Genomic DNA, 234,961 nt, shown 5'->3' with positions numbered 1-234,961 from the left:
GACACATGTGGCAGGTGATGGTGCCAAGTGAAAGGCGGGTCTGACATTTCCCTCCTGGGAGGATCTGTTTAGAAGCCTCCAGACCCCTGGTTTCCAGTGGAGGACAGTAACTAGCAGGACAACAGAAAAGGGACTTAAGGTGGAGATAAGACGCAGAAAGTGAGTGCCGGCAGGTGCACTTACATAGAGCTGGAACACATACAGAAGCTCACAGACGTGGAGGCAGACACTACTGAAGCCGCAAAGGGAAGCCTGGATGGGCAGAGAAACAGCTAGGGATGTGCAGGGGAGGACCCAGACACTAGACACACACGTGTCATTCCCCATTTAGTGAGCACCACTGTGTACCCAGTATGGAAGTAACACAATAAATTAGACAAGGTTCCCGTTTCAAGAAACTCAACATGTAGTTGAGAAGAAACAGCTCCCGAACAGTACAAAGGGTAAAATCAGGGAAAAGGACTGGTGCTCTGCATCACATTTGTCTGAGTACATGGTAGGAGCCTCAGTGCTGCTTGGATAAATGAGTAAGAGCCAGATGTACAGAAACATCCAAGTGTTAACCACTGCACTTTGAAAAGAGAGCCCGAGGAGAAGGAAACCTCTGAGGCTGCATCCAAGTCCAGTTTGGATATCTGCTTGTTAGATAGACCCATAAGCGGGGCGAGGAGGGAGGCGCTGATCTAACTCCGGAAGATAGTCAGCGTTCAGCCTCTGCAGTGAATAAAACAAAGTAATTAATTGTGATTCTTAATTAGCTCTGCAGGGCACTGAGTAAGGCCTCCTCTGTTTCCTGGAGGCCTGACAGCGATTAACAGTCTGGATCATGGATCCCCATGGAGGCTCCTTTGCCCACGCAGGCAGAGAAATTCAAAGACCTGTCACTTCTCCCTGCCTCCTCCAGTTCCGGCCTCCTGTTCTCTGGGGAAGATTAGTGGCAGGCCCACAAGCGACCCTGCAGCTGCCTCCTCGCTTTCTTATTCTTTCAGCTCAGCCCAAGTACCTCGTCCTTTCAGGGTTTTCCAAAGGGTGCACTATGGGGTCTATGTTGCTAGTTCCTGAGCAAATGAACTTCCCCAGCCCTGGGTCTCCAGACCCATCTCATTCCTCCACCTGACAGATTCTGGGCTCTCCTCGCACCATCAACATGCAGACTTGAATGTTAAAGTCTGCATCTGAAGGAATGAGGAGAAAGTCCTTCCTTGGAAATGTGATGGATTCTTTGAAAAAATACAAACGTATAACACACAAACATATAGTGTATTCAATAGTGCATGTTTATACAAAGGCTCACAGGAACTGTGGATCCAAGTTTAAAAACCCAAAAATTACAATGTTCTAATTTAGCTAGTGGGCTTCCCAGGTGGTTCAGTGGTAAATAATCCACCTGCCAACATAAGAGACTCAGGAGACGTAGGTTCAATCCCTGGATGAGGAAGATTCCCCTGGAAGGGGAAATGGCAACCCATTCCAGGGTTCTTGCCTGGAGAATCCCATGGACAGAGAAGCCTAGTGGGCTACAGTCCATAGGGCCGCAAAGTCGGACATGACTGAGCACGCACACACTGCAGCATGCACAATTTAGCTAAAAAGTCCCCGCGTTGATGGTGTGGGTTAGAAGCACAAGGGCATTTAAAGTCACACAGGTTTCTGAGCCCACTCCAGACCTCCCAAAATATGGAGAGTAGAAATTCACACTCTTAACAACCATCCTCACATAGGAGGGCCCTGGGAGCCACCAGCATACAAGGCCATTCTTGGCTGTATCTCCCACTGTGCTGGCCTCTTCAGGCAGTGGGCAGCTCCTCACTAACAGGTCCCTCCTTGGTGTCAGGTTGGGTCATGAGAGGTGTGAGGGCAGGGCCTTGTCTGTCCCAGGCCTGGATTGTCATTACCCAGGGAAATGTCAGGGTTTCAAGAGAGATTTCATTTGAACTAAGGATTCCAAAAGGATGAATCTGAAAACCACTGAATTTACACAATTTTAGTCCCTTGGTAAGGGGTTTCCCTCATAGCTCAGTTGGTAAAGAATCTGCCTACAATGCAGGAGACCCAGGTTTGATTCCTGGGTTGGGAAGATCCCCTGAAGAGAGAAATGGCAACCTACTCCAGTATTCTTGTCTGGAAAATCCCATGGACAGAGGAGCCTGGCAGGCTACATACAGCTCATGGGGTCAAAAGAATAGGACACAACTTAGCAACTAAACCACCACCACCCTTGGTAAGAACTACTCAGAGGCTTCAGGGTTTTTGCAGTGTCGGGAAGATATGTATTTTAAGCTGAGTCAGTCAGTCAGTCAGTTCAATCGTTCAGTCGTGTCCGACTCTTTGCGACCCTGCAGACTGCAGCAGGTCAGGCTTCCCTGTCCATCACCAACTCCCGGAGCTTGCTCAAACTCATGTTCATCAAGTCAGTGATGCCATCCAACCATCTCATCCTCTGTTGTCCCCTTCTCCTCCTGCCTTCAATCTTGCCCACCATCAGGGTCTTTTCCAATGCGTCAGTTCTTCACATCCGGTGGCCAAAGGATTGGAGCTTCAGCTTCAGTGTCAGTCCTTTCAATGAATATTCAGGACTGATTTCCTTTAGGATTGACTGGTTTGATCTCCTTGCAGTCCAAGGGACTCTCAAGAGTCTTCTCCAGCACCACAGTTCAAAAGCATCAGTTCTTTGGTGCTCAGCTTTCTTTATGGTCCAACTCTCACATCAATACATGACTACTGGAAAAACCATAGCTTTGACTGCTGCCGCTGCTGCTGCTAAGTCACGTCAGTCGTGTCTGACTCTGTGCGACCCCATGGATGGCAGCCCACCAGGCTCCCCCGTCCCTGGGATTCTCCAGGCAAGAACACTGGAGTGGGTTGCCATTTCCTTCTCCAATGCAGGAAAGTGAAAAGTGAAAGTCAAATCGCTCAGTCGTGTCCAACTCAGCAACCCCATGGACCGCAGCCTACCAGGCTCCTCCGTCTATGGGATTTTCTAGGAAGGAGTACTGGAGTGGGTCGCCAGTGCCTTCTCCAGCTTTGACTAGATGTACCTTTTTTTCGGCAAAGTAATGTTATGGTAGTAATGCAATTTAAACTTAAGACTTAAGTTATATATGTATCTCTGGGCTAGTCATTTCAAAGTAAGCCAGTTTTTACACCAATATACTGAATGTGGCAGCTTCCCTGGAGAAGATGCTTTCAGGTGTCATTCAAATATTTCTGGAGCACCTACTGAGTGCTAGGCACTTCTCTGGGCACAACAGAGGATATAGACTTAAATGAGGCAGACTCAAATTCTTGTCCTCATGGAATTGTTGACTTAAAAAAAGCACAATATGACAATTGTGAGTCAAGTTTTATTTAGGGCAAAATGGACTATAGCCCAGGAGATAGCTCTGAGAAACTGCTTCCAAGAGGAAGGTCAGTATATATATGTGATTTTGGTGAAGGGGGAGCACATGCATCAGGCACATATTTTTTGCAGAAGTTTCTGCTAGTCATGTGAAGGTTACTGCTAATCACAAGGAACAAACATCACCATAAGGGATTTTGGTGGTTTTCTAGATATGAGGAGATGCAAGAACTGGGCTCATAACACTGGCTCCTGAGAATATCTAACTATCTGAAGACTTGTCCTGCCAGTTCTCCCCAGAGCACAGTGTGACTCGTTTCTGCTCTTTCCCCTGAATTCCTTCAGAGGGTGTTGAAAACCAGCAGCTGCCAGCAGCACATGATCTAATCCTTGTAGAAGCACGTGCCAATTTGTAGTTGATAAAAGTTTATATTCCAGTGGGGACACTGAAAATTAAACAGACAAAGAAGCAAAATATATGATCAAGTGTTAACCACTAAAGAGAAAAAGAGAACAAGGAAGAGAGTATGAAATGCGTGTGGATGTGAATGTTCTGCATAGGGAGGCAGGGTGTTGCTCAGTGTTGAAACTGTAGGTGAGATGGCTGTGGGAGGGCTCATGGGGTGACGACTGAACAAGGTGTTGAAGGAGGTGAGGGAGAGGATGTGAGGATTGAGATGAAAAGCCCTGCAGGCAGGTGAACAGCGAGGGCCAAGGGGCTGCTTCTAGGTGTGCTGGGGCGCCAGGACAGCGGGTGAGCATGTATGTGTGCTCGGTGGGGAGAGGGGAGGTGGGCTTCAGGCGGATGTTATTCTTTAGTGAGAGGAAAAGCCACTGACTTTTTAGGATGAATGGGACCACTTTGACTACTGGGTGTGAATAGATTGTGATGGGGTACAGGTACAGCAAAGAGTTCATGGAAGAGTCCAGTAGACCAGGTGGGAGATGGTCGGGTGCCTTGGACCAGGGTGGTGGCCCAATTCTGAATATCTAGTGAAGGTGGATTTGGTGGCCTCAATGTGGCATGGATGAGAAAGAGAAGTCAAGACTGGCATCCACTGTTCCTAACCCAGAGGGCAGGTTAATGGACTGGACCAGTTTGCAAGCCTGCTTCAGAATTCTTTTTAGCAAGATAGAAGATCTGGCCTCAATTTAAAAATGAATGTTCATAAAGATTTTTAAAAGCTCGTCAGTGTTTTTTTTTTTTTTTCTTTCCCATAATCTCATCGTGCTTAATCTCACTATCAATTAACTCACCCTCAGATGCAGAACAGTGGGTTCTGATGAGCCAAAAAAGGTTTCAATTAGTCTAAATTGTTTCAGTTCGCATAACTGCTTCTGCACTAATTGTTGGTGATTGAGTTTTAAGACCCAGCAAATGTAGACACTGCCTGGAAAAATGCTCCTGGGGCTCATGTCTGCGCCAGGTCCTCAAAGTTGAAAGACGAGGGCAGAAAGCTTTGGCTCTCAAAGAGGAAGGGCTCTCTCGTCCCAGCCCCAAGCTCCAGAAACTTCCATGAGGTTCGGGTTCAGGCTGTGGCCTGGGATGGAGGTATGAGGGTTAGAGCAAGGCTGGCATTGCTAGATTCTCAGAGTCAGGACCAGAGTCCACTTTACTTGGCTTCCAGTACAAGACTCACAGCTGCACCCACCCTCATTCAGCAAGATCACGGCTCCTGAATTAAGGTCACCTGGGAAAACTGAATTCCATTGCTCATGTCCCCACCCCACACCTGCTTGTCTAATTGTCTCACTGGATACAAGGTGCTTATAAATACATACTCTCAAAGGGAAGCCCTTTTCAGGAGAGCAAGCAGTCCAGCATTTCATATGGCCAAGAAAGTGCACAGTGGTGCAGAAGTAGGGAAAACACTACAAGGAACAAAAGCATCGACAGCCCCTTTGAGGGATCCCCTAGGGCTCACCTTGACTACATTGTCCCTGACCCCCAGTACGCACAATCCAGAGTCTGGGCTCCCACGGGGCAGCCAGCCAGTGCACATTTGCTCATGCAAACAGGCCCCTTCTCTGAAAATCCAATAGCACATGACCCAGGACTAGATTGCTCCACCCAGCATTCACAACAGTAGTTCTGCAGTCTTCTTTCTAGCCAAATTGGAGTGGATTTAGATTGTGAAAATAAAAAATAAAGCTTTTTTTCATTTAACACAAGAGCCACACCATACCCTACCCCCAGCTCCCCAGGCCCAGCACAGGTTCATCTGCCTAAAATTCTGCTTATGGAGGATTTTCTTATTTTTTTTCAAATGAGGACATAGCTTCTTTAGTAGTAAAGGACTGTCAGCTCTGGGTTAGACACATTGCCCTCCACAGCACTGCCTGTGTCCTGTGTGTCTGAGTCCATTTTCCTGTGGACATGTCTGCCTCCAGAGTCAATGCTTTACTACGATAATATCTCACCAGCAGAAAATGCCATTGAGCAGGAAAACGAGAATGGTCACAGATTTTGAACCCAAGTACCAACCAGCACAGAGAAGTCAGGCCAAGGACAGACGCCTCCCACTCAACCACCTCTGCTGGTGACTCCGAGGAGTAAAGGAGAAAGCTTTTACTTAGTTGTTTATGGACCGAGCTACTAAAAGCTGAAATCATTCTGTTCAATCAGGTTTCAGAAAAGGAAATGAACTCTCAAGGAGAGCAGAAAAAGAACGGAGTGATTCAGGTGACAGCTCTCCCCTCTCTAAGCTAGAGCTCTTATGTTTCCTGCATAATAACTCTCTTAGCCCTCCTCAGCCCCAGACAGCAGACAGCTTTGCATACTTTGTGCTCTAGCTGCTGGACCGATGGCCCAGTTCTGATACACGTCCTAACCTGAGCAAAGAATCTTAAATGGCTACACAGATGATGTCCAAATGGTTTTGGTAAATCTACATATTGAGGTACACAGGAATGCTGTGAATCTCATGATGCTAAGTAAGAATTGTGTTTTGTGGGCAAATACCCCAAATGGGAAAATGTTGAACAGTGGACAAGAGATTAAAGTAGAAAGATGAGCAAGGGAGCCGGGCGCGGTGGTGCGCGCCTGTAATCCCAGCTACTCGGGAGGCTGAGGCTGGAGGATCGCTTGAGCTCAGGAGTTCTGGGCTGCAGTGCGCTATGCCGATCGGGTGTCCGCACTAAGTTCGGCATCAATATGGTGACCTCCCGGGAGCAGGGGGCCACCAGGTTGCCTAAGGAGGGGTGAACCGGCCCAGGTCGGAAACGGAGCAGGTCAAAACTCCCGTGCTGATCAGTAGTGGGATCGCGCCTGTGAATAGCCACTGTACTCCAGCCTGGGCAATATAGCGAGACCCTGTCTCTTAAAAAAAAAAAAAAAAGATGAGCAAGGGAGAGAGAAAGAGAAAGAGACGGGGGAAGGGGGAGTGGAGGAAAATTTGAGCTTGATAGAGTATTAAGCAAAATTGGTGGTTGAGGACAGAAATGGGTTTGTGGAGATAGAAAAAAAATCAGTGCTGTAGTCTACCAGAGCTTGTGAGCAGTTTTCATGCCTCTTCCTTCCCTCACTGTCATCTCTAGTGCTGTCAACACCCTCCTCAAAGACAGGTCTACAGGCACAGCTTCTCATGAAGTCATGGCTGAGAAGGCTAGACTTCCTAACCTGGCTGAGAATCTGCATTCATAAACTCCAAAGTGTGGGACAAGAAGGAAAGGTCCTGAGCTGTAGGGCGAGGGTTATGTACAAGCAAGCATTTCCCGACAGCAACAGACTGTTTGGAACTGTGTTAATAAGTAACTGACTGCTCAGATGGTAAAGAATCCGCCTGCAATGCAGGGGGCCTGGGTTCGATCCCTGGGTCGGGAAGATCCCCTGGAGAAGGAAATGGGAACCCACTCCAGTACTCTTGCCTGGAGAATCCCACGGACTAAGGACCCTGGGGGCTACCGTCTGTGGGGTTCCAAAGGGTTGGACACGACTGAGCGACTAACACTTTCACTTTTTCTTCTTTTGTAAAGGACAGTAATATTTAAATTACCTTAAGGATGAAAAGAGAGAACACAAAGGACCTTAGAATAGAGCCTGGCACGTGATAGGCACCCAGCACACGTGCCATTCTCCCCGGAAACACTGAGCTCCAACCACTGAAGTCCTGAAGGGGAGCTGGGCAGAGGAGAGGCCTGAACCCCCAACACTGGACAAGGGAGGCAGGCTATGAGCCGTGGAGGGTTCATGAGAGCATGTTTACTGACACTTCACTGAAGCAGCATAAAACAATGCCTGCTAAATTCATCTTTTCTGGAAACTTTGGTATTTTAATGACAACTTTTAGCCTGTTGTCAGTAAAAATTTTGTTCAGAAGATGCTTCCCCACTCTGGAGTGGGGCAGGAAGGGGCAGGGCCCAGCCTTTTTATGGCTTGAGCCAAAGTATCTGTTTTAGCAGAGGTTTTCCTAAGGGGGCTTTCAAAACTTTGCTGTCTGAACATCAAAACTCAGTAAATTGGCTTGAAGCATGCACATACATGAGCATTTTTCAAAGTTCCAGTGATTCCAGTGTGCAGGCAGGGTTGAGAACTACCGTCCTAACTCTTTTACTGCTGCAAAAGGCTTAAAAAGATGTATCCTTAATCATGCAAGAAAGGTATACCATCACAACTGGGAGAACGAAGTCACCAGCACCAGAAAAGCTCCTGGCAAGAGGGCAGGGCCACAGGCTACAGCTCTCAGGCATTTCCTGGTGATGCTCCCAAATAATAACCCAATTTCCAGAAGAGCCATTCATCCCATCCACATGATCCTAATACAATTCCTGCTTAGACACAGCCCAATAACCAAGATTTATTGAAGAGACGGGAGAATTTTGAGGCACAATAAAATTATTCATCCATTCATATGCTGAATCTTCAACTAAACTTCTTTGGGGTGGACAAATGTCAAGCAAACAAAACCTGCCTTACACATAGTGGGACCATCAGCAAAGATGCTGGTGCAAGGCTCTTTAACGTGACTGATGCTCTCCGAACCTCTTCATCCTAGCCCCTCCCAAGAGATGGAGATTAATAGTTATCCCTAGTGATAGGAGGTTAATTTAAGTGCAGCTGCAGCCAGAGATAATTTGGATTTATTTCTGGTTTATTTGGTTCTCTTGTGAATAGACTCCATTGGGCAAGACAGTCACTACCATTAGCCTAAGTTTATATTGGTTAAGGGACTAATAAATAAGGGTCTAGAATGAATCTATGAAGGGATTTGACAAAATAATTTTTCAAATTATCACAAAAACCTTTGAACATCTGACATCTCTAGTACCATCTCACCTGACTAGTAGGATCATTTACTTATATGACTTCACAATGAATTCTGGAGCACTCTATATTCAGTATTTTACTATTATGAGCCGTTAAGCAGTATTAAGGTTCTGGACTCCTGCAGAACTCAGGCACCAACCACCTCTCTAGACACAACTCCTACTTGTCTGAACGTCCTGAATTCAACCTAAGTTTTCAAGAAACTACTGTTTTCTTAATGTACATTCCATGGGAATCAGTTAAGACTCTCACCCTTCTTCCTATTTTTAAGAATGGAGAACAGGTGTGACTTCTGGGATAGTGCTACTTAGCCAGCTCCCAAGATAGCCCACAGTTTGATACAAATGCATAAATAATAATGGGCTGCATAGCACATCAAGCCAGAAAGTCCCTGGCTTACACATTGGACTCGAACAGAAGAGAGGAGTTGTACACACACAACTCTTTGGTGTGTAGAGTCTCTTTAGAAAACAGCTCTTCCCCTGCTTGCTTAGAAGCAAGCATACGACAGAACCATTGGCTATTGACCTAGCTTCCCCACGCAGGTAATCAATCACTTTACAGGCAGTAGGGGCTCTTTGGGGAGAAATCATGGATTGCACCTAGAGGAAAGACCAGAGAAAGCAGGGCTTGTAGAATTCATATCCACCGTCTAACACAGGACAAATGTGTTTGCCAATGAAAAGTGAAGAGAGCTTTGGTTCCAATCCTTTTAGATAAATCTACATGTTTAATATATTTTTCCCATTAAGGAGCTCTTAACAACGCCTGGCTCAGAGGGTAAAGCGTCTGCCTGCAATGCAGGAGACCTGAGTTCAGTCCCTGAGTCAGGAAGATTCCCTGGAGAAGGAAATGGCAAACCACTCCAGTACTCTTGCCTGGAAAATCCCACGGACAGAGAAGCCTGGTAGACTACAGTCCATGGGACTGCAAAGAGTTGGACACAACTGAGCTACTTCACTTCACTTCACTTCACTTCTAACAACGCCTGAGGTTGTGGTGATTGACTAGGGAGGTGCTCACTGTGAAAAGTTAAATAAATGTTAAGTAGTAAAGACAACTGCCCCCTTATACCTCTGTCCCAGCCCCAATGTGAGAATGTTAGAATATACACCAAGTTAAGAGCTATAAGGGGTGAAAAAAATCCTTAGAAAATAAAATCTCAAGTTTATTTAAAAGCTAGTTTCTTCTAATTTAATAATGAATACTTTAAAAAGCACAGGTCAAAGGAGAAATAAGCATCAGTGAAATGATTTCTTCCCCAGAGGTTTGTTCAAAATCAAGACTCATGCAAAGTCTATTTACTGACTACCTACTGTCTACAGCACTGTGGTAGGCACCATTGGAGAAGAGATAAAGATGACAGAATCCCAGTGGGATTCTTAAATTGCTCTTCATTCTCAAGACAAAAAAACATTCTGGATACGGCACCTCCCTTCCCCTTTACTGTCTGAGAGAACGATGGGATGCTAGACAGTCTTAACACAACAAATAAAGAGCTGGTCAAACTCACACATCCTTGAATTTTTTCCTAACAAATGAATACATGTGTTCTGACTCTATACAAAAACATCATAGCAGTGAAGTCCCTCAAAAGCTGAGCCAAAAACTACTAGGCTAAAATCAAAGACACTGTGACAGTTGAGAAGTGCTAAGTTAAGACACAGCAGATGGGGTTCCTCTAGCATCAGGAGTTCAACAATTTCCAGGGCTATCTGGGAAGCCAAGTACAAGCATGCCTTAGAATTAAAATAGACAGTTTCTGTTGATCCACCCCACCTGGACACTCTGAAGAGCAGAGTATCATCAGGATACTGGGGTTAGCAGCCCTGACCCCCACCCCAGCAAGTCTCTTTCACTGCTTCCCCTCCTCCACTGCTTCTGCAGCCTCCTCCATACCACAGCACCTCCCAGAAGCTAGTCCCCCTGCTCAGAGACTGCTGCCTCTTCAGCACAATGCATTACCTCAGAAAAAGAGAACAGAAAAGGCAAATTCATAGAGACAGAAAACAGATAAGTGGGTGCTTGGGGCTGGAATGCACATGAGACTTCTTTTAGGAGCGATGGAAATGTTCTAAAATCAGATGGTGGTGGCAGTTGCACAACTCTATAAATACACTAAATGTCATCAGTTTATTCAGGTGAGTTTTATGGTCTTATGACTAAAGTTAAGTTTAAGGTGTCTTCACTGTTTCACATCAAGTCAGGAGTGTCTACCCAAGTTAGGAAAAATAGCAGAAACATGAGCATGTTGGTTACAAGTCTGTTCAGAATTCCTTCAACTTTAATTGTGGGAGTAAGATCAGGCAGCCACTGAGGATAAAATGTAGTCCTGGGGAGGAGATGAGATGCTGTTTTTTTTTTTTTGTAAAGTGGACATGATAAGAGTTATTCTTTTATTAGAGCAAATGGTCATAAGTTGCCAAAACTGTTCTCATTCTTCGATTGCCTCTTTTTTCCCAGTTTCTTGACCTTCAAAGACAGGATATCTGGCCTCCACATCCGCCCACATGATGCTGCCATTGGCCAGATCGCGGACAACACTGGGCAGTTCAGAGACCTGGGGTAAAAGAAAAGAGAAGTCCCAGAATCAACCAACTGGATTAGGCTGTCAAAAAAAGAGGATTCACCCTGAACTCAGGAAACGACATAGTCGAGTCCGTGTCTACACAGTGACAGGATCCCTCCAAAAACTGGTCCCTACGGTGTTTCTAAGTGACTCCCACCAAAGCCTCTTTACCTAGTTATGCTTACCTCCCTCCCAGGCTGGGGTCCTGCTCTTCCTCCAGCCCAGAAACCCTGCCAGCTCCCTTGGGTACCCCAATTCCCCACAGAGCCTTTCCTGGTCATTCCAAGCCTCCAGGCTACCTGAAGTTACTTCATTTGTATTAAATTCAACTCTTAGAACCACGGTCAGTCAAGTAACAGGAGTGAAGGGAGTCAGGAAACTGGAGAGGCCCTCAGGAAGGGGCCAGCTGTTCATCAGCCAGAACCAACGGTGGCCACCACACAGCAGGGGTTCTCAAACCTGAGTGACCAACCATAGGAATCATCTGGGAGGCTTGCCTCTTTTTCTAAAGATTTTTTTTTTTATGTGGACCATTTTTGATGTTTTTATTGAATTTGTTATAATGTCATTTCTGTTTTCTGTTTTTGGCATTTTGGCCGTGAGGCATGTGGGATCTTAGCTTTCTGACCAGGGATCAAACTCGTATCCCTGCATTGGAAGCAGAGGGTCTTCACCACTGGGCTGCCAGGCAAGCCCCTGGGGGGCTTGTTAAAACAGTTCTGCCCACCCTTTCTCCCTCTCCAAACCCCAGCTCCATCCGTTTCTGACTTAGCAGGTCTGGGGTGGAGATTTCTCTTCTCTAACAAGTTCCCAGGTGATGCAGATGCTGCTGGTCCAGGAACCACACTCTGAGAACCCCTGCCTGATAGGAATACAGGTTCAGAGTACCCAGATCTGGTATTGTAAAAATATGAGCCAGAAATCTGTGACCTCTAAGGTAGACTGAAAATTCCCTTGGGAAAAAAGCAGCCTTTCACTCCTGTTTTCCCTATTACAAACTCTTAGTAACAAGCAGAGCAAATGAAAGGCACTCTAAATACAAACTTGCTCAACATAAACTGGTCAGGCAGCTGTCAAAGTGGTCACTCTTCTTTCCCTCCTGAACTCTTCCCATCTCCATGGTTCCCTTCCCATCAAGTAAAATTACTGAAATGTTATTCACTGTTTTGCATTGATTAGCATGAAGAAGTTTATACATACTCGTGTGTACACTTCTATGGAAATATGAAAATAAAACTGTCTAAGCCTCCAAAGCCTGCCAATAAAACTATGGCAACAAGCACTTGCGATCATGTTTCTCGCTCAAATAAACAATCATAAATGCAAACTGTCAGAGAATGAGCCCAGAGTGATACAAATGGCTGTAAAATATTAGAGAAGTGTTAATGAATATTTTCATAATTAAGCCTAGGGGATTTGGGAAATATATGCTCTGTCTGATACAAATTTACGATTAAAATGAAAAAGACAAAAACAAGAAGGGAAGCATAAACACAACAAAATCCTTCTCAGGTCGGAAGGAACCAGTTTTTAAGACTACAAATGCCAAAGCGAAGGCAGCCACCTCTGCTCTGATCTGCCGCATGGAGTCTCGGTCCCGCAAAGTGGCCGTGTGAGGGGTCTTGTTCACTGTATCGAAGTCAATGGTTATGCCGAAAGCCACACCAATCTCATCAGTCCTGGCGTAGCGTCTTCCAATGGATCCTGAGGAATCGTCTACTTTGTGAGAGATGCCGTGCCTGGTCAAGGCCTCCGCTATCCAAAATAAATTCAATAAATTAAAAATGTCATACGCGCTCAGGAAACTTATAACAGGAGCAAACACAAAAGAGCAAGAAGTTGCAGCTGCAAGAGACAGAAACATTCCCAAAGTTTAAACCCTTGCTGGAGCCCAAACCCTCACCCATCCCTGCATCTCATTCGGCTATAGGGTCACGAGCAGCCAAGGTGAGGAGACTGGTGTGGCCCCAAGCAGCTCAGTGGATGCCTCCCATCTCTCAACTCTGAAATGTGTGGGCCACACCGGACAGCCACAAAGATCCCTTTCAGTGCTGAGAGTCCAGTGGCTGAAGATCCGCAGGGTTGTCACCCTCTACTGGGTGTCCCCTGATGAACTGACCGGCAGGGTCAGCAGGAGAAGCAATGTGCAATCTGACTCTTGGGTTCTATCCCAACTCATTCAAATGCTAGGAGAAAACATCCCGAGCAAGCATACTCTTTATTCAATACTTTTTTTTTTTTTTTAAGAGACATTTCCTAAAATTCAGTCTGCCTGATAGTATTCCCATGGAGATTAACCAACTGGATTTACTTACATAATTCCTTGACGAATGGCATGAACTCCTGGTTCTGGCTCAATGGAAGGACGGAACATTTGAATGGAGCTACTACGGCAGGGAAACTGAAGAACTAGATGATTTAAAAAGACATCCAAATGCATTAGTGTATAAAGATCTAAACATTAACGTCCAAATTTCACTATCAAAATACCGGAAAACAGGATGTGAAAAAGCAGTGTGATAAAACAGACAGCAGGATAACCAGAACTACAATCACAAAGATCTGGTTTTCAGCTCAGAATCTGGACCAACTCAGTGAACTCTACCTCTCTGGACTGGCGCTTCTCCATCTAAAACGTAGGTCTCTGCTGTCTGCTCTGCCTACTCTGCAGGTCAATCATAAAAATATTAAATGATGTAAAGCATTTTGAAAACTGCCATCTAAGATGGCAATTATTTGGTACTACTTAAAAGCCTTACTTCTTTCTGTGGAGATCCCTATGAACCTCCCCCGACATCATCAAAAAAGTAGTGTCAACAGACAAAATTCCATTCTGTCCTTTAAGAGATTCAGCATAGTTGAAGGATGTCTGAGTCTTAGTGACTAAGTAAAACAGAACAGTTTAATTAGCTTACAAATGCATGTCCCAAATAAATAGTAGGAAGAAAACAAACAAAAAAACCAAAATTAGGTTCTGTATACCCAGAGAAAAATACAGCCCTCCTAACCTGCTCCTGAAACAGATTTCAGAGTTACTGAGAAATAAAAGAAAGCAAAAATATTTGGCAGAAGGCAAAGAATTCTACCATTTTGGATTGGAAATGAGAGCTGAAGATAGTTCTTAAATAGGATCTGTACAAAAGTTTCACTTGAAAGCAAGAACATGGGACTCAGAATGAATAAGTCCCATAAAAATAATGAATGACACGGGGTCCAGTTTGGCCCCCCAAAATCCTAATTAATCTTAAAATGTCAAGCAAGGATGAATATTCCACTGTAAGTAAACCCTAGACTGCACCAATATGGCACATGAATTGTGGAACACTCCTAACTCCACTTCTCTCTTCCTCTTGTGATAATTCCATTTAATGTGAGAGAGAAGTGGGGAACTGGCTTTATAGAAAAATGGTTTGTTTTTTTTTTGTTATCTAACCAGCAATGCTTTTATACCAAATTTATACGAAAATGGATTGAGGGACTATGTGCTAATAATTTAGAAACATTTTTGGCTTCTTACAGCCTAATCAAATTCCTCTTCATGATGAAATCTTTATGTAATTCATAAAACACTATAACTTATTCTTGCCTAGCCTTTAAGGAATTTCTATTACAACTTTAGTTTTATCACTATAGAGTCAAAAGAATAGCTGAAAGCTTTTTTAAAAAAAGTTTTCATTAGAAAAATAACCAGGAAAAGTTTGAAGCAAACTTGGCCTCTAAAAAAGGGCACATTCAATAAAGTATGATGTCATTCCTCATGAAGAACCATCGCTTATGTCTTTATCTCTGGGGTCCAGGCTTAGGTTCCTGCTATCTGTTAATGAATGAAAAGCCACTCCTTAAATGTCAGGAAATGAAGATGTGCCTTTAGGGCACAGAAGAAAAGAGTAGCTTTATTAGCTGTATATTATCAACAGTTATGTCAAACTTTTAAAAATACTGGTGCCAAGAACTCATCAGTTCAGTTCAGTTCAGTTGCTTAGTCGTGTCCAACTCTTTGCAACCCCATGGACTGCAGCACGCCAGGCTTCCCTGTCCATCACCAATACCCGGAGCTTGCTCAAAAGTCATGTCCATCAAGTCAGTGATGCCATCCAACCAAGAACTAATAGTTCATCTTTAAGGCTAAATGCCCTAGGACAAACTACAGAGCTGATGTCCAGCATTGTGCACACACTCAACTTTAGCTGGTCACACAGGTAAGAATGCTTCTTTCAGTTAATTCGACCTGTACAACCTTTCCTCTCTATTCTTGTTCTGAGTGATCTTCCTGGAAACCTGTAGTTATACATCAAAGGAGTATAATTTCCACAACCAGAGGTTAGGTGAGCAAGGTGAAATAAGCCATAATGAAGAGCTATGTAGAAGACATGGAGCAGTAATTCAAAAGCACTGGAGCCAAAAGAAAACTTGAGGGATGAAGACTTCTTAAAAACATGCAGCGTTAGCTAGGTGTGAATGCTGGGAAAGCCTACACATCACATACTTCCGCTCAATTTATAATCTGTCGGTTTCCCACAATGGAATCATCTGGGTTTCTTATAAACACACATACACACACAAAACTAGATCCTGGGGTCTCAGACCTAGTGAATCTGTATCTCTGGACTAAAACCTAGGAATTTACATCTTTACCCTCAAAATACCTCAGACAATTTCATGCAGTTTTAGAAGGTTCCTTTTAATGCTTTACCAAAGTATAAATACAATTCTTAAATTTGTCCAAATTCTATAAATCATCGCCTCCTTCCCAATTTTCTAAAAACACAAGTATATCCAGAAAGGAGCACTCCTACCATTGATGCAATACAGACAGCTCTCCCAAAGTAATATGTTGTCTCAGAACTCAGAAGCAACTAAAACAATTGCATCTGGAATAACCTACACATTCTAAAGCACAAATGAGATAAGGAAGTGCTTCGCTTTGTAAACAGTTAAGCAAAGGTGTTAATACTCCAGTAAATAATAACTGATTGTTTCAGAGCTGTCTTAACATCACTCAGGAAATGTCATTCTCTGACACTGTAAGACAACAAACAGTACACTGTATACAACTCACCGTCCTCTGCTCATCTCCCTCGCGAACTTGGAATGTGTGTTCAAATACCGTATACATGATCCTGCCCAGGCCAAAAGAGGGTTCGATTACACTTGGAATAACTTCTTCCACTGCAAGAGAAACAGAAATTCAGTAAGACTCTCTGAAACCCCACATGATGCACTGTGGGTCCTCTCTAACATATTCTAACTGGCCCTAAAAATATCTCTATTCTAGATGGATTGTGATTGACCCTGTACAGCAGGACAAAAAAATCAGAACATTCCTGAAAACTATTTCCTGGTAGAAAACATGATGCCTTTAAAGAGAAAACTGGAGAGGAAAACTTTTTTTTTTTTTTTTACCAAATTTAATTGTTTATATACTATAAAAAATAAAACAAGATACCAGTGTATTCCTTCACCAAGTTGGTAAGCTATGAGCAATGCCTTCTGCCTCACCTATGCAGAAAGCATTGAAACTCCAGAGCTTCTGTAAGACTTGGCTAGAATTAAAAATCCACCACCACAGCTGGCAAATTTAATGAAAACAACTCCTATATACAAGTATCATGTGATTTGTGCTTTACTTTTTCTCTTACTATCTGGATGAGAACTCCCTAAGAGTCAGGTTACTGCTATTGTATTTCCAAGATTCTGGGGTCAGGAGTCTGTTACAGAAGAGTTTGCTCAGGTACCAGCAGTCAATCAAAGACCAGGGAACCCACAGCTCTTCCCATGGGTGCAGTTATACTTGTGGTATACATAGGAATTGTCTTCATTATTACTTATTATTCAGAAAGGAACCATGGCTAAGCACTATCCACATCTAACTAAACTGACCCTAACCTTGAGAGCTTGTTTCAAGAGAAATGAGATAACTGGAACCAAAAACTCACACACGAGAGTAACATTTGAGAAATGAACAAGGCATTTTCTGCCCATCCTTTGGTGGCATCTGAGAATGGTGAAGGACAGCTCTAAGCCAGCTGCCAGGATGTGGCTAAAAGGCCTCAGAGCATGAAGAAGGGCTCCCCTGCTCTCTCCTATGACTGCTCTGACTGCTTTTACAGCTCCATGCAGCCTAGCAACAATGAGGCAGGCCAAAAACAAATGGAAAAGGAGCCCAGCTCACTCCACGGGCAGTAGTGTCTCAAATACCCACTACTCTCAGTTTCCAGGAGCATCAATTCAACCAAGAATCCTTCATACCTTCTCCAAAATACTCACTTACCAACTTACATAATTTGTCCTACCAAAAACTAATCATCTCATTGGCTTTTAAAAAGCATGAACGACCACTAACCTAAATGACTTTTAATAAGTTAATCTGCCAGAAAAGATGGTGTGGATAAGTTCTCTCAAGTGAGGAAAAAAAAGATGCTTTTAATCAAAGAGATACTCTTCATATGTGCCTCGGTCATAGAACATATAAAGATGGCATTATGAGTTATTTTTCAGTATGAGTACAATTATGTTTTTTTTTTCTGTTTTAAAAAACAAGATAATGTCTTGTTATATGAATATAATGTCATATTCATCTAATTTAGGGCTGTAACGTTAAGGATTCATTTTCTTCTTCAAATTTTCCATAAAATAGTTATGCTATGAAACTTAAAAAAAAATGCCATTAAGGAGTAATGATTTTTGTCTGCTTGTTCCTTAATTATTTTTACAAATTTACCATGTAGTGTTTTCTGGAATCTCTTCACATTGACCATATCTTTTGTCAACTGAAACGTCTTCCCTTCAGTTTCAACAGTAAATTCCCTACAATGAAACAAAGCACATATTAGTGAAAACACATATGCCCATGCCTTAATTTAAAGGAGTTTTACAGATTGCTAAACCTCTTTTCATTTTAAGTGTAATACAACTTGGTCAACAATCCAGATATAACAACCGAAGTCAAATTTAAATTTTTCATAAGGAGTACCAAATTAAGTATTATTCTAACAGCACCAAACAGTATTTTGGCAGGCACCCAAATATGTGGCTAGTCTTATAAAATTCCACAAGTGACTTAGTGACCAACTCCTTGATTTTGAGATCAAGATAAAATCAAAGAAAATTTCTTTCTAATTACATTTGTCAGAAACGGGTCTGCTGGCAAAAAGACCACTGTTCTCATTACTGTCCCAACAAATGTAAAAATGACCAACCTGTCATCTTACAGAAAGAATTTTTAAAACTCCTACACTTTTTCCAAACTAAATTTTTATACTTATGCTGATGAAGATGAGCTTAAAAGAAGTTTAAAGATTCTGCTTGATATGTCAGATATGTCAATATAAAATACTGCTGCTGCTGCTGCTAAGTCGCTTCAGTCGTGTCTGACTCTGTGCGATCCCATAGACGGCAGCCCATCAGGCTCCCCTGTCCCTGGGATTCTCCAGGCAAGAACACTGGAATTGGTATACTATCCCCCCCAAATCACTGAGAGCTTCATGTTTATATCCTGAGATATGCCCATTCCATTTCAGGTTATAAGAATTCACCTTTATAAAGCACTTCATGTAATATAATACCTGTATTTTAGCTTATGAGGTATTTCATTGCATTATGATCAATTCAGATGTGTCTGGTCTCACAAGCAGCTTGGTGCTGGGAAAAGAGAGCCCTCATGTGGTTGTCCTTGGAGCTGTATGGCTGGTACATGGTACCCTGCATTCTGCTCGTTTCTAGCACTGATAATCTCATGCATCATATGAATGATTTTCATTGATTTCTTCCATTTTTACTATTCTGGAGTTTGTGCATGCATGCATTAAAAGACTCCACATAGACAGTATCATATACATGTTCTCTGTGAGCACAGTCTAAGTGCAGGGTATGTAACAGTTATAAAAAAGCTGAAATTAGCAAGGAGATAGTTATTATTTGAGAATAATTTTTAAAAGCTGTCTTGTTTGTATATAAATCTGATAGTAACCTATGTTAACTTTAATGGGATATGACATTATTCTAGCATAAAGAGACATTAATTCTAGGAGACCAGAAATGTTTTAAAATTTTCCTATTGAAATAGATAATTTTATCTTCCACTTCTAAGTGTTCGTCTTGCGATAGCTGACAAACACACACACACATGCACCCACTGTGGCCCCCGAAGTTCCCCTGGGTGCCTTCTCTTTCGATCCCCTCCATTCTCACTCAACCATTGAAGTGCCTTCTACTACTCTAAACCAGGTTTGTCTTTCCTAGAGTCTGGCATATAATCTTTTGTGTAAAGCTTCTTTCACTTAGCCTAATGTCTGTGACAAGGTCTGGCAAACTTTCTGTATAGGGCTTTCTGTATATTATGAAATATTCAGTTATAAAATGCTCAAGGTTTGCAGACCATAAGCAGACTCCCATACTACATTTTTTTTTAAAACAACCCTTTGAAAATGCCAAGTCATTCTTTGCATTGTGATATAAAAAATACGTAAGATGCTCCAAATGTACTTAAAAGTATATACTCCAGTTATTAGGTATTCTACAAACAACAAGCGGGTTGATAAATAGTGTTTATACCTTCAAACTCCTACCAATTCTTTTTTGTCTACCAATCATTGAGAGGGGTATAAAAATCTCTAACTGTAACTGTGAATTTGTCTAATTTTCTTTTCAGTTCTGTCAAGTTTGCTTTACATATCTTGAGGTGATTTTTAGTGGCATACATGGCTACAAGTCACTTACGTTCTTGATGAATTGATGATCCCTTTATCATTACGAAATACAACCTGATAATTTTTCTTGTTCTTAAGTTTTCTTTGATGTTAATAAGGCATTCCACCTTCTTGATTAATGTTTGTATGCGAAATATTTTTAAAATTCTTTTCCCTTTAAACTTAAATTTGAGGCATACCTTGCTTTCTTGTGCTTCACAAGAAGCACAAGCTTTGCATTTTTTGGCAAATTGAAGGTTTGTGGCCACCCAGCGTTTACACGTCTATCAGAGCTACTTCTCCAACAGCATTTGCTCACTTCATGTCTCTGAGTCACATTTTGGTGACTTTCGCAATATTTCAAACTTTTTCATTATTATTATACTTGTTATAGTGATCTATAGTCAGTAAAAGACTTTGATGTTACTAAAGATTTCCACTTGCTGAAGGCTCAGATAGTGGTTAGCATTTTTCTGCAATGAAATATTTCTAAACTAAGGTACATACACTGTTGTTAAAAATATAATGCTATTGCACACTTAACAGAGTACATTAGAGTGTAAACATAACTTCTACATGCACTGCAAAACCAAAAAAATTTGTGTCACTCACTTTATTGCGACAAATTTATTGCAGTGGTCTGGAACCAAACCCACAATATCTCCAAAGTATGTCTGTATTAAAATTACAGTCTGTTTCCTGTAAACAATATTTAACTGGGTCTCGAATTTTTTAACCAGTCTGACATGGCTATTAATTTGAGTGTTTCGATCATTATATTATAATAACTATCAGTACTGTTGAGTTGAAATCTACCATTTCCTGAGTTGTTTTCTATTCGTCTCATCTGTTCTTTGTTCATTTTCCTTCTCCTATCTTTTTCTAGAGCAGTTTTTATTATTCTATTTTAGCGCGCTTATTGGTTTCTTAGTTACATCCCTTTGGTTTCTCCGTGTCTTATCCAGGCAATTGGTCTAAAGTTGACTACATGTCCCTTTCTATTAAACTTAGCATATGTAACATGTGCACCTTACAGAAGTATGCATATTCTTACATATTCCCAACTCTTGGCTCCCATCCTTTGGGCTACTGATGACACAAATGCTATTTCTACACATCACAAATTTCACAATACACTTAATATTTTTCTTTAAACAACCCATTATCTTTTAAAGAAATTCAGAGATGTCATTTTAAATCAACGAAAGAAAATCAGTCACTCATATCACCCACACAGCCGTCATTTCTAGAGCTCTTAGTTTCTTTGGGTAGATCTAAATTTCCACACTTCTGCCTGAAGAACTCCTTTAACATTTCTTGTAGTGTAACTCTGGCTTACAATATGTCCTCTAAGTTTTCTGTCTGAAAATATTATCTCTTCTTTTTCCTCAAGTATTTTTTCTGAAAAGACATTTTCGGTGGGTATAGGCTCTTGTCTGTAAGAACCTGAGATTTCATTCTACTGTATCATGGCTATGTACACACAATTACATTTGTGATATCACCTCTATCTAGATGTTCCATTTTGTTTTTTTAAATATGTACATTTCCATTTCCCACCTCATAGGTTCATGTTTTCTCTTATGACCTTGAGCACATAAATACTGTTTTAACATCCTTCTGTATTATTTCCATGATGCTCGCCACTTCTGGGTATTTCTTTTGATTGATTTTTCTCCTTATTTTGGGTCTTTTCATGGTTTTTCATATGGCTAGAGATTTTTTTATTGTTTGCCAGACATAGTAAATTCTACACTGTTTAGTGCTGAATTTTGTTGAATCCCTTTAAAGATTCTTCTCTATGGTTTTTCATTTATACTTACAACAATTACGCTGAGGACTCCAAAACTCAAAAAATGGGTACTGACTTGAGAGATAGATGTAGTTTCTAATCACCATGAATATGTCTGCACCTTTAAGAAAGTTACTGGGAGGAAAAAAGATCTTTGTAGTCCATTTCAAATCTGTTTCCAGGTCACAACACCAAAACTCAACAGACAGTCCCTTGAAAGTAGCCAAGAGATGGTACTCACTTGCAAAAGTTTCTAAAGAAACTAATGTCCTCCTAATTTTCAAAACATGGCAAAGAGAACAGAGCTGAGTGGAGCCCACGTTAGAGCACATACCTTAACACTTACCCTTTTTCATTCAGTAGTTTCTCCATTTCTGTGATGTAACACTCATCACAAATGGCGAGGTACTCCATCACCAGCTTTGCATCCTTCTTGTACGCCTTACCAATTGCTCCCTTATTGGGTTCAAACTGAACAACATTGACTGTTTTGTATGAAGGGGTCAAGGAATACAAAGCTACAGAACTACCCCAGCACTTCAAGAAATGATCCTGAGGACAAGCCTTCATTGACTTAAAACAACTACCAGTTCCCTACTGGTATCCAAGATCCTCTGTATGCTGATTTCAAGTGCAAGATAAAACAACTACTCAGAAAATCATTCAGATAAACCCCACTCAAGATAAGTAAACATCATCAAAAAAGACTTTTTCAAAGTTACAATGAGATAAAGGGACATTATCTAATCAGCAATATAACCCAATACATAGCATAATGAACTTTGATAACAATTCATTCATTTCTTTATGTCTCGGCACAATAGGATCTACTTCTTGTCACCTCTAGCCCTTAGATGAACTCATAATCTCATTGTCTGGTGAAGGAAGGAAATTTCTCCTTTGCTGATCTACAGATCAAATGAGATAAATTATTTCATCATAAAAGGGCATTCATCTTTTAATAGAGAAAACATTCACCGAGCACCCTTTATCTAAAGAGCATGTATGTAGATGCAGGTGTTGGAAATGGCTGAGAAAAACTGGTCAACATCCTGAAAGATGCAGAGCATTTTTCTTTCAAGGACCAAACACTGAGTGGACACATGTTAGACTACAGGTAAAGAGAACAAGAAAGGAACGGTGAAACGCATAAAATGATTGGCTTAAATAAAGTGCCAAAACATCTCAGTTTATCCACAGAACAAGGTACAGTCTTGAACTTATCCATTTTCAAGATGTTTACTTCTGAGTTGCAGAAGTGATCAGAAAGGATATGGGCTCTTTCAAAGGTTTCTCGGCTACGAGTGGGACTTTGGTGGCCCTCGCATGACAAGACAGGTCATAACAGGAACGGTCAGCACATCCAACAATCTCGATCCAGCCCTGAGAAGACATAATAAACATCTGTAACTCACACAAGGTTCATTCACAAATGCATGCAGATTATACATACTCATGAATAATTCAATTACAGAATTTCCACTCAACTTTTACAAATGCTTGAAATGGGTACAGTTTTATACATCAAGTAGTAGCAATCTTATAATAAATATAATCCACACATGTACACAAAGTAGTCTTTTTATTTTCTGGACAGAATTATTTTGCCATATTGTGAATGTGGGGTAAACTAGTATTTGCTGGGATTTAGCTATGGAAATAAAATGTGAACCTAGACAAAACTTGTAGATCTCTATCAAATTTTTGACCAGAAGTCAAAATGAATCTGGTAGAAACTACTAGCACAACACTCTGTTCCATAAAATGCTTTAGCATTGATGGATTTTGGCATCCACAAGGGGTCACCGATGCAATGGACATGAACTTGGGCAAACTTTGGGAGATGGTGAGGGACAAGGAGGCCTGGTGTGCTGCAGTCCACGGGATCGCAAAGAGCTGGACACGACTGGGAGACCAAACAACAAGAGCAACAACAAGGGGTCTTAGAACCAATGCCCCATGGATTCCAAAGGACGACTGTAATGGTACCCTCCTGCCCATACAACTGTATTGTTAAAACTTGGCTCAAACCAAAGAATTTACACCTACAAAGTCATTACTCTCTGTGCACTTTTAAGAACTGCCAAAGAGAAGGGCATGGCTAGTGCAGAAGAGCTCTACACTAGCAAGTAAATCAGTCCTGGCCAGAAGTCGACCTCCCGAATTCCACAGGACACACGACAGCACACTCCCAGATTCTTCCTGTTGCCGCTCACGTGGAGGACCCAAGGTCAACCGAGCTCCCTTTTGTGAGTCAGCACAGAACATATGCACACACAAATCTAAACGCAGTGCTCACCTCAAAAAGTTTGTGGAGAAGGAAAACAACTTTCATAATCTTTTAAAAGCATGGAAGACAGTCAAGAGGAGGAAGAGTTTTACCAGTCTTTACCATGGAAAACAACAGTCAAGGGTAAGAGACCCAATTAGCCCCTTGAAAATCCCTTGTGGGTTCAGAGACCAACACAGGTGACAGAAAATAAGGTCAATAATAGCTCCAGGCAGGAAGGGGAGGACTCACCAAAGGGACTGGTAATCTGGGAGGAGGAGACACTACAGCAGACATCATGGCATTACAGTAGAAGAGCAGCAGAAACAAGAACATGCTATTAGGGTGCTGTGGTGATGGTCACTCTGAACGTAAGTGACAAAGATACGAAAGTAACACATGGGGGGAAATCCATTGGGAGTTAAGTTATATCACAGCATGCCCTGCACCTACAGTCTAGCTTATAACTCGTCACTGGAAGATATTTATGAGAAATTATAAGGAAAATAATACATCATGTATACATTTATCTGAATCATTAAAAAGGAAAGAAAAAGAAAACGAGACTACACTGGAGGAGGAAATGAACAGAGTGCTAATGCATCACATCAGCCTTGAAGGATAAACAGAATGGACATATGCCAAAATCAGGACTCAGAGATCAAGGAAAAACCTAAGAACTAAGAGGAATGTCAGCGTGCCGGCCTAACAATGATGGTGATACCAAAGTCACACTTGATTTTCGTATATTAGAAAGGCATTATTAAACTGGAACACAAATACATTAAATGTCATCTGTTTCCTCTTCTTTTTAATCTGTTAATTTAAGTAGGTAAACTCTGTGTAAGTACTGACCATATGGAAAGATCAAAGAAGAAATCCTACAAATGTAAACTTAGAGAGGACAGATGGACAAAGAGGAAAAAGGAACGTTATCTATGTTGTTACTTTATTGTTTTATTGGCCTTTTCCCTCTAAAAAGTTTTTGAAAAACTGTAATAGATTCAACAATACAGCCAGTCCTCTGTATCTGTGGTTTCTACATCTGCAGATTCAACTATGAATCAAAAGTATTTAGAAAAAAATTTTCAGAAAGTTCCAAAAACTTAAACTTTGCTGCAAACCTGGCAACTATTTGCAAAGCATTTATATTATGTTTGGTATCATAAGTAACCAGCTAATTGAAAGTGTATGGGAAGATGTGCATAGGGTCTACGTAGATACTAAGCCTTTTTATGTAAGAGACTTGAGCATCCCAGGATTTTGGTGTCAGTGGGGCTCCTGGAACAAAACTGAGGAATGACTGCATTCTCTTTCTACAAAGTGTCTACTGCTCTCAAAACTTGGCATCAGGTGACTGTACTAAATACACATCTCAGCTGGCCACAAATGTGGGCATTTGTGCTCAATCCAGTTTCCTACCCAACAAAAGAAAACTCAATAAAGAACAGGTACTGTTTAGATCACAGAATAAAACTTAATAACAGCATTACTATCACAGCAGTGGCAGGTTCCATTTCTTGTTAATCCCCAAGTCACTTTTCAAAAGCACAATCTAAAGTGTTTTCCAAGACTCTTAAGAACCTGTTATTTGAGTAAGAACCAAAGAGATAAAAGGCTTATTAGTTCAACAGATGTCTAGTTAGTCCTTCTCATAAATACTTATTTTTGCCTTTGATCCAGAGTTTGGGAAAATTCAACCATCACACCTAATAAGCTTTCCAAGCACATGTTACTGCATGGGGTGTTTCAAACAAAGAGGCAAAAATAAAACTCATATAAGCTCAGAAACCCCAGCACATAAAAATAACAAAACAGGAATTAAGGGGGAAAAAAAAAAGCTAAAAACATATAACTTGATCATCTGAGTCACTAAAGATGCCAACTAGTATATCTATGTTCTTAAACATATACTTACTCATTATCATTTACTAAAGATATTGATGAAGATATTTATGTACTAAATGGTGAAACTACAAAAATATGCCTGAGAATGGTAGACAACAATTTTGAGATCATGGTGACCCCTTAGGAGGGAGAAGAAAAGGTTAGAGCATTAACTGTATCAGTAACTTTTTTATTTAAAAAAATACAATATGAGGCACACAAAAAGAAAATATTCAAGTCTCTAAAGGAGTTTCCCCCTCTCCTTTAAAGTTTATTACTTCAGAGCTTTTGGTCTTGTTTAGTCCAGTCTTATGATCTTACACAAAATGTGAGGCCTAAGCTCAAAGCTAGGCCCACATTTTCCTTTTAATTTTTTCTTTAATTCTTTTAAATTTAGGTATAATTGACATATACAATGATATTAGTTGCAGGTATATAATGTAACAATTTGATATTTGTATATATTGCTAAATGATCACCGCAATAAGTCTAGGTAACATCCGCCACCTCACACAGTTATAATCGTGTGTCTGTGTGTGTGATGAGACCTTTTACAATCTACTCTCTAAGCAATTTTCAAATACACAATACAGTACTATTAACTGTAGTCACCATGCTGTACATTCCATCCTCAGGACTTCTCAGACCCACATTTTCTGACTTCCCATCCTTGAGGGTTTGGCCACAGCTCACAGTGACACTCAGAAAGGATGAGCAGGAGTGCAGTAGGGTTTATGAAAGCAGTGTACCAGGGGTTTAAGGGCAGGGGCGGGAAGTCAGACAGCCCTGCCTCACATCCCCGCTCCACCACTCCCCTGCTGAGACTTGGGCAAATCAACTAACATCTCAGCACTTCAGTCTCCTAAGAAATAGAACCAATGAATGGAATTATTGTGAGGATTACATAGGCTGATACACTTAGAATGGTATATAGCCCTTAACAATTACAAATACCAAATGAACAAACAAATGAAATGCCATTCAGGCAGGATTCAGAATCTAAATTGAAAACAGCAAGAATTTGGGTCTGGTTTAGCTTGAAATCTTCTCACATAAAACACTTTATTGGTTTAACTTGAAAATAAAAAGAGATTTCAGAATATCTAGTACATATAAAGAAACTAATGATCACCTATAATCCAAAACTAATTACCACTATCATTTAAGCAAACATATGTCAAGTAAGTTTGTGAAGAAAGTTAACATAACAAGAAAAACCTAACAGATTCTTTCCTAATTCAATAAAGTTAAAAGTATATGTTAAAAACAATATCAATAATAGTCACTACAGATATATGCATATATCATTATGCATATACACACGTGTATTTTTAGAACATCTTATTTATTTTTTAATTAGTGAGAAATTGCTTTATAATTTTGTGTTGGTTTCTACCGTACCTCATAGTTTTGATTTGCATTTCTCTAATAGTGAGCAATGTTGAGCATCTTTTCAAGTGTTTATTGGCTATCTGTCACTTGTGTATATGTTTTTAAAGCATATAAAATTACTTTGAATAGAGGTTGACAAATCAAGGTTCATGGAACTAAGAATAGTTTTTATGTTTTTAAAGAGTTGTTAAAAAAGAAAAAACAAAAAACAGAAGAGAGCCACAGAGATCTACAAAGCCTAAAACACTTACTATGTTTACTATGGAAAACGTTTATTGAGCCCCGATTGAGAAAACAGATATGGAACACTCTTGGGGAGCACACAGTTGGAAGTTTCACTTTTTATATAACACACTTAAAGAATTATTTTTCACTTTCCGTTTTACACAAAAAGGTTGTCATTTTTAAGTGACTTTTTTTTAACTGGAGCTCCTTGTGCTAAACAGCAGCTTCCCACTAGCTGTCTATTTTACAGACGGCAGTGTAGATACGTTAATGCTACTCTCTGTTCCGCCTGCTCCTTCCTACCCTGTGCCCACATGTCTGTTCTCTACATCTGCAGCTCTATTCCTGCTCTGCAAATAGATGCATCAGTACCATTAAAAAAAATTTTTTTTAATTAAAAAAAAAAATCTATTTTTTCAAAGAAAGACACTTTTAAAAGTTTTACTTTTTAAGAGAAACCAAGGGCATGTGAGAATCAAGGACCCTGAGTTAAGTCTCTGTTGGGTGAGAAGTCTCTCCAATATCAAATAAAGGAAATGCAGAAGACTCTGGGGCCCGCGTCTCGTGGCTGCTGCCCTGTTCCCACTGCTACCAATGCTAAAGCACCTCCTATATCCAAATGCCTTTCAATCCTAAACTTCAGTACTAATGTTCATGTCTGGGGGTGTGGGGGTGGGAAGGAACAGTGAAGAGGTAACCTGGAGGTCTTCTCTGAATTATTATTAAATACACAGAATTTGAGAAAAGGTAGTTCCTAAATAAGAGATCAGAATCTCCTAGTCTATCCCTCAAATCTACCAAACAGCTCTCCAAACGAAGAGCACTATGGGCTTCTTTACTCAGCCTGGCCACCACTTCCAGTATCTGCTGGGGTCCCTGTCAGGAAGGTGGCCATTCCATCTTAGCTGCGTTCAGGCATGTTACCAATCACACTGCCCACACCAGCAAAGGACACGCCAGGAACACACTGTCACCAGCCTTCTCTCTCTCTCTGTAAAAGCCATCCATATCTACAAAGGGATCCTGGGACATAAGGGTAGCCCCCCCTTATGACAGCACAGCGGGGCAACTACTTTTTCCATTTCGCTCAGGAAGAGATCTCTTTCCTTTTTGTTCCACTCTGACAAGAAGCACACAAAAGGCAACTTTGATATCCATGCTTCTAAGTTAACAATGTGAAAATCACATGGTTAGAGCCACTGCATTCTACTTACATAGGATGTTTTGGATTCAGCATCCCAACAGTCACAGGCATAATGGGCCATCTCATTCTCCATGTGCTGTCGGAAGCGGAGCTTCTCTGGAGAGACTCCAACCTTCACGAGGTAGAGGTAGATGCGGCCAATGAAATAGCCCAACACTGAGTTGTTAATCACACCCTAAAATAAATGAATAAACAAACTCATAGGTAAGTAGGCAAGCAACATGCAAACAAGCACAGAAGAATGAAAAAACCTACAAACATTAAGGCTTTTGAAGGCCAAGATACCATTTTCCATTGAGTTATTTATCATCTACTGAAAAATCTTTGAAACACAAAGCAAGCTAATTTATACAGCTTTCAGAATGATTTGAAATACCCAAAAATGTGATTAAGGCTATTTTCAAAAGTTTAACTGTCAAGCTAACAAGCAGATAATAGTGAATGATGTCATTCAAAATCTTTCCACCATACTCATTGGGTCAGCAAAAATTCAGCCTATTACCTCATACCTTCTAAATCTACAGTACTGAAAATGACATTCACAACAATTACCCTAAGGAATGGCATATATTCCTTCTGAATTAACAAAAGTCGTAAGACATGCTGAGGGGACTTTAATGTATTCTTATCCACTGAAATTTGCAAACCCCATATAGTATAAATCCCTTTACAACTTTAGTACAGAAGGGTTTTAGAAACTGTCTAGCCCCATCTCCTACCACCTGCAGGGCCCTTCTCTGCAAAAGGGCTGACAAATTATCACTCAGCCTCCACCTGAATATTTTCAGACAGGAAGCTCATTGTTCCCAGGGCAATTCATTCCATTATTAGGCAGCAACTACTGTTACCAAGTTTTTACTCACTCATTTCTCTAGGCAAATAATCATAGGGAAATTCTATTATATGCAAGCCCTTATCCCAATTGTTATGGGTAATACAGAAGAGTTTAAAATAGAAAGGGCTTGCTTCCTATGAGTCAAAATGTCTCCCCAAAAGAAGTCCATATTGTTAAAAGTCAGATTGATGGGGGACTTCCCTGGTAGTACAGTAGTTAAGAATCTGCCTGCCAACGCAGGGGACACGCGTTCAATCCTTAGGCCGGGAAGACTCCAGCTATGGTGGGGCAACTAAGCTGGTGCGCCACAACTACTGAGTCCGAGCTCTACAGCCTGCAGGCTGCAACTACCAAGCCCTCACACCACAACTACGCAAGCCTAAGACCTACAGCCGTGCTCCACAGCCAGAGAAGCCACCACAATGAGAAGCCCACGCCGCAACCAGAGAAAGTCTGCGTGCAGCAATGAAGACGAGTGTGGCCAAAAAAAAAACAAAAACTGATGCGGTACAATTCAAACCAACAAATTTTTTCCACATGCCCTGCTAAATTTTTTTTCATGTTAGTCCCAATGGCCCACACATTGGCATGTTCAGGTAATTCCCTCCCACTATAATAATACTGTGTAATAAATACTGTAAAAAAAAAAAAAAAAAAAAAACCCACATACTGTATCAAATAAAGTGACTGTCAAAATATTTTATCATCCAGTACACAGAATCTGCTGAGTGCTGAACTCCAGGAAGAAGTATGCTCTAAATTAAGTTACCTATGGAATCTTACCTGTTCAACAGCATCTCCCAGGCGCATTTTCCGAGCAGACTGTCCGCTGACCTGGGCTTTCGCTGAATACAAATAAAGGTAGAGGTCTGCCACATTCTGGAACTTGGGATGGTCTTTCTCACTGGGATCTACAAAATGCTCAATTTCTGCCATTGTGAATTCTCTGAAAGCAAAAATATAAAGGATAAAAGTGGCACACTCAAAAAAAAATAAACAAAGCCTTTATTTTAAACTTCATTTAACACTAACACAGAATGATACGGAAAATAGTTGTTAAGGAACAGATTGATACAGTTTTTTTTTAAATTAGGAAAACCCAGGAACTTCCCTGGTGATCCAGCGGTTAAGACTGCTTTTCAATGCAGGGATGTGGGTTCACTCCCTGGTTGGGAGTGATCTTGATCTTGATCCCACATGCCTCCTGGCCGAAAAACCAGAACATAAAACAGAAACAATAATGTAACAAATTCAATAAAGGCTTTAAAAATAGTCCACATCAAAAAACAATTTTTAAAAAATAAAATTAAGAGAATCTGAGCAAATGTCAGACACACACACAAAATGAGATACTGCATAGTGCCTTCCAAATAAAATGATTTTCTTTAAAGCACTGGCAAGTCTTTACTAATGTACACTAAATGAAGTGCCTGATACTTACTTTTCAAAGAATGGGAATTAAAAGTGAATTTAGCTTTTATAATAGTCTGATTTCTTCCTTTTTATTGCTCTGAACAAGTAAATGACTGATAATGGCACCATACAGCTGGTGTCTTTAGAGTAACAGCTTCCTAAATGATGTGTTATTCAAGGCAGAGGACACGGCATGAATTGAACAAGCTAACATCAAGCAAACTGCATAATGATGAGATAAATATGCACATAGTAATGGTTTCCCAAAAAGATTTCCCTGAATGGCAATTTAGTAGCTATTGGGGGGGAATGTTTTAAGTTAATTTTATGAGTCAAAATCAAACCTCTCTTCTTTAAAACACACACACACAATTTACTAGGGCACTTCCATGATTATCTCAGATGTTTTAGAAGTAATGAAAAATTGCTTAAATGGGTCCTAAAAATACATGAAATGCATTGCGAAAGAGCTTTGATTTCTTTTTTACTTTTACTTTTTAATGTCATCTCTTATTCAGTCCAGCAGCACCTATACCTTAATTGCCTTTCAAAAGCTATCAAACATCTTCTGCGAGCACAGAAATGAGAGACAGACAGAGAAGCTTGATGTCTGTCCTCACAAAGCTTCCAACCAGGACAGCAGCAAGAGAACACTTAAAATGAAGGGCAGATCAATATAAGGACCCTGCCCAGAATCCCCAAATAATCAGCTGCCAAAGTCTTTCCATCTGTTCTGTCAATTAATCCAAGCTCACAGACAGGAGATGGAAATCAACACCAACACTGACTGTATCAGCTGTCTCTTGTCTTTGAGTTCAGAGACTCTACCTGGAACTGTGGAGACAAAATAGTCATCAGACTAGAAGACAGAGCCAGATAATCAAAATGAAATTTAATTAAAAAAAATTTCATATGAACAAATGATACTCCCCACCTAAACCAAAGGGATCACAGCTATACAAAGACTTAGCCACCTGCCAATTCTAGGTCAAGAAGAAGCTGTAACATTAAACAAGCTGTAGCCCTGCTGCTGCTGCTGCCGCCAAGTCGCTTCAGTCATGTCAGACTCTGTGCAACCCCACAGATGGCAGTCCACCAGGCTCCCCCGTCCCTGGAATTCTCCAGGCAAGAACACTGGAGTGGGTTGCCATTTCCTTCTCCAATGCATGAAAGTGAAAAGTGAAAGGGAAGTCGCTCAATCCTGTCTGACTCTTAGCGACCCCATGGACTGCAGCCTACCGGCTCCTCCATCCATGGGATTTTCCAGGCAAGAGTACTGGAGTGGGGTGCCATTGCCTTCTCTGGGTCCTAGTCTTACCATGGAATAAAAACCATGGAGATACTGACTTGTGAAGGATGAATGGATTTCCACCCAGGATCCTGCAGAGGCACATGACAAAATCAACCAAAATCCAGAAAACCAGGGAATAAAATGGCAGGAAGCCCCATTGGACTTTCCTCCATTAACTCCTGGGACCGTTTGTCTAAACTGCTTTCCCTGTTTATCACTTTTTATTCCATAGGCTCCAAGTTTTGCCTTACTTCATGGTCCTTTATAATCATCCAACGGTTACTCTCTTTGATGTAAATCCTCTCCAAAACACTGGCTTTAGACAAGCTCAGTCTCAGACAGCTTACTCAGTATTCTGAAAGCATGCTTGCAGACACTTCCTTTTCCAAAAGCAAAAGGAAAAAAGACATGAAGAAACCCAGAAACTGAGAAATAAGACAAATTCAAGTCTGACGAGTTTTTCAATGTTACAATACCAGTTAAAATTTAGGACTACTTTTCATTTTGCAGCAAGGCTCAGCGGGTCCTCCCCATTCTACTTAAGTTGTACAAGCTCCTTCCTCATGAACTCTCCCTTTTCTAGACCATTCAGCTGAAGGGACTACAGGCCTGAAGATAAAGTCTGGTGAGAACATAGGAGCGTTTCCTCAGAGGGTGTCACCAGGACTCACAAGATTAGGCAGGGGCTTTGCACGCTCTGATAATTACAGGCGGGATATGCTATGCTTGATGCTTGTAATTACAGCAAGTAAGAACTGTAGTTCAGTTGGTAAAGAATCCGCCTGCAATGCAGGAGATCCCAGTTCGATTCCTGGGTTAGGAAGATCCCTTAGAGGAGGGCATGGCAACCCACTCCAGTATTCTTGCCTGGAGTATCCCCATGGACAGAGGAGCCTGGCGGGCTACACTCCATGGGGTCACAAAGAGTCGGGCACGACTGAGAGACTAAGCACAGCATGACAAGAAAAGAACAGCTGCTGGGGCTGTGGAAAATACTGTGGAGTCTAAGAAAGTGAAATTTACCAACATAGCCCATTTTTATATGAAATTTATTACCTTAAAATATCAGGAAGAAAATGTATAGAAATTGCAAAAAACCTAAGTCATAAATAGCTAACTCATAATGAGAAAAACATAACTCAGCAGTGCCAAGATGTCTTCCTGCACATTCTTGGATACATTGACAAAGGGAGGTTATTGGAATAGAGACAAGAGACTGTCTAAACTAGAGTAGACAGAAGCAAGCTTGCTAGCTGGACTTTCTGTCATAAAGGTGCCCCAAATATGTGGAGGAATACCAATTGGCTACTGAAACACCCTCAGCCCAACACCAGTAACACTGTCTGTCCTGGATGCCTGGGATGGCCCTCCTGCCATAACCCTCACCTCCTTCTTCCTCACCCTACTCTCATCTCCACCACCACTTCCAGGAAATGCCTGCGTCGACAATCAAGATCTTACCATCCTCAAAACAGAACATGAACAAGGGGAAAAGATCATTTTGCAGCAGCTGTGAAACGTCAGCTATTCACCCTTTCCGTTCAAACCACACAGTCGCTCAAAGCTGCCCATCATCCCAGAGACTACAACTGAAGGTAACAAACATAAAACAAACTTTTTTGGAGGATAAAAAGAAAGATATAATCATGTAAGAAAGGACTTCCCTGGTGGTACAGTGGATAAAAATCTGCCTGCCAATGCAGGGGACACGGGTTTGATCCCTGGTCCAGGAAGATTCCAAGTGGCGGGGAACAACTAAGCCTGGGCGCTACAACTCCTGAGCATGCACCCTAGAGCCGGTGCTCTGCCACAGGAGAAGCCGCCCCAGTGAGAAGTCTGTGTACCGCAACAAAGAGCAGCCCCTGCTTGCCTCAACTCGAGAAAGCCCGTGAGCAGCAACGAAGACCCAGTGCAACCAAAAATAAATTAAACAATGATGTAAGAAAGAAGAAAGCTGTTTCAAATCAGCAAGCCTTTGTTTCCACTTCAATGCAAAAGTCACTCACTAATTTCACCAGCAGAACACCATGGGTGGTACCTGACTCTGATCAGTCCAGATCGAGGGGAGATCTCATTTCTGAAAGAATTTCCAATCTGGGCAGCAGCAAAAGGCAACTTTCCTTGGTTGAATTCCAAAAGCCGTTTGAAATTCAGGAAAATCCCCTGTGCAGTTTCTGGTCTCAAATATCTATAAATTTAAACAAATCAGTCTGTTACAAAGGAAGAAATCATGTTTCCCAATAAATCTGAAATTCTAGATACAATTCCTAAAAGTCCTAAATATACTATTCACACAAAGCTGTATGGGCCCTAAAAATGTTTTAGAAATAGATATTTTCTATTCTCACACAGGTAACAGAGAAGGTATCAGGTGATTGGTATGGAAACACCACTGTTAGAAATGTCATTTTATTTCATCATTCCAGTGAATCAAAGATGACTTCTCTCATGATGTCTCTAAAACTTCGGATATTCTTCGGATATTCTCCTGATTCTCACTTACTTTGGAGGCAGATGACAATTTTAGATCCTTTTAAAAATGAAGTTAAGCATCCCTCTGCTGTTAACCCACATCGAAGCATAACCATGGAACTATTAATAAAAAAAAGCCAGTACAGGCTGACAATTAACATCAGAACTCACTCAACAAAACCATTACACCACGGCAGGCAATTTTCAAGGCTTTTCATATCATTTTCTTCTTTGTACCCAGAGACACAAAGAAACAGGGAAATCCAGAATGATCAAATCTTTGTAGTAGTTTGTACTTTCAGCCCAAGGCTGCTTCTGATTTTCTCCACATTTTAAAAAGACACAGTCACTCAAATATATCATTATAGCCATTGCTTTCTTTTCAATTTCACAGAAAATATTCTGTGCAAAATATCACATAAGAGAGCAGTCTCAAGAACCTACTTCAAAAGAAACGTTTTATAGAAAAAAATTTTAAAACAAAAAATAAAATTTTACCTTCTTCTCATTCTAATATACCAATTCTTTTTATTTTTTGTTTTTTATCCAAATATAAGCATAGTTACAGTTACTCTGCATATTTATTAAGTAGAATGTACTAAATTATGAATTCTTTCTTTTATGCTTTTCCATTTTATAAAAAACAGTAAAATTTTCTTAACAGTTGTATTCTACTAAAATAAACTACTATAATTTATTAAGCAGTCCTCAAATTACTGGATGAAAAGGTCATTTTTACTTTCAATTTATATACTCTTTTTTTGGGGGGGGCAAAGTAGTCACATTTATTTTCACATTCATAATAAAATCCCACTATGTTATTGCTTAAAGACACAGAGCCAAGAATTAGATGTTACAAACCTCTTTCAGAGCACAGGTTATCTTGAATTATCTTTTAAAATCCTCTTTTAAAGCAAGAATAGTTAAGGACATATTAAAACTAGCTGTTTTTTATTTTTTCACCAAGAACTTTACTGAACAACATTTTTGCTGTTTTGTTCCACTACCTTCTATCATTAATTAATACACTCTTGATAAGTATACCTTCCTTTCCTTTTGAATTCTTTCCTTAGATAAATTCACAGCAGTGGGAAAGCAGGTCAGAGGTCATGGCCCATTTTATGACTCTATATTAACAAAATGAAAGGCTCATCCTTTGCCTCTTTCCACAAAATATCCTGAATCAGCCCACTGTCTTACTCCAATAATACACTGTCACAGTTCATTTTTGTTATTCTTTACTCTCTACTCCAGGAAACATGACCTAGCTTTATCTAGCAAAACCTATCCTGTCTTACCCTAAAATGAGACCATGAGAAAAATATCTGAGGCTACGAAATGGAATACTCTGACTAAGTTTGCTAACAATGAACAAAGACTCTGGACATATAAATTCTGGATCATACTGCAAACTGTTGCAGGTTTTCTACTCTTATCTGCAAAAACCACCTTTTAATGAATCAACATGCTAAACGTAGCCTGTCCAATAGGGTAGGCCACTAGCCACACGTCTAGTGATTAAGACTCTGTTCCACCACAGGGGCCACAGGATCCATTGCTGGTTGGGGAACTAAGATCCCACATGCCATGTGGCATGGCCAAAAAATAAATAAATAAGTTTAGAAGTTCAGTTCCCCAGAAGCACTAGCCCCATTTCAAATGCTCATCGGCCACATGGTAGTGGTTAGTGGCTACCATATTGGACAGGAACAGCTTATAGACTATCTCCACCACTGCAGAAAGTCCCACCGGGCAGTGTGACCTACACTGAATGGTTTCTAAAGTCTCCCTCAACAAGTTCAATAGCCTTCAAAATCAATCTTCAACACTCTCTCCTGCCCTATGCAGTAATAACTATAAGAAGTGATGATTACAGACTTCTGTATTTATGCCCTCCCCCAAATGACAATATATACTGCAAAAAAAAAAAAAAAAAAAATTATACTTAGGAAGAATTAGAGGAAATAAAATTTTAAAATATATCATTATTTCTCCTTAATATATTTGTCTGTACTTCCTACTCATTTTTCAAACATTTTCCTTCATGGTTGATATTAATATTTACCTTTTATTACAAGTAGTTATAATAATATTACATAAACAATAAATGATACATACCCAGGCATGTTTCCTCCAGGTCCAATGAAGGTCTTAAACATTAAGTTAAAAGGCACTGGAGGGGAAAGATCATTTCCAGTAGTGGGAGATTTTACATTATAGTTTACAAAAAGATCTGCAAGTTCTTGCTGTCCATAGTTATCAAGCTAAAGAATACATCAAGAAAATGATTAGTGTAAGAGACTGAGAAAAAATAAGGCATAACAATAAAATATTATATTAAAACCCCACCCACCATTAAAATTCACCCAAAATAAAAATATCAGATTAACCTAATCTTCAAGATATCTATATTAAACCATACCCAACTTACATAGCTTACATTCACCAACAGAGAAATAGAGTGTCTTTGTAGGACTGACCTAAAAACGTGTACCATTTCACAATGAAAGATAAGGCAAAATATCTCTTTTCAATTATAATAGTTATTGGTTGGCAAGAATCATGCAAATAACTTTACACAATGAATTTTACTACTCTGTATACTTAAGAGTCAGGTGCACTTCCCTGTCTATTAATTAAATATCCATGTAACTCCTCTCCCATTAGACATTATGCTGCTAAGCTGCTAAGTCACTTCAGTCGTGTCTGACTCTGTGCAACCCCATAGACGGCAGCCCACCAGGCTCACCTGTCCCTGGGATTCTCCAGGCAAGAACACTGGAGTGGGTTGCCATTTCCTTCTCCAATGCATGAAAGTGAAAAGTGAAAGTGAAGTCGCTCAGTCGTGTCCGACCCTCAGCGACCCCACGGACTGCAGCCTTCCAGGCTCCTCCATCCATGGGATTTTCCAGGCAAGAGTACTGGAGTGGGGTGTCACTGCCTTCTCCGTTAGACATTATGGGAGAAGCTTGAAGGCAGAAGCTGTGTCTTATTCACTTCTGCATTTCCCAGTGCACTGCACATCCTATACATTGATGATCAATGCCAAACCCTCTAAAATGATATACGATCTCCAATTCAAAAACCTCGAATGACTATGACAAATCATCTAATAGTAAAGAATATTTAAAACTTAAAAAACATCTAATAAAAATAATTAGATAAATCAACTAATGATTTATGGCCACTCAGGATCAGAAAACACTGGGTAAATTGCCCAACTCCACCATGGATAGGTTGTGTGATTCAGGATCAAGTTCCTCCCTAACCTCTCTGAGCCTGTTTGCTTATCTGTAAAATGGGGAGAACAGACTTTACCTCGTTTCTTAGCCACAAAGAGTGAATCAATACCTTTTAGATAAACTATTAATATCATGCTTCATAAAGCTGAGAAGGAATCACAAGCATTAACAGATGCAGAAAATGCTATTATATGCTGAAGCAACAGATGGGCCTCTGCCCAGGAAATCCTTTGGGGCCATTTCAGTATCAGGCCACTTCCATGGGTTTCTAACACTTCACTGAAGATTAAATTGATAAGAATACAGAACTGACCCTTGAACAACACATGTAACTTACAGCCAGCCCTGTCTATCCACAGTTATTCTGTATCTGCAGATTCAACCACCTAAAAACTGTGTAGTACTGTAGAATTTACTACTGGAACACATCACAGTGTACATGGACTCGCAAAGTTCAAACCATGCTGTTCAAGGGTCGACTGTGTGTGTGTGTATGAGATATCACACACATATATGATATGGCAATCAAAATCAAAATCCAAACTGTTTTTCTGGAACATGTACCTGATGAAACAGAAAGTCAGTGCTCAAACTATAAATTCTGACTTAACAAAACAACTACTTCCTGTTTCAGACAATTTATTTGGAAATGAACGAAGCTGTTAAGATCAAAGACACATACACACAAAATCCCTAATAAATCTAAAATCCTGAATGCAAAAGAGAATAATTTAGGTGTAATCTGAGGTGCTTTTCATGTCTTCTTTCTAGTAAGGGTCATGTCTTTGGAAAAGGAAGGAAATGAGAAATGAGGGTGTGGCCGTAACAGTATCAAAGTACAAGAATTCATTTTCTAAGCCATAAGCAACAACGTGGAAGAAATGAGTTTCAAAAAAGGAATAAAAATACTTCACATGGCCCTAAATAAATTGGCAGATGAATCAATAGCCAGATTAAGAAGTTTTTCAATTTAAATGATGAAGGAGAAAATTTCTCACCTAATGTTGGGAAAGCCAGATACTGCAGAGGAAAATCAGTAGGTTTAAAAAACTCAAGGCAACAGTGGAGAAGTGTCCAGTATTTTCCATCAGGAAAGCAGTGTTAGGGAGTCCTCAGTTTAGTCGCTCAGTCATGTCTGACTCTTTGTGACCCCATGGACTACAGCATGCCAGGCTTCCCTGTAAATCACCAACTCCCGGACCTTACTCAAACTTATGTCCATCAAACTGATGGACCTTACTCAAACTGATTCCATCCAGCCATCTCATCTTCTGTCATCCCCTTCTCTTCCCGCCTTCAGTCCTTCCCAGCATCAGGGTCTTTTCTAGTGAGTCAGTTCTTCGCATCAGGTGGCCAAAGTATTGGAGTTTCAACTTCACCATCAGTCCTTCCAATGAATATTCATGACTGGATTCCAACATTCCAATATTCCAATGAATATTCACGACTACGATTGACTGGTTGGATTTCCTTGCAGTCCAAGGGACTCTGAAGAGTCTACTCCAACATCACAGTTCAAAAGCATCAATTCTTTGGTGCTCAGCTTTCTTTACAGTCCAGCTCTCAAATCCATACATGACTACTGGAAAAACCATAGTTTTGACTAGATGGACCTTTTTTGGCAACGTAATGTTTCTGCCTTTTAATATGCTGCCTAGGTTGCTCATAGCTTTTCTTCCAAGGAACAAGCATCTTTTAATTTCAAGGTTGCAGTCACCATCTTCAGTGATTTTGGAGCCCAAGAAAACAAAGTCTGTCACTGTTTTCATTGTTTCCCCATCTATTTGCCATGAAGTGATTTCACCAGATGCCATGATCATAGTTTTCTGAATGTTAAGCTTTAAGCCAACTTTTTCACTCTCCTCTTTCACTTTCATCAAGAGGCTCTTTAGTTCTTCTTCACTTTCTGCCATAAAGGTGGTGTCATCTGCATGTCTGAGGTTACTGATTATTTCTCTCGGCAATCCTGATTCCAGTTTGTGCTTCATCCACCCCAGCATTTGGCATGATGTACTCTGCATATAAGTTAAATAAGCAGGGTGACAATATACAGCCTTCATTCATGTACTCCTTTTCTGATTTGCAACCAGTCTGTTGTTCCATGTCCAGTTCTAACTGTGCTTCTTGATCTGCATACAGGTTTCTCAGGAGGCAGGTCAGGTGGTCTGGTATTCCCACCCCTTATAATTTTCCAGAGTTTGTTGTGGTCCACACAGTCAAAGGCTTTGGCATAGTCAATAAAGCAGAAGTAGATGTTTTTCTGGAACTCTCTTGCTTTTTTGATGATCCAGCGGATGTTGGCAGTTTGATCTCTGGTTCCTCTGCCTTTTCTAAAACCAGCTTGAGTATCTGGAAGTTCATGGTTCACATACTGTTGAGGCCTGGCTTGAAGAATTTTGAGCAGTTTGAACATTCTTTGGCATTGCCTTTCTTTGGGATTGGAATGAAAACTGACCTTTTCCAGTCCTGTGGCCACTGCTGAGTTTTCCAAACTTGCTGGCATACTGAGGGCAGCACTTTCAGAGCATCATCTTTTAGGATATGAAATAGTTCAACTGGAATTCCAACACCTCCACTAGCTTTGTTCGTAGTGATGCTTCCTAAGGCCCACTTGACTTCGCATTCCAGGTTGTCTGGCTCTAGTTGAGTGGTCACGCCACTGTGGTTATCTGGGTCATGAAGATCTTTTTTGTACAGTTCTTCTGTGTATTCTTGCCACCTCTTCTTAATATCTTCTGCTTCTGTTAGGTCCATACCATTTCTGTCCTTTATTGTGCCCATCTTTGCATGATATGTTCCCTTGGTATCTCTGATTTTCTTGAAGAGATCTCTGCTGCTGCTGCTGCTAAGTCACTTCAGTCTTGTCTGACTCTGTGCAACCCTATGGACAGCAGCCCACCAGGCTCCTCTGTTCATGGGATTCTCTAGGCAAGAATACTGGAGTGGGTTGCCATTTTCTTCTCTAGAAGAGATCTGTAGTCTTTCCCATTCTATTATTTTCCTCTATTTCTTTGCACTGATCACTGAGGAAGGTTTTCTTATCTTTCCTTGCTATTCTTTGGAATTCTGCATTCAAATGGGTATATCTTTCCTTTTCTCCTTTGCCTTTTGCTTCTCTTCTTTTCTCAGCTATTTGTCAGGCCTCCTCAGACAACCATTTTGCCTTTTTGCATTTCATTTTCTTGGGTACGGTCTTGATCCCTGTCTCCTGTACTGTCACGAATCTCCGTCCATAGTTCATCAGGCACTCTGTCTATCAGATCTAATCCCTTGAATCTATTTGTCACTTCCACTGTATAATCATAATGGATTTGATTTAGGTCATACCTGAATGGTCTAGTGGTTTTCCCTACTTTCTTCAATTTAAGTTTGAATTTGGCAATAAGGAGTTCATGATCTGAGCCACAGTCAGCTCCCAATCTTGTTTTTGCTGACTGTAAAGAGCTCCTCCATCTTTGGCTGCAAAGAATATATCAATCTGATTTCAGTATTGGCCATCTGGTGATGTACATGTGTAGTCTTCTCTTACGTTGGAAGAGGGTGTTTGCTATGAGCAATGCGTTCTCTTGGCAAAACTCTGTTAGCCTTTGCTCTGCTTCATTTTGTACTCCAAGGCCAAATTTGCGTATTACTCCAGGTATCTCTTGACTTCCTATTTTTGCATTTCAGTCCCCTATAATGAAAAGGACATCTTTTTGGGGTGCTGGTTCTACACTCAGCCTTACTTATTCATACACAAGGTAAAGAAAATCTTATTTCTTGGATGAAAAAAAAAAAAAAAAGCATTGGTTGTTTTTTTTTCCTCATCCAAGGAAGTAAATAAAATTTAAGAGATGAGCTGTGGTGGATTTCATGATCAAACATGGTGCTGGAGAAATACTTTGCTTAAAAGGATAAATGAGGTTAGAAATCAGCAACATTCACATACAGGCATGTGATCCTCCTGGGGCAAAGGTGTGCAATATTCATCAATTTTTAATGCAGTTTGTGGCCCCCCAAAAAGGATAAGAACTACTTCTGATATAGAAGGTATTTCTGCATTTGGCTAAAAGTCAGAATAGATGATCTCAACGCCTTCCCTAAAACTTGTCAACTTAAATACAAAACTAAAGGTCTACAGGAAAAGCAGGGGCCTGCTCCATCAGGTTCTAAGAACAGCACATAGTCATGGACAGTCCAATCAGAAGTAGATAAAGTGGCTGATGAGACAGCCTCACACAGATGTCTGCCCCAAATCTGCACACTGAACACTATCCATCCTAGACATTGTCCTGATTTTTGCTATTAAATCCAGAAAACTGGTTCCTGAGGAGAGAAAACTAATTTCATTTCTATTTACACTGACTTGCTAGTTTGGCAGAAATAAAGGGTTAACTATAAAACGCTAACAGAGAAAATAAAAACACAAAAACAGATGATATGAAGGACAGAAGGTAAGCTCTCCTTCTTTACTATTGTGACCAGGTCAGCACAACATGGAATTCAAGTCATCAAATGCTGAAAAGAAAGACAGCACCTACCTGGGTTATCATGATAACGTCTCTCAAGTACTTACCTGGGCCAAGACACTTTCCATCTCTGATTTCTTCTCAGCAGAACACTTCTTATCAGACATCAATTTCTGTAAATGAGCTGCAAGAATAGTGTTGTACATGTCAATTTTAATCAATGAGAAAAAAGGACAATGTACTTTTGAGTTCAACATTGGGCAGGTGAAAAAATGAACCCAAGGATAATGTTCTTAATTTATATGAATCCTATGGCTGATTTTACAGAGACAGTCATGATACTCTCTTGATTCTTTCGGTGACTTAGAATTTCTAATTATCTGTATGTATGTGTGTGTGTGTGTGTGTGTGTGTGTGTGTGTACATATATATATATATTTCCTTTTTTTCCAATAAGGGACTTGTTCTATATACTAAGATCTGTGCACTTTATTCTTTGTATATTATGTCCCAAGAAAAAAAATGTAAAAACTTAAGAGAAATGTTTAATCCAAACCCTTTGCTTTGATCAATCCTACTTGAAAAGATGTTTACCTGAGATGAAAAGCCATACCTTTCAATAGATGGTCAGCACGGAAACACTCTCCATTTTTTAAATCTTTCACCATGAAGTCAGCAAATTTGTCTACATGGCCAGAAGTCCTAAGTTAATACCAAGTCAATTAGTCATTTTCATACAGCTTAACTCATAAATTTTACCTTTTAAGACAATCTGCCATCTATATATTTATCCATAGCTTACATCTGTGTCTGACAGATTAAAGCTCCCTTATCTATTATGGAATATCCCATGGTAGATAAAAATGTGTGCCAAAGAAAATTCTTCCTTAAATCTATTCCTACCTGCTACCCAAGTTTTCCCTTCCCTTACGAAAAAAAATATTAACTAGATTATACTTTTTCACAAATTGTCAAGGTCTGTGCTACTTTTCAGTATCAGTTACTCCATGCCTATCCCATTATTATTAGTGATCCAAGCAAAAGCCAAAGCCATGGGGAATTTGACTAGCCAAGAATTTGTGAGAATTCGAATAGACACTGAACCTTAAAGAAAGAGTTTTCTGCCACTGAAACCTGTAGGGACACTGGTATTATCACTATGTGGCTCCTATTAGTGGAGCAAGTAGCTAAGAATAGGTTGTCTTGATCTTTGAGATCTATCATTAAGAATTCAACTTATTTTAATTGCCTGCATTATTGAGAGAGAGCCTAAAGTATACAAAAGGCTCCTCTGGTGACTCAGATGGTAAAGAATCTGCCTGCAATGCTAGAGACCTGAGTTCAATCACTGGGCTGGGAAGATCCCATGAAGAAGGGAATGGCTACTCACTCCAGTATCCTTACCTGGAGAATTCCATGGATAGAGGAGCCTGGTAGGCTATACAGTCCATAGGGTTGCAAAGAGTCAGACATGACTGAGAGACTAATACTTTCACTTTAAAGTTTATAAATAGCAAAAATTAGCTCTTTAACAGGCAATATTAAATGAAATGATGAAAAATAGTAACAATTCCTCTTTCAGTTTCATATCCTGAAATGAAATCCTGACCTGCTTTCAACAATGTTGGTAGGAAGAATCTAAATTTCTGCATTGAAACGTCAATACAAATAGCAGTATTTAATTTAAAATATGTACATAGCTTTGCCCAGCACTTCTATGAATTTATACTAAAGAAATCACCAGGATATACAAAAAATTCATCTATTAGGATGTTCAGTGCCATCAAAACTCAGAAACTAAAACTTAAACGCCTATACTTATGCACCAGCTAAGTAAATTATGCCACATCTGTAACAGAGAATACTATTCTGTCATTAAAAATACTCTTGAAGCTTATTGACATAATGTTCACCTATATTAGGTGAGAGAAAGCTCTGTGCTACTACTAAACACCACACTATGCTACTCCTAAACTTAAAAAAAAGGATAAATACCACATTTTAAATTGGCTATCTGTTGGCAATGAGTATATATTTTGTTTTTATTTTTCAGATTTTCACAATGAACATGGGCAATTTTTTTAATCAAAAAGTTACTTAAGTATATAAATTAAAGAATTTCAGCCTTCAAAGTAGAAATCTTACTTTAAAACTGGCTCAGGGGTAAGCATGGTACAATCAATCTCCAGGATCTGTTCCTCTTGGATAAAATGCTGCCTCCAGGTCTGAATAATATTGTTTTTTAAAGCACATCCAACTGGGCCAAAATCATAAAGACCACTAACACCTGCAAAATGAGAGGAAAATGTACTCTACCTTATCACTCTGAACAAATCAAAGTAAGAAGACATCAGAAACCTGAAAGGCTCACATATTCCCAAAAAATGTATTCAAGCCAACACTTCAAATCTCCCAATTCTAAAGAGTCTTATTTCCAACTAGCTGACAGATGTTTAAACTGAAAAGCTCTTATTCCATTTACTATTTCTGCATGTGAAGGTTGAAATTTCAAGAAGGATTAGAAAAACCTAAAAACAAAAAGAAGTTCCTCTTTATTATGCAAGAAACAAAATGAAAAAGCAGATTATAGTTTTCTGCCATAGAAATGAGAAAATAACTGGCTGCTTCAGTGGAATAACAATGATGCCCAATACCCCGTTCTCCAATTTATTCTTGGTATTTGGGCTACTATTTAAACCTCAAGAAATAAAACATTTAGAGATCTGCTCAGACTAAAAATCAAATCAAGTTTCAGTGGCAAAGTATTGAAAGTTTAATACTGTTGCAATAATCTCCGTTACTTATGAAAAAATATCAGTGAATTATATTTGTCTATATAAATTCATGTAGTGTTCAAAGGGATGTAGAAATTTATCTGCATAGCTAAGAAGAATGTTTTCACCTGGCAGTTGCCATAATGAATAATATTGGAACTAGGGTTTATCACTGCCCTGTGGGGAATGGCACAGTGCAGTTGGCCAGTGCTACAAATGGCCCTCTACTACTCCCAAGTCTCCACTGGGATTTTAAGAAGAGTCTGATATGTACATGGATACATCAAACACTGCCTACCCCTCCAATTCCCTAAGTCCTAATGGAAAAAAAGCCATCTTCAAGAATAAGGAGGGTAGAAGGAAATAAGAACTGGTATCATACCAAATGAGTGACTAAATAAATAAATGCAAGATATATATCCTCTGGTTTGCATGACCTGGTACAACGAGATATCAGTTGGCAAGTTGTGCTTTTCATTTAAGAACCATATTAAGGCCACTAACAACACATTTTTTCTTTCATTAATCCCCTACCTCCATAAATAGCAAAAGCTTGATCATAGAAAAACCTCCTCTTCAGGGTATCTTCCATTTTTGCTCTGTCTACAACATCATCTTTGGGCTGTAACGCTAGCTCCTGTAAGAGATTTTTAAAGAGAAAATATGTGATTGAAGGAGTGAGTGGGAATTTCAGTTTACACACCTAAATTTACTTTATTCCTCAGAATTCAATATAAAATTTATCAGACAAGATTTTCATACCCTTAAAACAATAGAAACCTTAGGGGTTTTTCCCTCTGAGTTACAGAAAAGACACCTTTACTTAATTATTTAGGAATATGTATGCCTATTCCCAAGATTATAAAACTAAGCTTACTTAGATGTAGATACTGATAAGCAGTATCTAAATTTTAGAGGATCACTGTAGTGAAATAGTGACTTAAAACTCCAAATGAGGAATTCTCTGGCTTCCCAGTGATTAGGACTGGACGCTTTCACTGCTGGGGCTGAATTCAACCCCTGGCTGGGGAACTAAGGTGTCACAAGCTGTGCAGCTTGGCCAAAAAAAGAAAAAACTCCAAACGATTTCATTTTAGTGATGTGAGATAATTTGAAAGGTTTGTGAGCAGGTATCGGATGAATAAAACTTTTCCTTAAAAGAAAAGATTTTAAAACAGTATAACCATTATTTGTAAATATAAAAGAATTCATCAAGAAGAACACAATTGCCTTCCAGGGAATTAATGGAACACAACCAGTTTAGGGTTTTTGTCTGGTAGGAGAAGGAGTAGGTTAGGGGGAGGAACGTGTTGTAGAAAAGCTGACATTTTGAATTACACATTGAAAGGAAGGAGTCTACCAAGTAGAGAAGGAGGAGAGGGCATTCTGGATAAACAGAGATAGAGCAACTTTCAAATTTTTTTCTAGGCCTCTCCCACCCACAGAGACTAAGTAATGATGAGCAATTCTATAGCTACTTATGTTCCTTTCCGAGGATCCAAGACTCACCTTTGCTTCCAGAATCCTCTTGCGGGCTTTGAGCTCAGCTACCGCCTTATCTACATCTACTTGGGGTGCTTTATCTTCTTTGAGTTTTCGTACAAGATCTCCCTAGCCAACAAAGAGAATCAGTAGTCATGACTGGTTTCAGAAGTAAAGTTAGAAATGTGCTTTTCAGCACATCTTTTAAACAGTATCTGTGTGAGAATGAGGAAATTCAAAGGTTTATTATGTGAAAGGTCATTATGAATACTGTAGGTCTCTGCCCGCAGCATGTATAATCTAAACATATAGACAGGTACATAAATAACTACACTTGCAGAGCAATTATTACTGGTTTGTTTTCTTTGTGGGGAGGAGATGCAGAGAGGAGAAAAGCACTGATCAAAAAGTAAAAACCCTGGTTGTGTCTACCGGGTAAGAATCTGCCTTGCAATTCAGGGGGATAGGGGTTTGATCCCTGGTCGGAGAACTAAGATCCCATATGCCGCAGGGCAACTAAGACCACAGGCTACAATTAGGCAGCATGCACTCTGCAACTAGAGGAAGCCTGCTCCCTGCAACAGAGATCCAGCACAGCCACACACACACACACACAAAATAAGAGCAAGATAAGCACTGAGAACTCAGAAGAACCAATGAATAGACTACCATCTCCTTGAATCTCTGTTTTTTCTTGCGTACAAAAAAAAAAAAAAAAGACTGTTTTAGTTTTCTGCTTACTTCTCTGCCCATTTGTTCTCAGTCACTTACCTTCCTCTGCCCTTTACTATTGCATTTTTTTCCTTGCTAATTTCTTTAGACTACTTTATTCACTTCCAACAACCTACCACCTGTACATTGATTTTCTTACAGTAATGTGGTAGAATAAGTAATCTGAGAGAACAAACAAAACGTTACCACATGGTCTGGGAAATTTCAAGATGAGAAATTAAAAGGTATCAAATTAATAGAGCCCTGGGGGGCCCATCAGAAGCAACTGCTCTCTAAAGTAGACCTTCCATAGGCCTTTCAGGATTTTCAGTTTAAGGTTACAAAAATAATAAGCACTCAGCTCAAAATTTTAAAATCCATGAGGAAGAGAGCCACCATGAGTGAGACCCGGCAGAAACAACAAATAACAAAATTAGATCCTTTAAAAGTATTTGAATGACCAAACATACTTTTTAAATGCTCAAGATGTTTAAAGTAAAATAAAAAGAGGAATCAAAAACATGAGTCAAGAATAAGAGACTATCAAAAACAATCAGGGGACTTGAAAAAGAACCACATAGAACATTGGGAAATAATCACTGAAATTAAAAACCCAATGGACAGTTTAAACAGCAGATCAGACAGTTGAAGAGAGAATTAGTGACTTAGAAAAGAAATTATCCCTGGATAATTTTCATTCCATGGAATGGAACAGAAAGACGAAGTTGAAAATACAGATAATCATACACAGAAAAGAGAATGGAAATGGGATACATGTTCTCCTTATTCCCCTCTTGTCAGGAAGCATTTAACAGGAGGCTTCCTGTGTGCTGTTTTGCATCTGTCATGAATCCTCTGTCCCTTATTAATTCCTGAATATTCAGGAATTAAGTGGAGTAGCAAACTACTCCCGGGGCTTAGGAATGCATGCATTGCCTTCCTTAGTTTTTCCATACAGTGATAAATAACTATTTACGACCTTCTTCCTTTTTATGAACCATACGGTAAGAGTGATTATTTACAACCCTCTCTCTTTCATATCAATGACCTCATGTTTCCTTGACAACTTGTACGTTTTTATTTATCTCTGCTGAAAATAGCTACCTTGTAAGACAGTATAAACACCCACACAATGTTGAATAAAACACCTTTGCTCCATCAGAGCTTGAGGCCCCGTGTCTTTCTTTTTTTCCTTCTCTCTCTCTCTCTCAGGCTAATTCTCTGGAGCTCAGAAACCCGTCGTGCTCATTCTCCTGCCCAGGCTTCTAAGACCCTCCTGAGAAGGCGCACTGTGCATTCACCCCCTTGAGAGGGCGCCAGGTGCCTATTGAAGTCCTTTAATGGACTGGAACCTGGTGGTCCGGAGTCGACGACAAGAAAGTAAAGGAGAAAGAGGCTGATATTCCTTGGTTTATACAGAAAACCAATAAAGTCCCTGACACAGGGCTTGCTCTGTTCACAAAGGCCTCAGGCGCCCTCTCGATGGGGTGAAGGCATAGAGCGCCTTTTCAAGAGGGTCTTAGAAGCCTGGGCAGGAAAGTGAACCCAGAGGGCCTCTGCGCTCCAGAGAATTAGCCTGAGAGAGAGAGAGAGAGAGAGAGAGAGAGAGAGAAGACACGGGGACCAAAGCTCTGATGGAGCAAATGTGTTTTAACCAACATGGTGTGGGCATACATACTGTCTTACAAGGTAGTTATTCTCAGCAAAGATAAAGATTAAAATTCAAGACTTACAAAAAACATACATGATTCATATTAAAGAGACAGAGTTGTAAACAATCACTTTTACCGTATGGTTCATAAGAAGGAAGAGGGTATTTATCACTGTATTGAAAAACTAACAAGGAAATGCCTGGATTCCTCAGCCCCGGGAGAGGCTTGCCTCTCCTCTTAATTCCTGAATATTCAGAAATTAATAAGGAACAGAGAACTCCTGACAGATCCAAAACAGTATACAGGAAGCCTCCTGTTAAATGCTTCCTGACAGGTGCCCTCAGGAGCGACACAAGCCCTGTATCAAGGACTTTATTGGTTTTCTGCATAAACCAAGGAATATCAGCCTCTTTCTCTCTTTTACTTTCTTATCATCAACTCCGGACCACCAGGTTCCAGTCCATTAAAGGACCTCAACAAGTGGTACCCGAACAGGAGCCTGGTACACTTTGTAGATTTGGACGGAGTGACCCCAAGGGCCCATTGAGGCCGGTAAGTACTAACAAATGGGTAATATGGCTGGAAAGCCCCATCACTTTTCTACTTTACTTCAGCACTTATTTAAAGTTCAGGGACTTTCAGTTTCGTGTCAGCGAATAGAAGCTTGCCTTCAGACAGTGGCTGAATGTAACCCTTGGTTCCCTGATGAAGGTAGTTTTGAATTAGAACAACATAAAATATTTCAGAATTTTCCTACAAGCCCTGCCCCGGTTGCTCCAAGTGCTCCTCTCCTGCCAGTGGGCACAAATCCTAAAGTTTCTCCCTTGCTAGAACCTAATTATTCTGGCAACGACTCCCCTAAGACACCTTTTGACATTAAAACCAACAACACCTTTCTGAACAACAATAATATACCTACTCACTCTCCTTCATGACAGAGGCTCTCTGAATTGCTGGCTTTACAATCACAGGTCTCTGAAGCCGATGGTTTCTCCGCCTTTCCAGTTTTTAGAAATCCTGACGCTCAAGGGCAAATAATACCTCATTATGAGGGTATTAACCTTCTTCACATGCAACAAATTAAAAAAGCTATAACTATGTACAGCCCACATTCACCTTTTACTAAAGCATTTCTAAATTCTGTAACATCCTCTATTGGAGATTTTATTCCCCATGATTGGCAAACTTTAATAACAGCTTTCCTTAAACAAGGAGAAATTCAAATTACGATGTCATCTCAGATTTTATGACAATTCAAAAAGGGGGATAAAATTGCTCAATTACTTCTTTTACCTTATATTTCTATTAACTCCTCTAATGATATACGGACGGGCGGATTCAGCAGTACAGATCAAAAACAGTCCTTTTGGACATCATTAGTATCTGAATTTGCCTGACCAACTATAAATATCAAAATTAATGGTAAAAGATTTTCTGGTCTCCTCGACACTGGGTCTGATATTACTATTATTTCCAAACATTTATGGCCCAAATCCTGGCCTGTACAAAAAATTTCTTGCCAAATTGCAGGGATTTCTCAAACCAAAGTACAAGAGGTTTATCAGAGTACTCAGATTTATCCATGTGAGAGACCAGAAGGCCAATCTGCAACACTAAGACCTTATGTGATAGATGCACCCCTTAACCTGATAGGAAGGGACTTACTTATGTGATGGCAAACTCAGATATACATTCCACATTTTTCCTAGAGGCCACTGCTCATATAACTTGGAAGAATGACGAGCCCATTTGGACAGAGCAGTGGCCCCTCACAAAAGACAAATTACAGGCGGCTAAGGAACTTACAGATACACAACTAGAATTAAAGCATATTGAGGAATCTTGTTCTCCTTGGAACTCTCCTATTCTCATTATTTAAAAAAAAAAAAAAATCTAACAAATGGCATCTCCTCAGTTCAGTTGAGTCGCTCAGTCGTGTCCGACTCTTTGCGACCCCATGAATCACAGCACGCCAGGCCTCCCTGGCCATCACCAATTCCCGGAGTTCACTCAAACTCACGTCCATCGAGTCAGTGATGCCATCCAGCCATCTCATTCTCTGTTGTCCCCTTTTCCTCCTGCCCCCAATCCCTCCCAGCACCACAGTCTTTTCCAATGAGTCAACTCTTTGCATGAGGTGGCCAAAGTACTGGAGCTTCAGCTTTAGCATCATTCCCTCCAAAGAACACCCAGGGCTGATCTCCTTCAGAATGGACTGGTTGGATCTCCCTGCAGTCCAAGGGACTCTCAGGAGTCTTCTCCAACACCACAGTTCAAAAGCATCAATTCTTCGGCGTCTCCTAACAGACCTTAAAGAAGTTAATGCATCTGTGAAACCTATGGGTGCATCACCTACCACTATTCCTTAAAATCGGCATATTATTATTATTGATTTACAAGATTGCTTTTTTAATATACCTTTACACCCTTTAGACCGAGAGAGATTCGCTCTGTCTCTCCCTTATCCTAATCATACTGGACCCCATAAATGGTACCAATGAACTGTACTGCCACAAGGGATGATGAATTCTCCCACCATGTGTCAGTACTACGTAGCCAAAGCCCTTGAGCCTGTGAGAAAGCAATTTCCTAACTTTCTTGTTATTCACTATATGGATGATATATTGTTTTCAGCTCCATCTATCTTAGAAACTTAACACGTTTGATATAGCTCAACTATGCTTAAAAAACTCTGGATTAATCATTGCCCCTCAAAAAATTCAAACCTCTACACCTTACCATTACTTGGGGTTTGTTGTTAATAGACAATGTATTACTCCCCAACTACCTCAGATCCGTACTGATAAATGATCAACCTTAAATGATTTTCAAAAGCTCTTAGGTGATATAAATTGGATTAGATATTCTTTAGACATTGCTAATTATCAACTGAATAACCTATTTAATACTTTAAAAGGAGATCCTGATTTAAATAGCCCTCATTCACTTTCTCAAGAGGCACGAGAGGAACTCTATTTGGTGCAAAGTAAATTACAAAAACAATTTCTTACTCACATCAAACTAGATTTACCTCTAGAATTATTTGTACTCCCCTCTCTTCATTCTCCCACAGGACTTCTTGCCCAACAAGAACACCCAGTAGAATGGATCTACACCCGTTTTAGGGGAATAAAGTCACTTACACCCTACCTGAATTTAATTGCTCTAATCATTATCAATGGAAGAAATAGGACTAAAACTCTAATTAGCTCTGATCCTCATAAAATTGTAATACCTATCAATAAATCTCAATTTGAGAACACATTACAAACGTCTACCAATTTCCAAATAGCTTTTCTGGAATATTTTGGAGAAATTACATTTCATTATCCTTGTGGTAAGCTGTGGAATTTCTTCAAAAATACTGAATTTATTATTTCTCACGTTACCAGCTCCCAGCCTATACCACAGGCTGAGGTTTTTTATAGAGATGGGACTAAAAACGCCAAAGCTTCAGTCTGGTCTCTTAAGGAATATAAAGTCTTTTATACTAAATTTCATTCTGCTCAACAAAATAAATTATATGCTCTTATTCAAGTTATTTGCCTACATCCTTTCCCCATTAATATAGTCTCTGACTCTATATATTCAGTTTTTGTATTAAAAAACATAGAAACCTCCACGATAAACTCCAATCAACTTACTATTTAACAACTCTTTTTTGAACTACAATCTGTTTTTAGAAACTGCAGTTCTCCCATTTATATTACACATATTCGAGCACATTGTTTACTTCCTGGCCCCAAGACTTATGGTAATGAGCAAGCTGATAAATTGGTTTCCTTTGCTACTCCAGATACTTCTTGACTTCCTACTTTTGCATTCCAGTCCTCTATAATGAAAAGGACATCTTTTTGGGGTGTTAGTTCTAAAAGGTCTTGTAGGTCTTCATAGAACCGTTCAGCTTCTTCAGCGTTACTGGTTGGGGCATAGACTTGGATTACTGTGATATTGAATGGTTTGCCTTGGAAATGAAGTGATCATTCTGTCGTTTTTGAGACTGCACCCAAGTACTGCATTTCGGACTCTTTTGTTGACCATAATGGCTACTCCATTTCTTCTGAGGGATTCCTGCCCATAGTAGTAGATATAATGGTCATCTGAGTTAAATTCACCCATTCCAGTCCATTTTAGTTCGCTGATTCCTAGAATGTCAACATTCACTCTTGCCATCTCTTGTTTGACCACTTCTAATTTGCCTTGATTCATGGACCTGACATTCCAGGTTCCTATGCAATACTGCTCTTTACAGCATCGGACCTTGCTTCTATCACCAGTCACATTCACAGCTGGGTATTGTTTTTGCTTTGGAAAACTTAGCAGTGGCCACAGGACTGGAAAAGGTCAGTTTTCATTCCAATCCCAAAGAAAGGCAATGCCAAAGAATGCTCAAACTACTGCACAATTGCACTCATCTCACATGCTAGTAAAGTAATGCCCAAAATTCTCCAAGCCAGGCTTCAGCAATACATGAACCGTGAACATCCTGATGTTCAAGCTGGTTTTAGAAAAGGAAGAGGAACCAGAGATCAAATTGCCAACATCTGCTGGATCATCGAAAAAGCAAGAGAGTTCCAGAAAAACAACTATTTCTGCTTTATTGACTATGCCAAAGCCTTTGACTGTGTGGGTCACAATAAACTGTGGAAAATTCTGAAAGAGATGGGAATACCAGACCACCTGACCTGCTTCTTGAGAAATCTGTATGCAGGTCAGGAAGCAACAGTTAGAACTGGACATGGAACAACAGACTGGTTCCAAATAGGAAAAGGAGTACGTCAAGGCTGTATATTATCATCCTGCTTATTTAATTTATATGCAGAGTACATCATGAGAAACGCTGGACTGGAAGAAACACAAACTGGAATCAAGACTGCCAGGAGAAATATCAATAACCTCAGATATGCAGAGGACACCACCCTTATGGCAGAAAGTGAAGAGGAACTAAAAAGCCTCTTGATGAAAGTGAAAGTGGACACTGAAAAAGTTGGCTTAAAGCTCAACATTCAGAAAACGAAGATCATGGCATCCAGTCCCATCATTTCATGGGAAATAGATGGGAAAACAGTGGAAACAGTGTCAGACTTTATTTTTGGGGGCTCCAAAATCACTGCAGATGGTGATTGCAGCCATGAAATTAAAAGACGCTTACTCCTTGGAAGGAAAGTTATGACCAACCTAGATAGCATATTCAAAAGCAGAGACATTACTTTGCCAACAAAGGTCCGTCTAGTCAAGGCTATGGTTTTTCCTGTGGTCATGTATGGATGTGAGAGTTGGACTGTGAAGAAAGCTGAGCGCTGAAGAATTGATGCTTTTGAACTGTGGTGTTGGAGAAGACTCTTGAGAGTCCCTTGGACTGCAAGGACATCCAACCAGTCCATTCTGAAGGAGACCAGCCCTGGGTGTTCTTTGGAAGGACTGATGCTAAAGCTGAAACTCCAGTACTTTGGCCACCTCATGCGAAGGGTTGAGTCACTGGAAAAGACTCTGATGCTGAGAGGGATTAAGGGCAGGAGGAGAAGGGGATGACAGAGAATGAGATGGCTGGATGGCATCACTGACTCGATGGACGTGAGTCTGAGTGAACTCCAGGAGTTGGTGATGGACAGGGAGGCCTGGCGTGCTGCGATTCATGGGGTCGCAAAGAGTCGGACACGACTAAGCGACTGAAGTGAACTTGCTACTCCAGAAGAACAGCATGCTCTGTTGCATAACAATGCTGGCTCCCTACACCATCTATGGAATATCCCATACCACCAGGCTAAAGAAATTATTAGTAATTGCTCTACTTGTAGACCCCTATATCTTGGACCCATCGCACAAGGTATTAATCCTCGCAGTTTGCAACCTAATGAACTATGGCAAATGGATATAACTCATTGCCCTGAACTTTCTCCATCTTCTTTCTTGCATGTCTGTATCGACACTAATTTTTCTTTTATTTGGGCCACATCTCGTCGCGGTGAGCCTACAAAACACATTATAACTCACTTATTAACTTGTTTTGCTGTAATGGGAACTCCCAGTTCTATAAAAACACAATGGCCCTGCCTATATTTCTAGACACTTTAAACAAGTTTTACAATCTTTTTCTATTACACATATTACAGGTATTCCTTATAATCCACAGGCACAAGGCATAGTCGAACGAGCACATCACACACTAAAGTTACAAATAAAAAATTTAAAATGGGGGAATACACAGGAACACTACTGTCTTCCTTATCTAAAGCAGACTTTACTATATTCCAACATAAGATATTTTCTAAACCTATAACTATTGTTAATACAGCTTTATTTGTTTTAAATTTTTTAAACTTACCACAGGGAGATATTTTAACGAGGGCAGAAAAGCATTTCGAGGAATTGAAGGACGCTTCTCTTCCTCTGCCCATCTGGTACAAAGACAGGTTAACGAAACAATGGAAATCTGGGAAACTAATCTTACAGGGAAAGGGGTATGCTTGTATTTCCCCAGATGGATCCAACAAACTCACATGGCTTCCTCTTCAGAAGATTCGACTCAAGGGGGCCCCCGGCCTTCAAAATGGAGACGGGACAACAAAAACCCCAGGAGGAAGAAATTCCAATATGGGCCATGCCGGCTCGAATGATCTCCAGGAAACATCACCCTCGGTGGCATCACCCTTATGATCTCCCCACTTGGGGACAAATAAAACCCTTATTAATCAAGCTAAAAATCTGGTTTCTCAACAGAGAATGCTTCAGCGTCCTGAATACGTTCTCCTGAGAATGCTCAGTCTCCTGACCTGTGCCTCCCCTGCGTGAACCGGATTAACTAATCAGACTTAACTGGGCTTACTTACTCAACCCACCTTTATTGCATGTCATAAAATGGACGGAGAAAAGAGAGATCCTGTCAATGACTCCACCCATATGCCCCCTCCCTGGGGAGGAGGGAAAACTAATTAACATTTCTTTAGGCTATGAAGTCCTTCCCTTGTGACCTGGGCCCAGGAAAATTATGCATAAACGTCAGCCAACAAACTTGGGCTTTTGTCCTGCCTCCAAAAGAAGACTTTCGGACATTGCTTGGATTATTTACTGCCCTTTCTTTGTCTGTGAACCATGTTTATACTACTGAGACTTTAGGGAAAGAGTTAGGGAAAGAACAAAGAACATTATGCAAAGGGTTTACTTATAAGAACTTTACACATACTCCTGTTCATTGGGACAAATGTCAAGCCAAATCAGGAAAATTAATGTTTGTGGCTAATTATACAATTGTTGACTGGGGACCCCATGGTATGTGGTTTTCTAACTGCTCAGAAGAGGACAACAGCACGGTGTGTGACTATGTTGCGCAAGTGACATGGAAGGTCACCGACACTGCGATGGAGCACTACCACAACAAAGGACTTCTTGGGTGGCTTGAAGGTGGATAGCCCCACCTCGTCCTAGGATGGTCCTCGACAAACAGAGTGGGCCTGAACAATGGGACGCTTGGAAACTTGCTGCAAGCACCGAAGAACTTGGAACTTGGACCGGACATTTCACAGGGACCAGTCGTGGTCTTCGTAACTATTTCTTTTGCTATAATCAGTCATATTTTATACAGGCCTGTGTCCCACTTTCTTTTGTTATAGCCAAAGAAAATTTACAATAAGACTTTACGTTCTGTAACTTGTATTAATTGCAAACTATATACTTGTCTTAACTCCTCTATCTCTTTAAGAAATGGTTCCCTTTTGATTCTTCGATCTCGACGTAATTTGTGGTTACCAGTAAATCTCCAACGACCCTGGGAAGAAGGTCTCATGGCTGGACTTGCTTCCAGATTACTTCAATTTTGTGTCACTCCTGTTCATTTTAATCACAGTGCCTACGACTGGGAACAAATCAAATTTCATTTACAAAATATACATCATAACGCCTCTCTGAATGTACAATTACTGCAAAAGGAAATCTTTGAAACTTTTTCTAAACGTCTCCCCTCCTCCACTAATTTGGAAACTTTAGCTGAACAACTAGCCAATCAATTATCTGGGCTAGACCCACGAAGATGGTTTCAAAGTATTACCCACTGCATCAGGTCTGGAACTGTAACTTTGGTGATTGTCTTGATAATTATATTTGTTGTTTATCATTGCCTTTCTATAAGGTTGGTTAATACTAAACAATGGAGAAGGCAATGGCACCCCACTCCAGTACTCTTGTCTGGAAAATCCCATGGACGGAGGAGCCTGGTAGGCTGCAGTCCATGGGGTTGCTAAGAGTCGGACACGACTGAGCGACTTCACTTTCACTTTTCAGTTTCATGCATTGGAGAAGGAAATGGCAACCCACTCCAGTGTTCTTGCCTTAAGAATCCCAGGGACGGGGGAGCCTGGTGGGCTGCCGTCTATGGGGTCACACAGAGTTTGACATGACTGAAGCGAGTTAGCAGCAGCAGCAGCAGCAATACTAAACAAACTCAACTGGTCAAGACCTTTTTTTACAAATATAATAAAATAGGGAGAATTGTCAGGAAGCATTTAACGGGAGGCTTCCTGTGTGCTGTTTTGCATCTGTCATGAATCCTCTGTCTCTTATTAATTCCTGAATATTCAGGAATTAAGTGGAGTAGCAAACTACTCCCGGGGCTGAGGAATGCATGCACTGCCTTCCTTAGTTTTTCCATACGGTGAGAAGTAACTATTTACGACCTTCTTCCTTTCTATGAACCATACGGTAAGAGTAATTATTTACAACCCTCTCTTTCATATCAATGACCTCATGTTTCCTTGATAACTTCTAAGTTTTAATTTTATCTCTGCTGAAAATAGCTACCTTGTAAGACAGTATAAACACCCACACAATGTTGAATAAAACACCTTTGCTCTATCAGAGCTTGAGTCCCCGTGTCTTTCTTTTTTTCCTTCTCTCTCTCTCTCTCTCTCTCTCTCTCTCTCAGGCTAATTCTCTGGAGCTCAGAAACCCCTCATGCTCATTCTCCTGCCCAGGCTTCTAAGACCCTCTTGAGAAGGCGAACTGTGCCTTCACCCCCTCGAGAGGGCGCCAGGTGCCTTTGTGAGCGACACAAGCCCTGTATCTAGGATTTTATCGGTTTTCTGCGTAAACCAAGGAATATCAGCCTCTCTCTCTCTCTTTTACTTTATGGTCAACTCCGGACCACCAGGTTCCGGTCCATTAAAGGACCTCAACACCCTCTACTTTCAAACTGATTCCTCCTTTCTCTTTCTAAAACCCCAACTCCTTTGAGGGGCCTACCATCATCCTTTCCCCATTGTGGATATTTTCCCAAACTCCTGCCTACTTCCCTCATTCAGTGAACAGAACCCCCTCTCCTGTAATTCATGCTATTTCAGAATGTCCCAGTTAGGAGGCAAAAAAGCTGTTTAAAATGATCTGAACTAAGAACCTAACTCTGCTTATAAACGAGAAGTATTTCCCCAGTTTAACATACACTGAATTTTCCAGGGATGCACCCAGGAAAATGTATTTTAAAGGAAGACTAAAATCAACTATGCATGAGTGCTCAGTCACTCAGTTGTGTGGTATTCTTTGCGACCCCATGGGCTGTAGCCCACCATGCTCTGTGTCCATGGAACTTTCCAGGCAAGAATACTGGAGCAGGTTGCCATGCCCTCCTCCAGGGGATCTTCCCAATCTAGGGATCAAACCTGTGTCTCTTGCATCATCTGCACTGGCGGGCTGATTCTTTACCACTGTGCCACCTGGGAAGCCCCCAAATAAACTACACCTTAACTAAAAAAATAAAAAAGAAGACTATACCTTGCTTTGTTCAGAATTTTAGAAAGTTGCTATTGTTTGAAACAAAAAACAAAGAAGACATGTGACTACCGGCTATGCTGCTGCCTTGAGTAAACAATGCAATATATCTTTATCAGTGTGCATTAATAGCAACTGCATTCAGAGTAAATCTGTATAGGAGTATAAGCATCTGCTTCAGAGAAGGCAATGACACCCCACTCCAGTACTCTTGCCTGGAAAATCCCATGGACAGAGGAGCCTGGTAGGCTGCAGTCCATGGGGTCGCTGAGGGTCGGACACGACTGAGCGACTTCACTTTCATTTTTCACTTTTCATGCATTGGGGAAGGAAATGGCAACCCACTCCAGTGTTCTTGCCTGGAGAATCCCAGGGACAGGGGAGCCTGATGGGCTGCCATCTATGGGGTTGCACAGAGTCGGACACAACTGAAGCGACTTAGCAGCAGCAACAGCAGCATCTGCTTACTTCAGTAAAACTTCCAGTGGAGTCATACCCCCAAACTTACGTACTGAAATACATATTATTATAAATTACTTTTTATTTGTATTACATTTAGAGCACTATGTGTACATACAGTTTTCCTATGAAATATTGTATTTCTGAGGCATGAATTTCATTACAGGGTAGTAATGAATTTCAAAATATGTGGTATAAAAGGGGACACTGAGTCTGATATTGTTGAGAGTCACTGAGTTGGTTCTTCTTTTCATTCTCTTATTACATACAAATAGGTCTGGTCTGTTATTATACTAACAGTTTTTATTATCTTGACCTCTCTAGCAAAAGCAACATCCTCAGTCACCTTCTAATTTTAACTTCTTTATTAACACACACAATACCTGACATGACCCCATCAATGGATTGGCTTATTTATTTACATGCATTTTATTTGTCCCTGCCATTATACGGCAGGCTCTTTTAAGACAGGAACCTAGAATGTCAGTTCTGGCACTCAAATATTTCTTGCCTGCTATCACAACCTAAACCTAGCACCCTCCCAAGCACTTAACACTTGGTAAAGATCTACTGGCTTGGTCTTTACACATTCAGTGGTTCTTTTCCCCTGCTCTACCTGTCAGAACACTTATCTCGTAAAGGTTCATTAACAGTGCTTTTTGATGGGTATAAGAACCTATGAGAGTCTGTGTTCTGAAAAGAGGGTGGCAAGCAGTTCTTTTGAACGTCTAAAAGAAGTAAACAGTTCTTCTGAATACCCACCTTTGTGTGTCAAGTGCTGGCACTCCCATGTTTTCTTTTGGAGCTTTTCAAAGCACCGGGCAAGCAAGTGCTTGGTAAAGGTAAGAAGAACTTAAAATTAATTTTCCTGAATCATTTTTTCTGTTTTATAAAGTTCAGGCATAGAATGAGGCACACATACATTCCAGGAGAGGCTCACTATCAACAGAAGCAGTAGAAGAGTCAGGAATCCTATGCTGAGTTAATCATCTCTAAAAATCTCAATTAAGAAAATATTTGACCTATAGGGGTGGGATGAGGAGGGAGATGGGAGGGAGATTCAAAAGGAAGGGGATATATGTATACTTATGGCTGGTTCATGTTGAGGTTTGACAGAAAACCACAAAATTCTGTAAAGCAATTATCCTTCAATTAAAAAATAAACAAATTTTTTTAAAAAAAGAAAATAATCGAGTTTACTCTGAATAATGGAATAATTAAAACCATGATTTATAATGATCTAATTCTGAAAACAAAAGTTGCAGTTGATCTAAACATGGAAAGAAAGTACTTACGGATTCCTAATTTCTAATTATTTTCTCTCCTCTTTCTTCACCACAGACTATTGTGTGTGTGTTGAATGAAATCAATGTGAAATATCAATATTTCTAAGTTACCTTTAAGATACATCAACTAGAAGCTTAATTTCTGCATAAATTCTTACCATAAAGACATAGATTAGAACTAAAAGTCTGTGTTTATAAAATGAAATAATTATAGGTGAGAAATCATTCCAACAGACCTTTTTCATTCATCCTTCATACATATCATGGTGCATATTCAGTAGGCCAAGAAAAACAAGAAAACATTATCTTTTAATGATGTTTTAACTTTCTACCTATGGACCTAGAGGGTTCTTGTTAAGATTAATAAACTAATTTCAGATTCCCAAGTGTTTTACAACTATTGACAAAAACTTCATAAATGTATCATTTGTCCTTGATGGATTAAGCAAGAGCTTTAATGGGCACTCTTAGTTCAGAAAATCAAAGCAGAGAAAAATCCAGGGCTCTAACATTTCCCAAGACTGACTTTATTGGCCACAAATACCGTCAGTTGCTTTTCTGAAGTGACAGTCTTACTTCACTCATTTTACAGAAAATGAATGAATGCCAAAACCCAAGACTGAATAACACTCATCAGGCATTTTAGTATGTTTCATTTTTGCAACTCAATCGTAAGTGCTTTTCCTCAATCAACATACATGAGTATGCCTTATACATACTTCCTATTTTTGTCACACAGAATATTAAAAAGATGTGTACACAAAGGTCTGAATTTAACAAAATTAGTAATTTTTACTGCTTTTTCAAGGACACTCTAAAGCGAAACTGAGACAGGATTTGTTTGCTTGTTTTCAAAGTGTGACAATGTGGTAGAGAATATAAAGGTTTAGTGGCCCTTACTTGGTAAGTGCTACAGGCCAGCAGTTTTATTCACCATGCTCTGCACCATCAGTGCAAATGTCCACAGAGTGAACGATGCCAATAACATCTTAGTTTTATCATGAAAATGGTTTTGACCCTGGAGACCTCCAAGGGTTTGCAGACCACACTTTGAGAACCACTGCCCTAGAGCCACTTCCCAAACAAGACACTCCAGGATATGTTTATCAGCATGGTGGTGGTTGTGGTGCCAATGTATCAGAACGTTTTTCAAATATAAAAGACTGTTCTTTATTCCGAGTTATGGCCTGTCCTTTCTTAGGTATTAAAATATATTTTCTTCTATGAAATAAAAGGGGAAACCAGATGGTAGTTTCTTGATTGCACTGCTTTGTTTTTTTTAAATGCCCTCATTTGGCAAAATGGGGCTTCCCTGGTAGCTCAGTGGTAAAGAATCCGCCTGCAACGCAGGAGACCCGAGTTTGATCCCTGGGTCAGGAAGATCTCCTAGCGAAGGAAATGGCAACCCACTCCAGTATTCTGGCCTGGAAAATCCTATGGACAGAGGAACCTGGTGGTGGGCTCCAGTTCGTGGGGTCACAAAAGAGTATGACACTACTTGACAACTAAACAACAACAAACCTGGCAAAATAAAGTCTGGCCACTCTATGCTAATTTCCAATTTGTTTTTAGCTCAATGCCCTAGGGTGTCCTTCATCAAACAATTAACAGTTTTCTAGATGCTCTGAGGCCCTTTTACAAGCTCCAAAACTAAATTCTTCAGGAAATAACTAAGAATATGCCATGGTGAAACACATTTCAGCCAATCAACAAACCAAATCTGTAAAAAAACAGCAGCATTCACATGGCATACCAGATTGGCAAATTTATACGAACTAGCTATTTATCCAAAACACATGCCACTAACGAAACCCGTTATTAAGCACCTTACAAATCCCACTCCAAGGATGCCTTCAATTGCACAAACTTCACAGTGGAAATTGTATCTCATTTCTTCGAAAGCAAAAAAAAAAAAAAAAGGTTAACCAGATAATCTTTAAATTCCCTTCCAGTTGACCCTGAAAGCAGTGTGATTCAAAGTCCCAGGTAGTTAACTGATTTATGTGTGGTCCTGAAAAATTAGGAAAAGAAAACACAAACTGACAGACTAACTTACATATTCGGAAAATAGCTTGAAGCGCCAAATATCTAGCAATCAAGCCAACACAAACAATACACAAGACAGTAATAATAGCGGAAGGCTATTCCCCCATCAAAGTGTACTTCAGTTAACTAGTTCCAGAGTCTTGCTACAGATGGATAATGTGCACTGCAGTTCCAGGGTAACGTGGCAGAGGGAGGGGCTTGGGTGTGCGTTTTCCCAAATTAGATGTATTCTCCCTTCTAAAGTGAAGGATATGAAGAAAGAGGGGGGAAAAAAAAGTTGAGACAGAAAAGACAAAGGAATCACACTTAATTGTATTTAAGGAGGGTGTGTGGAGGAAGATGGAGAATATGCATTCATAAAGCTCTGATACCAAGAAAAAAGAATAAATTAAGCCCACAGTAAAATTAAATAGGATAGAATCAATCAGGCTCAAACTAGAGAGAAGTAGATAAAGTGGCAGAATTTGCCGAATTTTCTGCAGCACTGCCCCAATGAATTATTTCCGAGAGAGGGATCCACCCTCCGTAGCCAAGGCAAGTTATTGCATCAGGCGCCGGTGCTGGAGAAACCCGTTCTGTGCTTCCTACTAGGTCATCTACTCTTGGGGTTCAATTCCAAGCTTCTGGTTCTACCTGACTGGATGTGAGAATACCCTGTCCTCTCTAAATTCTGATGTCCATGCAGTGCCCTAGGAAAAGGAGGCCTGGATTAAACCACCAAGCTCTCCAGCCCATGAAACCTCCCTCCCTTCCGCAAAATCAAATTTCAAAATGTTCCATATGAAGGATGGCTGCCTTCACCGAGTAACTCAGGAACATTTACAGCTTCTCACGTTTACGATCTGAAAGTTCACTCGTTTCAAGTGGTCTTTTCGGAACCCAGAAAATGACAGGAGCGAAGGATGATGAACTCACATTATTAGAGGAAAGAGAGAAAGTTCAAAACCTCCCCTTATCCAGGTCTCAACTATTTTACTTTCTCAGCGGACCATTCGGCTAACTAAGCACCGAATGAAGATGTCAAGGAAGAAACACTATTTAAAGCATCTCAAAGATTAAAAAAAAGAGAGTCAGGCGGTAAGAAGAGAGAACCCGCAGCTTCTTCGGCTCGTAACTGACCAGGGAGGAATTAGGAATCTCGCCACCCAGGAAGCACAAAGAACATAGCAGGGACAGGAAATCTAAAATTGAGGTTATTAAAAAAATAAATAAATAAAATAAAATAAAATTGAGGTTATTGAGCTAGAACAGGGTGGAGAAGCTAAGGGTTACAGATCCCAGCGTCATCGGAGAGGGAAGAGGCAAGGCAGTAACAAGGACTGGGAAAGGAGAACAGATCGCGAGAGAAGGGACGCAGGATGTCGAGGGATCCGCGGGAGTCACCCAAGGAGAGGGGAGGAGAGGGATCCACGGGAGGGAAGGTGGCCGGAGCACGCGGGGACTTGAGTCCAAAGTGAAGGAGGCGAGGAAGATGCCTGGAAACCAAGGGCTTCCAGAGAATGAAAGAGACGGGTAATCGATGAGGTGGACCGGTGCCCAGGAAAAAGAGAGAGAGAAGATGAGAAGGAGGGGACCAGGAGGGAGGAGAGCCGGGGCTGAGTGCAAAGCGCAGAATGCCGGTACCTGCTGGCGCACGGCTAGCCTGAGAGGTGCCAGCACCTCCTCAGCCCCGGCGCCGTCCATGCTGCTCCGGGAGGCGGCGGCGGGGAACCAGGTCGGGACGCGGGCGGGCTTGCTGATGGGCCGGCAGGGCAGGAGCGGAGGCCGGGCCGGGAGACCGGGCGGCGGCGACGGCAGCAGAGCGGCGAGGGCAGCTCTAAGCAGCGCCGGACGCAGAGAGGGCATGAGCCGGCGGCGCTGGGAGGTCTGGAGGGGGCGGCGGCGGAAGCGGCGCGCGCGGCCGGGCAGGGAGCATGATGAAATCGCAGCGTAAACGCCGCGGCGCGCGCAGCCGCACACTCCCCACCCCGCGACGCGGCGCCGGGTCGCCACCGGCCGATTCGACACAAAACCCCGGAAGGACCCGGAATCATTCAGAGCCCCGAAAGGGCTTGAGCCGCCTTGGGCGCACAAGAGGGCTGTGGGGTCCCAGGTAGACCCCCGGCAAACAGATTTGCACAGTGCGTTAGTGGACATTTAAGGACTCAGCCCTGTCCGAGACACGCGGACTGAAACTCACGAGGACCTTCAGAGCACAGGCTTGTACAGGGACACTGACGCTCTGGCCGACCCATAGGAGTACACACTTCTGTTTCTGTTCTTTCGCCCCCTGGTTCTTAAAGGGTCATGTCCGACTCTGCGACCCCGTGGACTGTAGCCCGCCAGGCTCCTCTGCCCATGGATTATTCAGGCAAGAATACTTGAGTGGGTGGCCATTTCCCCCTCCAGGAGATCTTCCCCACCCAGGCATGGAACCCGAGTCTCCTGCATTGGCAGGCGGATTCTTTACCACTGGTACCTGGGTAGACTCAAAACAGATAGAGACTTAGTGTTGCCCAAGCTCGGATGATCCTCAGATAAAGAAACACATCAAGAGAAGTGAATGATCTGTTCATCTTCACCCATCCATGCCTTCCCAATGTCAAGACAAAAGGTGAAGAAAGGGAGAAGAATGATGGACTTAATTTGGAGAAAATCAGTGCTGACCATCTTTTGCTGGGCGAACAAGATTTGAATCAGCAAAGATGAGGAAAGGCAAGAGGGAGTGGAGAGGAGCTTCCAAGTGCCTCGGCTTCCCTCTGCTTGGCCCTGCCTCAGCTGACCTGACTCATGGTTAGGCCCCAGATGATGGACCCTCTGGAAGTGGCTTCTTCTCTCCCTCCTGCCGCAAGGGCAGGTTGGCTGAAAAAGCTAGATTCTGTTTCCGCAGAGAGAATAGAAAAATAAAGAATGTGTTAATTTTAGAAATAGCATTACACACACACACACTAGAATGCCTAAAATGGAAATGATGGAAAATGCTAGGAGATGCTCAGGGACACTCCCACACAGCTGAGGGGAATGTGGATTGGTACAGACTTTGGAGGACGGCTTTGACAGTATCTCCTGAAACTAACGGTACACACCTTAGTCCAAAGTGGAGGAGGTGAGGAAGATGCCTGGAAATCAAGTCTTCCAGGGAATGAAAGGGGTCATGGGCAAAGAGGACCCGTGCCCAGGAGTATACAAGAGTACACAGGCTCAACAGACTGAAGTCACCTTTCCCAGAACTGTGAAAACTTCATAGTACCTCTCTTCCTCTTTCAGTTTGTGGTTCTAGAGAAGTACACATAACTTAGCATAAGCAGAGCAGGTACAGAATGTTAAATAATGTATATTCTTAAAACATTTATTTCAAGATTTAATTTTGGGGGATAGAATATATACTTTTATTGAAGTATAATTAATTTACAATGTTGTGTTAGTTTCAAGTGTATAGCAAAGTGATTCAGTTATACATTCATACATATATATATTTTTTTTCAGATTCTTTTCTATTACTGGTTATTACAAGATACTGAGTATAGTTCCTGGGGCTATACAGTAGGTCTTTGTAGTATGACTGTTTATACACGGAGAATATATTTAAGTTTGTTAAGCTGATGTGAAACTTAAATATTAGGCACCTGCTAGATGAGACTTCATTTAGTACAAGCTTTGATATTTATTAATTATAATTTTTATTTGGCTTTATTTTAATAGGTAATTTTATATTTTTAATTGAAGTATAGTTGATATACAATAGTATATAAGTTTCAGGTGTACAAGATAGTGATTCACAATTTTTAAGGGAGTGAGAGAGGGTGAGCTGGTTGGATGGCATCATCGACTCAATGGATGTGAGTCTGAGCAAACTCCAGGAAACAGTGAAGGACAGGGAAGCCTGGCGTGCTGCAGTCCATGGGGTTGCGAAGAGCTGGACACAACTGAGCAACTAAACAACAGCAACAGCACTCCACTTACAGCTTTTTATAAAATATTGGTTATATTCTCTGTGTTGTACAATATATCCTTATAGCTTATTTTACACATAATAGTTCATACTCTTAATCCTTTGCCCTTATATTGCCTGTTTATCCTTCTCTCTCCCTACAGGTAACCACTAGTTTGTATTTTATTTGTTGTTGTTCCTTCACTAAGTCTTGTCCAATTCATTGTGGCTTCCCTGTCCTTCACCATCTCCCAGACTTTGTTCAAATTCATGTTCATTGAGTCGGTGATGCTATCTAACCATCTCATCCTCTGCCGCCCCCTTCTTCTTTTGCCTTCAATCTTTCCCAACATCGGGGTCTTTGCCAATGGGTCAACTTTTTGCATCAGGTGGGCAAAGTATTGGAGCTTCAGCTTTAGCCCATCAGTCCTTGCTTTGAACATTCAGTGTCGATTTCCTTTAGGATTGACTGGTTTGATCTTGCAACCCAAGGGACTCTCAAGAGTCCTCCAGCACTACAATTCAAAAGCATCAATTCTTTGGCAGTCAGCTTTCTTTATGATCCAAGTCTCACATCCGTACATGAGCCTGTTTCTTTTTTGTTATAGTCACTAGTTTGTTTTATTTTGTAGATACTACATATAAGTGGTGTCATACAGTATTTCTCTGACTTACTTCACTTAGCATAATATCCTCCAAGTCCATCCATGTTGCTGCAAATGCAAAGTTTCATTCCTTTTTATGGCTGAGTAGTGTTCCAATGTACCACATCTTCTTTTTATCCATTCATCTGTTGATGGACACTTGGGTTGCTTCAGTATTTTGGCAATTGTAGATAATGCTTCGGTGAACACTGGGGTGCAGGTATTTTTTTCAAGTTTGTCTTTTTGGTTTTTCTTCAAGTATATATGCAGGAGTGGAATCATATTGTAGTTCTAGTCTTAGGTTTTTTTGAGAAAACTCCATACTGTTTTTCACAGTGGCTGCCTCACTTTAAATTCCTACCAACAATGTATGAGGGTTCTGTTTTCTTCACATCCTAGCCAACATTTGTTATTTTTATTCTTTTTGATGATAGCTGTTTTGACAGATGTGAGGTGATATCTCATTGATAGGTTTTGATTTGCATTTCTCTGATGATTAGCAGTGTTGAGCATTTTTCATGTGCCTGCTGACCATCTGCATTTCCTCTTTGAAAAAATTTCTGTTCAGTTATTCTGCCCATTTTTTAATCAGTTTTTTTTATGTTGACTTGTATGAGTTGTTTATATATTTTGTATATGCACCCTTTGTCAGTCATATCATTTGCAAATATTTTCTCCCATTCAGTAAGTTGCCTTTTTTTGGTCAGTGGTTTCATCTGTTATGCAAAAGCTTTTAAGTTTACTTATGTCCCATTAGTTTATTTTTGCTTTTATTAGGAAACAGATCCAAAAAAAAAACATGGCTATGAATTGTGTCAGAGTGTTCTGCCTATATTTTCCTCAAGGAGTTTTGTGGTTTCTGGTCTTACATTTAAGTCTTCAATACATTTTAATTTAAGTTTGAATAGGGTGTGGGAGAATGTTCTAGTTTCATTCTTTTATTAATACATGTAGCTGCCCACTTTTCCCAACACCACTTACTGAAGAGATTGTCTTTTCCCTGTTGTATATGCTTTGCTTCCGTTGTCATGGATTCATTGACCGAAGCACGTGGGTTTCTATCTGTGGTCTCTGTTCTGTTGCACTGAGCTGTCTGTCTGTTTTTGTGCCAGTATCATGCTGTTTTAATTAGCTTTATAGTGTGGTCTAGAGTAAGGGAGGGTGATTCCTCCAGCTCTGTTCATTTCTCTCAAAATCATTTTGGTTATTTGGGGTCTTTTGTGTTTCCATATACATTTTAGAATTATTTGTATTTTTAAATTTTTTATTTCAAATTTTGATATTTATTAAGCATAGGTTTTGGCTTTATTTTAATAGGTAATTTTGAATTTATCTTAAAAATTTTAAATATGAAAAAATTTAAAATTTTAGATATAGTCTTATTTAGATTTTTATTAAACCATGTTTAAACTCTACACTTTGGATACAATTATACATTTTTAAAATTCTTTCGATCAATAGTGTTGCATCCATGTTCATGTGAGGATAGTCTTACCACTGTTGTCCAAATCTGTCCTTTCCTCTCTCCAGTTCATCCTCCCTACTTCTGCCTCAGTGATTATTTCTAAAAGGCAAAGCTGTGCTTCATGCACCTCTGCTCAGGATACTTCAGTAGGTCCCCAAAGACCTTAGCAGAAATTCCCAAGTGGTTTTCCTTAGGCATCTTAACCACTGGACCACCAGGGAAGTCTCCTCTCCAGCTTTTTGATGACTAGTACCAATGGCCAATGAAGAGATGAGTCCTACTACCATAAGCCAAGTGAGTGAGCCACCTACGAAGCAAGTCCTCCAGCCCCACTCCAGCCTTCAGCTGACTGCAGCCCCAACCAATGTCTTGACTCCAGCCCAATGGAAGACCCTAATCCAGGACCACCCAGCTAAATAGCTCTCAAATGTCTCACCTACAGAAACTGTGAGGTAATAAATGTTGTTTTTTAAGGTGATAGATTTTAGGGTCATTTGTTATACAAAAACAGATGACTAATATAGGGTTCTTCCCTGAATCGACCATAAATCTGTTGTCTTGAGAAGTGAGTGGCCAATCTGTTGACTTTTAAAGGACCTTTGTGAAGCTTTGACAGTGAGAGTGTCACAGTAGTGACTATAGTGTCCTCCATGAATCTCCTTGCTATAGAAGAGCCAGGCACTTATCAAATAGTCATTCAGTAAACATTTAACCCCTGAGAAGCAGAGGACTCCAAGGCTTGATTTTCATGGGTCTTCTGCACTTAGGTGCCAGCAGCAGTAGTGGGAACTAAAGCAGGGAGGTGCCCTGAAACAGATTCTAAATGTAGGAGGAGTGAACACCGGCTATGATCCAGCTGGGTTGGCTTCTTTAATTCTCTCTCACTGGCTCTTCTCTGGCTCCTGTGTGCATGTGTGTGTGCTAAGTCTCTTCAGTTGTGTCCAACTCTTTGTGACCCCACGGACTGTAGCCCACCAGGCTCCTCTGTCCATGGGATTCTCCAGGCAAGAACTGGAGTGGACTGGGTTGCCTTACCCTCTTCCAGAGGATCTTCCTGACCCAGGGATCAAACCCACGTCTCCTGCATCTCCTATATTGCAGGCGAATTCTTTACCACTAGCACCACCTGGGAAGCCCTTTCTGGCTTCTGAGTCATTAATAAAGTTCTGTCTCAACCTCCAGCCTGCCCAAGCAGAGATTTGTTTCAGCCTCTGTCCTCCAAAAACTAGGAGGAAAAGTCCTGAGTGATAATATTTTTGGCTGCTTCAGAGTCATTTATCACCAGATTAATTTTTGTTTTGAGTTTACTGGTGTGGAAGCATCAGGAGGAAAGAGAACCGCTGCCCTTTCCTTCCCTCTTTGAGTCCTTTCCATAGTTAAGGGAAGATTTTATCTTCCAACACTGTTAATATAGGAGTGATGGGGGAAGATGCCTACCCAGGGGCTTGGAACATGAGGAGCAGAAGTGGCTAGAGTGGCAGAATTTTCTCTGAGACAGGGAACCAAGGTCTGCGAGTCTCAAGAAATGGAGACCAGCAACTGTTCCCAAACACCAACCTGGTCACAGTGCCAGCGTCTTGGTGAGACATGCTTATGCAGCACCCCTAGGGAGGCTGGATGCAAGCCCTGGGACTCCTAGTCTTTGAAACGATTCCTGTGTTCCAGCTTGGCACACAAGTGACCAAACTGCTGGCCTTCAAGGGACTTCTGAAGACTTGCTCGGTGAATGTCACAGCAGAAAGAGGTCACCCCCCACCCCCAAATCTTGCATGCTGCTTAAAAGCCCTGACACCTGTCACATAGTCAGTGACATTTACAAAGTGCCTACTAGGTGCCAGACATTGTTCCTAGACACTGGATGGACAGCAATGAACAGACAGACTTCCTGTTCACAAGGACCTTATGTTCTTTGGGACTAGACTGGCAAGATAAAAATGAGCTGACTAGCAAATAGTTTCAGACAGTGATAAAGACTCTAAAAATAATAAAGTGGAGAAATTATATGAAATATGACTTGGAGTAAGGGTGGTGTTTAGATAGGTTGTCGGGCCTCTCTGAGGGGGTGACATTTGAAGGATATAAAGATGACAAGGAATTAGCCATGAGAAGACCTGGGGTAATAGCATGTGCAAAGACCCTGAGGTAGGAACCTACTTGGCCTGTGTAAAGAACAGTAAGAAAACCCATGTATCTGGAATGTTGTGAGTGAAGAGAGAAGTATGAAATAATATCAGAGAGGTAAACAGAGACCAGATCATGTAGATCTTGTTGGCCATGTAAAAATAAGTCATTTATTTTCAGGGCAGTGGGAAGTCACTGAAGCATTTGAAGCAGAGGAGTAAATGGTCCGATGTGTCTTTTACTATGTCTGGCTGTGTGTGGAGATTGAGCTAGAATGAGACAAGAGTGGAGATGGAGAGACCAGTTAGAGGTAGTTACCTGTAGTTGCCTGTTCGATTGCCTGGATCAGAATAGTAATAGTGGAGATAAAGAGGATGGGGCTTTTCAAGTTTCTACTGGAGTATAATTGATTTAGTGCTGTGTTAGTTGCAGGTCTACAGCAAAGTGAATCAGTTATATATAAACCTATATCCTCTCTTTTTTAGAGAAAAGGGGATTGGATTTAGGAACTATTCTAAAGGCAGAGCAAATCAGACATGCTATAGATAGTTGTGTTGGAGGACAAAGAAGAATCAGGAAAAGCAAATAATAAAAATGGACTTGTAAGCCAGTGGGTATATTTCCTAGTGTGGGGAAGAAAAAAAAAATGGGCGAGGTGCAGGGTTCCTGCATCAGAGGACAGGGATCCAAAACAGAGGCCATAGATTAGACCTATGGATGAATATGGTGATTAAGGACAGGAGAAGGAGGTGGAGAAAGTGAGAAGCAGGCAAAGCTTAGGGGTAAGGGACTGCCCTTGTGTTGGTTTTTCTGTGAAGGAGTAGGTAAGTCATTTGTTGAATGTGAAGAGGAGGGTTGCAGGGCTGTAACGAGGAGGGTGGAGAAGGTTTGTAAAAGCCCTTGTGAAGAAAAGGAGAGTAACCCTGTTGGGGCGGGCAGGGGCTTCTCCAGTGGCTCCGCGTTAAAGAATCCACCTGCAATGCAGCCGGCGCAGAAGGCACAGATTGGATCTCTGGGTCAGGAATATTTCCTGGAAGAGGGCATAGCAACCCACCCCAGTATTCTTGCCTGGGAAATCCCTTGGACAGAGGAGCCTGATGGGCTACATGGGGTGGCAAAGAGTCAGACTTGACTAAAGCGACTTAGCACGCACGCACACACCACCCCGGCTAAAATATGTTGAAATGCTAACCCCTGCTACCTCTATATAAAATCTGCAGGTTCTGAGATTACCCAGAGCGTCTTTTGTTCAGACAAGTCTTGTCTGGCTTCACCACCTGGGTTAAATGACCCCAAAGAGAGCTGGAGTCAGAATACGAGGGAGTAGTCCCTCGTGCTAGACTGAGTCCTCCAGGATGCAGACGTCAAGACTAGGATGAAGCGCGCAAGGGTTTTATTGGGGGGAGCACCTATGTGAAAGGAAAGATGGAGGAAGTGAGGGAAGCCGGGAGAACCACCAGACCACAGGGAACTCTGACCCCACGGGGAGGAGAGAGGGCGAGACAGCCGAGTGAAGCATCCTAGTCTGCCCTGTAGTCTAAGGAAGGTTCAGCAAAGCCCCTGGGAGTTCAGGAACAAAGTTGATAGCAGAGGAGTCCCCTGTACTCAAAGGAACCAGCTGCCTTAGTGCATCAGCAGCGCTCAGTCAGTGGCAGGGAGCAGCCTGTAGGGGGCGTGCTTTTGGCACAGACTCAAGGATTTCAAAGAGTAGCAGCTGTGGTAGGAAGTCTGCCAGGTGTATTCTTGTATCGCCACGCCTCCCATCAGATCAGCATCTAATCCCGGTCTGGACGTTTTTTTTTTTTTTTTCTCGTCCTTTCCAGGTCCTTTGAGTTCTAGCTAATCGAACATGACTAAAATTTGTTGTACATCACTTCCCAGCCTATGTCCCATCCTCTATGCCTTTCCCTTTTCTGCTGGTTGGGTCTCAATGTCCATGTGTTAAGGATGGCAGAGGCTGGTCCCTTCACGACTATGGGGAACATAGCCCCTCCCTGACTCCTTTCTGATAAGCTCTATGATCTGTTGACACCAGCAAAAAGTGAGTTTCCATTGCATTTGAGGTATGATACGTTCTGGTATTTGCTACAGGAGTGGACTTGGGCAAACTTCAGGAGATGGTGAGGGACAGGGAGGCCTGGCATGCTGCAGTCCTTGGGGTCAAAAAGAGTCAGACGTGACTGGATGACTGAACAACAACAGCAAACTTGCTCTAACTACTGTACTACCACTGGGTCACAAGTGGGAAAGATGGTCAGGTTATCTGGGACAGAGGAGAAGGAGAGGGAGGGTAAGAAGAGCATTTGATTTACAAAAGTTCTGTCTGTCCATGACTTCTTAGGAGTGTGGAGTTAGACTACACACAGGCTGGGGGGAATCATCCCGAGTGAGTGGACTGACTGGTGGTCCTGGCTGTCTTCCCAGGGTCAGGGTCTGTTTAGCTTTCTGATGCCTCTGCTTCTTTACCTTCTCCTTCTCTGGCCATTTGTTGTCCAAGCTCAGCTGTGTGCAGACTTCCCAGGAGCCCCACCCTGGCTTTCTTCCAGCGCACACCCCCAGGATCCTAAGAAATGCTTCCCAGACCTTAGTGTAGGAGTAAGGCAGCGCACGTCCGGTCTCTGTGGGACCTGAGACAAGGCCTTTCCCTCTCTGGCCTCAGTCTCCCCACTGAATAACGGGGGAACTGGCCCTGCTAACCTCTAGCCCCTGACTGTTTTTACTATGGGTTTGTGAACCTGCGACTTAGGGAAACACATGCTGAGAAATGGAAGGAGAGCAGACTTCCCTCTGTCCAGCAGAGGGGAGCATCTCCCCACAAACCAACAGCTCCGCAGAGCAAGGGCTGTGACAGGCGTGTGGAGCCCGGGCCTTCTGGGGCATTAGTGCAGGAAGTAGCCTCTGAGCAGGGTTCTGAGCACCAGGGAGCCTGTCCCCAGAACGTGACCATAGGGAAGCCCTCAAGCCCCTTCTCAGCTCTTCCCTAAGGCAGTCTGACCCTCCATACCTGTCCTGTAGAGAGTTGGTCCGTCAGTACATACATATCAGTGGAACTCTGGCTTTGCCAGTTAGGTGGTGAGGAGGAAGCTTATGCAAGCTGGGAAGACAGGACAGCAAAACCAGACAGATAAGCACAAGGCTCACCCAGGCTAGCTGTACCCCTAGGCTGACACGTCTCTGGCTGGACGGGACCTCAGACTCCCAGTTATGGTTTGAGTTGTGTCTCTCAAAAAAGATAAGATCACCTCCCACTGTGACCTCATTTGGAAATAGGGTCAGTGAAGATATAACTAAGTTATTATTATAACTTGTAAATTGAGTTTGTCCTGGTGTATGTCGGCCCTTAATCCAATGTGACTGGTGTCCTTGTAAGTAGAGGGTAATACAGGGGAAACATGGCCATGGGAGACAGAGGCAGAGATTAGAGTTGTGCTGCCAAAAGCCAAGGAACACCTGAGGCTGCTAGAAGCTGGAAGGATCCTTTCTTGGAAGCTTCAGAGGGAGCACGGCCCTGCCGGTACTTTGATCTTGGACTTCCAACCTCCAGAACTGTAAGATGATGAATTTCTATGAAGCCACCTAGTTTGGGGTACTTTATTATGGCAGTCCCAGCAAGCTAATACCTCCAGCACTCCCTCCCCACCCCTCCGCCTCCCTGGGCAGAAGCGCTGTGTCCACTTAGTCCCACCTCTGCGGCAGACTTTGCTCTGTATGCATAGTGCTTGCTGTTGCTGCCATTGGTTTTAACTTTGATTTTGTGTGCCATTGGCTCGACTGCTCCTACACGTGACTCACCTGGCACCTGTGGGCATTTGAGCTGTGTCCCTGTTCCACACATCCCTGGTGCCTAGGAGGAGGAACCCCTCAGCTGCCCCCCGAACTCCTCTCAGCAGGGGCTGTTCTTTCCCTCCTCAGGCTTCCTGTCCGCACGGGGCAACTCTGACCCAGATAATGTTTTTATGTTGCAAAAGTCTGCCTACCTACAGCTTCTGCCCACCTGTCCTTGCTCTGTATTAGGGCCACCAAGAACCGTCTGCCCTTAGACATTTATGCACAGGACCTTATCCCCTTAAGAGCTGTCTGGTCCCAAGTCCCTCAGAACATCCTCATTGCTGTGTTTTCCTGACGGTCACCTTACCTGGACTAGCTCCAGTTCTCTTTGTGGTTAGGGGCCAAGACTAGACACGATATACCTGGTGTGTGTTCTAACAGAGTCAAGAGGGCAGGAGCATCACCTCCCTTGTTCTGAACTCAATATCTTTGATGATGCAGCCTGAGACCACCTGAATGGCTGTGACCATGGCAACTCCAGGGGAGAGATGAGAGATGGTGAATTCTTTGGTCACTGAGGACATTTCCACAGGTACAAGAGTTTAGTATGAGGATGATAAACTGCCTGCTGGAGGAAAAAAGGTGGTGTCCATCTGGGTGCTCAAGACAGAATTCTTTTTTTAATTGAAGTATAATTGATTTACAATACTACTAATATGTTAGTTTCAGGTATACAGCAAAGTGATTCAGTTATATTCTTTTTTCAGGTTCTTTCATCTCCCCCATCATGCCCCTCATCTCCTTAGTCCTTCCCACCTGGCTTATGCCTTATACCAGGAGGGTTCTTGGATACAGGCAAGATCCCATTCAGGCTAACCCAAATGACTGGACATCTACTTGAGATACAACAGGGAGTCAGTGGGAGTCTGGGAACCAGGTTCAAGAATGTGCAGACTTGAGAGAGGTCTGAATGGCCAAGAAGCAGAGAATATTAGCTAGAAATTGCTTCTGGCTGCAAGTAACAGAGACATGAAAAACAGGCATAACAACACAGTGCTCTGTTTTTCTTTCATCTGAAAAGAAGCCCAAAGGTAAGAAGTCCAGAGCAGGTGCAAGGCTTAAGGATGTTGCGGCTGAGTTCTTTGAGTTTCTGTTGGCTTTTCCAGGGCTGGCTCAAGATGGCTAGTGAAGTGCCAATCAATAGGCTCACCTCTTAGACAGGAAGGGTGAAGAAGAAGTACCATGACACGGGCCAGCATAGCTGTCTCCCTCTTCAGGAAGCCCTGGGTACTCAATCACTTTTGCTAACATCCCATTGGCCAGCACTGGGTCATACAGTGTGATGTTTAACTTTATGTGTCACCTTGGCTAGGCCACAGTGTCCAGATATCTGGGCAAACACAAGTGTTCCTGGAAGGAATTTTTAGATGAGATTAACATTTAAATCAGTAGACTTTGAGTAAAGTAAATCTCCATCATGTGGGTGGGCCTCATCCAAACAGAAGAAGGCCCTTAGGAAAAGACTGAGGTCCTCCAAGGATCCAGCCCACAGGTTAGAGTCTGGAACCTCTGTCTTAGGGTAGCAGCAGGCAAGGAGGTAGAAAGGACATTGAAGGGGGAGAGAAAAAACTGGCATGAGAACTAAGGAAAAACTGACAAAAGGTGAGCCCTTTAAATCTGCCGAGGACAGAAAGAAGGCAATTCTTCAATATTCCTCAACAGTTTACCTGCCTGGGAGAAAAGGGCAGAAAGGTTTCTGCATAGCTGGAAGTATGTCTCGGCCATCTCAGGGTTAGCACGGCATCCATGCTCATGGAGTCCGCAGACCCTGCTGGCCGGCTGCCCGAACGTAGTCAACTCACTGTGGTTTGTTCCCTTTGAAAACAGCAGGTGGACAAATGGCTCTCTCAGCTCCAAGGCAACCAGATTACATTCTCCTCTCACAGGGGGATCATGAGCACACCTCTGCCATCACTGATCCATTTGTGTGCCCTGAGCTCCTTTCAAGGCCAGACCCTGGGCTTGGAACACAAAAATGGATAAACCCAAGTCCCTGTTTTCAAGGAGTCCACAGGCTGGAGAAGACAAACCCAAGAAGTCAACAGAGTGACGGTAAGTGGTTGATGAAGGAAAGAACACACCAAGTACCTGCTCTCTGGGATCAAGAAGCTGACTTGCTGGGCTTCTCTGAAGAGCCTTGCTTGGGCTGAGTTGGAGAGAATCAGTCAGACTTGGTCAGAAGGATGAGCTGGTGAAGCTTGAGAGCCACAGCACCTTTGAGGAACAACAGCAAGCATGGCCCGGGGGCTTCCCTGGTAGCTCTGTCAATAAAGAATCCACCTGCAATGCGGGAGACCTGGGTTCGATCCCTGGGTTGGGAAGATCTCCTGAAGGAGGGCATGGCAACCCACTCCAGTATTCTTGCCTGGATAATCCCCATGGACAGAGGAGCCTGGCAGGCTACAGTCTATGGAGTTGCAAAGAGTCAGACATGACTGAGCAACTAAGCACATAAGTGTGGCCTGAGCCCAGAGCCCTCGAGGGTCTTGGAGATGGGCAGGGAGAGACCCACGGTATTAGTCCAGAGCTCTGTACCCACACTGTTCTCACCAGGGTCCACCACCAACCAGTGCTCCATCCAGGGGCCTTTTTCCAGCCCATTTTTGAGCCCTTCACTTCTCTCTCTTTAAAAAAATGTATTTAATTATTCTTTGGCCATGCTGCTTGGCTTGCAGTATCTTAGTTCCCCAACCAAGGATTGAACCTGGGCCCACAGCAGTGAAAGCCCTGAGTCCTAACCACTGGACTGCCAAGGAGGTCCCACCCTGCCCCCCCACCCCCCGAAAAGATCCTGTCTTGATATATCATGATGATCACAACAGCAGGATGCCAACAGCTCCTGAGATTTCCTCCCCTGTCTGGCTGCCCTCACTCACTGTTCTTATTGACTTCCTCATTTCCTTAAATTCTAACTTCCCTTTCCAGCTGTCCCACCTCTAAGTAAATCAGAAACCTCCTCCTTTCTCATGTCCATCTCTAGTTCTCTTTGCACATTGGTCTCAGTTCCTCCTACCACAAGATAAGCCCCCTGTAGTATCTGGAAATGTGGCTGCAAGAACTCTAGAGAAGCAATCCATGGGGATTCCCACATTCACCCATCCATCCTACAGAAGGACTCTGACTGGCAGTGGTTAGGGCATGTTATTGCCCTGGAGCTCATCACTGTTACTAGCACAATGAGGGTAATATGATTTATGATGGGAGAAATGAGGGGCCATGAGTGGCCCCATCAAAGTCATACTGAGAGAAAGGCAGTTCCCAAAGGCAGGTGTGTTGGTCAGGGTCACAGTCAGGAGATAGGAACTACATAAAATGAACAAGGAAAGTTTAATATAATTACTAACTAATAACAGAGAGTTAACCACTAAAGGGTAAAGAACTCTAAAGAATATAGAAGGAGATAAATGGATAAACACAATGTGGCAAATACATACAATGGAATATGATTCTGCCAAAGAAAGGGAGGAAATTCTGATACAGGCTGGATGACTTAAACTGCAAACATTTACTTTCTCACAGCTCTGCAGGCAGGAGATTCATGATCAAGGTAACACAAATTTGGTCTCATGTGAGAGTCCTCTTCCTGGCTTGTAGCCAGCTTCCTCCTCACTGCATCCTCACCTGGCATCTTCTGTGTGCATACTCACCCCTGCATCTCCCTCTTCTTATAAAGTCAACAATCCTGTTGGATCAGGGGCCCACCCTTATGACTTTATTTAACTTTAATTCCCTCCCTAAGGTCCATATTTCCAGAGACAGTCCCACTGGGGAGGTTACTGTTAGGTCAGCCCAACAGTGACCAAGGCATGGAGAAGACACGGGTAAAGTTAGAAATTTTGGGAAAATTCATTTTGAGGAGGTTTGCCAATGCTGGGTACTACCAGATGCCTGCCAATGGGAGGGAGCAGGAGTAGTCCATGGGATACCCTGACTCTACACCTTTGTTGGGTGATTGTATGGCTGTTAGCATATCAGACTCTATCTTGGGAACTTACCATTTCTCCTGTCCTTCTGCTGACCCTACCTAGGGCTTTGCTGTGCAGTAAATCACTTCTCTGTCATCAAGGGCTTTGTAGTTCATAGATACTATTTAATAATCATTGGGATCAGGTGGCCTCTAAACTGTTAGTCCCCAAACAATGATGAAAACTTCACTGACATATTACCAGCACCCATGAGCCCAGATAGCATTCAGAAATCTTGACTTAGGAGTTCGTGTCCTATTTCCAGGCACATACCTCTAGATCTTAGGCTAGCTATAAAATTGTCCCTGTGGCCCCTCAGGGGTGTGGAATGCAGCTGCAAATGCTTCTGGATTGCTGACCACCTGATCTGGATCCCACCCTGTGAGTAAGTGACCCTGTAATAAACTGATCCTTGACCATATAGAGCTGCCTGTCTCATTGTTTTGTCTCAAGATGCTTCTCAGTTCAATGGGCACTTTTCATTCCCTTGGTCCTTCGACAGTGGTCTCAAGTTCATTTTCAACTTGAGATGGTTTGGAAAGCTGAATATGAGACACGACTTTGTTTTGGGGGCCGTAAGGGCCCAACCAATGTCAGCCATGCAGCTGCTGTATTCCTAGAGTTGGGGAGGAAGAAATGGCCCTCTGCCTTCCTAGGTTCTTTTGGCTGGTGTAGGAGTTAAATTGACATGAGGCTGATCATCAGGAGAAAATCAAACAAAATTTTAATAACATGTATACGTGGGAGAGGGCTTCCCAGGTGGCACTAGTGGTAAAGAACCCACCTGCCAATGCAGGAGACATAAGAGACGAGGGTTCAACCCCTGGGTTGGGAAGATCCCCTGGAGGAGGCCATGGGAACCCACTTCAGTATTCTTGCCTGGAGAATCCCCATGGACAGAGGAGCCTGGCGGGCTATGGTTCATAGGGTCGCAAAGAGTCGACACAACGGAAGCAACCAAGCACGCATGCGCGCATCCATGGGCGAGGCCCGGGAAACTAACTGTCCAAAGCGAACAAAATCCGCACCTTAAATACTGCTGTTAGCTGAAGACAAAAGACGATGTTGGGGGTATTGGTTTGGGACCTCAAAGGAAAGGAAGGCAATTCACATGGAGATGAAAAAGCAACTGTTTGGTAAAGGAATGTTTGCTGGGCTGACAGCGAGACAATGGGATGCAGAGTGGACTCTGCTCTCTGCTGAGTTCCCCCAGCACACCTGGCTCACATTCTTTGCAGGTGTCACTGGTGAAGGCTCTATTCCAGGAACAGAGCCTCTATCTAAATTCTTTCAGGCAGTTAAGCAGAAGATCAAAGTCTCTTCCTGAGTCTTTTGGGCCTTGATTGTTTTCAGTTCAAAATAATCCGTGTGCCCAAGAGATATTTGGGGGAGGCAAGTTTGCTGCCCTACACCGGTGCCTAGAATAGTGCCTAGTACATCATAGGTGCTTAATAAATTAATTAACAAACATCAGGTGTCTTTGCCCATCTAGTTCTCTTAAACTCATTTGTTTCCATTTCATTTTGCTGACTTGTTTTGTTATTCCTGCCCTCTGTGTCCTTAACAATATTTTCAGCAGTGTTTTTCTTCCTTGGGCTAATTTCTATTTTCTTTTTCCACTTTTCTTCTGAGCTCATGTTTCACCTCCAGATGCTTCACCATCCTTCCCCTGTACTCTGTCTTCTTAGAGGCAACCATCTCATTGCTGTTTAAAATGCCTGGCACTTGTTTGGTTCCAGCCCTTGTCTGCTCTAAGACAGTGTTTCTGTTGAGGAGTCTGCATTTGCTATTTGCTTTTCTTCTCCCTTTCCTCTGCCCTGAGAGACTCTTTGCAGCTTCCTTTCTGATGCCTCACCTTTGAACGAGTGGAGTTTTTCCCAGTTCTTTACTAAATCATTGGAGGGGAAGGGTCAGGGCAGTGTTTCCTGTTAGCTAGAACAGGAAACCCTTAGGACCCAGGGTTTTAGATGTGAGCTTGATCGGCCTTTACTTCTCAGCTCAGACGTGTCAGGGCAAGTTTGACAATCCAGAGATGCTTGGCCTCTGCCAAGGAGACCTGCATGATTTGACTTTCTTTCACTTATTTATTCTTTTGTTGTCCTCATGCCAATTTAGTTAGTTAGTTCGGTCCCTCAGTCATGTCCAACTCTGTGACCCCATGGACTGCAGCATGGCTGGCCTCCCTGTCCATCGCCAACTCCCAGAGTTTACTCAAACTCATGCCCAATGAGTCAGTGATGCCATCCAACCATCTCATCCTCTGTCATCGTCCCCTTCTCCTCCTGCCTTCAGTCTTTCCCAGCATCAGGGTCTTTTCAAATGAGTCAGCTCTTCACATCAGGTGGCCAAAGATTAGAGTTTCAGCTTCAGCATCAGTCCTTCTAATGAATATTCAGGACTGATTTCCTTTAGGATGGACTGGTTGGATCTCCTTGCAGTCCAAGGGACGCTCAAGAGTCTTCTCTAACGCCACAGTTCAAAAGCATAAATTCTTTGGCACTCAGCTTTCTTTATAGTCCAACTCTCACATGACTACTGGAAAAACCATAGCTTTGACTAGAAGGACTTTTGTTGGCAAAATAATATCTCTGCTTTTTAATATGCTGTCTAGGTTGGTCATAACTTTTCTTCCAGAGAGGATGTTTATGTCCTAGTGCCTGGGGACAGAGACACAGAGGTGGAAAGACAATGTCTGCAGTTCAGCCTCCCAAGGACCAGGCCTGAGCCATCTGCAGAGAGGAGCTGCAGGTGGCAGAAGACAGGGCTCTTCTGCTTCAGGGGCCAGATGCCCAAGTGCGAAGGCAGAGAGGGCAAGAGCTTCTCCCCACTCCTGCCAGGATCGGGAGCTCAGGTACAGGGGCCAAAGAGAACACAGCCAGGCTTTGGCGTCACATCAACTGAAATCTTAGGTTGCAAGGGACACCATCTTGACCAATGTGTGTGAGCACCCAGATTCCCTTTCTCCCTCCATTTTCCACGTGGTCCTGATGCAGCCATCAATGACAGGACCACCATTGCCACATCTGGCCACATCTCACCACCCCTCGCCACCTCCACCTGGGCCCTGGACCAAAGTCTGACTTAGAATATTTTAAGACCCAGTTAGCAGTCTCAGTGTTTGGACATCTTAATCGAAGGAGCATCTAGTGTAGATGGAGGGGTCAAAGGAGGGATTGCATATTGAGACTCTGCAGAAATGGGGGCTGCTGTAGAGTTTCCATGTCTCGCAGGGTCCCTGCCTCAGGTGGCTTAGCAGTAATTATTTTTGGGCTTCTCATCAGATTCAAATTCCCTGGAAAGAGAGAATCCAAGGTTTATCAATAATGTGAGGAAAGAACTAAAATGTATCAGCTGCCAAGGGCTGATGTCATCTATTTTGCTTTTGCTTCTTTAAAAGAAATGCTAGAGCAGTATTGTGCCCAAGCCTGTCCTTTCTAGAGAGAGCCCCACAGTTCCACTCATGCAAAATGAAGATCAAAGGAAGTAAAGGATAGCGACTGCCAAGCTTTATCCTCCATAGTCCTACACCCTCCACTCCAGATAAAAGCAAACCACCCTCTTCACCATGGGTTCCAAAATAGGATACATTTCTCGAAAAGTCTATTTCCTTTTAAAATCTTTTTGTGAAATCTAGGTTACCCCGGCACTTGTGTCTTTGTTTAGCTACTAAAAAGATTGATCTCAACTCAAACCCCACTCATATCTCCTCCCGGTAGGAGTTGTGCGGAGCTCAAGTGAAAGGCTTTCTGAAAGCTGAGTTGAAACCAGCTCAACAGTCTAAGAGGAATTCTCATGGGAAGGATTTGAAGAAGATTCAATTAAATTTATAAAAGGATTCTAAATTGGACCTAAGCAAGGAAAAAAAAAAACATAGAAAAAGAAAAGATGTGCAGTCACACTGAGAAACTAAAATCAGAAGCAATTATCACCGAGATTTTGTTCAAGAAATGAATGTTGACTACCTGCTGTTGTTCTCGTTTAGTCGCTGAGTCATGTCCAACTCTTTTTCGACCCCATGGTCTGTAGCACCAGGCTCCTCTGTCCAAGGTTTCTCCAGGCAAGGATACTGGAGTGGGTTGCCATTTCATTCTCCAGAGGATCTTCCTGACCCAGGGATCAAACCCTCGTCTCCTGCATTGGCAGGCCGGTTCTTTACCACTGAGCCACATGGGAAGTCCATGTGGACTACCTACTGGGTTTCAAATGATATATAGATATCAAAATAGATAAGACATAAGCCTCGCCATCCAGAGCTGATTGAGCAGTGGAAAAAATATTTCAATATTTCAATGGAATCACCAGCAACTTGTGTCAACATTCTATTATATTCTAATTGTCTTTTTCCTGATCATAAAAGCAATGCATGCCTAGTGAAAAGTATTTGGGAAACAGATAAAAATTGCTCTGATCTTGCCACTAGAAATAATCCTTGTTAACAATTTGTATCTTTTTCTATAGGTATATATGGTTATAACAGGGCTTCCCTGGTGGCTCACACAGTGAATAATCTGCCTGCAATGCAGGAGACCCGGGTTTGATCCCTGGGTCGGGAAGATCCCCTGGAAAAGGGAATGGCAACCCAGTATTGTTGCTTGGAGACTTCCATGGGCAGAGAAGCCTGGCAGGGGTCACAAGAGTCGGACACGACTGAGTGACTATCAGTTTCACTTCCTTTCACTATGGTTATAAGTGCTAACATTGATCAGTCCATTCCATGTGCCAGGGACTATGCTAGACCCTCATTTAATCTGCACATCAACCTGATGAGGTGAGTATCATCATTGTGCTCATCTTACAGATGAGAGAATGGAGGTTTCAAGATCAGTCTGCTCAAAATCTCATACTTAGGGATGGGAAGAGGTAGAAGTCATTTGAGATCTTTCTTATTCCCAAGCTTTCAGCCAGTCCAGGGACTGGAAAGACCCAGCAGCAAAGATTTCATCATGAGAGGGTCAAGCCCTCTGGCTGTGACTCAGATTTGGCTTTGGGGGACTAAAGGTCTGACTCCTATGGAAAGACAGGGGCTGAGAAACTTATATCCTCTAAAAACAAAAACAAAACAAAGCTTGTTCTTTGGGGGAGTTCTTTAAACGTAATACAAAGGGGAGAAAAGAATTCTTCGTGGTAATCTGAAAGGCTCTGGGAATTGATGGCTGTGCCTGGGGCTCTAGTGCTGCCACCTTGTGGAGAAGATGGTGTAGGACACAGCGTTCAACAAAACCAGCCCTGAAAAGACTGTTCCTGGGATGGGGAAGAAATATTTAACATTTAGAGACAAATTTGCAAGAAATGGGAAGTCGTTTTTTAAAATATGTATTTTTATTTGTTTATTTGGCTGTGCCAGGAGTGTTGCAGCACTCAGGAGCTTCGATTTTCCTTGCGGCATGTGAACTCTTAGCCGTGGCATGCGGGATCTTACTTCCACAACCAGGGGCTGAACCCATGCCCTCTGCAGTGGACGCTCGGAGTCTTAACCACTGAATCACCAGAGAAGTCCCTGTAAATAAAGGTTTTGATTTACACGACTTTGCCCGAGGAATCCCACTACCCAGACACAGGTCAGACAGACTTTTAAATCTTTTCCACCTTGAGACCTGCATCCGTAACTGAAGGTCATCTGAGGCTGTGTGAGAGGGCCCAGGGCATCAATAAGGAGTCCCCACGTTCTAAGCCCGACTCTGCTCAGAAAAGCGTGGTGTCTTTAGGTGCTTAATTCCCCTGACCCTCTTTTTTTTTTTTTTTTTTTTAACTTGAATTGGGAAAACCTAAAGATGAGAGTCCACTCTGTGTCCCATTGTCCTTGCATGGCCCAACAAATATTTATTTACCAAACAGTTTCTTTTGCATCTTCATATGAAGGAAGTTCCTTCCTTCTCTCTGAAGTGCTGAACCACTCCCCCAACGTCTTCTTTTGTCTTTAACCAAAGGTGGTATTTAACGTGAAGGTTTTAGCCATTAAGGAGAATTAGTTTTCCTGAGTCTCTCCCATGTGTATGTTGGGGAGGGGGAAATTTCCTACTTACTCCTGTTGAGTTCTTGTGGCTGGAATAATAATAAAATTGATCCAAGACAGATTAACAGGAGAAACAAACTTAAGTTCATTCACACAGAGGTTCATGGAAATGGGACCTAAGAAGCAGCCAAAGCAGGCAGCTTTTATACTTCTTAGACAAAGGAACTGTAAGCTTGTGAGGAAGTGGCAGGAAAAGAAACCGGTCTTGGGTGCCCAATTAGTGAAGAATTGAAACAGAATGTGGGCTTGAGGTAGTAAATGAAAGAAGGAACACGGTTTGTTTACAGAGGCTTCTTGGCTCTGAATTCCCCTTCTCTGGGGATAAGGGCATCCTTCTACCTGCAGAGGCTTCCCTGGTGGTGCGGTGGTAAAGAACCTGCCTGCCAATACAGGAGACGCGGGTTCAGTCCTGGGTCAGGAAGATCCCCTGGAGGAGGAAATGGAAACCCACTCCAGTATCCTTGCCTGGAGAATCCCATGGACAGAGGAGCCTGGTGGGCTCAAAGAGTCGGACACGACTGAGCATCTGTGAACACACTACCTCCAGATGCAGGGAGGGCACCTTTCACAGGGATATTGATTTCCTGCTTTCAGGGAGACAGAAAGGAGGGTCCGAGTGTCCCTCTTGCTATGGCTGTTAAGAAACTTTAATTCAAAATAATCAGTATGCTATTGCTGCATATGTTGAGGTAACCTTCTCTGGGCCCCAACATACAGATGCTACTAATCATTTTGCTTGATTTTCTCCTGCTAATGTCACATGTCAATTTAATTTTTAGCGCATCCAGAAAAACCTAGATAACAGAAGACAGTTTCTTCTTCCCTGACAAGGGCAACAGCACAAAGAACTCCTTGATTTCTCTGCCTTATAAATTCATTGGTTTCTTTAATAATATACTAAACTTGCAAATTAAAACCACAGTGATATATAACTATACACTTCCAAGAATGGCTAAAATTAGGACAGCTGATAATATAAAGTATTAATGAGAGTGTGGAGCAACTAGAATAAGCAGATATTGCTGGTGGGAGTGTAAGTTGGTACAATCATTTTTGAAAATCGGCAGCATCTTTTATGTCTACCCTATGACCCAGCAGTTCCATTCCTGTGTATCTTCCTAAAAAAAATGAGTGTCATGTTCACCAAAAATTGCATTGGAAAATGTTCATAGCAGCTTTATATATAATAGCCCCCAATCTATCAACACCCCAAATGTCTATTAAGGATAAACTGTGACATATTTGTAAATGAAATTCCACACAGCAGTGAATAATACAAACTCCTTCTTCGTTCACTAACACGGCTGACTCTCACAGACATAATGTACAGCATAAGAAGCCAGACCCAAAAGAGCACAGAGGGTATGATTTCATTGACATGGAGTTCAATAAGCAACATTAATCTCTAGTGAAAAAAAACAAAATAGTGGCTGCCCTTGTGGGGTGAGGGGAGTCAACTGGGCGGGGTACAGAGAGCATCTTGAGGTGCTGGAACTTTTGGTATCTTCTGAGTGGTGGCTACACAGGTGTATACATATGTAAAAGTGTATCCACCTGCATGAAGTTCTATGCACTTTGTGTAAGTTATCAATCCGCAAAAAAGTCAAAAGAAAATCACGTCTGAAATCCATCGGGCCACCAGGTAGTGATGACTGTGTGTCCAGGAAACATCAGGCACAGTGCGCTCTGGTACTCTGCCTTGCCTGTAGTCCTCCGCCCAGGGGGCCTCCAGGCGCTGCTCAGGGTGGAGCTGGGTGTGGCGGCCACTGCAGCAAGCCAACCAGGGGCCAGGATCAGGGATAGAGACACACCAGCTGCCCTCTGCTGGCTGACCTTGGGACTGCAGATTTGGGGGCAGCAAGAAGAGAACAGAGTCACAAGCCCCAGAGAGAATAAAGGTCGGGGGAGAGATTGGGCTGGAGTCGCTGTCTCACAACATGCTTGGCTCTTGACAGTTTTCCTGATCCCGGTCTAGTAGTGGTAGTCTTAGAGCATCTACTCATGGCCTTCAGTGATTTTTGAAACCTTGTCTAAATGAGAACAACTGTATCAGTTGGTGGAGAAGGCAATGGCACCCCACTCCAGTACTCTCGCCTGGAAAATCCCATGGACAGAGGAGCCTGGTAGGCTGCAGTCCATGGGGTTGCGAACAGTAGGACATGACTGAGCGCCTTCACTTTCACTTTTCACTTTCATGCATTGGGGGAGGAAATGGCAACCCACTCCAGTGTTCTTGCCTGGAGAATCCCAGGGACGGGGGAGCCTGGTGAGCTGCCGTCTATGGGGTCGCACAGAGTTGGACACGACTGAAGCGACTTAGCAGCAGCAGCAGCAGCAGTATCAGTTGGAATTTAGCAGGAAAGGGCGATTCACTCAGACAAGGTAATGAAGGAGAGTTTAATGGAAGGACCACTTATACAGATGTGAGCAGGTTCAGGGATGGCTCCCCTCCATCTGGATCCCAACCAGGTGTCCCCTTTTCTCTAAGCTCTTGCCCCAGCCTTCTTCCTGCTCCATCCCAGTCCAGGTGGCCCGATTTTAGTCCTTCTAGGGAGCTCTGCCGGAGAAGGCAATGGCACCCCACTCCAGTACTCTTGCCTGGAAAATCCCATGGACGGAGAAGCCTGGTGGGCTGCAGTCCATGGGGTCGCGAAGAGTCAGACACGACTGAGCGACTTCCCTTTCACTTTTCACTTTCATGCATTGGAGAAGGAAATGGCAACCCACTCCAGTGTTCTTGCCTGGAGAATCCCAGGGACAGGGGAGCCTGGTGGGCTGCCGTCTATGGGGTCACACAGAATTGGACACGACTGAAGCGACTTAGCAGTAGCAGGGAGCTCTGCCAGTGGTTCTCAATCCCAGCTAGCAATAAACTCACCTGGGGAAGCTTTAAAGTACCTCATTGCCTGGGCTCTGCCCTCAGAAGTTCTAATTTAATGGGTCTTGGGTAGGGCCTGGGCATTGTGCCATTTAAAAGCTCTCAGGTGACTCTTAACAGGCCCAGATCAATTATTTCAGACTCTCAGGTGCGTAGGACCTGGGCACAGGTGCTTTAGCAAATTTCCCCAGTGCAGCCAGAGCCAAGAGGCTCTGCTCTGTTTTCTTTCAAAATCTATTGTTTGGTATAAACTTGGAGATCTGGTCTCCTCTGTTTTCCATTAAGGTGTTATTTCAGGAGTAAAACAATATAATAAATTTAAAAACTTAAGATTGCTTATTTTCACCCTAATAACCCTGAGGTACTCTGGCCAGAGTCAAGAACAAAGGAATAAAGAAAATAGCATCCATATTAATAATAGCATTATTCACAATAGCCAAAAAGATGAAACGACCCAAGTGTCCACTGACAGATGAGCAGATAAACAAAATACTTAGAATGAACTATTTTTCAGCCTTAAATTCTGACACATGCTACAACCTGGATGAACCTTGAAGAGTGGTTCAATTATGCTGGTTGAAATAAGCCAGTCTCAAAAAAGACACACTGTATGACCCCATTTACATGCAGTACTTAGAACAGTCAAAATCACAGGGACAGAAAGTAGGAGAGTATTGACTGTACTTTAATAAAACAGATTTTAAAAAAAGAAAGGTGGTTGCCAGGAGCTGGGGGAGGGGGAATGGGGGGTTATTTAACCCTGGGATACAGGGTTTCAGTTTTGCAAGATGAAAAGAGTTCTAGGCATTGGTTGCACAACCTGGATGTATTTAACACCACTGAACTGTATACTCAACATGGTGAAAATGGAAATTTTATGTACATTTTACCACATTTAAAATTAATGTAAAGCAGAAATACTTAGTTGGTTTAAGCTGTATGTTCATGTTCATACACAAGTTTGACAAGAAAAACTCCCCCTCCTTTTTCTCACATGCCCATCCCTGTGGATTGTTCTGGAGGCAGGGAGAAAAAATTTTATCAACTCCCTTTCTTCATAATCCAGACTGATAGGAAGACACAGCTGAGCCTAAGGATACAAACTAGAAATAAAAAACAACTGTGCAAGCTCCTTCTGGTTCTGCGTTTCTTTAGGGGGGACGCCCAGAGCAAGGGGCTTGGCTTCTGGGAAGGAAGCCAGCAGGATATCAGTGTGGATAAGACCAGCGGCAGGCTGGACTGTGGAGGAGGGCAGAGTGGACAGAAAACTTCTCTGTGAGGTAAGATAGAAGAGGACATTCTTTTCCAATCCTGCTGCTTTAGGAAAGTGTTCTTTTTCCTCAACACGAGTCCCCAGTGTACTGTCTCTGAGCATTGTTTACCACGAAAAGCTGTGGGTTTCCCTTCCAAGAGTCACCCTCAGGGGCTGGGAGATCATAGGGAAGGGAGGGGGGAGCTGTGACCTCACCTTGCCCTGGGTGGGGGGCCAATGCCAACCCTGGGCTCCTCTGTTGGAGCTCCTTGGTAATATAATTCTAAACCAAATGTATACCTGGGGAAAGGGAGTCCTATGGATTATCATGCTCCACTGAGCTGTTCAGGGTGAAGGAACAGATACCAGGGCAAGACCAGTCTGGGATGAAGATGGTTACATTTGAGAAACCCTAAATGAGGCTAAGCATGAGAGAACATTTATAAAGCCCACTTTGGGCTTTCCTCATGTCTCAGATGGTAAAGAATCTACCTGCAATGCTGGAGACCTAGATTCAATCCCTGGGTCAGGAAGATCCCCTGAAGGAGGGAAGGGCAACCCACTCCAGTATTCTTGCCTGGACAGAATTCCATGGACAGAGAGGAGCCTGGCGGGCTGCAGTCCATGGAGTCGCAAAGAGCCGACACAACTGAGCCACTTTCACTTTCCACTTTGATTCTTAGAACAATATTGAGCATCTGGCTTATAAAACCTTTTTCTACTGTGGAAATAGAGTCCAACCAATTGAGACCAAGCAAAGGCTATTTATTTAGGGATTGCAACAGCAAAGAAATCCGCCAACATCTCTGGGGTTTAGCAGACACTCTAAAGGCAGGCAGAGAAGTGGGAGAGTTTTGTAGTCGACAGAGAAGAAGGCTCCAGGTGTGTCCTGATTGGAGACTGTTGGCATAGAAGCCGCAGGCAGGCTAACCACAAGCACAGCCTCCTACTCCATCGGTCAGGGGAGCATATTTACTTTCTCCAATTGGCCCCAAGTTGGAAGTGGTAGCAAAAATTAGGCTATCAGATGAGAGTAAAGTTCTGGTCATTTGAGTCCAATTATTACAGGAGTTATTGTTGTGTTTCTTGGACTAGTTGTTAGAGATAGAAGTCTGCCTTCAAGATAATAGGTTGGCTTCCTGGACTGGTTATTGAGGACTGTGGGTCAGAATTCTGTTTTTATATTTGGTCTGGCTATGGTCCATTTATATATCCAATCTCTCACTACCAAACTGTAAAGAAAAAAAATATTGCCTGCCATTCCATTTCTAACAGAATCAAGCCATCAGCCACTGCAGTTGCCCACTGACAGGGCACCTGAGGGGAATTCAGGAAGGATGAAAACGGGAAGCATTCTGTGCTTTGCATATACTGGTTCCTTAGGAGATGTAGGAGACACAGGAAAGGCTGGTTCGATCTCTGGGTCAGGAAGATACCCTGGAAGAGGAAATGGCAACCCACTCCGGTATTGTTGCATGGAAGATTCCATGGATAGACTAGCCTGGCAGGCTGCAGCCCTCGGGGTCACAAAGAGTCAGACACAGCTAAGCACACATGTGTATGTTTTTCCCAGCCACCCCCTGCTCCCGCCCAAATTCATATATAGCCTGATTCCTCCTTCTTCCGAGAAGTTGCTCAGAGCTCAGTAAGGTTCCCAAAGAAAGCTTCACACAGAACTTTTATACCATGGCTGCTTCTTTCAGTCAACAAAACCTTGGAGTGTCTCTGACTGATAGTCTAGTAGTGGCCGGGGGGAGCTGCAGAAGGGAAGCTTTCTTTGCTTCTCCCTCTCCTCAGGCCAATGTAGCTATAGCAATATCAGATCAAGGCAGGGACAGTGGTCCAGAGGTTCCAGGATTGACCACTGCCAAGGCTGAAAGCTTTGGGGACAGTAGGGAAGCTCCTGCTGCAGTGTGGACAGACGGGAGTCTCAGTGACAACTGCCCTTTCCCAGGTACAGAAGTGGAAGGTCACCTTGACAGCAGAATCGAGCACGCCAGGTCCATTGTCTGTATAAGTGGAGGGAGTTCCCAGAGACCAAACCCCTTTTGCTAAAATCCCTCATACCCTTGACTTTTTGCTTCAGAAACAGAGTTTGCTGCTGCAAGTTATTGAGATCTGCCAACATTTGCTTGGATCAAATTTGCAAACAGCTCCTCCCCTTTCCTACTATCACCTGGCCTCCACCGCTAACTGTGGACATCTTTAGAGAGTTGTCTCTGGGACTCAATTTCCCTCACCTGACCGCCATAATATTTGGTTCATAATTCTCCTACAGATTTTGGCTCGCTCTGCAGTTTATAATATTCATATTTACTTCTCTTAACCTCTGCCAGACTATAATCTGTTTTGTTTTGTTTTTAAATAACCTGCAGTGTTAGTATAGGCGCTGAAAGAATACTCTGATCAGTGTCCTAGTGCTGGATGACATGTTGATTCACCAAATACTTGTTGAGAAGGTTCTTGAAGCCAAATCATAAGACAGACACTGGAACGAACGAAGAAAAAGCAAAAACTGCACTGGCCTCAGGGTGGGAGCAAAAAGTCAGATAATTACCATACAGTGTGGTAAATGCTGAGTAATGGAGTGGAAAAGTATGTATGAAGTACTTTGAAACACAAATAAGGAAGTGATTTGCATTGAGCGAATCAGGGGAGGCTTCATGGAAAAGCTGATACCGGAAGGCTGAGTGGAGGGTTTCCTTGCAGAGAAGGAGAGAGCATCCAAGTAGAGGGAGCTGTGATAGAAAGAGGAGGAACTCAGGTGAGGGGATCCAGGGAAGGGCAGGTGGGGCTGGACCACTGGTGGAAATGTGGCTTCATAGGGGCCAGATCATGACGGGCCTTGCATGCCATTTTTAAAGGCATTTGTATTTAATTTTACTGGTAACGTGGGGTTCATCCAGGCTGTTAAACAAAGGGATGGCAAACATCTGTGTTCTATTATGATAATTTTGGCATTGAGAGCAGACGGATGGGGCACCCAGTTAACAGGCTGCAGATGATAAGGACCTGAACTAGAATAAGAAATAACTGAAAATCCCTTCTGCTCTTCTGGGCAAACTGTTCTCTTTGGGTGTGTGTGGGGGGGGTGTGGTGTGTGGGTGTGTGTGTGTGTGTGTGTGTGTGTGAAGTTGTTTCAGTCGTGTCCGACTCTTTGTGTTCTCTTTGGGGGGATGTGTGTGTGTGAAGTTGTTTCAGTCATGTCTGACTCTTTGTGACCCTGTGGGCTGTAGGCCACTAGCCTCCTCTGTCCATGGGATTCTTTAGGCAAGAATACTGGAGTGAGTTGCCATTCCCTTCTCCAGAGGATCTTCCCAATTCAGGATTGAACCCTTGTCTTTTACATCTCCTGCATTGACAGGCAGGTTCTTTACGGCTAGTGCCACCTGGGAAGCGTTTTCCTTGGTACTTTTTAGGCAATTAACTTGCCCAAAGGCAGAATCCAAGGCTCACTGTTTCATGTACTGTGTGATTTTTGCTTTCTCCTACTCCGTGGATTTTCTTTGCACTTTCTTGATGATGCCCTTTGAAGCGCAAAAGTTTTTAATTTTGATGAAGTTCACTTTATCTGTTTTTTTTCTTTTTCACACGTGCTTTTGAAGTCACACTTTAGTAGGTTTTGCCTAACCCAAGGTAATGAACTCACCGCTGTGTTTTTAAGAATTGCATTGTGTTAACTCTTACATTTCGGTCTATGACTGTTTCGAGGTGATTTTTTTATATGATATGAGAAGAGTTCAACTTCACTCTTTTGCCTGTCAATACCTAGTTGTCCCAGCACCATTTGTTGAAAAGCCTGTTCTTTCCCCCACTGAATTACCTTTGCTGAAAATCAGTTGACTATAAATACAAGGGTTTGTTTCTAGACTCTCAGTTTATTGATCTGTGTGTTTTTCTTTATGCCAGGACCACACTGTCTTGTCGCTTTGCAGTAGGTTCTGAAATCAGAAGACATGAATCTCTCAATTGTGTTCTTTTTCGAATGTATGTGGGTCCTCACACCAGCATCCCAGAAGTCCCTTCAGGCAGCTTTTTTTTTGGATTTGTTAATTACTAGAGATCAACTAGCCATAGGAATTTGTTATTTGTGAACACTATAGGTTATATCTAACTCAGACAGACACATCTGCTATCAAATGGTGGTGGTGGGGGGGAATGTTGGCAAAGAAAAAATTGAAACTTTTTTATGACTTAACGAACTAGTTTCATAGCAATTGTGTAAATGTGTCTAATTATGTGTTTTGGGAATGCAGATGGAATAACAATAATTGCTTCTGGCTTATCTTTTAGCTTCATGACATCCCAAGACATTGAAAGAGTTCTAAGTACAAGACTCTTCTCCATTCTGTAGCAAAAGAAATAGGGAAGTTCCATGGAATAATATGTAAATACAATGAGCAACATCAAGACATGAGGGAAAGCTTTGTGACCCAACAACAAGGTGTTAAATAAACTTGAAAGCTGAACCCCTAGCTCAACTTACAAATGGACTGAGCAAGTATGAGAAAATAGCATATCATAAAGTAGAAATCCAGCTCTATCTCCCACTATAATCGTCTAGCTTTCCTGAAAGTTTGATAAGATTTTTTTCATCGTATGGGTATGTCAACGTCAATTTTGTGTTGACTTGGAGGGTGTTTTAGAATGAGATTAATATTTAAGTCTGGATTTGTAGAAAACAAATGTACAGCTACCAAGAACTAAAGGGGTGGGGCGTAGGATGGACTGAGAGATTGGAATTGGCATATAGACACTATTATGTATAAAACAGGTAGCTAATGAGAATCAACTGTACAGCACAGGGAACTCTACTCAACACTGTCATGACCTAAATGGGAAGGAGATCCAAGGAGGACTGGATACATGCACACATGTGGCTGATGCGCTTTGCTGTGCATGACACTGTAGAACAACTACACTCCAATTACAAAAATTAAGTCTGGATTGCCCACCATAACATGGGTGGGCCCCATTCAATCAGTTGAAGACCCCAGTAGACCAAAAGACTGGCCTCCCTATGCATAAGGGAGTTTGCCAGCAAACTGTCTTCAGACTTCATCTACCAGCAGCGCTCCTGGGTCTCCAGGTGCTGTCCCATGCCGGAGGTTTGCACTTGTAACCGCCACAACTGTGAGAAGTTTCAAGTGCCAATTCCTTATAGTGAATCTGTCAGTATATGTCCACATCCTATTGTTTCTGTTTCTCTGGAGAACGCTGACGAATCTAAGGCATAAATAGCTTCTAAACAAATGGGCTGGTGTATCTTTGCCCACCTCCAGAGAGAATTTCTAAACTGCACTTTAAAAGTAAACGAGCTTTGATTTTGACTTAGAGAAGCTGATACTCTTTAATATTAATAGAAGAGAATTCAAGAAAAGTAAAAGGTTTAATTCCATACACTGGCTTGACAATTTTGATTTGAAAGCAATAATGTTTTCTCTGTTTTTAAGAGGGTAAAAAAGACCTAGATTTATTTATAGAAATCCTTATTAATCTGGACTCTCTATATCTTTTACTCGTCTTGTTCCTTAGATAAGCTTACATTAGAAATAATTTTTATTTGAACCAGGTCTTCGTTGCCATGTGTGGGGGCTTTCTCGAGTTGCAGCGAGCAAGGTCTACTCTCCAGTTGCAGTGCACCAGCTGCTGCTGCTGGTGGCTTCTCTCGTTGCAGAGCACAGGCTCCAGGGCACACTGGCTTCAGTAGCTGCAGCTCTCGGGTTCCAGAGTACCAGCTCAATAAATGTGGCACGTGGAATTAGTTATTCTGTGGCATGTGGACTCTTCCCAGACCAGGGCCTGAAGCTGTGTCCTCTGCATTGGCAGGTGAATTCTTATCCACTGTGCCGCCAGGGAAGCCCTGTCATCATTTAATACTATAAAAGTATAAGAAATTTGTATGTCCAACTACACTGAGTTATATCTGTTAAAAACATTTGCTGTTAAAGAATTTCAGAAGATGTTAAAGACTACTTAGAATTAGTTACTCCACTTCCATTGACTATATCAATTTTATAATATCATCTATTGAAAATCTTTTTGATATCAGCAGTGACTGTATTATTCTCTACCATCAACCTAAATCATAATATTGAGAGCCTAAACTGGCTTTATGGAGAAGGCAATGGCACCCCACTCTAGTTCTCTTGCCTGGAAAATCCCATGGATGGCAAAGCCTGGTAGGCTGCAGTCCATGGGGTCACTAAGAGTCAGACGCAACTGAGTGACTTCATTTTCACTTTTCACTTTCATGCGTTGGAGAAGGAAATGGCAACCTACTCCAGTGTTCTTGCCTGGAGAATCCCAGGGACGGGGGAGCCTGGTGGGCTGCCGTCTCTGGGGTCGCACAGAGTGAGACACGACTGAAGTGACTTAGCAGCAGCAGCAGCAGCAAACTGGCTTTGAGAACTTGGACTAATTGAGTTGACGAATAAATAATCTTTGGATGCCCAATTTCTTGGCAGAGCAAAACTCAAAAGTAAGAGAATATAAAACAAACAAGATAGGGAATAAAAGCAGGAAAGTTACTCTGGAAAGTGGTTAATGTTTGCCAAGTTTGCTGTACTTGTAAACGACATACCCTGTAGGAGGAAATGGCAACCCACTCCAGTGTTCTTGCCTGACACGCAAGTGTAAGTTATTAATTAAAAGGAAATATGGAGGCGGAAGCAGAAATTGCATGTGTGCATGCAGGCTTAGTTGCTCAGTCGTGTCTGACTCTTTGTGACCCCATGGACTGCAACCCACCAGACTCCTCTGTCCAGGGAATTTTCCAGGCAAGAATACCGGAGCAGTTTGCCATTTCCTACTCCAAGGGATCTTGCCAATCCAGGGATTGAACCCATGTCTCCTATGTCTCCTGCATTGGTAGGCAGATTCTTTACCACTGAGCCACCTGGGAAGCCCACGAAGCTGTAATTTGGGGTTATTACCATAGGTGTGGTATAGAAGATTTTGTAGTAGATTACCCAATAAAGCCTAACATAAAAATGATGAGTCACCACTGTCTGGGAGGAAGAAATTTTCTTCCCTCCTTCTAGGTTCTTCTGGTTGGTTTAAGAATTAAATTGACATGAGACAGATTAAGGAGACAATCAAACAAAAGTTTAATAACATGTACACACGGGAGCGCTCAGGAAAACTGAATAACTTTCTTAAATGACTGAAACCCTCACAGTAAAAACCACCTTTAGCTAAAGACAAAAGAGGATGTTGGGGTTGTGGTTTCTGAGCTCAAAGGAGGAGAAGGCAGTTCACCTAAAGATGGAAAAGCAAGCGTTTGGTAAACAAATGTTTGCTGGGCCACACAGAGACAATGGGACACAGAGAGACTTTAACAAGCAGACTTTGCCAGGTTCCTCCCTGTCTCTACACCTAGTTCACACTATGGTTCACCTACTTCACACTGTAGTTATCTGTGATGACAGTCCCTTTCCTGGACTAGGTCCTCTGTCTACATTCTTTAGGAAGTTAGGGAGCCTCTCAAAGGTTCTTCTCCAAAAGAATCTTTTGGACCTTGATTGTTTTCAGTTCAAAACATGCCAAAGATATTTTGGGGTCCTATTCCACCAAATTATCTACACCACTCTCAGGGGTGTCTGGGGAAGAGGAGCTGATGACAATGAAGGAGAGCCAATGGAAGGGAAAGAGGAGAGCTTGCTCACAGGGATGTCTGACTTGAGAGTGGGGAGTTTCCAGGATAAGGCAATGAAATTAAAGAGCAGCAAGGAAATTTATTCTATCATATATTAAGTGCCATTGCCTTTAAGACATCGAGATTTCAGAAGTATTACACTGTGCATCTTAGAACTGATGAAATACAGCAAAATGCGGGCTGAAGAGGAAGCACTGGATTTGGAAATTAGGAAGTCATTGATTACTCCATTTTACTAAGTAAGTGCAGGCCTGGATAGTTGTGAGTTGGAGAAAATGGGAGTGAGGAAGTGTTTGCTGACCACTACTTTACAGATGGGCATATGTGATAAAGCCTCAATGAGGCAGGACATGAAGGAAGGTAATTTTTATATGAGGAAGAATTGAGCCTCTTTGAGAAGAAGCAACTGATGGAGAGGCAGAGATCAAAAGTCCACATGGAGCAGTATCAAGTAGATTAGTGGAGAACAGCACAACTATGCAGCCAGTCAGAGCGGGGCTTAAGTAGCCACTTTCCTACCTACGAGTGATCTGACACTGGACATCTCGATTAAACCTTCTGAACCCTGGTCTACTTGTTTGTAAAAGCAGGGTAATCATTCCCCTTCTTCATGGAGTTGTATATTTTATATTAAGTGAGATTATTCATTTAATGAAGTGTTTGACACTGCAGCCTAGACATAGTAAATGCTCAATAAACAGGACCTACTATTAAGAAGTTAATCAAGAACATAGTTGAGGGACTTCCCTGGTGGTTCAGTGGTTAAGACTCTGTGCTCTCAATGCGTGAGGGCCCAGGTTCAAGTCCCTAGTTGGGAAACTAGATCCTGCATGCTGCAACTAAGACCCAGCAGAGCCAAAATAAAAAGACAGAAAAAAAAAAAAAATTTTAAGAAAAGAAAGAACACGATCAGTTAGTGAAATGCAGGTGGGAAAGTATGGAATCAAGTTCATAGGTGGAGGAATTAGCCCTGAAAAGGAAGAGGGATCTCTCTGTGGAAGTTCTAAAAAATATTCATAAATTCTTTGATTTCCCCTTCCTTCAAAAAATGGAGCCTAATTAGCCTCCCCTTGAGTGTAGGCGGTACTTGGTGTATCACCTCTAATAGAATGCAGTGGGAGTGATGACGTGAAACTTTGAGAGTAAATTGTAAGAGGTGATGTGACGTCCATACTTGTTCTTTGGATTACTCAACCTGGGGAATGTTAGCTGCTATTTCATGAGAACATGAAAGCATTTCAGTGTAGAGGCCCATGTGGTAAGGGATTCCGGCCTTCTGCCAAGGGCCAGGTGAATGATCCATCTTGGAAATTGGTCTTCTAGCCCCAGTCAAGCTTTCACATGAGTAAAGCCCGAGCTGACATCTTGCCTGCAACTTCATGAAAGACCCTGAGCCAGGCTCTTCCAGTTAAGCTACTTCAAAATTCCCAATTCATGGGAACTGTGAGAAAATAAACAATCTTTTAAACTGTTAAATTTGGGGATAATTTGTTCTACAGCAAATGAACACATCCTCTTCCTCTGAGATAAGGAAAGTGGAGAATGATAGGTGAGGACTTGCATAATATGGAAAGGAGAAATGTAGATGTCTGATGGTTTCTATTTTCTCTTAAGGTTAAAATACAAAACATGTCATTTGCTGACCATAAGTTAGCCTCAGGAGACTGGTAAGGGATTGGAAGAACCAGGCAGAAAATAGGCAAGGGAATTGACCAGGAACTCAAGATTAATAATTTTCTTTCTTGTCTCTCTTCCTTCATGCCAAAACTGACCACAGAAATCACACTTGCTCTTGGGACTGGATCAGCCTCCATTCACCAAGTCTTCACCTCAAGTGTGAAACTCCAAGGCATCGCAGCCTGTCTGAACTAGCCCGGGAGACTGTCTGCCTGCCTGGGCAAACTGCTGATGAGTGAGTTCAGGGCTGAGGATGGCTCAGGCTTACCTTGGAAACATACTCCCTGCAGTCCAAAATGATTTTCAACAACTATATGGAAGCTAGCACACTATTTACGAAGAGAGACAGAATATCGGAGGGAAATACTGTAAGAGAAAAAAAAAAATAACAGGACTTAGGGATTCTGCAAAAAGCATATCACAGTAATGGGAAAACCCTACAGTCTTTTAAATATCTCATTTGTATTATTTTTTAGTCTTTGGTCCATTTTCCCTTCACCCCATCCTTTCTTGTTATTAGCATGGGAGCCCTGGCAATTTTCCTAATTTAGCCAGCTGTCTTTATTTCAGAACAGGGTGGAGCTTCAGCACATAGAAGAGACCAGGCTAGGACTGCCATCTCCCAGTTATACCACCTTATAGCTCTGGTCTCTTTAAACCCTAAAGGCCCACCAGGAACTGAACCACTGTGCCTCTAGCAGAATGACAGTTCCTGCTCTCCTTAGGAAGTTAACCTCTCTCTGTACTGATTCTGCCTGTAAATTGGGAAACTTAATTAAAACTGGTACCTTTTCTACATTACACAATAGAATCAATTTATTCATTTATCCTTAACTCGTTAACTCGGTTATTCAATTATTCAGCACCTCATTACTGAGTAGTCAGGGTTGGGACAGCACATCCTAAGTGCTGGGAATGAAAAGATGAATACTGTGGTCTTGAATGTGTTAGTTGCTCAGTTGAATCTGACACTTTGTGACTCCATGGACTGCAGCCCCCACCAGCTCCTCTGTCCATGGAATTCTCCAGGCAAGCATACTGGAGTGGGCAGTCATTCTCTTCTCCAGGGGATCTTCCCAACCAGAGACTGAACCCAGGTCTCCTACATTACAGGCAGATTCTTTACCATCTGAGCCTGCTGGCACATAGTATTATTCAATAAATTTGTGTTCAACGAGTTATAGTTCCTACCCTCTGTGGGCATCCTAGGCTAGTAGAGGGAGGAAGTATATTAACAAATAATTAAAATGGTTTTAGTGCAACAGTAAAGACATAAATCCAGAATTATAGACGGTTGTATCTACCTGGAGGTTAGGGATGGTTTGATAAAGCAAGTAACATTTGTTTGATTTTAAAGAACAAATAAGAGTTTTCCAGGAAAGAAGAGTAGGAAAAGTCTTTTTCAGGTAGCCCCAAACTCACAGGTCTTATTTTTAGCAGGAATCTTTTCACTCTAATCTAATTCTAATTTGCTAATGTAAATATCAACCAATATTTTGCTGGGTTTCAGTCTTTTGAGTTTATTTTTTATTTTGTTCCTTAGGCAGTGATAGGTTGGCAAAATTAGATGCAAAATAATTGTACAAAGGAGATTATTTTTAAGAGAGTGGATGAAATGAATTAATGGGAAAAACATATATTTTAAGTTTCTTCCTCGGAGATATCTTAATTTTGTATAGTTTCTAAGATAGATGGAAGACTGCTGCTGCTGCTAAGTTGCTTCAGTCGTGTCCGACTCTGTGCTGCCCAATGGACGGCAGACCACCAGGCTCCCCCATCCCTTGGATTCTCCAGCCAAGAACACTGGAGTGGGTTGCCATTTCCTTCTCCAATGCATGAAAGTGAAAAGTGAAAGTGAAGACGCTCAGTAGTGTCTGACTCTTCGAGACCGCGTGGACTGCAGCCTACCAGGCTCCTCTGTCCATGGGATTTTCCAAGCAAGAGTACTGCAGTGGGGTGCCATTGCCTTCTCCAAGATGGAAGACAGTCTTCCTAAAAATGGTCTCACAATTACCTCTAAACTTTCCTCTCTGACGCCTGGCTGAGAATGCAGCAAACATGCCTTGTTCTGTGCCAAACCAGTGATTACTGCTATTTGCCCACTTTGGAGCCCCTCAGGAGCCCATCCGACAATACACACCAGATTGGCAGAAGGACTTGGAACCACCAAATATAATAATCGAATGTCATCATCAATTCATTAGTGATCACATGTATTGAGAAAAGTTTTGCTTACCTGACAGCATGGAAAATCACAGTACACCAGGGAGGAGAACTTGCTAAGCCAACAGATCCCTTCCACATTGGAATTTAGAAAGAACCCTTAATGTGCTGCCAAAAACATGAATCAATACTGACACTTAGTAAAACATTTTAATGACTAAGCGCAAACATTTTGTTTCAAGAAGCTACTGGCCTAACAGCACCTGCCGCTGTTACCAGTGCTAATTAATTTCCATGAAGTTGTCTAACCTGTTCTATCAAGACTTTAAACTGCTTTGACAATCTTAAAAGGATGAAGAAGGAGCAAAGTCAGTTGGGAGGGAAGTAGAGCCAAATCTTTTTCTACTTTTAATTGAGAATTCTGTATTCTATCACACCTGCACTCAGCCTTGAATGAAATTCTTATTTTCAACAGCTTGCAGCCATTACTGCATTTAATAGAGGTTGGTGGTTGATAAGTATTTTTATACATAACTGCAGTTTCAAGCTGATTCTCAGGTGTTTAATCAGCAAAGCCATGCAACATGTTGATGAGTCAGTCCCATGAGAAAAGGTTATCGCCTGCAGAGCCAGGCAGGGGTAAACCAGACCAGTAAGAAGATTTAGAGTCTTCCTTGCTAGCTAACATACTGTTACGGAACCCAGGTCCAGCAGCTTGCCACTCAACAGCCATTAAAGAGGCCAGGTTTATGGAAAGGAAAGTTTGCTTTGTTTTGGAAGTAGGCAACCAAGGTTGAGGGGGGTGGGACGGTGGATGCCTGTCCAAAGGCCGACTCCCTCAACCCCTCCCATTGACAATCAGGGGGCAAGAACTTTTACAGACGAGGACGCTCTATGCAGAATCAGCACAGTTCAGTTCTGACAGTCATCTTGAAGTTGGTCATCAGTGGCCTGACCAGCATCATCTTGATTGTTTTAGGTACAGTTAATCTTCAGCTCCAGGGTCAGTTTGTGCCCATTTTCTTGAAGCCAGTTCTCAGAATTGTGGCAGTTTATGTCATGGCTACAGTCTGTTCATTATGTTAACTTCTTCGACCTGGTGGGGGTTTCAGTATCTATAAGATCAACTCACGGGATAATGGCTCAGATTATTATCTACAGTCCTTGAGACGGAACTAAAGGTCCTTGACTATGCTTAATGACATTATTATTAATTGGTCTCCTTTGACTATTTTCTGTTTGTATCGGCATTTTCTCACTTTTCTGATTAAACTTATTCTTTGGCTAAAGTTTTTCCACAGACAAAAGGCTGGTAGAGGGGATGGGGGACTGTGCAAGGATCATAGCATCCTGCTGTTTCAATATCACTACTTTAATCTTCTGTATAATCTATGATTTTATTTAATATGACTTTTCAAGAGTTGAACAATCATCCTAAACAAATCAGACTACTAACTCAGAACATTTCCCACACCCAGTACTATGCTTTCCACTTTAGAAGGGTTCTGTGACCGAGATACTTTGAGAAAGTCAGGAGCTCACAAGGTTTCTTTACTACAGGTGTCCTCACATTTCTTTGTGTGGTAGCAGACATCATGGACATTGAGGAAGAGATATAGAATATAGTGGTTTCTGGCTCATTTGACCACGGATGCTGTTTTTGAATGGAAGATCATCTTATGGGGGTCAATGTCTAACAGAGCAATACTTTGGGAAATGTTCCTGTTCAAATATGATTGTTATTCTTGAACACTCCACATTGTTAATAGAGCACCAGACATGCTAAGAAGGATACTCCAGGGAAGGGGCAGCATGATTAGTAATGACAGACTCCCTTTCTACAGCATCCACTGACTACCGACTAGGGACAAAGCCCTAGTCCCTTCTGGCACCAGCCCTTTCAGAAGAGAAAGGGTCTCGTATTCCTTGGGTGCAATACCTATGAGAACGGGAGTGATGTGTTAGGGAGACACATCAAATCCTTTAAACTCCTCATTCCTACTTTAAATCAAAGGAACCTGATGTCCAAATTACCTACCAACATTCTGCAGTTACCTCTTACAACCTCTAATCAGAAACCCTTGGAAATAAAGGTTTTTTTGTTTGTTTTTCTGCTTTTTTCTATTGAGGTGAAATTCACATAACATACAATTAACCATTTCAAAATGAACATTTCAGTGACATGTAATACATCTACAATGTTGTGCAACTACCACCTCTTTCTAGTTCCAAAATAAAACCTCATACCCATTAAGTTATTCCCCATTTCCGCCCACCCCCCAGCCTCACTCAGTAATCACCAATCTGCTTTCTGTTTCTGATTGAGGTCTTCCCTGATAGCTCAGTTGATAAAGAATCCACCTGCAATGCAGGAGACCCTGGTTCAATTCCTGGATTGGGAAGATCTGCTGGAGAAAGGATAGGCTACCTACTCCAGTATTCTTGGGCTTCCCTTGTGGCTCAGCTGGTAAAGAATCGTCCTGCAATACAGGAGACCTGGGTTCGACCCCTGGGTTGGGAAGATCCCCTGGAGAAGGGAAAGGCTACCCACTCCAGTATTCTGGCCTGAAGAATTCCATGAACTGTATAGTCCATGGGGTTGCAAAAGATAGGATATGACTGAGTGACTTTCACTTTCACCTGGCTATTTCACATAAATGGGATCATATAATATGTGACATTTTATGTCTGGCTTCTTTCAATTAACATAATCTTTTAAAACTTTACCCACATATGGCATGTGGATATAGTATTTACATAATTTCTTTTTATATCTGAAGGATTTCCTACAGTAGGGATACACCGTCATGTGCTTATCCTTGGTGGACTTGGGGTTTCTACCTTTTGATTATTGTAAACAGTACTGCTATGAGCATTCATGTAGAAGTATTTGAGGGACTGTTTTCGATTCATTTGGCTATGTGCATTGGAGTGGAATTGTGGGGTCATGGAAACAAAATTTCGCCACTCCAATTCTGTGGCACCCTAAGGCAAATCAAAAAGTTCGTATGATTAGCTTGAGACATAGTTTTTAGGGCACTGGGAAAAGATGTATATAAAATGCACTACCCACAGGAAGCTTAGAGAATGACTTACTGAAGCAAGTTTCTTCTCTATACACAAAACATACCTATTTCTCCCATGAATACCGTTTGTTTTCAGTGAGCCATTTGAGTTTCTGTTACTCAGCTGTATAGAGCATCTGTTGTCTTCTCAGCCAATAAGCGTTCAACAAAGACAATAAGTAGAGATGCCTTTTGGTATTTCTATTATTGGGATGTGTTGTACCCGTGTGAGAGTGGAAATAATAAAGAAAAAAGGTTGACACCAGCACTAGATCAGCTCTTCTGGAAAGATTTTGAAATATCCAGACTTGTACTATAGTCAAGTAAACCAGCTTCACTTGCATATAGGTCTCTGAGAAAAGTTAATTGTCAATTAAATATTGTTGAATAGACTGAAAACATGAAATCCGAGAACATTAATTGAGCAGAGAACCCAAGCATAGTTCTCATTTTCCAAAAACGTTTCCAAACTCATAAACTAGGCCTCATTTCAAAGTCAGTCTTCTTATAAGGATGTTAAGAAAATATTGGCTCTCACCTAATTACTATGCATGATATTAAGAATTTGCTAAGTTTAAATTAATTTTAGGAAGAAAAGAATGAGGTCTATTACCAAGGGAAATATTGGGATTTTCATTTAAGTAAATCTACATTCTAAAATGTTATTACTTATATTACTTCTATTATTAACAATAAAAACATGCAACAAATTATTTTTAATTTTAATTTCAGATGAATTTAAGGTATTAAAAAAACAGGAACATATAAGCCAAGAAAATGAATATATTATGATGCAGTTTGTCAAACTTTAAAGTAGTCAATTTTGAGAACGGTTCCTCTGGATCTAATACACTTATGGTAAATGACATGGAGATACTGCTGTATTTCCAGGTATTTCTAGTGTTTCCAGATACTGCTGTATTTCCAGGACCTTCTGAAAGTGATTTAAAGTTGGCAATGATATCTAACGGGTCATTGTCCTAGAACATACACGTGACCTTTTTCGGAGCCAGATTTTGGAAATATTCTGGTTCTTGTATCCGCTGACATCTCAAAGAACAAGGAGGGAACATCGAGATAGGCACATGAGATTCTGCAGCTTTGAGGCCCGAAGAATGAGATCATATCCTTCCACAGAGTGAGGCTGATTTGATCTGACCTAATTATCTGATTGATGTGTTGAGAGGAAGACCTACTTGGATATGTATTTGCTTCATCAATTTTCTCTTTAGGCAATTTATTTAGTCCTCACCCTCTTTTTATCTTTGTGGCATGAGACCTTGAGATACTGACCTAAAATTTCATAAAATGTGAATTTAATAATATATGTAATTTTAAATAATAAAAGAAATACCAAAATACAGGCTCAAACATACAAAAAATGTAAAAGAATACACAATGAAAAGATGAAAGTTTTTTGTTTAACTTGCTCCCCTTCCAATGCCATTTTTCTTCCCACAGGCAAACACTGTTAATAGTTTGGTGAATGCCTTACAAAAGCATATAGTAATAGATAAAACTAGACATAGACCATTTTCCCAAGCACTAAATAATAAACTTTACTGTAACTACTTTTCAGGATTAATCTCAAAATAAGAATACAGATTATCAAATTATTGAGAAATTACTGCCTGCTGGGGTTTTATGGTCCTTTCCACCCCAAAAACATTTTGGAGTTAACATATTCTGACATACTTCTTGGTCATGTGCCAGATCATAAGCTCCTAGCAAGGAGACATAAATACCACCACAATTAATAAAATTTACATAGGATCTTATATGTTAAAGCATTAGTATACATTTTAAAATCTTAACTCAGAGCTGAAATGCCTCTCAGTAAATCAAGGAAAGCTGGAAACAAATCATAGAGAAAAAAAGATTGGGGAGCCTGTGCAAAGGGTAGAGGAGATTTTGACTCTGGTTCAATTAACCAGCAAGTATTCTCTATTCATTTCTGCTGTGGTAAGCCCTGTAGGTATACAGAAATATAAAGTGTGGTCCCTGCCTCCAGTGGGTTTACTATCACCTGAGAAATCAGACCAGCCAGACAGAATGAAATCAGATAAAAAATCTTGCACGAGAACTTGAACTTGATAGAGTTATAAACAGCAGGCAGCCTCTGAAGTCTGCACAAAGGAGTGATACAATTAAAAAAATTAAAAGACTGTGTCTTCAGTCCCTTGCATACCTTCATTTCCCTTCCATAATTACTGCCCCAGTTCATGTTTTCATGACTTTGGCTATTGCAGTGAACTTATATCCAGCATTCAGCCATCTCCCCATCCTACTCCCTCCCAATCCATCCTACACATAGCTACAAGATTGAGTTTCCAAAGGTGCAGAAGAGCCTCACTGGCTCAACTTGCTCATCCACTTTGAATAACATCCTGCTAATCAGTTTTAGTGTTATTATTTAAAGAAAAAAAACACTTGAAGGCAAAACATTTGCACATTGTGGCAAGTTTGAAGAGGCAAGTTTAAAAAGGCAGAATGTCTGCTGAGGAAGGGCAGCTGGATGCTTCAGTTCAGTCACTAAGTTGTGTCCTAGGCAAGGCCATTCAGGCCAGTAGAACTTCAGTGGGACAGACAGAGGGTCTGGGTCTCATGAAGCTGTCTCTTAGCTTGGTGGGCTGAGAAATTCTGTCTTGGCTCAGGGAGAAGATTCTCACAACCAGACTCAAGAGAGATCAATGTACACATCAGAAAGCCTATTTGTTGACATACAATGAGAACAGTAACAGATAAACCAGATATCTGTGTTCATTGATCAAGCATTTTCTTCCACTAGGAAAATAAAAGCCACACGAGAAGGCTTCAAGTGTGAGTTTAGCATGTTTGAGGAACATCACGGGGGTCAGCTGGTTAGAGTGGAAAGATCAAGAGGAGGAGTGGTAGAAGATGAGATCGAGAGGTAGGCAATGGTCAGCTCGTGTAGCACCTTGAAGACCATGATAAGGAGTCTGGATTTTATTCTAAGAAGTCAAAAGCTATTGGGGTGTTTTAGGCAGGCATATGATGTGACTTCCCCGGTGGCTCAGACAGTAAAGCGTCTGCCTACAATGAGGGAGACCTGGGTTCGATCCCTGGGTCAGGAAGATCCCCTGGAGAAGGAAATGGCAACCCACTCCAGTATTCTTGCCTGGAAAATCCCATGGACAGAGAAGCCTGGTTGGCTACTGTCCATGGGGTCCCAAAGAGTTGGACATGACTGAGTGACTTCACTATCTACTATCTATGATGTGACTTATTTTTGATAGGATAATTCTGGGTGCTGAGTGGAGAATCAATTCCAAAAGAATAAAACTGACCATTAAGGGACAAGTAAGGAAGCTATTCCAGAAGTTTGACAAGAGCAGATGGTGGCTTTGGCCTAGGGTAGTGGTGGTAAAGGTAGAAAGGACTGATTTGTGTGTGTGTGTTTTATGGCAGATAGGATTAGAGTGCTGAGGGATTAGAGGTGTGATTCCATGCCCACCAAACAGCTTTCCAATTGAAATTTGTCTTTTTAGTAGATATTCCTTCTGGAGAAAGAAGTACTGATCTGGGAACCAGGGATCTGGTTTTCCTGCTAATTCCAGTTTTCTACCCTGAGGATGTAAACTTGAGCCTGAAATGGTTAGGTTACTCTGTGGGTGCCGAGGCTGTAGATTGTAACATTCTTGAGCTGGTCTCAGGTAATCTCACCTTCCTTGTTCTCCAAACCAGTCTGGTAATGAAGTAAACAATTCTTATTAAATGCGTATAGTTTATATGGAAAGCAGCATATTTAATTCCGTAATGATATTTTAGAGTATATCTTGAAGACTTCTATCTCCTTGGAGACCTAAAAGTATTTTGCTCTGCTGGTATTATTTTAAATAAATATGTATTATTGACCTGAAGTATAAAGAAATCATTATTTTTTTAAATAGAAGAAAAATCAAACAAAAGTTTAATAACAGGTATGCAAGGAAGAAGCCCAGGAAAACTAAATAACCACGAGAAATTATTATTAAGTATATGTGGTCCTAGGTTACACCGGAAGTATAAAATAAATATGAACCTCCAACAATTACAAAGATGTGGAATAATCAGTTATGGGGAAAGAATTCTATTCACTGCCTAAAACTCAATGAGTTCCCTTTGACTGATCTCTGCTCTCCTTTGAAACCTGTATGAATCAGTCAGGAGGATCTGTTACTACTGCCTTTGTTTCTGTCTTCCTCTGCAGTCCCACGCTCCCCAGCCTCGCCCTGTGGCCATCATCACACACCTGAATCACTGCAACAGCTTCCTGGCTGGTTTCCCGGACTCTGATTTTCTGGGAGGGGGGATGGGGTAACGGTGTGAATCACGTGGGACAGCACGGAAGTGGGTTTGGGGGGTGGTGAGTAGTTCAATTTCAAGACAGCAATGGATTTATAGCAGGAAATGGGAGACAAGTCTGGAAGGAGATTAGCACAGTTGAGAAGGTCTTGGATTTGCACTCAAAGTTCAGATGATTTGGTGGTCATAGGGGAAATTTTTTTTTTTTTAACTTTTGAGCCAGTGAGGTGGGAAAACAATTCTATTTTTGTTTTTAATCTAAGACATTAGATTTTTAAAAATATGCTTTACCTTTACTGTATTTAGTAAATATTACAAAATACAAGAATGTTGCTCTAACACTAGAGCCCATAGTCAGTCATCTGCCTCATGAGACGCGAGGTAACCTGGGGGAGGGGCGGAGTGCTTTCCTGAGGAGGGGTTGACAGTGGCCCTAGCCCTCCTTCATTCACTTTCTGTGTCTGGTGATTTACTGTAATTTGCTTGGCTAAGTGGATTTCCAGAGAGCTAATTAATTATCACAAAGAAAATTTCTGCCTAGAACTAGCCTGAAGCTCTTACTAAAATTGCAAGCACAAGAAAAGAGTAAAGAAAGGCACCGAGCCAACATTTCTGACTTCTGGCACAAGCTCTTCATTCCGGACCTAACGATATAAAAATAATGATGATCTAATAAGATCTGACAAGATTAGCTAGAAAATGGAAATTTGCAGGACTATTTGAAATATGGATTTTTATCCACTATCTATAATTAACTTTGTCCCATGTGTATGTTTTACATTGATATGAGAGTTAAAAGTTACTTGTAAATTTTATATTTTATAGATATTATATATATATACATGCTTAGTCGCTCAGTTGTGTCTGACTCTTTGCGACCCCATGGATGGTAACCCGCCAGGCACCTCTGTCCATGGGGATTCTCCAGGCAAAAATATTGGAGTGGGTTGCCATGCACTCGTCTATGGGATCTTCCCAACCCATGGATCAAACCCAGCTCTCCCACATTGCAGGCAGATTCTTTACCATCTGAGCCACCAGGGAAGCCTATCATATATATAGCTTTATATATATTATTATATATAGTATATGTGCTCAAAAGTCTTAATGATACAATCAAAAACTTAAAGGCTACTGGATTAAAAGATGGCATTTGGAAGAAATCTGTCCTCATTTTCTTTATTATCAAGTAATTGAATACTAGTACTACTATTTCATAATATTCTTATAGATATGATAGATATTATACTTGAATAATAACCAGTTATATTTAGACCATGAGGGCTTTACAATTTGAGAAATTTGGGAAGGAATACCAAGTAATGACTCCAGAATCAGATTGCTTAGTTCTTCAGTCATTGCTTCCTGGGGCAAGTTATTTAACCGACCACACCTCAGTTTCCTTGACTATAAAATGAGACATAGTAGTAATTTCTGCATAGGGCCCTTTTCAGGATTAAGTGAGCTAATAGATGTAAAAGTTTAAACTGGCATACAATAAGCACTCAGTTAATGTTAACTAATATTAACCAGGCTTTTGTTAAATTTGGGGTTTTTAAAGCGTGCTTTGCTTTTTTAAAAATTACATTTTTTACTTTAAAAAATTATTTTAAAGCTTTTAATGAAGTATGGTTGATTTACAATGCTGGGTTAGTTTCAGGTGTACAGCAAAGTGATTCAGTCACTGATTCTTTTTCAGATTCTTGTAGGTTATTATAAGATATTGAGTATAGTTCTCTGTGCTATACAGTGTCTTCTTATTGGTTATCTATTTTGGTTAAATCTGAGGGGCTTCCCTTGGCAGTCCAGGGATTAAGATTCTGTTCTTCTATGGCAGGAGGCACAGTTTCCATCCCTGGGTGGAGAACTAAGATCCCTTGTGCTGCACAGCCACAAAATAAATAAGTAAACTGGAGAAAACAAACCCCCCTTGCTACCTACTGCCTCTTGTTGGCCAACAGGGGTCAGTACATGGCAACCTACATGGGAAAGCTAAATAAAATGCTTCACTGGGGCAAGAAAAGATTTTCAGTGTCTGAGGAAACATCCATGTTTAACTTCAGAAAATTTTCACAAACTGGTGTTGCAAAAAATCAGTCACGATAAAATTAAGCACTTAGAAGTATAGAAAGAGAAAAGAAGTCAAAATACTTTAAAAAATAATTAAATAATAAATATATTTCAAATGTTTAAAAGCAGTTTAAAATGCAGAAGGATGTTTTAAATGGTAGTACTCTGCAGCAGAGCCTTGGGAATTTATGGTGCAGTAGAGCGCACTATCTTGCCAAGAAAAGCAACTTTCTTACTGAAATGACCAAGTACGTATGTCAGGTTCTGCTGCCTTAATGTTTGGGGTGGGGGCAGGAGAGAGTATGAACCTTCCTATTTGCAGATTATATAACAATAAAGTTTATTATTGAATGCTCACTATGTCAAGTGCTTTACTTACATCACCTTTTTTTTTTACTTTTTAACATGAAAATATTCAAATATATAGAAAATAATAAAATAAGCATCCATATACACAGTTTAACGTTTAACAGTTTCCACATTTTAATTTTTCTGAATTATTTTAAATACAGATAGCAAACATTTTACTCCTAAACACACCAATATATCATCTAAAAAGAGAAGTTTTTCTAAATAAACACAATGCCACTGTACGCATGCATGCTCAGTCGTGGTGACTCTTTTCGACCCTACTGACTATAGCCTGCAAGGCTCCTCTGTTCGTGGGATTTTTCCAGGCAAAAATCCTGGAGTGGATTGCCATTTCCTCCTCCTGGGGGATCTTTCCCACACAGGGATTGAACCTGTGTCTCCTGCGTTTCCTGCACTGGCAGGCAGATTCTTTACCACTGAGCCACCTGGGAAGCCCATAGTACTGTTAAAAAACAAAACAAACAACAAAACTGTCTAGTATCATCTAATTCTTTAGTCTCTATTCAAATTCTCCAATTGTCACAAAATATCTTTTATACCAGAACCAAGGACAAGCCATTGTATTATGTTTCTTAGGCTTCTTTTTATCTAAAACAGCCCTCCCTCAGTATTGCCTCTCTTCTTTTTTCTTTTTTTAAAGGCACTGAGTTAATTTAAGAGACTGAGCCATTTGTTCTATAGGATGTCTCGCCACTTGTTTTGGATTTTTTCTGATTGTTTGCTTCTATCCTTGTAGTTCCTGCTTGATTACTCTGAAGTTAAAGATTTTTGGAAACAGTGCTTCACAAATGATGCTGATGCTTCATATTGTATCACATCGGGAGATGCATAATGTAAGATTGGTCTAATTTTAGTAATGATAAAATTGACCTAGGTTAAGGTGGGAAGGAACCGGATTTCTCCACTGTCTTTACGGATTTCCCCTGATGACTGACACACAATCCCTGGCTCTATGTGAATATCCTGTTCCCTATCGCACTTTTACCTGTTGGTCTCATGATCCTGGTATGAATTAATCGTTTCATTAGGGACTGCAAAATGGTGAATTTCTAATTCTATCCTTCATTTTACATTATTTAGCTGGCATACTTTTGTAAAGGGAACTGTTTCCTCACCAACTGGGGCCATTTGGTTACCCTGAAATACATCTGCAACTAGAAAAGCAGGCTAAATGTTTATTTTCTTAGATTACCAGTTTTCAGAGTAAAGTTGGTGTAAAAGTCACTACCAGTAGTATGGCAGACAAAGTTTTTTTAAGTTTTTTTTCTTTTCTTTTTTAGATTTGTTTACTCTCGTGGGGAAATTAATTTTATGTTTGACATTTTAAATCAACTGCAGTTATTTGTGATGCTTAAATCATTCTAACTTTGACCAGTGGGCATTCCTTCAAGTTGGCTTCTGTGTCCTTTTCAGAGAACTTCATTTTTTAATACCTCCTGATTTTCTGTCGCAAGATGTTCTGAGTGCTCCTCTTAACCCGGCATCAGCCAATTCTCCAAGGAACCCTGGTACCTTTTAGTGGAAAAGTGGTATTTAAAAATCAAAACCTGGGTGCCAAGGATAGTCATTACTTTAAGACTCTGAGTTTATTATTAATTTTCATTTCAAAGTTTACAATATAGAGTTTGTATGTCATTGTTACTATACCTCTTTACATGGGAGCTTTTACCCTGATAACATTAACAAAATTACTTTTAATATTTATATGAACCCTATGAGATATTGGATCATATCTTACGTTTATAACTTGTTATCATAATTTGTTACAATGTCTATTTTAAAAGGAGACACCAGAGACAAGAGGTGTCCGAGGTTCAGTTCAGTCATTCAGTCGTGTCCGACTCTTTGTGACCCCATGGACTGCAGCATGCAGTCCTGTCCATCACCAACTCCCCGAGCTTGCTCAAACTCATGTCCATCATTACATGTCCAGTAAACAGCACATTCAAGTAAACAGCAAGTAAACGTTACACGTGCGAGATTACACGTCCAGTAAACAGCAGCGTCGGGCGTTGAGGCCCTCATGTACCTTCCATCAGGGAAGGAAGACCCTGACTCTCAGAGGAGCTATCCCAGGAGGCCAAGGATCCTTAGAAAAGGTAATCAGGTAGATAATCAGGGATGCTGTTCAAACTCGTGTGTCAGATTCTTTGCGACCCCATGGACTGCAGCACACCAGGCTTCCCTGTCCTTCACTATCTCCCGGGGTTTGCTCTAGTGCGAGGTCTTATCCACTAAGCCCCCTGATCAGGGCTAGGGTGCAGGAACCAGCGAGTGGTGTGAACAGACCCCCTCCTCATTCCTCCAAACCCAAAGGGCGGGACCGGGCGAGCTGCCGGCAGGGGGACCGTTTGGTACATGGTCCGAGACGCTGTTTCACTTTAAATGGATCCCAAAGCTCCCTAAAGAGTACACACTGTCAGAGAACCACGCACGTTTTACCCAAATTGGAGAAAATCCGGCTGGGACCTGTGAGCTGCTAGAGCTCAGCAGAGGACCCGCCCCCGCATAGAGCCCCGCCCACCCGCCATTCAGAGTGAGTGTTGAGCAGGGGGCGGGACAAATTAGGAGCAGGTCCAATGAGGAATCAGCCCCCGGTCAACTCAGGACCGAATATTACAAAGTCCGAGCTGCTAGCCTAGAGGAGGCGGTGAGTTGGCCAATCAGAGCGAGTAACTCACAGCGTTGGGTACTGGCAGCCAGTCAGAAGAGTGCTCGCAGGTGACTCGCCGGGCCCCAGCTTCCCGCCTTTCCCCTAACCTCTAAATCGGGGGCCCGGTGGTTCCTGGGTTAAGTTCTTCCGCCACGGAGCTGTATTTCTCGTCCTCTCTTTACGCTTGTACTACGGATCCCAGGCCTGTGCAGGCGTCTGGTGGGACATGGCGAACTTCGGCTGCGAGGACCTCCGGAGTCAGGATGGGGAGAGTTTTCTCTACTTTGCCTATGGCAGCAACCTGCTGACGGAGCGGATCCACCTCCGAAACCCCTCCGCCGTGTTCTACAGCGTAGCCCGCTTGCAGGTCAGTGCTCTCCGCCTGGCCCCCGAGATGTCCTCTGCCCTCTCTGCAGACAAAGGGGGCAGGATTTTGAGAACTCACTTTCTCAGGGCCGCTTGTCGTCAGCATTGGTCTGGGAATGCAGCTCTCTCTGCTCAAAGTACATCAGGGTTCCCTGCACGACCCTTCCCCCACGGGTCCCTCTCGCCCTCTCTCAGCCCTCTGCTTGATCCTGGCTGTGATGTGCTACTCTGGCTCCTGTGCCTCCCAGGCTGCCCTGAGCTCGCCCTCCTGACGTTCCCACCAGCTGCTCATTCTGCCCAGCTCCCGATGCCTCTCCCTTGGCCACTGACTTAGGGACATCATCACAGAATCCACTCGGTTGGTCCCTCTGAGAAGTCTTCTCTGACCCAAGCCAAGGAATCAGTTGCTTTCTGTTCTACCTTTGCTCCAGGACTTGTCACCTAGTTTTGTAAAAATCCGTTTACCAACCTTTTGCTCTCGACCTGAGGGGTCCTGCAAGCTGGGGCTATGTCTCATCCATAGTAAGGGCTGTGCTCACTTAAGTCTAATGGCTGGATGAACCTTCACTTGCCTTGGTAAGAATCATAGCTCTTAGTACATTTATTCATTTAGTTCATATTCTTCCAGCACTTACCTGGAGATACAAAGATGACTGAGTAAAGCTAGCTGCTTTCAGGACCTCCCGATCTGTAGGAGAGACAGGCAAACAAATTACCTACAGAGCCTTTTGACACTGTTGGACCAGACAGACATGGTCTCTGCTATCATTGGTCGGGTTCTTAGTTGCAAGCAACAGAAGTAGCTGATTTAAGCAGAAAAAGAATGTGTTGAAAGGCTGTTGAACAGCTCACAGAATGACCAGGAAGGTAGGACCACAGAACTGACAAAACAGGCAGGCATAGAAGGGAAGCTATAAAATAGCCAGTATCGCAGATGGAAACAGCCCGGGAGGCCACTGTTGACTCACCCTTGAGCTTGGTAAACACGGACATTGTATCATGCATCACCCATTCTGGACCCTGCCTCTACTGTCACTGTATCTGGAAGCTCCTGAAACCCAAATACAGTTCCCACCCCCAGAGTGGAGTTTCTGCTCCCCTGTGTCACTGACTTCTAATTCAAAACCCTAGGTGGGTGTCCTAGGCTAAATCTTGGCCATATGCCCATGCCCTGACTCCAAGCAAAGCTAGGAGAACCAGTCTCTGGCATTTGAAACTTCAAAAACAGGAGTTGGGCTCTGAGCACTATCTACCCATCAAACTCATACGATAGGGAATTCCCCAAACATGGTAAAAAAACTTAGATGTTGATAGTTGGGATGCAGCAAAGAACTATCTAACAAATGATTATTCAGTCACAGGTATGGTCAGTCTTAAAAGGAGATGAATCATACCTTGCTCTCAGTTTTGCTCTGAACCTAAAACTGCTCTGAAAAGAGTGGGAAAAAAAATTGTTTTAAGGAAGCATTGAAGGTGCTATGGGAGTATGTGACTTAGGGATCTGACCTAACTAGGATGTTCAGTAAAGCCATACCTGAAAATGTAACTTAAGCTGAAATCTGAATGACTGGTGAGGGGAGAAGCAAATGGAACAGCAGGGACAAAAGATTTCAGGAGAGAAAACAGCTGGGTCTTCTAGCTAGTGTGGCTAGAATTTAATGTGTAAGGAGGATATGGCATGAAGCGTAGAGAGGCAGGGAAGGGCCACATATTACAGGACCCCAGAGGCCAATGAAGACTTGGATCTTTATCTTGAGAGCAACAGTGAGAAGACCTCTGCCAAATTTAAGCAAACGAAATATCAGGTTTACATCTTTGACAGCTTATTCTGGTTGCTGTGGAAAGTACTTTGGAGGGGTAGGGGCAACCTACCAACAGGGCTTTTGGAAGTGGATGTGGGAGCGCAGTTAGAAAGCTTTTGTAGCGGTCACTTACTGAAGCTAATGGTACCTTGGAGTGGTAGCCAGGACAGGTAGATGGTTTTTGGGGCTGTTGAGGAGAGAACACTGTTAGGCTTTGGTGATTGATTGTGAACTGAAGAGTAGATAATGGTTTTTGATGCAACAGAGTGGATGATAGTGATATTTGTTAAAGAGAAAAAAAAAAGAGGATCAGTTTGGGAGGGAACATCAAGCTCAGTTTGGGCATACAGTTGGCCCTTAAACAATGCCAGGGTTAGTGGTTGCCACCCTTTGCTGAGCTGAAAATCAGAGAACTGCCATCTCTGCCTCAAAAACAGAGGAATGGATAAATGACTCACCCAAGGGCAGGAAGTTGAAGAGGTTTGGATAGAATCAGGATTTAGACCCTAGTTCCTTTGACACATATTCTCTATTTCAGTCTCTAATCGAACACGAACTTTCCCCCATACTTCGTTACTTTGATGATCTGAAAATTGAAAAAAATTCACAGATAAGTAGACCTGTGCAGTTCAAACCCATGTTGTTCAAGGGTCAGCTGTACTGAGTTTGAGATGCTTGTTGTATACCCAAGTGAGCAGAAAAATATTAGTGAACATTAATGAAGTACTTGGGCTTCCCTGGTAGCTCAGCTGGTAAAGAATCTGCCTGCAATGCAGGGGACTGCAATGCAGTTCGATTCCTGGGTGAGGAAGATCCCCTTGAGACAGATTAGGCTATCCAATCCAGTATTCTCAGGCTTCCCTGGTGGCTCAGTCACTAAAGAATCTGTCTGAGTGCAGGAGACCTGGGTTCGATCCCTGGGTTGGGAAGATCCCCTGGAGAAGGACATGGCAAGCCACTCTAGTATTCTTGCCTGTGAAATCCTAGACAGAGAAGCCTGGTGGGCTGCAATCCATGGGGTTGCAAAGAGTCAGACACGACTGAGCGACTAAGCACAACACAGCACATGAAGTACTTACTACGTTCTAAGCACTTTCAAAGTCAAGAGAGAGACCTGAGCTGGATAAAAGACAGTTGGAATATTGGATGGTATTTGAAGCCATTGGAGGGTATGATTTTGTCTTGAGCAAACTGCTGAGAAAAGGGCCTAAACTGAGACTTTTAGAAACTCCAGCATTTAAAAACCAGATAGTGGAGGAGGAGTTGGTAAAGGGAATTGAGATCAAGAAAGAGCTGAAAGGAAAGGAGGCAGATCAAGACAGTGTGGATAACTATGTCAGAAACATCTGAGAAGTGGAGCAAGATGAGGAATGAAAATTGTCTGTGGGATTTAAAAGTATATCAGTTCAGTTCAGTTCAGTCACTCAGTCGTGTCCGACTCTTTTCGACTCCATGGACTGCAGCACACCAGGCCTCCCTGTCCATCACCAACTTCCGGAGCTTACTCAAACTCATGTCCATTGAGTGGGTGATACCATCCAACAATCTCATCCTCTGTTGTCCCCTTCTCCTCCCACCTTCAATCTTTCCCAGCGTCAGGTCTTTTCAAATGAGTCAGTTCTTTGCATCAGGTGGCCAAAGTATTGAGGTTCAGCTTCAACATCAGTCCTTCCGATGAATATTCAGGACTGATTTCCATTAGGATGGACTGGTTGGATCTCCTTGCTGTCCAAGGACTCGCAAGAGTCTTCCCCAACACCACATTTCAAAAGCATCAATTCTTTGGTGCTCAGCTTTCTTTCTAGTCCAACTCTCACATCCATAGATGACTACTGGAAAAACCATAGCCTTGACTAGACAGACCTTTGTTGGCAAAGTGATGGCTCTGCCTTTTAATATGCTGTCAGAGTTGACTCATTGGAAAAGACCCTGATGTGCTAGGAGGGATTGGGGGCAGGAGGAGAAGGGGACGACAGAGGATGAGATGGCTGGATGGCATCACCGACTCGATGGACATGAGTTTGAGTGAACTCTGAGAGTTGGTGATGGACAGGGAGGCCTGGCGTGCTGCGATTCATGGGGTCACAAAGAGTTGGACACGACTGAGTGAATGAACTGAACTGAACTAGGTTGGTCATAACTTTTTTTCCAAGATGTAAGCGTCTTTTAATTTCATGGCTGCAGTCACCATCTGCAGTAATTTTGGAGTCCCCCCAAAATAAAGTCAGCCACCGTTCCCACTGTTTCCCCATCCATTTGCCATGAAGTGATGGGACCAGATGCCATGATCTTCGTTTTCTGAATGTTAAGCTTTAAGCCAACTTTTTCACTGTCTTCGTTTAGTTTCATCAAGGCTCTTTAGTTCTTCTTCGCTTTCTGCTATAAGGGTGGTGTCATCTGTATATCTGAGGTTATTGATATTTCTCCCGGCAATCTTGATTCCAGCTTGTGCTTCATCCAGCCTAGTGTTTCTCATGATGTACTCTGCATATAAGTTAAATAAGCAAAAAAAAAAAAAAAAGTTAAATAACCAGGGTGACAGTATACAGCCTTGATGTACACCTTTCCTGATTTGGAACCAGTCTGTTGTTCTTTATCTAGTTCTAACAGTTGCTTCCTGACTTGCATACAGATTTCTCAAGAGGCAGGTCAGGTGGTCTGATATTCCCATCTCTTTAAGAATTTTCCACAGTTTGTGGTAATTCACACAAAGACTTTGGCATAATCAATAAAGCAGAAATAGATGTTTTTCTGGAACTCTCTTGCTTTTTTGATAATCCAGTGGATGTTGGCAATTTGATCTCTGGTTCCTCTGCCTTTTCTAAAACCAGCTTGAACATCTGGAAGTTCATGGCTCATGTGCTGTTGAAGCCAGGCTTGGAGAATTTTGAGCATTACTTTACTAGCGTGTGAGATGAGTACAATTGTGTGGTAGTTTGAACATTCTTTGGCATTGCCTTTCTTTGGGATTGGAATGAAAACTGACCGTTTCTAGATCTGTGGCCACTGCTGAGTTTCCCAAATTTGCTGGCATATTGAGTGCAGCACTTTCACAGCATCGTCTTTCAGGATTTGGAATAGCTCAACTGGAGTTCTGTCACCTGCACTAGCTTTGTTCGTAGTGATGCTTCCTAAGGCCCACTTGATTTCTCATTCCAGGATATCTGGCTCTAGGTGAGTGATCACACCATTGTAATTATCTGGGTCATGAAGATCTTTTTTGTATAGACAGGTCCTAGTGTGGTTGTATCTTTTATCAGATCTCCTGATGTCTTGCCAAGGATACCTGGTGTTAGAACATCTAATATACCAATCAAAGGTACTGGTCACTCAAACCAACCTTTTTAATGAAATTCTAAAGGTTTTTAAGAAAATAAAGGTAACAGATAAAGTATAAACTTTAGATTTATTATCTAATCCAACTTTTTTTTTTATCATTAGGAAACTAAACTCTGAAAAAATGGAAAGAAATCTTCCTAGACTAAACAGCTGAGTAAAGATTATTAATCTCCCTCATTCTGTCCTTTGATTGCTCATCTCTGTGAGGGAAGAAACTAACAGCTTGAAACCTTGACTCCATTACTTTAGTTGTGAGACCTTAGGCAAGTTGCTTAATCTTTTTGAGCCACCATTCTTCTTTCTGTTAAATGTGTATAAAAAGTTGTTGACAGGATTTTGAAAAGTCCGTATGAAGCCCATAGCAGTGTACAGAACCCAGTAGTTGTTAGCTGCTCTTATGATTATTATAGATATGTTAATATAATTCATGAATATTAAAATTTATAAGTATACAAATCACCCTCAAATGACAGCTCCCTTAGGGCAAAAAAATAAGCTAATAGGATACTCTTAACATACATGAAAGTAGAAATAATGTTATAACCCTTATGCAGCCATCACCCAGCTTCAACAATTTGTACAGTATGATTATTGTTGTTTAGTTACTGAGTTGTGTCTGATTCTTTTGCAACCACCAGACTCCTCTGTCCATGGGATTTCCCAGGCAAGAATACTGGAGTGGGTTGCCATTTCCTTCTCCAGGGAATCTTCCTGAGACCCAGGGATCAAACCCTCATCTCCTGCGTTGCAGGCAGATTCTTTACCACTGAGCCACCAGGGAAGCCCACACTATGATTGCCTCTAAGTTAAAATTTATGTGTAAGTAAGTGGATTGGGAAGCAGTTTTCAAAAATAAAGATAGCTGTGTTAAGGCATCAGGATTATGGGATTTATTGTCCCCCTTAACCTCTTATTTATGGTAAGATACATGTACATATTCAGTATACAGTTTATTTTTAAGAAAAATATAGTCCTTGAAATCTGGGTCCTTGGTTGTTTATCTTTGTGTTTTTTATAGAAGGAACTCAAAACTTATGTTTTAATTACATGGTGTCGAAGGTAAATCTGCTTTTATTTTGAAAACGGAAATTTTGGTTCATGTGGATATTGATCATATCACTTTGGTTTCCTTTGTAGGATTTTAAACTTGACTTTGGCAATCCCCAAGGCAAAACAAGTGAAACTTGGCATGGAGGTATAGCCACCATTTTTGAAAGTCCTGGCGATGAAGTATGGGGAGTAGTATGGAAAATGAACAAAAGCAATTTAAGTTCTCTGGATAAGTAGGTGGCTTCTAATTATAAGTTAAATCATTACTAATTTAGAAGGTGGATCATATGCAAGAATGTGTGTGTATATATATGGACATATTCTTTACACTTGAGAGTTAACCTAAAAGGTATAATGTTAATTTCCTAAAAAGAAAAGCCTAGAAGGGTTACGCACTCTAAGATTTGGGGAGACTTTTGTAATCTCTTCTATGATTGATGGAAGTACTTATTTTCTATTTGTTTTTTTAATAAAAATATCTTTGTAGTTTCATATTGTGAGAAAGCATGAAGATTTTTGTAATTATTACATACTTTTACTGATTTCAAAAACAACTCAGTTTTTATAACAGTCAGATTTTTAAAAAATTCTTTAAGGTAGCAGTTGAATCAGTAAAAAAGTGATAATAACTTGTAAAAACTTCAAAACATATTAGAAATGCTTTGATGCTTTTTAGAACTCAAGAGTTGTGTGGCAGAGCATTTAATACAAAGATAGTTGACAGAAAAGAGTAGGATTTGAGAAGAGCAAACATCTGACATGCTTACCATTTTACTTCACTTGCAAACAGAAATGAGCTGTCCTGTCTACTTTTGCAAGATGGATATTCTCTTGTCAGAACATATAGTCCAGTTTTCGTAGACAGAGAGCAATGTTTCAGGGTTATAAAGCTTGCAATAACTAAAGATCTGTTAGAAGTATACCCAGTAATAGTAAGTCTCCAGCTTTCTAATTGAAATGCTAAGCTTACTTTTGATGTGGTGGTATTTATAGTATGTTCTACTCTATCCCCAAATACATAGAGAACACATACATCCATAAATAGTTAAAAATTTTAATCCAGTAAACTAACTTGGCTTAGTCAACGTATGATTAAAATGTGGCTGTTCTGATTCCAGGCAAGAAGGGGTTAAAAGTGGAATGTATGTCCCAATAGAAGTTACTGTTTCAACTCAAGAAGGAAAAGAAATAACCTGTCGAAGTTATCAGATGACAAATTATGAGAGTGTTCCCCCATCACCCCAGTATAAAAAGGTATCCTTTTTAACTTACAAAGACTTTTGGTGATTCCTTGTTAATTTTCACAGAGTTAAATGACAGAATATCTTATTTTTAAAAGGCTTTGTGTTTTAAATTCTGTATGAACAATTAATTTCAATCAATATGTTTTTAATACAAAAATGATAGTTATTTACTGAATAAACGTTCCAATTTATTTGCAATGATAGAACTATGTCCCTAAAACTTTGTTTATTAAAAAAAAACTCAGAAACGTACTTGAGTCAAAATCCTAGGCATATTTTTCTTTAAAAACATGTATGGTGTATTTTTTATAGTTATTCTATACCTATGCTTTTTAATCATTTTTTTCTTCTCCACAAAATAGTATTTCATAAACCCCAAGATTCATTTTTACAGGGCAAAAATATATTTCCTACTGTTGAAATGTTTTCCATTTCTAGATGGAGGGATAAGTCATGCCCCTTTCAAAATCAGGGACACCCTTCCAGCATGCATGCACAGGAAAAGAATTAAGGATAGAGAGGCTGACATCCCTCTTCAGAAACCCAAACTTAGGTACTTATTGGCAGGTCCAATCAGGACATGATACTTGGAGAAGGTGACCCAGTTCCTGGGCCTAATCTGGAATTTTCTAGAATGGAGCCTAGAGGAATTAGCTGGTGTGGATCTGGGGAGTACCATTGAATACACTTGCTGTTTATTCCCCCATGTGTAATTCAGAGGTAGAGTAGACTCCAGGATACAACTAAAAACTGCTCCCTATAAACTTTAAATTTCTTTGAAGAATGGTGTTTGTTTCTTAAAAAATTTTGTTCGTTTCATGCAAATTCTATACAATGTTTTATATTAAAAATATTTTAAACCATAGTATTGAGTACAGTTGCTATCACATAGGGATGGATTGTGTGGCTATGAAAACTCCCTGTACATTCATGCTTATCATGGGAGGAATGACTCTTCATTTTGTTCTACAATTGTTTATTCTCGAGTTATCTGAAAGCTAATATTTCATACTTTGATACTACAAATAAACTGTGGTATACTAAACTGAATTATGTTCCTAACTAAAAGAGGGTTTTGTTGTTGTTTAACCATCTTCTAGGTCATTTGCATGGGCGCAAAAGAGAATGGTTTGCCCCTGGAGTACCAAAAGAAGTTAAATTCAATAGAACCAAATGACTACAAAGGAAAGGTCTCAGAAGAAATCGAAGACATTATCAAAAAGGGGGAAGCAAAGACTCATTAGAACTTAATGGAGTATATCTACATATATTTTCTCTATATGCTAATACCTTTTTAACATTTAGAACAGGGATCTGGGATGTATCTCTGTAATATATTTCAACAGTGTTCTGGAGGGTTATTTCACTTGGGTGCTTCCTTGTTTTCAGACTGTAAAAAGACTGAGATAGGAGTTAGACAGTTGAAAGGGGGGATGTGAGAGGTGTTGGAATGCATGACAGTTAGGTGTGAGTACTCTGTGAACCCTTAAAGTTATTTTCTTGAGTTTATCTGAAGTGTATTTTTGCTCTGTGACTGAAGATAAATTTGCAACTTAATGATGGTGCTGGTAAATCACTCTGCTCTGGGATTTTTTAAAATCAGCTTAATAAGAGCAAGCAAACTGAAGAGACAATTGATTGTAAAATTTTAAAATTATTTTAAAACTATTTAAAAAATTTTAAATTGTTTTAAAATTTAAAAGATGGCATAATGTTCTTAGAGGAATAAATGTATTTGTGGTTTAACCTGTATTCTCTGCAAAAATACTACATTTCATTTATGAGAAAGACTCACATTATCACATATACTGGGTCTGGTCTTGGCCATATCCAGTCTATACTAAAGGATTATTGCACAGACTCTGGAACCAGTATATTAGGGATCGGCTGTCAGTTCCACCACTTTCTACCTGGGAAACTTTGGGTTATTTGACTCAACTTCCTCAGCTTCCTCACCTGCAGACTGAGGACAGCCAAATATCTATGTCTTAGGATCATTTTGAGGGGTATATGTATAAGCTTGGGACACAGCCTGGCATATAATAAGTATTAGTAATCATTATTCTTATTGAAGGTTGAAGTTTGTACTGACCCATCTTTAAAACAGGATTTTAAAGTAGAAGAGTCAAGATCATGAGGAAAAGTATTTCTTGGAAGCTAAAATTTGATTTCTTGGCTTATTAAGAAATGGTCACCTTCTTAAATTTATCTACTGAATAAATGGAAGAAAGTCATGAATAAAACAACACTGGTTATCACACAATCTCTCATGTCTCTGTGGAATCCAGTGAGCTGGACTTTCAAAATAGGTTATTAGAATGAAAGAGAAGAAACCCCAGGAGCATAAAGTAAAGATTTGGTTTTTACTCTTGGGAAGAAGGCCCAAAGAACTTTTCAGCTACAACTGCAATTCTGTAGTGAGGCTTCACTATCTCCCAGAGTGGAGTACAAATTTGAAGATTTTCCTTATTTTCTTTCAAGCCCAGAAATGCTTTTCAAAGACTATGTTGGCGATAGTGTCACCAGGAGCTGGTTGTAATTTGAGAGGGCCAAAATCACTGATGAAAATTCCTTACATATGACATTTGCCAGTACTACCTTGAAAACAACTAGAAAGATAAAATGAGCTGAAAGGCTAGACAGTAATGGAAAGTATAATATATGTAATGTTATTAACAACTATAAAAGGTGAAAAGTAAAGTGAAGTAAGGTTTTTACACTTCATTTGAACAGGTAAAATGACACCAGTAGACTAAAAAATTATGTATGTATAATATGTATTATATAGAAGTATGTTACCTATGGGACTTCCCTGGTGGCTCAGATGCTAAAGCGTCTGCCTACAATGCAGGAGACCCGGGTTCGATCCCTGGGCTGGGAAGATCTCCTGGAGAAGGAAATGGCAACCTACTCCAGTATTCTTGCCTGGAAAATCCCATGGACGGTGGAACCTGGTAGGCTACAGTCCATTGGTCACAAAGAGTCGGACACAACTGAGCGACTTCACTTTCACTTTCATGTTACCTACTTAAAAAGTATACAAAGAGCTACACTTGAAAACACCACAGGTAAATAAAAACAGAATTCTAAAAAATGTTCAGGTAACCCACAGGAAGAGAGGAAAAAGAAAACAGGAAATGAAAGAACAGAAAACAAATAATAATGGCACATTTATACCCTAACATATCAATAAGTATATTCAATGAAATGATCTCAAGACACCAAGTAACAATTGGTGGAGTGGATTAAAAGCAAATAATATTCTTCTATACGTTTACAACAACTTGTTCATCCATCCATCCATTGATGGACATTCGGACTGTTTTCACCTTTTCACTATTGTGAATAGCGCTGCTATGAACGTGTGTATGCATATATATTTTTAAGTACCTAGGAATAGAATTGATGGGGTCATATGGTAATTCTAGGTTTAAGTTTTTGAGGCATGACCAACCTGTTTCTCACATTGGCTGAAAAATTTTACATTCTTACCAATGATGTATATAATTTTTAAAGGAAATACTTAAGTGAAAATTTAACCAAACGTTCTAAGACTTATATACTGAAAACTACAAAACACTGATGAAAGATATCAAAGATCTAAATAAAGGGAGAGGTATACTATGTTCATAGTTTGGAAGGCTCAACATAATAAAGATCTCAGTTCTCTCCAACATAGGTTTACCACAATTTCTATCAAAATCCCTTCAAGATTTTTTTTCTAAAATTTATATGGAAAGGCAAAGGAATCAGAATAGGTAAAGCAACTTCAAAAAAGCAGAATAAAATGGGAGGACTCAATTGGCCCAGTTTCAAGATTGTGTGGTACTGGCAGAGGGATAAACATACAGATCAATGAAACAGAATGGAGAATCCAGAAATACACACATACCAGGTGCACAAGTAATTTAACGGAGGAAAGATAGCCCTTCAACAATTAAGCCCTTCAACAAAGAAAGATAGCCCTTCTCCTCTGGAGAAGGAAATGGCAACCCACTCCAGTATTCCTGCCTGGAGAATTCCATGGACAGAGGAGGCTCCATGGGGTCGCAAGAGTCAGACACAACTTAGTGACTAATCCACCACCACCATCAACAATGATGCTGGAGCAAAAATAATAGGCAAAAATAATAATTACAATAAAGTTAACTGACGTCTCATTCAAAAATTAACTCAAATGCCTGACATAAAACTATAAATTTTGGGGGGAAATTTTCTTTGACATCTAGGAATTTGCAAACAGAGTTCTTTGAATACCAAAAGCATGATCCATACAAGGAAAAATGGATAAAACTAGTGTACATCGAAATTTAAAATGTTTGCTCTGTGAAAGATCCTATCAAAAGAATGAAAATACAAGCTTGAAGTGAGAGAAAATATTGACAAACCACATATCTAACAAAGGGTTAGTATCTACAATATATAAAGAACTTTTGAAATTCAACAATAAAAAAGCAAATTGTTCAACTAATAAATGAGACATGAAGAGACATTTCACGCAAGTGGAGACATAGATGGCAAATATGCACATGAAAAGATGTAGATCATCACTAGCAAATTAAAACCATAATGATAGACCACTAAACTCTACACACATATAGAATGGCTAAGAGAAAACATGACAGTGCCCAATGCTATGAGGATGTGATACACCTAGATGACTTACACACTGCTGGTGGGACTGCAAAACGGTCCAGCCACTGTGGAAGACAGTGTGCAGTTTCTTAGTAAACTAAACATGCAACTATCATATGACCCAACAGTTGCACGCCTGGGCATTTATCCCAGGGAAATGGGAACTTACGTTCACATATAAACCTGTAGATTAATGTCTATAGCGATTTTATTCATAACAGCTAAAAATTGGAAATAATCCAAATGTCTTTCTACATGTGAATGATTAAGCTGTGGTATCTTTGTGGTAATACCATGAAATACTACTCAGTAATAAAGAGAACCACTGATACATGCGATGCCCTAGGTGAAGCTCCAGAGACTTAGGCTGAGTGAACAAAACCAGTCCCCAAACAAAATCTCAATACATACTGTGTGCTTCCATTTGTGTAACATTCTTGAAATGACATAGTACAGAAATGGGGAACAGGTTAGATGTTGTCAGGGGTTAAAGAGGAGGTGGTGTGGTGTAATGGCAACGTGGGGGGTCATTGCAGTGGTGGAAATGTTCTGTATTTTGACTGTATCATTCAGGGTCTGCAAGATGACCATGAAGGGAAATTGGGTTAAAGGTGTAAGGGTCTCTGCATTATCTCTTACAGCTGCATGTGGATTTACAGTTCAGTTCAGTTGCTCAGTCGTGTCTGACTCTGCAACCCTGTGGACTGCAGCACGCCAGGCCTCCCTGTCAATTTTACATTCTTACCAACAATGTATATAATTTTTTAAAGGAAATACTTAAGTGCAAATTTAACCAAATGTGTTAAGACTTGTACTGAAAACAACAAAACACTGATGAAAGATATCAAAGATCTAAATAAATAAATGGAGAGGTATACTATGTTCATAGTTTGGAAGGCTCAACATAAAGATCCAATTCCCGGAGCTTGCTCAAACTCATGTCTATTGACTCAGTGGTGCCATCCAATCATCTCATCCTCTGTCGTCCCCTTTTCTTGCCTTCGATCTTTCCCATCAGCATCAGAGTTTTTTCCAGTGAGTCAGTTCTTCGCATCAGGTGGTCAAAGTATTGGAGCTTCAGCATCAGTCTGAATATTCCAATGAATATTCAGGACTGATTTCCTTTATGATTGACTGGTTTGATCTCCTTGCAGTCCAAGGGACTCTCAAGAGTCTTCTCCAACACCACAGTTCAAAAGCATCAATTCTTCAGCACTCAGCTTTCTTTATGGTCCAACCCTCACATCCATATATGACTACTGGAAAAACCATAGCTTTGACTAGGACTTCCCTCGTGGCTTAGATGGCAAAGTGTCTGCCTACCATGTGGGAGACCCGGACTCAATCCCTGGGTCAGGAAGATCTCCTGGAGAAGTAAATGGCAACCCACTCCAGTATTCTTGCCTGGAAAATCCCACGGACGGAGGAACCTGGCAGGCTGCAGTCCATGGGGTTGCAAAGAGTCGGACAGGACTGAGTCACTTCACTTTCACTTGACTAGATGGACCTTTGTTGGCAAAGTAACATCTCTGATTTTTAATATGCTGTCTAGATTGGTCAGAGAGAAGGCAATGGCACCCCACTCCAGTACTCTTGCCTGGAAAATCCCATGGACGGAGGAGCCTGGTAGGCTGCAGTCCATGGGGTCTCGAAGAGTCGGACACGACTGAGCGACTTCACTTTCACTTTTCACTTTCATGCATTGGAGAAGGAAATGGCAACCCACTCCAGTGTTCTTGCCTGGAGAATCCCAGGGACAGGGGAGCCTGGTGGGCTGCCGTCTATGGGGTCGAAGAGAGTCGGACATGACTGATGCGACTTAGCAGCAGCAGCAGATTGGTCATAGCTTTTCTTCCAAGGAGCAAGTGCCTTTTAATTTCATGGCTGCAGTCACCATCTGCAGTGATTTTGGAGCCCCCTAAAATAAAGTCTCTCACTGTTTCCTCATCTATTTGCCATGAAGAGATGGGACCAGATGCCATGATCTTAGTTTTCTGAATGTTGAGTTTTAAGCCAACTTTTTCACTCTAGCAAATTTACAACTATCCTCAAATAAAAAGTTTAATTAAAAGTAAAAATAACTATATATGAATTTTTGAAGCAGTGGAATCAGCAGAGAACAGGAGACTATTAAACCTGCCCAATAAAATTAGAAATAAGACCAAAATACTCTTAGAAAATAAATATATTATTGTTGAAATTAAGAACTTAAGTGGATGGTGTATTGGTTGCCTGTTGCTGTTGTAATGAGTTACCACAAATTTCGTAGCCTAGAGCAACACAATTTTTATTATGGTTCTGGAGTTCAATAGTCTAAAATGTGTCTCACTAGGCTGAAATCAAAGTGTCAGCAGAACTGTATTCCTTCTGGAGCCCTGCTAGAGAACCCATTTCCTTGTTTTCTGCAGCTTCTAGAAGCCACAGAAGCTCAATTTCTTGGCTCATAGCTCCATTCCTCCTCTTCAAAACCAGCAACACCCGGCCCAATCCTTCCCAAGTTGCTATCTCTTTTAGCGCTCCTTCTTCTGCCTACCTCTTCCATTTATAAGGACCCTTGTGACTGCATCCAGCCCATACCAATAGACCATGCTTAATCTTTCCATCTCAAGGTCAGCTGATTTGCACCCTTAATTCCATCTGCTACTTTAATTCTCCTTTGCCATATTCACAGGTTCCAGGTGTAGGACTTGAACATTATAGGGGGCCTGGAGGGACTATTTCACCTAGCGAAGACCAGTAACACAGCAGATTCAAATAACCACAAAAATAATTGATTAATGGAAAGAATTGAAGAAGTCAACTGAAAGTGCAGACAGAGAAGCAGGATATAGAAAATGTGAGTATTTAAAAGATACGGAAGATAAAATCCAGAATCCTAGAAGAAAGGACAAATTTTGCAATTTTTCTACCAGAAGTTCATGTAAGGATAAACATACATGAAGAATTGGTATCTTTAGTGTCTCTATATTAGGTTTGACAAGTTTGCACGTCTCCCACCAGTGTTACCTTTGCAAAGTTTCACTTTTGAGTTATGAACAAACTTTTCAGAAGGCAGCCTTTTTTGGGAATCTAAATATTCATGAGCATATGGGGTCACATGATTGAATGTATTTTATTCAGTGTGAAACTTATTTATAGCATCGTTATGCCTTATGTAGACCTTCTCCATTTAAAACGTTAAAAAGACAGCTTACTAGGAAATGTATTAGCTAGCATGTTACAAACTCCCTGACAGGTCATCACAGCGTTAACAGTAAACAATGTACACCGCCAAGAAGAGATTTAAGGGCAGGAAGAAAACCTTAGATTTTTAAGAAGTCCATATCGAAGTATATGCTCTGTCGTAAAAGGTTTGATTGTTTTGAGCTGCTTTTCATCCGGGAGCATGTGTCACGTGTTAACAGGAGTTTCACGGGGGAGCACGTGTTCTAACAGGCGTTTCCACCGTGGTGTTTTGAAGCAGCTGCCTCTGGTTGCGGACGCTGGGCTAGCACTTCTAACGGGACGGGCCTGAGCTCGCAGCAGCCGGGACGGAGCTGGCGCCACCAGTAGGCGTGGGTCACCTCTGGCGAGCTCTCAGGCCTACCCGCGCGGTGGCCTGGCCACTCTGCTGGGGCAGGGACTGCCCCTTCAGGCTGCCCAGGGCCACTTTCTGCGCGCAGCCTCTCCCGGCCGCCCGCGTTCGCCTCGCTCGCCCGGGCCGCGCCTCGGCCTTTTAGCGCAGGCCGCGGTGGTTCGGGGCGCGGCAGTCGCTACGGTCGTGACAGTTCGCGTTCCCGGCCCGCGCGGCGGCTGTACCTGCCCTGCAGCGGGTGAAGTTGCGGGCGCCGCGCTACGGGGTCGGCACTCCCAGACCTCCGAGTTCCCGCCCGCGCGCTCCCGGCGCACCGGATTCCGGCTCTGGCTCCCCAGTACCGCGAGGTCTCCATACCTGGCGACCAAGTAAGTCCCAGCGGCAGGGGTGGGTCGCGCGGAGCACACGTTTTCTGGGGGTCCTGGGCGCCGCGGCGGAGGAGGCGCAGAGAGGCGGCGTCCTGCGAGCCGGCAGAATTCAAAGCTGCGCTGGAAGAGCTCCGGGTGGAGCAAGGAGGAGAAACCCGGTGTTTGTGGAACCACGAAAGTTCAGGGGGGTGAACTTCAGCGTTAGGGGAATCGTTTATCCCACGGTGGTCCAGACAGAGCGTCTCAGTCCTGCCTGCACCGTAGAATCACCTGGGGTGCTTGTAAAATTCAGATGCCCAGGCTGGATCCATCAGAACCCTTTGGGGGAATGGAGGGGGCGGGGGTCTGTATCGTTTATACTTCTCAGCTGATTCCACTGTGTGGGCAGGGTTGAGCACCAGCGACCAAAGAGTGGTTGCCAAGAGAGGATGGAAAGGCGGGCAGGGGCTTTGATAAGAGTCCAGCCTGCAGACAGATCCGACTGTACCCAGTGTCCCGCGTGGCCCTGGGAAAGGGGCAGTGGCCCTCTCTCTGGTTTCCCGAGACGTAGAGAAGGGAAATGAGACAAGACTTGGCAGCGTCGCCGGAATACTGCCTCAGCTATGCACACAGTCTTTTGGCATATTGTGAAACACAGAAGCTTTGCCAGATCATGATGCCTCGTTGGTTCTGCTTTCTGGGAAATGCCTCTATTACTATCATTTAAAGTTAAATGAAGGGAAGCCAGTAAACCTGTTGACAACTTCTGGGATTTCTGCTTTAAGGGTGAAGTTAGGTGTGCTTCGGAGAAGGCAATGGCACCCCACTCCGATACTCTTGCCTGGAGAATCCCATGGACAGAAGAGCCTGGTAGGCTGCAGTCCACGGGGTTGCTGAGAGTCGGACACGTCTGAGCGACTTCATTTTCACTTTTCACTTTCATAAATCCGAGAAGGAACTGGCAACCCACTCCAGTGTTCTTGCCTGGAGAATCCCAGGGACGGGGGAGCCTGGTGGGCTGCCATCTATGGGGGTCGCACAGAGTTGGCCACGACTGAAGTGGCTTAGCAGCAGGAGCAGCAGGTGTGCTTGCCGCAGGGTCGGGTTTGTACCTGCTGAAAGCCCCCTATCTGAGATTTCCAAGGAACTTGAATATTAGAAGTGCACAGAATTTACCCTCTTCTCACCCAAGGGTTGATCGCTAATCTCAGCAACCAGGGCCACTGGACAAGACACAGATTTCTACTGCATGTGTGGTGCAGATAAGAAAGGTGGATTTGAAACAAACAACAACCTAGGAGAAGAGAGGGCTTCTAGAGGGTCCAAGAAGAATGGATTGTGGTTTTGCATAATGAAGAAATTTAAGTTCAAGCTTTGGAGCCCATCAAACCTGGGCCCAAATTCAGAGTCTGTCACTTCTGTGATACTTGGATGATCTCCCTGAACCCCTGTTTTCTTTCTTGTGAAATGGGAAAAATAGTAGCTCTGTCCTGAAGGAGACAATGTGTATCAAATGCCTGGCAGGCCCGGTTGCTTCTCCATCAGTAGCAGTTATTAGCCACCGCAGTAGTGATTTGTGTTCAACAGTTGTTTAGTACAGCCACAGTGAAGAGAGTGTCCAGCAGTTGTCTCCCTTGAAACTCCATTCCCTTTTTCTTTTCCTGCCTTGCTCAGGAAAGGGGTTTGTACTCCTTCTCAGTCACTGTGTAGTTTAAGGCCTGCAATTTCAGGCCACCAGCCTGTTGCTCAGTAGGGCTTATTAATGGCTCTGGAATACAGTTTTACTCCATGTGATAGGAATGACAAAATAAAGTGGTCCTTAAGTTTGAGACTTCCTCTATTCTACTGTAATCTATATATATATATATATATATAAAATACATATGCATATATGTATACACATATATTGGAGAAGGCAATGGCACCCCACTCCAGTGCTTTTGCCTAGAAAATCCTATGGATGGAGGAGCCTGGTAGGCTGCAGTCCGTGGGGTCGCTAAGAGTTGGACATGACTGAGCGACTTCACTTTCACTTTTCACTTTCATGCATTGGAGAAGGAAATGGCAACCCACTCCAGTGTTCTTGCCTGGAGAATCCCAAGGACGGGAAGCCTGGTGGGAAGCACAGAGTCAGACACGACTAAAGCGACGCAGCAGCAGCATACACATATATACATATGAGCTCCCCTGTAGCTGGGCTGTTTACAGGGTTTCAGAATTGACATGGGCACACACACGTGACTTTCGTGCTGTCAGCATCCTTGGGCTGTGCCCCAGTTGTACCTGTTTTGCTACTGACTCTTGCCCTAGGGACAATGAATCCTTCTTAGATGACCAAGAAGTCAGGAACTTGGGGAAGGGAAAACGTACATCCTGCAGTTGTCAGTGGGGGCACCCTGAATCTTTCACCTTAGTTCCACTGTGTGTGTCACTGGTGATTCTCTGACAGTAATAGCAGCACTGTTTGTTTTAGATTAAACAGTAGAAATACTATAAATAGTGATTTAATGGTGATATAAAAATCAAGTGCTTTTACAGCACTATCCCTTATACTTGCCTAATGAGAATCTTAAATTCTTGTCTCCTTTTATAAAAAAAAGTTCAATATTTATTCAGTATCTAAGACTTAAATTTAGGATTTGAAGTTTAAATTACCAGTTCCTTCTATGATTCTTCTTTTTTGGGGGTTTGAGGCAAGAGGAAATTTAAAAAGATAAGATTTAGACTTTTGCTGAATTTTTGTCATGTAGATGCTTTTAGGTATCTTGCAGGTTTCTGCAAGTCCTGTTTTCTTTTATCTTTTGAAAAGGCAGAGTCAGCTGAGTCTTATACAAAGGGCTTCCTTTCATCCATCTATAGAGTCCAAAGTTGGAAGGAAGGAAGGTTGTTTCAAGAAAAACTCTTTGGTGCATCATTACTCAGTGACGTGTTCCCCTCCTGCCCCCCAAACTTGACTCTTGTAGTAAGAGGTGAGTAATCACTGCCATTTCAATTAATGAATGTTTTTTACCCAGTGCTGGAAAGTTTGTCAAAGCAAGACTTTATGGGTTGAATTCTTCTTGTTGTGTTTTATCTAAATCCCACCACAGACCAAACTGTGGGCAGAGATTTTAATGCAAAGTTGGCCAGGACAAGCTTGCCACCCTCCCTCCCGTTAGTCATCCTCCCTGCCTCTGGAGCTGTTGGGTCTGGGATGCTGTTACTCTGTGGCAATCTTTCCTTGGCCCTCTGAAGGGGCACGATGCCCTAACAAGGGATCTGCTTCGATAGAACCAGCAAGGCAATTTTGTGTTACACTTCACTTAGAGTGCTCTCTTGTAATCTGTTGCTTTGTTATTTGTTTTGCTGAGTAGTCATTTTCCTTTGAATTAAACTATAGTTTGGGGTTTCAATTCAATTTCAGTGGCTCTGAGATCAATTGGCCCAGTCAACTCATTGAGAAAGACCCTGATGCTGGGAAAGATTGAAGGCAAAGGAAGAAGAGGGTGGCAGAGGATGAGATGGTTAGAATCACCAACTCAATGGACATGAATTTGAGCAAACTCCAGGAGATAGTGGAGGACAGGAAAGCCTGGTGTGCTGCAGTCCATGGGGTCACAAAGAGTCGGTCATGACTGAGCAACTGAACTGATGTTGTTGTTCAGTTGCTAAGTCGTATCCGACTCTTTGTGACCCCAGGGACTGCAGCACACCAGGCTTCCCTGTCCATCACCAACTCCCGGAGTTTGCTCAAACTCATGTCCATCGACTTGGTGATGCCATCCAACCATCTCATTCTCTGTTGTCCCCTTCTCTTCCCACCTTCAATCTTTCCCAGCATCAGGGTCTTTTCCAGTGAGTCAGTTCTTCACATCAGGTGGCCAAAGTGTTGGAGCTTCAGCATCAGTCCTTCCAATGAATATTCAAGAGTGATTTCCTTTAGGATGGACTGATTTGATCCCCTTGCAGTCCAAGGGACTCTTAAGAGTCTTCTCCAACACCACAGTTCAAAAGCATCAATTCTTTGGCGCTCAGCTTTCTTCACAGTCCAACTCTCACATCCATACACGACCACTGGAAAAACCACAGCCTTGACTAGACAGACCTTTGTTGGCCAAGTAATGTCTCTGCTTTTTAAAATGCTGTCTAGGTTGTTCATAGTTTTTCTTCCAAGGAGCAAGCGTCTTTTAATTTCATGGCTGTGGTCACTGTCTGCAGTGATTTTGGAGCCCCCCAAAATAAAGTCTCGAACTGTTTCCATTGTTTCTCCATCTATTTGCCATGAAGTGATGGGACGAGATTGCCAGGAGAAGTATCAATAACCTCAAATGTGCAGATGACACCACCCTTATGGCAGAAAATGAAGAGGAACTAAAGAGCCTCTTGGTGAAAGTGAAAGAGGCAAGTGAAAAAGCTGGCTTAAAACTCAACATTCAGAAAACTAAGATCATGGCATCTTAGATCATGATCTTAAAATCGTGGTCCCATCACTTCATGGGAAATAGATGGGGAAACAGTGGAAACAGTGTCAAACTTTATTTTTTGGGCTCCAAAATCACTGCAGATGGTGATTGCAGCCATGAAATTAAAAGACGCTTACTCTTTGGAAGGAAAGTTATGACCAACCTAGATAGCATATTGAAAAGCAGAGACATTACTTTGCCAACAAAGGTCCATTTAATCAAGGCTATGGTTTTTCCATTGGTCATGTATGGATGTGAGAGTTGGGCTGTGAAGAAAGCTGAGCGCTGAAGAATTGATGTTTTTGAACTGTGGTGTTGGAGAAGACTCTTGAGAGTCCCTTGGACTGCAAGGAGATCCAACCAGTCCATTCTAAAGGAGATTGGTCCTGGGTGTTCATTGGAAGGACTGATGCTAAAGCTGAAACTCCAGTACTTTGGCCACGTCATGTGAAGAGTTGACTCATTGGAAAAGACTCTGATGCTGGGAGGGATTGGGGGCAGGAGGAGAGGGGACGACAGAGGATGAGATGGTCGGATGGCATCACCGACTCGATGGACATGAGTTTGAGTGAACTCCGGGAGCTGGTGATGGACAGGGAGGTCTGGAATGCTGCGATTCATGGAGTTGCAAAGAGTTGGACATGACTGAGTGACAACTGAACTGAACTGATGGGACCAGATGCCATGATCTTAGTTTTCTGAATGTTGAGTTTTAAGCCAGCTTTTTCACTCTCCTCTTGCACTTTCATCAAGAGGCTCTTTAGTTTTTCATCACTTTCTGCCATAAGGGTGGTGTCATCTGCATATCTGAGGTTATTGATATTTCTCCCAGCAATCTTCATTCCAGCTTGTGCTTCATCTAGCTGGGCATTTCGCATGATGTATTCTGCATATAAGTTAAATAAGCAGGGTGACAATATACAGCCTTGACGTACTCCTTTTCCTATTTGGAACTAGTCTGTTGTTCCATGTCCAGTTCTAACTCTTGCTTCCTGACCTGCATACGGATTTCTCAGGAGATAGGTCAGGTGGTCTGGTATTCCCATCTCTTGAAGAATTTTCCACAGTTTGTTGTGATCTACACAGTCAAAGGCTTTGGCATAGTCAATAAAGCAAACAACAATATAGTTTCCTATAGAACTATTGAATGGGTCAACATGAGGGTCTAGGTAATTTGCAAAGTGAGTATCAGGTTAGCACCAGGTGTGGGTTGGTTACTGTTTTCATGAAACATGAAAAGTCGCCATCACTATACCTTTGTATACCTCATTATATCTTTGTTGCTGTTGGCCCTTCTGTATGTCATCTCCATGATATAGTTTAGGGACAGAAAATAGTTGGGGGATGGAGCAACTTGGTAGATATTTTCAGAGTCATGCTTAGCTGAGTAGGGCAGTCAAATACTGCTAAGGAAAGGAAAGCCTTTCCATGGTAGAAGAGCTGGGAGCAGATGATGATACATGAGAAAATATTTGTGGTCTTCTAATTCCCAAAAGATAAGTCTAATGACCAAGAACTCCTCATGCTTCTTTTTAACACATTTCCCAGTTGGTATCAGTGACCCCCAACCAAGCCTTCTAGAAGGAACCAGGTGGAAACCTAGGCTTTTCTTTGGGGATATCCTAACTCCTTGTTATTCAGGACAGCAGGCCCCTTCATGGAGTGAGCCTTTCCTGGACTTCACTTAACAAGGCTAGTGTTGTTTACATTTAATATGAATTCAGGCTCGTTGATGATTTCAAGTGAAGTTACAAGATCTATGACAAATACTAGACAGTCAGGACTTGAATGGAAGAGACTGTGAGCTTTGGTGTCAGAACTAGGATCAAGCTCCCACTTCATTCCTTAACTAACAGTGTGACCTCGCCCAAGATTTAATTCTTCCAACCTTGTGTCCTTGTTTGTATGAAATAGTTACAGTTCTTTCCTTGGAGAGTGATTTTGAGTCTTTGATAAGATGGTTGCTGTGAAGTGCTCAGTGTACCACCTGACTTCCAGGAAATGGTGGTTAAGATGATAATGAGTGTGATGATGGGGTTCAAGTGCTGGTCTTGCCATCTCCTAGTTATCTGGCTTTGAATTAGCTACTTAATCCTCAGAAGCCTCAGTATTTACATCTGTGAAAAGGGGATAACTCTAACAATCTGGAAGGATTGGCTTGAGACTTTAATGAAATGAAGTGAAATAAAGATGTGTCTGATCTCGTAAACCCTAAATAATGATAGCAAATGCTTACGTAGGTTTACTCTCTGCAGCACTGGTTGAAGGACTTTAGGTTTCTATTTTGTTTTTAGCTCATTTAATCTCCCCAACAACCTCATATTGTAGTTATTGTTTCTCCTGTTTTACAGAGGAGACAGCTAAGGCTCAATGAGATTAAATAACCAGCCCAAAGTCAACAGATTGTTAGTGCTGCACTCAGGATTTAAAGCAGAAATCCAGGTTCTAACCACTCAGGACTCAGTGAGTGCCCCTCCCTCTCTGCCCACATCCCCATCCCCATGCCTGCCTCCTGGAATTGACCCACAGATGTGCTTGTGCTCTTTGTAGAGTGGTGCTCCTGGATACAAGGCCCTTGCAAAGAACTGCCTGCCTCGGCCTGCTGATGGAGTGAACGTGGGCGCCCCCCTCCCCCTCCATTTATAACCTTTAAACCTCAACATTGCTTTCACTGGATGATCTATTATACACTGGGGGTGGTGATATTGGTATTGACTGACGTTATTAGAATGAATTATGATGTTTATTTTGGGATAAATGTCAATCATCTCAGAGTACTGAGATTGTTAACCTAGCTGTAATAAAACACAGACATTCTGTGTTTCTAAATATATTCTAAAACGTTCACCCAGACAGGTGTGCTGGGTATTTGAGAAAATGGAAACCAGGCCTGGAATTTCCCAGGATGGGGACCCAGGTGGACATGACAGTGTTTAAAGGGCATTGCATCAAAAATACAGTGGCCTGTGCCAGGCCCACTACCTTTAAAGAAATTCTACACCCTCCTAGCATTTGCATTGTTTGGAGCTCTGGCAGCCTTCCAAGAGGCCTGGGCCAGTGGAACTCGGAGCCTAGCAAAGGGAATTCTCCATTGAGTGACTTGGGGATGATTTAACATTTCTGATAATAAGCTGGCACTTGTTTTTCTGGCTTTATGAATAAAAAGAAACTTCATGGGTATGAAGTTTTTTGCTGGCTTCCCAGCCTGGTGTTGAGGGCTGTCAGAGAACTGCTTATAGCTCCTGGCTCCTCCTGGCTATTTGGGGTTTCAATTCTGCAACACATTGATTCAACAGATATTATCAGAAGACCTTGCTGGTGCCAGGAATCTACCCAGTTTTGGGGATACAGCAGTGAATGAATCCCAGGGCCCAGCACCTGGCCAAAGGGAATTTGCCACCTATTGGAAGAGGAAGGGGTGGTAAACACAAGTACATACGTATAAATGGGCTAAGTGCTGTAAGTGAAGAGAGCAGTATGTCATGGCACATGTACTGGGATTAAGGGAGTCTGGGATCTGCCCCTCCAAGAATGAGCCTTTTCAACTAGTTCTTGGGGATGAAGAGAGGTAAGGCCACACCAGATGCAAGCAAGAGCATGTTTGAAGGCTCAGAGGTGGAAAGAATGGAGTGTATTGAGGTGAGTTCAATAAGGAAGGCCAAGCAGAGCCTCCTGGGCTGAGAAGGATTTGGAAATTTATTGTAGAGGGCAGTAGGAGGCTTTGAGGAGTTCCAACCCATACCTTTTCTCAATGTTAGTAATCTATAAGAAAAAAATGATTAATGACATTTACTTGTTAAGCTTTATAAACCTTGTCTTGGGCTTCCCTGGTGGCTCAGTGGTAAAGAATCCACCTGCCAATGCAGGAGATGTGAGTTCAACCCCTGGGTCAGGAAGATGATCTGGAGAAGGAAAGGGCAACCCGCTCCAGTATTTTTGCCTGGGAAATCCCACGGACAGAGAACCTGGCAGGCTGCAGTCCATAGGGTCACAAAGAGTCAGACACGACTTAGCAACTAAACCACAGCAGACAACAAACCTTGTCTTAATGTGCGAGACAAATTATGGTTTTCAATTACTTTTTTTTTTAATCTTTATTTGGGTGCATCGAGTCTTAGCTGCAGCACATGGAATCTTCATTGCATCATGCAGGATCTCTTTGTTGCGGTGCCAGACTCTCTCGTTGTGGTGTGCAGGCTTAGCTGCTCATTGGCGTGTGGATAATAGTTCCCTGACCAGGAATTGAACCCTTGTCCCTTGCATTGCAAGGCAGATTCTTAACAACTGGACCACAGGGAAGTCCCTATGGTTTTCATTTTCTAATGAAGAACTGAATTTCAGAACAGAGAAAAGACGGCAGAACCAGGGCTCAGAGACTGGTCTGCCTGGCCTACAGCACCTGCTCTGTGGTTTTCGGGAGCAGAGGTGTGTAAATGCATGCTGGCCAGCCATGTGCGGCGTTCTTCAGTGGGGCCTCTGTGCATGCACATGGATGGGGTCCAGTACCTGCAGCTCCTTAGGAATAGGAATGAAAGGTTCCCAAAAGGGGAGGCAGGATGGCGGCATGGGTGCCAGACTGTCAGAGTCTGTGGGTAAAAATTCTGGGAACCCCCTGGCTCAGGGGAGAAGTTTGAATGGTAGTTCATGCTAGTCTGTTTCTCCCTGGCTTTAGCCCCAAAGCCCTGAAAGAGGTGCTTTTCTTCACTCTGTTCATCTACCAGGGAATTTGCATATACTTAAAAAACTGGAGACTGGTTCCAAATAGGGAAAGGAGTACGTCAAGGCTGTATATTGTCACTCTGCTTATTTAACTTATACGCAGAGTATATCATGAGAAATGCTGGGCTGGAATCAAGATTGCCGGGAGAAATATCAATAACCTCAGATATGCAGATGACACCACCCTTATGGCAGAAAGTGAAGAGGAACTAAAAAGCCTCTTGATGAAAGTGAAAGAGTAGAGTGAAAATGTTGACTTAAAACTCAGCATTCAGAAAACTAAGATCATGGCATCTGGTCCCATCACTTCCTGGGAAATAGATGGGGAAACAGTGGAAACAGCGTCAGACTTTACTTTTTGGGCTCCAAAATCACTGCAGATGGTGATTGCAGCCATGAAATTAAAAGATGCTTATTCCTTGGAAGGAAAGTTATGACCAACCTAGACAGCATATTAAAAAGCAGAGATATTACTTTGCCAACAAAGGTCCGTCTAGTCAAGGCTATGGTTTTTCCAGTAGTCATGTATGGATGTGAGAGTTGGACCGTGAAGAAAGCTGAGTGCTGAAGAATTGATGCTTTTGAACTGTGGTGTTGGAGAAGACTCTTGAGAGTCCCTTGGACTGCAAGGAGGTCCAACCAGTCCATTCTAAAGGAGATCAGCCCTGGGTGTTCTTTGGAAGGACTGATGCTAAAGCTGAAACTCCAATACTTTGGTCACCTCATGCGAAGAGTTGACTCATTGGCAAAGACCCTGATGCTGGGAGGGATTGGGGGCAGGAGGAGAAGGCGACGACAGAGGATGAGATGGCTGGATGGCATCACCGACTCGATGGACATGAGTTTGAGTAAAATCCAGGAGTTGGTGATGGACAGGGAGGCCTGGCGTGCTGTGATTCATGGGATTGCGAAGAGTCAGACACGACTGAGCTTCTGAACTGAACTGAAAAAACTGTAGTGTTTAAAAAAACAAATTCTTTACATGGAGCTTTCAGGTACAGGAAAGCCTCTTGTTTTGGGGCATCTGCATTACCCTCTTTCTTCTCACCCCTGTGTAGCTGTTGTGAGGTCATGGAGCGAGAGGTCACAGCAGGTCAGGTGTATCTGGGCTGGCAAGGAGGACCTGCTTCCTGAGATAGGCCCTTGCTGGGCGGGGGCCCAGGGCGTGCCACCTTTCAGAAGAACCTGGCATCTCGTCAACTTCTCGATGGGCCTTGGGGTCCTCTCCCACACATCTGAGGTCCTATCTGGCTAAGCTCCAGGTAGATTTGTGTCCCAGACAGTAAAAGTCTCCAGCTAAGCATTTTGGCCAACAGTCAACTGAGTGTTCGTTGAAGCCCAGGTTTCACTTCAAGCCTCTGAGGTGACTAACGTGTTTTGTTCTTATAAAGTGCCTTTTATTTGAGAAGCTCCAGATATGTTCTGTGTCATCCTCAATGCCGTCTCCTAATGTTCTCTGGCTTCCAGACCCACCCCTTCTGTAGAACTTTCTTTGGTATAAGCACCTAAACCCACTTATAGGGTTCCAGATCTGGGTTTCTGATTCAAGACTCTGTTATCTTTTGTTGGCTTCCTTTATTAAGATATTTTAATTCACTGGGCCCTCAGAGATGAGTACCAGCGGGGGGTTTTGGGAACTTTGTTTTTCAAAGCCTAGATAAAAACAGGAAAATGTCCACTAACAATTGTATATCAGCCCCATAAGGCATGGGCTTCCCAGGTGGCGCTAGTGGTAAAGAACCCACCTGCCAATGCAAGAGACAAAAGAGAAATGGGTTCAGTTCCTTGATTGGCAAGATCCCCTGGAGGAGGGCATGGCAACCCACTCCAGTATCCTTGCCTGGAGAATCCCATGGACAGAGGGACCTGGCGGGCTACAGTCCTTGGGGTCGCAAAGAGTCAGATACCACTGAAGTGACTTGGCACAGCACAACCATAAGGCACAATGGAGGACATTGTCACAAAACAATGGGTGATTGTGTGCCAAGAGAATGCTTGGAAGTTGAGAGCTGTACTTCGGTTAAACTTTTTAAGGCAGCTGCTAATGGAAAAGTCTTAGAGCAATAGAAAATTTTGGTGCCTGCAGATCTGAATTTATCTAACTAATGAACTTTCCCGGTAACACTCCTAAGTGAGCCTGTGAATTCTGGAAATCTACATATTTGTTCAGTGATCATTAACGGAGCACGTGTTATCAGCAGTATACTGTGCTAGGTTCATTCATTCAACATATTTTTTAACCCAGCATCCTCATCCCTCATAGTCAAATGCTGGGCCTCAAAGATGAACCAGTCCAAAGCTCCAACTTATACCACCTTCTCCTTGGTCATGATACATGCTTGCAGTGTGACCAATGTTGTGCTAAGTGCCATCTAAGTATTCACTCACTGAATCCTCATGCCAGTCCCAGAAAGTATGTGTTATAGGCTGCACTTTGTAGACAAGAACATTAGAACATTGAAACACAGAAGGTTATGTATTTGTCCAAATCACACAACTAGTGGTTGGAATAAGGTAGCCTGGTTCTGGGCTTCCCTTGTGGCTCAGCTGGTAAAGAATCCACCTGCAATGTGGGAGACCTGGGTTCAGTCCCTGGGTTGGGAAGATCCCCTGGAGAAGGGAAAAGCTACCCACTCCAATATTCTGGCCTGGAGAATTCCATGGACTGTATAGTCCATGGGGTCACAAAGAGTTGGACACGACTGAGCCACTTTCACTTTCAGCCTGGTTTTAGAGTCTTGCCCCTTCACTGCCACCATCAATTGATACGGAGAAAGAATTCAGGAGAAGAAAAAAGTGATGTACCCCATCCTGTGATACAGGTGGGGATAGAGTACCATGGGAATTCCCAGTGAGGGGAGAGAGGAGCTTAGGGGAGGACACGGTGAGGTGGGGCCTCTGTGCTTTCCACATCTGATGGGCACCAGTCCCTGCTGGGGGTTGGGTGGGGTGAAACTCTTGGCTGCTGAGGGGGTTACTCTAACCAGAAATAAACAAAAGAGCATTGACCTCAGTGCCTGGAGACCTCAGTGCCAGGGTTCCAGTTCTGGTTGGTCTAGACAAGTCTTGGCCTTGCCTAGAGCTTCAGTTTCCTCATCTCTATAATAGGGGTGTTGGACAGTATTCTGTTCCATTCCAGAAGTCTATGGTTCCAGCAGGAAAGGAGGGGCTGGCCCTGCACTCAGCATGGTTTCTTGACCAGAAGGAGATGCTTGGCTCAGGAATGTGGAGTCAGACATTCGAGTTCCCTGAAGGCGCAGATAGCTGTGAAAGGTGATCGGTATCCCATGAGCATCCATCCCCAAGTACTCACGAGCACTGTGTCTACATTCCTGCCTTTGTGGTGGCAGGGTGGCAGTGTCTGTGCCTAGAGTTCAGTCTAAGTGGTGCTTTCACAAGAGAGGGAGAAAGGGAGACTCAGAGATGGATGGAGAGACGGAGAACGAGACAGGAGACTGAGAGAGACTGACTTTTTCTATCTGTGAGGTTCTGAGAGATTGTGCTTTCAGATACTTAAAGTAAATGAATGTTAATGGAACTTAAAAGCTTCAAATAATGACTATAGCCTCACCTGTCTGCTAAATTTTCTCTGGAGGGGGCTGTTAGTAGTTTTCAGGTATGGCAGAGGCATAAAGTACTAGGCTGGTTTTCCAGGTTAATAAATTGGAAACAAAACAAGAAAAATGAATAACCTCCCCAGAACCCCATGCTCATGAGAGATAGAGTTCCGTGTAGACCCAATGAAGAGTGGCAGCTTGAGCTTGTCTAGTTTCTGGAAGCATAATTGAGCTGATGTTTCTGTGGCTTACGCAGCAGAGAAAGTAGGACTCTGTTTGAGTTGACCCATATTGTGTCTTCTCTGTGCAATTGTATCGATGTTGTATAAAGTTGTGCTTGGTCTTAGCTTGCTGTTCAGTTGCTGATGGGAGGCATTGGTCCACCCACCTCATTGTTGGGCAGCTTGAAGTATTGGTGGAGCCTTTCTGTCCACAGCATCTTTGTCAGCACACAGGGTATAATTGTCTTCTGCTCTGTGAGACTGGGCTGAGGAGGCCCTGGCTCCTGTTCAAATGAACCACACTCCAGAGAGAAGTTGTTTCCTTGAGGAGAATCCAGCTGTGATCCTCAGTGTTGATGGTTGTGTGTCTTCAGCTTGTGCAGGGGTTTATGATCGGTTGGCAGAACCTTTTTTTTTTTTAATTTATTTTTTATTGAAAGATAATTGCTTTATAGAATTTTGCTGTTTTCTGTCAAACCTCAACATGAATAAGCCATAGGTATACATATATCCCCTCCCTTTTGAACCTCCCTCGCATCTCCCTCCCCATCCCATCCCTCTAGGTTGATACAGAGCCCCTGTTTGAGTTTCCTGAGACATACAGCAAATTCCCATTGGCTATCTATTTTACACATGGTAGTGTAAGTTTCCATGTTACTCTTTCCATGCATCTCACCCCTCCTCCCCTCTCCCCTTTTCCTTAAGTCTGTTCTCTATGTCTGTTTCTCCATTGTTGCCCTGTAAATAAATTCTTCAGTACCATTTTTCTAGATTCTATATATATGCATTAGAATACAATATTTATCTTTCTCTTTCTGACTCCCTTCACTCTGTATAATAGGTTCTAGGTTCATCCACCTCATTAGAACTGACTTAAATGCGTTCCTTTTTATGGCTGAGTAATATTCCATTGTGTATATGTACCACACCTTCTTTATCCATTCATCTGCCGATGGACATCTAGATTGCTTCCATGTTCTAGCTATTGTAAGTAGTGCTGCAATGAACAATGGGATACATGTGTCTCAATTTTGGTTTCCCCAGGGTATATGCCTAGGAGTAGGATTGCTGGGTCATATAGTGGTTTTATTCCTAGTTTTTCAAGGAATCTCCATACTGTCTTCCATAGTGGCTGTATCAATTTACAGTCCCACCAACAGTGCAAGAGCATTCCCTTTTCTCCACACCCCCTCCAAAATTTATTGTTTGTAGACTTTTTGATGATAGCCCATTATGACTGGTGTGAGGTGATATTTCATTGTAGTTTTGATTTGCATTTCTCTATTAATGAGCAATGTTGAACATCTTTTCATGTATTTGTTAGCCATCTATATGTCTTCTTTGAAAAAATGTCTGTTTAGGTCTTTTCCCCACTTTTTGATTGGGTTGTTTGTTTTTTCTGGTATTGTTGTATGGGCTGCTTGTATATTTTGGAAATTAATCCTTTGTCAGTTGTTTCATTTGCTATTATTTTCTCTGATTCTGAGGGTTGTCTTTCCACCTTGCTTATAGTTTCCTTTGATATGCAAAAACTTTTAAATTTAATCAGATCCCACTTGTTTACTTTTGTTTTTATTTCCATTACTCTAGGAGGTGGGTCAGAGAGGATCTTTGATTTATGTCATGAGTGTTCTGCCTGTTTTCCTCTAAGAGTTTTATAGTTTCTGGTCTTACATTTAGGTCTTTAATCCATTTTCAGTTTATCTTTGAGTATGGTGTTAGGAGGTGTTCTAATTTCATTCTTTTACATGTTCAGTTCAGTCGCTCAGTCGTGTCTGACCCTTTGCGACCCTATGAACCGCAGCAGCCAGGCCTCCCTGTCCATCACCAACTCCCAGAGTTCACTCAAACTCATGTCCATTGAGTCGGTAATGCCATCCGACCATCTCATCCTCTGTCGTCCCCTCTCCTCCTGCCCCCAATCCCTCCCAGCATCAGGGTCTTTGCCAATGAGTCAACTCTTCGCATGAGGTGGCCAAAGTACTGGAGTTTCAGCTTTAACATCAGTCCTTCCAAAGAAACCCCAGGGCTGATCTCCTTTAGAATGGACTGGTTGGATCTCCTTGCAGTCCAAGGGGCTCTCAAGAGTCTTCTCCAACACCACAGTTCAAAAACATCAATTCTTCAGCACTCAGCTTTCTTCACAGTCCAAGTCTCACATCCATACATGACTACTGGAAAAACCATAGCCTTGATTAAATGGACCTTTGTTGGCAAAGTAATGTCTCTGCTTTTCAATATGCTATCTAGGTTGGTCATAACTTTCCTTCCAAAGAGTAAGCGTCTTTTAATTTCATGGCTGCAATCACCATCTGCAGTGATTTTGGAACCCCCCAAAATAAAGTCTGACACTGTTTCCACTGTTTCCCCATCTGTTTCCCATGAAGTGATGGGACCAGATGCCATGATCTTAGTTTTCTGAATGTTGAACTTTAAGCCAATTTTTTCACTCTTTTCTTTCACTTTCATCAAGAGGCTTTTTAGTTCCTCTTCACTTTCTGCCATAAGGGTGGTGTCATCTGCATATCTGAGGTTATTGATATTTCTCCCAGCAATCTTGATCCAGCTTGTGCTTCTTCCAGCCCAGCGTTTCTCTTGATGTACTCTGCATATAAGTTAAATAAGCAGGGTGACAATATACAGCCTTGACGGACTCCTTTTCCTATTTGGAACCAGTCTGTTGTTCCATGTCCAGTTCTAACTGTTGCTTCCTGACCTGCACATAGGTTTCTCAAGAGGCAGGTCAGGTGGTCTGGTATTCCCATCTCTTTCAGAATTTTCCAGAGTTTGTTGTGGTCCACACAGTCAAAGGCTTTGGCATAGTCAACAAAGCAGAAGTAGATGTTTTTCTGGAACTCTCTTGCTTTTTCGATGATCCAGCGGATGTTGGCAATTTACATGTAGCTGTCCAGTTTTCCCAGCACCATTTATTGAAGAGGCTGTCTTTGCCCCATTGTATATTCTTGCCTCCTTTGTAAAAAATAAGGTACCCATAGGTGCATGGATTTATTTCTGGGCTTTCTATCTTGTTTCATTGGTCTATATTTCTGTTTTTATGCCAATACCATACTGTCTTGATGACTGTAGCTTTGTAGTATAGTCTGAAGTCAGGAAGGTTGATTCCTCCAGCTCCATTCTTCTTTCTCAAGACTGCTTTAGCGATTCAGGGTCTTTTGTATTTCCATATGAATTGTGAAAGTTTTTATTCTAGTTCTGTGAAAAATTCCATTGGTAATTTGATAGGTATTGCATTGAATCTGTACACTGCATTTGGTAGTATTGTCATGTTCACAATATTCTTCCTACCCAGGAACATGGAATATCTCTCCATCTGTTTATGTCATCTTTGATTTCTTTCATTAGTGTCTTATAATTTTTTTGTGTACAGTTCTTTTTTCTCCTTAGGTAAGTTTATCCCTAGATATTTAATTCTTTTGGTTGCAATGGTGAATGGTATTGATTCCTTAATTTCTCTTTCTGATTTTTCATTGATAGTATATAGAAACACAAGTGATTTCTGCATATTGATTGTGTATCCTGCAACTTTGCCAAATTCACTGATTACCTCTAGTAATTTTCTGATATTATCTTTGGGGTTTTCTATGTGCAGTATCATGTCATCTGCAAACGGTGAGAGCTTTCTTCTTTTCTGATCTGGATTCCTTTTATTTCTTTTTTTTCTCTGATTGCTGTAGCTAGAACTTCCAGAACTATGTTGAATAATAGTGGTGAAAGTGGACACCCCTTGTCTTGTTCCTGATCTTAGGGGGAATGCTTTTAGTTTTTCACAATTGAGAATAATGTTTGCTGTAGACTTATTATATATAGCCTTTACTATGTTGAGGTGGGTTCCTTCTATGCCCATTTTTTGAAAAGTTTTAATCAAAGTGGGTGCTGAATTTTGTCAAAGGCTTTTTCTGCATCTATTGAGATTATCATATGGTTTTTATCTTTCACTTTGTTAATATGGTGTGTCACATTGATTTGTGTATATTGAAGAATTGTTGCATCCCTGGAATAAACCCAATAAACTTGATCATGGTGTATGAGCTTTTTGATGTCTTGCTGAATTCTGTTTTCTAAAATTTTGTTGAGGATTTTTGCATCTATGTTCATCAGTGATATTGGCCTATAGTTTTTTGGTGTGTGTGTTGTCTTTGGTTTTGGTATCAGGGTGATGGTGGCCTTGTAGAATGGGTTGGAAAGTGTTCCTTCCTCTGCAATTTTTTGAAAGAGTTTTAGAAGGATAGGCATTAGCTCGTCTCTAAATGTTTGACAGAATTCTCTGTGAAGCCTTCTGGTCCTGGGCTTTTGTTTTTTGGGAGATGTTTGATCACAGCTTCAATTTCAATGCTTGTAATTGGGTTGTTCATAATTTCTATTTCTTCCTTGTTCATTCTTGGAAGATTGAACTTTTCTAGGAATCTGTCCATCTCTTCCAGGTTATCTATTTTATTGCCATATAGTTGTTCATAATAGTCTCTTATAATCCTTTGTATTTCTGCACTGTTTGTTGTAACTTCTCCTTTTTCTAGTTTTGTTGATTTGATTCTTTTTTTTTTTTTGATGAGTCTGGCTAAAGGTTTGTCAATTTTGTTTGTCTTCTCAAAGAACCAGCTTTTAGTTTTATTAATCTTTACTATCATTTCTTTATTTCTTTTTCATTTATTTCTACTTGGATCTTTATGATTTCTTTCCTCCTACTAACTTTGGGTTTTTTTTTTTTTTTTTTTTTTCGTTATTTTTCAGTTGTTTTAGGTGTAAAGTTAGGTTGTCTTTTCAATGTTTTTCTTGTTTCTTTAGGTAGGATTGTATTGCTATAAACTTCCCTCTTAGAACTGCTTTTGCTGCATCCCATAGGTTTTGAGTTGTCATGTTTTCATTGTCATTTGTTTCTAGAAATCTTTTTATTTCCCTTTTGATTTATTCAGTAACCTATTGGTTACTTAGAAATGTGTTGTTTAATCTCCATGTGTTTGTGTTTCTTATAGTTTTTTCTTGTAATTGATATCTAGTCTGATAGCATTGTGGTCGGAGAAGATGTTTGGTCCAATTTCAATTTTCTTAAATTTAGTGAGGCTTGATTGGGGACCCAAGATGTCGTCTATCCTGGAGAATGTTCCATGTGCACTTGAGAAGAAGGTGTATTCTTCTGCATTTGGATGGAATGTCCTGAAGATATCAATGAGATCCATCTCATCTAATGTATCATTTAAGACTTCTGTTTCCTTATTAATTTTCTGATTTGATGATCTGTCCATTGGTGTGAGTAGGGTGTTAAAGTCTCTTACTATTATTGTGTTACTGTCAGTTTCTCCTTTTATGTCTGTTAGTGTTTGTCTTATATATTGAGGTGCTCCTATGTTGGGTGCATAGATATTTACAATTGTTATGTCTTCCTCTTGGATTGATCCCTTGATCACTATGTAGTGTCCTTCCTTATCTCTTGTAATCTTCATTTTAACGTCTATTTTGTCTGATATGAGGATTGCTACCTCAGCTTTCTTTTGCTCCCCATTTTCATGGAATATATTTTTCCATCCTCTCACTTTCAGTCTACATGTGTCTTGAGATCTGAAGTGGGTTTCTTGTAGACAACATATATATGGGTCTTGTTTTTGTATCCATTCAGCCAGTCTGTGTCTTTTGGTTGGAGCATTTAATCCATTTACATTTAATTATTGAGATATGTGTTCCTATTGCCATTTTCTTAATTGTTTTCCATTGATTTTGTAGATCTTTTTTCTTCTCTTGTATTTCTTGGCTATATAAGTCCCTTTAACATTTTTTGTAAAGCTGTTTTGGTGGTACTGAATTCTCTTAACTTTTGCTTGTCTGAAAGCTAATTATTTCTCCATCAATTTTGAATGAGATCCTTGTTGCATACAGTAATCTTGGTTGTAGATTTTTTCCTTTCAGTACTTTAAATATATCCTGCCATTCCCTTCTGGCCTGCAGTTTCTGCTGAAAGATCAGCTGTTAAGCGTATGGGGTTTCCCTTGTATGTTGCTTGTTTCTTTTCCCTTGCTGCTTTTAATCTTCTTTCTTTGTGTTTAGTCATTGTTCGTTTGATTAATATGTGTCTTGGCATGTTTCTGTTTGGGTTTATTGTGTATGGGACTCTTTATGCCTCTTGGACTTGAGTGTTTCCTTTTCCATGTTGGGGAAATTTTCAACTATAATGTCTTCAAAAATTTTCTCATACCCTTTCTTTTTCTCTCCTTCTGGGACCCCTATAATTTGAATGTTGGTGCGTTTGATATGGCCCCAGAGGTCCCTGAGACTGTCTTCAGTTCTTTTCATTCTTTTTACTTTATTCTGCTCTTGAGAAATTATTTCCACCATTTTATCTTCCAGCTCACTGATTTGTTCTGCTTCAGATATTCTGCTATTGATTCCTTCTACAGTATTTTTAATTTCAGTAATTCTGTTGTTTGTGTCTGTATGTTTATTCTTTAATTCTTCTATGTCTTTGATTCTTGCATTTTCTCCATTTTGTTTTCAAGGTTTTTGATTATCTTTATTATCATTATTCTGAATTCTTTTTCAGGTAGTTTGCCTATTTCCACTTGATTTATTTGGACTTCTGTGTTTCTAGTTTGTTCCTTCTTTTGTGCTGTATGTCTCTGCCTTTTCATTATTTTTTTTAACTTATTGTGTTTGAGGTCTCCTTTTCCCAGGCTTCAAGGAAAGTTGATTTCTTTCCTTGAAGAAGGTTGAATTCTTTCTTCCTTTTGGTTTCTGCCCTCCTCAGGTTGGTCCAGTGGTTCATGTGAGCTTCATATAGGGTGAGATTTGTGCTGAGTTTTTGTTTGTTTTTCCTCTGATGGACAAGGCTGGGTGAGGGTTATCCTGTCTGCTGATGATTTGGTTTGTATTTTTGTTTTATTTGTTGTTTAGATGAGGCATCCTGCACAGCGTGCAACTGGTGGTTGGGTGATGCAGGGTCTTGTATTCAGGTGGTCTCCTTTGTGTGAGTTCTCACTATTTGATACTCCCTAGGGTTAGTTCTCTGGTAGTCTAGGGTCTTGGAGTCAGTGCTCCCACTGCAAAGGCTCAGGGCTTGATCTCTTCAGGAGCTTGCACTCAGTGGCACATTACTGATTGAACAAGGCAGACCCCTCACAAGAAGTCCTCCTCTGGGCAGACCTTGAGAACACCAGCCCCATCCCTTGCCTCAGGTGTGGCCTCCTGGCAGAACCTTTTTTAAAAAATTACTTTATTTTATTCTTGGCTGTGCTGGGTCTTTGTTGCAGTGCGGGCTTTTCTCTAGTTGCGGAGAGTGTGGGCTACTCTCTAGTTGCCTCATTGCTGTGGCTTCTCCTGCTGTGGAGCACAGGCTCTGTGGCCCTTGGGCTTCAGTAGTTGTGGCTCCCAGATTCTAGAGCACAGGCTCAGTAGTGGTGGTGCACAGGCCTAGTTGCTCTGCGGCATGTGGGATCTTGCAAGGTCAGGGATTGAACCTGTATCTCCTGTGTTGGCCACTGGATTCTTTACCACTGAGCCACCAGGGAAGCCCCAGCAGAACCTGTTTTTGTTGTCTTTTTGTAATCTGGGGAATGTCATCTCTGAAGTAGGCAGGTATCTATTTGAGGTAATCAGAGAAGGATGGCTTTATTTTACATTATCTTAAATCTGAGTTCAGTAAGTAAACAGCAATGATCAATTCCTATTGTCCAGGAATGTGTAGACAGAATGTTTTATATATCCACATCATGTATGGCTAATGTGGCTCTGCCCGTGATGGCATTTTCTGGATAGATCCTAGCAATAGGATTTTTTTTTTTTTTAGCAGAAAGGGAAAAATCTAAAGAGGTTTTGTTAGTAATGATAGCCATTTAACTGGGGAGGAGATATTGATGGAAAGTATAAGGTACCTTTGACTTCATCCATCAAAATGAAAACATCACTCAGGGTCAGAATGTTACACAGAAGGAAGCTGAGTCCATGTTATTGTAAAGTGTTCAGTGGCTTGGATTACATGAAAGGAAAAATAAGACAGGAAATGAAGAGACTTGTGGTAATTATGGATCATTTTTTTCAATGTGTTGCTTAAGGTTAAACAGTTTTAAGGTTTAAAAATATCTACTTGAAAGTCAGTCTACAGAAAGTCAGTTCTGTTGACTCTTTTGCTCCATTTTGTAGGGCTTGATTTTTCATCTTAGATGCTGTATCTCAAACCAGGTTCAGTAGTAATAATGTAAGTTGACAGGCTCCTACTAAATTGAAAACAAAAATGTTCCCATCCACAAACCCATCAAGTCTGACTATGATATTTCACCAAACCAAGAGGAGCATTCTGGTTATTGACAGGTGCACAGGAGTCATACCGTTCCATCTGAGTGTGTTTGATTTTAGTGGATTGTCATTTAGTTTAATGGAGACTGAGCATTTTTCCCTAAGAGGGTGAGCTGAAACTCAAAGTTCATTAAAAGATGGTGTTGCTGGGAGTGTTGCATTAACCTGCCTCAAGTTTTCCTAAGATGCCCCAATGATGAAAAAGGCTTATTTAAAGTTTAAATAACTTTAAATTATGCAAGTGTATATTCTTATAAAAAAGTAAAATGTTATGAATAAAAGTACTCAGATCAGATCAGTCACTCAGTCGTGTCCAACTCTTTGTGACCCCATGAATCGGAGCACATCAGGCCTCCCTGTCCATCACCAACTCCCGGAGTTCACTCAGACTCATGTCCATAGAGTCAGTGATGCCATCCAGCCATCTCATCCTCTGTCGTCCCCTTCTCCTCTTGCCCCCAATCCCTCCCAGCATCAGAGTCTTCTCCAATGAGTCAACTCTTCACGTGGGGTGGGCAAAGTACTGGAGTTTCAGCTTTAGCATCATTCCTTCCAAAGAAATCCCAGGGCTGATCTCCTTCAGAATGGACTGGTTGGATCTCCTTGAAGTCCATGGGACTCTCAAGAGTCTTCTCCAACACCACAGTTCAAAAACATCAATCCTTCAGTGCTCAGCTTTCTTCACAGTCCAACTCTCACATCCATACATGACCACAGGAAAAACCATAGCCTTGACTAGACGAACCTTTGTTGTCAAAGTAATGTCTCTGCTTTTGAATATGCTATCTAGGTTGGTCATAACTTTCCTCCCAAGGAGTAAGCATCTTTTAATTTCATGGCTGCAGTGACCATCTGCAGTGATTTTGGAGCCCAGAAAAATAAAGTCTGACACTGTTTCCACTGTTTCCCCATCTATTTCCCATGAAGTGATGGGACCGGATGCCATGATCTTCGTTTTCTGAATGTTGAGCTTTAAGCCAACTTTTCACTTTCCACTTTCACCTTCATCAAGAGGCTTTTTAGTTCCTCTTCACTTTCTGCCATAAGGGTGGTGTCATCTGCATATCTGAGGTTATTGATATTTCTCCCGGAAATCTTGATTCCAACTTGTGTTTCTTCCAGTCCAGCGTTTCTCATGATGTACTCTGCATATAAGTTAAATAAACAGGGTGACAATATACAGCCTTGACGTACTCCTTTTCCTATTTGGAACCAGTCTGTTGTTCCGTGTCCAGTTCTAACTGTTGCTTCCTGACCTGCATACAGATTTCTCAAGAGGCAGATCAGGTGGTGTGGTATTCCCATCTCTTTCAGAATTTTCCACAGTTTATTGTGATCCATACAGTCAAAGGCTTTAGCATAGTCAATAAAGCAGAAATAGATGTTTTTCTGGAACTCTCTAGCTTTTTCCATGATCCAGCAGGTGTTGGCAATTTGATCTCTGGTTCCTCTGCCTTTTCTAAAACCAGCTTGAGCATCAGGAAGTTCACGGTTCAGGTATTGCTGAAGCCTGGCTTGGAGAATTTTGAGCATTACTTTACTAGCGTGTGAGATGAGTGCAATTGTGCGGTAGTTTGAGCATTCTTTGGCATTGCCTTTATGCCCTTGCCTGTCTGGAAATACTGTCTCTTCTCATAAAGTATGTCTTTTTCCAGGTGTTTTTCTTTGCATTTATGTTCACAGATGTATACTTGTAGAACATATATAATGTTTTGCATGTCTATAGGGCAGACGATATGGGAAAATTATGTTATTGTACTGTTTCTGCAACTTGCATTTTTCAAATGACAGTATGTCTTGAAGATCTTTCTTTCAGTACATGGAGCTCCACCACATTCTTTTTTTGTGTTGTATCATTAATCATGTCTTTTTATCTTTTATGTTTCCTAGCCAATGACTCTGATAGAAGGGGTGGTGGTGGACTGGGTTGAGTGGCTGAGGTTTTTCTGATGTGGGGCAAGTAGCTGTTTGGAGAGAGGTGGATGCAGGACCCCAACAAGCAGACACAGCCAGTCCAGTACAAAAGAAATGCGTGGCTTACTGTATCCTCCCCCCACTTTAAATAAATTAGTGTTTTCTTGTATAGATTACTTTTAAGTCTGAGGTAGGTGGGAAATGATGCTGAATTTTGATTTAATTTAATTCTAAAGTCGGTTTTATGGCATCTGAAGAAAAAAGTTGTAATGATTTTATCTCTTTTTTTAAACAATATTTATTTCTGGCTGTGCTGGATTTTTGTGGCTACACACAGGCTTTCTCTAGTTGTGGCAAGCAGGGGATATTCTCTAGTCGTGGTGTGCAGGCTTCTCATTGCAGTGGCCTCGGTCACAGAGCATGGGCTCCAGACGAGTGGGCTTCCATCCTTGTGGCACTTAGGCTCAGTAGTTGTGGAGCACAGGCCCAGCCACCCCGCGGCATGTGGGATCTTCCCCAACCAGGGATCAAACCTGTGTCCCCAGCATTGGCAGGAAGATCCTTAACCACTGGACCACCAGGGAAACCCGTGGCTTTATCTTTATTGCGAGTGGTTCTTTAATGTCCTGGCTCTCTGTCCTGTGGAAACTGGTGTCGTGTGAAGGCAGGGAGAGGGTTGCAGAGAGTATTCCAAGCCTTCTGTTCTGCCTCCAGCCAACTGTCTGGCCCTTGATAACTCACTTCACCTCTCTGGGCCTCAGCTTCTTAATGTGCTAAGTGCTTTTCTTACCCAAAATAATGGTATCTTCAGGCCGGGTTAGGTTGTGCTGCAGTAACGGGTAATTACAAAATCTCAGCAGCTCAAAAAAACAAAGGTTTGTTTCTTGTTCACACTCTATGCCCATCACACATTAGCAGAGGCTCTCCTTACTGTAGTTACCTCTGGGCCAGGTGGATGGAGCAACCACCGGCTGGAATGTCGCTGGTTCTAGTGCCAGAGGAAAAGGAGAGTTGTATGCTGACAAATTTTGCAACCATGCTGAGTAACTCGTTCCACTTCTGCTCATGTATCATGAGTCAGAGCAGGTAACTTCAATAATGTGTAATCCTACCTGGTACCTGGGAGGAGAATCCAAACTACCTGATGAGCAACACTTTTCTCTCGTAGTGTTCTTTGTCAAGGAGTGGGTAGGAGAGTCTGTGAAACTGTCCTGTGATCAATAAAGTTATATCCTGAAAGTTAATCATCGACGTTTCACTGTGGCCTCCAAGGTTCCAGAGTGTAGTGAACAGCAGTCCGTGTGAGGACTCACATTTCTGGAAATGACTAGAGCTTAGGGAGGTGGCAGTCAGAATAGGAACAGAGGCGGATAGCCCTGAGCCAAATGCCCCAGCACCTCGATGCCAGCAAGGCTGGCCTTGATTTTGCTTATGTTTGTATTTGTTTCCAGCCTGAATGCAGAAAAAGTAGAAAAAGTCAACAGCAGAAATGGTTGTAGGGTGGCCTGACTCTATGCTGGCATCTTCCACACTGCTAAAGAATGTTTTAAGGCCTAGGGATCTTATGTGCTGTTGGGAATCTTATCTGCTGGTGTTACAAAAATATACCAATTTTCAGAAAGCTGCGCCATTTATTTTGAAATACATAGATATGTGAATGATGACTCCCACACTTGGGTATGTAAGAAAAGAATGAAATCATGTGGATATTGGGAAATGATTTCCTCAAGGTTTCTGTGCTCACTCTAGCCCCCACACCCTCTTCAGTTGGGATGGGGGCCAAAGTGTCTGCTCCTCCTGGGAGTCAGTATTCATACCACGCTGTGGGCAAGGTGACCTCTGCACTCGGGCTCTGCCAGATGATTGTGCACAGAACAAAACTGCTGCTGAGTGGACGTGTTTGTCAGTATCTCCAGGGAATGCTGAACTGCTCTCTAAGGATTGGGTGGCACACCTGGGTGACCCTCAGCAACTGGGCAGTTCTTCCCCTGCTGCTTGTGTGCTGTGAGTTTTCAGGGCTCAGCGTCTCTCTAGTGTCTTAGATCCAAACTGCCTACTAGACAGAGGCTCTTGCCATTTCTCTTTGTCACCTTCCACTACAGAGGGCTCCAGTGGGGCCAAGGAAGCCTTCGGGAGAGCTACAGACAGACTTGACTCTCTGGTCATTTCTCAGTCACTCCTGTAGTCCCTTGTTCTGTGTCCATCTGCCCAGCCGTGTCGCAACCTCTGTGAAGGGGGTGCGCCGCGTACCCTCCGCATGCCTCAGTGTCATCACTGTAAATCAGGGGTAACACTGACTTCTGCCGCCTCTGGCTGGTCTAAGGACTGAGTGAGAGAACAGAGAGGGTTAAATGAGGTCTAGGCACTTAGTGACCATGAACTCAATCCTACAGCAACACTCGGAGGTAGAACTGTCAGACTCGGAGGAAGCCGAGACACAAGAGGATGGCTGACTTGCTCATGAGCAGTGGGCGCACGTCTGAACTCAGCCCTCTGGCTCCAGAGACCACTTTGAACCCTTACATTATCCGGCTTCCTGCAGTGAGTGGAAGTGTTCAGTCGACACTGGGCCCAGAGCGAAGTGCTTCTGCAGTGTTAGTGATGACTGTCAGTGCCCTGTTGAGACCTCTGAGCAGCATAGGTTTGACATTGGGTTTCCTGAGAAGGATGCCTGAGGATGCAGCCTCCCAGAGTCTGCCAAGCATTCACCGTCCCCCGCCACTGCCTGCCTGACGCAGCCCTTCCGCAGGCCTGTCTATGATGGATAGCTTGTCGTCGTGTGACTGGCAGCTGGTGGAGGCTGCCAGGTACAGCGTCCAGATTTGCCCTGGCAGTTCAGGCAGGCAGGGCTACCATTTGTCATCAGTTTTGATCAACCTCGGTTTGGCACATGGAATTTCTCAGGTGTGAGGCTTGAAAACAGCAAAGAGTGGCAGGTGGTTCTTTTTATAAAATAAAAACCAGGGAAAGCAAAGCAACTGTCAGAAACTGTCAGCTTCTGCAGCTCAAAAGGGGGCCTTGGCAGAGGTACAACTACATATAGTGTGATGCCAAATATGCAGAAAGATCAGTATAAGTGAATATAGAGAAAAGCAGAAAGGGAAAATACTCCAAAATGTTAACAGTGGGTGATGGGCAACTTTGTTTCTCTAAACTTTTTTTATTTCCAAATTTTCCACAGTGAGCAGGTATTGCTTTTATATTTGAGGAAAATTATTAAAACATAGAATGAAACATCAGAAATGGATAAACGTTTTTATGAAATGTTTTTTATCTTAGCATCTCAGTTACCAGAGAATGCGCATTTCCTTTCTGGATCCCCTGGGTAGTAGAAAGGGCAGAAAGGAGCAGGCTTACGATAAATCCGTCTTTGGAAAGCGAAACTGAATGTGTGTGCATATGTGTGTGTGTGTGTGTATGTATGCATATACCTATGTTTGCGGTTTCTCTGGGGACTCCCTGTGATGCCAGGACAAACTGGAATAGAAGTCAGTCTCTACCCACGAGTCCTGGTTGTTCTCCAGATGTGGGACTCCTTTTTAAGTGAGTTCTTTCTGTGAAGCGTCCTGGTGGCCTGATGGCGCGTCAGCCCACGTGCCCTCTAAACCCCGGGCCTCACCTGCCTTCCCAGACTTCTGGCTGACACAGCCCTCCTTCCATTCTGGGGAATCCATGTTCACCACATTCCAAAATCTCTGCTTTGTTTCCACCGTTTTCAGCCTCTTATCAGCTGTTTCAGCTGTTAATCTGTTTTCTTTGCATTTGGTGGTCTGGTTGGTCTGTGTTGGTTACACTGTCTTCTCTGTAAGCCCCCTGAGGGCAAGGGTAGTTGATTTTATTGACATATGTGTCCTATATGTTCCATAAATACATGATGAGTGAGAAAGGGATGAACCCGAGGTGCTCCCTCTCTGGGAGGCCTGCTCACCTTCACAGTCTACTTCTTCAGTTGGGAAGGCATCACAACCAACCCTTCTGTGATAAGACTGCCTTGGGATCACTGTCTCCTGGGAGGTGTGGCTTTCTTTCTACCCCTTCCGACCCCTTCCCCTCCAGTTTCTCCTGGTGACTGGCCAGCAAAGGAGACCATGGGGGCAGCCAGGGAACACAGGTGCCTGCATTGCTGTGGGTTTGTCCTCACCTGCTTGCTGTTCTAAATACACAGAGTTACTAGGACACAGAACTGGTGGAGAGTACTGGTTGACAGCAAGCTCAAAAACCTGTCAAAAGTCTGCAGCAATGTTCTTGAGGGTTAAACCTAAGTACTTGGGATGGGCTAAATATTTATTTTTTTCTCATTTAAGAAATGAGATGCTCCCTATCAAACATAATTTAGAATATGCCTCCCAAAATCTAATAAAAATCACCTGTAATCTTGTCACCCCAAAATAATGACAATGTTTCAATAGATTTCTGAGTTTTCTTCTTAGTGTATATGGCTATTTATAATATGTGTAAATGGCAGTGGCCACAGGATGGGAAAAGGTCAGTTTTCATTCCAGTCCCCAAAAAAGGCAATCCCAAAGAAAGGCAATGGCAGAGAATGCTCAAACTACTGCACAATTGCACTCATCTCACACGCTAGCAAAGTAATGCTCAAAAGTCTCCAAGCCAGGCTTCAGCAATACCTGAACCGTGAACTTCCAGATTGCCAACATCCGCTGGATCATGGAAAAAGCTAGAGAGTTCCAGAAAAACGTCTACTTCTGCTTTATTGACTATGCCAAAGCCTTTGACTGTGTGGACCACAGTAAACTGGAAAATTCTGAAAGAGATGGGAATACCAGACCACCTGACCTGCCTCTTGGGAAATTTGTATGTAGGTCAGGAAGAAACAGTTAGAACTGGACATGGAACAACAGACTGGTGCCAAATAGGAAAAGGGGTACGTCAAGGCTGTATATTGTCACCCTGCTTATTTAACTTCTATACAGAGTACATCATGAGAAACACTGGGCTGGAGGAAACACAAGCTGGACTCAAAGATTGCCAGGAGAAATATCAATAACCTCAGATATGCAGATGACACCACCCTTATGGCAGAAAGTGAAGAGGAACTCAAAAGCTTCTTGAGGAAAGTGAAAGAGAGTGAAAAAGTTGGCTTAAAGCTCAACATTCAGAAAACTAAGATCATGGCATCTGGTCTCTTCACTTCATGCCAAATAGATGGGGAAACAGTGGAAACAGGGGGGCTGACTTTGTTTTTCTGGGCTGCAAAATCACTGCAGATGGTGATTGCAGTCATGAAATTAAAAGACGCTTACTCCTTGGAAGGAAAGTTATGACCAACCTAGACAGCATATTCAAAAGCAGAGACATTACTTTGCCAACAAAGGTCTGTCTAGTCAAGGCTATGGTTTTTCCAGTGGTCATGTGTGGATGTGAGAGTTGCACTGTAAAGAAAGCTGAGCACTGAAGAATTGATGCTTTTGAACTGTGGTGTTGGAGAAGACTCTTGAGAGTCCCTTGGACTGTAAGCAGATCCAACCAGTCCATCCTAAGGGAGCTCAGTCCTGGGTGTTCATTGGAACGACTGATGTTGAAGCTGGAACTACCATACTTTGGGCACCTGATGCGAAGAGCTGATTCATTTGAAAAGACCCTGATGCTGGGAAAGATTGAGGGGAGGAAGAGAAGGGGACAACAGAGGATGAGATGGTTGGATGGCATTACCTACTCAATGGACATGGGTTTGGGTGGACTCCGGGAGTTGGTGATGGACAGGGAGGCCTGATGTGCTGCGGTTCATTGGGTCACAAAGAGTCGGACACGACTGAGTGACTGAACTGAATGTATACATACATATATGTGTGTATAAGAAACTGCCTGAACAAATTGAAATTTCATCATAAGGATGGTATTCTATTTATTTTTTAAAAAATCTTTGCTAAGAATATTTATAAACAAGAGTAAATATGCCTGGTATAATAATAAATTAAAAGCACAGTATAAATAATATGACAGTTTTTTGTTTTCTTTTCTAATATATGCATATAAGGCTATACATTTCTATGACTTTTTAAATCATATCCCACAAATTTTGTTAAGTTGTATTTTCATTATTATGCAATTCAAAGTATTTTCTAATTTCTGCTTTTATTTCCCCCGTGACTTATGATTTTGGAAATTTTCTAAATATTTTTTATTTTGTGGTCAGAGAACGTGTTCTGAATGATTTCAGTTCTTTAAAATTTGTTCAGAACATGCTTTGTGGTCCTGTGTGTTGGTCAACTTTGAACACTCAACATGCATTCTAAATGCTGGACATTCTGTTGCTGTTGGCTGTGGTGTTCTGTAGATATCGGTCTAGACAGACTTGTTGATCATTTTGTTCATATTCTCCATATTCTTACTGTTTGATTTTTTTGGTCTATTCTTTCAGTTATTCTGAGAAATGTATTAAAGTCCTTCACTGTTTGAAAGGGCTTCCCTTGTGGCTCAGCTGGTAAAGAATCCGCCTGCAATGCAGGAGACCTGGGTTCAATCCCTGGGTTGGGAAGATCCCTGGAGAAGGGAAAGGCTACCCACGCCAGTATTCTGCCTGGAGAATTCCATGGACTATATAGAGTCAGACAAGACTGAGCGACTTTCACTTTCACTGTTAGAAAATCCTCATTGATTGTGGATTTGTGTGTCTTTCCTTTTTATGTTTGTCAATTTTTGCTTTATATATTTTGAAAATAAGTTATTTGAAAATAAGTTACCATGTGTATACAAAGTTAAGTTTCTGTGACATTTTTAGAATTAATTATTTTACCATTATGAAATGTTCCTTTCCCTCTAGTAACATTTCTTCCCTTAAATTCTACCTTAGTTTTAATATAGCTCTACCAGATCTCTTTTGATTAGTTTGTATCTAGTATATAATTTCTTACTTGAGTGAATTGAATCCTGTCATTTTCTTTAAGGTGTAGCTTGTACAAGGGTTCTCTTCTACCACATCCTTGCCAGCATTTGTTATTTGTGTTCTGTGTGATGATAATAACCATTCTGCCAGGTAGGAGGTGATATCTCTTTGTGGTTTTAATATATATTTCTCTGATTAATGATGTTAAGCATCTTTTCATATGCCTGTGGGCCATCCATGTCTTCTTTGGGAAAAAAAAGTCTATTCAACTCTTCTGCTTATTTTAAATATGGATTGTTTGTGGGGGTTTTGTTTGTTATTTTGGCCATGTCATGCAGCTTTTGGGATCTTAGTTCCCTAATCAGGAGTAGAACCTGTATCCCCTGCAGTGGAAGCACAGGGTCTTAACCACTGGACCGCCAGGGAAGTCTGACTTGTTTGGTTTTTGATGTAGAGTTGCATGGGCTGTTTGTACATTTTGTATATTAACACCTCATGAGTTAGATTGGGTTGGCCAAGAACTCTGTTCAGATTTTTATATAACATCTTGTAGAACCCAAATGAACTTTTTGGCCAGCCCATTATTATTTGTAAATATTTTCCCCCAATTCAGTAGACTGTCTTTTTGTTTTGTTGATGGTTTCCTTTGCTGTGCAAAAGCTCTTAAGCTTAAGTGTGTCCCATTTGTTTATTTCTGCTTTTATTTCCTTTGCTTTAGGAGACAGATCGAAAAAAAATTGCTATGATTTAAGTCGAAGAGTATTCCATCTATGTTTTCTCCTAGGAGATGTATGGTTCTTGGTCTTACATTTAGGTCTGTACTTCATTTAAAATTTTTATTTCTATATGGTGATTACACATTCAATTGTGTCTGACTCTTTGCAACCCCGTGGACTGTAGCCTGCCAAGCTCCTCTGTCCATGGGATTATCCTGGCAAGAATGCTGGAGTGGCATTGTACAGGAGACAGGGATCAAGACCATCCCCAAGAAAAAGAAATGCAAAAAAGCAAAATGGCTGTCTGAGGAGCCTTACAAATAGCTGTGAAAAGAAGGGAAGCGAAAAGCTAAGGAGAAAAGGAAAGATATATCCATTTGAATGTGGAGTTCCAGAGAATAGTAAGGAGAGCTAAAGCCTTCCTCAGTGATCAATGCAAAGAAATAGAGGAAAACAATAGAATGGGAAAGACTAGCGATCTCTTTAAGAAAATTAGAGATACCAAGGGAACATTTCATGCAAAGATGGGCTCAATAAAGGACAGAAATGGTATGGACCTAACAGAAGCAGAAGATATTAAGAAGAGGTGGCAAGAATACACAGAAGAACTGTACAAAAAAGATCTTCATGACCCAGATAATCATGATGGTGTGATCACTCACCTAGAGCCAGACAACTTGGAATGTGTAGTCAAGTGGGTCTTAGGAAGCATCACTACAAACAAAGCTAGTGGAGGTGATGGAATTCCAGTTGAGCTATTTCAAATCCTAAAAGATGATGCTGTGAAAGTGCTGCACTCAATATGCCAGCAAATTTGGAAAACTCAGCAGTGGCCACAGGACTGGAAAAGGTCAGTTTTCATTCCAATCCCAAAGAAAGGCAATGCCAAAGAATGCTCAAACTACCACACAATTGCACTCATCTCACACGCTAGGAAAGTAATGCTCAAAATTCTCCAAGCCAGGCTTCAGCAATATGTGAACCGTGAACTTCCTGATGTTCAAGCTGGTTTTAGAAAATGCAGGGGAACCAGAGATCAAATTGCCAACATCTGCTGGATCATGGAAAAAGCAAGAGAGTTCCAGAAAAACATCTACTTCTGCTGTATTGACTATGCCAAAGCCTTTGACTGTGTGGACCACAATAAACTGTGGAAAATTCTGAAAGAGACGGGAATACCAGACCTCCTGACCTGCCTCTTGAGAAACCTATATGTAGGTCAGGAAGCAACAGTTAGAACTGGACATGGAACAACAGACTGGTTCCAAATAGGAAAAGGAGTCGGTCAAGGCTGTATATTGTCACCCTGCTTATTTAAGTTATATGCAGAGTACATCATGAGAAACGCTGGGCTGGAAGAAGCACAAGCTGGAATCAAGATTTCCGGGAGAAATATCAATAACCTCAGATATGCAGATGACATCACCCTTATGGCAGAAAGTGAAGAAGAACTAAAGAGGCTCTTGATAAAAGTGAAAGAGAAGAGTGAAAAAGTTGGCTTAAAGCTCAACATTCAGAAAACTAAGATCATGGCGTCCGGTCCCATCACTTCATGGCACATAGATGGGCAAACAGTGGAAACAGTAGCTGACTTTATGTTTTGGGGCTCTAAAATCACTGCAGATGGTGACTGCAGCCATGAAATTAAAAGACACTTACTCCTTGGAAGGAAAGTTATGACCAACCCAGACAGCGTATTCAAAAGCAGAGACATTACTTTGCCAACAAAGGTCTGTCTAGTCAAGGCTATGGTTTTTCCTGTGGTCATGTATGGATGTAAGAGTTGGACTGTGAAGAAAGCTGAGCGCTGAAGAATTGATGCTTTTGAACTGTGGTGTTGGAGAAGACTCTTGAGAGTCCCTTGGACTGCAAGGAGGTCCAACCAGTTCATCCTAAGGGAAATCAGTCCTGAATGTCATTGGAAGGACTGATGTTGAAGCTGAAACTCCAATACTTTGGCCACCTGAAGTGAAGAACTGACTCATTTGAAAAGACCCTGATACTGGGAAACGTTTAGGGGAGGAGGAGAAGGGGATGACAGAGGATGAGATGGTTGGATGGCATCACCGACTCAATGGACATGAGTTTCGGTAAACTCCAGGAGTTGGTGTTGGACAGGGAGGCCTGGTGTGCTGGGGTTCATGGGGTCACGAAGAGTTGGACACGACTGAGCAACTGAACTGAACTGTCTTGTTCCAGATTTTAGCAGGAAAGTTTTCAGCTCTTCACCATTGAGTATTATATTGGCTGTGGGTTTGTCATAAATAACTTTTACTAGCTTGAGATCAGTTCTCTCTGTACCCACTTTGGGGATGACAGAGGATGAGATGGTTGGATGGCATCACCAATTCAGTTGACATGAGTTTGAGCAAGGTCTGGGAATTGGTGATGGCCAGGGAGGCCTGGCTTGGTGCAGTCCATGGGGTTGCAAAGAGTCGGACACGACTGAGCGACTGAACTGAACTAATACTCACTTTGAGTTTTTATCATGAATGGATAGTGGATTTCATCAAATGCTTTTTCAGCATCTATTGAGATGAGCATATGTTTTTTGTCTTTTGTTTATGTGGTGTATCATATTGATTTTGCATATATTGAACCATCATTGTGAACCTGGAATGAATCCCACTTGGTCATGGAGTATGATCCTTTTTATATGTTGTTGGATTTTGTTTCCCAATATTTTATTGAAAATGTTTGCATCTGTATTCTTCAAAGATATTGGCCTGTAATTTTCTGTTTTTCTGGGTTCTTTGTCTGGTTTTGGTATCAGAGTGATAGTGGCTTCACTGAGTGTCCTTAGGAGTGTCCCTCCTCTTCAGTTTTTTGGAAGAGTTTGAGAAAGATTGGTACAAGTTCTTCTTATACTTGGTAGAATTCATCTGTGAAGCCATCTGGTCCTGGACTTCATAGGGAATTTTAAAATTACAGATTCTATTTCACTTCTGGTAATTGGTTTCTTCAAATTATCTATTTCTTCTGGATTCAGTTTTGGTGGGCTGCATGTTTCTAGAAACTTGTCCATTTCTTCTAAGTTGTCAGATTTGTTAGCATATAATTGCTCATAGTATTCCTTTATGGTTTTTTGTATTTCTGTGTATCAGTTATTATGTCTTTTTTATTTCTTAATTTATTTATTTCAGTTCTTTCTCTTTTCTTTTTGGTAAGCTTTGCCAGATGGCTCAGATGGTAAAGCGTCTGTTTACAATGTGGGAGACCCGGGTTCGAGCCCTGGGTTGGGAAGATCCCATGGAGAAGGAAATGGAAATCCACTCCAGTACTATTGCCTGGAAAATCCCATGGACAGAGGAGCCTGGTAGGCCCCAGTCTATGGGGTCGCAAAGAGTCGGACACGACTGAGCGACTTCACTTTCACTTTTCAAAGAAACAGCTCTTGGTTTTTTAAATCTCTATTTATTTCCTCTCTGTTCTTATTATTTCCTTCTTTCTGCTGACTTTAGATTTTGTTTGTTCTTCTTTTCCTAAATCTTTTATGTGGTAGCTTCAATTCAGTTCAGTCGCTCAGTCATGTTTGACTCTTTGCGACCCCATGAATCGCAGCACGCCAGGCCTCCCTGTCTATCACCAACTCCCAGAGTTCACTCAGATTCACATCCATCAAGTCAGTGATGCCATCCAGCCATCTCATCCTCTGTCCTCATCCTCATCCTCGTCCCCTTCTCCTCTTGCCCCCAATCCCTCCCAGCATCAGAGTCTTTTCCAATGAGTCAACTCTTCGCATGAGGTGGCCCAAGTACTGGAGTTTCAGCTTTAGCATCATTCCTTCCAAAGAAATCCCAGGGCTGATCTCCTTCAGAATGGACTGGTTGGATCTCCTTGCACTCCAAGGGACTCTCAAGAGTCTTCTCCAACATCACAGTTCAAAAGCATCAATTCTTCGGCACTCAGTTTTCTTCACAGTCCAACTCTCACATCCATACGTGACCACTGGAAAAACCATAGCCTTGACTAGATGGACCTTTGTTTGCAAAGTAATGTCTCTGCTTTTGAATATGCTATCTAGGTTGGTCATAACTTTCCTTCCAAGGAGTAAGCGTCTTTTAATTTCATGGCTGCAATCACCATCTGCAGTGATTTTGGAGCCCAAAAAAATAAAGTCTGACACTGTTTCCACTGTTTCCCCATCTATTTCCCATGAAGTGATGGGACCGGATGCCATGATCTTCATTTTCTGAATGTTGAGCTTTAAGCCAACTTTTTCACTCTCCACTTTCACTTTCATCAAGAAGCTTTTTAGTTCCTCTTCACTTTCTGCTATAAGGGTGGTGTCATCTGCATATCTGAGGTTATTGATATTTCTCCCAGCAATCTTGATTCCAGCTTGTGCTTCCCAGTCCAGTGTTTCTCATGATGTACTCTGCATAGAAGTTAAATAAGCAGGGTGACAATATACAGCCTTGACGGACTCCTTTTCCTATTTGGAAGCAGTCTGTTGTTCCATTACCAGTTCTAACTGTTGCTTCCTGACCTACATACAGATTTCTCAAGAGGCAGGTCAGGTGGTCTGGTATTCCCATCTCTTTCAGAATTTTCCACAGTTTATTGTGGTCCACACAGTCAAAGGCTTTGGCATAGTCAATACAGCAGAAGTAGATGTTTTTCTGGAACTCTCTTGCTTTTTCCATGATCCAGCAGATGTTGGCAATTTGATCTCTGGTTCCCCTGCATTTTCTAAAACCAGTTTGAACATCAGGAAGTTCACGGTTCACATATTGCTGAAGCCTGGCTTGGAGAATTTTGAGCATTACTTTCCTAGCGTGTGAGATGAGTGCAATTGTGTGGTAGTTTGAGCATTCTTTGGCATTGCCTTTCTTTGGGATTGGAATGAAAACTGACCTTTTCCAGTCCTGTGGCCACTGCTGAGTTTTCCAAATTTGCTGGCATATTGAGGTGGTTTATTTGAGATTTTTCTTGTTTTTTGAGAAAGGCCTGTATCACTATGAACTTCCCTCTAAGAACTACGTATGCTGCATCCCATAGATTTTGTATGGTTGTGTTTTCATTGTCATTTGTCTCAAGGTATATTTTAGTTACCACTTAAATTTCATGTTGACTCATTGATTTTTTTTTTTAAGTACCATGTTGTTTAGTCTCCATGTAATTTTTTCTCTTTCTTTTTCTGCAGTTAATTTTTAGTTTCATTGTGGTTAGAAAAGGTGTTTGGAATAATTTCTGTACTCTTAAAATTTTTGAGGCTTGTTTCAGGCCCTTGTATGTGGTCAGTCCTAGAGATGTTCTGTGTGCACTTGAAAAGAACGTGTATTCTATTTTTGAATGTAATGTCCTGAAAACATCAATTAGGTCTAATTGTTCTATTGTATCATTTAGGATCTCTGTTGCCTTATTGATTATCTGGCTGGAAGATCTGTCCGTGGACTCTCTGTTGCCTTATTGATTATCTGGCTGGAAGATCTGTCCGTGGACGTAAGCCTCTTGTTACTACTGTATTCCTATCAATTTCTCACTCTATGTTTTAGCATGGTTTTATGTATTTGGCTGCTCCTATATTAGGTGTGTATATGTTGATGAGTACAAAATTCTCTTCTTGTATTTATCTTTTATTACTTTATAATGTCCTTTATCTTTCTTTATAGTCTTTGTTTTAAGGTCTATTTTGTCTCACGAATATTGCAATCCCTACTTTGTTGTCATTTTCTTTTTTTTTTTAATTTTATTTTATTTTTAAACTTTACATAATTGTATTAGTTTTGCCAAATATCAAAATGAATCCACCACAGGTATACATGTGTTCCCCATCCTGAACCCTCCTCCCTCCTCCCTCTCCATACCATCCCTCTGGGTTGTCCCAGTGCTCTAGCCCCAAGCATCCAGTATCGTGCATCGAACCTGGACTGGCATCTCGTTTCATACATGATATTTTACATGTTTCAATGCCATTCTCCCAAATCTTCCCACCCTCTCCCTCTCCCACAGAGTCCATAAGACTGTTCTATACATCTCTTTTGCTGTCTCGTCCACAGGGTTATTGTTACCATCTTTCTAAATTCCATATATATGCGTTAGTATACTGTATTGGTGTTTTTCCTTCTGGCTTACTTCACTCTGTATAATAGGCTCCAGTTTCATCCACCTCATTAGAACTGATTCCAATGTATTCTTTTTCACAAATTATCTTTTTCCACCTCTTCAGTTTCAGTCTATATGTATCCTTTGCCCTAAAATGGATCTCTTGTAGGCAGCATATTGTAGACTCTTGTTTTTCTTTTATTTCCAGTCTACCACTCTAAATGTCTTTTGATTAGAACATTTAGTCCACTGACATTTAAGGTAATTATTGATAGATATGTATGTATTTGCATCTTAAACCTTATTTTCCCATTGATTTTATATTTCTTCTTTGTCCCTTTCTGTTTTTGTTTATCCTTTTGTAGTTTGATTTTCTCTTGTATTATACTTATGTTCTCTTCTTTTTAGTTTTTGTGAGTCTATTATGTGTTTTTGATATGTGATTAACCTGTTTGTTAAATGTGTTAACCACTTCCTATATCTACTTGCCTTAGATTTGTAGTCATATAGGCTCAGACACATTCTTGGTGGGGGGGGAATCTACATTTTCTGACTTTCTGCCCCCACATTTTATGATTTTGAGGTCCTCTTTTACATCTTCATGTTCATCCTTTTGCTGTTCATTGTGGTTATCATCACTTTCACAGAAAATGTATTAATCTGGTTTAAGTGATTTATTTTCCATTTGTGATTTTTTCTTTTCTATTATAGATTCTTTTCTATTTAGAGAATATCTTTCAATATTTCCTTTAGGATAGGTTTAGTATTGCTGTACTTTTTTAGTTTTTGCTTATTCGAGAAACTCTTTATCTTTTCTTATATTCTAAATTATAATCTTGCTGGGTAGAGTATCCTAGGTTGCAGATTTTTCCCCTTTGGAACTTTGAATGTATTTTGCCACTCCTTTCTGGCCTGCAATTGCTTCTGTAGAAAAATCATCCGTTAGCCTTATTGGGGGTTCTCTTGTAATTAACTTCGTTTTTCTTTTGCTGCCTTTAGAATCCTCTCTTTAATTTTGTCCCTTTTTATTATGTCTTGGTGTAAGCCTGTTTATCTTGTTGGGGACCCTTTGTGCTTCCTGTACCTGGATATCTGTTTCCTTCTTTAGGACTGGGAAGTTTTCAGCCATAATTTTTCAAATACATTTTTGACCCCCTTTTCTCTTTCTTTCCCTTCTGGAATCCCTATCATGCATAGATTGGCATGCTTTACATTATCCCATAGTCTCTTATATAGATTTTTTTTTTCTTTCATTTGGCTTTCTGTCTGCTGTCCTGATAGAGTGATTTCCATTATTCTATCTTCCAGGTCACTTACTTATCTTTCTGCATTATTCAATGTGCTATTCATTGTCTCTATGCAGCTTTCATCTCTGCAAATGAGTTTTCCTTATTCTTTTTTGATCACACTATGTGGCTTGTGGGATCTCAGTTCCCCAACCAGGAACTGAACTAGGCCAAACCCTAACCACTGGACCACCAGGGGAATTCCCTGCAGTTGATTTATGTAATTTTTCTTGGTTCCTCTTCATGGTTACTAGTCCCTTGTTACAGTACTCTGCATTGTTGTTGATAGCCTTTCTTAATCCCTTCATATTTTCATTGTCTCCTTTTTGAAATCAGTGTCTATTAGACTGAAGAGGCCTGCTTTATTGTTTGTCCTTTCAGGGGAATGCTCTTGGTTTTCTACCTGGATTCCTTTGCTTCTTCATTTTGCTTTTATTTCTCTTACTCTGTGAGTTTAGGAGAAACAATTATCTACTGCGATCTGGGAGGACTGTTTCTATGTGGAGACATCCCTGTGTAACTTGTGTGGGTTTAATATATTTGGTGCGAGGGTTGTGTTTTAGTATGGGTGCCTGTCATCTATTTTCTTAGTGTGTGTGTATTATCCCCTTGGTAGAGGGTGTGCAGATGTGGTGTCTAGTGCTTTGTTTGGGGGTTCTTGGCAGCAGTGGTGGCTCAGGTGTGCCCCCAGAGAATGTGATGGGAGCAGCAGCTATTCTTGCTAAGTTGCTAAGTCACTTCAGTTGTGTCTGACTCTGTGCGACCCCATAGACGGCAGCCCACCAGGCTCCCCCGTCCCTGGGATTCTCCACTCCTGGAATCTGTGAAGGTGGATGGTAGCAGCTTGCAACCATGCCTGGTGTCCAGTGGTGGTTCTGACCACTCCTGGAGTGGTGATAGCTCATGACTGCTCCTAGAGCCTGGGAAGTCACCGTCCTGTCACCTGTGAGCTCATGCACAGGAAAAAAGGCTACAATTCAGCTCCCTCCCCTCCCACTGCACACTTTCCAGACAGTGGCAACTAGCTTTTAGGATGGCCCAGGCTTCCTCTGTGTACACCCCCAGCCATAGGTTTTGGGGGCCAGAGTGAGGCACTCCGCCCATGGCAAAGGTCATGAGGAAGGAGGCTCGACATACGCAAAGGCGGGATCGAGCCTCAGGAGTCCCCCTGGAAATCCTCGAGCATCTACCCCCATAACCAGAGCCTGCCTACTTTACTACTTTGTGCTCCCACCTACACCTCTGACTTTACGGGGGGCTCTCCCCCACCACCTCTTTCGGAGAAGGAGTTAACTTAGAGCTCCAGTTAATAAAAACTCCTGGGCGTGACAAGAGTGTTTTAACCTACAAACTCCTCTGAAGGTTCTCTAGCCTGCCTGACAGGCTTGTCTGGCCACATGTGATTGCTCACAGCCTCCCAACCGTGAGAGGCATGAGATGCTTAAACCTTCTTAAAACAGGTTCTTTAGAGAAGTTAGAGAATTATTAGTGTAAGTATAGTGGGCTGATTAGAAATTGTATTGGTGAAGGGTTTTTCATTTGTTGAGCCAATGTTTGTTGCTAAGTCTCCATATCCCCTGCCCTTACACACATTAATGAATATATAGAAGAAATAAGTATTAACCTTTGATATTAATCACGTTAGACCTTAGGCTAAGTAAATTCTTTCCTTAACTAAAACCCACTACACCCTCACCCTATAGGAATGTAACTTTATTTGGGTGGCGTCTGTTTTAAGAATAATCACCCCTGGAGAAATAAGTGTCCTGGTTGACTGACCGCTGTCACAAGGAGAGGGTCATAAATTGTCAGCAGGCCCCCTGGCCAGAAGATGATGTAACACCCCTAAGACCTCTGTATACATTTGTATGAAGCACCTGACTTTGATAAAAGTCAGGACTGCTGACCCCGTGTGACTTTTGCATAACATCTCAGTGTATAAAATTAGACCATGGAAAATAAAGAATTGGGATCAGTTTCTTGAAATACTGGTCTCCCCATGTTGCTCTCTCTCTCACTCTGGCTGAGTCTCCATCTGGAGCGCAGAACCCGCCATGCTTACTAATTATGCCTGGGCTTCTAAGATCCCACCAGGGAGGCCTCAGTGTCTCCTCTCCTTCAGGAGAACAGAAGGACGCCTGCGGCCTACGTAAGTGGTGCAGGCTTCTTGTCTTGAAGTTTTATTGGTCTCCCACGTAAACCAAGCTACTCAGCCTCTTTTCTCCACTGAATTTTCCTACTGAGCTATCCTCATTCTATTACTCTTTACATCTTTAATTAATATCTAATTGAAGCTATTGTATCCTGATCCTCACCGACGCCGTCCCCGCTTCAAATACCCTGGATCAGCCGGGGCTGGACCCCGGCACATAGGCTCAGTAGATCCAGCCCCAGCCCAGGCTGTTTACACACAGCCTACCCCAATCCTCTTCCTGGTTCTGATCTCTGAAGCCCAAGTTCCAGCACCCAGCTCCCTCCCACCCCGAAAGACACATGTCTCAGCCTGGGGAACGCACCCAGCTCCCACCCACCCCAGTAGATGCATGTCTCAAACTGAGGAACTCACGGCAGAGGCCCTGATCATCCGTACAGTTCTCCCTCTGCTCCAGCTGCTGCCAGCTGGCTGCTGCACTCTCCTTCAAGGCTCTGAGGCTCCCTTTCTGTCCCTGTAGAGCTCCCCACCAGCGAAGGGTCTTCCTATGGTGCAGGAAACTTTCCTCTTTCACAGCTTCCTTCCAGCAGCACAGGGCTTGTCCTGATTACTTTCTGGGTAGAGTATTCTTGGTTGCAAGTTTTTCCCCCTCATTTTAAATGTGTTGTGCCATTCCCTTCTGACCTGCAGCTGATAGCCTTATGGGAGTTCCCATATACATGTGTTGCTTTTTCCATTGCTGCTCTTAATATTCTCTCTTTATCATCAACGTTTTGCCATTTTAATTATAAGGTGTGTTGGTGTTTTTCCTTTGGGTTGATTCTGTTTGGGATTCTTTGCACTTCCTAGACCTGGATGTCTGTTTCCTTTCCCAAGTTAGGGAAGTTTTCAGTCAGTATGCCTTCAATTCCGTTTTCAGCCTTATTTTCTCTTTCTTCTCCTTCTGGGACCCCTACAATGCAAATATTAGTGTGTTTGATGTTTTCCCAGAGGTCTTCATTCTTTTCATACTTTTTTCTTCTTTATGTTAAGCATCAGTGATTTCTGCTACTATCTTCTGGCTCGTTGATCCAGTCCTCTGTATCCTTTAGTCTATTGTTGGTTCTTCTAGTGTATATTTCATTTTAGTTATTGCGTTTTTCATGCCATTTTGATTATTTTTTATATTTTCTGTTTGTTAAAAACTCCTAAATTCTTGTTCTGTGCATTGATTCTTCCAAGTTCTTTGATCATCTTATGATCACTACGTTGAACTCTCAGGTAGATTGTCTACTTAGTTCTTTTTCTGGGGTTTTATCTTGTTTCTTAATTTGGAACATGTTCTTCTGTTGCCTCATTTTGTCTAAGTTGCTTTTTTAATTTTTATGTGTCTGATGGGTTGTTTACATTTCCCAACCTTGAAGAAGATGCTTTTCATAGGCATCCTTTGTGTCCCAGGATACTTCCCTTTCACCACCAGGGTTATATGCTCTAGGGGTTCCCCCATGAGGGATGTATGGGTCTTTCTGTTGTGGTGCGCTATGTGGGTAGTCTAGTGAGCTTGGTTGACCCCTGGTTTCTTTGGTTGCCAGTTCGTGCCTTGTGCAGAGGCTGCTAGCGACTCATTGGCGGGACTGGTTCATGAGGCAGCTGGCTGCAGAACCCCCAGGGGTCTATACTTGTGCTGGGGTCCTGATGGGTGGAGTTAGGATCCAGGAGACCTCAGGGGCCATTGCTCATCCACTAGTGAGCAGAGCTGTGCCCTGGAGTCTGGTTTCAAGGTTGAAGAGTCCCAGAGCAGGTATCGGATCACTGGTGGGTGGGGCCAGTTCCTGACACAGTTGACTGCAAGGTCTGGGATGTCTTGAATCTTGTATTGGCCTGCTAGTGGGCAGGTCCTGGGCCCAACTGGCCCAGGGCAGGATCTGGACAGCTAGTGAGTGGACCAGGACTGGAGATGGCAGGACTGTAGTTTTCTTGTGACTCATGTCTGCCTACTGGTGGGTGGAGCTGGATGAAAGGCTAGAGCAGGCTTACTGGTGGGTGGGGCTGGTGCCTTGGGGATTCTGGGGCTGGTTCCAGACCACTCTGGGTAGAGCTGGGTCCCAGGGTCTCTGGCTGGACGCCCCTGATGGTCTTGGTTCTACTGCCTGTGTACTGGTGCATGAAGCTGGATTCTGGGCCCTCTGCTGGGCAGGGCTGTGTCCAGAGACAGTTGTGGATCTAAGGGTGTTAGAGCAGCCTCTCTGCTGGTAGGTGGGGCTGTGTCCATACCTAGTTAGTTGCTTGGCCTGAGCTGTCATGGCACTGGTCCCTGCAAACCACTCAGTGCCTATAGCCCCATGTGGGGCTGGGGCCTGGTGCTGATAAGCTAAAGGGAGGATTCCAGAATGACACTTGCCAGCATCCATGTCCATGGGGTAAAAGAGCCCCCCAGAATGGCTGTTACCAGTGTCTGTGTTCCCAGTGCGAGCTATAATTGCCTTCTGCCACTCCGGGAGACTCTCCAGGAATAGCAGGTAGGTTTGACCAAGGTGCCATTCAGGTCACTGCTTCTGCCCTGGGTTCTAGAGCATGTGAGATTTTGTATGTGCCCTTTAAAAGTGAGGTCTCTCTTTCTTGCAGCCCTATTTGACTCTCAAAAATAAGCCCCACTGGCCTTCAAAGCTAGATGTTCCTGGGGGCTTATCTTCCTGTGTAGGACTCCCAGGTTGGGGACCCTGACATGGGGCTCGGATCTCTCACCCCTTTGGGAAAACCATGCAGTCCTAATTATTCTCTGTTTGTGGATCGCCCACTGGGGATGTGAGACTTGACTATACGGCAACTCTGCCCCTCCTGCCTACCTCTCTGTGCTTCCATCTTTATATCTCTAGTTGTAGAAGAAATTTTCTGGTAGCTTCTAGTCATTTTCAACAATGGTTGTTCGGCACATGGTTGTGATTTTGTGTGCCTGTAAGAGGAGGCAAGTTCAGGGTCTTTCCCACTCAGCCATCTTACAGCGTTTCCCTTGTTTAAATGTTAATTCTACATATATTTTAAACCCCAGAAAATAGGATTGTTTTGTTCAGTCAATACACATTTATATTTAACCACGTATTAAAATTTTCTGTTACTCTCATTTTGTTTGAGTTTAAAATCATTTTTCTTTTACCTAAAAAGCTATTCAGTACTGGCTACTGAGCTACACTGGCCACAAGCTCTTTCAGTTTTTATTTATCTGGAAATATATTTTGACTTTAAAGAAAATAAACTTCAGTGAAGTATTATTTCATACGGTAACATTCACAGATTTTAAGTGTACAGGTAGACTTTTGACAAATCATATGTGCATATATAATCCCTGGGTATCCCCTGGAGAAGGGAATGGCAATCCACTCCAGTACTCTTGCCTGGAGAAATCCATGGACACGGGGGCCTGACGGGCTACAGCCCATGGGGTCACAAAGAGTTGGACATAACTGAGTGACTAATACTAATGATATTAATGGTATATATGTGTGCATGCATAATATAATACACACATGTTGCATATGCATACACATGTGATGTGTGTGCATGCTTAGTCATGTCTGACTCTTTGCAATCCCATGGACTGTAGCCTGCCAGGCTCTTCTGTCCATGAAATTTTCCAACCTACCCACTGGAGTGGGTTGCCATTTTCTAGTCCAACACATATGTGAAATATGCATATAAATACACATCTATGCATAGTGATACATACATTCATATATATGTGCTGTTGTTCAGTTGCTAAGTCATGTCTGATTTTTTGCAACCCCATGGACTGCAGCACCACAGGCTCCCTTGTCCTTCACTATCACCCAGAGTTACTCAAACTCAAGACCATCGAGTCGGTGTTGCCATCCAACCATCTCATCCTCTGTCCTCCCCTTTTCCTCCTGCCTTCAGTCTTTTCCATTATCAGGGTCTTCTCCAATGAGTCATTTCTTCCCATCAGGTGGTCAAAGTATTGAAGTTTCAGCTTCAGCATCAGTCCTTCCAATGAACATTCAGGACTGATTGCCTTTAGGATTGATTGGTTTGATCTTGCAGTCTAAGGGACTCTCAAGAGTCTTATCTTACACCGAAGTTCAAAAGCATCAATTCTTTGGTGCTCAGCCTTATTTATGGTCCAACTCTCACATCCATACATGACTACTGGAAACACCATAGCTTTGACTATATGAACCTTTGTTGGCAAAGTAATGTCTTGGCTTTTTAATACTCTGTCTAGGTTTGTCATAGCTTTTCTTCCAAGAAGCAAGTGTCTTTTAATTTCGTGGCTGCAGTGACTGTCCACAGTGATTTTGGATCCCAAGAAAATGAAATCTTTCACTGTTTCCATATTTTTCCCCAATCTATTTGCCATGAAGTGATGGGACGAGATGCCATGATCTTAGTTTTTTGAATGTTTGAGTTTTAAGGCAGCTTTTTCACTCTCCTCTTTCACCTTCATCAAGAGGCTCTTGAGTTCCTCTTCACTTTCTGCTATTAGGGTGGTGTCATCTTTATATCTGAGGTTATTGATATTTCTCCTGGCAATCTTGAGCCTCATCCAGCCCAGCATTTTGCATGGTGTACTCTACATATGCATTAAATAAGCAGGGTGACAATATACACCCTTGACGTACACCTTTCCCAATTTTGAACCAATCCATTGTTTCATGTCCAATTCTAACTTGCTTCTTGACCTGCATACAGATTTCTCAGGAGGCAGATAAGGTGATCTGGTATTCCTATCTATCGAAGAATTTTCCACAGTTTGTTGTGACCCACACAGTCAAAGGCTTTAATATAGTCAATGAAGCAGAAGTAGATGGGGTTTTTTTTTTGCGGGCGGGGGGTGGGGTGGGATTCCTTTGCTTTTTCTTTGATCCAGTGGATGTTGGCAATTTGATCTCTAGTTCCCCTGCCTGTATAAATCCAGCTTGTACATCTGGAAGTTCTAAGTTCATGTACTGCAGAAGCCTAGCTTGAAGGATTTTGAGTCTAATCTTACTAGCATGTGAAATGAATGCAACTGTGCTGTAGTTTCTTGCACAATTCTTTGGCATTGCCTTTCTTTGGGATTGGAATGAAAACTGACCTTTTCCAATCCTGTGGCCACTGCTGAGTTTTCCAAATTTGCTGACATATTGAGTGTAGCACTTTCACAGCATCATCTTTTAGGATTTTAAATAGCTCAGCTGGAATTTCATCACCTCCACTAGTTTTGTTCGTAGAAATGCTTCCTAAGGTCCACTTAACTTCACATTCCAGGATGTCTGGCTGTAGATGACTGACCACACACCATCATGGTTATCTGGGTCATTAAGACTCTTTTTTTCAGTTCTTCTGTGTATTCTGGCAAATAGAATGTATTCACTTCATGGCAAATCGATGGGGAAACAGTGGTTGACTTTATTTTTGGGGGCTCCAGAATCACTGCAGATTGTGATTGCAGCCATGAAATTAAAAGATGCTTACTCCTTGGAAGGAAAGTTAGGAACAACCTGCTGCTGCTGCTGCTGCTGCTAAGTCACTTGAGTCGTGTCCGACTCTGTGCGACCCCATAGACAGCAGCCCACCAGGCTCCCCAGTCCCTGGGATTCTCCAGGGAAGAACACTGGAGTGGGTTGCCATTTCCTTCTCCAATGCATGAAAGTGAAGTCGCTCAATCATGTCCAACTCTTAGCGACCCCGTGGACTGCAGCCTACCAGACTCCTCCATCCATGGGATTTTCCAGGCAAGAGTACTGGAGTGGGGTGCCATTGCCTTCTCCGAGGACCAACCTAGACAGCATATTAAAAAACAGAGACATTACTTTGTTAACAAAGGTCTGTCTAGTCAAGGCTATGGTTTTTCCAGTGGTCATTTATGGATGTGAGAGTTGGACTATAAAGAAAGCTGAGCACCAAAGAATTGATGCTTTTGAACTGCAGTATTGGAGAAGACTTTTGAGAGTCCCTTGGACTGCAAGGAGATCCAACCAGTCCATCCTAAAGGAGATCAGTCCTGAATGTTCATTGGAAGGACTGATGTTGAAGCTGAAACTCCAATACTTTGGCCACTTGATGTGAAGAACCGCTCATTTGAAAAGACCCTGATCCTGGGAAAGATTGAGGGCAGGAGGAGAAGGGGACGACAGAGGATGAGATGGTTGGATGGTATCACCAACTCAATGGACATGAGTTTGGGTGGACTCTGGGAGTTGGTGATGGACAGGGAGGCCTGGCGTGCTGTGGTCCTTGGGGTCGCAGAGTCAGACATGACTGAGCGACTGAACTGAACTGTGTATTCTTGCCGCTTCTTCTTAATATCTTCTGCTTCTGTTATGTCATTGCCGTTTCTGTCCTTTATTGAGCCCATCTTTGCATGAAATGTTCCCTTGGTATCTCCGATTCTCTTGAAGAGAGTTCTAGTCTTTCCCATTCTATTGTTTTTGTCTATTTCTTTGCATTTTTCACTGAAGAAGGCTTTCCTGTCTCTCCTTGCTGTTTTCTGGGACTCTGCATTCATTTGGGTATATCTTTCCTTTTCTCCTTTGCCTTTTGCTTCTCTTCTTTTCTCAGCTATTTGTATGGGATCCTCAGACAGCCACTTTTGCCTTCTTGCATTTCTTTTCCTTTGGGATGGTTTTGGTCACCACCTCCTGTACAGTGTTACAAACCTCCATCCATAGTTTTTCAGGCACTCTGTCTACCAGATCTAGTCCCTTGACTCTGTTCATCACCTCCACTTTATAATCATAAGGGATTTGATTTAGGTCATACCTGAATGGTCTGGTGGTTTGCCCAACTTTCTTCAATTTGAGCCTGAATTTTGCAATAAGAAGCTGATGATCTGAGCCACAGTCAGCTCCTGGACTTGTTTTTGCTGACTGTATAGAGATTCTCCATCTTCAGCTACAAAGAATGTAATCAATCTGACTTTTTGACCATCTGGTGTTGTCCATGTGTAGAGTCATCTCTTGTGTTGTCAGAAGAGAGTGTTTTCTATGACCAGTGTGTTCTCTTGGCACAACTTTGTTAGCCTTTGCCTTGTTCATTTTGTACTCCAAGGCCAAACTTGGCTGTTACTCCAGGTATCTCTTGACTTCCTACTTTTGCATTCCAGTCTCCTATGATGAAAGGACATATTCTTTTGGTGTTAATTCTGAAAGGTCTTGTAGGTCTTCATAGAACCGTTCAACTTTAGCTTCTTGGCATCGGTGGTTGGGGCATAGATTATATTACTGTGATACCAAATGGTTTGCCTTGGAAATGAACCGAGATCATTCTGGCATTTTTGAGATTGCATCCAAGTACTGTATTTAAGACTCTTCTGTTGACTGTGAGGGCTACTCCATTCCAAGGGATTCTTGCCCACAGTAGCAGATATAATGGTCATTTGAATTAAATTTGCCCATTCTCATCCATTTTACTTCTCTAGCCCCCAGCTGGCACATTGACTGCCACCCAATGGCCAATGATGGTTTTTCACCCTCAACAAAGACCATCAATGGGACAACCAGAGCACCGGGCATGTCCTCCAGCTACGTGGAGCAGCTGAAGGGCATGTCCCTCCTAGTCAGGGCCGGACAAAACATGGTCTGCTGGAGAAGGGAATAGCAAACCACTTCAGTATTCTTGCCCCCCCATGAACAGTATGAAAAGGTAAAAAGATTGACACCTGTCAGTGAGATATACATGAATTTGTGGCACTGCAAGATAAAGGACACTTCTATCACCCCAGGAATTTCTCTTATTCCTCTTTGCATTCAATTTCTCACTTCTATTCCCCCTACCCAGGAAACCACTGCTCTGATTTCTAGTTCAGATTTCTAGAATCATATGAATGAAATCATACACTCCGTACTCTTTTGAGTCTTGTTTCTCTCAGCATAACATCTCTGATACTCATTCATGTCATATCAATATTTCATTCATATTTATTTTTCAATAATACACTACTGTATGTAGCACCCCAATCTGCTCATCCATTCACCTGTAGCTGGCCTCTGTGGGAACAGCAAGCTACACTATCAGAACTGGCAGTGGAAGCCCCCTGTTTTAAAAAAACACCCACAAAACTGTCAGAACCTCTGAACCTTTTTAGAAGGCTGAGAGCTAGAATAAGAAGTTACTAAACTGAAACATATCACAGGCTCTTGATATGTATTTCAAATGTGTTTCCAGAAGGTTTACATCAATTTACATTCCTGGTATGAGAGTTCTTGCCTCACCATACTATTAAAACCATTTTTGTGTCTTACTTTCTGATCTTTTCAAGCATGAAAATTGAATCTAATTGTTGAAAGGAATTCAGGCTAAACCACTAGGTCCTGTAGTTACTTTGTTTCTGAGTTTATAGGATTATAGTGACCTTACTTCTTTAACCCCCACCTCACTGACTTTCTGAGAAAACTCTAATCTGAAAAGCCGGTTCACAATCTTCTGGCATCAGAATTTCTCGTAACCAAATGTCCATGAACTGCATTTCTCTGGAGTGTTCCATGATTTAGATTTGGTCTACCCTTGGATTCTAATAGGGCAGGATCAGATTTCTTTGTTGCCTCTTTCACCATCCACACCTTGTTAAATTCCTGCTGAGTTGAGAGATCTTTGCAAATCTGGTTAAATTTCAAGCTAGTCTCCTTGCCAGCTGGCTGATGTGTAATTTGTTGCTTTGCTTAGGTGGCCATAAATCAGGTTTTCCTTAAGTTTCCGCCTTAGGCAGTAAGAGGTAGTGATGGCTATGGGTGATACTCTGGGAAAGGGCTGGGAAGGCACGTCAGTGGTTTTGTGGGAATCACAGGCTTGGAAGAGTTAGAAGCCAGGAGTGAAATGAGACCCACAGTGAAGATGTATGAGGACTGGGAGCGAAGGAATGAAGGCCCTTGTGTAACACCCATTCCAAGCCTTGAGAAGAATGGAGCTCAGTTCCGTTGCTCAGTCATGTCCGGCTCTTTGCAACCCCGTGGACTGCAGCATGCTAGGCCTCCCTGTCCATCGCCAGCTCCTGGAGTTTACTCAAACTCATGTCCATTGAGTCAGTTGATGCCATCCAGCTATCTCATCCTCTGTCGTCCCCTTCTCCTCCTACCTTCAATCTTTCCCAGCATCATGGTGTGAAAAGACCCTGATTCACCAAGTGACAAGGCAGCTCCCTTTCCAGCTCTCTGATTTACCATGATCTCAAGGAGAAAGTATCATTCTTGTGTGACTGTGTCTTTAACACCTCTCAAATGCTTCTAAGAGAAAACAAGCCTCAGACCAAGAGCCTTTCTGGGCAACATTGTTAAGCTGGAATTCAATAGCACGGTTTTATTCTTTAGTGAATTTATTTTTGTGTTACTTTTTTATTTATTGTAAGTGAGTGTTTTGGTTATAATGGTAATATAAAGTTTCCTTTAAAATTAGTCCGCTAGAGTTGTAAAATAAAGTCAATTTAAAGGAAAAAGTTAAGTACATACTTTGCTTTTGAGACTCAATTATGGCCAAAAAATGTGACTGTCGTGCCTGAATGTCTAAGATTTGGAAAATAGTATCCCAAAGGAAGAAGGTAATGAAGAGTACTCTGAGATCCTAGAGTCCTGTATTAAAAATTACTTTCTCCAATTTTATTCATTTATTTGTGCACCATGCAGCACAAGAGGGTTTTCAAAGAAACCTTTCTTTCTCTCTCTTTTTTTTTTTTTTTGACTTTGCAGATTCCAGAAAGAAATTGGAAATTGAAGATTTAAGGATAGAATGTTGTTTTACAGTATTCTCACTTACTTCAAAGAACACATGCCAGAAACTTAAAAAGGTATTACTAACCACTAGTTTGGGCTTCCCTGGTGGCTCAGACAATAAAGCGTCTGCCTGCAATGTGGGAGACCGGGGTTCGATTCCTGGGTCGGGAAGATCCCCTGGCAAAGGAAATGGCAATCCACTCCAGCACTCTTGCCTGGAAAAATCCCATGGACGGAGGAGCCTGATAGGCTACATTCCATGGGGTCTCAAAGAGTCAGACCCTGAGCTACTACACTTTCACTTTCAACCACTAGTTTAAATATACATTTAACATCATTAACTGGTATCCTTAAGGGAACTAATTTTCTAAAACTTTGGATCCTTAAGTGAGTCATAGAATTGATAACAATAGAAAAAGCTGAATTAGAGTCTAATCAGTCAGCATACTTTTAGTGGAATAGTAGCTAATCACTCATTTTTGTTCCTTCAAATTCCTTTTGATAAGAATCTCTTGCTTTTCTTGTTTAGAATGTTAGAATGTACTGTGTTTTGCTCAGTCAGGTTAAAAAAGGGAAGGGTATTGTGTGGAGTCCCGTTGAGAATCTCTGGAAGGCTTGCATTTCACAACTTGAAGGTAAAGGACAATAAAATGCAAAAATGCAAGGAAAAAAATGTGTCAAAGAGCAGGAGACTAGTTGTGGGGGGAAAATGTGAGAACCATGAGACCTGAATGTTAACGTAGGTGGGCTTGTGAAACATACATGTTTGGAACTCTTATGAGTTTTTTTCTTTAAGATCAACAAAAAAATATTTAAATTTATCTCTCTGGGATATGTGGGGTTTAGAGGAAAGACTAGTTCAAGGTCTTTCTGCTTTCAAGAGTGTGATCCATTTTATATCCACAGGATGATTGGAAAATTAAGTGGCTGAGAGATCTTATTCTGGAGGGGGAAAAAAAAGCAATCAGTACAATTCTGGGGTTGCACAGATAAACCCAAAGTATTTTCTTAATACCCAAAGAAAAGAGTTTGGGCCCTACCAAGACAGGAAGTTCAGCACCTATATGAGGTTTTTGAGGATTTCCAGGGAGATGGTGTCTCCTGGTCATCCACTGCTTGGAATTCCACATTACCTCTCTTTGTCGCCCTCCTTCTGTCCCGCTTCACTCCAGCATGGCCATTGCCACTCCTTCATTCCCTCAGGTGCTTATATGTAACCGGTTTGGCTGGAGATATAAGGAGAGCTGGGGCAGGGCTGTGGAGAGGACTACACACAACCCAGATCAGGCAGTGATGACGGACATGCTGCTGTTGCCAGGTTCCTGGGCTCTGACTACTGCAGGAGAGCCATGACTACCGTGAATGCCTCATCCCAGATCGCTCTCTCCTCAGGGCATTTTGCTCTCTCCCACAACTCCTTGGCTCCAAATTCTGGGCCCTGTCCCCTCACAGAGCATGTAGAAACTTATCCCTGTCAGCTAATTTGGAAAACATACATTTGCATCCTTATTCCAGTCTAGGATTGAGACATACATTTTTTCCTCCCAGACTTTAAACTTTTTATTTTGTACTGGGGTATAGCTGATTAACAATGTTGTGGTAGTTTCGGGTGAACAGTGAAGGGATTCAGCCATGCATGTCTATATGCACCCGTTCTCCCCCAAACCCCTCTCCCATCCAGGTTGGCACATAACATTGAATAGAGTTCCATGGAGGCACACTTTTTAAAAAGCAGTAATAATTAAGAAGTTTTGCTAAACAAAAGCATTGTCTACCTCTGGTCATCTACCCCACTGATGTAACCCACAAGCAGACACAACTAAATTATGATTTTTTTACTGTAATACATCTCAGATCAATATCTTAAGCATGACTCCTTCCTGCTTTTGTTCAGTTGCTCAGTCATGTCCATCTCTTTGTGACACCATGGCCTACAGCACACTAGGCTTCCCTGTCTTTCACTATCTCCCAGAGTTTGCTCAAACTCATATCCATTGAGTCAATGATACCATCCAACCATCTCATCCTCTGTCGTCCCCTTCTCCTCCTGTCCTCAATAATTCCCAGGGTCTTTCCCAGTGAATTGGCTCTTTGCATCAGGTGGCCAAAGCATTGGAGCTTCAACTTCAGCATCAGTCTTTCCAGTGAATATTCAGGATTGATTTCCTTTAGAATTGACTGCTTTGATCTCCTTGTAGTCCAAGGGACTCTCAAGAGTCTTCTCCAATACCACAGTTCAAAAGCATCAATTCTTGGTACTCAGCCTTCTTTATGGTCCAATTCTCACATCCATACATGACTACTGGAAAAACCATAGCTTTGACCAGATGGACCTTTGTTGGCAAAGTAATGTCTCTGTTTTTTAATATGCTGTTCCTGCTCTAAGTAGAGAAATTCCAGGACCAAAGAAAGGTGGGGAATTGTGGGGTGGGGAAATCTTTCCCATGGCTTTGGCTTTGTTGGTGATTTCATTTGTTTCTTCAGGTGCTGCACTGAGAGGCTAGCCCTGGATCCTGATTGCCCTTCTGCCAGAAAGACACATGCAGCCAAAGATGAATTTGGGGAAAGCAGCCACTTGCTTCTTTAACCATGGAAAAGCACGGCCGCAGTAAGATGGAAATAGTCCCATCAGAGTCTCACTCCTTCATCAAGTTGTTGAAAGTCAACCGGGAGCATCTGGTCACTCACATCCGAAACACTCAGTGTCTGCTGGACAACTTGTTGCAGAATGACTACTTCTCCAATGAAGATGCAGAGATCGTGTGTGCCTGCCCCACGCAGCCCGACAAGGTGCTAGTGACAGGGAGGCCAGCTCTGGTGGCCAGACGGGATGAAGAGCTTTGAGAGTTCAGTACATTGGGTGATTATTTACAGAACAGAAATTACATATTTCATTTCTGTGATCATGACACAGCAAACTCCTCTGATCCCCTCCATTCTCCTTGCTGTGTGTACTGGTTCTCAAACAACTCATTTTCCAATTCACTTTAAATTAGTGAATTCTTTAGAAAGAAAGTGAGTATGAAATGCTAGCTATGCTACCCTCTTCTGTGCTTTTTAAACCCTGGAGAGCTGCTCACTGCTGGGTACTGCTCTGAGAATGGCCCTCACTTCTGATTGAGGAATGGCTGCATTGTAGCCCAGGTCCACAGTAAAGACTGTCTTACACTTCACTGTGGGAAGTCTTCACGGCCCTTGGTTTCACTTTAACTTTGCATCATGTTCAGAAAAATAGAATGGAGGGGCCAAATCCTCCTTCTTGGGGATAGGAGTGACAGAATTCATTTGTAACATGATCTGCTGGGGCTTCCCTGGTGGCTCAGTTGGTAAAGAATCTTCCTGCAGTGCAAGAGATCCAAGTTCCATCTCTGGGTCAAGAAGATCCCCTGGAGAAGGAAATGGCAACCCACTCCAGTGTTCTTCCTGGGAAATCCCATGGACAGAGGACAGAGGAGCCTGGTGGGCTGTAGTCCATGGGGCCGCAAGAGTCGGACATGACTTAGTGACTAAACCACCGGCAGCACTTTTCTGACCTGTTGGGCTCAGAAAAGACCAGGAAGGTTTCTGAGAAAAGCACAAAGAACACCGTGGTGATTTTCTCCCTTGAATTTTTAATACGACAGAAAGCTTCCTTAAGGTACACCTTATACAGGGGTCTGCTGTCCGTTTGCTCTGCAGCCCAGCACCCACCTCATTATGCCTAAAGGCTGATTTTCTGCCCTCAGCTCTCATTCCCAGAGAGCAGTAGTGTTAGGTTAAGAGGGAAAAGAAGAGGTGGGAAAAGGAAATTCCGGGGGTGGGCCTGACCCCAGTTGTGAGTCTGACCTTTTTATTTTTAGGTTCGTGGAAGCCTCTGTTTTCCTAGAGCCATGCAGTTTGTTTCTTGCTCAGGAGGTCCATTTCACAAATCCTGGGCCTTCAGGCTGTAGCATCTCACACCGGCTGGGTGGACAGTCAAGCTCGAGGCTATAAGAGCTCAGAGGCCTGCATGTGGGCCCCTCTGCGGGGTGGACAACCCTAGCACTGGCCCTTACCCTCCTGCTTGCGCCCCGCTAGGTCCGAAGAATTCTGGACCTGGTACAGAGCAAGGGCGAGGAGGTGTCCGAGTTCTTCCTCCACGTGATCCAGCAACTCGCAGACGCTTATGTGGATCTCAGGCCTTGGCTGTCGGAGATTGGCTTCTCCCCTTCTCCGCTCATTCAGAGCAAAGCTGTTGTCAACACTGACCCAGGTATGAGGTAGCCGCCCGGAGGCAAGGCCCCCGGGGCTTTGAAATGTTCTCTGTGCAGGCCCAGCAGGGGATAAAGGTGGGGTCTGCCTCAGCCAGCTCTGCCCTCCACCCCAGGCAGCAGGCTCTGCTGCTGTGTTCCTTTTAGAAAAAAAGAGCCGGGTCCCTGTCACCCTTGTGCAGCCCTGGGGACTGTGATTGAACTGCCTACGTGTAGCTGGTCTGGTTTATGTAAGGGTCTATGGAGGTATCGGGATGACTTGTGTTTGAACCCCTTGCTGGCTTCCTATTCTGACATATCTAGACATTTTAGCGGTTGTACAAATTCAAGGTTGTATTTTTTTCCTTCTTAAAAAATCTTTCCAAATTTAATTCTAGGCGAAGAATTCATCTATCACTCCTGACTGCCAGTCCTTATTTCCAAAACATCATGCCCAACCCGACCTTGCCCTTTAGTTAAATGATTAGTTCAGTATAGGTATTTATGATGTGCTCACCATATGCTAAGTCTGGGGGTGCTCGATGCCAGGGGTACAGTGGGGAGCAGATCCAGATATGGTTCATGTCTTCAGGGAGCTCAGAGGTTAATGCAGGAAACTGGTAGTAACACAAATGTGTATTTGCAAATAGTGATAAGGAGCACAGCAGTCCAAGGTGCTGAGAGAGCACATAATTGGAGCCACAGTCTGGTCTGAGGACCAGGGAATCTTCTTTCCACGCCTGTGGTCGCTCCACTTTAAGACAGCTGTTGGCAACATACCAGCACCGAGCTTTCAAACTCTTGAGTTTCAAAGAATCCAGTTTGACCTTGAAAACAGAAGCATAGGATCATGTTCCAGGTGTGTATTTGGGAGAAACTAGACCCAGGGACAGAGTGTCAGGGCCGAGCTTTTGCTTCTGAGGTTCCAACACTTCAGCACCAGCCATTGCTAGCTTCTCACTCTCACTGCTCCTGCTCACCTCACTTTGTTGTTTTTGTTGTTGCTAAGTCCTGTCCAACTCTCTGACCCCATGGACTGCAGCACACCAGGTTCCTCTGTCCTCCATTCTCTCCCATAGTTTGCTCAAATTCATGTGCATTGTGTCAGTGATGGCATCCAATCATCTCGTCCTCTGTGGCCGCCTTCTCCTCCTGCTTTCAATCTTCCCCAGCATCAGGATCTTTTCCAGTGAGTCAGATCTTCACATCAGGTGGCCAAAATATTGGAGCTTTAGCATCAGTCCTTTCAATGAATATTCAGGGTTGATTTCCTTTAGATTTACTGGTTTGATTTCCTTGCTCTCCAAGGGACTCTCAAGAGTCTTCTCCAATACCACAGTTCAAAAGCATTAATTCTTTGGCACACAGCCTTCTGTATGGTCCAGCTCTCACATCCGGTTGAATCTGTACATGACTACTGGAAAAAACATAGCTTTGACTATACAGACCTTTGTCAGCAAAGTGATGTCTCTGCTTTTTCATATGCTGTCTAGGTTTGTTATCTTCCCCTATGAAAAAACGAAAATATTCCTTTGATGAAGAGTTTTCTAAAAGGACTTTTCTCCATTGGGCCCTTTACCTAGCTACTGTGACATATTTTCAAGTATAATTCACTCTATAAGAAGCCAGATGCAAAAGGCTGCGTATTGTATGAATCCATTTATAGGAAATGTCCAGAAAAGGCAAATTTATGGAGACAGAAAGCAGACCAACAGTTTCCCAGAGCCAAGGTGAGACAGAGATAGTCAGCAAATGCACTTATGATGGATATTGTACCCCTGGATTATAGCAATGTTTGCGTAAATCTGAAAATTTACTAAAAATAATTGTAAACCTGTTGTAAAACAGGTGAATTTATAATCTGTACATTTTCCCTTACTAATACTTGGAAAAATAGAATTTACTTCACAAATGTTAAGCAGAGAACCAAGTTGATAGGAGAGGGTTGTAAATGAATCTGGAAATATGCACGTGGCCAATTTTTATTGTTATCATTAAAACCCCAAAAGTATTTTAAGGGAATTTATGGAATACCCTTTTTTTGCCTGGAGTAAGGCCATTTTGTAGCTTGGTTCTGCAGAGTGGCACCCACGTCCTCATGTTAAACCATGTACCCGCCTATGGGCAATCCCAGGGCTCCCCCTAGGGCATGTGCTAAGCATCAGTGATTCCCCAGGCCTCAGCTTTGGAACCAGGACTGCTGTGCTCTGTGGAGTCCTTTATTTACTCAGTTATAGTGAGGCACAGCCCCTTTGTAGTCCATATTAATATCAAACGTATCATCACAAAAAGTTTGGCATTGGGTTTTATGAGACTATTTAAGAGCAGTGTAATAAGCACAAGAAGTTTTGGGACAGTTTCTTCCTCATAGTACAAGTTTCGGTGTAGACTGGCCTGAGCTGTTTGAGTGGAACACTTGGGGTGGGCTGGAGAAGCAGAGCCACGTAGCCTAGCCCTCTATTTTGAAGGGGCTTCAGCTTTTAGCTGGTGTTCAATGACGACTTGTGCAGAGGAGTAGGGAGCCTGATTCAGACACTGATCCCAGTTGGATTCTGTCCCTGCTGGCTGGCTAAATTTGAGGTCCGGCAGAGAGGGGTGGAGGTCAGAGGACCAGGGGATTCTGGAATGCTAGCTCTTTGTATTTGAGGAGTCCTTGCACCTGGACTCAGTGTCCAGGCTGTGGGTTTGTCTGTCTGTGTACTTGTTTCTCCACCTGAGACCTCCCTATTGGATACCCTTTCCACCTGTGTCTCTTTCTCATCCTTCTCCCACCTCTCACCCACCGGCTCTCCCTGCAGTGAGCGGATACAGCCAAAAGCTGCAACAGCAACTGGGCCGGGACTCCAAGTTCATTCTGTGTTATGCCCAGAAGGAGGAGCTGCTGTTGGAGCAGATGTACACGGACACGGTGGTGGAGCTGGTCAACTTCAGCAACGAGAGCCTGGGCAGCCTGGACAGCCTGGCCTGCCTCCTGGACGCATCTACGGGCGTCCTCAATGAGCAGGGTGAGATCATCTTCGTGTTTGGCGATGCAGGCATGGGCAAGTCCATGCTGCTGCAGCGGCTGCAGAGCCTCTGGGCAGCAGGCCAGCTGGACCCAGGAATCAAGTTCTTCTTCCACTTCCGCTGCCGCACCCTCAGCTGCTTCAAGAAGAGCGCGGCACTGTGTCTGCAGGACCTGCTCTTCAAGCATTACTGCTACCCAGAGCAGGACCCCGGGGAGGTTTTCGCCTTCCTGCTGCGCTTTCCCCACACGGCCCTCTTCACCTTTGACGGCCTAGACGAGCTGCACTCAGACTTCGACCTGAGCAGCGAGCCCGATACCTCCTCCCCTTGGGAGCCCGCCCACCCGCTGGCCCTGCTGGCCAGTCTGCTCAGTGGGAAGCTGCTCAAAGGGGCGCGCAAGCTGCTTACGGCCCGCACGGGCGTCGAGGTCCCGCGACATCTCCTCTGGAAGAAGGTGCTCCTGCGCGGCTTCTCCCCTAGCCACCTGCGCGTCTACACCGGCAGGATGTTCCCCGAGCACGCCGTGCGCCAGCGCCTGCTGGATCAACTGGAGGCCAACCCCAACCTCTGCAGCCTGTGCGCGGTGCCCCTCTTCTGCTGGATCATCTTCCGGTGCTTCCAGCACTTCCACGACGCCTTTGAGAGCTCCCCACAGCTGCCTGATCTCACGGTGACGCTGACTGACATCTTCCTCTTGGTCACCGAGGTCCACCTGAACAGGACGCAGCCCACCAGCCTGGTGCAGCAGAACACGCGGAGCCAGACGGAGACCCTCCGCGCCGGCCGGGACACCCTGTGCTCGCTGGGCCGGGTGGCTCACAGGGGCATGGAGAAGAGCCTCTTCGTCTTCAACCAGGACGAGGTGCAGGCGTCCGAGGTGCGGGAGGGGGACCTGCAGCTGGGCTTCCTTCGGACCATGCCGGAGCTGGGCCTCGGAGGGGAACAGCAGTCCTATGAGTTCTTCCACCTAACCCTCCAGGCCTTCTTTGCTGCCCTTTTTCTAGTGGTGGACAACAAGGTGGGCACTAGGGAGCTGCTCAGATTCTTCCAGGAGTGGACTCCTCCCGAGGAGGCTGTGGCCACATCCACCTGCTATCCTCCTTTTCTCCCTGTCCATTGCCTGGGGGGCCACGACCTGCATGGGGAAGACCCCTTCAAGAACAAGGATCACTTTCATTTCACCAACCTCTTCCTGTGCGGGCTGTTGTCCAAAGGCAAACAGAAACTTCTGCAGCACCTGGTGCCCACCGCTGCCCTGCGGCGAAAACGCAAGGCCCTGTGGACTCATCTGTTCGCCAGCCTGCGCTCCCACCTGAAGAGCCTGCCCCGGGTTCAGTCTGGGGGCTTCAACCAGGTGCAGGCCCTGCCCACCTTCATCTGGATGTTGCGCTGCATCTACGAGACACAGAGTGAAAAGGTGGGGCAGCTGGCGGCCAGGGGCATCTGCGCCAACTACCTCAAACTGACCTTCTGCAATGCCTGCTCGGCTGACTGCAGTGCCCTCTCCTTCGTCCTGCATCACTTGCGCAAGCGGCTGGCACTCGACCTGGACAACAACAACCTCAACGACTTCGGCGTGCGTGAACTGCAGCCATGCTTCAGCCGCCTCACTGTCATCAGGTGAAGCCACCAGGTTCAGGGAGCGGTTGGCAGGGCTGGGGCTCAGGTGACAGACCCAAGGATTAGGATCCTGGAGCTGGATTTCCTGGGTTATCCTGGGACTCATGACCACAGATCTGGAAGCATCCGTACCTTCTCTGTCTCAGGGTGAAAGTGAAAGTCGTTCAGTCCTGTCCAACTCTTTGGGACGCCATGGACTATATAGTCCATGGTATTCTCCAGGCCTTTCCCTGGAGAGTGGGTAGCCTTTCTCTTCTCCAGGGGATCTTTTCAACCCAGGGATTGAACCCAAGTCTCCCCCATTGCAGGCAGGACTGCAGCATACCAGATCTCTATTTTGGCAAATGAGGAGGCAGAGGCACGGAGAAGTTGCTCAAGGTCACGTATGGGGGCCGTGGTGGAGCCAGAATCATAAAGAACCTACCTTTTGAGATTTATGTGAGGCTCAGAGATAACCCGTGAGAAGTTCCTGACACGAAAAATCTTATAAAAGCAAAAAAATAAGATTTTGTGCTTATTAGCATTAATTTCTACCAAAAAAGCTGGCAGCCCTGAGCAGCAAAGGATCTCAGTAAAGAATGCTGACTCTTAGTTTCCTGTTTGATGGTTTAGAGGAAAGAAAAGCCAGTCAGTCTTCTTTCTTCTATTAGCATCTTGTGTTAAATATGCCTTGTAAATCTCTACGGGGGGTTTCAGTTCTCTGCTACTTGGCTCATGCATTCCTGAAGAGCAGAAGGGATTTGGAACTGATTCCAGGTACCAGTTACACCAGCACCAGAGTGTACATTGTGCAGGGATGGGTGGATGTAGGGAGCCCAAGCCTGTGCTGGCCTGGGAGTTGGGACGTCTGGAATCTGTTCTCTGCGCTCTCAGCCAGCAACTCTCTGTATGTAGCCTCAGGCAACGCCACACTCTGCCTCCCCGTGCCCCTTTCATAAGGTGGAAATGCTAGACCAGTATGATGGTCCCGTAGTTTGCCTGCAAACAGCAAAAGACAAAACAGGAAGAAATGGACCACCCTAAGGAAGAATTCTGAGCTCCCTAAGGGCGTCAGTGAGGATTAGTTGTGGCTGAGAGTTAGAGAAAACTCACAATACTGGTGGACTTTCCAGGTGGTGCTAGTGGTGAAGAATGCTCCTGTCAATGCAGGAGACACAAGAGACACAGTTTCCATCCCTGGGTTGGGAAGATCCCTTGGAGTAGGAAATGGCAACCCACTCCAGTATTCATGCCTGGAAAATCCCATGGACAGAAGAGTCTGGTGGACTATAGTCCTTGGGCCTGCAGAGAGTGGAGCATGACTGAGCACCAAGCACCACCAAAATACTGGTGGCTTAGATAAGTTATAAGCTTATTTGTTTCTCATGAAAAAGATTAAAGGAGGGCAGTTTAGGGCTGCTATGATGTCTCCATGACCACCAGCCTTGGCTGTCTTTTGCCTTACTGCTCTGTTGTCCTCCCTATCTGACTGCCAACTCTTGGCCCAAAATGGCTGCTTCAGCTCCAGCCATTCAGTTGACGTTCTAGTCACCAAGAGGAACAAAAGGCAAAGGACAAACCCCATTCTTCTTTTGGTAAATTTATTTTATTGAATTGTATTTGATTTACAATGTTGTATTCATTTCTGCTGTATAGCAAAGTGATTCATTGATTCAAAGGGATTCAAAGTGATTCAGTTACATAATTTTTTCATGTTCTTTTTTCCATTATGGTTTATCACAGGATATGGAATATAGATCCCTGTGCTCTACAATAGAACCTTGTTTATCCATTATGTGTATTGATATAATACACATAATGTATTATATAATGTGTAATACAGATAATGTGTATCACAGATAATGTGATATCTGCTAATCCAAAATTCCCAATCCATCCCTACCCCATCCCACCCTTCCCCTTGGCAACCATAAATCTCTTCTCTATTTCTGTGAGTCTGTTTCACAGATAAGTTCATTTGTTTCATATTTTAGATCCCACACATAAGTGATATCATATGGTATTTGTCTCTTTCTGACATTTCATTTAGTGTGATACTCTCTAGTTGCATCATGTTGCTGCAAATGGCATTATTTCATTCTTTTTTATGGCTGAGTAGCATTCCATTGTATATGTGTACCACATCTTCTTTATTCATTTATCTGTTGATGGACATTCAGGTTGTTTCCATGTCTTGACTATTGTGACTAGTGCTGCTCTGAACATAGTGGCATATTTTTAATTATAGTTTAGGACACATCCCATTCTTTTAAGAAAACTTATCAGCCACTGCTAATGAGAATTCTGCTTAGATTTCACTGGGCAGAAGTTAATCATGTGTGCCCAGCTAAAAAATGGGGGATTCTGTTTCTAAGGAAGCATGAATATTGGGAGTGACTAGTGGGCTCTGGGATAGTCCTGCAGTGCTTGTAAACACTGTGCCTCATCACCAAGACTAGTAACGTGAGTGGGAAGGATCCAGAGTGTCTGATATGATCATTCTGATTGGCCATGCTTCCAAATCCCATAGCCCCTTGTGAACAGTGAGAGCCACATTGACACAGATGCTATGCTATGTTAAGTCACTTCAGTCGTGTCCGACTCTGTGTGACCCCATAGACGGCAGCCACCAGGCTCCCCCGTCCCTGGGATTCTCCAGGCAAGAGCACTGGAGTGGGTCATTGACACAGAGGCCCCTGGCAAATGCAGTATATCAGAGGGGGCTGGCCACATGTGTCCTTCAGGTGTCCCTCGTAGCCATTGTGTTGAGTCATAGCTGTGCTGTAGCCTTGTCAATGGGCTGATTCTGGTGGGTTTCTTAGCCCCCATGAAGACCAGGTTCTATAGGAGCCATGTAACTGGCTACTATGGCCATTCTCTCTGGGGGCATTTATAGCTGGGAAAAGCTGGGACCTATAAGCTTCAGAACCTTGTGGAATTAATGTTCTTTCACAGTGAGAAGCTGCTCTGATTCTTAAATTTCTTTACTGTTTTTTTCAGACTCAGTGTGAACCAGATCACTGACAGTGGGGTGAAGGTGCTATATGAAGAGCTGACCAAATACAAAATTCTGACATTTTTAGGGTATGTATTTCTCAAGAACACTGGGACAGCTATGTAGTAAGAATAGAGAGTAGCAGGAAATTGCCCTTCCTATGGATCACTGGATGGTTGAGACTGATGGCCCTGGACACCAGGAAAAGCATTAGTCTGGGAGCCAGGAATCCTGAGTTCTGCTTTTGGCTCAGCCAGCAGCTCACTCTTTGAGAAAGTCAGGAAATCTCACTGAACCCAGCCCTCTCATCCCCCTTGTATAATTGGGATCCTAATATAGGCATATAGTTTTACAGGTGGTGATTGAGAGATATAATGGCTGCATACCTGGGGATATGTTTTATGAACGTGAGAATACTATTTATGTGGCAGATTTCACTACCTTGGGTCCATGATCTGTTGTCCAGAATCCTTGGAGCATGACACAAATCAGGAATCACTGTTCCTACTACCAGCAGTGGCATGACCCCATTTTCGACACTTGAATATTTCTGCAGCAAAATGTAGAAACAGTCAAACCAGTTGAGATAAAGATCATGAACAGCACCACATTGGTTGTCAAAATAGTTATGAGGAAGTTTGGGTTTGGGGAGCCTTTGGGATCTTGGAGTTTGAGATGAGGGGCTGTGGGCCAGCCTGGCCAGCCCCATGGCGGCTGTGGACTCTATGAGCTGGAGGCAGCCTGTCAGCTTCTTGGGGCCTTAGTTTTCTCAGCCATCACATGAGGACACTGAAGCACTCGATCCCAGGTTGCTTTTTGGCTCTGGAGTTCCGGTGACCATGGAACACTGGAAACCTGTCTGCTTACCACTTTCAACCTTATTGTTGCTTTGGTATCAAGTGGTAAACGGACTAAAAGGTAGGCACTCAGGTGGTTCTAATGGTCAGAAAATGTTACCCCTTGAGATTATCCCTTCATCTCAAAGTGCCCCCCTGCCTACCATTTATTGAGCACTTACATGCAAGAGCTTGGAATGATCTCGTATGATCCTCATAACAATCCTGTGAGAAGCTGTAAATCTTACCCCTTGTTACAGATAGAGAAACCAAGGCACAGAGAGGCTGGGTGCATTGTCCCAGGTCATAAAGCTGGGGAAACTGGCAGTGTTGGCCTTGACCCCAGCCTGTGAGACCCCTGAGCCCCAAACTCTGGTCTCCACATGCCCTTCCTTTCTCCTTTTGACCCAGACTCTGGACATCAGCAGACAGCACTTACTTTAAAAAAATAATGGGGTCATAAATTCTCATGGCCGTGCTTTCTCTCGAAGCTTATACAACAACCAAATCACCGATGTCGGAGCCAGGTACATCGCCAGAATCCTGGATGAGTGCAAAGGCCTCACACACCTGAAGTAAGTGGGGTGGGTGCAACGGGGTCTTCTGCAGCTTCTCTCGGTCACCCGTTGTTGTTCAAGCAAAGAATAAATGTCACCCTGGAGCTGCCTTCTGCTTGCCCCAGGGCCTTATAGTTCAAATCAGGACATCTGTGTGGTGAACTGTGGGTGAGGCTTAGAGTTTGGAAGGGTATGCGGAGGTCCTGAGGGGAAAGCCCTACCATGTTGGGAGCGAGAGCCTGGCATTTTGATTTCATTAACTTCTGACAGGAGAAAGGCCACAAGTGTCACCCTTTCTGGAGGTCTTTTTCCCCTGAGGAAGTTCCTCATTATCTTAGTCCATCTTGCTTTTGTAACAAAATAACATTCCCAGGTGGCACTGTAAAGAACCCACCTGCCAATGCAGGAGACAGACTCAGGTTTGATCCCTGGGTTGGAAAGATCCCTTGCAGGAGGGCATGGCAGCTCACTCCAGTATTCTTGCCTAGAGAATCTCATGGACAGGGGAGCCTGGTGGGCTACAGACCATAGGGTCTCAAAGAGTCAGACACAATTGAGGCAACTTAGCATGTGTGCATAAACCCTGGGGATTTCTTTCTCACGGTTTTGGGGACTGGAGAGTCTAATGTTAATGTGCCAGAAGATTAGGTGCCTGATGAGGGCCCGATTCTTGGTTCTTCAGTTCAGTCGCTCAGTCATGTCCGACTCTTTGCGACCCCATGAATTGCAGCATGCCAGGCCTCCCTGTCCATCCCCAACTCCTGGAGTTCACTCAGACCCACGTGGTGCCTTCTTGCTGCGTCCTCACATGGTGGTGGAAAAAGAGGGAGAGGGAGCATTCTTGGACTTCACTTATAAGTCACTAATCCCATTTGTGAGGGCTGTGATGCATAACCTTATCACTTCCCAAAGGCCCCATCCCCTAGTATCCTAATATCTAGGGGTTAGGATTTCAACATAATAGATTCTGGTGGGGTGAGGGAGGCAAACATTCAGGCCACAGCCATCTAGTTGCAGGCAACAGTTTGAACCTTGGCTGTGTCATAGGAAATGTCCTGCTAAAGATGTCAGAGCACCGGGCTTGGAGGAGCCCCTGGTGCTGCTCTGGTGATGGGACCCTACCCCTTGACCGTTTGCAGTTGAAGTGGGAACCATCTGGTCTGCTGACGGAAAGGAGTGATGCTCGGAGGTCATTTAAAGAATCTGAGGGAGAACTCGGATCCCTTAGTTTCTGCAGAGCTTGTGTCCCCTGGAGAGGAGTGCTGACTTCCTTTCCTCAGAGCTTCAGGCCCCTTCCTGAGGGGAAGCCCAGGGAAGCCTGCTGTGGGTCCCAGGAGAAAGAGGGCCCCAGGGGGCTCTGTGCCAAGGATGAGGGTGGCTGATGCTGGAGTTCCCTCACAGCTGGAGCTGATGTGTGCATGACTCTCTCTGCAGATTGGGAAAAAACAAAATAACAAGCGAAGGAGGAAAGAGTCTCGCTCTGGCTGTGAAGAACAGCAAATCCATCTTTGAAGTGGGGTGAGTAGAGGCGAATGCCCGTGGGTGTTTGTGTACGACCTGCTCTGTGTACACTAGTGCTTGCTGGCCTGTAACTTTCCTTTTTTGCGATATTTTTGTCTGGTTTTGGTATCAAGGTGATGGTGGCTTCACAGAATGAGTTTGGGAGTTTTCCTTCCTCTACAATATTTTGGGACAGTTTCAGAAGGATGGGTGTTTACTGTTCTCTAAATGTTTGGTATAATTTGCCTATGAAGCTATCAGGTCCTGGCCTTTTGTTTGCTGAGAGTTTTTCAGCACTTGCAATTGGTCTGTTCATACTTTCCATTTCTTCCTGGTTTAGTCTTGGGAGCTTATACCTTTCTAAGAATGTGTCCATTTCTTCTAGATTGTCCATTCTATTGGCATATAGTTGCTCATAGTAGTCTCTTATAATCCCTTGTATTTCTGTAGTGTTCTTGTAACTTCTTTTTCATTTCTTATTTATTGATGTCAGCCCTCTCCCTTTATTTCTTGACTCTGGCTAAAGGTTTATCAATTTTGTTTATCTTTTCAAAGAACTAGCTTTTAGTTTCATCGACCTTTGCTATTTTGTCTTTGTTTATTTCTGCTCTGATCTTTGTGATTTTTTCCTGCTACTAACTTTGGGCTCTGTTTGTTCTTTCTCTGATTGCTTTGGGTGTAAGTTTAGGTTGTTTGAGATTTTTCTAATTTCCTGAGGTAAGATTATATTGCTATAAACTTCCTTCTTAGAACGACTTTTGCTGCTTTCCATGGGTTTTCGATTGCTGTGCTTTTTGTCTTCATTTGTCTCTAGGTATTTTTTTAATTTCCTCTTTGATTTCTTCAGTGATCCATTGTTTTCTTAGTAGCATGTTGTTTGTTGTTGTTTAGTCTCTAAGTTGTGTCCTGCTCTTTTGCTTCCCTGTGGACTGTAGCCCACCAGGCTTCTCTGTCTATGGGATTTCACAGGCAAGAATACTGGAGTGGGTTGCCATTTACTTCTCCAGGGGATCTTCCCAACCCAGGGATCAAACCCATGTCTCTTGCATTGGCAGGCAGGTTCTTTATCACTGAGCCACCTGGAAAGCCCAGCATATTGTTTAGCCTCCACATTTTATGTTTTTTTTACAGTTATTTTCTTTAGGTGATTTCTAATCTCATAGCTTTGTGGTTGGAAAAGATGCTTGACAAGATTTCAGTTTTATTAAATTTACTGAGGCTTGCTTTATGGCCCAGCATGTGATCAATCCTGGAGAATGTTCCATGTGCACTTGAGAAGAATGTGTATCCTGCTGCTTTTGGATGGAACACTCAATCTATGTTTCCTTATTTTCTTTCTGGATGATCTGTCCATTGATATAAGTGGGGTATTAAAGTCCCCTATCATTATTGTGGTACTGTTGATTTATCCTCTTCTGGCTGTTAGTATTTGCCTTATATATTGTGGTGCTCCTACATTTTATTTTGGGTACATATATATTTACAGTTGTTATATTTTCTTGAAGTGATCCCTCAATCGTTATGCAGTGTCCTTCTTTGTTTCTTGTAACAGTCTTTAAAGTCTATTTTGTCTGATAGGAGCATTGCTACTCCAGCTTTCTTTTGATTTGTATTTGCATGGAATACCTTTTTCCATCCCCTCACTTTCAGTCTGTGTCCTAGATCTAAAATGGGTCCATTGTAGACTGTGTGTGTGTGTGTATATATATGTATGTATATATGTCTTGTACCCCATTTAGCCAGTCTATGTCTTTTGGTTGGGGCATTTAATCCATTCACATTTAAGGTAATTATCAATATATATTTTTATTGCCATTTTGGTAATGGTTTTGAATTTGTTTTTGTAGGTCTTTTTTACTTCCTCTTTTGTTCTCTTGTGACTTGATGACTAAGTGTAGTGTTGTGTTTGGATTCCTCTTTCTTTTTTTGTGTATGTATCAATTGTAGATTTTCAGTTTTCATTACCATGAGGTTTTGATACAGCAGTCTGTATATAAACAAGATTGTTTTAAGCTTCTGATCTCTTAATTTCAAATGCATTTCCAGTATTCTGCATTTATATTCTCCTCATGGTTGCTGGTTTTGAGGTCATATTTGTGTGTGGATGATATCCTACCTTTATATATGTTTGGTTATACTGGTAAGCTTTTCCATTCATGATTTTCTTGTTTCTGGTGTGGCCTTTTTTTTTCCACCTAGAGAAGTTCCTTTAGCATTTGTCGTAGAGCTGCTTTAGTGATGATGAGTTCTCTTAGCTTCTGCTTGTCTGTAAAGCTTTTGATTTCTCCATCAAATCTGAATGAGAGCCTTGCTGGGTAGAGCATTCTTGGTTGTAGGGTCTTCCCACTCATCACCTTAAATATATCATTCCAATCCTTCTGACCTGCAGAGATTCTGCTGAGAATCTCTGGGTGACTATTTCCTTCCCTGTATTAGGGAAATTTTCAGCTATTATCTCTTCAGATGTGTTCTCAGGTCCTTTCTCTGTCTCGCCTCCTTCTGGGACCCCCATAATGCAAATGTTGTTGCATTTTATGTTATCCCAGAGGTCTCTTGGACCATCCTCATTTCTTTTCATCCTTTTTTCTTTATTCTGTTCTGTGGCGGTCTTCATTTTGTCTAACTTTCTGTGACTGCAGTTTCTATTCCACAGGCTGCAGGGTTATAGTCCCTTTTGCTTCTGCTGTCTGCCCCCTCATGGATGAAGCTGTCTGAGAGGCTTGTGCAGGCTTCCTGGAGGGTGAGACTAGTTCCCATCCACTGGTGGGTAGAGCTGGGTCTTGTCCCTGTGGTAGGCAGAGCTGTGTCGGTGGGTGTGTTTAGTGGGCAGCTGTATGGTCAGGAAGACTTTAGGCAGCCTTTCTGCTAAGGGTGGGGCTGTGTTCCCACCTTGTTGGTTGGTGGACCCAGAGTGACCCAGCACTAGAGCCTACAGGCTATCATGTGGGGCCAGATTTTGGTGAAAAAATGGAGGCCTCCAGGAAGGCTCATGCCAATGAGTACTCCCAAGAACTACCATCATCAGTGTCTTTGTCCCCACAGCAAGCCACAGCCACCCTGCCTTTGCAGGAGACTCTCTCCAATATGAGCAGGGAGGTCTGGCCTAGGCTCTTACGAGGTCACTGCTTTTCCCCTGGGTTGGTGCATGTGCCCTCCAAGAGCAGAGTTTCTGTTTCCCCCAGTTTTGTGGAATTCTTGTAATCAAACCCCACTGGCTTTCAAAGGCAGATTCTCTGGGACCTCCTCCTCCTGTTGCCAGGCCCCCGGGCTGGGGAGCCTGATATGGGGCTCAGAACTTTTGTGGGAGAACTTCTGTGATAAAAGTTTGCAGTTTGTGGGTCACTCACCTGGGAGGTGTGGAATTTGATTTTATCGTGATCATCCTGCCTTGTTGGGGCCTCCTTGGATGTAGGATATCTTCTTTGGTAGGTTCCACCATCTTTTGCTGATAGCTGTTCAGCACTTAGTTGTGATTTTGGTGTTTTCGTAAGAAGAGATGAGTTCACATCCTTCTAGTCCACCATCTTGTCTCTGCCTCCCCTCTCTGGAGCCTTTTTTAGTTCAATTTTTTATTGAAAATACATGTAACATAAAACTTACCATCTTAACCATTTTAAGTGTACAGTTTGATACACTTAAAATTAAGCATATTCATATAGTCATGCAACCATCATCATCATCCATTTCCAGAACTCTCTTTATCTTGTAAAACAGAAACCCTATACCCATGAAACAGTAATTCCCCATTCTGCCCTCCCCTCAGCCCTTGGCAACCACCTTCCTACTGTCTGTCCCTGTGCATTCAGCTACTGTAGGTGGTCACGTAAGTGGAGTCATACAGTATTTGTCCTTTTGTGACTGGCTTCTTTTACTTAGCATTAGGTTCTCAAGGTTTATCCATGTTGTAGCATGTATCAGACTTTACTTCTTTTTTAAGGCTGTATAATACTCCATTCGATGCACATACCACATTTTGTTTATCCATTAATCTGTCAGTGGACACTTGGGTTATTTCTACCTTTTAGCTCTTTTGAATAATGCTGCTATTGCCATGGGTGTACATATATCTATCTCTTTGAAGCTCTGATTTCAATTCTTCTGGGTATAAACTCAGAAGTGGAATTGCTAGACCACATGGCAATTCTGTCTTTACTTTCCTGAGGAGCCACCATATTGCTTTCTACAGCACCTGTAGCATTTTGCATTCCTACTAACAGGGCATAAGGGTTCCAGTTTCTCCACGTCCTCACCAACACTTGTTATTTCCTGGTGTTTTGATAGTAACCATTCATATAGGTGTGAGGTGATACCTCATTATGGTTTTGATTCAGGAGACTATTTAAAGCTTTTCATAGTTACAATTTTCCCCTGATTTTAAAAGAAACATAAATAGTTTTATTTGTAAAATATGGAAAATATTTATGGAAAATATGAAAAGTTTAATAGAGATCATCTTCTCAAAAATAATTGTCAACCCTAGATGTCAGTTAAGCTTTCTTGATCTCTCTCTATATATATATACTGTTTTAATATTGTAGACATCAAACTATCCATATAGAATTTTACTCTTTCTTCACTCAATCTCATGTCATGAATAGTTTCCCACTTTATTAAAAGTTTGATCTTTTGCAGTTATATTCACACACTTTTTATGCAAAATGCTGAAAACTCTCATTCTGGGGTTTTACAAGCCATACTGCCAGAGACATCAGCAGGCCACTTGCCTGGAGAGAGCATGTGGCTGAGGCGGCTTTGGTTGTGTTGTGGTGGGCCCAGCAGACTTGCTTTCTGTAGAGAGTGACCCTCAGCCTTTAGAAGTTGCTGACTCTTATAGGCTCAGCACTGTTCTGAGTGGCTTTGCATATATTAACTCACTTCATTCTCACAACTCTATGAGGAAATGCTCTTCTTATTCCTGCTTTCGGACGAGGAGACTAAGACCTAAGAGACTGCACACCACCCAAGCACGCATAGGTGGTAGGGGGCAGGGCCAGGTTGGGAACCCAATGTCTTACCATACAGACCCTTGATTTAGCCAGATCCTCTTAAGGTTTTCTGCTGTGGGGAAGGGAATACAGTTTGTCATTGCAACTCCCCACCCAAACTACAACAATCTGAACAGCATGGTTTGATCATGTCCTCTTTACATACCAGGAGAATTGCTGATTAAGTTTCTCCGTGTGTTTCTTGATATTTGCCTTATGCAAGACTGACTATGCTTTCAGGGACATGTGTCACCACCTCAGGGTCAAATGGATATTGGGACCTGGCACCTCCCCAGGCCTTCCTTTCAAGCTCTTGTCAACCTGTATATCCTGTGACATTTCAGGGACGGGCACGAGCTTAGGCTCTGACTGACAGCTTTCCAAAACTCAGGGGTCAGAATTGGTTTCTAATTGTGTCTGACTTATGTTCACAAGGCTTCTACTGGTTTTGTTCCTCCAGAGCAGCTCACTAAGGGGCTGGTGGAGGGATTCATCTCCAGGCCACAGCTCCAGAGATGGAGCAGAGACATCTGCCTGTTGAGATTACACACCATCTCCTGTGGCCACAAGCAGAAAATAAGGGGATGAGCATGAGGTAACTTTTACTGTCTCGCCTCTGTCCTCAGGATGTGGGGCAATCAAATCGGTGATGAAGGAGCAAAGGCCTTCGCAGAGGCTCTGAGGAACCACCCCAGCTTGACCAACCTGAGGTAACTGCTGCTTTCTGAGACCCAGTGTCTTCAGGGCCAACCTGGGCACTGGGTGCACCTCTTGTTTTACCAGGGGAGGAACCAAGGGGAAGAGGGTGGCTGGCATTCCTAACAGGGAAGGTATTTGTGTGTGTGGTTTTACTTTTTCCAGAACATTTTTATTGACATAGAAGATAGGCATACAGTAAAGTACATCGTGGTTAAGTTTTCAGCTCCGTAATGTGACATGTGCACATACCCATCATATCAGACATGAGACACTGCCAGCCCCTTGGCAGTCTGCATGTGCCCCTTGGGGGTTGGGGAGGAATTCTTCAGTCAAAATAAAACTGAAAGGGACACTGGGCAGCTTATTTCTGCCCCTTCTTCATTCTCAGGATGGTGCTGGGACAAGAGGGGACCTTTCATCTCCGTAAACAGACTTGGTCCTTCCCGGCCCTCCTTTAAACCTCTGGCTGAATCCCTGAGACCTGGGTGTCTCTTGGTTGCCTGTGTTATTGCTGTCAATTACAGAGAGTCTCCTATGGTAGGGGAAGTAGCAGAGTTCCTTCCTTATGAGAACAGAGATTTCCCTAGGCCTCACTGATGTGTGCCTGTAGGTGTCAGCATCCAAAGCAGAGCTGGCCAAGCCTCTTCAGCCCGCTGTGGGCATTGTGACCAGATCTGGCCCATGTTTCATTTCCCTTCTGGCCCGTCCTCATGGTCTGAACCTGGGCTCTGAAGCAACAAACTCGAGCGGCTGCTGGCACAGCTGAGCACTTCTGCTTCTTGCTTTGAGTCAGCCCAGGCAGGGGCCACCTCCTGGCAAGTCTTTCCAGATGCTTTAGTTGCTGAGTGTGTTAGGCTCTCAGTTGCGTCCGACTCTCTGTGACCCCATGGACTGTAGTCTGCCAGGCTCCTCTGTCCATGGAATTCTCCAGGCAAGAAAATTGGAGTGGGTTGCCATGCCTTCCTCCAGGGGATCTTCTCCACCCAGGTATCAAACCTGGTTCTCCCACATTTCAGGCAAGTTCTTTACCATCTGAGCTACCAGGCCAAAGGCAAATGTAGACATGTTTTTAATAACCTCCTCCAAATGTTTTTCCTTCCTAGTCTTGCATTCAACGGCATCTCTACAGAAGGAGGAAAGAGCCTCGCATGGGCCCTGCAGCAGAATGCATCTCTGAGAATATTCTGGTAATAACCAGAGTTATTTTGGAAGGTTGGGTCTTGGGGATTTTTCCAAAGACTGTGCACAGCCTAAAATCTTAACTGAAAGGCTGCCTCTGAATTGAGAAGGCTCTGTGCTGTGCTTAGTCGCTCAGTAATGTCCAACTCTTTGTGACCCCGTGGGCTGTAGTCCACCAGGCTCCTCTGACTATGGGATTTTCCAGGCAAGAATACTGGAGTGGGTTGCCATGCCTTCCCCCAGGACATCTTCCCAATCCAGGATCAAACCCACATCTCCCACATTGCAGGCAGATTTTTTACCATCTGAATCACCAGGGGAGCCTGAAAATTGAAAAGGCTCTAGGCCTTTCCTCAAAGGAAGATTTATAATTTAATTTCCTCCTGGAGAAGATGATAGTCATTCCCAGAAGCACAGATAAGTACAGAATGGTGGAATGGGCCCTAGGAGCCTGAGTTTGAGACCTTAGCTTTCTTGGCCACTGCAGGCCTCAGGTAAATCAGAAGGCCAGCCATTCTAACTGTCAGGATATCTCTGGAACACCCCCAGATACGCCTTGAAGGGTCAAACTTTCGCATACTTGTTTCAGCGTTCTCCCTTCTTCCTCTTACATTGCGTTTCTCCCATGCAGCCTCCTCCTTCCCCAGCTAGTCACATCTGGAGTTGACCTTCATGTTCCTCCTCACCTGTCCTCACTCCTCTCTGCATTCCAGGGCCACTAATTCATTAATGTTACCTTCTGAAAGTGCTCCTTTTTTGGTTCTTCTTTTTTTGGCCATTTACCATATTTTTATTTTACTGTATTTTATTTACTTGCCTGTATCATAAATTCAGGTGAGGAAGTTATATTACATGTCTCCATATCCTCCTCATGAGATATTGGCTAAATTAGTTAATGTAAATGTCATTGTGAGAATTCCGACACTAGACCTGCTGCCCAGTAAGCTCATTTCCCTTTTCTCTTCAAAAAATCTCTTAAAAGATTTTGAAAAGTAAAAAAATACTTTCTGAGAAAAAAAATATGACACTGAAGTCTGGCAAGTAGGAAGTGAAAGTACCTCCCCTTTCATGTTTCCTAAATATAATCTTCTATTTCTAGCATTTGAATGTATATTCAAATAAATATCCCTTTTCTTACAAAATAGAATTTAGCAAGTGGCTTAAAAAACATCTCAGCCATATATTGTACATATTTTATATGTCCTTTTATGTCGGGGTTTCTCAGTCTCAACACTGTTTTGACATTTTGGTCCAGATATTTCTTTTTTGTTGAGAGGCTGTCCTGTGCATTGTAAGATATTCAGCAGAATCCCTGGTCTTTGCCCATTAGATACTCTGTAGTGACCCCTAATTGTGACAATCAAAATTGTCTCCAGACATTGGCAAGTGTCTCTGGATGGAAACTCACCCCGGTTGAGACTCACAGCTCTAGGTGGATAATGTCAATCCCCAGAATCTCTTGAGTACTGACCATAAATACATCATGCATTGTTCTCAGACTTTTTCGTACAGTAACTCATTCTCACAACCATGCAAGGAGGGTTGTACCGTTACTGTTAACATTTACTGATGGGAAAACTCAGGCCCAGAGAAGTTCAACCACCTGCTGTGGTCACCCTGCTAGTAAGTGATTCCCAGCTGGCTTATCTGACTCAGAGTGTCTTAAGTGCTATGCTCTTCAGCCTCTTTCTTCCTCCTACCTCAGTCTTTCTAAAGGCTGCACACTCACAACTTATTTTTCCTGTTGCCTCTATTGATACTGAAATTTGTTCACATCTTACATTATGACCAAAAAAGACTGCAGTCAATACTGCATGTATAGAAACCTGTCTGTAATGTCTTTGCACACCATAAGGTCAATTTCTAGAAGTCTAATTATTGGTCCAAAGTGAAACACATTTAAAATTTGGACCAGTTCAGTCTCTCAGTCATGTCCAACTCTTTGCGACCCCATGAACTGCAGCACGCCAGGCCTCCCTGTCCATCACCAACTCCCAGAGTTCACCCAAACTCATGTCCATTGAGTCAGTGATGGACCACCCAGCCATCTCATCCTCTGTCGTCCCCTTCTCCTCTTGCCCCCAATCCCTCTCAGCATTAGAGTCTTTTCCAATGAGTCAACTCTTCGCATGAGGTGGCCAAAGTACTGGAGTTTCAGCTTGAGCATCATTCCTTCCAAAGAACACCCAGGACTGATCTCCTTTAGGATGGACTGGTTGATTCTCCCTGCAGTCCAAGGGACTTTCAAGAGTCTTCTCCAACACCACAGTTCAAAAGCATCAATTCTTCGGCGCTCAGCTTTCTTCACAGTCCCAACTTTCACATCCATACATGACCACAGGAAAAACCATAGCCTTGACTAGACGGACCTTTGTTGGCAAAGTAATGTCTCTGCTTTTCAATATGCTATCTAGGTTGGTCATAACTTTCCTTCCAAGGAGTAAGCGTCTTTTAATTTCATGGCTGCAATCACCATCTGCAGTGATTTTGGAGCCCAGAAAAATAAAGTCTGACACTGTTTCCACTGTTTTCCCATTATTTCCCATGAAGTGATGGGACTAGATGCCATGATCTTCATTTTCTGAATGTTGAGCTTTAAGCCAACTTTTTCACTCTCCTCTTTCACTTTCATCAAGAGGCTTTTTAGTTCCTCTTCACTTTCTGCCATAAGGGTGGTGTCCTCTGCATATCTGAGGTTATTGATATTTCTCCTGGCAATCTTGATTCCAGCTTGTGCTTCTTCCAGCCCAGGGTTTCTTATGATGTACTCTGCATATAAGTTAAATAAGCAGGGTGACAATATACAGCCTTGACGTACTCCTTTTCCTATTTGGAACCAGTCTGTTGTTCCACATCCAGTTCTAACTGTTGCTTCCTGACCTGCACATAGGTTTCTCAAGAGGCAGGTCAGGTGGTCTGGTATTCCCATCTCTTTCAGAGTTTTCCACAGTTTATTGTGATCCACACAGTCAAAGGCTTTGGCATAGTCAATAAAGCAGAAATAGATGTTTTTCTGGAACTCTGTTTTTCGATGATCCAGTAGATGTTGGCAATTTGATCTCTGGTTCCTCTGCCTTTTCTAAAACCAGCTTGAACATCAGGAAGTTCATGGTTCACGTATTGCTGAAGCCTGGCTTGGAGAATTTTGAGCATTAGGCAATGGCACCCCACTCCAGTACTCTTGCCTGGAAAATCCCATGGGCGGAGGAGCTGGGGTCGCTAAGAGTTGGACACGACTGAACGACTTCACTTCACTTTCACTTTACTAGCGTGTGAGATGAGTGCAATTGTGCGGTCGTTTGAGCATTCTTTGGCATTGCTTTTCTTTGGGATTGGAATGAAAACTGACCTTTTCCAGTCCTGTGGCCACTGCTGAGTTTTCCAAATTTCCTTGCATACTGAGTGCAGCACTTTCACAGCATCAACTTCCAGGATTTGAAATAACTCAACTGGAATTCCATCACCTCCACTAGCTTTGTTCATAGTGATGCTTTCTAAGGCACACTTGATTTCACATTCCAGGATGTCTGGCTCTAGGTCAGTGATCACACCATCGTGATTATCTGGGTCATGAAGATCTTTTTTATACAGTTCTTCTATGTATTCTTGCCACCTCTTCTCAATATCTTCTGCTTCTGTTAGGTCCATACCATTTCTGTCCTTTATCAAGCCCATCTTTGCATGAAATGTTCCCTTCGTATCTCTAATTTTCTTGAAGAAATCTCTAGTCTTTCCTTGGATGCAATCTCAAAAACGACAGAATGATCTCTGTTCATTTCCAAGGCAAACCATTCAATATCAGAGTAATCCAAGTCTATGCCCCAACCAGTAACGCTGAAGAAGCTGAAGTTGAACTGTTCTATGAAGATCTCCAAGACCTTTTAGAACTAACAGCCAAAAAAGATGTCCTTTTCATTATAGAGGACTGGAATGCAAAAAAATTGGATAGACACTACCAAATTGCCCTTCAAGGAATGATTTTTAAATTTTTTTTCTATTTTCTTCTCCTTCCTTTCTTTATTCTTTCATCCACTGGGACAACAGGGTTTAATCCTCTTTACCACCAGGAGCGTCTTGCCCTCTGTGCTTTACCCAGGGCACTTTCTGCTTTTAAGAACAACTGAGAGACTACTGGAACTTTCAGTCACAGAACTTGGGTCCTTCACAACTGGCAAAGTGATGATCACATTTTAACATGCATTTGGCAGGCTTTTCTAGGTCTTCATCAGACTGAATTTAGTAACAGACTGTCTGTGGTGTTCAAGGGATCTTAAAGGCTGCAGGAGACCAGAGAAGCAAGCATTGGTCCCTTGCTTTCTGTGGGCCCCTGTCTTCTGTGAAATCCAAGAGCTTAGCAAGGATGGAGGGGAGTACGGGCTCCCTGACAACAGCAGGGCCAAGAAGTAGGAGCTTGGGTGAAGGATTTGCACTAGAAATGAACCTCCATTTATTGTCTTTGGGGCTCAGAGGCTGGGTTTGGAGCCTGGCTGTTTGCTGAGTTCTCAGCAAGTGATTAGCAGCGTAAGCTGGAGACGCCTGGGCCAGGAACACAATGAAGGAAGGGTACCAGGTAGGATCGACTGCCCTGAGTCCACTCTTCCTTTTTCTTACAGGCTCACCAAAAATGAACTTGATGACGAAGTGGCAGAGAGCTTTGCAGAGATGTTGAAAGTCAACCAGACATTGAAACATTTATGGTAATTCAGATTTCAACACTGTGCTTTTTAAAAAAAAAAAAAACTTGGACATAAAATTAACATACCATAAAAGTCACTCTTTTGAAGTATACAATTCAGTGATTTAGCATATTTATAGGTTGTGCAGCCAACACTACTCTCTAACTCTAGAACATTTTATCTAACCACCTCTCCTATTCCCCCAAAACTTGTATGCATTAAGCAACCACTCCCCATTCTTCTTCCTTGGTTCCTGCATGCGTGCTAAGTCACCTCAGTCGTATCCGACTTTGTGACTCAATGGACCATCATAGCCCAACGGGCTGCTCTGTCTGTGGGATTTAGCATCTACTAATCTTATTTTCAGTCTCTGTGGATTTGCCTTTTCTGGGCATTTCATAGAGATGCAGTTGTACGATATGGGGCCTTTTGTTTCTGTGTTATTTCAGTAGCATAAGTTTTCAAGCTTCATCTATGCTGTGGCATGTATCGGCACTCCATTGCTTTTTATGGCTGAATATTCCATTGTATGGATAGTCCAAGTTTTGTTCATTCATCAGTTGGTGGACATTTGGATTGTTTGTACTTTATGACTGTTATGAATAATGCTACTGTGAACATTCGTGCATGTTTGTGTAACCATATGTTTTCTTTTGGGTATATACTTAGGAATAGAATTTCACGGTTATATGGTTATTTTGTTAACTGATAAACTGTTTTCCAAAGTGATTATGCTATTTACATTCTCAGCAGTCATGTACGAGGGTCACCATTTCTTCACATCCTCACCAACACAGGTCTTCTGGGGTCATACTATCCTAGGGGATAATGAAGTGCTGTGTCTTCATGGTTTTGATTTGCATTTCCCTGACACTAACAATGTTGGGTGTCTTTTCCTGTGCATATTGGCCATTCGTATATCTTCTTTGGAGAACTGGCTCCACATTCTTTGTTCATTTGTAAATTGGGTTGTGCTGTGGTCAATTGCTTCAGTCGTGTCCGACTCTTGGCTGTAGCCCACCAGGCTCCTCTGTTGATGGGGATTCTTCAGGCAAGAATACGGAATGGGTTGCTGAGCCCTACTCCAGGCGATCTTCCCCACCCAGGGATCAAACTCCTGTCTCTTACGTCTCCTGCTTTGGCAGGCGGGTTCTTTACTAGTGTCTCCTGGGAAGCCTTAAGTTGGGTTATGTGCCTTTTAATTGCTGAGTTGCTGCTGCTGCTAAGTCGCTTCAGTCGTGTCCGACTCTGTGTGACCCCATAGATGGCAGCCCACTAGGCTCCTCTGTCCCTGGGATTCTCCAGGCAAGAATCCTGGAGTGGGTTGCCATTTCCTTCTCCAATGTGTGAAAGTGAAATCGCTCAGTCGTGCCCGACTCTTAGCGACACCATGGACTGCAGCCTACCAGGCTTCTCCGTCCATGGGATTTTCCAGGCAAGAGTACTGGAGTGGGTTGCCACTGAGTTGTTAGGATTCTTTAAATATTCTAGGTACGAGACATTTACTAGATAGATGACTTGCAAATATTTCCTCCCTCTCTGTAGAGTTTTTCAATTTTGCAAATATTTCTTTTCAGTTTCTTCACAGTGACCTTTGAAGCACCAAAGTTTTTAATTTTGATGAAGTCCAATTTATTTTTTCTTTAGTTACTTGTGCTTTAGGTGTCTTACTAAGAAATCATTGCCTAATCCAAGGTCACAAAGATTTCCTTTAAGTGTTACAGTTTTGCTCTTACATTTAGGTCCTTGATCCATCTGGAGTTTGTTTCTGTGTATGGTATGAGATTTGGGGTCCAGCTTTATTTTATTGCATCTAGATAATCAGTTGTGCAAGTACCACATGTTGAAGACTCTTCCCTTTTGAATGGCCCTAACACTTTTGTCAAATCAGTTGACCATAAATGTGTGAGTTTATTTCTGGACTTTCTATTCTGGTTGAGCCATATGTTTATCCTTATGCCAGGACCATACTGTCCTGCTTATTGTAACTTTGTAATAAGTTTTTGAAACCAGGAAGTGTGTGTGTCCAACTTTGTTCTTCTTAATTTTGTTTTGACTATTCCGGGTCCCTTGCATTTCCACGTGAATTTTAGATCATCATGTCAGTTTCTATATATATATATATATATGAGCCCAGTGTGTTACTTTTACATCTGTTTTTTTTTTTTTCTTTTCTTTCTGACCCATAGACTTTCTTTTACGCCCTTCCCTAGGTGTCAGGCCAGCCTCTCCAGGGAGAACACTGTTAGGAGAGGGCTAGAGAGTACGTCTTCACTCTATGCGAGCACAGACCACACTGGCCAGGGTGAAGGTAGCCAGTGGGCCTGAGCACTGCCAGGCTTTTTAACCTCTCCTCCTACCCAGCCTCTTGCCAGGTCTAGGCTGCAGGCAGCTCAGCCTACCTCCAGCAAGGTGTAGGTGGTGCCAGTGGTTGCAACCATGGAAGGGATCATTAGGAAATAGCGGAATTTAACTAAATGCAGAACTCTGTGCCCACTTCCAGGTTCTATTTTTGCTCCTTTTGCAAAAAGTCCAAGTCACACTGTGGTCATGCTTACCAGAAGGTTACCACCTCTGCATCAAGACCTGGGGCCCCAGTCTGTGGGAGATGTGGCAACAGTCACTGGGTCCTGGCTACAGCGTGGCTGCCTGTTCCTGTGTGCTTGGGCAGGAATAGTGACAAGAACTTGCACTGGGCACCGTGATAGAGACTGAGAACTACTTCATACCCATCCTCCTATTGAAACTCACACACTCAGGGTTGTGGGGTTCTCTTACAGTTATTCTCGTGTTATAGGTCAGGCAGCCGAAGAACAGAGAGCTTCTTCAAGGATCTATGGCTGGAAGGTGGGGGAGTAGGTGTAATTGTGTATGAGGAGAGCTTTTAACCATGCTATACTGCTTCCTTGGAAGGGATTGGCTTAATTTCTGAAATCTCATCAGTCATGGTAATACAGGCCTTCATCTTCCTCATGCAGCTGCCTTCTTGGATCAGTGCCCAAAATTTCTAAAGGTCAAGTGCATTTGCAGTCTGTCTACAAAAAGCCAGAGGAGAGGAGTGAACCCCTGATGATTAAAAAAAAAAAAAAAAAGTAGACATATCACTGACTTGTGCTGCATTTTTTTTCTGTGTGGGCTAGAAGCACAGCCTCCCAGGGGAGCAATTCAGGAATTGTTCAGGCTTCTCAGCTCTATCTGAAACCTTCGTTTCATTGAGTCACTGTTACCTACCATAACAGGGTATACTCCTAGAGGCCCCAGTATGGATGCTTTTCCACTGGGACTCATGAATAGTTTCCCCTCCCACCCTCCCTCTCAGATGTTGGATAGGACATGGCACCATTTTGGAAGCCTTTACCCCCCCCCCCCCCTCAAAGAAGAGAATGCCTAGCTCTTTAAAAATACTTAACTTTAAAAGCTGCTTTGCCTTTCTCCAGCCACCTGGAAGGAGATATCAGACTGCCTGTTCCCAGATACGTTCCTTAGAATTTGTTGTTCAGACTGGTAGTCTCCAAACAATGAAAAGTGTCAAGCACACATGCATATATATGTTCATGTAGTAAAAGTACCTACATGTGAATATATAGATCTATTATGCTCATGCTAAAAATATACAGAAAAGTTAAACATTAAAAAAAATTTATTGATGTATATATATTAATACAATGTTTAATTTCTGCTGTACAGCACAGTAACTCAGTTATATATTAAAAAAAAATGTCTTTACTGAATTTGTTATAATATTGCTTCTCTTGTTTATGTTCTGGGTTTTTGGCATTTGGATTTGTAGCTCCCCAACCAATAGTGGCTGCACAAATTTTCATTCCCACCAACAGTGTAGGAGGATCCCCTTTTCTTCAAATCTCCAGTATTTATTGTTGTTAGACTTCTTAATGATGGCCATTCTGACTGGTATGAAGTGGGACCTCACTGTGGCTTTGATTTTCACCTCTCCAATAATTAGCGACTTTTCATGTGCCTGTTGGCCATATGTATGTCTTCTTTGGAGAAATGCCTCTTTAGGTCTTCTGCCCATCAGAAAAGTTAAACATTTTAAAACATGTCATTTATTCTCATGAGTCTGATCTAGACAATCTTTGCTAGACTGAAAGTTAAATGGATTCAGTTCTTCCTGACCCTGTCTCTCATTCCATCATACCCTTCCAACCCCCTAATGACGTGGACAGAGTTCATCCAGTATGACTTGATACAAAAGGTTATGTTTTTCTTTCAGGCTTATCCAGAACCAGATCACGGCCAAGGGGATTGCCCAGCTGGCAGAGGCATTACAGAAGAACACTGGCATAATGGAGATTTGGTAAGACTGATCTACCACTTTTTGTACCACTGTTGTGGTAACAACAGTGATTATTTACTTAGCACCATTGACTGTGTGCTATGCACAATGTAAGGTAATGTGCATTTATTTCTCATCTTTACAGATTGTTGGAAAGTAGGTAGTACTGTTTGCATTTCACAGATGTAGAAACTGAGGCCCAGACCCAGGTCACACCTAAGAGGAGAAGCTGAAGTTCAAGGCTGTGACTTCATAGTCAGGACTCTTCTGCAGTCCCCCTGTCCTAGATTGTACAGAGGCAGACAGACTGAGATGGCCTGGAGTCTGAAGCATCTTCTTTTCCTCTCTGGGCTTCCAGGCTGTATTTGAGCTGAATGTACTCTTTTCCAACTTCCTGTTTCTCTTCTGAGGACTTGCTTATGCCAGCAGAAGGAAAGCCCATGGCCTGCCTTACTGCAATGTTGTGCCCCATTGCATTTCTCGTGCCTCCCATGGGACACATGCAGCCCCCACCCCTTCCCCCACAGGTAGGACTGGGCCTGGAGTACATTCAGGGGGGTGAGGGAATGTGTGTCCCACTAGTAACAGAAAGGGCCCTGACTGCCTCAGTACTGATGTAACCGAGTTGAGGACAGAGGGTCCCTGTGTCCTTGAACCCAGACCCCCCAAGAGCTCTGGAATTTGCTCTCTGCCCCAGGCCTGGCCTGAGACATCCCAGCAGAGTGTGAGGCTCAGACCAACATGGAAAGCCTGGCAGGGGCCAGAGCCGGGTTCCCCTGGAGGACAGAGACTTTGGTTTGGTAGGTTGTAACTAGCATTATTTAAAGAATGAAATGGAGTAGAACACCAGAATGCTGTGTGCACACTATGAGATATTTCATAATCTAATTTCAGATGTGGGTGTGTATGTATAGATGTGTACCAGCATAGATGCTGGTTCACAATGTAAAATGTTCTCATTTGGAGGCAAAGCCAAAGAAATATTTGAAAACATTATGCTTGAGAAGAGAGCCCAGACTCCAAACAGATTGATGGAGGGGCTGTAGCAAGTCATCTTCAAAGCCAAGCCTACTGCTCAGCCAGGAATCCTTTCCTAGAAGCACCGCATTTGCTGCTGACTCTGAAGACAGCAGATAGAGGTGGGGAGAGGACAGGAGACCAGGCTGAAGGACAGTCTGGACCACAGCTGGCTTCCACTCTGCTCAGTGATGGTTAGGATGGTTTAAGGACATGCAGCTGCTTTAATTCTGACTAGCTTGAAATGGCCCACCAAAGACCATTGTTCCTACACAAAGAACTATTTATATAGGACTAAGTATCTGTCTTTAAGGCATGCTGTGTGGAACCTGAACGAGGCATTGGTGTCAGGAAGGATTAGAAAAGAGGACGAGGAGGAAGTCTCGGGTGCTGGCCCAGGAGTGTCTTCACTCCAGTCCCTGGCTCATCCCAGAAGTCTCACTTCATGGGCTGCCAGGGCTGGGGTCAGGCTCTGCCCAGGGTCACCAATGGCAGAGATTACCTTGGGCCATAATGACATTTATGTCTGCCTCATCCCTGTTCAAAAAGAACTTGAGATATGAAGTCCCTCCGTGAGTTATGCCTTCAAAGACAGAAATTAGCAGTATTCAATGACCCAGTGTCATAAATTACAGCACTTAACCACACTCTGTTGTAAGAGCTTTCTGTGAGCTCCTTGAGGGCAGGGCCTGTGTCATGGTCACTGCAGAGTCCCCAGGGAAAGCATGGCGTCTTAATTTGTTGAGTAACAAGTGAGTGCCAGGTGCTGTGACGATTCTGAGAATCCAGTGGTGAGCAAGAGGGACCTGCTGTCATGGGTTTACATCTAGTGAGGAAGACACAGTAAAGGAAAAAATTATTCAAGTAATTATTTAATGACAATCATGATGAGTGCTGGAGAGGGGAAAGCTGAGACAGGAACCTAATACAAAGAGTCCAAGGAAGGTCGCCTGCAGGAAGTGGCATTTAAACTAAGCCATGAAGGACAAATAGGAGATCATCAGCTGAGGTGGGAAGAAGTGTTCTAGGAAGGATAACGTCATGTACAAAAGTTCTGAGGCACAAAGGAATGTGGTACCTTTGAAGAACAGTGTGGAAGAAGGGCCACAGGAGGTGGAGGTGATAGGGTGGAGACTAGACCCTGAAAGATCTATGGGTCCTGTTGCATATTTTTGGTGTTTATCCTAAAAGCAGTAGAAAGTCATTGAAAGGTTTCAAGCAAAGAGGGATGTGCTCAGAGCCACACTGTCTTAAAAAAAAAAAAAACACAACACCCTGGCTCCTGTAGGAAAGTGGACTGGTAAAGGCCAGAGGCCACATCAAGGGACAGTTAGCAGGACAGCACAGTGGGGCAGAGAAGAGGTGATAGGTACTCAGATCAGGAGGGGAACATGTGGAGAGGTTCCAGGGAGCCATGCTAGGGATATTTAGGAAACAAAACAGAACTTCGTGACAGAATATGAAGGTGGGGAAGGTGTGAAGGTTAAGCCCCAGGTTACTAAGTTGCACAACTGGAGGAAGAGTGGTGCCATGCACGGAGCTGGGGACCCCTGGGGCGAGGTGCCCACTGGGAGGCATCCCATGAAAACGTCAAGCAGGTAAGAGGCTCCGGAGTAGAGAGGTCTCGCCCAGGTCACTGACATATATGAGGCCAGGGATAGATGAGGTTCTTCTGGGGAAGAGGGCCAGGCCCCAAGCCTGGAGGAAATCCATTATTTAGAGGTTATGTGGAGGAGAATATAAAAAAGAAGATGGAGTGATCAGATGTAAATATCAAGCCAAGAAACGGATGGTAGTGTTTCGAGGAGGAGGAAGAAATGCCTGTGAAGATCAAGAAAGATAAGGCCTGAAAAATGTCATTTAAATTCAGTTTTATAGAGGCTGTTGGTGACCTCAGACCCATTCCATGGAGTGACGGGAGCTCCATGAAGGGGTTTTTTTAATTGGATTATAATTGCTTTACAAGGTTGTTAGTTTCCGCTGTACAACAGCATGAATCAGCTGTGTGTATACATATATCTCCTTCCTCTTGGGCACCCCTTTAGGTCGTCACACAGCGCTGAGGTGAGCAGCTCCCCAGAGCGGTCTGTTTTACATGGGCGTGCATATGTCAGTGCTATTCTGTCTGTCTGTCCCGCCCTCTCCTTCCCTCACTGTGTCCACAAGTCAGTTCTCTATGTCTGCGTCTCTATTCCTGCCCTGCAGATAGGTTCACCAGTACTGTTTTTCTCGATTCCATATATATACATTAATATATTTTTCTGACTTACTTTACTCTGTATGACAGACTCTAGGTTCGTCCACATTGTTAAAAATGACCCAGTTTTGTTCCTTTTTGTGTTTGAGTAATATTTCATTATATACCACATCTTCTTTATCCATTTGTCTGTTCATGGACATTTAGGCTATTTTAAGTAGTGCTGCAGTGAATACTGGAGCACATGTACCTTTTTGAATTGTTGTTTTCTCAGAGTATATGCCTAGGTGTAGGATTACTGGGTCCTATGATAGTTTTTAGTTTTTTAAGGAACCTCCATACTGTTCTCCATAGTAGTTGTAGCAATTTACATTCCCACCAGCAATGCAAGAGGGTTCCCTTTTCTCCACATCCTCTCCAGCATTTATTATTTGTCGATTTCTTTTGATGATGGCCATTCTGACTTGTGTGAGGTAATACCTCATTGAAGTTTTGATTTGCATTTCTCTGAGTGATGTTGAGCATCTTTTCATGTGTGTGTTGGCCATCTGGAAAGGATTAATATCAAACAAGTCATCAAGATGGCCGAGTAAGAGGATGTGGAGCTCACCTCCCTCCACACATTGAAAATATATCTAAGTGTAGACCAAGTCTCATGGAAAACTGGAAACTGGCAGGAGAACTCCTATACAACCAAGGCTACAAGAAAGATTCCCATGTAATCAGGTAGGATGGGAGAAAAGAAGAATCAGGTGACGATGGCACCCCAGGGAAGGGACTAAGAGGAAAAGGAAGCCTGGGAAGTGAGCAGGTTGAACCACAGACTGGGTGTCCCAGTCCTGGGCTCCTGAGCAGAGGAGACAAGCCCCCTTGGCTGCTTGGAGAGCCAGTATGACAGAGAGAAAGGCTGGAGCGCCTAGACTCCACTTGGGAGGAGTGTGTGGGTGCTTGCTTGCCACCAGATAGGGCAGAAAGAGGTCTGCCTGAGTGGCTGCCACCTCACTGTGCTCCCAAAGCCGCGCTGAGCAAACACCCCAGGCCCACTCACTCCACACCACAGATTGGTACTAGATCTAGAGAAGCCAAGTCCTGGCAGAAAACCTGACCTAGGGACACAGACGTGGCCCCCAGGCGCCTGCCGGGTGGTTGCTAAAATAGCACTAACAAAGCAGCCCCGATGTCTGATGGCAACACAGCCGCTTCGGCCATGATGCCATGACCCCCACTGCTAGCCAAGCAGATGCTCCAGCCTCTCCATGACACAGCCCTGCTCTAGATCTGGCATGACCACAGTGGGAAGAAACATGACCTTGGGCTGCATGTGAGACACCTACACAGGTGGTGCATCAGACCTCTGTAAATTCACAAGCTCCAGTGCAGGGAGAAGGGAAAACATACACTTACAGAGAACAGAGCCAACTCTATAGCCCAAAGCTCAGGGCATTTGCTCCAGCAACTCTGGAGCAGCACCTGCCCTGTGTGATGGTCACTGAGCAGAGAGGAGGTCCCACATCACATCCTGTGCAGGTTCTAGCTCTTTCAGTTCTAGCCACACTCCATCAAGGTGATGGTGGCCAGCACACTCTGAAGAAGACATGGCTGGCATCCACAGACACTGGGCGCACACAGTCTACATAGGACACTCACATAAAAACACCTCTCCATGACCACAATAGATTACTTTTTTCTTTTTCAGTGAATTTAGGTGAAATAGTTAAATAAAAGGAAAAAGCAGAGGAACTACTCCCAATTGAAAGAGCAAGAGAAACCCCCTGGAAAAAGTAATGAAATAGAGGTAATTGGTCTTTTTGGTAATTTTTATTACCAAAAAGCTGGTAATAAAAATGCTAACTGAATGAAGAAAGAAAACTGATCTAAGCACAGATCATTTTAACAAAAACTATAAAAGATCTAATCAAAAATTCAATTTCTGAGATTAAAAGCAATAGCAGACTAAATGACACAAATCCAAATGATCTGAAAGATAAAATAATGGAAATCAATCAACATAGCAGACAGACAGAAAATGAAAAAAAATGAAAGCAACATAAAAGATCTATGGAATAATATAAAATGTGCCAATATCTGCTGTGTAAGGATTCCAGAAGGAGAAAAGAGAAGGGAATAAAACATGTATTTGAAGAAATTATGGCTGAAAACTTCCCAAACCTAAAGAAGGGAACAAATATCCAGGAACAGGAATAACAGAAGGTCCCATATAAGATGAACTCAAACAGAATCACACCAAGACATATCATAATTAAAATGGCAAAAGTTAAAGAATTCTAAAGGCAGCAAGAGAAAAACAGTCCTTTACAAGGAAATCCCCATCAGGCTATCAGTTGGTTTCTCTGCAGAAACCTTGCATGCCAGAAGAAGTGTTAATAGCATGATATATTCAAAGTCCTGAAAGGGAAAAATATCAACCTAGGATACTTAATCCCAGGAAGATTATCATTTAGAATATAAGAATTTCTCAGAGAAGCAGAAAGCAAAGAATTCACCATTACAAAACGTACCCTAAGAGAAACGTTGAAGAATCTTCTCTAAATGGAAAAGAATCTATAGCAAAGGGAAAATACCAATAGGAAAAGCAAATATATATTGAGGATTGAAGATCGCTTAAACCGGTACATGGATTAAAGATGAAAAAATTACAAAAATGACTATAACTATACTAAATGATAAAGGGATAAGCAGGGAGATATAAAATATGACATTAGGAATTAAAAATGTAGCTCTAAGGTAAAATGGATAAAAGCAAAAATAAACAAATGGGACCTGATTAAACTTAAAAGCTTTTACATAGCAAAGGAAACCCCTGAAAAAATGAAAAGACAACCTGCAGAATGGGATAAAATATTTGCAAATGATGAAACTGGCATGGGATTAATGTCCAAAATATACGTAACAGCTCATACATCAAAAGAACAGCCCAATTAAAAAATGGGTAGAAGACCTGAATAGACGTTTTTCCAAAGACAATTTACAGATTCCCAACAGGCACATGAAAAGGTGCTCAACATTACTAATTATTAGAAAATGCAAATCTAAACCCAATGAGGTATCACTTCATACCTGTCAGAATGGCCACCGTCAAAGTCTACAGATACTAAATGCTGGAGAGGATATAGAGAAATGGGAACCCTTGTGCACTGTTGGTGGGAATGTAAATTGGTGCAGCCACTATGGAAAACAATATGGACGATTCTTAAACTAACAGTAGAACTACCGTGCTGCTGCTGCTGCTAAGTTGCTTCAGTCGTGTCTGACTCTGTGCGACCTCATAGACGGCAGCCCACCAGGCCTCCCATCCCTGGGATTCTCCAGGCAAGAACACTGGAGTGGGCTGCCATTTCCTTCTCCAATGCATGAAAGTGAAAAGTGAAAGTGAAGTCGCTCCGTCGTGTCCGACTCTAGTGACCCCATGGACTGCAGCCTACCAGGCTCCTCCGTCCATGGGATTTTCTAGGCAAAAGTACTGGAGTGGGGTGCCATTGCCTTCTCTGAGAACTACCATATGATCCAGCAATTGCACTCCTGGGTATATGTCCAGAAAAAGATAAAACACTAATTTGAAAAGATATATGTACCCCAGTGTTCACAGCAGCACTATTTACAATAGCCAGGACATGGAAGCAACCCAAGTGCTCATCAACAGATGACTGGGTTAATATGTGATAAACACACATGTATATGTACATATGTATGTACACACACATGCATAATGGAATGTTACTCAGCCATAAAAAGAATGAAATACTGCTATTTACAAAGTGGATGGACCTAGAGAATATTATGCTAAAAGAAATAAGTCACAAAAAGACTATTATATCAGGTAGATGTGGAATCTAAAAAAATAATACACATGCTTGTATATATGCAAAACAGAAAGAGACTCACAGATATAGAAAATGAACTTATGGTTACCAAAAGGGTGAGGAACAAATCAGGGGGATGAGATTAACATATATACAAATTACTATATTATAAAATAATAAGAATATACTGTGTAGCACAGGAAAATTATACCCATTATCTTGTAATAACCTGTATTGAAAAATAATGTACAGAAATACTGAATCACCATGCTCTACACCTAAAATTAACACAATACTGTAAATCAACTATACTTCAGTTTTAAAAAAGAAAAAAGTGTTTGAATTTCCGGGCTGTGTGAAGCATGAGTGTGTGTTAGGAACACATGTTGGGACGGTGTATACAGTGGTCCCTCACTTACTTGTGTTCTTTTTCTCCAACAGCTTAAATGGAAACTTGATAAAGCCAGAGGAGGCCAAGGTCTTTGAAGATGAGAAGAGGATCATCTGTTTCTGAGGGGATGTTTTCTCGTGGGGGGTCTTGGACGCCTGTCTTGGATGGCGGCATCCAGGGTCTGCTGAGGTGGGACTTCTAGGAATCCAGTCTTCCTGATGCAGATCAAGTGGGATCTGGCAGAGATCCCTCTGACTGGCAGAGGCCCTGAGTGGCTGTTACAATTCTGCAGGAAAAGCATGAGCCATTTTAGTGACTGTAAACATTCTATAGAGAGATGTTAATGCATAGCCATGACTATGTAAAATCTGCACCCAGAGGAATGAGACTCAGAGCTCGAACAAATGCCTGCCCCAAGGCCAGGGGGAGCGCGTCAGTCACCGCCGTGTTCACTGAAGAGATGACGACGTGGTGCACAGTTGGTACCATGTTTCCTGGGGGGCAGAGGTGCTCAACAAAGGAAAGTATTTTGCCTGAAATATTGTCTTCCTCCTCAGTGCCTCCCCAAGTGTTGATACTATTCCCACCTCACTGTAGACACTGCGGGGGTGCAGTGTGGGGTTTTGACTCCTCCAAGGCTCGCTCTGTAGGGAGCTGGTGCCAAAGGAAGGACCCACCATGGGCTTTTGTCTTGGTCCTGGAGTCTCTGCTGACAAAGATGGCAGGATGCCCTCTTCACCAGTCTGAGGGACAGGGTGATGTCTGCATAATACTGAGGCTCCACTCAGGGCTTTTGTGAGATGGGCTCTGCCCCAGGAAGAAGAATCAGTACCATCCTCCAAAAGGAATAAAGGCCTGGCATGCCCTTGTGGCCATGGCATCCAAACTGGAGCTTCTCTCTCGCCCTGTGGAGAAAGGGAAGTCTCCTCCCGCCCCTGAGCAGTTGTGAGGGTGGCTGTGTTGGAGGCAAGGCTCAGAGTCACTGAGAACTCAGCTGGGAGAGCATGTAGACCCCTGCCACCATGGTGGGCATGCGGTAGATGCTAAATGGGGGGAAGGAGGAGGTTTTACCAGATAACCTGTTCGTTTGCCAATTCATTTGTTAGTAAAATACTGAAACACTCATTATTTCTAATTGAGTTCAGTTCAGTTGCTCAGTCGTGTCCGACTCTTTGCAACCCCATGAACTGCAGCACGCCAGGCCTCCCTGTCCATCACCAACTCCTGGAGTTTACCCAAACTCATGTCCATTGAGTCAGTGATGCCATCCAACCATCTCATCCTCTGTCATCCCCTTCTCCTCCTGCCCTCAATCTTTCCCAGCATCAGGGTCTTTTCAAATGAGTCAGCTCTTTGCACCAGGTGGCCAAAGTATTAGAGTTTCAGCTTCAACATCAGTCCTTTCAATTGTCTGAGTCAGGGCTTTTAAAAAGGAAGTCGGCCAGGCAAGCACGCTGTGACCCCTTCAGAGGCATTTACTGCATTGGGTGGGGCCCCGGGGTGACATGCTGTGAGGAGAACCAGAGGCGGAACAGTCAGAAGCATCCTCAGTGTGATCCTTCACAAGTCCCTCCACCTACCAAGACAAGGAAGAAGGCAGAGAAAGCATCTGAGGCCTCTCCATCTGACCTCCCAGTCCACACAAGCGGCTTCTCGGAGGGAATAATTGAGTCCTTGGTGGCTGGGGCCAGGGTACGCTGGCACAGCCAGATTTCATGGCCCTCACCACTGTTTCCTGATGGGCTGTCCCCTACCCTTCTCGGCTGTTCACTGCCAAGTAGAGGGCCAGGGTGGGCTTGTACCCACTGTGGCAAGAGGCACTGAGCTGACAGGTAAGTGGGGGGCCATTCAACAGTACCTTGGAGTTGTCAGAAGTCCAGCCTGGCTTTATACAGCACCCCCAGTTAAGAAGGGTATAATTCAACAAGTTAGCCCTGAAAGTTAGGGGGAAAATCCTGTACAGTCACATGGGAGCTATTCCCCTAAGGTCCTGGCCACCCCAGATTTGGGTATCTGCCTAACAGTCACTACCGCCACCCCCACCCAAGGGAGGACCTCTCTTCCAGAATATCTGAGCAGCAGATATGCCCAGATCACATAAAGGAATGAGCGCTTGGTGAGCTGAAGGCCAAGGGTGCTTAGAACAGCCTTCAGACTTGCCAAGTCAGAGAACCACACTTCCCAGCTGACAGAATTATATTTTTTTATAAACTGCTAAAACTAAACTTTCAAGATTCTAAAGTGAACCCAGATACTACCAAATATTACTACTTTTAGAGACTATGAAAATTAAAACTGTTGCCTCTAAGGGAAACTGAATTTGTGTGGTATTGGGTTAAATTCTAACCTGTAAATACTTTGGTCTTCCAGATGGCAAATGATGGATTTTCTTACAAAAGTGAAATTAGACTCCTAATTTGTTGGAAAGGTTCTCCACTGTCCATAGGTGAACTTCTCTGCAGAAAAATGGAGAAATCAAGAAAAAGATAATAGGAAATTGGAGGTGGGGGAGGAATTCCACAAACTTAGGATACAACTGTTTCTACAGGACATGTTAGTTGATTTCAGGAAAGAAACCACAGCTTCCGTGTTTCAGATCTACATGTTGACTTGGAACTTATAAAATAAGCCATGTAAAATCACTGTGGGGCTTTGGGCCACATCTTAAGACTGTCAGAATTTCAATTTCTACCTTGAAAACGGAAATCCCAGAGTACTGACTTGCAAAGTTGTTATGAGGATTAAATGAGCTGCTGCATGGAGATCAGCACAACGCTGGTGCAGGATCTATGCTCAATGAAAGTGAAACTCGCTCAGTCATGTCTGACTCTTTGTGACCCAATTCTCCAGGCCAGAATACTGGAGTGGTTAGCCCTTCCCTTCTCCAGGGCATCTTCCCAACCCAGGGATCAAACCCAGGTCTCCCGCATTGCAGACGGATTCTTTACCAGCTGAGCCACAAGGGAAACCCAGAATATTGGAGTGGGTAGCCTATCCCTTCTCCAGTGGATCTTCCTGAGCCAGGAATCGAACCAGGGTCTCCTGCACTGCAGGTGGATTCTTTACCAACTGAGCTATCAGGGAAGCCCCCAGTGGTCAATACACAGTATGATAACTTGGATTTGATCCCTAGATCAGGAAGATCCCCTAGAGAAGAAATGGTAACCCACTCCAGTATTCTTGCCTGGGAAATCCCACGGACAGAGGGTCCTAGAGGGCTATAGTCCGTGGGGTCCCAAAGTGTCAGACATGACTTAGCGACTAAACAACAACAATTCTAAAACCAGTGTTTCTCATTTCTGCTCACAGTGGCATCCCCCGGTATCCCCTTGACACTCTTAGGCTTAGGAAACGTCCCAACAAGGTCAAATATAGCACTAGAAGTTCTCAAATTCAAGTCTAGAAGCATTCAACATTGAGCTTCCTGCAGTATCCTGACTCCTTCAGTGAAAAGTCACAGCCATGAGTTGTCATCATTCTTACCATTTACGTGTCACTCACTGAACAGAGGGAGGCGCATCCACGTCTTCACTGCACAGTAAGAACAGAGCGAAGTTGGCACCACCCCACAAAGCCAGGCCCGCCAGCCTTTGCCAGGTGTCCCTTTCAGCTCCCCAACTGGGAAGGCACATTTGGCTCGCTGGTGTTTTGGTCCACTTCCAGGGGTGACACATGTCTATTTCCAGTAACTAATTGCTCACTTACAGGAATAAAAATCCTTGCTCTGGACCTGAAAGGCAAAAGCATGACCATCATCTCAGGTCCATAGAGAGGCATTTTAATGAAAAGCGGAATTAGCTGGTAAGGAGGCCAAAGCTCATGTTGTCGCACAGATGGGCTGGCAGCAGAGCTACAGGGCCCAGGGGCCGTCCCAGCAGGATTCTCACAGACTTCAAGCTGAATTAACTGCACCCAGACCAGCTTAAAACTCTTTCAGAAGCACTAAGCACTAAAAAGATTGTAGGCCCCCAGTGATTTGTAATGAAATGAATGAATGAGTAATAAAAAAAAGATTTTAAACCACAGTAAATTATAAAATAAGTTCAAGGATGCTAAACAAGTTTCTGATTTTCCCCACGCCTACTTAGGTGCTTTTTGGGGCAAATAACAAATATCAAAATAACTTGATTTTTTTTTTCCTTGACAGTTTCCTCTCTGTCACATTTGTATTACAAAAGCAGTATCACAATATTAAAATTTTTTAAACAATGCTTCAGTTCAGTCTCTCAGTCTTGTCCAACTCTTAGTGACCCCATGAATAGCAGCACGCCAGGCCTCCCTGTCCATCACCAACTCCCGGAGTTCGGCCAGACTCATGTGCATCGAGTCAGCGATGCCATCCAGCCATCTCATCCTCTGTCGTCCCCTTCTCCTCCTGCCCCCAATCCCTCCCAGCATCAGAGTCTTTTCCAATGAGCCAACTCTTCGCATGAGGTGGCCAAAGTACTGGAGTTTCAGCTTCAGTATCAGTCCTTCCACTGAACACGCCCTGGGATTTCTTTGGAAGGAATGATGCTAATGCTGAAACTCTAGTACGTTGGCCACCTCATGAGAAGAGTTGACTCATTGGAAAAGACCCTGATACTGGGACGGATTGCGGGCATGAGGGAAAGGGGACAACAGAGGATGAGATGGCTGGATGGCATCACTGACTCGATGCAAATGAGTCTGGGTGAACTCCGGGAGTTGGTGATGGACAGGGAGGCCTGGCGTGCTGCGATTCATGGGGTCACAAAGAGTTGGACAAGACTGAGAGACTGAACTGAACTGAATGAATACCCAGGACTGATCTCCTTTAGGATGGACTGGTTGGATCTCCTTGCAGTCCAAGGGACTCTCAAAAGGCTTCTCCAACACCACAGTTGAAAAGCATCAATTCTTTGGTGCTCAGCTTTCTTCACAGTCCAACTCTCATATCCATACATGACCACTGGAAAAACCATAGCCTTGACTAGACAGACCTTTGTTGGCAAAGTAGTATCTCTGATTTTTAATATGCTATCTAGGTTGGTCATAACTTTCCTTCCAAGGAGTAAGCGTCTTTTAATTTCATGGCTGCAGTCACCATTTGCAGTGATTTTGGAGCCCCCCAAAATAAAGTCTGACACTGTTTCCACTGTTTCCCCATCTATTTGCCATGAAGTGATGGGACCAGATGCCATAATCTTCGTTTTCTGAACGTTGAGCTTTAAGCCAACTTTTTCACTCTCCTCTTTCACTTTCATCAAGATCTTGGCTTTTTAGTTCCTCTTCACTTTCTGCCATAAGGGTGGTGTCGTCTGCATATCTGAGGTTATTGCTATTTCTCCCAGCAATCTTGATTCCAGCTTGTACTTCTTCCAGTCTAGCGTTTCTCATGATGTACTCTGCATAGAAGTTAAATAAGCAGGGTGACAATATACAGCCTTGAGGTACTCCTTTTCCTATTTGGAACCAGTCTGTTGTTCCATGTCCAGTTCTAACTGTTGCTAACTGTTGCTTCCTGAGCCAAAGATGGAGAAGCTCTATACAGTCAGCAAAAACAAAACCGGAAGCAGACTGTGGCTCAGATCATGAACTCCTTATTGCCAAATTCAGACTTAAATTGAAGAAAGTAGGGTAAACCACTAGACCATTCAGGTATGACCTAAATCAAATCCCTTATGAATATACAGTGGAAGTGAGAAATAGATTTAAGGGACTAGATCTGATAGACAGAGTACCTGATGAACTATGGACAGAAGTTCATGACATTGTACAGGAGACAGGGATCAAGACCATCCCCATGGAAAAGAAATGCCAAAAAGCAAAATGGCTGTATGAGGAGGCCTTACAAATAGCTGTGAAAAGAAGAGAAGTGAAAAGCAAAGGAGAAAAGGAAAGATATTCCCATTTGAATGCAGAGTTCCAAAGAGTAGCAACAAGAGATAAGAAAGCCTTCCTCAGCGATCAATGCAAAGGAATAGAGGAAAACAACAGAATGGGAAAGACTAGAGATCTCTTCAAGAAAATTAGAGATACCAAGGGAACATTTCATGCAAAGATGGGCTCAATAAAGAAGAGAAATGGTAGGGACCTAACAGAAGCAGAAGATATTAAGAAGAGGTGGCAAGAATACACAGAAGAACTGTACAAAAAAGATCTTCATGGCCAAGATAATCACGATGGTGTGATCACTCACCTAGAGCCAGAGATCCTGGAATGTGAAGTCAAGTGGGCCTTAGAAAGCATCACTACAAACAAAGCTAGTGGAGGTGATGGAATTCCAGTTGAGCTATTTCAAATCCTAAAAGATGATGCTGTGAAAGTGCTGCACTCAGTATGCAAGGAAATTTGGAAAACTCAGCAGTGGCCACAGGACTGGAAAAGGTCAGTTTTCATTCCAATGCCAAGTAAGGCAATGCCAAAGAATGCTCAAACTACCGCACAACTGCACTCATCTCACACGCTAGGAAAGTAATGCTCAAAATTCTCCAAGCCAGGCTTCAGCAATACATGAACCGTGAACTTCCAGATGTTCAAGCTGGTTTTAGAAAAGGCAGAGGAACCAGAGATCAAATTGCCAACATCTGCTGGATCATCGAAAAACAGAGTTCCAGAAAAACATCTATTTCTGCTTTATTGAGTATGCCAAAGCCTTTGACTGTGTGGATCACAATAAACTGAAAAAAATGCTTATAATAATGCTAATAACAACTTAATTTTTGCATATCATTTTTCCATATTTTGCCTACATGGAGACTTTTATTATGGTAAAATACATGTAATATACAATTTATCATCTTAATCATTTTTATACATTTCAGTGGTATAGACACATTCATATGTTGTGTAATCACCAATGCCCATCTCCAGAATTACTCGTGTAAAACTGAAACTCTATGCTCATTAAACAATAATTCCCCCTGCCTCCACTCCTGGCAACCACCTACTACTTTCTTTCTCTCTGATTTTGACTACTCTAGTTCCCTCACATAAGTGAAGCCATACAGTCTTTCTGTGACTCTTTATTTCACTTAGCATGATGTCCTCAAAGTTCATCCATGTCAGAATTTCCCTTTTTAGGGTTGACTATTTTGACATCTTTTTATATAGTTATAATCACAGTCAAGGCTGTTATATTGTCACCCTGCTTATTTAACTTATATGCAGAGTACATCGTGAGAAACGCTGGGCTGGAAGAAGCACAAGCTGGAATCAAGACTGCCAGGAGAAATATCAATAACCTCAGATATGCAGATGACACCACCCTTATGGCAGAAAGTGAAGAGGAACTAAAAAGCCAAGATCTTGATGAAAGTGAAAGAGGAGAGTGAAAAAGTTGGCTTAAAGCTCAACATTCAGAAAACGAAGATTATGGCATCTGGTCCCATCACTTCATGGCAAATAGATGGGGAAACAGTGGAAGCAGTGTCAGACTTTATTTTGGGGGGCTCCAAAATCACTGCAAATGGTAACTGCAGCCATGAAATTAAAAGACACTTACTCCTTGGAAGAAAAGTTATGACCAACCTAGATAGCATACTGAAAAGCAGAGACATTACTTTGCCAACAAAGGTCTGTCTAGTCAAGGCTATGGTTTTTCCTGTGGTCATGTATGGATGTGAGAGTTGGACTATGAAGAAAGCTGAGTGCCAAAGAATTGATGCTTTTGAACTGTGGTGTTGGAGAAGCCTCTTGAGAGTCCCTTGGACTGCAAGGAGATCCAATCAGTCCATTCTAAAGGAGATCAGCCCTGGGATTTCTTTGGAAGGAATGATGCTAAAGCTGAAACTCCAGTACTTTGGCCACCTCATGCGAAGAGTTGACTCACTGGAAAAGACTCTGATGCTGGGAGGGATTGGGGGCAGGAGGAGAAGGGGACGACAGAGGATGAGATGGCTGGATGGCATTACCGACTCGATGGACGTGAGTTTGAGTGAACTCCGGGAGTTGGTGATGGACAGGGAGGCCTGGCATGCTGCGATTCATGGGGTCGCAAAGAGTCGGACACGACTGAGCGACTGAACTGAACTGAATCACAGTGAACATTTATAATTTATTTAATTTCCCCAGTTATTAATCTTTATAATTATCAATTGTATTCTATTGGTATGTTAATTTGCTTAATTATGTCCCAAGTGTTAGACATTCAGGTGTCCAGACTGGCTGTAGGGATGATTATTATAGACATTTCTATGGAAGTAAAAAAGTTTCTTTAGGATTATTTCTTTGGAGTGGGATTAGCAAGTCAAAGATTCTTGCTGTAAATTTTTATTATTTTTTTCAATCTACATGAATCCATCAGGTTTAGGAGTCTAATAAATGGTTTGGAAGGGGGTGGAAGTTAAGAGAACAATGTGCTATCTCCTTTGAATAGGAATGGGACTCCCTGCCTTGGACCTGTGCCTTGGCACCCAGGCCCTGCCCACACACACAGGGATGTTACCACCACAGACAGGCCCTGGTAATACCTGCAGCTGCAGGGACTCACGAGTGGCCCTTACATTGGCATCTGTTCTCAAGTGGCACTAAGACAGTCACTTATAACTGAGTAAGTGTATCTTCAAAATCAGTTTTCCTTGATTTTAAACGTGTATGTGTGTATGTGTCTCTACTTTGTCTAAACAAACAGTCTGACTGATTCCATTAGCACTGGGTCAAGTGTAACTAATTCTTCCCAAGACCCCTATGAAGCGGGGATAACTTCCTGAGTGAAGAAAATGAGGACTAGTGAATTTGCATATGTATATCAAATTACTAATGAGAATGTGTATAAAAATGGGGGGCTGGGGGCGGATTTCCCTTCAGGAAAGGGATTTTCCTTTCCTGTAGAAGGTTGGACTTGGTAATAGCTAAGATTTTGAGCTCACTTAGTTCAGCCTTCTTACCATGCCAGTGAGGACACTGGCTCAGAGAGCAAAAGTGACTTGCTCAAGGTCACACACATTATCTGTAGAGCAAGACTAGAACACAGGTCTTCTGGCTGGCTTTATTTTCCCTCTGTTTAGACAGTTTGTGACCTCCAGTTCATTCTCCAGTTGACTTTTTTTTTTTGTCAAGCCTATTAAACCTGATCCGAATTCACTAGGGCAAGTTAAACAAAATGAACTCTGCTCCCCAAGGACTTAGGTGGGGTGTCTTTAGTGTTGCTCTGGGAAGCCTGGTCTTATTTTCATATACCAATGATGCAAAAAGCTCCAAGACTCGGACTCCTGTTTTCAAGTCTCACTGACTGACAGTCTCAAGGCGAGGAACACCCTGGAGAATGTCGGGTGACCCACATCTGACTCTTCAAAGCCCACACATCCTCTGCCAGCCACAACCATGGGACTGGACCAAAGGAGGTGGGTGTATTCCAGAGAGCTGGAGAAGCTTCGTACTGGGATGATCTCCATCACAAGAGGGCAGCATGTATCCAACGATTAGTCCATTACGTAAGTGGCCTGAAGGATTCAACTGTGTAGGGGGTGCGGATACTGATCCCGTGTTCTACTTACATAAAAATCCAAAGTACATGGTGTTAACAGCAATTTCATTGTCAGTGCATTCATCCATGACTTCAAAGACACTGTTAAATTAGGGAGAGAAACAGCAGAGTTACAGCCAGTTTTGTGGGTACTGAGGGTCTGGGTTCAAATTCCAGGGCTACCAGGACTTGTGTGACCTTGGACAATGACTTAGCTTTTCTGTACTTGAGCTTTCCATCTGTAGTAGTACTGCTCCCTTTGCAGGGCTGTTTGGTTACGAGGAGTAAATTAATAAGTATTTTTATAAAGCACTTAAAACAGTGTCTGACATGTTGTAGGGCCCTAGAAGTAGCAACATTTGTTATCTAATCACACCTTTTCCCTCTGCTGCTGCTGCTGCTAAGTCACTTCAGTCGTGTCCGACTCTGTTCAACCCCATAGACGGCAGCCCACCAGGCTCCCCCGTCCCTGGGATTCTCCAGGCAAGAACAGTGGAGTGGGTTGCCATTTCCTTCTCCAATGCATGAAAGTGAAAAGTGAAGTCGCTCAGTCGTGTCCAATTCCTAGCTACCCTATGGACTGCAGCCCACCAGGCTCCTCCATCCATGGGATTTTCCAGACAAGAGTACTGGAGTGGGGTAGCATGACCTTATGATGCATGAGCATCAGAGATAGGGCAAAAGAGGGAGCAGTGCTAAGCCATCCTTCCCCACCTTGAGAGCCCCTCTGAAACAACATTGCCATTTTCGAACTGACATCAGAGTCTAGACTTGTAAGCAGCTCAGAAACCAGAAGCCGGAGGCTGAATACCTATGGGATAAGAACTAAGCTTCCCAGGTGGCATGAGCGAGAAAGAACCCTCCTGACAATGCAGGCAGACCTAAGAGATGCCAGTTCGATCCCTGGGTTGGGAAGATCCCCTGGAGGAGGGCACAGCAACCCACTCTTCTTGTCTGGAGAACCCCATGGACAGAGGAGCCTGGTGGGCTCTGGTCCATAGGATCACAAAGAGCTGGACATGACTGAAGTGACTTAGCCCGCACGTAAGAACGAAGCATCTTGACATACCTGACACTGTCTCCATTTTTATTAAGGAGCTGCCTGTCCAGGTCCTATTCAGAAGCAGGGATTAAGAAAGCTAAAAGTCTATTTGCATTTTAATTTGATTTCACAGACGTTAGAGTGAATTATCTGGCGTTCTACACTGAATCCATATGGCTGAAGGTCATTTCTGTCTTTGATGTCAGCATGTGGTTCTGTGTTTCTACCATTCTTTTCACCCACTTGGTTGACATTGCTACTGATCCCCTGGCCTCCAGCAGAAATGAATAATGGCAGTCTTGAGAGCTAGCAGGAGAGAATAGTGATGGAGGGAGGTCAGAGCAGAAGGAGCATGGAAGGTAGGTAGGTTAGCCACTGGAATCCTGACTCCCATCCTGATTCATACCCTCCTATTGCTGTGTCTTGTCCAGGAGCTGGCCATATGTGCCAGGACCCATCAGCCTGGCATCTTGGGCACCGCATTTGTACGGAGCCAGCAACTCATCACCTACTGAGCAGCTCCAGGGAATGGCCCAGCTGCCCACCGCTGCTTTTAGATCTCCCAGTGGGTACTCACCAGACAATGTGTGAGATCTTTTTCCTTCTGCTGAGTCAACACATATTCCCAAAAGGAGGGCCTATTGGTGGTCAACATTATACTTCCATCTGAATCATCTAGTCCAGTTTTCTCAACTTTTTTTTCATTATCACCCCTGTAAAGAGAATTGTAAGACATTTTTACCTAATCCCCTCTTCCACCATAAAACTCTTAATACCACAAATATACTGTATTTCTGTTTAGGTACCCTGACCCTGCAGGCCATTGAATAGCTAAACTCTTTTTTCCCCCCAAGAACCAACTTTTACCCCCTTAGGGGTGATATCCCTCCTGTTGATAGACAAACCCTAGATAATTCTTGTCACCTTTGTCTATTCCAAGAACCCCTCTGTCAACGTAAAGGCTGTTGGCCTTTCTACACATTATTCAGTGTCTAATTCAAGAAATCTTAATAGGTATAAGTTTAATTTTCTCATTCATTCTTTTCACTCTTTTATCTGTCCTGAAAATAATTTTATTCTATGTGCAAAAACTATGCTTGTTACTTTGTAAAAGGGGAACAATCCATCCCAACAGGGACAATTACAGTCTGAAGCATTCTGGCACCAGCGGCTTCAGAGATGAACTTCCATGGCACGTCCACAGTGACCGCTGGCAGGCTCTGCGTAGACCTTGAGGCCGACCAAATGTGCCTTTGCTCTTACCCACTTCTCATTCTCACTTCCTGGTTCCCCCACCGTCACATCCTCTCCAAGAAACCCAGGAATATCCAGAATTCCCCCTCTGAAACAGAGAACCCAGGCCTCTGCCCACCCCAGGCTGCAGACCTCCCACATCAACCCTCCCCACGCGCTACTGCTAAACTCAGCTAAATATTAGAACAGTACGTGGATTCAAGTAATTCAGAATAAAATGGAACTAATAGGATTACCTCTGTCAGATGGTTTACATTTCAGAAGAGAAGCTGGCAGTTCAAAATACTCTCCAATGAGACACATGAGCCCAGAGAAACTTCAGATCAAATTAACATTCATGTTCTCTCAGCTGTCTCCCCCCACGATCCCAGAATGAATCCAGCAACACGGTTGGCTCTTCAGGTCTGATCCCTGCAGTATCTTGGGAGAACTGAGAAAGTCCGTCTGTCTGTCCATCCATCCATCTCACAAATATTGAACGCTTACTTCATGCAAAGCACTATGGAACTGCTAGGACTACAATGGTCAGTGTCATGTCTGGGACTGGATTTTGGCCTACTCACAAGTTAGAAGTCAGACACTGTTTCATGGAAGCTAGCATGAGACCTGAGACTGCTGGGTCAAAGACAGAGTACTTTATTATTGACAGGACAACAGATAGCCAATGATGAATAAAGAGGTCTCAATAAGGAGATTATATTGCTGCTGAATGTTTTTGTAAGTCAAAGTAAATGCCCATGGATTTAGTGACACAGAGGTTATGGGTCACCTTAGTAACAGCCATTTTGTTAAACTGGCAACAGGGAAGCCACTGGAGTGGACTGAGAAATAACTGGAAGAGGAAAATATCTTTCCAGAAATATGTGAAGCAGAAAGACAGGACGGTGGCTCAAAGGGGATATGGAGTCTAGGGAGGGTTCCCTCGTCTGACTTGAGATGAAAGTGTTAGTCACTCAGTCGTGTCTGACTCTTTGCGACCCCACAGACTGTAGCCTGCCAGGCTCCCCTGTCCATACAATTCTCCAGGCAAGAATACTGGAGTGTGTTGCTATTTCCTTCTCCAGGGGATCTTCCTTCTCCAGGATCAAACCCGTGTTTCCCATATTGCAGGCAGATTCTTTACCATCTGAGCCACCAGGGAAGCCTAACTTAAGATGAGAAGGAGCTAAATGTGCATGGAAAAGATGGAATGGGAGGGAAAGGTGAGTACTAGAGAAATAAGGAATAAGAGAGAATGCATGGCTCCTGAGAAGGCAAGGAGGCTGGGATCTCCAGCACAGGTGACAGACTGGCCTCACACGGGAAGAAGGGCTGTGCCATTTCAAGAGTAAGTTAAGAAGACAGTGCAGACAAGGTGGGCTCGTGAGGTTAGGGTAAGGTGTTGATGCCATGGTCGACATCCAGGGTTAATGCAAGATTTTACTGTTAAACAATCATCTCTTCAGAAGGTAACAGGAAAGCAAAAACAGAGTAGAATATATTTCTTCTAAATGTGGAAACCTTTTTCAGGAAGAGTTTTGCTCATTTCAATTCCTTTGTGTTGAAAAAAAAAAAAAAAGGTATTAAGTAAGAAGCATTTGCAATCTTCCCTCAAATACCTGTCCTCAGGAGGAAGGCTGCAGGGCCCCTCATTGCCGAACAGAAAAGAAGTGAAGGACACCAGGAGGATAGTACCATTATGGCAAATTCCTACAGAAAGCTCTCAAGATACTAGGCCCTCTTCTAATTATTTATAGATACTCATTGTTTCTTCACTCCTCACAACCATTTGGAGGAGCCACAGAGAGTTTAAAAGTCATTTGCCCAAGGTCACACAGTAAGAGAGACGGCAGATATTCCAACACAGGCAGTCTGGCTCCAGAGCTGTATGTTTACCACTTACACTGGCAACGCTGCTGCTAGTCGTGAGGACGTAACAAGGAGAGACCTGTAGATGAGCAGAGACAAGAGGCCCTCATGGGAGAGACTGGGGAGAGAATCTGGGGGAGATGAGAGGAAGCAAGGAGGAATGAAAAGAAAATGGGATGCTGAGAGAACTGGGGAGAGAATGTCCATCCTCCACATTTTACCAGGAAAGGTCTCAAACCTACAGAAAACCTGAAATAAGAAATGAACACTCATATCCTACATAGATTGACAAGTGTTAACATTTTATCATATTTGTTTAACCTTATTATATTTTCAACATAATTTTCCCATTTGCTATAGCATTTGAAAGTAACTTATATACATCTTGAAACTTTTATGTCGAGGCTTCAGCTTGCATCTCCTAATAGGCAATCTCCTACAAACCTGAGTTTCTGATGTATTGGTAAATATTTCATTCTCATAGGTCTGAAGAGTAATTAAAAATATTAAATTGTCAATTATACCTCAAGAAACCTAAAATTAAAAAAAAAAATCATTATGACTTCTTCTAACCGGCTAGGCACTGAACTAAGGGTTTTTTTTTTTTTTTAATATACTTTATCTCATTTAATCTCATAAAAATCCTATGAGTTACTTTGTGGTAATTATCCCCATTTTATAGATGCAAAAACTGAGGCACTGTGTAGTTAAATTGCCCAGGGTCACACAACCAGCTGAAATGATAGGATATGACCCTGGACATTCTGGCTCCAGAACTCAGGGCCTTAACCACTGTATTGATATCATCACGGAGGCAAAGCATGCAAAGTACTTTACCCTGAGCAGAGAGGAAAGCATTCTGCCCTCACACGTGGCTCAGTGTGGCCTAATAAAGCAAAAGGTAAAAGAAAGTGAGGAAGTACTGAACTTCTAACTTTTTTATTTACATGTGACCCTAAATAAGGGTGAATCTAAAGATTAAAGAGTTAAAAGATCTAAATTAAAAATCTAGCAATTAAAGATTGCTTCACAGTATGGATTTGGTTACAAATCCATAGGCTCTTGATAAACTGAATTCATAAAACATCGGGTAAATTTAGGCCATAAACTACAACATCATCGTTATAGTGCCAGTGCTACTAACCTGAGCGTATCACGTATTGGCAAATATTTCATTTTTCATATAGACCCGAAATGTAATTTTAAAACAAAATCATTATAATTTTTATTAAAACCAACCCTGCTATTACAACTTGATTCAGAGGTTATGAATACAGCTTAAAGCTGGAATCTCTTATCAAATGTGTGGCTGAGCTGTTGTACACATGTACACGATTTGCCTACTTCGCACATGAGTACTATAGCATGTCTGGAGAGTGCGTGCACTGAGCACTCCCCAATAAATCACATTTCCCTCCACCTATGTGGCTTGCATTGGATACTGCTAAATTGGCAAACACATGCAAGTAGAAGCCTTAAAGGTACTTGCAGATTGGGGCTTGCCCCCTCTCGCTGCTGAGAATGCTTCCACCACCATGTGAATTACTCCAGGCAAACCTGCTGGAGACATGTGGTCCAGCCAGCAGCCAGCTCTAGCTCTTATCTCAGGACACATGAGTCAGGCCACGCTAGACCAGTCAGCCCCCAGCTGACCCACCTGCTGGCTGCAGCTGCGTGAACAAGTATAGGCAAGAGCCTAAGTTTCTAATTCACAGAATCATGAGTGAAGACTGTGGGTTTTAAGCCACTAAAACTTTGAGGTGGGTTGTTACCCACAAAAGCATAATTGAAACAGTCCATAAAAATTAAGGGAGGCTAACTACTGTAATAAATAGACCCCTAAATACATAATGGCTTAAATAAGCAGAAATTTATCTCCTTCTCATATAAACAGTTTATAGAGGTTTGAGGTTGGTGGCAGGGACCTCTGTCAGGGACCCAGGCTGTCAGTTTTTGCCATCATCAATGTGTGGTTTCCAAGGTCATTTTAGGCACCATAAACTATTAATAGATGGCAGAAGCAGAGCACAAAGGACGGGAAACGGAACATTTTATTGGGCCTGGCCATGAAATAGGGTCTATCTCTTCTGTTCACATGCTGTAGGTAGAACCCAACCATGTGGCTAAGCCCAACTGCAATGAAGGAATCTAGTCATGTGCCTAGCAACAGGAGGAAGTGGTTTGATGGACAACTCACAGCTTGATGCTACAGAACTGTGTTTGCTTTTTAGGAGATAAAAATTACGCCCGTCAGGTCCAGTATGGCAGACTGAAAACAGACTAAAAATTAGAAAGATCTGAGTAGGGTTTGGGTTCCATACCTATCAATTACATATAACCTGAGCAAATGACCTAATCCATGTAAATTTTCATTTCTTCCTCCAAAAAATAGGGAAATAACCATCTTCAGTGGGTTATTGTGAGGCTTAAATGCCAAGTACAGGGTACAGTGTCTGGTGTGTGATAGGCATTCAATAAATGGGAGCTGATAGCATTATTATTATACCTAAACTGAGTGGTGTAAGAAATCAAAGAGCATGGAGAGAAATCAAGAGTAACATCAAGTTATTCAGACAGCAGTAGGATTGTCAACAACAGTTTCAAGTGTAAGTCAAGAAAGTCTACTGAAACAGTCTTATCACAAAAAGAAGGGTTTATTTAAAAGGATAGAAAGACAAGTTGTAACTCTCAACATCAAAGACAGATCTGCTAAACTGAAACCTCTTCCAGGACTAGATTAACCAAGCCGCCACACTGTGAGGAGGCCGGACAGCTACATGGACACGCTGTGTGTAGATGCTCTGGCACACAGCCCCAGCGGAGGCCCCAACCAACGGCCAACATCATCCACCAGAGGCCACAGAGCATTCAGTGGACTCCAGCCGCAGTCAGCGGAGAACCTGCCAGCACCAGCTAACAGTGCGTGGAACACGGATGAGCTGTCTCTGCCAGTCCCAGGCCAACCGCAGACATGTGATTAAAATAAAATCATTATCGTAAGCCACTAAGGGGTGCTCCACTCGGCAAAAATAGCTGGAAGAATAAATACGACAAATTAGTAAGGCTTTTGACTTCTTGTACGTGGTGAAATGGTAAGTAAAATGTCAAATGAATGTGAATAAAACATAATATTTTGAAGCAATCAGGAGGTATGGATTTGATCTGTATGTAGCAGCAGAAATGGATCTCAAAAATACAGTAAAAATTATCACAATGATACACAATGAACATTTACTTACACTTTATGAATGCACTCAAAGCAATCCTATGTATCTTTCAAAGATTCATATTAACTAATTAAACATATAGAAGGTACTTCAGAAGGACACATATTAAATACTACGTTGTATGTCTTATGGGAGTGCAAATGGGGATAAAGAGAAAACAACAACAACAATGAAAAGAGAGTGTCACATAATTACTAAACTTATTTCACATTTCCTTTGGGCACAGCTAAAACCTACTTCCCATCCTCTTAGCTGTAGCCACATGACTGTGTCCTAACCAATGGCATGTAGGCAGAAGTGATAAATGCGGTCTCCAGGCCGGACTCCTAGAAAAGGAAGAAGTCTTGGCAAGTAGTAGAAAGGCTGCAACAGCCCCACCTAAACATAAACAATGGTCATAATATATCAACAATATATCAATGATCAGACGAGGCAGCTCGGTGAAGACAGTGGACCCAGACAGGGCAGAACCACTCAGCAGGCACATCTCAAACAAGAGATGAGACATTCTGCAACTACATTCTGCATAAAGTAATTATGCACCTCCTGTTTCTGACATGACTTTTCTTTTTGTCAATAACTCTATCTCTGCTTTACATGTATCGCCTCCTAGATAAAATTACCAAGGTATTCAATTACTGAGCAGCCCCAAGCTCCTGACAGCACCCACATCACTACCAGCCTCCATTTTGTTAACCCGTCTTTGAATCACCCAGCACCAGTCCAGACCTGTAAGTTTGTTCCAACTCTCTTACAAGGATGCCCTTCAGGTCCTCACCTAGCTAAAGAAACTTCACTTTGCTCTCAGTTGTGGTCACAGTGGTCTGTGATTGGTCAGTTATGACAAGAATGGAGCTTCCTGAATCTAGTTTAGACCCTTCTCTGTCACAAACCATGCTTGACTTGTAAATCAGGAACGAATCTGAAACTCCTTGAATCTCCATAGTCTCTAGGTTGTCCTTTACAAGAGGACTGCTGCTGAAATGAGAGCTCCAAATAATTTGTTGAGCCCTTCAACATTAGGTTTATACTCGGTTCCTAGGACTTCTGAATTCTGATCATCTTATACTGCTCTTTGGTAAAATTTGGCTGCTAAGCATTTAACTCAGCATTCCTATTTATCCGCCCAGTTGTCTACTTTCTTGACAATCACTCCTTTATAAAAGGAAAGACTACAGTGAGGGAGACAGACCAGACGGCTTGTGAGTGAGGCTGGTGCTGATAGCTTCTAAGTTCGGAAAGTCTCATCTCATCAGCTCTGGATCCTTGGAATAAACTCTGCCTTGGGTCACTGTATTACTTGAGTCCTTTCTAGTTTCTGGTGGTTGTTGCAATCTTTGGTTTTCCTTACCTTATAGTTCCAGCTCTCCAGTCTCTGCCGCTGTTATTACATGGCCTACTTCCCTCTTCGTGCATCTCCAGACCTCTCT

The 234,961-nt window shown here is 42.6% G+C and overlaps 3 protein-coding genes and 1 long non-coding RNA gene across 8 annotated transcripts; 2 read left to right on the top strand and 2 right to left on the bottom strand.

Annotated features, from left to right (window-relative positions):
• Nucleotides 1–10,720: 10,720 nt before the first annotated feature.
• Nucleotides 10,721–64,431, bottom strand: GARS (glycyl-tRNA synthetase). The gene is made up of 17 exons (XM_027539451.1): nucleotides 64,122–64,431; nucleotides 46,616–46,717; nucleotides 45,641–45,743; nucleotides 44,478–44,619; nucleotides 42,946–43,034; nucleotides 42,440–42,516; nucleotides 36,761–36,906; nucleotides 34,209–34,358; nucleotides 30,250–30,412; nucleotides 28,642–28,806; nucleotides 22,930–23,037; nucleotides 22,001–22,146; nucleotides 17,897–17,982; nucleotides 16,235–16,344; nucleotides 13,491–13,584; nucleotides 12,740–12,930; nucleotides 10,721–11,166 (listed from the first exon to the last, which is right to left on the bottom strand). The coding sequence occupies exons 1-17, from the start codon at nucleotides 64,341–64,343 to the stop codon at nucleotides 11,041–11,043; spliced, it is 2,220 nt and encodes a 739-aa protein (XP_027395252.1). The 5' UTR covers nucleotides 64,344–64,431; the 3' UTR covers nucleotides 10,721–11,040.
• A 48,072-nt stretch (nucleotides 64,432–112,503) lies between these two features.
• GGCT (gamma-glutamylcyclotransferase) lies at nucleotides 112,504–122,600 on the top strand. The gene is made up of 4 exons (XM_027539449.1): nucleotides 112,504–112,903; nucleotides 119,181–119,326; nucleotides 120,212–120,347; nucleotides 121,438–122,600. Exons 1-4 carry the CDS (start codon nucleotides 112,763–112,765, stop codon nucleotides 121,579–121,581), a joined length of 567 nt encoding a protein of 188 aa, XP_027395250.1. The 5' UTR covers nucleotides 112,504–112,762; the 3' UTR covers nucleotides 121,582–122,600.
• A 5,474-nt stretch (nucleotides 122,601–128,074) lies between these two features.
• NOD1 (nucleotide binding oligomerization domain containing 1) lies at nucleotides 128,075–217,868 on the top strand. Of its 4 annotated transcripts, XM_027539445.1 has the most exons (13): nucleotides 128,080–128,914; nucleotides 178,747–178,844; nucleotides 181,255–181,560; nucleotides 182,827–183,001; nucleotides 185,777–187,604; nucleotides 190,584–190,667; nucleotides 191,906–191,989; nucleotides 193,406–193,489; nucleotides 199,083–199,166; nucleotides 200,259–200,342; nucleotides 204,948–205,031; nucleotides 209,245–209,328; nucleotides 216,784–217,868. In XM_027539445.1, exons 3-13 carry the CDS (start codon nucleotides 181,360–181,362, stop codon nucleotides 216,854–216,856), a joined length of 2,865 nt encoding a protein of 954 aa, XP_027395246.1. In that variant the 5' UTR covers nucleotides 128,080–128,914; nucleotides 178,747–178,844; nucleotides 181,255–181,359; the 3' UTR covers nucleotides 216,857–217,868. The 4 variants fall into 4 exon arrangements, with proteins under 4 accessions (XP_027395249.1, XP_027395248.1, XP_027395246.1 ...); XM_027539448.1 differs by lacking the exon at nucleotides 200,259–200,342 and having other exon boundaries at nucleotides 128,075–128,914; XM_027539447.1 differs by lacking the exon at nucleotides 204,948–205,031 and having other exon boundaries at nucleotides 128,076–128,914.
• Nucleotides 217,869–218,078: 210 nt separating this feature from the next.
• LOC113891426 lies at nucleotides 218,079–229,445 on the bottom strand. Of its 2 annotated transcripts, XR_003510760.1 has the most exons (4): nucleotides 227,780–229,445; nucleotides 226,192–226,262; nucleotides 220,217–220,463; nucleotides 218,079–219,189 (listed from the first exon to the last, which is right to left on the bottom strand). It is a non-coding gene; the product is annotated as an uncharacterized LOC113891426 (long non-coding RNA). The 2 variants fall into 2 exon arrangements; XR_003510761.1 differs by lacking the exon at nucleotides 218,079–219,189 and having other exon boundaries at nucleotides 219,960–220,463.
• Between the last annotated feature and the right edge of the window lie 5,516 nt (nucleotides 229,446–234,961).

This window comes from Bos indicus x Bos taurus, chromosome 4 (genome assembly GCF_003369695.1).
Source record: "Bos indicus x Bos taurus breed Angus x Brahman F1 hybrid chromosome 4, Bos_hybrid_MaternalHap_v2.0, whole genome shotgun sequence".
Taxonomy (NCBI): Eukaryota; Metazoa; Chordata; class Mammalia; order Artiodactyla; family Bovidae; genus Bos; species Bos indicus x Bos taurus.
Note: the sequence above shows the minus strand (reverse complement) of the source record. Positions and strands in the feature narration are given on the sequence as shown.

Excerpts from the sequence above, each read along its gene's own strand:
- GARS (XM_027539451.1), bottom strand. The coding sequence starts at position 64,343 with ATGCCCTCTCTGCGTCCGGCGCTGCTTAGAGCTGCCCTCGCCGCTCTG. Across the intron at positions 23,038-28,641 it reads CTGAATCCAAAACATCCTAT|GGCTGGATCGAGATTGTTGG; the intron begins GTAAGTAGAATG and ends ATGTCTTCTCAG. Across the intron at positions 11,167-12,739 it reads TGCGGCAGATCAGAGCAGAG|GTCTCTGAACTGCCCAGTGT; the intron begins GTGGCTGCCTTC and ends CTTTTACCCCAG.
- GGCT (XM_027539449.1), top strand. The coding sequence starts at position 112,763 with ATGGCGAACTTCGGCTGCGAGGACCTCCGGAGTCAGGATGGGGAGAGT. Across the intron at positions 119,327-120,211 it reads AATTTAAGTTCTCTGGATAA|GCAAGAAGGGGTTAAAAGTG; the intron begins GTAGGTGGCTTC and ends TTCTGATTCCAG. Across the intron at positions 120,348-121,437 it reads CATCACCCCAGTATAAAAAG|GTCATTTGCATGGGCGCAAA; the intron begins GTATCCTTTTTA and ends ACCATCTTCTAG.
- NOD1 (XM_027539446.1), top strand. The coding sequence starts at position 181,360 with ATGGAAAAGCACGGCCGCAGTAAGATGGAAATAGTCCCATCAGAGTCT. Across the intron at positions 181,561-182,826 it reads GCCCCACGCAGCCCGACAAG|GTCCGAAGAATTCTGGACCT; the intron begins GTGCTAGTGACA and ends GCGCCCCGCTAG. Across the intron at positions 183,002-185,776 it reads TGTTGTCAACACTGACCCAG|TGAGCGGATACAGCCAAAAG; the intron begins GTATGAGGTAGC and ends CTCTCCCTGCAG.